Source organism: Sorex araneus, chromosome 2 (genome assembly GCF_027595985.1).
Source record: "Sorex araneus isolate mSorAra2 chromosome 2, mSorAra2.pri, whole genome shotgun sequence".
NCBI classification, from domain to species: Eukaryota; Metazoa; Chordata; class Mammalia; order Eulipotyphla; family Soricidae; genus Sorex; species Sorex araneus.
Window position 1 is genome coordinate 242,738,016 of NC_073303.1, and position 212,043 is coordinate 242,950,058.

A 212,043-nucleotide genomic window follows, 5' to 3' on the forward strand; every position below is an offset into this window, starting at 1 on the left:
CAGTCCCTTGCTCAGGGATCACTGATCACTGTCATCCCATTGCTCATTGATTTGTTCGAGCGGGCACCAGTAACGTCTCTCATTGAGAGACTTATTGTTACTGTTTTTGGCATATCCAATACGCCACGGGTAGCTTGCCAGGCTCTGCCGTGCGGGCGCGATACTCTCGGTAGCTTGCCGGGCTCTCCAAGAAGGGCAGAGGAATTGAACACGGGTCAGCCGCATGAAAGGCGAATGCACAGGGAATTAAAAAAAAAATTGATTATAGATTTGGGGCAATAGCACACAGTGTCAAAGCTTACTCTTGGATCTGAGCTCAGGCATCGTTCCTGGCAGTGTGGGGGGTGGTGACCCTATGTGCTGTCGTGAATTGTACCTGGCTTAGCTGCTTGAAAGAAAAGCACCCTACCAACTTAACCTTGTATGATTATGTTTTCCACCCCTCACCGGAAAAAAAAATTTTTGCACCACAGGTCAAGTTTCTGAGCATCTCTAATTGTCCATCTCTCCCAGACCAGGGGCGCCCCCTGATGTTGAGGTGAGTACTTGCAGAAAGGGGTTTTCCAGGGATGAGCTACAACAGGTTTTTAAATGTCTCACTCTAGGGGCCTGTGCAGTGTTATAGCCAAGATGGTGTTTGTCTTGCTCGAGGCTAACCCAGGTTTGATCCCTGGCATCACATAGGGTGCCCTGAGCATCCCCATGTGTGGCCCAAATACTAGGGAGGAAAGGAGAGAGGGCACTTGCCTTGCACACTTACCTTGCACGTGGGTTCCGTCCAAGGGTCCCTGATCACTGCCAGGTGTGTCCCAAAAACACAAATTTAAAAAAAAAACCACAAATGTCTCACTTTAGAATTTGTCTTGACACATAAGTACTCTTTGAGCTTCTTTGGGTGCCACGTGGGTTGGGGTATCTCTTCTGCCTTCCACTCCTACCCTCCCCACTTGATGCTACAAACTTGGAGCTAGTCAGGGACGCGGCCTCTCTGTGAGCATCTGGATGCAGGGGAGCTATGCCTCATCCCCACCAGCAAAGCAGGTGCTCAACCCTCTGAGCTCCTCTCCCTAGGTCTATCTCACAGCTTGGGGAGCTGATGGGATGGGATTTGGGGCCACACCTGACGGTGCTTGAGGGCTGCTCCCTGCTCTGTGCTCAGGGAACCAGTGGACCAGTGGTACCCGGCAATGTCCCCGGGCTTCCAGCTTGCCAGCATTCACTCCGGCCTGGTATGCTCTCTCCTACCCCTCGGTTCCTCCTCCCTTCATTGGAAGTTCTTAGATGTGAACACTCTGGAATACTTTCAACAAAAGAAGCTGTCAGTGGCTGGAGTGATATTACAGCAGGTAGGGTGTTTGACTTGCACGCGGTCGACCCAGATTCGATTCCCAGCATCCCATATGGTCCCCTGAGCACCACCAGGAGTAATTCCTGAGTGCAGAGCCAGGAATAACCCCTGTGCATCGCCCTGTGACCCAAAAAGCAAAAAACAAAGAAGGTGTCAGGAGAAAAAGAAGGATTTAGAGCCTCTGAGTTCAATTAGGGACATTCACTCTTAAGATTTCTTTTGAGGGGGCCAGAGCAATAATACAGTAGGGCAGGCATTTGCCTTTCATGCAGCTGACTCCAGTGCAATATCTGCCATCCCATATGGTCCCCTGAGCACCACAAAGAGTAATTTCTGGGTGCAGAACCAGGAGTAACCCCTGAGCATTGCTGTGTGTGACCCAAAAGCCCCTCCCCCACCTCACACACACACAAAGATTTCTTTTGTGCCAAGTGTAATTTTTCCCCTCTTAAAATTATGTGGGGTGGAGCGATAGCACAGCGGTAGGGCGTTTGTCTTGCACGCGGCTGACCCAGGTTCGATTTTTCTGCCCCTCTCGGAGAGACTGGCAAGCTACCGAGAGTATCTCCCCCGCATGTCAGAGCCTGGCAGGCTACCTGTGGCATATTCTATATGCCAAAAACAGTTAACAACAAGTCTCACAACGGAGACGTTACTGGTGCCCGCTCAAGCAAATCGATGAGCAACGGGATGACAGTGACAGTGACCGTGAAAATTATGGACCCAAGTGAGCAAAAATCATAAAGTCTGTAAAAACCTGGCCGTAAGCTCTGAGCACCACTGGGTGTGGCCTCCTAACAAAAACAGACCAGAGAACTGACCCTTGAGAATATAGTGCTAGATTTCACACCTCTGCTGTTGGCAGATAACTTCCTCTTCATCTTTATGTGAAGGTGGAAATTCTGCCAAACACAGCAGTGCTCAAGGATCACTCCTTGGGGATTCAGGGCTTGAAGTTGAGTCTGCCGCATGCCTGGCAAGTGCCCTGACCACTGGTCTTTCTATCTGGCTCCTGCAAACCTTTGAAATGGCAGCCTGTTGCTTTTGGCCCAGAGTCACACTGGGAGCCGCCAGGTGCCAGCAGCCCTGCCATGGCCTCTACCAGCTGGGCCCCATCCCTGCCCCCTGTAATGCCAGTCTGTGTCCTTCTCACAGAGTTCACAGGGGTTACTCCTGGCTTTGCACTCAGGAATCACTCCTGGCGGTGCTCAGGGGACCATATGGGATGTGGTCCTGGTGGGTGTTTGCAAAAGGAATTTTTTTTTTTTTTTTTTTTACTTTTTGGGTCACACCCAGAGATGCACAGGGGTTACTCCTAGCTCATGCACTCAGGAATTACTCCTGGCGGTGCTCAGGGGACCATATGGGATGCTGGGAATCGAACCCAGGTCGGCTGCATGCAAGGCAAACGTCCTACCCGCTGTGCTATTACTTCAGTCCCTGTCATGCTTATTTATGTCCTTGGATCATTAGCATGTTTTTTTTTTCAGTGTATTAACAAATTTATTTTTGTTTTGTCTTTGGGCCTGGAGATGCTCAGCAATTATTCCTGGCCATATTTAGGGGTTACTTTTGGCAGTGCTCAGGGTGCCTCATGCAAGGCAAATGCCCTACCTGCTCTTCTCCCCTACATGCTGAAAAATAGTTTTTGTCTTTATGCTTAAACAGTAAATGAGTGAGCCCATAGCAAAGCTAATTTGAGCCATAGCAATAGCATAGGAAGGAAGGTTCTCGCCTTGCACGTGGCCAACCCAACCTAAGTCCTTGGCATCCCAGATGGTCTCCCTAGCATCACTGGGTCTGGTCAGAAATCAGGACCAAAAAGCTAGGTTGGGGGCCGGAGCGATAGCACAGTGGGTAGGGCGTTTGCCTTGCATGCGGCCGACCCGGGTTCGATCCCTGGCATCCCATATGGTCCCCCAAGCACTGCCAGGAGTAATTCCTGAGTACAAAGCCAGGAGTAACCCCTGAGCATTGCTGGGTGTGACCCAAAAAGCAAAAAAAAAAAAAAAAAAAGCTAGTTTGGGGATTGCCAAGTTCCTCACAATGATCCTCCCAACGGACCTTCCCTTTGCTATCGGCCTGTTTGGACTGTGAGAACCATAGAGATGTCCTCCACCTGCTCAGCCTCATTCAACTACGTTCCATTCAACACTCAGCTTATTCTTCCATTGCATATTGTGTTTGATTTCAGAACTTAAGCTGCAGCTTCAGGATTTGGCATTGCTACAATTTGATTTGGGAACAGGGTCACTGAATATGAGTGAACTGGTAAGATTCGCACATTCAAATACTATGCCAAGAGATACTCAATGCCACAAGCATGTGACTTAAAAGGTGGGGGTCTGGGCTTCATCTCCGCTACCACATGTATGGCCCCATATGAAGGAAATCTGGAGGCTAATGCTGAGAGTAGACAGCACTTACCCTTACTGGGTGCTAAAATCAGTCATTTAAAAATCAAATAAATTATTGCTATTATTTGCTTTTTAAATTTTTTATTTATTTTATTTTTAAAAATTATTATATTTTTTTTGCTTTTTGGGTCACACCTGGCGATGCACAGGGGTTACTCCTGGCTTTGCACTCAGGAATTACTACTGGCAGTGCTAAGGGGACCATATGGGGTGCTGGGAATTGAACCCAGGTTGGCTGCGTATAAGGCAAACACCCTACCCGCTGTACTATCGCTCCAGCCCCTATTTATTTTATTTTTAAATTTTGTTTTTGTTTTTTGTTTTGCTTTTTGGGTCACACCTGGCGATACACAGGGGTTACTCCTGGCTCTGCACTCAGGAATTACTCCTGGCGGTGCTCAGGGGACCATATGGGATGCTGGGATTTGAACCCGGGTCGGCTGCGTGCAAGGCAAAGACCCTACCCGCTATGCTATCACTCCAGCCCCCTTATTTTTAAATTTATTTTTATTTTGTTGCTCTTTGGGTCACACAGGCATTACTCTGAACCTGGGAAATACTCCAGCCGGTGCTCAGGGGACCATGTGGGATGCCAGTAATAGAACCCGGGTCGGCCTCATGGAAGTCAAATGGCCACCCTGCTGTACTATCATTCCGGCCCCAATTCCAATTATGTCATATGTTTATTATTTATTTGAGTCAACCTTTAGATAGACCATTACAAAGCTATTCATACTTGGGTTCAATTATACCGTGTTTCAACACCCAGCCCTCCACCGGTGTACATTTGTTATTTCCCCCCATCAGTGTCCCTCCCACAATCCCCTAAACACCACCACCACCACCACCACCACCACCATCTGCCTCTGTAGCAGGCACTTTTCTTCTTTCTCTCCTTTTGTGCGTTATGGTTTCCAATACAGTACTAGGAGGTCATTGTGTTTGTTCAGGTCATTCGGTATTTTTATCAGGAAGGTAAGGCTGGAGTAGCTTTTTTAACGGGGTGGCAGCTTTGGGGTGTGGATGTGACTGCTGGTGCTTGGGAAGTATAGGAAGGTGGGGAGATAGCCCATCCTGACCCCAGAAAGCCCAGAGATTAGAGTCAGAAAACCTGCATACCAGAATTTTCAGCAGATTATGTCTCAGTGAGGTCCATCCTCAAACAGTGGACCTTGCCAGGAGTAATTCCTGAGTGCAGAGCCAGGAATATACCAAAGCAGTGGACCCTGCCAGGAGCATAGTGGAGATTTTGTACTATGGAAGCAAGTGGCTGCCAGGGGCTCCTCTTGGTCAGGCACCAGGCTGACCCACTCCCACTCCATTTTACCCTAGTCTATTCAGCCTTGTGTGGGTCTGAGATTAATTGTGGCCTTTGATGTCTTTTGAGATTAATTTATGGGTCTCTGAAGCAAGACCGATACATGAGGTTGTATAATTGAGCTATAGGTGGTTTCTGGGCATGAGCAACACATACCTAGTTTTTGGCTGTTTAATTTCTTGGGAAACTTGGTCCCATGTTCTTGGGGTCCAGCCAGACACACAGAGGCAATTTTGTGTTATCAGGAAGCCTGAAGGCACCATTGGCTGCTGATGCTTTTTTTTTTTTTCTTTTTGGGTCACACCCAGTGGTGTACAGGGGTTACTCCTGGCTCATAGACTCAGGAATTACTTGGCAGTGCCCAGTATTCCCAGCTTGGGATGCTGGGAATCAAACCGAGTCAGCCGAATGCAAGGCAAATGCCCTACCCGCTGTGCTATTGCGCCAGCCCCCTCCAATTATTTTTAATTCGGAAGAAATACTAATTTTTTTAATTTGATCAAAAGTAAGTACAGGGCTGGAGCGATAGCACAGTGGGTAGGGCGTTTGCCTTGCACGCGGCCGACCCGGGTTCAAATCCCAGCATCCCATATGGTCCCCTGAGCACTGCCAGGAGTAATTCCTGAGTACAGAGCCAGGAGTAACCCCTGTGCATCACCAGGTGTGACCCAAAAACCAAAAAAAAAAAAAAGTAAGTACAAGTTGTACTTGTTTAAAATAACAGATTTGTCGGCCCTAATTGTTGGATATCAACCCTAAGTGCTTTTGGTTTTATCAGTGAATTGCCCCTTTCCTCCTCCCAGAGAAATTTACCATGCCCTTGCTAACATCCTTAATTTAGCCAAAGTCTATCTTCAACCTCCCCTTTGTGTTGGATATTAACACCCTAAGTGCTTTAGGCTTATTCAGTGAATTGTCTCCTTTCCTCCTCCTAGAGGAATTTATATTACCCTTGCTAGCATCCCTAATTTAGTTAAAGTTTATTTGTAATCTTTCCCTCACACTGTCACAGTCCCCCATGTTAATCTCCATTGCTTGTAAAACAAAACTTTCTGGTAATTATGAACTTGTATTGATACTGCTTTGTATTTGAAGCGCTGTTTATTTTACTTGCTTTTCTGTTTCCACTATATCCTTCTTATACGTTACCATAGAGCAATGTTCTTTGGTTAAACACAGAAAGACCATTAATGCTGTGCTCCTAATATTTGGGAGTTGATTGACTCTGAAATATATCTGCCCCTGGGCATAATTACTTGATCATAACTACTTGAGTCAGGCTTCAGTTTCTGTAGTTTCTGACACCCCAAAGGGGAGGTGCCGCCGTGGGACTGGGCTGGGCCCAGGGCGAGTGGCAAAAATACCCGGCAGTGAAATGGGACATTCTAGAAAGCATAAATGCATGGTTTTCATGCACTGTTACAACTTTAGAGACAAGACCCCCCTGGGGTACGACTAGCTGAACTGGCCTGAGGACTTAGTCTGGGATTTACGGTAAAAGCCTTGCTTGCACTCAGAGCCCAGACAACCAAGTGTTTAAAGCCTCCTTTGCTCTCAGCCCAGAGAACTAAGTGTTGGATCTTTGTCTCTTACTGTGTTTATCCCAATAACTGCTAGTATCAATAACTTAATACAATTAGAGGGAAACATAAAATCAATGCAGTTGTCTCTGGAAGACAGGGTGTCTCCTTGAGTTGATCTCCCTAAAAGAATTTCCTCAGCCAATGTTTACCTATGTAAATGACCATCACACCTGTGCTTACCTCAACCCCCCTTCAGATGTTCTATAAGTATGCTAGCAACTCTGCATTAAAGGGACCATTTTCACCATCTGACTGTGGTCCCCAGCCTCCCCATCTCCCTGTCTCTGTGTCTCTGTTGGGGGGCCCTGGGGAGGTGGGGAGGCAGGGAGGCTGCTCAGGGCTACCGAACACACACAGGTGTCCAGCAGCAGCAGGCACAAGATGATCTTCATCTTTCCTTTTTGTTTAAACACCTAATGATACTGCAATGGGAAGGGCACTTGTTTTGCACAGGGATGGAAACGTGGGCTCCATCCCCATCACCCCATATGGTCCCCAGAGACCCACCACTAGTGATTTCCTGAGCACTGCTTGGTGTAGACCCCTCAAAATAAAAACAAATTGCCAAACAAAGAACAAAACCAGTCATTGATCCTGGAGTAGGATCTGCTTGTGGTAAGTTGTTTTCAATGGGACTTGTGGTCCATCTCGTCTGTGTGGGATGCATTGTTGCCTTCACACATGCATCATCAGCTCCACACTGAGCTAGAACCAAACCCAGGCTCAGGCCTATTGAATTTTCCTCAAAACTAGTGCTTCAGTGTTCTGCAGAGCCCTGAATTATTCTCCAATTATTGTATCTGTTCACTGAGCTGACAAAAAACTTACACAGTTTAATGACTCCGCATCCTTCAGTTTTGTGCATCCATCTTGCAGAAACATTAAGTCATTCCCTGAAAAAGCTATCCACGTATCAGGAATTGTATTTGTGTGGTGGAAAATTTAGAAATCAACCTGCAGGGCTCGATTTCTTTTGACAGGAAGACTCCTAACCAATAGACCCGTAATTGGAATCCTCCTCTGCTGTTCTACAGGGAATCAGCCAGCCCCTGTGGAATGTCTCTGATACTGCACACTGTGACAAAGTCTCAAGTGAGCAAACGTGTCCTCATCCCCACAAGGATGCTGAGACAGGTGGGATGTCTTCTGAGGGCGATCAGAATGGAGAGAGCATCCACGCTCCGAAGAAGCCCTCCTGTGGGAGAAGCTCCTTGGGGCCTGTTGCGCCCAGTCCACGGACACAACTGCCCTCACTGGGGCAGCCCCTGGACTGTGGGAGAGGAGCACTGTTTATAGTGAGTCCCTCACACAGAGAGGCCCACAAGCAAAGTCACCATGCAGTGAACCCGTCCAAGTGTAAGGAATGTAGGGGAGCCTTCCCGTGTTCTCAGCACCATGATGTTCCCTTAGAAATCTCCAGTGGACAGAACCCCCAGCAGTGTGACACTCTGAGTCAAGCATCACTCCATTGTGACCATTCGAACCTTCACACAGGAGAGAAGTCGAATAAGTGTAAAGAATGTGGGAAGGCCTTCAGTCGATCCTCAAACCTTATTATACATAGAATTCATGCTGGCGAGAAACTGTATGCATGTAAGGAATGTGGGAAGGCCTTTACCAAACCCTCAAGCCTCAGTATGTACAGGAAGATTCATATTGGAGAGAAACCTTATCTATGTGAGAAATGTGGGAAGGCCTTTCTTCACTTCTCAAGCTTTTCTGGGCACAGGAAAATTCACACGAGGGAGAAACCTTTTTCATTTCAGGACTCTGGGAAGGCCTTCTCTCTCTACACAAGCCTTTCATGTCATAGGAAAACTCATGCTGGAGAGAAGCTTTATTCATCTAAGGAGTGTAGGAAGGCTTTTGCTCATTACTCAAATCTTTCTATGCAGAAGAAAATGCACAATGGAAAGAAACTTTATATATGTAAGAAATGTGGGAAGACCTTTGCTTATTCCTCAAGCCTTTGGAATCACAGGAAAATTCATACTGGAGAGAGACCTCACAGATGTAAAGCATGTGGAAAGGCCTTCACTCGCTCCTCAGCCCTGACTGTGCATATGAAAACTCATTCTGGAGAGAAGCCTTTTAAGTGTCAGGAGTGTGGGAAGGCCTTCACTAGATCCTCAAGCCTTGCTGCCCATCGGAGATCTCATGCTGGGGAGAAACCTTTTCTGTGTGAGGAATGTGGGAAGACATATTCTTATTTCTCAAGCCTTTGTATCCATAGGAAAGTTCATACTGGAGAGAAATCTTATGTTTGTGAGGAATGCGGGAAGGCCTTCTTTCAATATGGGTTCCTTAATAAGCACAGGAAAATTCACAGTGGAGAGAAACCTCATCAGTGTCAGACATGTGGGAAGGCCTTTACTCTGCCCTCAGGCCTTAATATGCATATGAAAATTCATACCAGAGAGAAGCCTTACATATGTCAGGAGTGTGGGAAGGCCTTTTCTAGGTCCTCAGGACTTACTGTGCATAGGAGAATTCACACTGGAGAGAAACCATTTATATACAAAGAATGTGGGAAGGCCTTTTCTCAATCTGGGTTCCTTATTAATCACAGGAAAATTCACAGTGGAGAGAAACCTCATCAATGTCAGACATGTGGGAAGGCCTTCACTCTGCTCTTAGGCCTTACAATGCATATGAAAATTCATACTGGAGAAAAACCTTATGTTTGTAAGGAATGTGGGAAGGCCTTCTCTCAATCGGGTGCCTTGCTAAGCACAGGAAGATTCATAGTAAAGAGAAACCTCATCGGTGTCAGACATGTAAGAAGGCCTTCACTCTGCCCTCAGGCCTTACTACACATATGATGATGCATACTAGACAGAAATCTTATACATGTAAGGAATGTGGGAAGGCCTTCGTGTTCCCCTCAAGCCTTAGGAAACATAGTAAAATTCATACTGGATGACTTGATCCCCCTAATAAAAATCCCAAAGGTCTAAACAAGCGCCCACAGTCAGACAAGTTTCCTTCAGACAAGGGGTCAGGGGTGTTACAACTGCACAGCCAAGAAGGAAATAATGCTGGTAGCATGTGACAAGCTTCCCATGATATCAGTACCATAAGGGAAAGGTACTTGATGATCACCTGGGCTATGACTATGCCAGTGTCCTGGCATTTGGAGTTCACATGTATATTAGCTTGTAAATGATGGGTCTTGGTGATGGAAGCCAGGAGGAAGGTGACTAAATAAACAGGTACAAAAAATGTTCCTTGCTCCATGCACTGTGTCCTTGTTTGCTCTCACTCTGGCTTGGCCTAGAGGTCCTGATTTCGGGGAATTCTGGCAGAGATCAACCACGAAGCTGCTGTGAATCCTCTGAAATTGGAAAAACAGGCAAACCTTCATTCTCCAGGCCTTCCTGTTATGTTTTGGGGTGCCACACCCTTCTGTGCTCAGATCTTACTCCTGACTCTGAGCTCAGGGATCCATACAGGGGTGGGAAAGGAGGAGGAGGGGACACAGGTATCCTTTTGTGTGGAGAGCCACCATGGGACCATGCTTTGTAGAGCTCTTTGTAATCAACACCTGTGTGCTTCGAAAACAACTCCTAATAAGGAAACAGGATGTCTTGCCACGCCTATAAGCTGTGACTAACCTATCAGATGCGGACACGTGGGCATAAGCAGGCAGCGAGAGGTATATAAGGGGGGAGGTCACCTAGCTAGTGGGTTCTCCCTCATGCGTCCCTTTTTCCGCCTTACTCCACGTCCCCTTTCCTGATTTCTTCTCTAACGCATGAGAAAGTTCCTAAATAAATCGCAGCCAAAAGGATCTCCGAGTTGCGTGTTTCTTCGCTGGACGAAGCGGCGCGCGACAGCTGGTGGCCCGTACGGGGAACCCGACCTCCAGTACCCTCCCGGTGGATTCAGAACTTGCTGCGATTTATTCAGGACTAAGGTTCACGAGAAATCGTGACGATGAGGTTCCTGTGGTAAGTCAGGACTAAGGTTCACGAGAAGTCGCGACGATGAGGTTCCTGTGGTAAGTCAGGACTAAGGTTCACGAGAAGTCGTGACGATCAAGTTCCTGTGGTGAGTCAGGACAATGATATCCATGGATGTGTATGTTTCGTTTGTTGGTTGGATGTTTGTCTTTCCCTTTGTCTTTTCATTTTTGCTTTCTATGCTTACTTTAAGGATCAGAAGTGCCATAAGGCCGTACAATCAGGACAAGTAGTGTTAGAAGACACAAAGAAGGACAGAGGCAGCCGTCATGGCATTGTAGCCTCTGAGCTAGAGGAGGGTTCGGACGTGGAAAGCGAGGCCTCTAGGGGAACCCCGCTGATGGAGGGACGCGCCCCAAAAAAGAAAGGAAGGCCCCAAGAACCATCCATGACCCGTCCGTCTCTTTATCCCTCGCTACGTCAATTTCAGCAGGGACGGGCTAACGGGGATTCTGACCCCCCTATTGAGGAGGAAGCTGCGATACATGATAGTGACCGATACTTACCACTAAAGGGCTCTGAGGATGACCCGCCCCCTTATCTTAACAAAGCAGAAGGCGGACTTTCTTTTGCAAAACCCGGGCTCTGGGCAGAAGTTAGGCGAGAGCTACAGTTAACTTACCCAGTTTTTGAAGATAATAATCAACAGCGATATCATGAGCCCCTAGATTTTAAAATAATTAAGTCCTTGGCAGAATCAGTAAAGACTTATGGAGCCAACGCCGCATTTACTATAACTCAAATAGAAGGCTTATTCAGATATTGTATGACCCCAAATGATTGGCAACAGGTGGCTAGAGCGGTGTTGACGCCTGGACAATACTTGGACTGGCGCACCTTCTTAATGGAATTTGCAAATGAGCAAGCAGCAACCAATCTAGCCCAAGGAGGGGCACGAGCAGCCTGGGATAGGGACATGTTATTAGGACTTGGCAGATTCGCCAATCAGCAGACCGGGTAACCCCCAGAAGTTTATACGCAGGTGAACCAAATAGGATTGAAAGCGTGGAAAGCTCTACCCAACAGAGGGGAAGTCCGAGGCAACCTTACTAAAATAGTTCAAGGGCCCCTGGAACCGTTTTCCGACTTTGTTGCCCGTGTAGTCGAGGCTGCCGGAAAAATCTTTGGAGATTCGGACACTGCGATGCCTCTCATAAAGCAGTTGGTATTTGAACAATGCACTGCTGAGTGTCGCAAGGCTATCGCCCCCTATAAGAGTCTGGGACTGGAGTATTGGATGAAAATATGCCGAGAAATAGGGGGTCCCCTAACCGCCACAGGCTTAGCTGCGGCTGTCATGGATATTACCAAGAAAGTTACGGGACTCGCTATAACCTGCTATACGTGTGGAAGGACAGGGCACCTGAGGAGACAGTGTCCTGTCAATAACCAAGTTGTAGGATCTAGACCCAGACTTTGCCCTAAGTGTAAAAAGGGAAGACATTGGGCAAGTGAGTGTAGGTCAGTGAGAGATGTCCACGGCCATAGGATATCTCAAAGCAATATAAGAAGGGATTCAAAAAACGGCTTACGGGGCCCACGTCCCCAGGGCCCTCAAATATATGGGGCGGCGCAAGTTTCCGAGGAATGGCCATCTCTGCAACATCCCAGGGACTCGGGGGAGCCTCTAAGGCCTCCCCCGCTGTGACCCTACAAGCCGTCAATCCCATGGTCCTCACTCCGAGAATGGGAGTACAGATTTTAGAGTTAGGGAAACTAGCCCCTTTACCGAATGAAGTTATAGGATTGCTAATAGGCTCCCCTGAAGCAGTTTTAAAAGGCTTGTGTGTATATCCTGGTATAATTGATCCCAACCATTCTGAAAGTGTTAGAGCCCTGATTGAGTCTCCCCGTGGGATTACTGCTATCAGCCCAGGGGACCCTGTTGCCCAGGTTATTCTCCTTCCCGCCGTGGGTGGACAGACATGCAATGGTAAAAGGGCTTTAAATCAGGAACAAATTGAGGGAGCTTTTCTTGCATTAGGTATGCATACCAGACCCATGATGCAATTAATAGTAGAAGGAAAAAGGATCATGGGACTCCTTGACACTGGAGCAGACCGTAGCATAATAGCCACTAAGGATTGGCCTTCTGCCTGGCCCACACAGGCTTCTGCTCAGCAGTTGCAGGGCCTGGGGTACCTCAGTACCCCAGAAGTAAGTGCACGTCACCTCACCTGGAAGGATGACGAGGGACACCAGGATAGCTTCCAGCCCTTTATACTTAATTTTCCCTTTTCCCTTTGGGGATGAGATGTTCTGGCTAAGATGGGAGTTAGGCTTTGCACTTCTTCGCGCCCTATTGCTGTTTCTGCTGACCAAAATTTATTATAGGGGCCGCTGTGGAAATCATCCCCCTAACATGGTTAACAGAGGACCCGGTGTGGGTTCCACAGTGGCCTTTGTCCTCTGAAAAATTAGATGCAGCTGAAGCCTTAGTTAATCAACAATTGTCAGCTGGACACTTACGTCCTTCTGTATCCCCTTGGAATACTCCTATTTTCGTAGTTAGAAAGAAATCCGGTAAATGGCGTTTGTTGCATGATCTTCGAGCTGTTAATGCTCAAATGCGCGTGATGGGGCCTGTACAACGTGGCCTGCCTTTATTAACCACTTTACCAAAAGATTGGCATGTAATTGCCATTGACATACAAGATTGCTTTTTCTCTATCCCGTTACATCCACAGGATATTCCCCGTTTTGCGTTTACATTACCCTCTAAGAACCATGAGCAACCAGATAAGCGATATGAGTGGGTAGTCCTCCCACAAGGGATGACAAATAGTCCCACTCTTTGCCAGCTATACGTAGGTTCCATCATAGCTCCTTTGCGAAAGTGTTTCCCGAAAGTACAATGTGTGAATTATATGGATGATATCCTGCTGGCAGCAAAATCCGAAAACACTCTTAATAATGCCCTACTCAAATTAACCTCGCTCTTACAAAGTGCCAATTTAATTATTGCCCCTGAAAAAATTCAGAAAGGAACAGTTGTCCAATATCTAGGCGCTAAGATAACCCCCAAAGCAGTACATCCCCAAAAAATTACGCTTCGGCTTGACCACTTACACACGCTTAATGATTTCCAACGTTTGTTGGGAGACATTAATTGGATAAGGGGATACCTTAAATTACCTAACTATGACTTAAAACCTTTATTCAATATGCTTCAAGGTGATCCTTCTCTTTCTTCCCCACGGACTATCACACCCGAAGCTAGAGAAGCCCTTTGCAAAATTGAGCAAGCTCTTACTGCTGCTGGCAATACACGAGTGCAGCCTGAGTTTCCTATTTTACTTTGTGTGCTTTCAACTTATGGGCAACCTACTGCAGTCCTATGGCAGGAGGGACCCCTTCTGTGGATTCATCCTAGGGTCTCTCCGGCAAAAGCCGTGGAATTATACCCTGCAGCTGTAGCCCGTTTGGCTATGATTGGTATTCAGGACTGCTTGCAATACTTTGGAAAACTTCCAGATGCTCTTATTACCCCCTATAATTCCACTCAAATAGTTTCTTTGTGTAACTTACATGATGATTGGGCGATTCTCCGATTTTCTTTTCCCAATGTTATTGATAATCATTATCCCAAACATCCACTAATGACCTTCTTTAAAACCCATCCGGTAATTTTCCCCAAAGTCACCTCTTATGTACCCCTTCGGGATGTTCCGAACATTTATACTGATGGTTCAAGTACAGGCTGGGGGGCTTATATGATAGAGGGTCAAGATCCTATTCGTATGCAATTTCCAACTACGTCTCCTCAAGTTGTGGAACTCCGCATTGTCTTGACAGTGTTTGAGCATTGCCCCTTTGCTTTCAATTTGATCTCTGATTCACGATATGTTGTAAATGCTCTTTGCTCACTTGAGGTGGCAGGACCAATAAAGGCCTCCAGCTCGATAGCCTCCTTGTTATCTGCCTTACAGCAAATTCTTTGGACCCGTGAAAAACCATTTTTTGTCACACATATCCGCTCTCATACAGGCCTTCCGGGTCCCTTAGCAGAAGGCAATGCTTGTGTTGATGCACTCACTAGACCATCTTGTTTTGTTATTCAGTCTCCTTTACAATTAGCAAAAAATTTTCATGACCGTTTCCATGTTTCTTCTCGGACCCTTCAACATAGATTTCAAATCCCTCGAGCCGAAGCTCGGGCAATTGTTTTACATTGTCCACACTGTGTCCCTTTTCTTCCTGCCCCCTCCATGGGCATAAACCCTCGTGGTCTTGTGCCTTTACGCATTTGGCAAATGGATGTTACACATTTCTCGGAATTCGGCAGGCTCAAATATCTCCATGTATCTGTGGACACGTGCTCCGGTATCATTCATGCCACTCCCCTTTCTGGGGAGCGGTCCACAAATGTTATCTCTCATTGCCTTGAAGCATGGGCAGCCTGGGGCATCCCAGCCCAACTGAAAACAGATAATGGTCCGGCATACACCTCTGCTAAATTCACCGCATTTTGTGCCCAGATGGGAGTCTCTTTATCTCACGGCCTCCCGTATAACCCACAAGGACAGGGCATCGTTGAGCGTGCTCATTCCACCCTTAAAGCGTGCCTAATAAAACAAAAGGGGGGAGTTGGCCTGGGACGGCCCCCTCGAGAAAGAATCTCTATTGCACTTTTTACTTTAAATTTTTTGATCATTGATGATAAGGGCACCTCCTCTGCAGACAGACATTCTTCAAAGATTCCTGTGTGCCAAGGATATGTTAAAGGAAAGATATCCTTTCTGGTGAATGGCACGGCCCGGACCCCGTGTTAACCTGGGCCAGGGGTTCTGTTTGTGTTTTTCCACAGGACAGGGCAGAACCAGTGTGGATTCCTGAACGCCTGACACGGAAGACCGCACCTCCAGTAGACCAAGAGGTGGAAACTGGTGCTCCTGCTCAGCCTGGTTTCTGTGATGATACGAGCTGAAGAAGCAGCTTTTTGGGCCATTGCTACAACTTGGCCTGCTCTAATCCCTTCCGTTCCCACCTTAATAAGACCTGAGTAGAAGTCCCCTCTATTTTATCAAAGAGTGGGTGGAGGTGGGAGTACTACTATCCTTATTGCTTCTCGCTGCTTTGGGTTTTTGCCTGGTGTCTATATAAAATGCAGCAAGTACAACTATTTACAAAGGCGTGATATTTGAGGTATCCCGGCCCTGGAGGCGCAGCAATCCCCCAAGCTTTGGCTTGCAACTTTGAATCAATAATCTTGCTTAGAACAATCAGGTCTAGCTGGATGTAGCAAAGGTATTGTGCAGCTGAGAGCCCTTAACTGCAGGGGACCTCCTGGAGTTGAGGAGTTTGAAAGGGTGCATTATACCCACCTGACCCTTGGACCAACCTAAGACAGGGACCTACAAGCGAGAGGGCTCCCAATGACGGGTAAGGCCAAGGGGGCCGAGGTCGCTACGCAGACTTGCTGTTCTAAAACAAAAAAGGGGGAACTGTGGAGAGCCACCATGGGACCATGCTTTGTAGAGCTCTTTGTAATCAACACCTGTGTGCTTCGAAAACAACTCCTAATAAGGAAACAGGATGTCTTGCCACGCCTATAAGCTGTGACTAACCTATCAGATGCGGACACGTGGGCATAAGCAGGCAGCGAGAGGTATATAAGGGGGGAGGTCACCTAGCTAGTGGGTTCTCCCTCATGCGTCCCTTTTTCCGCCTTACTCCACGTCCCCTTTCCTGATTTCTTCTCTAACGCATGAGAAAGTTCCTAAATAAATCGCAGCCAAAAGGATCTCCGAGTTGCGTGTTTCTTCCCTGGACGAAGCGGCGCGCGACACTTTTGGGGCACTGGGCCTGGAATTCAGGTCAGCCTTGTGCAAGGAAGCACCTTATCTGCTTTATCATTTCTGCACTCTTGTGCTCATATTTTTATTAAATTTGCATAAGCATTGATGATAAACACTCCTGAAAAGTATCATCTTATGAAATAGTCCTGGCAAAGCTCTTTAATAGTGTGAATTAGGAGAAAACAAAACGTTTGCATTTGGAAGCGGTTAAACATCCCAATAATCAGATAGTCTCCAGGATGATAAAAGCGGTTTAAATCTGTCCAAAAGGCCAAGTAAGGGTGCAAAGTGACCAGTGTAGTTTTCTGCAGTTTTCTGACCTCTAGCTAAATGTATGCCTCCATTCTTAGGATTGGTCTTAACTTTCAGGTTTATTTAGGGGGTGGGGGTGGGGCGTATCTGGCAGGGTTTTTTTGGGGGGAGGGGGTCACACCCGGTGATGCACAAGGGTTACTCCTGGCTTTGCACTCAGGAATTCTGGCGGTGTTCAGGAGACCATATGGGATGCTGGGAATCGAACTCGGGTTGGCCGCATGCAAGGCAAACGCCTGTTGCTCCAGCCCCGTATTTGGCAGTTCCTAGGTGTTATTTCTGTTGCGGCTCAGGCCACCATTTGTCACATCAGGGATAGATTCCAGGTGACCAAGTTCAATGCAAGTGTCATGCTTCTGGACTCTCCTTCCTGTTCATACTCTGGGCTTGAAATCGTGTTTCTGAAACTGCCTCCTGGGGTTTTCCTTGTAGGTGAGAGTTCCACTGCTCGTGTCTTGTCAAGGGGTCGAGCGTTGACGGGACAGTGCTCTCTGATGTTCTTCCCAGCCTTTGCTCCTGTTCCAGCGTCTCTCCAGCTCTCTGGGCTGCTGCTAGGCCAGTTCCTCTCCAGGGCTGGCTTCGCAGTCACTGCTATCACCCATCTTGATTGATGACTTCCCCGAGAAACTCATTGTCCCCTGCCCCACCTGCTCCATACCTGCCTGTTTTACCTTGAGTCATCCCGCCAGCATTTTTCCTCATGGATTTGTGTGTGAGAGCATTAGTTCAATATCTGACTGACCAGTACAGGATCAGGGGACTTTTCCTTATGCCCAGGCTCGCACTGTGTGACCGGCCACTCCAGCAGGAAATCTACACTCCCTTATCCAGTCCATCCCCCTTGGAGCACAGATTCACCTGGCTGGGCATAATCATAAATTATACCCATCTGTACCTAGAGCCTGGTGGAAACAAATGATGTCACAGCCCCAGGCCTTAGGATGTGTTTTCCATCCCTGACGCAGTCGCATGGTCAGGCTACCTTTGGTTGTATGGATGAAGGATGAAGTGGCAGGCAGGGGTGAAAGAGAGACATTTACTCCATTCTTCATCTGTCATGTGTCCATGAGATTTAGGATCTTCGTCCCCTGTCTGCACCTTACCAGTCTGGCTGCACAGCCTGCAATGTCAGGGTGCCTTTTCTGGAGCAGCTGAACTGTCCCCCTCCTGGCCTCTCATGAGCATGATTTTTGAATGTACTAATTAAATATTGTTTGGTTTCTGGGTCTGATGCTTAGCAGTTATTCCTGGTGGTTCTCAGGAGTTGCTTTTGGTGGTCCTCAGGGATCAGTCCCTGTCAGCCTTATGCAAGGCAGATGCCCGATCTGTTCTTCTCTCTCTGACACACTAAGAAATATTCTTTCATCTTTATGTTCAAATAGTGAATGAGTGAGCCCACAACAAAGCTAGTTTGGGTTGAAGCAACAGTACAGCAGGGAGGGCGCTTGCCTTGCATGTGACTGACCCAGGTTTGATTTCCAGCATCCTATATGATCCCCGAATATCACTGGGTCTGGTCAAATACAAAACCCAGAAAGGTGGTTTGGGGATTGCCATGATGCTCCCAAAGGATCTTCCCTTTCTGTGGGCCTGTTTGGACACAAAGATGTGAGAGCAGAAATTATAAAAAGTTAGGAGTCAGGAGAAAATAGGGCTTTTTGCAGCCAGCAAACCCTCTTTTCATCTTGGAAAAAAGGGGTCTTAATGACTCAGTGCTAGACTCTTTAAATGTTTCACACTAGAATTTGTTTTGCATCTGATTTTTCCCCCCCACTAGTTAGAGTTGCTTTTTTGTTGTTGTTATAGTTTTGGGCCATACCCTACAGTTAGCTCAGGGTTTACTCTTGGCTCTGACTCGGGGATCACTCCTGGCAGGGGTCAGGGAACCATATGGGGTGCCCGGGTATTGAACTTGGGTACCCGACTTCAAGGTAAATGGCCTACCTCTGAATAATTGGCCTGACCGCCAATCTATCATATTTATAGTTGAAAAGTAGGCTCACTCCTGAAGTTCCTTCTTAGAGACCGTTCACATCATGGTCCTCATAAATGCCCTGGATATTGGAATAATTTTTCTATATAACATGCTGTGTGCGTGGTTTTAAATTTATTTCTGCACAACAGGAGCGAGCACTGGATGAGGCTCACGCAGATGTGCTGATTCGGGATTAGAGTAAATCAGGCTCGGATGACCCAGGTCCAACGGGACGGAGCTGAGGCTGTGCCTTGGGCTCATCCGGGCCCAGATATGACCCCGGCCCCCAGAAGAGAGCTCCCAGGCACATGTCTGTCCACCCTGCTAGACGGCAGACTAAGGTTTGAGTCCATGTGGCAGCTCCTTGGCAGAGCTGTGATCCCTGGTGACAGCTTTGCTGCCCACCTGCAGGGGGCGCTGTTTTATAGGAGTTCCTGGCCTCAGAGTCAGCCCCTGGTTGGGCCTGTAAGGACCATTCTGTAGAGTCCAGGGAGGAGTCCTGGGGCCCAGGCAGGGTTGTGATTTCCTGCCCTGTAGACTGAGTCCACTGCTCCCGTCTCCACCCACAGGCAGCCTCAATCCCAACCCGCCTCTGGGCCCCTTGAAGGGAAGAAGCTTCTGGCAGCATCTCCCCTGGTGGGTCTGTGAGCTGTGCCCGAGGTTGGGGTGGGTCAGGGTTTTTCCCACTCCAAAGCAGGAACTTCCGGTCAGGGCTGGGGGCGTTGCACTTGTGTCTGGTGGTCCTGGATCTGAATTTTCCAGGTCTTTGGACAGTCGCGCTGCTGATTCTCGGGTGTAACAGAGGCGGGAGGAGATGGTGACATGCCCTCTGACACTCTGACCCCGGGTAGGAGTAGAGTGACAGGATGCAGTGACAGGAGTACAGAGGCTTCCAGGCCCGTCTTGTCTCTGAGTTGTTTCGGGGGGAACCCTGGGATGTAGCTCCTGGTTGGAATGTCCGGCTCTCTGCTGTTTGAAGCTGATTTTGTCTTTGTTTGGTTGGTATTTGTGTCTGGGGGCCACACCCAGCGATGCTTAGGGAGTACTCCCAGCTCAGTGCTCAAGTACTCCCAGCTCAGTGCTGCCAGGTCTCAGGGAAACTATGAGGTCCCAGGAGTCCAAGGCTGACTTCTTGGGTTGTTTCGCTTTGTTTTAAGAGGTGGTGAGAGAGGAGGGCCCAAACCAGTGATTCTCTAGGTTCCTCCTGGCTCTGCACTACAGCATTGTGCCTGGCAGCAATTGGGGGACCAGATGGGACGGAATCACCAGCCCTACCCGCTGTTCCCGTATTCACTGTACTGTTACTCCAGCTGCTGCTTTGTTATCTGTCTTATTTATCTTTGTGTCAGAGTGCTCAGGGCTTACTCTTGGCTCTGTGCTCCGGATTCACACGGGAGGGGCATCAGAGGCCCCCGAGTGGGGTAGGGGTGCATATGAGCCCCCAGGACATGAATTTTCCCTATTTCCTCCTTCTGGCTCTAGAGAGCCTCACCTGCTCAGTCATACAGACTTTTTTTTTAATTTTTAATTTTATTGTGTTGAATCACTGTGAGGTAGTTACAAGCTTTCATGTTTGGGTTACAGTCTCACAATGATCAAACACCCATCCCTCCACCAGTGCACATTCCCCACCACCAATATGCCAGGTATAGCCCCCCTTTCTCACCCTCCCCCTGCCTCCATGGCAGACAATATTCCCCATACTCTCTCTCTACTTTTGGGCATTATGGCTTGCAGCACAGACACTGAGAGGTCATCATGTTTAGTTTACTTTCGGCACGCATCTCCCATCCCAACTGGTTCCTCCAGCCATCATTTTCTTAGTGATCCCTTCTCTATTCCATCTGCCTTCTCCCCTCCACTCATGAAGCAGGCTTCCAGCTGTGGGGCAATCCTCCTGGCCCTTGTCTGTACTGTCCTTGGGTGTCAGCCTCATGTGATGTTATTCTATACTCCACAAATGAGTGCAGTCCTCCTATGTCTGTCCCTCTCTTTCTGACTCATTTCACTTAGCATGATACTCTCCATGTCTATCCATTTACAGGCAAATTTCATGACTTCATCTCTCCTAACAGCTGCATAGTATTCCATTGTCAGTCACATAGTCTTACGTTCACACGTTGCTGCTGTGTGCCCAGTTTCAGACACGCACTGGTCCCAGGGAGACAGAACAAAAGGTCTCTGGGGCTGTACATGGTTTGGGGGTCAAATCACCTTTGCCTGCTTCGAGAGGGATTTGGAGTGACCCTGAACTGTGACTTCAGAGTCCTAAACTGTGACTTCAGAGTCCTAAAGGTACAAATGTCCACACACAGCTTTTTGCTTTTTTGGCTGCACCCAGTGATATTCAGGGGTACTCCTGGCTCTGCACTCAGGAATTACTCCTGATATTGATTATGGGGACTCTCTCTGATGCCAGGGCTTGAACCCGGGTCAGCCGGTGCAAGGCAAATGCCCTCCCACTGTACTATTGCTCCACCCCACACACACACTGCTTTGAGTTGCTTGCTGGACGTTGAATGTCCCCTCTCAATCCCTACTGGTCATGGGCTCTGGGGATGGGGAGGTGGCGCTGTTTAGTATTTTCCAGCCTCACCCAGTTGTCCTTTAGTTTTGTCCTCCTTGGTGGTCTCTGCTCAGGTGTTACTCTCCGAGGTGCTCACTGAGCCAGTGTTGCTGGGATTGGCTCTGGGGTCATGGTGTGCGAGGCCAGCACCCCAGGAACCTTCTAGTATATCATCCACACATTTTAGCCTATCTGGCTTCCTAGAGTGATTTCTGGGGCCCATCAGCTTGGAGTGTTGGGAGAGGCTGGCTCTGAGTGGGGAGAGCAGAGGGGAGAGGCCATTATCCCCTCTAGATCCCTGGGGGGTAGGGGGTCACTCCTCACAGTCCCAGTTACCTGGTGAGACTGACTCTGATTCATGTCCCCCCTTTATGTCCTGCTTAAGACATGGTGACCTTCCCTATAGTGGCCGTGAGCTTCACCATGGAGGAGTGGACGTGCCTGGATGCCTCTCAGAAGAAGCTCTACAGGGACGTGATGCTGGAGACCTACCAGCACCTGCGAGCTGTCGGTGAGAGCCGCCCAGGCCAGGATAGACCCACAGGGGCTTTCAGGGTCAAGGCCCGGATGTGTGTTCAACAGGGGCTGTGATGCTGACAGGCCAGGAACTTTGACAAGCATGAGGATCTGCTGTTTCTCTAGAGAGGCCTCTTCTCCTCGGCCTCAGGGCTCCTAATCCAGGCGTCTGTGCCACGCTCATGGTGCCCTTCACTCCCCTGGAGTGTCCGTCACGGGATGATCACACACTTTGCTTTCTTACCAGCCTGGTTCCACAGCCTGCATTGTGGTGTGCCCTTTTCAGGAGTAGCTGAACACATCCCACTCTGTCACGATGCTTATCTTTGCCTTCGGATCACTAGCATGCTTTCTGAGTATACTAAGAAACTTATTTATGTTGGGACTCAAGTGATAGCACAGCGGTAGGGCCTTTCACTCGGCCAAACCGTGTTCGATTCCTCCACTCCTCTCGGAGAGCCCAGCAAGCTACTGAGAGTATTGCACCCGCACGGCAGAAGCTACCTGTGGTGTATTGGATATGCCAAAAACAGTAACAAAAGTCTCACAATGAGAGACGTTACTGGTGCCCTCTCGAACAAATTGATGAGCAACGGGATGACAGTGACAGTGGGGCTGGAGTGATAGCTCAGAGGGTATAGGGCGTTTGCCTTGCACGCAGCCGACCCAGGTTTGATTCCCAGCATCCCATAGGGTCCCCTGAGCACCACCAGGAATAATTCCTGAGTGTGTGAGCCAGGAGTAACCCCTGTGCATTGCCAGGTGTGACCCAAAAAGAAAAAAGCAAAAAAATAACCAGAGATGTCCTCCACCTGCTCGGCCTATTCAACCAGGTGTCATTGGACTAATTCTTGCTTATTTCTGATTGATTTCAGAACTCAAACCACAGCTTCAGGATTTGGCCTTGCTATAGTAAGATCTGAGAACAGGGTCAACAAATATGAGTTACTGGTAAGATTCGCATATTCAAATTAGTATTATTATACTGTCAGAATAGCTCAGAGAATCAAGGATGTGACTTCAGAGGTGTGGGTCAGCCTCCATCCCCACTACCAAATCTTTGGTCCCTGGGCACCACAGGGAGAAAATCCAGTGCCTAAGGCTGAGAGTAGAGGGCCCTTAGCCTCACTGGGTGCTGAAATCAATAAGTTGAAAACCTAAAGAAATTCTATTATTTTTCATATAAATTAAAAACTGTAATTTTTCCTCCTACAGATAGTAAGCACAAGTGGTAATTGTTTCAAAGAACTGGTTTGTGGGCCCTAGTGATAGTGCAGTGGGAAGGGCATCACTTTAGAAACCAGGTTTCCATCCCCAACACCCCATTTGGTCCCCAGAGCTACAGGAAGAGTCATCCCTGAGCACTGCTTGGTGTACCCCCTCCCCAAATAAATACAACCAAGAAAACAAAAAAGAACTAAAAACCTCACTGATCCTTAGTGTAATGCACTTGTGCTGTTTTAAATGTCCCCAGTTGTCCATGGCAATATCTCACCCCCAGGCCTGATGGGGCAGTAGCGCTGCGTTCAGCCTTTCACATAGTCCCAGATAGTTACTTACAGGCCCAGAGAGAAGATCATCAGCGACTCCCCAGTGAGGAAAAGAGGATTCCTGATGGCCAAATCTAAGAGATTTGGGGGCATTGGTCCTGCCGGCAGCCTGGGCAACCAGGCAAAGGTTTGAACAAAGCAAAGGCAAAGTGATCATTTGAAGAACCTCTGCGACCGTCACAGGGTCCCCACACTGTAAAATCCCAGACAAGCCCCCAAAAGCTGTGTGATCGTGGTCAAAAAACTACCGGAGACATAAAATACAATTTGGAGGCGTGTTTATTCACGCCAGCTGGCGGGCTGTCCTGCTAGTTCAGAGCAGCATCCTCCCAGTAGAAGCACAGGCCTTTTTTTTTTTTCTTTTTTTCTTTTTGGGTCACACCTGGCGATGCTCAGAGGTTACTCCTGGCTCTGCACTCAGGAATCACCCCTGGCGGTGCTCAGGGGACCATATGGGATGCTGGGAATCGAACCCGGGTCAGTCGAGTGCAAGGCAAATGTCCTGCCCTCTGTGCTACCGCTCCAGCCCCAGAAGCACAGGCTTTTGGTTAGGAAAAACCGCATCCTGACGTGCCTGTCATTTTCATGAGCACCCACAAAATTAGTTTAACTCACTGGGGCCATATCCTGCTACCTGGTAAATTTATATAAACATAGCAAAGCAAGCAGAGTTAGAGAAACAAGAACAAGCGATTACACAAGGCAATCAATGATTGATCTTTAACCACCTCATTTTTGAGAATCCTAATCTATTGTTCCTTATTTGTTCTTCATGACTGGCTGCACCCTAGTGAAGCAGTTACAGGAAATTCAGTATACTTATTGAATAAATCTGATAACTAAAAAGTAAACTTCTGGGGCTGGAGCAATAGCACAGCAGGTAGGGTGTTTGCCTTGCACGTGGCCAACCCGGGTTCGATTCCCAGCATCCCATATGGTACCCGGAGCACTGCCAGGAGTAATTCCTGAGTGCAGAGCCAGGATTAACCCCTGTGCATCGCCGGGTATGACCCAAAAAGCAAAAAATAAAATAAAATAAACTTCTAAACTAACTAAACTTCATATCCCTACTGTAACAATCATGAAATCATCATAGCCAAAGGATTGGCCAACATTTCTGAAAAAGAGACTTTCTCCTTCACACCCACTGAATAATTGTTCTTGTCCATGCTTCAAATTTTGAAGAATTTCATTCTAGCTGGATAATCCATCTAGTACTAAATTACTAAAAGACTACTCAGCTGCATGGCGATGAAGGGACCTTCCGTTCATGCGGCTGATCCATATTAGATCCCATCAAATTCACTGCACTGTTGGTTTCAAGCACTATTTGAAGAATTGCTGAGCACAGAGATAAAAATAACTTAAGAACACCAATGGCTATGAATTGGTGTTCACAGAGAGGAACATTGATTACACGTATAATATTCTCCCATTCATCACCAATCCCATTCTGGTCCATGTTACTTAATTTCTAGCTAACTCCTGTAACTGTGAGAAAATGAACAGTTGAAGCTACTCCAGCAACTGGTAGTTCAGTGCGATGTAAATATTTATCGGGGCTCTGAGAGATGGTCCAACGAGGAATTAGATGACCCAGGTTCCATCCTTAATACCCCTGAGCCCAGTCTAAAGTGATCCCTGTGCAGTCAGGAATAAGTCCTCAGCACTACTGGACGTGGCCCCAAAAAACAAATGAATGAACACAAAACATCATGAATATCAGAATATTAACACCTAGTGATTTCTGAGCAAGTTAGGGTCTGGGGGGTTGGTGGTCCAGGGCTGGGGTGTAGTCCTTGCAGGTGTTTTCAAAGGAATCTTTTTGGTTTTTATCCCCTTAGTAAAAACAAGGGGCTGGAGCGATAGCACAGGATTTGCCTTGCATGCGGCCGACCTGGGTTCAATTCCTCTGTCCCTCTCAGAGAGCCCGGCAAGCAACCAAGAATACCCTGCCCGCACAGCAGAGCTACCCGTGGCATATTCGATATGCCAAAAACAGTAACAACAAATCTCATAATGGAGACATTACTGGTGCCTGCTCAAGGAAATCAAACAATGGGACAATAGCGTTATGGTGCTACAATGCTAGTAAAGACAAAGAATTTCTGTTCCACATTCCATTTATTCAGTCCCTCGCAATTCATCTATCCAGATGTCCTATCCCAGAAATGGGAAAATAATCTTCCTGAACCTGATCCTACCCCAGAAATGGGGAAATAACCTTCCTGAACCAGAAAATACTTGGTTAGGAATGCTTGCGGCCTGGCCCTTTAAGGCTCTGACCACAAATCCTGGTGACGTCACGGAATCCGGAATCCGGGGCCTTTATCCCTCAGATCTTCGGGTTCGAGGCGGAAGTGCCATTCAGCAGCCATTGCTGCCGAGGGTGAGGAGCGGGTATTGGGGTACCCAGGGGGACCAGAGGGTCCTGGAATGCCAGTTTCCTCGCCGGCCACCGAGTGGTCGCTCCGAGCGCCCCGAAACTCCTCGGTCTCCGCCTTGTGAGAGGCGGGGTCGCTCAGGGACGGTCGCCAGGGGTGGCGGCCCCTAACCCGGGACGCACCGAGGAAAGACTTTCTTTATTCATTGGGTTTTGAGGAAACAAGGGAATTTTTATTAGAGAACTTGTTTAAAGGGACGCCTAAGCGGCGGCGCTAGTCCCGCGGGGCTGGCGCTGGCCTTGCACACGCCGGCGCGGCTCCATCCCCCGCGCCCACAGGGTCCCTGACCGCCAGGCGCGCGCCCCCAGCGCAGAGGCAGATCTGAGGGGCCGCGTGGGGTGCGGTCACCGCAGTGTGAGCTGCGCTGCAGGGACACTCGGAGCCCCCGGGGCGGTCACGGGTGGGGGTGGGAGGATCGTCCCGGGAATGTCCCCAGGCCGGCCCGTTGCTGGCCGCCTTTGATTCCTGAGGCTGATTATAGGGTCAGGGCTAAAGGGTTTCCCTCGTCAAAGGGCCCTGGGAGTCAGTCTCTGTTTCTGTCTCTGTATCTCTCCCCTCTCCCTACCCCCTCCCTTCTCCCTCTCTACCCGCGCCCCCCCCCCCAGCTTCCTCTTCCTTCTCCCTCTCCCAGAATCCAGCGATGATCGATGATGGGGGGGGGGGGTGTCACTCTGGCTCTGCACTCAGGGGATCTCCTAGCAGGGCTCAGGGGAATCCTATGGGGGGATGCTCAGGCTCAGTTATGGGTCAGCCGCGTGCAAGACGTGGGGCACATTCTTAACATGCTTGGGACTCAAAAGTATTTGGTGGAACCCTTTGATTTCTCTCTGTCTCTCGTGCAACCAGTAGGTTCTGGAAGTCCTGGGAGAGGCTGAGCTTTAAGAGAATACAGGGGCACCAGAGCAATAGTACAGTGGGAAGGGCGTTTACCTAGGTTTGTTACCGGCGTTCCATATGGTCCCCTGAGTACCACCAGGAGTGATTCCTGAGTACAGAGCCTGGAGTAACCCCTGCGCATCACTGGATGTGACCCAAAAAGAAAAAAAAGAGAGAGAGAGAGAGAGAATACAGGGCTCCTGGGTTGGGGGATGGGCACGCATCAGGGCTGTGTTGGGCTACAGAGGGTCTGCAGCCAGTCATGCAATCCTATCAGGAAGTAGCCAGGGTGTGCCCCAGTCCTCTCAAAACACAATCTCCGATTACCATTGGCTACCACGCCTTATTTATTTAAATTAATTAATTTTGGGGGGGCGAACTCCTGGAAGTTCTCAAGGAACAATATGGATGCGGCAATCAAACCTGGGTTGTCTCTGCAAGACAAGCACCTCACCTGCTGTACTATCTTTCCACTTCCCTTTGCACAGGAAATATGTACTTTTATTACTTCTAAGTTGTAGTTTTGGGGCCACAGCCTCAGTATTCAGACTCTTGGATCTGAACTGAGGCATCATTCCTGGCAGTCCTGGGGGGAACCTTATGTACCGTCAAAAATTAAACCTGGTGTAGCAGCTTGAAAGAAAAGCACCCTATCAACTGTACTCTCCCTGCTAGCCCTATATGATTTTTTTCCCCCAGAAAAAATTTGTTTCACCTGGGAAGTTTCTGAGCACCACCCCCACTGTCCATCTCTCCTAGACCAGGGGCGCCCCCTGTTGTCAAGGTGAGTACTTGCAAAAAGGGGTTTCTGCACTAGATTTTTTTTTTTCTTTTTGGGTCACACCTGTCGATGCACAGGGGTTACTCCTGGCTCTGTACTCAGGAATTACTCCTGGCAGTGCTCAGAGGACCACATGGGATGCTGGGAATCGAACCTGGGTCGGCCGCGTGCAAGGCAAATGCCCTACCCACTCTGCTATCACTCCAGCGCCCTGCACTAGATTTTAAATGTCTCACTAAGGGCCCTAGCAATAGTACAGCCAGGAGGGCCTTTGTATTGCCCAAAGCTGACCTGGGTTCAATCCTCGGCATCTCGTAGGGTCCCTGAGCATTGCCAGGAGTGGCCCAATAATGAAAAAAATATTTTTTTAAAATAAAGGGCTGGGATAGATAGTACATATGTAGAAAGCTGCCTTGCCTGCGCCGGACCCAGGTTTGATCCTAGGCACCCCATAGTATCTCTTGAGCATTGCTAGGAGTGACCCAAAGACAAAATAGAAGATTTTTTTTAATAAAGGACTGGAGCGATAGTACACTGGGTAGGACGCTTGCATTGCACATGGCCAACCCCGGTTTGATCCCCAACACCCCAAACTTGCCCTTGAGCACTGGCAAGTTTGGCAACCACCCCCCTCTCAAAAAAACAGAATTCACTCCAGAATGAATTCACTCCAGAACAAATTCACTCCAGCATTTGTCTTGACACGTGGGCATTCTTTCAACTTCTTTTGCAGGGGTTGTGAGTATCTCTCCGGTCTCTTTGTTTCTTTTTGTTTTGCCCTTTTGCTACAAAGTTAGAGCTGGTCAGGGAAATTTTAATAATTAAGGCCTGGAGTGATAGTACACGTGGTAGAGCATTTGCATTGCTCACGGCTGACCCGGGTTTGATCCCGGGCACCCTGCAGTATCTCCTGAGTATTGCCAAGTGTGGCCTCAACCCCAACCTCAAAAAAAAAAGCCACTTAAAAAAAAGGGCTGGAGCCATAGCACAGGGGTAAGGCGTTTGCCTTGCACACAGCCAACCCGGGTTCAATTCTCAGCATCCCACATGGTCCCCCAAGCACCGCCAGGAGTGCAGAGCCAGGAGTTAACCCCTGTGCATCGCCGGGTGTGACCCAAAAAGAAAAAAAAAAAAGCACTGGAGCTGTAGTGCAGTGGGTCAGACGCATACATGTACACGTCGGGTTTGGCCAACATCCTTCTTCCCCTCTCCCCCCAAAGAAAAGTCGCACTTTATTTGTCTTGATACATGAGCATTCTTTGAACATCTTTTTTGGGGTTTGTGGGTGTCTATCCTGCCCCCCTTTTAATTTATTTTTTATTTTTTTGCTTTTGGGGTCACACCCGGCAATGCACAGGGGTTACTCCTGGCTCTGCACTCAGGAATTACTCCTGGCGGTACTCGGGACCATATGGGATGCTGGGAATCAAACCCGGGTCGGCCACATGCAAGGCAAACGCCCTACCCGATGTGCTATTGCTCCAGCCCCCTCCCCCCTTTTTTATTGATGTTGCCCTTTTGCTGCAAACTTGGAGCTGGTCAGGGACTCTCCCCCTCTGTCTATGTGTCTTGGGATACAGGGGAGCCATGCCGTGTACCCCACTTTAAAACAGGTGCTCAGTCCTCTGAGCTCCTCTCCCTGGGTCTATCTCACTACTTGGGGAGCAGATGAAGTGGGATTTGGGCCAAACCTGGCAGTGCTTGAGGGCTGCTCCCTGCTCTGTGCTCAGTGCACCAGTGGACAGTGGGTACCAAGGAAGGCCCCCGGGTTTCCAGCTGGCTGGCATCCACTCCAGCCTGATATGCTCTCCTACCCCTCTGTTCCCAACGTCATTGGAAGTTCTTAGATGTGAACATTCTGGAATACTTTCAACCAAAGGCTGTCAGGAGGAAATGAAGGAGTTGGAGGCTCTGAGCCAAACTGTGGACTTTAACACGAAGATTTCTTTTGGGCCAAGTGTAATTTTTTCCCTCCTTTTTTCTTACACAAAATCATGGACCCAAAGGAGTAAAATCCTGTGGTCTGAAAACCTGACCTGTAAGCTCTGAGCCCTGCCAGGTGTTTTCCCCAAACAAAAAAACAAATCAAAGAACTGGCCCTTGAGAATATACTGCTGGATTTCACACCTCTGCTGTTGGCAGATAACTTCCTCTTTGCCTTTAATTTGGGGGATGGGAGTACAGGTGTAGGTGTCTACCAAAACCAGTGCTCAGGGATCACTCCTTGGAGATTTAGTTGATGTTGAGTCTGCCCCATGCTTGGCAGGTGTCCTGCCCACTGGCCTCTCCAGATCCCTCCACATCTTTGAAATTGGAGCCTGTGCTTCCGCCTCAGGGTCACACTGGGAGCCAGCAGGTGCCAGCTGTCCTGTCATGGCCTCTACCAGCTGGGCCTCATCCCTGCCTCCTGTAATGCTAGTCTGTGTCCTTACAAAGTTTATAGGATTTATATAGATAGAGGTTTTTTTTTGCTTTTTAGGTCACACCCAGCAATGCACAGGGGTTACTCCTGGCTCTGCATTCAGGAATTACCCCTGGCGTTGCTCAGGGGACCATATGGGATGCTGGGAATCGAACCTGGGTCGGCCACGTGCAAGGCAAACGCCCTACCCGCTGTGCTATCGCTCCGGCCCCTAGATAGAGTTTTAATTCCTGGGGTCAGAGACAGGCCAGGAGTGCAGGCCCTGGCCTTGCAAGCCATTTTCCATAGTACAATCTATGGCACAATGCAGGGTACTCCAAGTACCACAAGAAATAAGACCAAAGTTCTGCCACTTGTGGCCTTAACTCCCAAACCTGTATCCTGCAAAACCTGATGGCAGGGCATTGATTCTAAACAAATAGTTTTTTTTCCCTTTGGGATTTGGGTCATACCCTGTAGTTGCTACTTATGGTACCCAGTGGAGTGCCAGGGACTGAACCCAGGTCAGCTGTCTGCAAGGCCTATACCCTACTAGATTGCAGTTCTAGCCCCTAAATATATTAATTTATTTTTGATTGGAGGCGACACACGTCAGTGTTCAGTGGTTACTCCTGGCTGATGCATCACTTTCTGCAAGTCTTGGTGAACCTAGGTCAGGTGTGTGCCTGGGAAACACCCCACACGCTGTGCTTTCTCTGGGGTCATCAACAAACAGGTTAAGTCCAGAGAGTTGTGAAATTAGATGTTCTTTTTCCTAGTAAGTACACAACTGAATTTATTTTTCTTTTTGGGTCACACCCGGTGATGCACAAGGGTTACTCCTGGTTCATGCATTTAGGAATTATTCCTGGCGGTGCTCAGGGGACCATATGGGATTCTGGGAATCAAACCCAGGTCGGTCGTGTGCAAGACAAATGCCCTGCCCGCTGTGCTATCACTCCAGCCCCACAACTCAATTTTGTATTTGAGTATTTTTGTTTTGTTTTGGGGTCCCACCAGCAGTGCTCTGGGCTTGCTCCTGAGTGCACTCAGAAATCTCTCCTGGTGGGCTTGGGGGAATCCTATGGGATGTGGGGAGTCCAATCAGGGTAAGCCACATGAAGGCAAGTGCCCTCCCCAACGTGCTGTCACCTTGGGACCTAATTTTCATCTGTTTCACTAACTTTCTATTTAATGTCATAATATTTTCAGTTAGTATAATCCCCAGGGGCACGAGAGCTAGGACAGCAGGTCAGCTGCTTGCCTTACTTTCCCTGAGAGTGACAGGCAACCTGGATCCAAATCCACTTGCGACCCTCAGAGGAGAAGGGGCATCTGACAGTGTCTCCCCCTGGGTGGGTCTGTGAGCCAGTGTCCAAAGGCACTACTGGTCAAGACATTTCCAGCTTCAAAGCAAGGACTACTGGTCAGGCCCTGGGGGTGCTCCTCTCTGCTGCTCACATCTCTGACTTCTCCTCCAGGTCTGTGCACGGAGCCTCCTGCAGATCTTTGGGAATAATAGGCTGGAGACAATGGTGACACGGAGCCTGACACACTGTCCTCAGGTAGGAGGGGCGTGACAAGATGACACAATGTCGGGGCTGGAGCGATAGCACAGCGGGTAGGGCGTTTGCCTTGCACGCGGCTGACCCGAGTTCGATTCCCAGCATCCCATATGGTCCCCTGAGCACCGCCAGGAGTGATTCCTGAGTGCAGAGCCAGGAGTAACTCCTCCTGAGCATTGCCAGGTGTGACCCAAAAACTAAAAAAAAAAAAAAAAAAAAAAAAAAAAAGATGACACGATACAGTAACAGGAATGCACAAGTTTCCAGGCCCATCTGTCTAGGGTTGTTTCAGGAGGGGGCCTTGGATCACAGCCAAGGTCACTTGGCCTCCTGGTCACAGCGCTGGAATCTGCTGTTTGAGGATGCTTTGCCCTTTTTTGTTTTGTTGTTTTGGGTTTGGGTCATATTAATGGTAGTCAAGGATTATTTTCGGCTCATTGCTCAAGGATTGCCCTGCCAGGACTGGAGCACCCTACAGGGTGCCTGGGATCCTAGCCTGACATTTTTTTTTTTTTCGCTTTTTGGGTCATGCCTGGTGATGCACAGGGACTACTCCTGGCTTTTCACTCAGGAATTACCCCTGGCGGTTCTCAGGGGACCATATGGGATGCTGGGAATCGAACCCGGGTCGGCCGTGTGCAAGGCAAACGCCCTACCTGCTGTGCTATTGCTCAAGCCCCCAAGCCTGACTTTTTCAGGTTTGTTTTGCTTTCTTTTGGGAGGTGATAGGAACATGACACCCAGTGATTCTAGGGTTCCTTCTGGCTCTGCACTTTGGCATTGCGCCTGGCAGTGCTTGGGGGACCATAAGGGATGGCGGGGATCACACAGCCTTACCCACTGTCCCCAGACCCAATGTCCTGTTACTCCATCCTGCTGCTTTGTTTCCTTTTGTGTTAATTTTTGTGCCACAGGGGAGGGCTCAGGGCTTCCTCTTGGCTCTGTGCTCCAGATTCATACCTGATGGGCAGTAGTGGTTTCAGGGTTTTGGGGTTTCCTGTCTCATATGTGTTCTGGCATTTACAATGACTTGGGGGCAGAGGTTATGCATTTCCCCTGTTTTGTCCTTTTTATTTTTTAATTTTTTTTTAAATTTTATTTTATTGAATCACCATGTGGAAAATTACAATGCTTTCAGGCTTAAGTCTTAGTCATACAATGCTGAAACAACCATCCCTTCACCAGTGCCCATACCCCACCACCGAAAAGAAAAAAAAAACAACACAGTATGCCTCCCATCCCGCCCCCCGCCGCCCCCCCTTGTAACTGATAAATTTCACTTTACTTTCTATTTACTTTGGTTGCATTCAATATTTCAACACAATCCTCACCATTATTGTTAGGAGCACCCCACTAGAGTCAGACCTGTTGTGAAGGGAAATGAGGTTGCGCGGCCGCAATAGCGGCCGCGCGGTTTTGGATTTCTGTACTTTAATAACTAAGTCCAAGGAGATTTCAACCGGATATTGGATCATTGCAAGCTTGCAAACCCCATCTGTGGTCGTCATAATATGGCGTCCCCACGCCCTTCATCCCCGGGAAGGGACAGGCGAGAGAGAGAAATATCTTTCCCCTCCTGGGAGGGCATGGGGTCGCGGCTTGGTTCTCAGGCTGGAGACATTCTGCAAGTAGCTGCCCATGTTGAATTTGGTTCAGCTGGGTCTGGATTCATGCTGGTGCAGCTGCGGAGGGGTCGCACGTGCGTGTGGCCCTGTTTTGTCCTTTTTAATCTGGAAACCCGCACCTGCTCTTCACACAGTTTCCCATTCACATGCTACTGTGTGGGCATTTCTGGGCATGCGCTGGTCCCATGGAAACGAGCAAAGGATGTCTGAGACCAGCAGAGGTGTTCAAGGTCAAGATACATTTCCTGGGGCTGGAGCAATAGCACAGCGAGTAGTGCATTTGCTTTGCACGCGGCTGACCCGAGTTCGATTCCCAACATCCCATATGGTCCTCTGAGCACTGCCAGAAGTAATTTCTGAGTGCATGAGCCAGGAGTAACCCCTGTGCATCACCGGATGTGACCCAGAAGCAAATATATATATATATATATATATATATATATATATATACATATATATATATTTCCTGCATTGAGAGTTATTTGGGGTGGCCCTTAACTGTGAGTTAGAGTTCTCCAAGGCACATATGTCCACGCATGGCTTTGAGTTGCTCGCTGAAAGTTGAGTGTCCCCTTCTCATCTCTAGTGATCATGGAAAATGGGATACAGAGGTTTTGTGTCTTCAGTGTTTTGGACCAAACCCAGCATTGCCTTTTGAGTTCTGGTGGCTCTGTGCTCAGTTCTTACTCTCTGCAGTGCTCACTTGACCAGTGGTGCTGGGATTGGCCCTGGGGTGTCTCTTTGCAAGGCTGGCACCTCCAGGAACTTCTAGTATAGTAACCTCACATTTGACCAAATCTAGCTGCCTTAGAGTGACTTGCTGGGCCCGTCGAGAGAAGAACATCAAGGATGGTTCCTCCTGAGAGAGAGACCCTGAGCCCTCCTGCGAGAGAGACCCTGAGCCCTCCTGAGAGAGAGACCCTGAGCCCTCCTGAGAGAGAGACCCTGAGCCCTTTGGGTCCAGTGGGGCGGGCATGTGATCAGGCCATTCGCTGGGTGGGGATTGACCTGATTCTCACTCCCTTGTCTGTGTATCGGTTCAGGACGTGGTAACCTTCCCAGATGTGGCCGTGAGCTTCACCCCAGAGGAGTGGATGTGCCTCGACATCTCTCAGAGAAAGCTCTACAGGGACGTGATGCTGGAGACCTACCAGCACCTGCAAGTCATCGGTGAGAGCCATGTGGGGCCAACTGTGCCAGGACATATCCACAGGGGCTCCTGGGGGCTGCTTAGGGGCTGTGTGTTCAGGGGCTGTGCAGATTCTGACAGACCAGGATGATTGGCACCTGTGCAGATAGCTGTGTTTCTTGGTCCTCTCTATTTTTCATTTTTGTTACTGGGCCATACCTGGTAATGCTCAGGGTTTACTCCTGGCTCTGTTTTGGTGAGCTGTTGGGTCCAAATTGTATGCAGGAAACTGACCCAGTTGGTAACATGCAAAGAAAGCACCCTGTTCACTCTGCTATCGCTCAGGTTCCTCTAAATAGTTCCTTCCATGACAAAGTTAATTTATTTCCTGTTCTACACTTCATGTCAGTGTTTCTGTTTTGGTTTGCTTTGGGTTTCATTCAGGGCTACAGTCCACATTCCTCCTGGCTCTGTGCTGAATGACTTTTCCTGGTAGTGCTCATGGGCCCATGGGAATGCTGTGGATTAACCTGGTCAGCAGCTTACAAGTCGGTGCCTTACCCGCTGTACTATAGCACCAGACCTGCAACTTCATTACTTTTTCTTTTTGTTTTGTTTTGATTACGTTTGAGTGCTACACCTGGCATGGCTCAGGGATTACTCCTATATATATATATATTCAGGAATTTCTCCTGGCAGTGCTCCGGACCCATATGGATGCCAGAGATCAAACTAGTATGTGTGTGTCAGCACACACCCACCCCAATGGACTATCACTCCAGCAACATTCATTTCTCTCTTAACGGCCTCACGCAACAGACGTTGCTCAGTGCGTGAGTTCACCCCAGTGGTTCTTGGGGAGACTTCAGCATGACTTACTTTCAGTCTTAAATTGAAATGTGGGTCTTATGTGGAGTTGGAGTCGGAGGTCCCTGATAACCACCAATCTAGAGCATATGAAAATTCTGTTCCTGAACCCAGATTGCCTGCATGCAAGGTCAAGAATTTCTGCTTCCTAAGGCCACTCGCCTTGCATGCGGCCGACCCAGGTTCGATTCCTCCGCCCCTCTTGGAGAGCGCAGCAAGCTACCGAGAGTATCTCACCCGCATGGCAGAGCCTGGCAAGCTACCCGTGGTGTATTCAACATGCCCAAAACAGTAACAAACATATCTCACAATGAAGACATTACTGGTGCCCGCTCGAGTAAATCAATGAGCAATGGGATGACAGTGACAGTGACAGTCTTTTCAGTAATTTTCCTGGATTTTTTTTTTTGGGGGGGGGACAAAGGCATTTGGACTGTTACTTTTTCCTTATAACTAATCCATTCCTCTATCTCTATAGGAGCAGGGCATTATAGGGTGAAGCCTGTGCTGATTTCTTGGTTGGAAGGAGAAGCCCTGAGGCCGTGGAGGAGAGACTTGTGTGCAGGTGAGTGTCTGAGGATCTTCCCTGGCTTGGGCTCTCCCTGGGCAGTATGGGGGTCCACTAAGCATGTGTGAATCACACTGCTGATCCCAGGGACCTCCAACTCCTAGATCCAGGCGTCTGTGCCGCACTCACGCTGCCCTTCACTCCCCTGGACTGTCCGTCATAGACTGACCCTGCACTTTGCTTTTTTGACTTTGTCATTACTCTTCTCATCTGTCAGGCATGTAGCATTGTCCCCTGTCTGTGTCTTAGCATCTGATATGCTGCCAGCAATGTCGAGGCCCTTTCCTGCTGGACTTCCCAAATCTGCACTCTCTGTCATGCTTCCCTTTGCCTTCGGATCATTAGCATGGCTTTTGGTTTTTGGGTTTTGTTTTTTTTTGGGGGGGGACCACACCCGGCGATACACAGGGGTCACTCCTGGATCTGCATTCAGGAATTACTCCTCGCGGTGCTCAGGGGAACATATGGGATGCTGGGAATTGAATCCGGGTCAACTGCGTGCAAGGCAAACGCCCTACCCGCTGTGCATTTCACTCCAGCCTGCATTAGCATGGTTTTTGAGTATACTGGGAATCTTATTATTCTTTGGTCTTTGGGCTCTGTGATGCTCTGCAGTTATTACTGGTGGATCTCGGGTTGCTTTTGGGCAGTGCTCAGGGATCAGCTCGTCAACCTCATGCAAGCCAGATGTCCTACCTGCTGTTCTCTCTCTGACCCACTAAGAAATATTTTTTTGTTTTTATATTTAAATAGGGACTGGAGTGATAGCACAGCGGGTAGGGCATTTACTTTGCACGCGGCTGACCCAAGTTTGATTCCTCCGCCCCTCGCGCCTGCACGAGCCTGGCAAGCTACCCATGGCATATTCAATATGCCAAAAACAGGGGCTGGAGCAATAGCACAGTGGGTAGGCATTTGCCTTGCACGAGGTTGACCCGGGTTCGATTCCCAGCATCCCATATGGTCCCCTGAGCACTGCCAGGAGTAATTCCTGAGTGCATGAGCCAGGAGTAACCCCTGTGCATCGCCGGGTGTGACCCAAAAAGCAAAAATATATATATATATATATATATATATATATATATATATATATATCAATATGCCAAAAACAGTAACAGCAAGTCTCACAATGGAGACGTTATTGGTGCCCACTTGAGCAAATTGATGAGTAACAGGATGACAGTGATACAGTGATACTGTGATGTTTAAATAGGGAATGATGGAGTGAGCCCATAACAAAGCCAGTTTGAGCAGGAGGTTGCTTGCTTTGCATGTGGCTGACCCAGGTTCCCTAGACATCACCAGGTTTGGACAGAAAACAAAACCTATAAAACGAATTTGGGGATTGCCAAGCTGCTCACAGCTTGATCAAGTCGATCCCCACAAGGATCTTCCCTTTGCTGTTGCCTGTTTGGACTGTGAGATCTATAGAGATGTCTGCCACCTGCTCAGCCTCATTTAGCTACATTCCATTTAACAGATTCTTCCATTGCATATTGTGATTGATTTCAGATCTCAAACCACAGCTTCAGGATGTGGCATGGCTGCAGTTTGATTTGGGAACAGGATCACCAAATACGAGTGAGCTGGTAAGATTCACAGGTTGAATACAAATATTATTATGTCGCCTGAGTAGGTCAGTGGACCAAGCATGTGACTTGAAATGTGGGAGTCCGGGCTTCATTCACTCCACTATATCTATGGTGTCTGGGAATCACAGGGAGGAAATTTGGAGCCTAATAATGAGAGTAGAGGGCCCTTAGCCCCACTCGGTGCTAAAATCATTAATTATTAAATTTAAAGAGTTTAATTGTTTATTGAAATATGGGTCTTATGTGTAATCTTATTGTTGTTGTTTTTATTATTATTATTATTATTATTATTATTATTATTATTATTATTGCTTTTTGGTTATCACCCAGCAATATTCAGGGGTTACCCCTGGCTCTTTTCTCACAAATTACTCCTGACAGTGCTCAGTGGACTATGTTGTATGCCAGGGATCAAATCCAGGTACATCACATGTAATGCAAATGCACTTCCAGCTATACTATCACTCTGGCCTCTGTTTTTGTTTTTCCCCTTTTTGGGTCACACCCAGCAATGCTCAGGGATTACTCCTGGCTCTGCACTCAGGAATGATTCCTAGTGCTGCTTAGGGAACGATATGGGATGCTAGGGATCAAACAGGTTGACTGTGTGCTAAGAAAATGTCCTCCCTGCTATACTATCGCTCCAGCCCTCAGCCTCTACTTTTTTTTCCTTTTTGGGTCACCCCTGGCAATGCACAGGGGTCACTTCTGGCTCTGCACTCAGATATTGCCCCTGGTGGTGCTTGGGGGACTATATGGGATGCTGGGAATCAAACCTGGGTTGGCAGCGTGCAGGGCAAACACCTTCCCCGCTGTGCTATTGTTCCAGCCCCTCAGCCTCTTTTTTTAATACTGAATAAATACTGTGATCTTTCATTTGATATAAGTAAATACAGTGGTCATTGTTAAAAAAAAGACCTGGTTTGTCGGCCGTAGTGATGATGAAGTGGAAAAGGCACTTGTTTATGGGAATGGAAACCAGGGCTCCATCCCCAGCATCTAAAATGTCCCCAGAAATCCACCACAGTAATCCCTGAGTACCTCTTAGTATGGCCACCCTCAAAATAAATAACTGTATCACTATATCACTGTCATCCCGTTGCTCATCGATTTGCTCGAGCCGGCACCAGTAACGTCTCCATTGTGAGACTTGTAGTTACTGTTTTTGGCATATCGAATATGCCACAGGTAGCTTGCCAGGCTTTGTCGTGTGGGCAAGATACTCTTGGTAGCTTGCCGGGCTCTCCGAGAAAGGTGGAGGAATCGAACCTGGGTCGGCCTCGTGCAAAGTAAACACCCTACCTGCTGTGCTATCGCTCCAGCCTATGAGAGTAACTTTGAGAGTAAAATAAATACATACAAACTACAAAACAAAAAGAACAAAAAGTCATTGATCCATGAAAGGAAATCCTCTTGTGGGAGATGTTTTCAGTGGCCCCTGTGGTCCATCATGGCTGTGTGGGGAATGCAACGTTGCCTTCATACATGCATCACAGGCTCCATAGTGAACTAAAACTGAGCCCACAAACAGGTGTATCTTATTTTGCTCGAAACTAGTAATTCAGTGTTTTGTAATGTTGGTATACAACATCCCATAATCTCAGGCCTAGCTAGGCTTGGATGTAAACGGTTTATGTTTTGGTTACTGTAACTTTAAATGGCGGTTACTGTTTCCGTTGGTTGATTTGCATATTCGCCTATGTGGCTGAATATGATTGGTTTGTATGTTAATTTAATAAATAAAAGGAGGTTGAACAGGCTGCTCTCGGGCAGGCCATAACACAAAACCTCCGGAGGCAGTCCTGTGATCCTCCCCCAAAAATGTATATTTCTTCTGTGAGTAAAGTGCCTCTGACTCTCTGGTAAAATTGCAACATTGTTGCAACATATGGCGCCCAACAGGGGACTCGAAGATAAAGGCTCCGTTCGGAAGAAATAGAGAAAGGGGAGAGATAAAGAAAGGGAATTAAGAAAGATAGAAAGAAAGGAAAGAAGAAAAAGATAAAAGGAATAGGGAAATAGAGAAAGAAAGGAAGGAAAGAAGAAAAAGAAAGGGAATAAAGAGATATAAAAGAAGAAATATAAAGAGAAAGAAAGGAAGGAAAGAAGAAAAAGGGAATAAAGAAATAGAGATAGAAAGAAAGGAAGGAAAGAAGAAAAAGATAAAGGGAATAAAGACATAAATAGAAAGAAGAAAAGGAGAAAGAAAGGAACAAAGAAGAAATATAGAGAGAAAGGAAGGAAAGAAGAAAAAGGAAGGGAATAAAGAAATAGAGATAGAAAGAAAGGAAGGAAAGAAGAAAAGGATAAAGGGAATAAAGACATAAATAGAAAGAAAGAAGAAGAAAAGGAGAAAGAAAGGGGCAAAGAAGAAATATAGAAAGAAAGAAAGGAAGGAAAGAAGAAAAAGGAAGGGAATAAAGAAATAGAGATAAAAAGGAAGGAAAGAAGAAAAAGAGAAAGGGCATAAAGAAATATAGAAAGAAAGAAGAAACATAGATAAGAAGTAAAAGAGAAAGGAAGGGAGAAAGAAGAAATGAAAGAAAGAAAGAAAGAAAGAAAGAAAGAAAGAAAGAAAGAAAGAAAGAAAGAAAGAAAGGAAGGAAGGAAGAAAGGAAGGAAGTAAAGAAATAGAAAGGAAGAAGAAAAAAAGAAAGGGACAGAGAAGAAATATAGATAAGGAAGAAGAAAAAAGAGAAAGGGAGAAAGAAGAAATATAGATAAGAAGGGAAAAGAAGAAAAAGAAAGGGAGAAAGATAGGCAGGAAGAAAGAAAGAAAAAGAAGAAAAGGAGAAAGGGAGAAAAGAAATAAAGAATAAATAAAGGAAGAAAAAGAAAAAGGGGCAATGGGCAATTCTGTAACTTCTCAGCAGGATGCCTATGTTGACACTTTGAACTCTCTAACAGAAGCAGCTGGTCTTCCCTTAAAGAAACATAATAAGATGCCTCCTTGAGAGGATAAAAAAGTATTGCCGGGGCCAGAGCGATATAGCACAGCGGGGAGGGCGTTTGCCTTGCACGCGGTCGACCTCGGTTCAATCCCTGGCATCCCATATGGTCCCCCAAGAACTGCCAGGAGCAATTCCTGAGTGAAAAACCAGGAGTAACCCCTGAGCATCGCTGGGTGTGACCCAAAAAGAAAAAAAAAAAAGTATTGTCATTGGTTTAAGCCAAAAAATATAGAACAATTCAATCTAGATTTAGAGGCAAACAAAATAGGGAGAGAACTGTGTTATGCACAGAAAAATGGAGATTTGATCCCAGCAAAGGAATGGAGGGCGTACAATTGCATTTTACTGGTGCCCTGAATTTTTCACAGTTTGACTTTGAGTATGAAGAGCCTTCTCTCTCTTCTCGTACGGCTCTCTCTACTAATTCATCAACTCTTTCGTCTTCTCATACAACTCTTTCCACTAAGTCACCAAATTCTAAGGCAACTTACGGGGAAACTCCTGTGTTAGAGGAGAAAAGTGGGGAAGAATCTTTGATATTACCAAAATTTTGTGCTAAGCCAACAGCATCTGTCTTATCTGGTGAATCATATCAAATTGATGATTCACTTCCCCAGTCTGAGTCTGACAGCGTCAAGTCAGACACAGAAAATTCGGTTTTAAAAGAGGATGTAAACTCCCAAGAGTTGAGAAAAGTTAATGAAAAATTAGATAAATTAATTGAACAAATGAAGTACCTTGAGATGCACCACCCTTCTGAAAGAAGGATAATGCCTGCTGTACAGGGTATCACTGATCCTGACTCTTTGGTAGTTCCTTCCCCTCAATTATATAAGAATAAGGAAGAGAAATCTCTGTGTTGCCATTTTAATTTTACTCCTGAGTTGCATTCTCTGATGCAAAAATGTGAAGCTCCTTTATATAAAACAAAGTTGAGTCAACAGCCTGCTCAGTTTATGACTTTTCCAGTTGTTTGTAATCCTGATATACAAAGAAAAAGACAGGCAGGGGAATATGAGCCTGTTCCTTTTAAGTTTCTTTCCTCACTTAAGCAAGCTGTGACCACCTATGGTGTTACTTCTAACTATGTGCTAGCCCTTCTAGAAAATTTTGCAGAAGCTAATACTATAATTCCGTTTGATTGGCAAACTCTTGCAAAGGCAGTATTAGAAAATTCTCAATATGTACAATTTAAATCCTGGTGGAGAGAAGAGGCTGAGAAATTTGCTAGAATTAAAACACCAAAACAAGTTGATAACACTGTAAACCAGATTTTAGGCACTGGCAAGTGGGCTTTAGTGGAAGAACAAGTCCGTTTAGAGGCAAACATTTTAGAAGCTGTTAATAAGACCTGTCTAAAGGCGTGGCGTTATCTTGAGACCTCTGCAAAATGTACTATGTCATTCACAAAAATATTTCAGGAAGCAAATGAACTTTACACAGATTTTATTGCCAGACTCCAAGATTCTCTTGAAAAGGCTATACGTGATGAAGGCCTTCGTGAAATGCTTATGCTAACTTTAGCGGTGGAAAATGCTACAGCAGACTGCAAAAAGGCAAATCAAACTGCTAAGCTAATGGGAAAAAACTCTCTGGATGATTTTATTAAAGTATGTAGGGAAGTGGGAACACCAACCCATCAGGCGCAAATAATAGCCGCTGCTTTTAAAAGAGTAAACCAAATAAAATGTTACGGCTGTGGAGCTTTGGGACATCTCAGACAAAATTGTACAAGTATTAACTCTAGAATCAGAAAAGAACCAGGCGTCTGTAGAAAATGTAGGAAGGGGAAGTATTGGTCCAATGAATACCATTACAAAAGAGAAAAAATTAGAAAAGATAGTGAGCCATCGGGAAACAGGAGTCGGGGCTCGACCCGGGGCCCCTTCAACAATAGGGGAAATCTTAAAAAAAAAATCTATCAAGAGTTCTTCATCCCCTACCATGATAACAATCAATAAACCAAAAGGCATTAGCAATTGGGAAATTCAGAATAGTTCAGAAGAAATAAGTTCTAATAGAATTAAAAATGATTTAGATACAATTAATAGGAGACGTAAGGTCCTTTACAGGGACCCAGTCTCTGGGAGTTGGATGCCAGGCCAGGTGGAAAGGTGGGGTTGAGGTTTTGCTTTTATTTCAGCAAACAAACCACTCTTGGTGTCCTACAAAGAGACTAAAACTTCTCAGTGAATAATGGATAGCAAATGAAAAAACTGCAGTATGGATTCTTTTTTCATGGATTTTTGCCGGCTTTGTAAAAACAGAAGCGCTTCTCTTATTTTCTTTTTGGATCCAATTCTACAAGCAAGAGACAGGCTAGTTGGACTGAGAAATGGAGGATAATCCCAATCACCCGACAGGGAAATTTTTACCCTGGGGACTGCCCGTCCTTTCTCTGTCCATCAGTTTTTTTTTTCCCCTCTGGTTCTTGGAGGGTCAGAATCAGGATCAGGTATGTATGAATGCACATGCATGTGATTTTATTGTCTTTCTGTATATCTGTCTGTGTTAAGTGTTTAAATATTGAAGTCAGATTGAAATCAGAAGTGGCAATCCTACTCCAAAGAATTTTTAAAAGTGTGAGTGTTTTTTTGGAGCTTAAGAGTTGTAAAATTAGAGCATGAAACCAAGGTAAAAAGTGTTAAAGATTGATATAAAAGGTTCATGATTTAAAATATCTAAAGCATAAGAACTATTAAATGAGCTGTTAAAAGAGAATTGAAATAACTATATAAAATAGGTTCAAAAGATACTGGTTTATTTTAAGAGATAACAGGTTTATTATAAGAAACTGGATGATGTTCCATGCATATTTTACTGGGATATCTATGAAGTTTGAGAAGGAGGAAATTTCTAATTTTACTTATGGATGCCGGTGATTCTTCTGAGAGAAGTATCTGATAACAGGAGTACTTCTACATTTACTGATTGTGAAAAAACCTGGACTGTGAAGTTCATCCAGAAATGGCATGAAAGTGTTGTTTTTGTTTAGAGACTAATTGGTCTTCATTGACAAATGTCTCTGAACCAGGACTGGAACTGAAATATTGTTTAATGTGTGTAAACTCTGTATATGTATAAACTCTGTATTGTAAAATGAAAAACAATTTCTGTAAAATAAGGTTAGATTTTCTTAAGATTTTCTTGAGGTATTACTGTAAAGATTTGTGAAAATGTTTGTATTGTTTACTACTGGTCATTTTAAACTAAAAAGGGGGAAATGTTGGTATACAACATCCCATAATCACAGGCCTAGCTAGGCCTGGATGTAAACGGTTTATGTTTTGGTTACTGTAACTTTAAATGGCGGTTACTGTTTCCGTTGGTTGATTTGCATATTCGCCTATGTGGCTGAATATGATTGGTTTGTATGTTAGTTTAATAAATAAAAGGAGGTTGAACAGGCTGCTCTCGGGCAGGCCATAACACAAAACCTCCTCAGGCAGTCCTGTGATCCTCCCCCAAAAATGTATATTTCTTCTGTGAGTAAAGTGCCTCTGACTCTTTGGTAAAATTGCAACATTGTTGCAACATGTAGAGGGTCTTATATCCATTTAATACATCTTTTCATTGAGTTGAGAAAAACTTTTCAAGCTGAATGACCCGCATCCTTCAATTTTGTGCATTATCTTGCAGATACCTAGGTCATTCTATTGAAAAGCCATCTACCTATTGGGAATTGCATTTGTGTGGTGGAAATGTTAGAACCAATCCGCAGGGCTTGGTTTCTTTAGACATGGAGACTCTTAAGGACTAGAGCAGTAATTGTAATCCTTATTCTACAGGGAATCATCCAGTCCCAGTGGAATGTCTCAGACCCAGTACAGTGTGACAAAGTCTTGAGTGAGCAGTCATGCCTTCAGCCCCATGGGGATGCCGAGACAGTTGGGATGTCTTCTGAGGGTGATCAGAATGAAGAGAACTTCCTAGCTCCAAAGAAGCCTTCCCCGGGGAAATGCTCCTCCAAGTATGTTCCACTTAATCCATGGACACAAAACCCCCCAGTGCGACAGCCCCTGGATTGTGAGAGAGGAGCACTGTTTATAGCAAGTCCCTCACGCCGACAGGCCCACAAGCAAAGTCACCATGAACAGAACCCATCCAAGTGTGAGGAGTGTGGGGGAGCCTTCCCGTGTTCTCGGCACTGTGATGTTCCCATAGAAACCCACAGTGCACAGAAATCCCAGGAATGTCAACAGCAAAGACAAACATTGAGTCAAATGTCACAACAGCTCGACCATGTGAATGTCCATAGAGGAGAGAAGTCAGGTTCTTGGAAAGAGTTCGGGCAGGCCTTCAATCATTCCTCACACCTTATTATAAAGAGGAGAGTTCAAACTGTAGAGAAACCATATGTATGTAAAGAGTATGGGCAGGCCTTGACCCAACCCTCAAGCCTCAGTATACACAGGAATATTCATAGTGAAGAAGAGAAACCTTATTTATGCACCGACTGTGGAAAGGCCTTTCTTCACTTATCAAGCCTTTCTGCACATAGGAAAATTCACACAGGAGACAAATCTTATTCATGTAAGGACTGTGGGAAGGTCTTTGCCTATTATTCAAGCTGTTCTATGCACAAGAAAACGCACAATGCAGAGAAATCGTATATATGTAAGAAATGTGGGAAGGCCTTTGTTCATTACTCAAACCTTTTGAGTCACGGGAAAATTCATACAGGACAGAAGCCATATATATGTGAGGACTGTGGGAAAGCTTTCAGCTACCCCTCACGCCTTATTAGTCATAGGGAGATTCATAATAAAGAGAAACCTTATATCTGTAAGGTATGTGGGAAGGCCTTCGCTCTATTTGCTTACCTCTCTGTACACAGAAAAATTCATACTGGAGAAAAACCTCATAAATGTGAGGCATGTGGAAAGGCCTTCACTCGATCCTCAGCTCTTACTGTGCATATAAAAACTCACACTGGAGAGAAGCCTTATATATGTCAGGAGTGTGGGATGGCCTTTAGTAGATTCTCAAGACTTACTGTACATAGGAGAATTCACACAGGAGAGAAACCATATATATGTAAGGAATGTGGGGATGCCTTCATTAGCACTTACAGCCTTCTTCAGCATAAGAGACTTCATACTGGAGAGAAACCTTTTGTTTGTGAGGAATGTGGGAAGGCATATTGTCATTCCTCAAGCCTTCGTAGCCATAGGAAAATTCATACTGGAGAAAAACCTTATGTTTGTAAGGAATGTGGGGAGGCCTTCTCTCAATATGGGTACCTTACTAAGCACAAAAAAATTCATAATGAAGAGAAACCTCATCAATGTCAGACATGTGGGAAGGCCTTCACTACATATTCAGGCCTTACTCTACATATGCAATCTCATATTGGAGAGAAACCTCACAAATGTAAGGAATGTGGGAAGGCCTTCACTCGATCCACTGCCCTGACTATGCATATAAAAACTCATACTGGAGAGAATCTGTATATATGTCATGATTGTGGGAAGGCCTTTAATAGATTCTCAATACTTACTATACATAGGAGAATTCACACAGGAGAGAAACCGTATATATGTAAAGAATGTGGGAAGGCCTTTATTAGCACCTCCAGCCTTCGTCAGCATAGGAGATTTCATACTGGAGAGAAAGCTTTTGTATGTGAGGAATGTGGGAAGTCTTATCGTCATTCCTCAAGCCTTCGTAGCCATAGGAAAATTCATACTGGAGAGAAACCTTATGTTTGTAAGGAATGTGGGAAGACCTTCTCTGAAATTCGGAACCTGAATAAGCACAGGAAAATTCATAGTGAAGATAAACCTCATCAATGTCAGACATGTGGGAAATCCTTCACTCTGCACTCAGGCCTTACTACACATATGAAAATGCATACTGGAGTGAAATCTTATGTATGTAAAGAATGTGGGAAGGCCTTCGTGTTCTCCTCAAGCCTTAGTAAACATCATAAAATTCATACTGGATGACGATTTGATTCTCTAATAATCCGCAAGGTCATTATAGGCCTCCTCAGTAAAACAAATTTCCTTTGGCCTACAAAGGGATCAGTGATGCTACAATGTACAGTCAAGAAGGAAATAATCCTGGTAGCATGTGACAAACTTCCCATGATGTCACTTCACTCTGAAGACCTCCACTCAGCCCTCAGGCCTCACTCTCTATAGAAATATTCATACTGGAGAGAAACTCCAATGAATGTAAGGCATGTGAAAGACCTCTAGTCAGTCCTCAGCCCTGACTGTGCATATGAAAACTCATATTGTAGAGAAGCCTTATATATGTCAGGAGTATGGGAAGGCCTTTACTAGATCCTCAAGATTTAGTGTACATAGGAGAATTCACAATGGAGAGAAACCGTATACATATAAAGAATGTGGGAAGGCCTTTGTGTTCTCAGGCCTCAGGAAATACAGAATTCATACTGGATGACTTGATCCCTGTAGTCAGAACTGACCCTCTCAGTTTGGACAAGTGGCGTGGGGGCAGGCTACAAAGTACAGCCAGGAAGGAAATAACCCTGGTAGCACGTGACAGCCTGTTATGTCAGATCTATAAGAGACAGTTACTTGCCTATTATCACCTGGGCCCCAGCTGTGCCCTTGTGAGCTTCATGTGTATGTTAATTTGTAAATAATGGACCTTGGTGATGGAAGCCAGGAGGAAGGTGACTGAATAAGAACTAATAAACAGGTAATAAAACCGTCCCTCGCTCAGGGCTGTCAAGGCACATCACTGTCTCATTCTTTGCTCCAGCTCTGGATTGGCTGAGAGGCCCTGGGTTGTGGGGTTTTATGACAGAGATCAACCATGGTGCTACAGTGAATATTTTGAAATTGGAACAACAGCCAAACCCTCTTTATAAAGAGGGATTACTTCAATCCCTCTTTATTTTCTGGAGAGCCAAACCCCGCTGTGTGCAGGTCTTCCTTCTGCCTTTGAGCTACACTGTCCATATTGAGGGGATTCAGGGAACCTTATGAGGTACTGGGCTTGGAGCCCAGGACAGCTATACACGAACTAGCACCTTACCCTCTGGACCATCTCTGCACTTCTGTTTAGAGTTTTCTTAGGTTTACATAAGCATTAAGATAAATATTCCCGAAAAGTATTATCTTCAGAAAATGGCCTTGGTAGGGGTCTTTAATAGTGTGGGTTTGGTACAGTTTAAGTGAATTTTACTATGCATAAAAAGCGATTTGCTGGTTCTTTAAAAGGATGGGAGGGGCCCCTTGGCTCAAATGTTTTACAGAGAGCCAGAGAGACATTGGATCAGGAGCAGAACTGGTAAGAATATCAGCACCGTCCAGTCAGTGCTCTGCCCCTTGACAGCACGTGAGCACTGGACTCTTTAAGGTGTGGACCCAAACAAAGTAGACTTCAATAAATCCCAGTGAAAGGACCAGTCCTAACAGTGGAGACACACATTGAGCTAACAGGAATCTTTTGGGCAGAGTTTTTGCCATTCTGGGGATGACTAGATTGTTGGGATTTTACTGCTTTCAAAGGCAAAATTCAGTGTTCCCCCCCTCAATACTAGTCAAATGAGGGAGGTGGGAAACAGCTCAGTACAGAAAGCCTTGGGGATGCAGTGCCACCAGCAGGTCAACCTGTATCCGTGGGGCAAGTGCATCAGCATCTTGATTGTGCTTCAGACTTCCTGATAGCCCAAAATTGCTGCTGTGCCTGTGGCCAGATCCAACAACTTGGGACCAAGTTTACCAAGAAATTAAATGGCCAAATGTTAGGTACACAAACCACCTTCATCTCAGCTATACAAGCTCACTGATTGGCCTTATTTCAGAGACACATAAATAAAGCTCAAAAGAGATCAAAAGCCACAATCTTGGACCAGCACATTGCGTACTGGGATAAATCGGAGGCAGGGGTGGGGTGTGGGGTGGGGTAGTGGTGGTGGTGGGCACAGGTCAGCCTGGTGCCTGACCAAACAGACCCTGGCATCTGCTTGCTCCAACAATCCAAAATCGTCGCCATACTCCCCGCCTTACTTCACCATCTCAGGACGGACCTCATTGAGACATAATCTGCTGGAAAGCCTGGTATGTTTGTTTTGTGGCTGAAATCTCCAGGCTTACTGGGGTCAGGATGGACTACTCCCCCCACCTCCCTGTACTTTTGGAAGCCTGGGTAGTCACATCCACACCCCAAAACTGCCACCCAGTTAAAAATCTACTCCATCCTTACCATCCCGGTAAAAATACCGGATGCCCTGAGCAAACAACATGACTTCTTAATACCTGTATTGCAAACCATAATGCACAAAAGGAAAACAGCGAGAACAAGAAGGAAAGTGCTTCCTGTAGAGGGAGACTGGAGGGGATATTGGGGGGATGGTGGGAGGGAAACAGGACATCATGGTGGGAAATGTATACCAATGGAGAGATGGGTGCTGGATCATTGTGTGACTGAAACCCAGTTGTGAACAGCTTTGTAATGACCTATCTCACAGATATTAAATTAAAACATTTTTAAAAATAAAAGGAGTGTGGAGTTTATGCTCGCGTCCCTCAGCTTAATCAGTGGCTGAATAAATAGCAGTACTTCTACATTTAAAAAGAAGAAGACAGAAGCCCTGGATGCCGGTGCGCTCCTGTCACTACATCACATCATCTTGTCACTCTCCTCCTACCTGGGGACAGTGTGTCAGATGGCATGTCAGCATTGTCTCCAACTCTGTATTTCCCCGGGATCAGCACGAAGCTCTGACAACAAAGACCTGGAGAAGTCAGAGCACACCCCCCTGGAATCCTGAATGAATGTCCCTCGTTTTTCATCAGAAATATCCTAAGTGGCCACATCCTTGGGCACCAGCTCACAGACGGACTCGAAAAGCCACTGCCAGATGCTTCTGTGCTAGGGGCACAGAATTGGGTTGGGATCTAGGTTGCCCATCACTTTCAGGGAAGACAAGGCAAGCAGCTGACCCGCTATCCTATCTCTCAGGCCTCTTGTGTCCATCCTAACTGAAAATGTCATAATATCTAACAAATTCATGGGACAGATAAAAATTAGTTTCTGGGACCAGAGTAATAGCACATAGAGGAGGGCACTTGCTTTGCACGTGGCTGATCCTGGTTTAATCCCCCACATCCTACAAGATCCCCCAGGCCCAGGAATGAATCATGAGTACAAAGTCAGGAGTAAGTGTGGAACACTGCTCAGTATGGCCCCCAAATAAAAATACCCAAATAAGTGAGTTGTGTACTTAGTAGGAAAAAGAACATCTAATTTCACAACTTTCTGGACTTTACCTGGAGTAAAAGCATTTTTCTGGTGGCCAGAAAGATAGCACAGAGAGTAGGATAACATTGGTTTGTCCTTTCTCCTCAGCCCGAAAGGAGCTTAGGTTTACTGTGGAATACCCATCACAGTGCTCCGGAAGCATTCCCATTTCCTCGATATTCATCTTGAACTTCTCTGTGCTCTGCCATCTCCATCTGTTAATCACTCATTTCCCCTAACCAGAACCTGTGACTTGGAAAGTCAAATTCTTCAGAAACCTCTGTTTTTTTGTTTGTTTGTTTTTTCTTTTTGGTCACACCTGGTGATGCACAAGGCTTACTCCTGGGTCTGCACTCAGGAATTACTTCTGGCGGTGCTCAGGGGACCATGTGGGATGCTGGGAATCGAACCCGGGTTGGCCGCATGCAAGGCAAACGCCCTATCCACTATGCTATTGCTCCAACCCCCTTCAGAGATCTCTGGATTGTATTTGTAAATGAAATATTTCTTTTCTCTTTCTCTTGTGTCCTTTGCACAGTTCAGAGCAATGTCCTTTTTGTATAGACACTGGAAGACAGTTAATGCTTTGGTTTTATAATTTGGGGCTCAAATGACTCCAAATAATATTTGTTCTTGGGCATCTGTCATATTTACTTAAGCCTCAGTTGGCCTTAGTTCCTAGCACCCCAAAAGCAGGGTCCTGACAAAGAGATGGGATGGACCCACGGCAAGCTGTAAGGTACCCTGGCATTGAAACAGGACAGCATTAATTGTCTGTGTCATATATAAAAGGACATTGCTCTAGGTTTTTTTTTTCTTTTTGGGTAACACCCAGCGATGCACGGGGGTTACTCCTGGCTCATGCACTCAGAAATTACTCCTGGCAGTGCTCAGGGGACCATATGGGATGCTGGGAATTGAATCCGGGTCGGCTGCGTGCAAGGCAAACACCCTACCTGCAGTGCTATCGCTTGCCTTGCATAAGAGACTGCTAGTCTCTCTCTGACCCACTAAGAACTATTCTTTCATCTTTATGTTTATACAGTGAATGGTTGTACCCTTAAACTAGTTTGGGCCACAGCAATAGTACAGAAGGTAGGGCCATTTCCTGCACGAGACTGACCCGGGTTTGGTCCCCAGCATCCCATATGATCTTCCAAACATCACCGGATGTGGTGTTAAAAAAGTTTTGGGATTGCCAAACTCCTCACAGCGATCCTCCCAAAGGATCTTCCCATTGCTGTGTGTCTGTTAGGACTGTGAGGACCACAGAGATGTCCTCCACCTGCTCGGCCTATTCAACCAGGTGCCATTGGACTCATTCTTGCTTATTGATTGTGATTGATTTCAGAACTCAAACCACAGCTTTAGGATTTGGCATTGCTGCAATTTGATCCAGGAACAGGGTCAACAAATATGAGTTGGCTGGTAGGATTCACATATTCAAAATATTATTTTGGCAGAATAGCTCAGTGGACCAATCATGTGACTTTGAAAGGTGGGGGTCAGCCTCTATCCCCACTACCAAATCTATGATCCATGGACACCACAGAGAGAAAATTGAGAGCCCAAACTGAGAGAAAAGGGACCCCCCCTTTTTAAAAATTTTATTGAGTCACCGTGAGATAGTTACAAGCTTTCATGTTTGGGTTACAATCTCACAATGATCAAACACCCATCCCTCCACCAGTGCACATTCCCCACCACCAGTATCCCAGGTATACCCCCCTTTTCCCACCCTCCCCCTGCCTCCATGGCAGACAATATTCCCCATACTCTCTCTCTCCTTTTGGGCATTATGACTTGCAACACAGACACTGAGAGGTCATCATGTTTGTTCCATTATCTACTTTCGGCATGCATCTCTCATCCCAACTGGTTTCTCCAGCCATCATTTTCTTAGTGATCCCTTCTCTATCCCATCTGCCTTCTCCTCTCTGCTCATGAAGCAGGCTTCCAGCTATGGGGCAATCCCCCTGGCCCTTGTATCTACTGTGAGAAAAGGGCCCTTAGCCTCACTGGGTGCTGAAGTCAGTAAGTTGAAAACCTAAATAAATTCTATTATTTTTCATATCAATTAAATACTGTGATTTTTCCTTCTATAGATAGTAAGCTTGTTTGGAACTTATATTTGATGGAGTTCAGACAGAAGGCAACAAATCATAGAGAGTAATTAATATATATATATATATATATGTATACAGATACATATGTACATATACCTCTCGGAGAGCCTGGCAAGCTACCAAGCGTATCCTGCCCGCACAGGCAGAGCCTGGCAAGCTACCTGTGGTGTATTCGATATGTCAAAAACAGTAACAACAATAGGTCTCATTCCCCTGACCCTGAAAGAGCTTCCAATCATTGGGAAAGACGAGTAAGGAGAGGCTGCTGAAATCTCAGAGCTGGGAGGAAAGAGACGTTACTGGTGCCCGCTTGAGTAAATCGACTAACAACGGGATGACAGTGATACAGTGATACAGATAGTAAGCACAAGTGTTAATTGTATCAAGAACTGGTTTATGGGCCCTAGTGATAGCACCATGAGCATCATCCCTGACCACTGCTTGGTGTGTTCCCTCCCCAGATAAATACAAACAAGAAAACCAAAAGAAAAAAACACCTCACTGATCCTGAGAGTAATGCGCTTGTGCTGTTTTAAATGGTCCTAGTTGTCCATGGCGATGTGGCAATGTCTCATCCGCGGGCCTGACAGGGCAGTAGTGCTGCATCCAGCCTTCCACACAGTCTCAGATAGTGATTTACAGGCCCAGAGAGAAGATCTGAGAGATTTTAGGGCAGCAGTTCTGTCAACACCCTGGGCAACCGGGCAAAGGTTTGAACAAAGCAAAGGCAAAGTGGTCCTTTGAAGAACCTCTGTGTGATCCCCAGGGAACAGGGTGCTGGGTTCCCACACCATCAAATCCTGAATCAGCCACAAATTTTGTGGGATTACAATTAAAAGATCACCAGAGGGGCTGGAGTTACAGCACGACAGGTAGGATATTTGCCTTGCACGCGACTGACCCGTTTTCAATTCCCAGCATCCCGTATGGTCCCCCGAGCACTGCCAGGAGTAATTCCTGAGTGCAGAGCTAGGAGTAACCCCTGTGCATCGCCAGGTGTGACCTCCCCCCCCAAAAAAAGACCACCGGAGATATCAAGAGAATAAAATTTGGAGGAGAGTATTCACATCAGCTAGCAGGTTGTCCTGCTAGGCAAAGGCAGCAGCCTCCTAGCAGAAGCACAGGCTTTTGGTTAGGAAATACCGCATTCTGGTGCACCTGTTATTTTAATAAGCACCCACAAAATAAGTTCAACTTCACCAGGCCCATGTCCAACTGCCTGGTAAATTTATGTAAACATATCAAAGCAAGCATAGAGAAAGGAGAAAAAGTGATTACACTAAGCAATCAAGTATTGATCTTTAAGCACCTCACTTTTGGGGATCCTAACCTATGGTGTATTCAAAAAATAAAATACGAAGGACCGGGCCACGGGGGCTCTCCTTGCCGCCTGCATTTGGTGGTCTCAGGCCACATTTGGTGGTCTCAGGCCACTTCCCCCACCCCAGGGCGGCCGATGGTGATGGGTGGATGAAGGAAGGAATGAGGGCCAGGTTGGTTGGTAGCAATTGAAGTTTATTCCAATCTCATCTCCATTCTCCTCTGATTCTCCATCTACTTCTGCCTCCCCCAGCCCATTCTTACAATCTTTGTTAAATCCCAAAGCATGAGGGGTTGGGGGAATAATTACACATAGGTATGGTCACATAATCAACAGAGATAAAGTCCTTCCCTTAGGGCAAGCTTCTTTTAGGACAAATTCTCATTTAGTAAGACATCCTCCTGCCTAAGAGAAAAACTCCATTTATGGATGTTTCTCCTTCCCTTAGTCCAACAAACATATATTAGTTATATATATGTTATATATATATATATATATGCCCTGAGCAGAGCTCCCGGCAGCCAAAGACCTCCGGAACCTAGCTACAGCCATGCTGGAGGCCCCTCTCCACACATTCGGATAGGCCTCATCCATGAAGGTACTGGCAGAGGAACCCAGGTGTGTGTAATCCCATCAACGGCCAACATCCAGAGAGAGACTTAAAAGCAAGCTCTCAGAAGCACGCGGCCGCTTCTGCAGCCACCAGCCACGCGATATTATGTAGCCTGCTTCTCCCTCTGGGAGAAACTGGCAATCTTCTGAGAGCTTCCTGCCTACATGGGACAGCCTTGCAAGCTTCCCATGATGTATTCATATACTAAATCCAGTAACAAGCTGGATCTCATTCCCCTGACCCTAAAAGAGCCCCCAGTGTGACATCGTTGGGAGGGCCAAGTCAAGATAGCCTTCTAAGATCTCAGGGAAAGGACGAAATGAGAGGTTACTGAGCCCACCCGAGAAATTGGTGATTAACAGGATTTTCGTGATTCGTGATATGTTATATAGTATGTATTTATAATATTAGTCATTTTGTATGGACAGAGTAAGAGATACATTAAGCTTATAGGATTCCTCTCCTGGGGCCTTCTCGCTATAGATCTCAGACTACAGTGCTCAGGCCAGATTAGTCTTTTCTTTCTTTTTTTTTCTCTTTTTTGTTTTTTGTCTTTTATTTATTTATTTATCTTAGATTAGTCTTTTCTAACCCTAGCAGTGTCCAAATCTCGTTGTTACTTTTAGAATCATGACAGAATTTGCCCATGACCATGCTCTTAACTTACAGTTAACTATTGTGGCGCTTTGGCCTGGCCTATTTCAATGCCAGGGTAGCTCACAGCTTGCCCTCGGTCTATTCAGTCCCCCATTGGGACCCTGCTTTTGAGGTGCTAGGAACTAAGGGCAACTGAGGCTTAAGTCGGGAAAGCAGATGTCCAGGAATGAATTTTATTTGGAGTCAATTAACTCCCAAGTTACAAAGCATAATATTGACTGTCTTCCTTTGTCTATACAAAAAGGACATTGCTTTAAAGTAAATTATTCAAAAGACATAAGGAGAGGAGAAAGGCAATACTTAAGTTACGATACAAGTTAAGTGTCCTTAGAAGGATCTGACCTTACAAATTAACAGAGTCTGATGTAGGGAGCCATTTTACAAGCCCGGCTCTTATCCTCTAGTCAAGTGGAGGCTTACTTGGGATTTCTGTAAGATCGCCACTGCTGACCTTACTGATCTTATCAGTTCGCCATTCCTCTCACTAGCCAACGCCCATGCCTAATCTGCATTTTACTATTGTTCCTATGGGGGTCCAAGCATGCATACTGCCCCCTCCCACCAAGAGGTATAAGTATTGTAACTGCTGTGAATAAACTCTCTCTCTCTCTCCTCCTCCTTCTGGCTCTGCGTCTGTTCATTCGGTTACGTCCCCTCCTTAGCCCCACGAAGGGTCCTCCCTGCGGGACAGGATGGGACCCCACATCTGGCGCCCAGCGTGGGGCACTAGGGGACCACCGAACGCCCAGTCAAGTTCACATCGGCCGACGAATTCACGGAAAAGTGAGTGTCTCTGAGGGTCGCTTCTCTCTTGGCGCACACCCTGGTATGGGACCGGGCTCGAATGCAGTCTCGTGTTAAGGACGAGACGGTCACTGGCGGAAAGGCTTGAATTCCCTTGTCTTGTGTGTATGTGTGAGTGATTGTGCAGTCTTGGACGTCCTCGTCCTTGTACTGAGTCTGTGGCTCCACGACTTGGCATCCTTAAGATCCCTTTAAGGTTACGGAGTCCGATTGGGCTGTCTGCGATTCCACGAGGAACATATGGTCTAGGGTGGTGCTGGTTTAGACACCGGCCGCAAGTCACCTCTCAGGCTAATCCACTATGGCTAAGTTCCTCACCAGCCAGACATGCATCTGAGTGGTTTGTTATGAGTGTCCCCATCCCCCCCGCCCCCTTCTCGTGTCTTTTGTGTTTTCATTTCTGTCGAGTTGGCAGAAACTACCTCCCAGTGTAGACAGTCACTGGTGGAAGGTCGAATCCCTTTGTCCTGTGTTTTCATTTCTGTTGAGTTGGCAGAAACAGCCTACCAGTGAAGCAGCCACTGGTGGAAGGCTTGAACCCCTTTGTCCTGTGTTTTCATTTCTGTCGAGTTGGCAGAAACAGCCTACCAGTGACCCTTTCTTTTCTCTTCTTGCTTTATGGCCTGCTTATCCTCTGTTTCCAAGGCTCCCTCAGTCTGTGGGGATGAGGCCACCCCCATGCACGGAACTGACTCCTCAAATTCTACTACTATAGACTCTGACCATCCTGCTTTCCTACCTGAGCCCTCCCAAGCGGAGGCGCCTCCAAGACTTTAAAAAGAAAAACGGCAGTTGGCGACTGCTACAGGATCTACGAGCAGTAAATAAAACCATAGTCATTTTTGGGGCGCTTCAACCTGGACTGCCGTCCCCAGCAGCCATGCCTTCAGAAATGTATAAGACAGTACTTGATTTAAAAGACTGCTTTTTCTCAATTCCCTTGCATCCTGATGATCACCCCCACTTTGCCTTTAGTTTGCTAGCTTCTAATTAGAAAGAGCCCAATGTACATTGGAGCAACCCCATTGTCAGGGGGATAAGACCAAAGATAATGTGGACGTCCGTAGGGCAGGTTCAGGAATTTCAGTGTGAATGTGGTGAGTGGGTGCGCACCCTCGTGAAAGAAGGACCGGTCCGAGCAAGTGCAGGAGTGTGCTTTGTGCGTATGCCTTTAGTGTGTGTGTGTAATTGTCTCATTATCTTTCTCTTAGTTCTGCTTATTATTATCAGCAGAGAAGGCAGGAAAATGCAAGATCATGTGGTTAAATGTTTAATAATATCAGGAAATAAAAGTATATCACTAAGGTAGCCTATCCCCAAATCTGATAAGAAGTCACTAGTTCCCTGCCTCAGAACTAGTCTTGACCAAGAAAGAAAAATGCTAGCATCTGACCACCTTAGGTTTCAACAATTTTGAAAAGGTTTTGCCGGCTTATATCAACAAAAGCGCTTTCTTGACCCATTTTTAACAAGCAGGAAACGGGCTGGTCAGGCAGAGAAACGGGGAGCAATGTTCCCAATCGGCCGACAGGGCTTAACTTTGCCCTGGGGACTTGTTCCTTCCTTTCTCAGTCTATCAGTTTTTTCCTTGCCGTTTCTGAAGGGCCAGATCGATAGATCAACTGCAGATGTGTGCACATGTATGTGTGGTGTTTTTAGTGAACTTATTGTCTGTCTGTTTGTCTGTCTGTCTCTCTATGTGGAACACTTGAGTGCTGGAGCCAGAGTGAAAATCAGTGGTAAAAATTAGGCCTGGGGAAAACAGGATCATCTCAAGAGATCAGAGTGATATGCAGTTCAGCAATTTAAAGGATCTATGTGATTTTGGAACCTGTTAGACAAGGTTTAAACAAAGATTTCTAATTAGAATGTGGCGCCTACAACGAAATTGAAATTTTTAGTCTAAATTTCTTATTGGAAGAACATTAATAGTTATTAACAGTTGAAATTCTTTTGAATTCCAGTAGCTGTACTATCTAGAAAAAGCTACAGAGCTAGAGCCAAAGAACTAAAAGTGAAATAAGAATTCAGAGAGTGCAAGGCTTTATCTTATAAGCCTCAGCCAATTTTAATGAGGAATTTAGCTGTTTTTCAAGCAACAGAGGTACAGAAACCCTCAAAATAAACAAAGTTTACTTGTGTTTCCATAAACATTTGACAGTCCAAATGCTTTTCTTTCTATGCTATTATCAAAGTTTGGTTAAAAAAAAATATATATATATATATAAATACCCATAGGGCTTTTTCTGTGTTTGAAAGCATATTTGTATTGTGGAATTGATAAAGTTAGAAAGCTTGTGATTTGAACTAACTAAGGTACGAGAACTATTGAACTTAAGCCAAAGAAGATTTACTCATGTTTCATAAAAATTGATGGTTTAAAGGTCTTATGCTGTTGTGTAAATGTACATATGCATCTATATTGGATTATTAGAATGTGAGCTGAAATAGTTGTGGTTAAAAACAGGTTCGAAGAGTAATGGTTTAGTTAAAATATGTTTTTCTAGAGTTATAAAATTGGTTGCAAAATTTATCCTACAAGTGTTTTATTTGATCTGAGACTTGGTAACTAAAATTTCTATTGATACTTAGCAAAGAATTATAATAGATTAATCTCAGGTGTCAGCCTGATAGTCTAAAGCCATAGTATTGGGCCTTGGTTAAAGTTTGAGATGTGGGAACTTTTACTGACTATTGTTAAGTCAGTCTGTCCAGTACATGAAAATGCATGTTATTATTCTGATAACTTTATTCATTGCAAAGCTTTGTCACCAGGTATCATACCTAGCTCGGACCATCAGAGAACTTTGTACGCAAGTGTGAGATCCTTAATGTTTTATGGTAATCTATGAGTGTTTTAATCTTTATATTTGTGTTTTCCTAGAAATCAGAATTCTAAGATGTCTCCTGGTTAATTTCTAATGTGAAGTGAACTTTTGCCAAGTGAATATATGTTGTAAGAACTTTCTAAACCTTTTTGAATATCTATAGAACTGACAATGCTTTTGAAATGGTATGGCAGAGCAGTTTTGTCGTGTTAAATGAGATGATTGATAATTAGTGTCCAAATTTGGGAAATCATGTTGTACTGAGTTTAGTAAAATAAGAGTTTAAATTTGTGGGACGACTATAAGGAATATAGATGTATGTCTTAAGTCAGAAAGATAATGGATGCAGACATCATCAGTTGGAAAAAGGAAAGTAGTCCTGTTAAAGTGAAGTTGATTTTGAAATGGGTTGAAGGAAAGTTACAGGACAGAATGAATATAAAGGAAAGTGTAGAAGGTTTGAGGTTGTGTTTGAAGAAAAGAAACTGATCACTGTTTTAAGAAACTCTTTAAATCACATGCAGAATTGTTCTAGTATGTTTTTTGGTGGGATCTATGGAAAAGATATTGGATGGATTGTCTGGACTCCTGTTACAGTGCTCTTAGATAATTGAATTCTTCAAAAGTTGCAGAAAATCAAGGGTTTTTCAAATGAGATTAAATGAATTAGACATGTTTAACTGTACACTGGACTCCCAGTACAGTACTCTTATTAATGGGAAGTCAAGGTTTTCAACATGGGATTGAATGGGTTAAATATGATGTTAAACTGTACACCTTTTTCTCTACAGATTTTAGCGTCTTTGACTAGGACCCACAACAAATGGGTGTGTTGTATCTCACTGTGAGTAAAGTGAAATGTTTTTCTCTTCTTTGTACCTTCGGTATGTTTTTGATGCTTCATGGCACTATGTTGGTTTGCATAAATCCAGACAAAAGTCTTTTCTCTCTGTAATAGGGTCTACCCCTCATGCAGACAGGAAAATCAATTATGGGACCCCAAAGCCCTCTTTCAGGGAAAGAGTCAAGGGATTGGTCTAAATGACAGGAGCAGGTATTTAACAGGTACTGTTTCAAGTACCCTACAAACCTCAGGGAGACCCTAGAGGCCAGTTGGCTTAAGGAAAGAATGGAAATCATCACTGCTATGGAAAATGAGAAATCTGGGAATCTGTGTGACTGACACAATCTGGGCCTACTCAGCATCAAGAAAAACCCTGGAAACCAGGATCTCTCCCAGCCCTGAAAAAGGGAAGGGATGGACTCCTTTCTGCCAGGATGCATCTACGGAAAAGGCCACCTCCAGTTCAACCTGAAAGCTCGAGACCATCCAGTTCATCGTGGGACATTTATGGCCAGGCCTGGGTAACTCTGACGTGCCACATAAGATTAATGCCGTTATTGGTGTGCCTCCTGTCTTTAGCCCAACCCCCAGGACTTCTCAGTAAATAATGGGGTACCCCAAAATGGAGAGTTCTCCAATCTTGCTGTGTTTATGCAAAAGAACAAGTCAGATTTGTTAAGCCATCAGACAAATTTTTAAATGAAGGTGGAGAGAAAACCATGTTTCTGTAACTTGCCTTTTAAAGAATCAGATTCAAATTCTACCGAGTGATCTAGTAAATGTATTCTAATCTTGATCTAAAAGGTATCCCTTCTGGGTAATTCAGGTAAAATTTGTTTTGCTGACTGTAAAGTAAGCAGCCTAGTCTTTGGGACTCAATGTTGAACTTACTATCACTAGTCTGAAAGCCATCTTTCATGGGAAGGAACTCAGTACTGTGCTTTCTGTTTCATTAATGAACCTAGTGGAAATTCTGGGCTTCCTTTCCTAACACTTGTTCAGCATCAAGGAACTCACCAAGGAGAGGATTGGCAGCTTGACATGCAAATGATCAAACACTCATTCAAGGTATAAATATCTATTGGTTCCAATTGATAGCTTCAGTGGATGGGTAGCTTTTCCAACCTGAGAAGTGGTGTGGTGCTTCTAGGCCACTAGAAAAATCTGGACATAGGAAGTCATTTTCTATCTACCATGGGTAAAGCAGTTATTCTTTTCCATTGTTTTTATGACAGAAATGGGTATGGCATTATGTTGCTTTGGGTTCTGTTGCTTTAACTCTTATGTTTCCTAAGACAGCAAACTATTTTGTCCTTACTAGGTCAGAAAGGACCTTCCACATCTCCAGAGTCTAATCATTTCAAAGTGCCATCCCTCAGTCTAATTGATCTGATCTTTTCTTTCAGATAACTTCAGGAACCCAACCAGTTCATTGCCTGGGGTCCACTAAAACTAAGGTAGCTTGAGGTTTCACCCCTTGTGCAGGCAGGGTCTGCGCCCCTCTGTCAGCATGAAGCAGCTTCAGAAGATGGATCACCGACCATTTTCCCCTTAAAGATTTAAGGTGGTGAAATCTCTAGGGGGGAATATGATGTAGGCAGGTAGATAGGGAAAGGCCCTTGGCAATGAAACAGATTAATAAAGTCTCTGGGAAGGAGAATCCTGAGACTGACCCACCTTGTGGACACAGAAAACAGACCTGATAAGACCTTCTAAAGAAGACCATCACCACTCCCAACCTCCCTGGTAACCTCCTTAGCAACGGACTTTTACCGGAGAAGAAGCCCCCACGTGGGGGCAGGTTGAAGAGACCCTATAAAAGACACCTTGAACAAAGGAAGCGAGCGCATATGCTGCCTGAGCCCATGTGCTGCTTGTGCCATGTGGCCGAGCACATGTGTCGCCCGCATCTCCCCCCTTGAGATGTGTACTTTCATGCTTTCGTGTTTGTGTCACAAGGGATACTGGACAATGCCTCCCCTGACCACATTTAATTTAAAACAAAACAGGGGGAGATGTAGGGAGCCATTTTACAAGCCCGGCTCTTATCCTCTAGTCAAGTGGAGGCTTACTTGGGATTTCTGTAAGAAGGTCACCACTGCTGACCTTACTGATCTTATCAGTTCGCCATTCCTCTCACTAGCCAATGCCCATGCCTGATCTGCATTTTACTATTGTTCCTATGGGGGTCCAAGCATGCATACTGCCCCCTCCCACCAAGAGGTATAAGTATTGTAACTGCTGTGAATAAACTCTCTCTCTCTCTCCTCCTTCTGGCTCTGCGTCTGTTCATTCGGCTATGTCCCCTCCTTAGCCCCACGAAGGGTCCTCCCTGCGGGACAGGATGGGACCCCACAGTCTGATTAGGGGGAAAAGGTGATAGACCGGTTGGGGAAGAGAGCACAGAGAAGTTACAGATAATCACAGAGGAATGGGAGTGACTCAGGAGCACTGTGGTGGGTATAACCTGATAAATCTAAGCTCCCTGGGGCAAGGGAGAAAGAACAAACCAATGTTATCCTACATCCATTGTTCCTATTTGCACTTTGTGACTAGCTGCATCCTAGTGGAGTAGTTACAGGAAATTCAGTATACTTATGGAATAACTCTGGTAACTAAAAAAAGTAAACCTCTAAACTAACTAAACTTCATATTCTTGCTATAACACATCAAATGATCATAGCCAAACAATTGGTCAACACTTCTGTGAAAGAGACTCCCACACATCCCATGAACAATTGTTCTTCCCCATTGATTTAAATATTGAAAAATTTAACTCATGCTTGATAATCCTTGGGGCTGGAGCTATAGCACAGCAGTTGGGCTGTGCTTTCACACGGCTGACCCGAGTTCGATTCCTCTGCCCCTCTCAGAGAGCCCGGCAAGCTACCGAGAATATCGAGCCCGCTCGGCAGAGCCTGGCATATTGGATATGCCAAAAACAGTAACAATAAGTCTCTCAATGAGAGATGTTACTGGTGCCGCTCAAACAAATCGATGAGCAATGGGATGACAGGGACAATGACAGTGACAGTGGATAATCCTTCTACTACTAAACTACAAAAGACAAGTAAGCTGGATGGCAGTGAATGTATCTTCTGTTCATGATGTTAGATTCCAGTCAAATTCACTGCACTGTTGATGTTGAGCACTATTAGAAGAGTTGCTGAGCACAGAGATACAGTATCTTGAGAGCACCATTGGCTATGAACACACACACCCATATACACACAGGAATATTGCTTACAAGAATAATACTTTCCCATGTATCACCAATCCCAGAGCCTCATTCTGGTCCATGTGATTCACTTAGTTTCTCCCTCACACCTGTAACTGTGAGAACACAAACAATTGAAACTACTCCAGCAACTGGAAATTCAGTGCAATGTAAACAATCATTGGGGCTCAGAGAAATAGTCAAGCAAGCCGGAAATAGCTGACCCAGCCTCTGTCCTTAGCAACCCATAGGGTTCCCTGAGCCCAGTCCAAAGTGATTGCTGAACACAGATTCAGAAATAAGTCTTAAACAATACTAGACACGCCCCCCAAACACAAATGAATAAAAAAAAACCAATCTGAATATCAATGCCCAGCGATTTCTAAGCAATGTTGCAGGGGTCCAGGACTGGGAACATGGTCTCCTGACAGGTGTTTGCAAAGGACTCTTGGTGATTTTTATCTCCTCAGTAAAAAGAATTTCTGTTCCATATGCCATCTATTCAGCTCCTCACTCTTTTTTTTTTTTTTTTTTTTTTTTTTTTTTTTTTTTTTGCTTTTTGAGTCACACCTGGCGATGCACAGGAGTTACTCCTGGCTCTGCACTTAGGAATTACCCCTGGCGGTGCTCAGGGGACCATATAGGGATGCTGGGAATTGAACCCAGTTCGGCCGCGTGCAAGGCAAACGCCCTACCGGTTGTGCTATTGCTCCAGCCCCAAGTCCCTCACTCTTCTATCCTGACCTGGCGACCCCCAGATGTCGGGGTCACCTGATCCTACCCCAGAAATGGGAAAATAACCGCCCGGATCCAGAAAATACCTGGTCAGGAATACTTGGCGCTTGGCCCTTTAAGGCTCTCACCGGACACGCTGGTGACGTAAATCACCATGCTGGTGACTCCAGGTCTTTTCCCCTGGGATCTTCACTTTCTGGGTTGAAGCAAGTGCCGTCTGCCGTTGCTGCTGAAGGTGAGTAGAGGGTGTTGGGGTACCCAGGGGGACCAGAGGGTCCCAGCCGGCCGCCGAGTGGTCGCTCCGAGCGCCCTGAACCTCCGCGGTCTCTGCCTTGTGGAGCGGCGGGGTCGCTCTTGCCGGGCGCCGGGGGTGGCGGACCCTCACGTGGGGCTAGTCCAGCGGGGCGGGCGCTGGCCGCGAGACTCCATCCCCGGCGCCCACAGGGTCCCCGACCGCCAGGCGCGCGCCCCCAGCGCACAGGCAGATCTGAGGGGCCGCGTGGGGTGCGGTCACCGCAGTGTGAGCTGCGCTGCAGGGACACTCGGAGCCCCCGGGGTGGTCACGGGTCGGGGTGGGAGGATCGTCGCGGCAATGTCCTCAGGTCGGCCGTTGCTGACCAACTTTGGTTGCTGAGGCTGATTGTGGGGTCCGGGCTGAAGGGTTTCTCTCGTCTAAGGGACGTCGGTGGACCCCACGGGTGGCTCACGTGAGTCGGGAGGAGAGAAAGACGGTCACTTTCTCTCGATCCGCGTCTGCCACCTGGGACCCAGGGCTCGTGGGTTCTTGTCTCGCTGGCAGAAAAGAATTTCAGGAGTAGACAAGCAGTGAAGTGAAACGGATTTTATTTGGAGAGTTTTTTTTGAAAGTGTGGAGGGGGAGAAAATGAGAGAGAGAGAGAGAGAGAGAGAGAGAGAGAGAGAGAGAGAGAGAGAGAGAGAGAGAAAAGAGAAAACTTGGTCTTCTCTAAGGGCGAAAAGAGCACTCCCACACACATCACAGCGTTAGATAGGAAAACTTGAAAGTACACGTCTCAGGAGGGGACATGCGGGTGACACATGTGCTCAGGCACCACTTGTAGTTGTCCACGTGGACGCAAGCAGCATATGGGCTAGGGCAGCATATGTGCTTTATGCTTTTTTTTTTTTAATTTTTGGATCACACCCAGCGATGCTCAGGGGTTACTACTGGCTCTGCACTCAGGAATTAACTCCTAGCAGTGCTTGGGAGACCTTATGGGATATTGGGAATCGATACTGGTTAGCCACATGCAAGGCAAACGCCCTAGCCCTACCCGCTGTGCTTTTTGCTCCAGCCCTATCAGCATATGTGTGTCCTTCCTTTGTTTAAGGTGACTTTTATAGGGTTTCTCCAAACTGCTCCCAGGTGGGGCAGCTTTCTAGGTAAAAGTCCATTGCTAAGGAGGTTACCAGGGAGGTTGGGAGTGGTGATGGTCTTCTTTACGCTGAATCACTGAAGTTAATCCAGAAAGGAAGGGAGAGATCCAAGGGTATTCCAAGGGTATTTGAGGAATTTCCTTCTCAGGAATTTCCTTCATGGGGAGGGGTCCAGTCTCCTCCAGTTCCATTGCTGCTCAAGGTCTTGATCCATCCACAGGGGGATCAATCAGCCTTAGAATTTTCCTCCCAGAAGTTTTTTTTTTTCTTTTTGTGTCACACCCAGCGATGCTCAGGGGTTACTCCTGGCTCTGCACTCAGGAATTACTCCTGGCGGTACATGGGGGACCATATGGGATGCCGGGGATCGAACCCGGGTCGGCCGTGTGCAAGGCAAACGCCCTACCCGCTGTGCTATCGCTCCGGCCCCAGCCTCCCAGAAGTTTTGTTGACTGAGTCTTTCCTCATCTACCTGCCTACATCAAAAGGGCCCTGGGAGCTCTCGCTCTCTCTCTCTCTCTCTCTCTCTCTCTCTCTCTCTCTCTCTCTCTCTCTCTCTCTCTCTCTCTCTCTCCACCTTCCTTGTGCCTCCCTCTTCTCTCTCTCATTCTCTCCCCCTTCCTCCCTCTGGCTCCCCCTTCCCACATTCTGTGGTGTTCTTGGGTCACTCCTGGCTCTGCACCTGGGGATCTCTTAGCGGTGCTCAGGGGATCCTATGGGTGCCAGAACTCAGTCTGGGTCAGCCACATACATGGCAAACGCCCTCCCAGTGTACTAGCCTCCTGCCCTGTGGGGGACCGTGGGGGCACATTTTTCACGTGCTTGGGTGAGATTCAGAAGTATTTGACTGAGCCTTTTGATTTTCACCTGTTCCCCGTGCAACCAGTAGGTTCTGGAAGCCCTAATAGAGCACTCTGGGAGTTGGGGTGGGCACGCATCAGGGCTGTGTTGAGCCACAGGGGGTCCTGGAACACAGTGTGCAATCTTAGCAGGAAGTAGCCAGGGCACCTCCAGGGTGTGCCCCAAGCCCTCCCATAATGCAATCTATGACCTCCATTGGCTCCCATGCTTTTATGGATTTATTTAAATTAATATTTTAGTTATTTGTGGGTAGGCACACCTGGCAGTGCTCAGGGGTTACTCCTCCTGCTCCTGCACTCAGGAGTCACTCCTGGCAGTGCTCAAGGAGCCATATGCATGCCGGCAATCAAACCTGGGTCGTTCATGTGCAAGACAAGCGCCTCACCGCTGTACTGTCTTCGCATCTCCTTTGCACAGGAATTATTTATTTTTATTACTAAGTTGTAGTTTTGGGACCTGAGACTTGGTGCTCAGAGCTTAGTCTTGGATCTGAGCTCAGGCATCTTTTCTAGCTGTCCCAGGGGTACCTTATAATACTGTTGTAAACCCTGTGTAGCAGCTTGAAAGAAAAGCATCCCATCAACTGAACTCTCCCTGCTAGCCCTGTATGATTTTTTCTTCCCCCCAGAAAAAATTTGTTTCACCTCTCAAGTTTCTGAGCACCAACCACACTGTTCATCTCTCCCTGACCAGGAGCACCCCCTGCTGTTGAGGTGAGTACTTGACAGAAAAGTGATTTCCAAGGTCATGTAGGTGGCTGCACCAGGGGCTTTTATGCGGTGGGGAGGAAAGAGACGGTCACTTTCTCCTAGTTAAGCTCTGCCACCCCGAGACCCAGAGCAGAACAGAATTTCAGGAGTAGACAAGCAGTGAAGTAGAACATATTTTATTTGGAGGTTTTTGAAGATGAGGAGGGAGGGAAATCGAGAAAGAAACACACCCAAGGAAGAATGCAGGCTTCTCCAAGGGTGGAGAGAGCCCCTACACACACCGGAGCATAAGATAGGAAAGTACGCCTCTCAAGAGGGGAGATGTGGGGCTGGAGTGTTAGCACAGCGGGTAGGGTGTTTGCCTTGCACGCGGCCGATCCGGGTTCGATTCCCAGCATCCCATATGGTCCCCTGAGCACCGCCAGGGGTAATTCCTGAGTGCAGAGCCAGGAGTGACCCCTGTGCATCGCCAGGTGTGACCCAAAAAGCAAAAAAAAAAAAAAAAAAAGAGGGAGAGATGCGGGTTACACCTGTGCTTTGTCACGTGGGCATAAGCAGCATATGCGTGCCCTCCCTTTGTTCAAGGTGGCTTTTATAGGGTTTCTCCAAGCCACCCCCACATGGGCATTTCTTGCTAGATAAGAGTCTAGGGTTGCAAAATGAGTTAGTGCCATACAGAGATGTCTCTGGAACCCAACCATTTACAATCTAGAAATTTACATTTACAATTGCAGCTGTGTGAGCTCTCATGATATTCAAAATGAGCAATGGAAAATAAATTACCTAGTGTCTGCCCCTGGCAGGTAGACTTGAATGGTGGTGGGAAATTTCAAGCAAAACATAATGTCCAAAATTAGAGTATTGGAAGATTGTCTGCCAGAGAGGCAGGGTGAGGACTAGAATGTGGGGTGGTGGGAAATGTGCACTGGTGGAGGGATGGGTGTTTCTTTTGTTTGTTTTGGGTTTTTTTTTTTTTTTTGCTTTTTGGGTCACATCTGGCAATGCACAGGGGTTACTCCTGGCTCTGCACTCAGAAATCACCCCTGGTGGTGCTCAGAGGACCATATAGGATGCTGGGAATCAACCTGGGTCGGCAAGGCAAATGCCCAACCCACTGTACTATTGCTCCAGCCCCAAAGGATGGGTGTTTCATCATTGTATGGTTGACTCTCAAAAAAAAAAAAGCATTGTGGTGTTCATGCCCAATTCAATCAGCTTAATCCATGGCTGAACAAATAGCAGTACTCCTACATTGTTTATAAAAAAAAAAAGTCTAGGTTGCTGGGGTTGTTGCTCAGTGGGTAGAGATGGGAGTGGTCTTATTTGAAACTCCTTGTCTTGACTTTTTTTCCCACTGGATAATCAGATTGAAGGAAGGAGTTGAGGATGCTCCAGTAAATCCCTTTAGTCTCTTTCTGTAGGGAGGGGTCCAGTCTCCTCAGGGGCTGCTGCTGGGGAAGGTCTTATCAGGTCTTGCTTTCTGTATCCACAAGGTGGGTCAGACCTGGGACTGGTGGCTTTATTACTTCCAAGAAATTTTATTGTCAAATTTTATTGGTTGGGGGGAGGGGGCCCTCCCCAAGTACAGCCTGAAGGGCCTTTGTTTGCCCAAAGCTGACCCAGGTTTGATCCCCTAAGTCCCACAAGTCCCCCTGAGTATTACCAGGAGTGGCCCCAAAATAAAGCTCTGGAGCAGTAGTATAGTGGGTTGGACGTGTGCATGGACGTGGCCAACCCGGGTTTGACCCCCAGCATTCCATAGGGTCCCTTGAGCCTTGGCAGGGTTGACCAACGTCTTCCTCCCCCGCCCCTCTCCCCCCCAAAAAATAGAAGTCTCACTACAGAATTTGTCTTGACACATGAGCATTCTTTAAACTTCTCTTTTCAGGTTTGCATGTCTCCTGCCCTTTTTAATTTTTCCCCCCTTTTGCTACATACTTAAAACTGGTCAGAGACTGCCCCTCTGTGTATGTGTCTCTGGATGAAGGGGAGCTGTGCAGAGTTCTGCACCGGTAAAGCAGGTGCTCAGCACTCTGAGCTCCTCTCTCTGGGTCTGTCTCAGTACTCTGGAAGCAGATGGGTGGGATTTGTCGCCACACCTGACAATGCTTGAGGGCTGCACTGTGCTCTGCTCACAGGACCAGTAGATAACCAGGGAAGGGCCCCGGGCTTCCAGATGGCCACATCTGCTCCAGCCTGGTATGTTCTCACCTGCCCCTCTACTCATACCTTCACTGGAAGTTCTTAGATGTGAACATTCTAAAGTACTTTTTTTTTTTTTTGGCTTTATGGGTCATGTTGCATGAATATTCGTGCGGTCAGAGGCGCTGAGACAAGGAACACAGAAGAAATGTATGTCATGGAGGGTCTAGGTTCTTTCTGACTCTTAGACAAAGGTAGAGAGCCCCATGATCTCCTTTTATTAATCATCGTACCTCTAAAGGGTGCAATACAGTGACATCACCAAAGGCATCAAAAGAAGTTACAGGAAGACAGGGCTGGAGGAATAGCACAGTGGGTAGAGCATTTGCTTTGCACGTGGCTGAGCCAGGTTCGAATCCCAGTGTCCCATATGGTCCCCTGAGCACCTCCAGGGTTGATTCCTGAGTGCAGAGCCAGGAGTAACCCCTGTGCATCGCCAGGTGTGACCCAAAAAGCAAAAAAAAAAAAAAAGAAGAAGAAGAAGAAGAAGTTACAGGAAGAACATTGAGGCAGTAGAATATGCATTATTTCCTTGCATCTGCAGGCCAGTAATTTTGGCCTCGGGAAAGAAGATACAAAAGCAAAACTGAAACCTTTCTTGGGCTAAAAGCACTTGGATTTACATCCCAAAGACAAGGCTGGGCTGCCACAGGAAATCTACATGTCAATTACAAACTAGCCAGTACCTGAAATCTACAATGTCAAAGGTCAGGCCTGGCTAGCACCTGAGATCTGCAATGCCCTGATAGCTCAGTCCATCCCCAACAGGGTCACACCCAGCTATGCTGAGGGATTATTACTGGCAGTGCTTGAGGGATCATATAGGGTGCTGGGGATTGAACCCAGGAGGCCAGTTGTAAGGCAAATGCCCTACTGATGTCGGTGGGCCCCACGGATGGAGCGGGGAAGAGAAAGACGGTCACTTTCTCTCCAACCGCCTCAAACACCCGGGACCCAGGGTTACTGGGTTCTTGTCTCGCTCTCGGAAAAGAATTTCAGGAGTAGACAAGCAGTGAAGTAACAGACTTTATTTAGAAGGTCTTAGGGAAGGAGGAAGAGATAAGTGGAAAAGGAAAAAGCAGTAGGAGTAACGCGCTCAAGAAAGAACGCGGGCTCCTCCAAAGATGGAGGGAGCCTTGAATGGACTAATGGGCTGTTTTTTATAGGTTCTTTACAGCCTGCCCCCACCCACATGCGGTTTCTTTCCAAGTATAAGTTCGTTGCTAAGGTTACCAGGGAGGTTGGGAGTGGTGATAGCCTTTTTCGGGGGAACCTCCTGGGGAGGGGTCTATTATCCTCAGAGTCTGTTGAAGGTTCCTGTGTCCACAGGGTGGGTCAGTCTCAGGATTCTCCTCCCCAGAGACTTTGATGATCTAAGTTTCATTGCCAGGGGCCTTTCCCTACCTACCTGCCTACATCACTACCTCCTGTACTATTGCTCCAGCCCCATTTAAAATATTTTAAACAAGAGGCTTTCAGGGGGAAAAGAAGTTGGAGGCTCTGAGCAAAACTATGGACTTTCACTATGAACATTTTTGTTTGAGCCAAGTGTAATATTTTCCCTCCTTCTTATACAAAATCAGGTACCAAGTAAAGTAAAATCTTAAAGTCTATGAAAACCTGGCTTGTAAGCTCTGAGCATCACCAGGTGTGGCCCCAAAACAAAAACAAATCAAGAACTGACCCTTGAGAATATAATGCTGGATTTCACACTGCTGCTGTTGGCAGAGGGAGGACAGGAGAGTTGGGGGTTCCTGCCAAACCCAGCAATGCTCAGGGATCACTTCTTGGGGATTTAGGGTGTGAAGTTGAGGCTACTTCATGCATGGCAAGTGCCCCGCCCACTGCACAGGCCTCTCATTCAGATCCCTCCAAACTTTTTTTTTTTCTTTTTCGGTCACACCCGGGGTTGCACAGGATTTACTCCTGGTTCTGCACACAGGATTACCCCAGGTGGTGTTAGGGTGCAGATTGAGATTTCCCTTTAACGACAAAGAGACTCCAGAGACTGCAAACAGCAAACAGGGTTTATTGTAAGACTGGCTAGCCAGGGTCCAGCCGCCTACAGGGACACGCAGGTCCAGCAGGTTGGGCAAGGCCCCAAGCTTCTCCAAAGGAGATCTTATATAGGCCTTCCCCGGCCATTACAGCAGAGCCCGCGCATTTCATAGCCAATAGATTTGTAATAATACATACTTTCCTAACCAAGCCATTTAGAAGGACATCACTCCTTAGCCTATAGTTTTAGAGATCAGCATTTGTGTCAATGTTCAGGAATGTCCTGGTTTTTAGGGCAGTCAGGGGTCTTGTGATATCTGGTTATCTAGTCTGACCACCCTTCTCTTGACTTGCAACTCAGGGTGCCTGTATCCGAGTTCCTTGCTCGGGGGCAGAAAAACCAGTTATTCTGCGATGCCTAAATTAATTCCTACGGTCTGTCCTAGGCCAATTCCTCAAAGGGGACCATATGGGATGCTGGGAATCGAACTGGGTCGGCCACGTGCAAAGCAAACGCGCGATCTGCTGTGCTATTGTTCCAGCCCTGCTCCAAGCCTTTCTAGTGAAACCTGTGCTTCCGCCTCAGGGTCATGCCAACAGATAGAAGGTACCAGCTGGGCCTCATTCCTGCCCCCTCTCATGCCAGTCTGTTTCCTTCTCACAAGGTTCACAAGATTTATATAGAATTTGAATTCAGGGGTTAGAGATCGGCCAGTAGTAGTGTGGCCTAAAGCACCCAACTACGGTACGGTCTCATGACACAACACAGGGTCCCCCAAGCATCACAAGAAATAAGGCCTATGGGCTGGAGGAATAGCACAGCAGGTAGGGCGTTTGCCTTGCATGCGGCTGACCCAGGTTCGAATCCCAGCATCCCATATGGTCCCCTGAGCACTGCCAGGGGTGATTCCTGAGTGCAGAGCCAGGAGTAACCCCTGTGCATCACCGGGTGTGACCCAAAAAGCAAAAAAGAAAGAAAGAAAGAAAGAAAGAAAGAAAGAAAGAAAGAAAGAAAGAAAGAAAGAAAGAAAGAAAGAAAGAAAGAAAGAAAGAAAGAAAGAAAGAAAAGGAAGGGAGGGAGGGAAGGAAGGAAGGAAGGAAGGAAGAGAATGAAGAGAATGAATAGAATGAATTCATTCTGCCACTTTTGGCCCCAAAATCCAAACCTGCGTCCTACAAAACCTGATGACAGGGTGTTGACTCCTAAGCAAATAGTTCTTTTTCCATTTGAACTTTGGGTTATGCCCTCTGGTTGTTACTTACTGGTACCCAGCGGGGTGCCAGGGATTGAACCAACTACAGTGCCTGACCCTAAATTTATTGATTTAGGGGCTGGAGCAATACAATAGCACAATAGTAGCAATACAATAGTAGGGCGTTTGCTTTGCACTCGGCCAAGCCAGGTTTAATTCCCAGCATCCCATATGGTCCCCGAGCACTGCCAGAAGTGATTCCTTAGTGCAGAACCAGGAGTAACACCTGAGCATCGCTGGGTGTGACCCAAAAAGCAGAGAGAGAGAGAGAGAGAGAGAGAGAGAGAGGGAGATGGAGGGAGGGAGAGAGGGAGAGGAGAGAGATTTATTTTTAGTTGGAGGCCACACCCAGCAATGCTCAGGGTTTATTCCTGGTTGAATCATTACTTCCTGCAAGGCTTGTGGACCCTGTGGGGTAATGGCTATTGAACCCAGGTCTGGTGGGTGCCTGGCAAGCACCCCATGCTCTGTGCTTTCTCAGGGGCCATCATCAGACAACTTTTACACTGGTTAAGTTCAGAGAGTTGTGAAATTAGGAGTGTTCTTTTCCTAGTAAGTACACCACTCAGTTTTTTATTTGGGTGTTTCTGTTTTGATTTATTTCAAGGCCCAATCCAGCAGTGCTCTGGGCTTACTCCTGACTCTGCACTCAGAAATCTCCCCTGGTGGGCTTGGGGATCCTATGGGCTGTTGGGGATCAAACCAGGGTCAGCCATGTGAAGGCAAGTGCCCTCCCAATGTGATGTCATTCTGGCCTTGGACCTAGTTTTCATCTGTTCCAGTAGCTTTCTGTTCAATGTCATAACATTTTCAGGTGGTATTATCCAAGGGGGCCAAGAGCTAGGATGACAGGTCAGCTGCTTGCCTTGCCTTCCTTGAGAGTGACAGGCAACCCCAGATTTCCACCCAGTCTGTGACCCTTGGAGGGGAAGGAACTTCTGACAAGTGTGTGTGTCAGTGGGTCTGTGAGCCGGTGCCCGTAGGCGCTGCCAGTCAGGGCCCTGGAGGGTTTCTCCTCTCTGGAGCTCACTGCTCTGTCTTCTCCTCCAGGTCTTTGCATAGAGCCTCCTGGTGACCTTCGGGAATAACAGGCTGGAGAAATGGTGACACACAGTCTGACACAGTGTCCCAAGGTAGGAGGAAAGTAACAAGATGACAATGCAGTTTCAGGAACGCACAGGGAGCCCTGGGACATGGCTCCTGGTCAGAGCGCTGGACTCTGCTGTTTGAGGTCTCTTTGCCCTTGTTGATTTGGGTTTGAGCCACGTTAGGGGTAGTCAAGGATCACTCCCACTCATTGCTCAAGGATCTTACTGCCAGCCGGGGGGATCCTACTGGGTTAGGTGATCCCTGGCTGACTTTTTTGGGGTTTTTTCCTTGCTTTCTTTGGGAGGGGAGGGTGAGACCTAGTATTTCTTGGGTTCTTCCTGGATCTGACTCTAGTGTTGACCTGGCGATGCCTAGGGGGCCATATGGGACTCCGGGAATCACCAGCCTATCCCATTGTTCCCAGTCCTGCATCTTCTGCTTTGTTTCCTATTGTGTTTATTTTTTTGCCACAGTGGATGTGCTCAGGGCTCGCTCTTGGCTGTGGGCTGTGGATTCACACGTGGTGGACATCAGGGAAACCCAGAATGTGCTGGGCCCGTTTGTGCCCTAGCAACTACAATGACTCTGGGCCCCAGGACAAGGGTTATCCCCTATTTTGTCCTTCTCAGTCTGGAGATTCTTGCCTGCTCAGTCACACAGTCTTCCATTCAACGCACTGCTGTGTGTGCAGTTCTGGGCATGCGCCTGTCCCAGGGAGACGAAGCTAAGGATGCCTGGGCCCAGCCAGAGTGTTTGATGTTAAAACACATTTACCTACTTTGACAGTGATACAGGGCGCTCTTAGCTGTGAGTTAGAGATCTCCAGGCACAAACGTCCATGCACGGCTTTGAGTCGCTCCCTGGAAGTTGAGAGTTCCCTTCTCATCCCTAGTGATCATGGGATATGGGGTGCAGGCATTTTGTGTCTTTGGTATTTTGAGCCAAACCAATCATTGCTTTTTGAGTCCTAGTGCGTCTGTACTCAGTTCTTTTTTTTTTTTTTTTTTTTTTTTTTTTTTTGCTCTTTGGGTCACACACAGCGATGATTCTGCACTCAGGAATTACTCCTGGCAGTGCTGGGGAGACCATCTGGGGTGCCGGGGATAGAACCCGGGTTGGCCGCGTGCAAGGCAAACGCCCTACCCACTGTACTATCGCTCCGGCCCCTATACTCAGTTCTTACTCTTTGCAGTGCTCACTAGACTAGTGGTGCTGGGATTGGCCCCGGGGTGTCTGTGTGCAAGTCTGGATCTCCAGGAACTTGCTAGTATAATATCATCACATTTTACCAAATCTGGCTGCCTTAAGTGACTTAATATTGGGCCATTAACCCGGGAGGATGTGAAGTTGGTTGCTCCTGTTTGAGAGGCCCTGAGCCCTCTGGGACACTGGGGATTCCATTTTCATAGCCCAGGGAATGCGGTGGTGACTGACCCTGACTCTCGTCCCCCTGTGTATGTCGGTTCAGGACGCTTTGACCTTCCAAGACGTGGCCGTGAACTTCACTCCAGAGGAGTGGATGTGCCTGGACGCCTCTCAGAGGAAGCTCTACAGGGATGTGATGTTGGAGACCTACCAGCACCTGCGGGCCGTGGGTGAGAGCCCTGGAGGCTGACCGTGCCATGACATATAACTGCCGGCTCTGGGAGTTGGACCCTGGCTTTGTGTTCAGTATGAGCCGGGATGTTTGACAAACGTGTAGATCACTGTTTCTCTTGGTCCTTTCTATTTCTCTCTTTTTATTAAGGGCCATACTGGCAGTTTCAGGGGTTACTCCTGAGTCTGTTCTCATAGATCACTCTTGGTGGGCTCTGGCGTCCAAATGGGAGGCAGGGGATCAACCCAATTTGGCCACATACAAGAAAGCATCTGTGCACTATGCTCTTGCACCTGTTCTCTTAATACTTCCTCCCATTGCTGGTTGACTTCTTGTTCTACCCTTCACTTTAGTGCCTTGCTTTTGGTTTAGTTCAGAGCCAAAGTCCACAGTCAGTGAGCCTCTGTGCTGATGGATCACTCCTGACTTTGCTCAGGGGCACATGGGGATGCTGTGAGTTAAACCCAACAGCAGCCTACAAGGCTGGTGCCTTACTTGTTGGACTATAGCACCAGGCCTGCAACTTTGTTATTCTTTTTGTTTTGTTTTGATTTTGTTTGAGTGCTGTACCTGGCAAAGCTCAGGGATTACTCCTGGGTATGTATCAAGAATTTCTCCTGGCAGTGCTCCGCGATCATATGGATGCCAGGGATCAAACCCATAAGTTTGTGTCAGGCACGTGCCTGCACGGCTGGACTATCACTCCGGCCACAAGTTAATTTCTTTCTTAGGGCCTCACCAACAGGGCTGCTCAGTGCTTGGGGTCACCCCAGTGGTTCTGGGAAACTTCAGCATGACTAACTATTTTTTTTCTCTCTTTTTTATTGAATCACTGTGAGAACAGTTACAAAGCTTTCAGAATTAAGTCTCAGTCATACAATGATCAAACACCCATCCTTTCACCAGTGCAGATGTTCCACCACCAAGATCCCCAATATACCCCCCTCCCACCCCCCCACCCTGTCTATGTGGCAGATGATTTTTCACGTTACTCTCTCTTTACTTTGATTACATTCAATTTTCAACAGAAAACCTACTATTATTATTATTTGGAATTTACCCCCAACAATCAGACCTGCCGAAAAGGCATCATTAGATCATTTGTTTTCTTTTGCTGATAATGATGAGCATATGATGTTTTGGAATTCTGGTATTTTAGTAATTAAGACCAGAGGTATTTCTGCCAGCAGTCGCTGCGTTCTGAGATTGGTTTGTGTGTCTCTGGAATCATGTGCAATCATGGCTCTTAGGAGCGGAGGAGCTGTTCGTGGGTGGCCGCTCTGGGTCTCATTTGGGCAGGAAGCAGGGCTGGTTCTGCCCCCACCCCCATCGTGAGATTTCCCATGCGCCCCATCACTGCAAACTCCTACCTCTCTGTCCAATTGGCTCTAAAAGGTGACAGTCGCCATGCTGCCACAAAGTAGAAAAGGCCAAGGGACAAAAACCCTTCCCCTCCCGGGGCTGCACAGGGCCATAGCTTAGTTAACAGTCCAGGAGTGTATCTGCCAGTAGCTGCTGCATTCTGAGATTGGTTTGTGTGCCTCTGGGATCTTGGCCATTCAAGGGTGAAGGAGCCATTCAGAGCATTTTCATGTTGTTTGTTTGTTTTGTTTTGTTTTTTTGTATATCAGGAAAGGAGCATGACTCACTTTTAGTCTTAAATTGAAATGTGGGTCTTCTGTCCCTGATAATGACCAATTTGGAGCACATGAAAATTCTGTTCTTGTCATTTTATTAATTTTCCTGGTTTTATTTGGAGCAAATTGGCTTGGCCTGTTGCTTTTTCCTTATCACTAACCCGTGCATCCATGTCTATGGCAGCAGGGCATTCCAGGGTGAAGCCTGGACTGATAACCTGGTTGGAAGGAGAAATCCTGAGGCCAGGGGAGAGAGGCGTGTGTGCAGGTGAGTATTTGAGGACCCTCCCTGGCTTGGGCCCTCCCTGTGCAATGTGAGGGTCCCCTGAGGCACGTGAATCGCACTGCTGACTCTGGTGGCCTCAGTCACCTGGATCCAGCTGCCCTTCACTCTGCTGGGCTGTCCATCATGGAATGACCCTGCACTTTGCTTTCTTGGCTTTGTCATTACTCTTCTCATCTGTCAGGCATGTAGAATTGTCCATGGGATTTCTGGCCCTCAATCATCACCCTGTCTGTGTCTTAGCAGCTGGTGTGCCACCGGCAATGTCGAAGCACTCTTCCTGCTGGACCCCCCTCTCCATACTCTGTCATGCTTCCCTATGCTCTTAGATCATTAGCATGGGTTGTTTTTTTTTTTCCTTTTTGGGTCACACCTGGTGATGCACAGGGGTTACTCCTGGCTCTGCACTCAGGAATTACCCCTGGCCGTGATCAGGGGACCATATGGGATGCTGGGATTTGAACCCGGGTCGGCCGCGTGCAAGGCAAACGCCCTACCCGCTGTGCTATTGCTCCAGCCCCACATTAGCATGGTTTTTGAGTATCCTAGGAACCTTACTATTCTTTTTTTTTTTGGGGGGGTCACACCCGGCAATACACAGGGGTTACTCCTGGCTTTGCACTCAGGATTTACTCCTGGCAGTGCTCAGGGGACCCTATGGGATGCTGGGAATCGAACATGGGTCAGCCACGTGCAAGGCAAATGCCCTACCCGCTGTGCTATTGCTCCAGCCCCATGACCTTACTATTCTTTGGTCTTTGGGACCTGTGGTGCTCAGCAGTTATTTCTGGCAGATCTCAGGGGTTGCTTTGCGTGGTACTTAGGGTCCGTCAGCCTCATGCAAGGCAGATGCCTCCCTACTCTTCTCTCTCTGATCCACTAAGAAATATCTTTTGTTTTTATGTTTAAATGTGGAATGAGGGAGCCCATAACAAAGCTAAATTGACTTGGAGATTTTATATGCTAGGAGGCAGGGTGCTTGCCTTACATTGGCTGACCCAAAATTCCAGGCATCCCATATGGTCCCTAGGACCTCACCAGGTGTGGTCAAAAAACAAAATCCTTAAGTTAATTTGGGGATTGGCAGGCTGCTCATAACGACCCCTCCAGGATCTTCTCTTTGCTGTGGTCCTGTTTGGACTCTGAGACCCATAGAGATGTCCATCACCTGCTCAGCCTCATTCAGCCATATTCTGTTTAACGAATGTTTCCATTGCATATTGTGATTGATTTCAGAATTCAAACCACAGCTTCAGGATGTGGCATGGCTGCAATTTGATTTGGGAACAGGATCACCGAATACGAGTGAGCTGGTAAGATTCACACGTTGAATATAAATATTATTATATCGGCTGAGTAGGTTGGTGGACCAAGCACATGACTTGAAAGGTGAGGGTCTGGGTTCTATCCCCGTCACCACATCTATGGTGCCTGGGAATCACAGGGAGGAAAGTTGGAGCCTAATGCTGGGAGTAGAAGGCCCTTAGCCCCACTCAGTGCTAAAATCATTCATTTATAATCTAAAGAGCTGCTGCTCCTGCTGCTCCTGCTGCTTTCTTCTCTTCTTCTTCCTCTCCTCCTCTTCCTCCTCCCCATCCCCCTTCCCTCTCCATCCCCTTACCCCTCTTCCCCCTCCTCCTCCTCCTTTTTCTTCATCCTCTTCCTCTTCTTCCTCTTCTTCTTCTTCTTCTTCTTCTTCTTCTTCTTCTTCTTCTTCTTCTTCTTCTTCTTATTATTATTATTATTATTATTATTATTATTATTATTATTATTATTATTATTATTATTGAATTTTGAGTCTTACCAGGCGATATCAGGGGTTATCATCTGGGTTTGCACTCAGAAATTACTGTTGGCAGTGCACCATGGACCATGTTCTATGCCAGGGATCAAATCTATGCAAAGCAAGTGTTCTTCCTGCTGTACTTGTACTCTCACTTTCACAGCTTTTTTAGGGGGGCGGGGGGCTTTTTTTGGGTCAGACCCTGGTTACTCTTGGCACTCTCATGCACACACTTTTTTAAATTTTGTTTTAAAAAAAAACTTATTTTATTTTTTGCTTTTTTTGGGTCACACCCTGGTTACTCCTGCCTCTGCAGTCAGGAATGAATCCTGGCATTGTTCTGGGTACAACTTGGGATTCCAGGGATCCAACCCAGGTAGGCTGCATTCAAGGCAAACGCCCTCCAGGCCCCAACCTCTTTTTTTTTTTTTTTAATCACCGTGAGATAAAGTTACAAAACTTTCATGTTTGAGCTTCAGCCTTACAGTGATTAAACACCTATTCCTCCACAAGTGCACATTTTCCACCACCAATGTCTCCAGTATTTCTCCTCTCCCCTCATCCCAGCCCTTACCCTGCCTCTATGGCAGACAATTTCTCTAATATACTCTACTTTTGGGCATTATGCTTTGCTTAAAAGTTACCACCACCATTTAAACCTGCCTATTGGGGTAGTCACTAGGTAATTTCTTTTCTATTGCTCACTTTGAATATGAGAGGTTGTGCAGCCGCTTTTATGGCTGTGAGCTTCTGGAATTCTAAGACTGTAGATGGTTGAGGGCCAGACTCATCTCTGTAGGGCGATAATCCATTTTGGGATTCAATTGGGAATCTCTGGACCAGGGCTGTTGGGACCCTGAGATAGCGCCCAGAGGTAAACTGTGGGCGTGACAGCCAGACTGTTTTTTTTTTTTTTTCTTTTTGGGTCACACCCAGCAATGCACAGGGGTCACTCCTGGCTCATGCACTCAGGAATCACCCCTGGCGGTGCTCAGGGGACCATATGGGATGCTGGGATTTGAACCCGGGTCGGCCGCGTGCAAGGCAAACGCCCTACCCGCTGTGCTATCACTCCAGCCCCTGTTTGTTTTTTTAATACTGAAGAAATATGATCTTTTTTGATCTTTTGTGCACAGTGCTTTATTTTTAAAAAGAACTGGTTTGTCGGCCCTAGTGATGGTGAGGTGGGAAGGGCACTAGTTTTGCACAGGAACAGAAACCTGGGGTCTATCCCCAGCACCTAAAATGTCCTCAGAAATCCAGCACAGTGATCCTTGAGCACTGCTTAGTGTAGCCACCTGCGCGTTCCCCTGGAGATCTCTCCGGCCCGCAGAGAGACAACAGTGGAAAGCGCTCCTAATTGGGTGGATTCTGTGAGGGTTCCGACCTGAAATAAGACTAGTGAGGTTAGTAAACAGGGGGCCCAAGACGACACATGCCGATCAAGGGCAACTTTATTAACTGCCACGCTGGTTTTATACTTTTCTTAGCAGGGGGTTGGTACATAAGTTGTCAATCATCAGGGAAGTGTCTTCTCAGACCAAATAAGGAAAGGTTCGGGGTGTATTAGGTGGGCTTACAACATTCTTCAAGAGTAGATTGAGAAATAGTGGGGAGGGGAAGGCGAGGGTTTATCTGGCAGGAGGAATGCACAAGGTAGAGGAAGGTATTCTACTTTAGGGCTTTATGGCGTCTCTTAGTTAACTGCCCTGGGCTACTTTTACCTCTTGAGTTTGGCTATTTCCTTTGTCACAAGGGCACCTTTGCCTCAGGTCAAGCAAAGCTGGTAATGGAATTTTCAGGTTTGTCCAGGGTAAAGGTTTCGGGGTCCTCTTTTGTTCAGGGTCCTGAGCAGTCCCCAACAGCCACCCGCAAAATAAACACAAACTACAAAACCAACAAAAAGTCATTGATCCTGGAGAGGAATCCTCTTGTGGTAAGATGTTTTCAGTGGCCCCTATGGTCTGTTTTGCTCTGTGGGGATACAGTGTTGCCTTCACTAGTAATTCATGTTTTGCAGAGGGCCTTATATCCATTGAAGATATCTATTCATTGAGTTGAAAAATAATTTACAAGCTTAATGTAATCCTTCATCCCTCATCCCTCAATTTTGTGCACCCATCTTGAAGATACGATACATTGTTTCAAGGAAAGCTATCCACCTATTAGGATTTGCCTTTGTGTGGTGGAAATGTTAGTAACTAACCCGCAGGACTTGATTTCTTTAGACATGGAGACTTTTAAGGACTAGAGCAGTAATTACAATCCTTCTCTCCTGTTCTGCAGGGAAGCAGCTGGTCCCAGTGGCATATCTTTGTCCTTGTGCATGGGGACAAAGTCTCAAGTGAAAAATTATGCCCTCAGCCTCATGGGGAGGCCGAAATAGTTTGGATGTCTTCTGAGGGTGATCAGAATGGAGAGAGCTTCCTACCTCCAATGAATCCCTCCCCTGGGAAAAGCTACTCCAAGTATGTTCCACTCAATCCATGGACAAAACCCCCGCCAGTGCGACAGCTCCTGGATTGTGAGAGAGGAGCACTTTTCATAGCTAGTCCCTCACGCCAACAGGCCCACAAGCAAAGTAAACATGAACAGAACCCATCCAAGTGTGAGAAGTGTGGGGGAGCCTTCCCGTGTTCTGGGCACCATGAGGTTCCCATAGAAACCCACAGTGGACAGAATTCCCAGGAATGTCAACAGCAAAGACAAACATTGAGTCAAGTGTCACCCCAGCCTGTCCCTCTGAACGTCCACACAGGAGAGAAGCCAGTTACTTGGAAAGAGTGTGAGCAGGCCATCAATCATTCCTCACACCCTATAATACAGAGGACAGTTCAAACTGTAGAGAGACCGTATGTATGTAAAGAGGATGGGAAGGCCTTTACCCATCCCTCAAGCCTCAGTGTACACAGGAACATTCATAGTGAAAAGAAAGCTTATTTATGCACTGACTTTGAAAAGGCCTTTCTTCACTTCTCAAGCCTTTCTGCGCATAGGAAAATTCGTGTGCGAGACAAATCTTATTCGTGTAAGGACTGTGGGCAGGCTTTTGGCTATTACGTGAGAAATTTTATGCACAAAAAAATGCACATTGAACATAAATTGTATATATGTAAGAAATGTGGGAAGGCCTTCTCTGAAAATAACCAACTGAATAGGCACAGGAAAATTCACAGTGGAGAGAAACCTCATCGATGTCAGACGTGTGGGAAGGCCTTCACTATTCTCTCACGCCTTACTACGCATATGAGAATTCACAGTGGAGAAAAACCTCATCAGTGTGAGACTTGTGGGAAAGCGTTCACTTCGAGTTCAGGCCTTGCTAAGCATGTGAAAGTGCATAAGTGCATACCAGAGTGAAACCTTGTGTATGTAAAGAATGTGGGAAGGCCTTCTTTTTCCCCTTCAACCTTAGAAAACATTATAAAATTCATAAAGGGTGACGTGATCCCCTAATAATAATCTGCAATGTCAGGACAGGCCTCTGTAGAAGTTTCCTTTAGACAAGGGGCGTAGGGGTGCCACAAGAGTCGTCCAAGAAGTAAATTATCCTGGTAGAATGTAACAGGCTTCCTGTGATGTCAGATCTATAAGAGACAGATACTTGCCTATTATCACCTGGACTCCAGATGTGCCCTTATGAACTTCACTTGTATGTTGACTTGTAAATGTGGGTCTTGGTAATGGGAGCCAGAAGGAAGGTGACTGAAGAAGAACTAATAAACATAATAAAACTGTCCCTTGTGCACCACTGTCTCATTGGCTCTGGTTGTGGCTTGGCGGGGAGGCCCTGGTTTGTGGGGTTTAATGGCAGAGATCAATCATGGTGCTACAGTGAATACTTTGAAATTAGGAAAACAGCCAAACCTCCACTCTTAAGGCCCCCTTGAGGTAAAGTGTCCGTATTAGGGGGACTTGGGAAATATGTGGTACTGGGCTTGGAATCAAGGTCAGCTGTGCGAAGCTAGCACCTTACCCTCTGGAGCATCTCTGCACTTCTATTTAGGGTTTTCTTACGTTTACATAAACATTAAGATAAATATTCCTGAAAAGTATCTTCAGAAAATGGCCCTGGTGGGGGTCTTTAATAGGGTGGGTTGAAGACAGTTTAAGTGGACTTTACTGTGCATAGAAAGCCATTGCTGGTCTTTGAAATGATGAAAGGGGCCCCTTGGCTCTTAAAAGAGAGAGCTGGAGAGGCACTGGGTCAGGAGCACAGGCTGGTCAGTGTAGTGCCGCTTGACAGTACACAAGCACTGGACTCTTGTCTACAAGGAAAACCCCAGAGGGAAGTTTCAGAAATACCATTTCAAATCCAGACTATGCGACCACAGGGGTAGAACAGTGGCTGGGAGCTTCTGTTGAATTTGGTCGACCTGATTTCTATCCCTGGCATCCCAAATGGTGGCCTAGCACCGCTAGGGATAATGCCTGTGAAGTGCAAGGTGCGGTCCCCAAGCAGAAAATAAACATAAAAAATCTCAGTGAAAAGACCAATCCCAACAGTGGATACACACATTGAGCTAACAGGAAGCAAGCCATACTCGTTTTGTAGCTTTTCTTGATCTTTTTGGGCATTCCATTTTTTTTTTTCTTTTTGGGCCACACCCGGTGATGCACAGGGGTTACTCCTGGCTCCGCACTCAGGAATTATTTCTGGCAGTGCTCAGGGGACCATATGGGATGCTGGGATTCAAACCCGGGTTGGCTGCATGCAAGTACAGGGAGGTGGGACCCCAAGAAAGTCTGGAGATCTTCAGCAGATTATGTCTCGGTGAGGTCCATCAGATGTGGAGTCAGAGGTGGGTGTGGAAGCTTTTTTTTTTTTTTTGCTTTTTGGGTCACACCTGGCGATGCACAGGGGTTACTCCTGGCTCTGCACTCAGGAATTATTCCTGGCAGTGCTCAGGGGACCATATGGGATGCTGGGAATCGAACCCGGGTCGGCCGAGTGCAAGGCAAACACCCTACCCGCTGTGCTATTGTTCCAGCCACAGCAATTTTGGATTGTGGGAGCAAGCGGCTGCCAGGGGCTCTACTTGGGCACATACCAGACTGACCTGCCCTCCTCTGATTTCCTCCAGTCTATTTGGCATGGCCTTTAATTTTTGGGGAACTTGGTCCCAATATTTTGGCGTCTGGCCAAAAGCACAGTGGCAATTTTGGGGTATTAGGAAGCCTGATGCACTCACCCTGCAGGTATAGGTTGGCCTGCTGGCAGCACCATACCCCTTCCCACATTTTTTTTTTTTTAAGTTTGAAAAAAAGGAAGTTGAGAGATAGTGCAGCATGTTGGGCACTTGCCTTGAAAATAGTCAATTCAGTTCGATCCCCGACATCCCACACAGATGCCCAAGCTAGCCAGAAGTGATCCCTGAGTGCAGAGCTCCAGAGCAAACCCTGAGTCCTGCTTTGGCTCCAAACAAAGAAACCAACCCCCCAAAAAAAGTCCAATTGAGGCTGGACAATGCACAAAATTGAAGAACATACTTTGCATGGGGGAACATCTGACTTGACACCTGACGACACATGGTTTCCCAAGGATCATTTGAAGTGACCCCAAGCACTTGTAGAATAGTGTGTGAGGGGTGAGGCCATTAAGGGATAAACCATCAGTTGGGAAGTAGTTTGCTTTTGAACACAGCCCCAGAACAGTCAAGTTAAGAGTAGTACTAGAGGGGCTGGAGCAATAGCACAGCGAGTAGGGCGTTTGCCTTGCACGCGGCCAGCCCGGGTTCGATTCCCAGCATCCCATATGGTCCCCTGAGCACTGCCAGGGGTAATTCCTGAGTGCAGAGCCAGGAGTAACCCCTGTGCATCCCTGGGTGTGATCCAAAAACAAAAAAAAAAGTATATGGGAGGAACTACTTAGAGGAACCTGAGTGATAGTACAGCTCCAAAAGTATAGTGCGTGAAGGATGCTTGCCTTGCAGGTACCTACCTTGGCCAATCCTCTGAATCCCATATGGACCCCAGAGCCCACCAAGAGTTATTCCTGAGTATAGCTAGAAGGAAGCTCTGAGCATCGCCAGGTGAGAACCAAAAACAAAAAAGAAAGGGAAAAAAATGGAAAGGAAGTAGAGAAACAGCTATCTGTGCACTGTCAAACATCCTGGTTGATCAGAATCATGGCCCTTGTAGAATACACAGCCCCTGCCTGGTTCCCCGGGAGCCCATGTGGATGTGTCCCAGCATGGGTGGCCCCTCGAGGCTCTCACCTATGGCTCAAAGATGCTGGTAGTTCTCCAGCATCACATCCCTGTAGAGCTTTCTCTGTGAGCCATCCTGGCAAGTCCACTTTTCAGGGGTGGAGCTCATGGCTACATCGGCTAAGGTTACCGTGTCCTGAGCCGGGGACACACAAGAGGCAGGAATTACGGTCTGTCCCAGCCTACTTCCTGGGCAGTGAGGATGGGACCCCCCCAAATCCTAGAGGGGCTCAGGGCATCTTCCCTGAGGAAAAAACAGCCTCCAAGCACACACCTTGCTGACAGGCCCCAGAAATTATTCTAAGAAGGCTGGAGCAATTGAAATGTGAGAAATGTATAATAGAAAGTTCCTGGAAGTACTGGACTTGCAAAGACAGTGCTAGTCAATCCAAACACCACTGGTCCAGAAAGCACTGGAAATGATCTGCTTTTTGCTTCCTTACTAGCCTGGTTGCATCGCCTGCAGTGTGGGGTCCCCTTTTCAGGAGCAGCTGAATGTCCCCCTCGTCTGTCCCCATAATTATCTTTGCCTTCGGATCACTAGCATGCTTTTTCTGTATACTAAGAAATTTATTTATTTACATTTTATATTGGGGCTGGTTGTTGCTTTGGAGGGATTTCTGGTGGTTGTCTGGTGGTTGTCAGGTTGACATTTGGGCAGTGTCAGGGATCAGCCCCTGTAGCCTTATGCAAGGCAGATGCCCTACCCGCTGCTCTCTCTCTGACCCACTAAGAACTATTCTTTCATCTTTATGTTTATATAGTGAATGGCTGTCCCTTTAACAAGCTAGTTTGGGCCACAGCAAATTTTATATTGCAAATATTATAGCAGGGAGGCCTCTTTCCATGCACATGACTGACCTGGGTTTGATCCTCAGGATCCCATATGATTTTCCAAACATCACAGGGTGTGGTAAAAAAAAATGTTATTGTGGGGATTGCGAACTCCTCACAGCCATCTTCCCATAGGATTTCCCCTTTGCTGTGGGCCTGTTTGGACTGTGAGAACCACAGAGATGTCCTCCACCTGCTCGGCCTATTAACCCAAAGGCCATTGGACTAATTCTTGCTTACTGTGATTGATTTTTATTATTATTATTATTATTATTATTATTATTATTATTAGTAGTAGTAGTAGTAGTAGTAGTAGTAGTAGTAGTAGTAATAGTAGTAGTAGTATTTGCTTTTTGGGTCACACCCAGCGTTGCACAGGGGTTACTCCTGGCTCATGCACTCAGGAATTATTCCTGGCGGTGCTCGGGGGACCATATGGGATGCTGGGAATCGAACCCGGATCAGCTGCGTGCAAAGCAAATGCCCTACCCGCTGTGCTATCACTCCAGCCCCGATTGATTTTTAGATCTCAAACCACAGCTTCAGAATTTGGCATTACTGCAATTTGATCTGGGAATAGGGTCAATGAATATGAGTTAGCTGCTAAGATTTGCATATTTAAAATAAACACTATTCTGGCAGAATAGCTCAGTGAACCAACATGTGACTTTGAAAGGTGAGGGTCAGCCTCCATCCCTGCTACCAAATCTATGGTCCCTGGACACCACAGGGAGAAAGTCCAGAGCCTAAACTGAGAGGAGAGGGCCTTTAGCCTCACTGGGTGCTGAAATCAGCAAGTTGAAACCTAAAGAAATTCTATTATTTTTTATATCAATTAAAAATTGTGATTTTTTTTCCTTCTATAGAAAGTAAGCACAAGTGGTCATTGTTTCAAGGAACTGGTTTGTGGGCCCTAATGATGGTGCAGTGGGAAGGGCACCACTTTGTGTGGAAACCAGGTTTCCATCCCCAACACCCCATATGGTCCCCAGAGCTACACGAAGAGTCATCCCTGAGCACTGATTGGTATACCCCCTCCCCAAATAAATACAACCAAGAAAACAAGAACAAAAACCTCACTGATGCTGAGAGTAATGCGCTTGCGCTGTTTTCAGTGGCCTCAGTTGTCCACGATGTTGTCTCACCCCCAGGCCTAATGGGGCAGTAGCGCTGCTCTGAGCCTTTCACACAGTCCCAGATAGTGACTTACAGGCCCAGAGAGAAGTTTGTCAGCTGACTTCCCGGTTAGGAACAGAGGACTCCTGAGAGCCAAATCTAAGATTTTGGCCATCAGTTCTTCTGACAGCCTGGGCCTGTAGGCAAAGTTGTGAGATTGCAATCATATGACCGCTGATGACATGAAGAGAATAAAATTTAGAGGACTGTATTCACATCAGCTGGCGCGCTGTCCTGCTAGGCATAGCAGCAGCCTCCCAGCTGAACCACAGGCCCTTGGTTAGGAAAAACCGCATCCTGGCACACCTGTCATTTTCATAAGCACCCACAAAATTAGTTTAACTTCACCAGGCTCGTGGTCTGCTGCCCAGTAAATTTATGTAAACATAGTGATGCAAGCATAATTGCAGAAACAAGAAAAAGAGATTACCAAAGCAATCAACTATTGATCTTTAGCCACCTCATTTTTGGGGATCTTAACCCATTGTTCCTATTTGCACTCCGTGACTGGCTGTACAGTTACAGGAAAGTCAGTATATTCATGGAATAGCTCTGGTAACTAAAAAAGTAAACATCTAAACTAACTAAAATTCATATTCTTTTTTTTTATGGGTCACACCTGGCAATGCAGAGGGGTTACTCCTGGCTCTGCACTCAGGAATCACCCCTGGCGGTGCTCAGAGGACCATATGGGATGCTGGGAATCAACCCGGGTTGGCCGTGTGCAAGGCAAATGCCCTACCTGCTGTACTATTGCTCCAGCCGCCCCCCGCCCCCGCCACTGGTTCATATTTTAAATAATTTAATTCTAGCTGCATAATCCATGTACTACTGAACTTCGTAAAGACTCCTCAGCTGTATGTACTTTCCAGCGGGGAAGTAGCTGACCCAGGTTCCATCCTTAGCACCCCAGAGGGTTCCCTGAGTTCAGTCCCAAGTGATTGCTGAACAGTCAGGACTGAGTCCTCAGCACTACTGGACCTCCCGCCCTCCCAAAAATTGAACAACACAGAATATCATGAATATCTTAATATTAACGCCCAGTGGGCTGGAGTGATAGTACAGCGGGTAGGGCGTTTGTCTTGCACGCGGCCGACCCGGGTTCGATTCCCAGCATCCCAAATGGTCCCCTGAGCACTGCCAGGGGTAATTCCTGAGTGCATGAGCCAGGAGTAATGCCTGTGCATCGCCGGGTGTGACCCAAAAAGAAAAAAAAATTAACGCCCAGTGATTTCTGATCAATTTGTGTGGGAGGTAGTTGGTGGTCCTAGGCTGGTGAGTATCCTGGCAGGTGTTTGCAAAGAAATCTTTGTGATTTTTATCCCCTCAGTAAAAAGAAAGAATTATTTGATCCATATGTCATCTGTTTTGTTCCATACTCTTCTCCTATCCGGACCTGGCGACCCCCAAATGTCCGGGTCACCTATTTCTACCCCAGAAATGAGAAAATAATTAACCTTCCTGAAGCAGAAAATACCTGGTGAGGAATACTTGGGGCCTGGCCCTTTAAGGCTCTAAAGGCAAATCCTGGTGACGTCACGGAATCCGGGTCTTTTTTCCTTCGGATTTTCGCCTGGTGGCGGGGCGGGGGGCGTGGGTGGGAAGTGCCAGTCATCCACATTTCTTGCCAAGGTGAGGAGCGGGTATTGGGGTACCCAGGGGGATTAGGGGATCCCGAAGGCCGTTTTCTTCGCCGGCCGCCGAGTGGTCGCTCCGAGCGCCCCGAACCTCCTCGGTCTCCGCCTTGTGAGTGGCCGGGTCGCTCCGGGACGGTCGCCAGGGGTGGCGGCCCCTAACCGGGGACTCACCGAGCGCTTCTGAGGAACGAGTTTATTTATTCAGAGGGTTTGAGGAAACAAGGGAGTTTTTTGTTAAAGAGAATTTGTTTCAAGGGACGCCTAAGCGGGGGCGCTAGTCCCGCGGGGCTGGCGCTGGCCTTGCGCGCGCCGGCGCGGCTCCATCCCCCGCGCCCACAGGGTCCCCGACCGCCAGGCGCGCGCCCCCAGCCCAGAGGCAGATCTGAGGGGCCGCGTGGGGTGCGGTCACCGCAGTGTGAGCTGCGCTGCAGGGACACTCGGAGCCCCCGGGGCGGTCACGGGTGGGGGTGGGAGGATCGTCCCGGGAATGTCCCCAGGCCGGCCCGTTGCTGGCCGCCTTTGATTCCTGAGGCTGATTATAGGGTCAGGGCTAAAGGGTTTCCCTCATCAAAGGGCCCTGGGAGTCAGTCTCTGTTTCTGTCTCTGTATCTCTCCCCTCTTCCTCTCCCTCCTTCTCTCTCTCTCTCTCCTCTCCCTCCCTCTCTCTCTCTCTCCTCCTCCTCCTTCTTCCTCATCTTTTCTTCTTCTTCTTCTTCTCCCCCTCCTCCTCCTCCCCCTCCTCCTCCTTCTTCTTCTTCTTCTCCTCCTTCTCCTTCTCCTTCTTCTCCTCCTCCTCCTCCTTCTTCCTCTTCTCCTTCTTCCTCTTCTTCCTCTCCCTCTTCTTCCTCTTCCTCTTCTTCCTCTTCTTCCTCTTTCTCTTCTTCCTCTTCTTCCTCTTCCTCCTCCTCCTCCTCCTCCTCCTCCTCTTCCTCCTCCTTCTCTTCCTCCTCCCCCCTACCCCCCATCGCTGGCTGCAGAGGTGTTCATCCTGCTGTGTTCTCTCTGAGTCGCTCCTGGTTCTGCACTTGGGGATCTCCTACCAGTGCTCAGAGGACCCTATTGGATGCCGGGCACAATCTGGTGGTCTCCTTCAAGATTTGTGCAAGGCAAATGCCCTCCCATTGGACTACCCTCCTACCCTGTGGGGGACAGTGGGGGCGCATTCTTCATGTGCTTGGGAATCAGAAGTTTCTGGCCGAACCTTTTGACTCTCACCTATTCCGGGTGCAACCAGTAGGTTCTGGAAGTCCTGGGAGTTGCGGAGATGCCAGAGGGCTCAGGACTTTGGGGGTTGGGGTGGGCGTGAATCAGGGCTGTGTTGGGCCACAGGGGGTCTGGAGTCCAAGTGTGCAATCTTATTGTAGGTAACCAGAGCACCTCCAGGGTGTGCCCCAAGCCCTCCCATAAATAATCTATGATCACCATGGCTACCACAACTTTATTGATTTATTTAAATTAATTAATTTTTAGTTTCTTTGGGGGGGTCACACTTGACAATGCTTATGGTTACTTCTGCACTCAGGATTCACTCTTGGCAGTGCTCTTGGAACCATATGGATGACGGCAATCCAGTTCCTATGCACAGGAAATAATTTTATTTACTTTTATTATTTTGAAATTGTAGTTTTGGAGAAACAGCTTTAGTGCTCAGGGCTTACTCTTGGTACTGAGCTCAGGCTTCATTCCTGGCAGTTCTGGGGAGGGGTGCTTATGTACTGTCATAAATTAAACCAGAAAAACAGCTTGAAAGAAAAGCACCACATCGACTTTTCTCACCTTGCTAGCCCTATATGATCGTTTCCCAGAAAAATTTGTTTCACCTGTCAAGTTCCAGAACACCACCCCCACTGTCTGTGTATCCTAGATCAGGGGCGCCTCCTGCTGTTAGGATGAGTACTTGGCAGTAAAAGGGTTTCCAGAGACCAGCTGCACTGTGTTAAATGTCTCACTAGGGGCCCTAGCAGTAAGTAGTACAGTCTGGAGGGCCTTTTGTTTATTTATTTATTTTAATATATACTGCTATTTATTCAGCCATTTATTAAGCTGATTGAGCTGGACATGAACTCCACATTACTTTTTTTTAAAGTTTTTAATTGTATATCCATGACATAGATCATTACAAAACTGTTCATAATTGGATTTCACTCATACAGTGATCCAGCACCCTTCCCTCCACCAGTGCACACCTCCTACCAGCAATGTCCCCCGTTTCCCCACCACCATCCCCGAAACCCGAGCCCCCTACCCCTAGCTTCCCTCTAAGGGAGGCACTTTCCTTCCTGTTCTCTCCTTTTCTTTTTATGCATTATAGTTTGCAATACAGGTGCCTAGAGGTTATGGTGTTTGTTCAGGGCATTCAGTATTTTATCAGAATGGTAAGGCTGGAGTAGCTTTTTAATTGGGTGGCAGCTTTGGGGTGTGGATGTGACTGCAGAAGCTTCCAGAAGCAGAGAGAGGTGGGGGAGGTAACCCATCCCGACCCCAAGAAAGCCTAAAGATTTCAGTCACAAAACCCGCATACCAAAATTTTCAGCAGATTATATCTTGGTGAGGTCTGTCCTGAGATGGTGGAATCAGGCCAGGAGTATGGCTGCAATTTTGGATTGTGGAAGAAAGTGGCTGCTGGGGCTCTGCTTGGGTGGGCACAGGCCAACCCACCCCCCTCCAATTTATCCCAGTCTTTTCAGCCATGCATGGGTCCAAGATTAACTGCAGCTTTTGTTCTTATGAGACTTATTTATGGGTCTCTGAAGCAAGGCCTGTAGTAGAGCATATAAGGTGGCACTGGAATTGGTTTGTGAGGGTGACTGCCAGTGCTTCCATGAGAATTGGGAAGTGGAGGGAGGTAGCCTACCTCAACTCTGAGAAAGCCTGGAGATTTCAGTCACAAAACCCACATACTAGAATTTTCAACAGATTATATCTTGTTGAGGTCATTTCCTGAAACAGTGGAGTTTGATCAGGGGTATGGCAGCGATTTTGGATTGTGGAAGCAAAAGGTTGCTGAGAACTCTGTTTAGGTGGGCCCCAGGCCAACCCATACCTGGAAGGCCTTTTATTGCTCAAAGCTGACCCAGGTTTGATTCCCGGCATCTCATAGGGCTCCTTAAGCATTGCAAGAGTAGACCAAAAATAGCTGTTTAGATGCATTCTGGAAAAATTTGCAGACATTTGACTTGAAATAGAAGATAGAAATTCATAATACAGGCACTGTCACTGTCATCCCGTTGCTCATCGATTTGTTTGAGCGGGCACCAGTAATGTCTCTCATTGAGAGACTTATTGTTACTGTTTTTGGCATATCCAATACACAAAAACAAACAAAAAATTTAAATAATAAATAAAGGGTTAGAATGATAATACATTCCAGCACAGGGGCTGGAATGATAGCACAGCAGGTAGGGCATTTGCCTTGCACACAGCCAACCCAGGTTCATTTCCCAGCATCCCATATGGTCCCCCAAGCCGCCAGGAGTGATTCCTGAGTGCAGAGCCAGGAGTCAGCCCAGTGCATCGCCGGATGTGACCCAAAAAGCCAGAAAAAATAAAATAAAATAAACATATGCTAGAACATTTGCTTTGCTCGTGGCCAACCAGGGTTTGATCCAGGGTGCCCCATAGTATCTCCTCAATATTGCCAGGTGTTGCCCCAAACAACAACAACAACAACAAAAAAAAACAACACTGTTTTAAAAAAATAAAGCATTGGGGCAGTAGTGTAGTGGGTCGGACACATATATACACTGGCAGGTTTGGCCAACATCCCTTTTGCCCCCTGCCCCCAAAATAAAAAGAAGTCTCTCTCTTCAGTATTTGTCTTGATACATGAACATTCTTTTTTTTTTTTTTTTTTTTTTTTGCTTTTTGGGTCACACCTGGCGATTCACAGGGGTTACTCCTGGCTTTACACTCAGGAATTACTCCCGGTGGTGCTCAGGGGACCATATGGGATGCTGGGAATCGAACCCGGGTTGGCCGCGTGCAAGGCAAACGCCCTACCCGCTGTGCTATTGCTCCAGCCCCAGATACATGAACATTCTTTGAACTATGGTTTTGGGGGGTGTGTGTATCTCTCCTGCCCCCCCTTTTTTAATTTGTGTTGCCCTTTTGCTGCAAATTGGAGACGGTCAGGGACTCTGCCTCACTGTCCATGTGTCTCTAAGATGCCGCGTCTTCCACCGGTAAAGCAGGTGCTCAGCCCTCTGAGCTCCTCTCTCTGGGTCTGTCTCACTACTCGGGGAGCAGATGGGGTGGGATTTGGGCCACACTTGGCAGTGCTTGAGGGCTCTTCTCTGCTCTTTGCTGAGAGGACCAGTGGACAGTGGGTATCAGGCAAGGCCCCCGGGTTTTCATGGCTTTGTCCGCTCAGTGTAGTGTGCTCTCTCCTGCCCCTCTGTTCATACCTCATTGGAAGTCCTTAAATGTGAACATTCTGGAATACTTTCAACAAGAGGCTGTCAGGGGGAAATGAAAGAGTTGGAGGCTTTGAGCCAAACTATGGACTTTCACATGAAGATTTCTTTTGTGCCAAGTGTAATTTCCCCCCCAATTTTTCTTACACAAAATCAGGTACCTAGAGGAGTTAAATCTTTTTTTTTTCTTTTTGGGTCACACCTGGCGATGCACAGGGGTCACTTCTGGCTCTGCACTCAGGAATCACCCCTGGCGGTACTCAGGGGACCATATGGGATGCTGGAAATCGAACCCGGGTCGGCCTCGTGCAAGGCAAACACCCTACCCGCTGTGCTATTGCTCCAGCCCCAAGTTAAATCTTATAATCTGTGAAAACCTGACCTATAAGCTCTGAGCATCGCCGGATTTGGCACCAAAATAAAATCAAACCAAAGAACAGCCCCTGGAATATACTGCTGCAGTTGGCACATAATTTCCTCTTTGCTTTTATTTTGAGGGAGAGAGAAGAGGAGAGATGGGGGTTTCTGCTGAACCCAGCAGTGCTCCTTGGGGATTCAGGGTGTGAAGTAGAGGCTGCATCATGCATGGCAAGTTCTTGCCCACTGGCCTCTCTCAGAGCCCTCCAGACCCCTCAGTTGCAGCCTGTGCTTCTCCCTCAGGGTCACACCAGGAGCCAGCAGGTGCCAGCTGGGCCTCATCCCTGCCCCTTTTCATGCAACTCTGTGTCCTTCTCACAGGGATCAGTAGGATTTATGTAGAAATTGAATTCCTGGGGTCAGAGATAGGCCAGGATTGCAGCATGGCCTGCAAGCACCCAGCCACGGTACCATCAACAGAGTCCCCCAGGCACCACAAGGAAGAAGCTCCAAGTTCTGTCACTTGTGGCCCCAAAATCCAAACCTGCATCCTACAAAACCTGATGGCAGGGTGTTGACTTCTAAACAAACCCTTCTTTTTTGTTTGGATTTTGGATCATACCCTGTGGTTGCTACTTACTGGTACCCCGTGGGATTGCCAGGGATTGAACATAGGTCAGCTGACTGTAAGCCAATACTCTACCTTACTACAGTTCCAGCCCCTAAATTTATTGACTTATTTTTGATTGGAGGCCACACCCAGCAATGCTCAGTGGTTACTCCTGGCTGGTTCATCACTTCCTGCAAGGCTGGGGACCCTGTGGGGTGATGGGGATTGAACCCGGGCCAGGTGTGTGCCTGGCAAGCACCTTATGCTCTGTGCATTCTCTGAAGCCATCATCAAACAACTTTTATGCTGGTTAAGTTCAGATAGTTGTGAAATTGGCTGTTCTTTGTCCTAGTAAGTACATATAAGTTGCCATAAAAAATAAAGATGGTGACTGCAGTGGGCCTGCACAGGCAAGACACAGAGGTGGCATTTGGGAGACCAGAGCCTCCTCCCAGGCCGGATGATGGGCAAAGGACAGGCCAGAGAAATGGTGAAACAGGAACCGGGCCAAAGGCTAGTTGCAGCAGTCAGTTTATTTTTCTCTCCTCCCTGGCTTTGTCTGATCTCTCTCCTTATGGTGCATTATAGTCATCGTTTTGGCGGTGGTCCTGGTCGTCAGAGTTCCATCATCCTAGTCTCCTCACAGACCTCAAGTCTCCAAAGTCTCAGTTCTCCTCCTTGTCTTCAACCTTCTCGTTCTCAACATCTAGCCTTCAGCGTCTAGTATTCACTGTCTCCTCAGCATCTCCTTCCCAGAGTCCAGTTTACCTCCTACAAGTTTCTCGTAGCCACAAGTCTCTTCAGCCACAAGTCTTCGCCACAAGTTGCTTCTTCTCACAAGTCTTCATCCTCCGTCTTCTTTTCCCCCTCACGTTGTCGTCTATCTTAAGTCTTCTCTCTAAGTGTCTCTCATTTTTGTTTTCGTTTTTTTTTCTAATTTTTTAATGAAACACTATGGGATACAGTTACAGACGTATACACTTTCGTCATTATGTTTTAGTCATACAATGGTCAAGTACCCACCCCTCCACCAGTGCCCATTCTCCACCACCAGTGCTCTCAGTATCCTTCCCGCCACCTCTCCATCCCCCGCCTCCACCCCCACCCTCCCTCACACCACCTGTGTGGCGGGCACACTCCTTTTTACTCTCTATATTCTTTTGGGTGTTATGGTTTGCAATACAGGTAATAAGTGGCCATCATGTTTGGTCTAGAGTCTACTATCAGCTCGCATCTCCCATCCCAAACAAGCCCTCCAAGCATCCTTTGCTCTCTCGTTGTCTTCTCTCTCCCCAAGTCTTCATCTTCTCTCTCAAGTCTTCTAAGTCTTCTGCCTCTTCTGTTCCTAATTCTTCTCTCTGCCTGCCCCCCACTTTACAGCATAGTTATATAGGAATTATGTAGAGTGGGGATACAAAGGTGGGGTTGAACATTATCATAACAACAAAGAGAGGTAAAAGCCACTCTTTCAGGAGACTAAATCTACGACAAAATCTCATCTAAGGACAAAAATCTCAGGGCTGGAGCGATAGCACAGTGGGTAGGGAGTTTGCCTTGCACGTCGCCGGCCCGGGTTCGATTCCCAGCATCTCATATGGTCCCCTGAGCACTGCCATGAGTAATTCCTGAGTGCAAAGCCAGGAGTAACCCCTGTGCATCGCCAGGTGTGACCCAAAAGTTGAAAAAAAAAATCTCATCTAAACTGATAACTCCAGATTATTAGATCTGTGCAAGGGCAGGATTCCATCCAGGGTGTGTTGCTTTTTCGCTTTTTCTTTCCTCAACTAGTAATCCATTTGAACAGTTATAGTAAATTTACTTCTTATAATATTTCTAGCAATATCTTTTGTATGAGCACAGTAAGAGATATATTAAGCTTTAAGCTTGGCTCTTCCTGGGGACATCTCACTACATATTCCAGGCCACAGACCTCAGGCCAGGTGAGTCTTTACTACCCCTACAGGGTCCTTATTCACTTACCTCTTTTTGGGTCATGAGAGAGTTTGTCCATGACCGTGCTCTTAACTAATAGTCAAGTATCATGACGTTTGACCTGGCCCATTTCGAACCCAGGGTCCATCAGACCCTGCTCTTGGAGTGCTAGGAATTAAGGTGAACTGAGACTTAAGTCAAATAAATACGGATGACCAGGAGTAAATATTATTTTGGAGTCAATTAACTCCCATATTACATAGCATAGCATCAACTGTCTTCCTGTGTCTAGACAAAAAGGACATTGCTAAATAAATCATACAAATGACACAAAGGAAAGAAAAAAGCAGTTTAGGATTATTAGTGCTGGTGGAATTGGGTGTGCCTCAGTTGCACTGTTGTGGGAGTTGCTCAATAAACCTTAAGCTCCCTGCAGGAGCAGCAAGAACAACCTAGTGTTATCCAAAAGTAAAACCACTCACGTTTTTATTTGGGTGTTTCTGTTTTGTTTCATTTTGGGGCCACACTCAGCAGTGCTCTGGGCTTACTCCTGACTCTGCACTCAGAAACTTCTCCTGCTGGGCTCCGGGATCCTACCAAATGCGGGAGACCCAACCAGGGCCAGCCATGTGAAGAGAAGTTTCCTCCCGATGTGCTGTCACTCTGTCCTTGTACCTAATTTTCATTTGTTCCTTTCACTTTCTGTTTAATGTCATAACATTTTCAGTTAGTATGATGCAAGGGACCTGAGAGCTAGGACAGCAGGTCAGCTGCTTGCCTTGCCTTCCCTGAGAGTGACAGGCAACCTGGATTTCCACCCACTCTCGACCCTCGGAGGCAAGGGAGTATCTGACAGTTGTGTCTCACTTGGTCTGTGAGCCGGTGACCAAGGGTTTTTCGGTTTAGGACATTCCCAACTCCAAACAGGGACTTCCGGTCAGGGCCCGTGTGTGTGTGTGTGTGTGTGTGTGTGTGTGTGTGTGTGTGTGTGTGTGTGTGTGTGTGTGTGTATGTGTGTGGTGGGGTGGTGCTTCTCTCTGGTCTCACAGCTCTGTCTTTTCCTCCAGGTCTTTGCATGGAGCCTCCTGCCGACCATTGGAAATAACAGGCTGGACACAATGGTAACACGCAGTCTGACAAACTGTCCCCAGGTAGGAGGAGAGTGACAAGATGACATGATGCAGTGACAGGAGCACACATGCTTCCAGGGCTATCTGTCTAGGGTTTTAGCAGGGAGCCCTGGGACATGACAGCTGGTCAGAGCGCTGCTTTGCTGTTTGAGGCCTTTTGCCTTGTTTGTTTTGTTGGTTTGGGTTTGGGCCATGTTAGGGGTAGTCAAGGATTACTCCCAGTCAGTGCTCAAGGGTCTTCCTGCTAGTCTGGGTGACCCTACAGGGTTAGGGGATACTTGACTGACTTTTTCCAGAGTTTTTTTGCTTTCTGTTGTTAGGGGATGGGAAAGTCACACCCAGTAATTCTCGAGCTCTTCCTGGCTCTGCACTCTGGCGTTGCACCTGGCAGTGTTTGGGAGACCGTATAGGCAGGCGGAATCACCAGCACATGCCCGCTGTCCCTGGTCCAGCTGTTCTGTTACTGCATCTTCTGCTTTGTTTCCTTTTGTATTAAGTTTTCTGCCACAGTGGACACGCCCAGGATTTACTCTTGGCTCTGGGCTGTGGATTCACACCTGACAGGCATCAGGGGGCTGTGGGGTGTGTGGGCCCCATTTACACCCAGGCAGCTACAATGACTCCATGCCCCAGGTCATGGATTTCCCCTATTTTGTTCTGGAGATCCTCACCTGCTTTCATCCACTCACTGCTGTGTGCACAGTTCTGGGCATGCACCTGTCCCAGGGAGACAAAGCAAAGGATCTTTGGGGCTGGCAGAAGTGTTCGATGTCAAAACTCATTTACATGCTGCGGAGAGTTATTTGGGGTGGCTCTTAAGTGAGTTAGAGTTCTCCAGGCACATAGGTCCACAAAGAACTTTGAGTCACTTGCTGGAAGTTGAGTGTCCCCTTCTCATTCCTAGTGATCATGGGGTACGAGGGGCAGGGGTTGTGTATCTTCAGTGTTTTAGGCCAAACCCAGCATTGCTTTTTTGAGTCCTGGTGCATTTGTGCTCCATTCTTTTTTTTTTTTTTTTTTTGCTTTTTGGGTCAAACCCGGCAATGCTGTGCATCGCCAGGGGTTACTCCTGGCTTTACACTCAGGAATTACTCCCGGCAGTGCTCAGGGGACCATATGGGATGCTGGGAATCGAACCCGGGTCGGCCAAGTGGAAGGCAAACGCCCTACCCGCTGTGCTATTGCTCCAGTCCCTGTGCTCCATTCTTATTCTCTGCAGTCCTCACTCTCTCCGATCACACTGCTGGGATTGGCCCTGGGGTGTATGTGTGCAAGGCTAGTGCCTCTAGGAACTATCTAATATAGTGTCATCATGTTTTACTTACCAGCTGCCTTAGAGTGACTTATTGGGCCAGTAACACAGGAGGCTGTGAAGCCAGTTCCTCCTCTTGGAGAGGCCCTGAGCTCTCTGGATCCTCGGGGGTCCCATTCTCACAGCTCAGGAACAAAGTGGGGACTGACCCTAACTCTTGCCCCCTGGGTGTGTTGGATCAGGACGCTTTGACCTTCCCAGACGTGGCCGTGAGCTTCACACCCGAAGAGTGGATGTGTCTGGATGCCTCTCAGAGGAAACTCTACAGGGACGTGATGCTGGAGACCTACCGGCACCTGCAGGCTGTGGGTGAGAGCCCTGGAGGCTGACCATGCCAGGACAGATACCCATGACCTCTGCGGGATGGACCCAGGCTGTGTGTTCAAGATGGGACAGTCACAGAGATGGCTGTTTCTCTTGGTGCTGTCTGTTTTTCTCTGTGTGTTATGGGCCACAACTGGCAATGCCAGGGCCAGGGGGTACTCTTGACTTTGTTCTCAGAGATCATTCTTTTTTTTTTTTTTTTTGGTCCCACCTGGCAATGCACAGGGGTTACTCCTGGCTTTGCACTCAGGAATTACTCCTAGAGGTGCTCAGGGGACCATATGCGATGCTGGGAATCGAACCCGGGTCAGCTGCATGCAAGGCAAATGCCCTACCCGCTGTGCTATCACTCCAGCCCCTCACAGATCACTCTTGGTGGGCTCTGGCGTCCATATGGGATGCAGGGGATCAACCTAGTTTGGCCATGCAAGGAAAGCCATCTACACACTGTGCTTTTGCTCCAGATCCTCTAAATAGTTCCTTCCGTTGCTAGTTAACTGACTTCTTGTTCTACCCTTCACTCAGTGTGTTTGTTTTGGTTTTCCTTTGGGTTTTGTTCAGGGCCAAAGTCCACAATAAGGCTGCCTCTATGCTGAAGGATCACTCCTGACATTGTTCAGGGGCACAGGGGATGCTGTGAATTTAACCCGACAGCAGCCTGCAAGGCTGGTGCCTTTCTCGCTCTTCTATAGCACCAGGCCTACAACTTTGTTACTCTTTTTGTTTGGTTTTGATTTTGTTTGCTTGAATGCTGCGCCCGACAAAGCTCAGAGATTACTCCTGGATATATATCAGGAATTTCTCCTGGCAGTGCTCTGTGACCATATGGATGCCAGGGATCAAAGCCATAAGTGTGTATCAGGCACATGCCCCCCCAACCCCCCGCTGGACTATCAATCCAGCGGCAAGTTCATTTCTTTCTTAGGGCCTCACGAAACAGGGCTGCTCAGTGCTTGAGGTCACCCCAGTGGTTCTTGGGAAACTTCTGCATGACTCACTTTCAGTCTTAAATTGAAATGCGGGTCTTATGTCCCTGATAATGACCACTCTGGAGCACATGAAAATTCTGTTCTTGTCATTTTATTAATTTTCCTGGTTTTATTTGGAGCAAATTGGTTTGGCCTGTCGCCTTTTCCTTGTCACTAATCCGTGCTTCTGTGTTTACGGCAGCAGGGCATTCTAGGGTGAAGCCTGGACTGATAACCTGGTTGGAAGGAGAAATCCTGAGGCCAGGGAGGAGAAGCGTGTGTGCAGGTGAGTGTCTGGCTCGGGCCCTCCCTGAGCAGTGTGAGGGTCCCTCAAGGCACGTGAATTGCACGATTGACCCAGGGGGGCCTCAGGCTCCTGGATCCAGACTTCTGTGAGGCGCTCAGGCTGCCCTTCACTTCTTGAACTATCACCGATGGACCCTGCACTTTTCTTTCTTTGTCACTCTTATCATCTGTCAGGCGTGTAGAATAGGTCATGGGATTTCTGGCCTTCAGGCATGTATCTGTGCATTAGCAGCAGATGTGCCACAGGCAATGTTGTGGTGCCTTTTCCTACTGGACATCACCCCCTTCACTCTCTGTCATGCTTCCCTTTGTCCTCGGACCATTAGCATGGTTTTCGAGTATCCTAGAAATCTTATTATTCTTTGGTCTTTGGGACCTGTGATGGTCAGCAGTTATTCCTATCAGATCTCAGGGGTTGCTTTGGGTGGTGCTTAGGGATCAGCCCATCAGCCTCATGCAAGGCAGGTGCCTATCTGATGTTCTCTCTCTCTGACCCATTAAGAAATATCTTTTGAAGAAACTTTGGGACATCTACACAATGGAATACTATGCAGCTATTAGAAAAGATGAAGTCATGATCTATGCATATAAGTGGGTCAACATGGAAAGTATCATGCTAAGTGAAATGAATCAGAAAGAGAGAGACAAAGAGACATTGCACTCATCTGTGGAATATAAAGTAACAGAATGGGAGTCTAACACACAAGAATAGTAGAAATAAGTACCAGGAGGTTTGCTCCATGTCTTGGAAGCCAGCCGTATATGCTGGGGGGAAAGGCAGCTCAGATAGAGAAGGGAACACCAACGAAAGTGTGGTTGGAGGACCCGCTCAGGATGGGAGATGCATGCTGAAGTAGACTATAGATCGAACACGATAGACACTCAATACCTCTATTGCAAACTACTACAACACCCAAAAGGAGAGAGAGAACAAAAGGGAATGCTCTGCCACAGAGGCGGGGTGGGGGGTGTGATGGGGGGGCGGGAGGGATACTGGGATCATCGGTGGTGGAGAATGGGCACTGGTGGAGGGATGGGTACTTGGCCATTTTATGACGAACACAAGCATGAAAGTCTGTAAGTCTGTAACTGTACCTCACGGTGATTCACTAATAAAAATTTTTAAAAAACATGAAAAAAAGAAGTATCTTTTGTTTTTATGTTGAAATAGGGAATGAGGGAGCCCATACAAAACTAAATTGACTTGGAGAGTTTGTACACCAGGAGGGTTATTGCCTTGCACTGGCTGACCCAGGTTGAATCCCTGGCATCCCATATGGTCCCTAGAGCCTCACTCAGTGTGGTCATAAAACAAAACTCTCAGGTTAATTTAGGGATTGATAGGCTGCTCATGGTCATACCCCCAAGGACCTTCTCTTTGCTGTGGGCCTGTATGGACTGTGAGATCCATAGAGATGTCCTCCACCTGCTCAGCCACATTCAGCCACATTCCATTTAACGAATTATTTCATTGTATACTGTGATTGATTTCAGATCTCAAACCACAGCTTCAGGATGTGGCATGGCTGCAATTTGATTTGGGAACAGGATCAGCAAATATGAGTGAGCTGGTAAGATTCACATGTTGAATATAAATACTGTTATGTTGGATAAATAGGTCAGTAGACCAAGCATGTGACTTGAGAGGTGGGAGTCTGGGCTCCATCCAGCCACCACATATATGGTGTCTGGGAATCATATATGAAGAAAGCCATATAAGAAGGAAATTTGGAGCCTAATGCTGGGAGTAGAGGGCTCTTAGCTCCACTCGGTGCTAAACTTATTAATTTAAAATATAAAGAAATTCTTATTATTGCTTTTTGGGTCACACCTGGCGATGCACAGGGGTTACTCCTGGCTCTGTACTCAGGAATTACTCCTGGAGGTACTTAGGGGACCATATGGGATGCTGGGAATCGAACCTGGGTCAGCTGCGTGCAAGACAAACGCCGTAACTGCTGTGCTATCGCTCCAGCCCCTGCTTTTTGGGTCTTACCAGGCAATATCACGAATTATCACCTGGGTCTGCACTCAGAAATTACTGTTGGCAGTACACCGTGGACCATATTCTATGCAGGGATAAAATCAATGTCCATCACATGCAAAGCAAATGTTCTTCCTGCTGTACTATCACTCCCACGAACCCCCTCACTTTTTTTTGCTTTTTGGGTCACACTCTGAGATGCTCAGGGGTTACTCCTGCCTCTGCACTCAAGAATGAATCCTGTCATTGTTTCGGGGACCATATAGGATGTAGGGGACCCAACTCCTGTCGGCCATACTCAAGGCAAATGCCCTCCAGGCCCAGACCTTTTTTTTAATAGCACTGCATTGTAGCACTGTCCCATTGTTCATCAATTTGCTCTAGCGGATACCAGTAACATCTCCATTGTGAGACTTGTTCTTATTGTTTTTGGCATATTGAATACACCACGGGTAGCTTGCTAGCCTGTGCCATGTGGGTGGGATACTCTAGTTAACTTGCCAGGCTCTCCAAGAGGGATGGACGAATCAAACCCGGGTTGGACACATGCAAGGCAAATGCGCTACCCGCTGTGCTATTGCTCCACTGAAGAAATATCCTGATAACTTTTTTTTTTTTTTTTTTTTTTTGCTTTTTGGGTCACACCCAGCAATGCTCAGGGGTTACTCCTGGCTTTGCACTCAGGAATTACTCCTGCGGTGCTTGGGGGACCATATGGGATGCCGGGGATTGAACCCGGGTCGGCCTTGTGCAAGGCAAACGCCCTACCAGCTGTGCTATCGCTCCGGCCCCTATCCTGATATCTTTTGATCATAAACAAGCATAGTGCTTATTAAAAAGAACTGGTTTGTTGGCCCTCATTCTGGTGCAGTGGGAAGGGCACTAGTTTTTGCACAGGAACAGAAACTTAGGCTTTATCCCCAGCACCTAAAGTGTCCCCAGAAATCTACCACAATGATCTCTGAGTACCGCTTAGGGTGGCCACCTTCAAAATAAATAGAAAATACAAAACAAAAAGAACAAAAATTCATTGATCCTGGAGAGAAATCCTTTGTGGTGAGATGTTTTCAGAGGTCCCTGTAGTCCATTTCAGCTCTGTAGGGATGCATTGTTGCCTTCACACATGCATCATGGTCTCCACAAAGAGTTCATACCTAGCCCAGACTCGGGGGTATTTTATTTTGCTCAAAACTAGTAATATAATGTTTTGCAGAGAGTCTTACTTCCATTTAAGCTACCTATTCATTGAGTTGAAAAATAATTTACACAGCTTAATGACCCACATTCTTCCATTTTGTGCATCCATCTTGAAGATACATTAGGTCATATCTGGGAACAGCCATCCACGTGTCTGGAATTGCATTTGTATGGTGAAAATGTTAGAAACCAACCTGCAGGTCTTGGTTTCTTTAGACATGGAGACTTTTAATGACTAGAGCAGTAATTGCAATCCTTCTCTCCTGTTCTACAGGAAAGCAGCCAGCCCCTATGGGATGTCTCCAACCATGCATACTGGGACAAAGTCTCGAGTGAGCAATCTTGCCTTCAGTCCCATGGGGATGCCAAGACAATTGGAAGGTCTTCTGAGGGTGATCAGAATGGAGAGAGATTCCTAGCTCCGAAGAAGTCCTTGTCTGGAAAAAGCTCCGAGTATGTTCCACTCAATCCATGGACACCAAACCCCCCAGTGCGACATTCCTGGGACTGTGAGAGAGGAGCACAGTTTATAGAGAGTCCTTCATGCCAACAGGACCACAAGAAGAGTCACCATGACCAGAACCCGTCCAAGTGTGAGGAATGTGGGGAAGCCTTCCCGTGTTCTGGGCACCATGAGGTTTCCATAGAAACCTACAGTGGACAGAATCCCCAGGAATGTCAACAGCAAAGACAAACATTAAGTCAAGTGTCACCCCAGCTTGTCCCTCTGAACGTCCACACAGGAGATAAGCCGGGTACTTGGAAAGAGTGTGAGCAGGCCTTCAATCATTCCTCACACCCTATAATACAGAGGACAGTTCAAACTGTAGAGAGACCGTATGTATGTAAAGAGTATGGGAAGGCCTTTACCCAACCCTCAAGCCTTAGTATACCCCGGAACATTCATAATGAAGAGAAACCTTATTTATGCACCGACTGTGGAAAAGCCTTTCTTCACTTCTCAAGCCTTTTTGCGCATAGGAAAATTCACGTGCGAGACAAATCTTATTTGTGTAAGGACTGTGGGAAGGCTTTTACCTATTACTCAAACTATTTCATACACAAAAAAATGCACATTGAACAGAAATTGTATATATGTAAGAAATGTGGGAAGGCCTTTGCTCATTACTCAAACCTTTTGAGTCATGGGAAAATTCACACAGGACAGAAGTCATATATATGTGAGGTCTGTGGGAAAGCTTTCAGCTACCCCTCACGCCTTATTAGACACAGGGAGAGTCATAATAAAGAGAAACCTCATACCTGTAAGGAATGCGGGAAGGCCTTTGCTGTTTTTGCTTACCTCTCTGTACACAGAAAAATTCATACTGGAGAGAAACCTCATAAATGTCAGACATGTGGAAAGGCCTTCATTCACTCCTCAGCCCTGACTGTGCATATGAGAACTCACAGTGGAGAGAAGCCTTATATATGTCAGGACTGTGGGAAGGCCTTTCGTCGGTCTACAGGACTTACTGAACATAGGAGAGTTCACACTGGAGAGAAACCGTATAGTTGTAAGGAATGTGGGGAGGCCTTCATTAACACTTACAGCCTTCTTCAACATAGGAGAATTCACAGTGGAGAGAAACCTTTTGTATGTGAGGAATGTGGGAAGGCATATTATTATTCCGCAAGTCTTCGTATTCATAGGAAAATTCATGCTGGGGAGAAGCCTTATGTTTGTAAGGAATGCGGTGAGGCTTTCTCTCAAAAAAGGTCCCTGACTCAACACAGGAAAATTCATAATGAAGAGAAACCTCATCTATGTCAGACATGTGGGAAGGCCTTCACTACATACTCAGGCCTTATTCTGCATCAGGAAACTCATATTCGAGAGAAACTTTATAAATGTAAGGAATGTGGAAAGGCCTATACTCGACCCACCTATCTTACTATGCATAGAAAATCTCATACTGGAGCGAATCTGTATGTATGTCAGGAGTGTGGGAAGACATTTATTAAATCCTCACTGCTTACAGTACACATGAGAATTCACACTGGAGAGAAACCGTATAAATGTAAGGAATGTGGGAAGGCGTTTATTACCAACTCCAGCCTTCATGAGCATCAGAGACTTCATACTGGAGAGAAACCTTTTGTGTGTGAGGAATGTGGGAAGGCATATCGTTATTCCTCAAGCCTTCATAGTCATAGGAGAGTTCATACTGGAGAGAAACCTTATGTCTGTAAGGAATGCGGGAAGGCCTTCTCTGAAATTCGGAATCTGAATAAGCACAGGAAAATTCATAGTGGAGAGAAACCTCATCAATGTCAGACCTGTGGGAAAGCCTTCACTCTGCGCTCAGGCCTAACTAAGCATATGAAAGTGCATACAGGAGTTAAATCTTATGTATGTAAAGAGTGTGGGAAGGCCTTTGTGTTCTCTTCAAGTCTTAGTAAACATCTTAAAACTCATAAAAGATGACTCGAGGGGATACGCTGCCACCCAGCAGGTCAACCTATTCTTGCGTGACGAATGCATCAGCCACTTGATTGTGCCTTCAGACTTTCTGATATCCCAGAATTGTCACTCTGCCTCTGTCTGGACCCTAACAACTTGGGACCATGTTTTCTGAGAAATTAAAGGCCAAAAGTTAGGTATGTGGAAGTCACTGGATAGCTGTCATCCTTTTGTTCATCGATTTACTCAAGCAGGTGCCAGTAATGTCTCTGTTTGTCCCAGCCCTGAGATTTTAGTAGCCCTGTCCTTATTTATTTTTCCCAACGATTGGAGGCTCTTTTCAGGGTCAGGGGAATGAGACCTGTTATTGTTACTGTGTTTGGCATATTGAATACGCCCACAAAACACCTCTGGCTCAGCAATATAAGCTCATTCATCAGCCTTGCCTCAAATACCAACAAATAAATCTCAAAAGAGACCAAAAACATGTCATTTATGTAATTGATGGTCATTATTCAGAGATTCACAAATGAATCTGGGAAGAGAGCAGCACACTGCAAAGATGTCTCACCACCCCGCACCAGGCTGCTTTCACCAGGGCATCTTGGGTGTGTGGGTGCTTGTATGTCCCTCCACCTGCCCAGATGAACCCTGGCAGCCACAAGCTTCCAGAACCTAGTCACTACCGCCATGCTCAGGGCTGACCTTCACAGACTTGTTCCAAGCCCCCCATGCATGAGGTGAACTCGCTGAAAATCCCAGGTATGTGGGACTAGTGACTGAAAACTCCAGGCTTCACAGAGTCAGGGATCGGCAACCTCTCCCCATCTCCCTGCCCAACCAATTTCCTAACCGATTTCCTGGCATCATGCCAAAAAAAAAAACTGCTCTGGGCACCAATTAAGCGCATTCACTGCCATGATTCAGAGACTCATAAATGGTGAATCTTGGAAGAGGCCAGCACATCCTAGAAATGACTCCGGACCCCAAATATTTCACAAATTTTAGAATTCCAGGTCACCTCATACTATTGATGGCAAACAATGCAAAATAAAGTATTTAACATCTGCAAAAGGGGCAGGTTGGACTGGTGGTAAGATTCAAAGTAATGGTGGTAGTAAGGTGCAATGGTGGTGGGATTGGTGTTGAAATACTGAATGTAAACAATTAGTGTGAACAAATTTATGAAAACTATAAAAAATTTTAAAAGTCAATGCAGAGTTTATGCCTGCCTCAGTCACCTTTAATCAATGGCTGAATAAATAGCATTACTCCAACATTTTTAAAAAATGTATTTATGTTTTGTTTTGGGGTCTGGTATTACTGAGGGGTTATTGCTGGCAGTTCTCAGGGATGATTTTTGGCAGTGCTTAGAAATCAGCCTGTGTCACCCTTGGCAAGACAGATGCCCTACCTGCTGTTCTTTCTCTGAGCCACTAAGAAATATTCTTTCATATTTATGTTTATACAGAGAATGGCTGTGCCCATAATAAGCTAGTTTGAGCCACAGCAATGGTGCAGCGGAAAGGACTCTCCTTGCACATGACTGCCCGGTTTGATACCCAGCATCCCATATGATTCCCTGAACATACCGGGTGTGGTAAAAATATATATATAATAAATTAGTGTGGGGATTGCCCAGCTCCTCACAGTGATCTTCTCAAAGGATCTTCCCTTTGCTGTGGGCCTGTTTGGACTGTGAGAACCATAGAGATGTCCTCCACCTGCTCGGCCTTTTGAAACAGGTGCCATTGGACTAATTTTTGCTTATTGTGATTGATTTCAGACCTCAAACCACTGGTTCAGGATTTGACATTGCTGCAATTTGATCTGGGAACAGGGTCAACGAACATGAGTTAGCTGGTAAGATTCTCATATTCAAAATATTATTATTCTGGAGGAATAGCACAGTGGACCAAAGCATGTGACTTGAAATGTGAGGGTCAGCCTCCATCCCTGCCACCAAATCTATGGTCCTTGGACACTATAAGGAGAAAATCTAGAGCCTAGAGCTGAGAAAAGAGAGCCCTTAGTCTCACTGGGTGCTGAAATCAGTAAATGGAAAACCTAAAGAAATTTCATTTTCATATCAACTAAAAACTGATTATTTTTCTTCTATACAAAGTAAGCACAAGTGGTAGTTGTTTCAAAGAACTGGTTTGTGGACCCTAGTGATAGTGAAGTGGGAAGGACACTTGCTTTGAATGAGATGGAAACCTGGACTCCATCCCCAACTCCCTATGGTTCCCCAGAACTACATGAGGAGATATCCCTGAGCACTGCTTTGTGTGCCCCCTTCCCAAATAAATGCAACCACTGTCACTGTCATTGTCATTCTGTTGCTCATCGATTTGTTCGAGCGGGCACCAGTAACATCTCTCATTGTGAGACTTATTGTTATTGTTTTTGGCATATCCAATACGCCATGGGTAGCTTGCCAGGCTCTGCCGTGCAGGCGCGATACTCTCAGTAGCTTGCCCGGGCTCTCCAAGAGGGGCAGAGGAATCGAACAAGGGTCGGCCTCGTGAAAGGGGAACGCCCTACCCCTGTGCTATCAAGAAAACAAAATCAAAAACAAAACAAACAAACAAAAATTCACTGACCCTGAGTAATACGCTTGATTACATAAAAAATAAGATGTTTTATTTTCTTATTTATTTTGCTTTTTGGGTCACACCCAGTGATGCTCAGGGGTTACTCCTGCCTCTGCACTCAGGAATTACTCCTAGCCATGCTTGGAGTGTGGAAGTCGATGTGGAGGTCTCGTTCTGTTCAGCAGGGAGAACCCTTCGTAGGGCGCAGCCGAAAGAACAGACGCAGAGCCCGGAGGAGGGAGAAAAGGCGTTTATTCTATGGCAGTTACAGTATTTTATACCTCCCTGTTGGGAGGAGGTGGTTCCAGGACCCCCAACAGAAGTGCAGGGTGTGGCACGGGATTTAGCTAGTAATAAACAAATGCTGATAGGATAAGATCAGTAAGATTAGGAGTGGCAACCTTTGCTAGGTGTGGCATGGGGTTAGCTAGTGATTAAACAAATAGTGACAGGATAAGATCAGTAAGGTAAAATGGCTCCCTACATCTCCCCCTGTTTTGTTTTAAATTAAATGTGGTCAGGGGAGGCATTGTCCGGTATCCCTTGTGACATAAAGACTCCATTTTTGCAGGGAGAGGAGGAAGGAAAGGATGATCGGGTCTATGCAGGGGGCTCCTCATAGGCCCCATCAATCCTTGGTTTTGGAGTAACCTCTAAGCTATACCGGAATACCTCGCAGGGAGCCGGGCCAGGGTATCAGCCCTCCCTTGCAGTGCTTTGCCTGGCAACCTGATCCACAAGAATAAATCCTTGGGAGCCCGGCATCCTCAAGGTAAAGAACTGGGGGAAGATGAGGTCCTACAAATCAAGCCAAAGATCCTTAAACACTCGAAAATCTCATTTGTTACTCTAAGATATTAACCCAGCCCTGGACCCAAAGTAGCACTTGCTGTAGAGTGTCCAATTGTTGCTCAACATCATGGTTGACAGTAGCCTGCATTGTCCCAAGGTGGTAAGAGTCATTTTGTCATGTTTAGACGAAGTTGTGTGTCTGGACCGAGGCTTGAAGAACTATTCCTGCAACAGCATCAGTGGTGGTTACAGCAATGAGTCCAGGATAGCTGTGATCAGAGGCCCAAGGAATCATCAGGAGCGCCGGAGCAGTTGTGTCAGATCTTCAGTCAGGAGCCCTTTATCGGGGGAGCGTTGCCATTCTCTGGTCAGGTTCACTGGTAACCATATGCGATCCGGCCCTTAATAAAATTATACTGTGGGGAGAATCTTGGATTGAGAGGGAAGAATTGAGACAGGTAGATAATGCACAATCACCAGAAAAGAAAAATCTTTTTGTGAGTGATCAGAGGTAGTATGAATTTGGGACTTGGTATGAATCCAAGTCTGAAAGTGAAGAGGGAGACAGGGAGGCACTCCAATGCAGACAGGATCAAGTGAGTATCCTAGAGAAAAAATTAAAAGGTGTTTCTTCTTTATTCGGCAGCTGAGGCATCTGTGAATCCCATGGAGGGGGTAAAAGAAAGGAATTGTTAGCCCAGATACTGGGTCCTGGCATGGTCCAATCTACAACCTGTAAAAGTGGAGGGTGAGGAATGTAAGTCCAATAGATATGTTTAGCTTACTAGAATTCAAGAGGATTTCAACTGTTAATAACTATTAATGTTCTCCCAATATGAAATCTGGATTAAAAATTTCAATTTCTTTGTAGGCGCCACATTCTGATTAGAAATCTTTGTTTAGACCTGAATCTAGCAAGCTCCAAAGATACTTAGATCTTTTAAATTGCTGGGCTCCATATCACTCTGACCTCCCTTGATTTTGTTTGCCCAGATCTAAGAATTACTGACTTTAAACTAGCTCTAATACTCGAGTGTTCCACAGACAGAGAGACAGACAGTCAGACAATAAACATCACACATGTGCACAAATATATACTTGATCGATCAATCTGACCCTTCAAGAATGGCAGGAAAAAACTGATAGACTGAGAAAGGAAAGAGCAGTCCCCAGGGCAAAGTGAGCCCTGTTGGCCGATTGGGAACATTGCTCCCCGTTTCTCTGCCTGAGCAGCCAGTTTCCTGCTTGTTGAAAAAACGGGTCAAGAAAGCACTTTTGTTGATATAAGCTGGCAAAACCTTCTCAAAAGTTGTTGAAAAGTAAGCAGAACTAAGAAAGATAATGAGACAATTGCACACACACTAGGAGCACACGCACAAATCTTACTCCTGCACACGCTCGGACCGGTCCTTCTTTCACGCGGGTGCGCACCCCACTCACCACATTCACACTGAGACTCCCGATCCTGCCCTACGGGCATCATCTTCAGTCTTGAAGTAATACTGGTTCCTGCTCCAGCCAGGCCAAGTCTGAATAACTGTTCTGTGAGCGAGACCACTAGTTGGTCACTCCCGACGCGGCTGACTGAGCACAAGCAAGTTCCTGGGCAGTGGCAGAAGGGACACTGTCCTCAGAGGATTCATTTATTCTCTGGGTGGAAGTCGGTTCAGCCTGAGCAGGTGTGTCGACCTGCCTTATCAGTCGTTCGGGGAGCCAGCGGGCTACACTATCAGCAGCATCAAATATGCAGGCTGATCCTCGGCCCCATATAAGGACTGGATCAGGGCCCTTCCATAGACCACTCAGAGGGTCTTTCCACCTTACTTTTGCATAAGTGTGGCTGGTGGAAGTATGCCAAAAACGGTCCGCTGCACTGCGACCTTCTTTGTCCAGTATAAGAAAGTTCATGACAAACAAAGCGTGAGATAGTAACGTCTTAGGGGAAAGTGAGGCTGGGTACAGTTCCTTTTCTGTCTGGAGCTTTTGAATATATGTTTTAAGAGTGAGATGGGCTCGCTCCACTATCCCCTGCCCTTGAGGGTTATAGGGGATCCCTGTATGATGGGAAATCTGCAGCTTCTTACAAAAATGCTCAAACTTTTTTCCAGTGTATCCTGGACCATTGTCTGTTTTTATTAGCTGTGGTTTGCCCAGTACAGAAAAGCAGTGCAAGACATGAGCAATGACATTTTTTGAGGCCTCTCCAGTCTGGGCTGAGGCGCAAATAAACCCACTAAAGGTATCAATAGTCACATGCACATATTTAAGCTGCCCAAAGGAATGAATATGAGTGACATCCATTTGCCAGATGGCATTAGGGACTAGTCCTCGGGGATTGACCCCTAAGTGAGGCACGGGTAGAAGGGATACACAGGAAGGGCACTGGCGCACAATCTGCCGTGCCTGCTCACGCGTGATTTTAAACATAAGGCGGAGAGTTTGAGCATTCAGATGGTGAAGGGCATGTGCAGTTGTGGCCTCCTGCAGCGGATCTGCTTGTAGAGTTAGCGCTGTGAAAGATCGGGTGGCCAAATCTGCCAAGTGATTACCTGCCGCCAGTGGCCCAGGGAGGTTAGTGTGGGCACGAAGATGACCTATGAAAAATGGAGCTCGCCGGGAGCGAATATACTGTTGGATTTGCAAAAACAATGACGTTGCGGGGGAGGAGGGTTTAATGTAACTAATAGTCTCCAGTAATGGTATAGAGAAGGCCACATAGGCACTATCCGTGTATAAATTAAAAGGAAGAAGGGAAAAATTTTTAAAAACCATTAGAACAGCTGTGAGTTCAACCAGCTGAGCAGAGGACTCCTTTGTGGAAAAAGAAACAGTCTCACCCTCACAGGCATAGGCGGCCTGGCCATTAGAGGATCCATCAGTGAAAATCACTTTAGCCCCAGGGATAGGGCTGGTCTTAGTGACAACAGGAAAAACCCATTGATGTAAAGCCATAAATTGTATCAACTTATGGGGGGGATAATGATTATCTAAAATTCCTGAAAAGGAAGCGCAGGCGATGGGCCAATCATCAGTATTTTGAAGAAGCCAATCTATCTGTTCCTTATTGTAGGGTTGAATAACAGAAGCCGGTTCAAGACCAAAGTGTCTACGAGAGAAACCCCTTCCTTCAATAATTAAGGATGCCACTAAGAGATAGTAGGGTACAAGAACTTTCTTTGGTGTGGCAGGAAGGTGAATCCAAGAAACAGGGTTTTCCTGCCAAATTAAGCCCGTGGGAGAATGAGGAGTAGCGAAGATAAGGAGGTGAAAAGGGCGCTGATAATCTAGAGAGCAAACAAAGTGACCTTCAATCGCTTTTTCTATGAGAACTAGGGATTCTCGGGCTGCTGGTGTCAGACTCCGAGGGGAAGAAGGGTCAGCGTCACCGCGCAAAAGGTCATACAGGGGCATAAGGTCTCCTTTGGTAAGTTTCAGATAGGGACTGAGCCATGTAATATGCCCAAGCAGTTGTTGAAAATCATGTAGTGTCTTTAATGAAGTAAGCTTCAGCTGCGTTTTTTGCAAAAGTACACGGGACCCCTGAAGACGAAATCCAAGAAAGGTATAAGGGTCAGCGATCTGAATTTTTTCGGGGGCAATTTGAAAGCCAGACTGAGTAAACGCACGGATCACCTGATTGCAACAGAGCATAGTGGCCTGTGGGTCAGATCCAGCAAGCAGTATATCATCCATATAATGGATCATATAGATGTCGGGCCATTGTGCCCTAATGGGAGCAAGAATTTGAGCCACAAATTTTTGACACAGTGTGGGGCTATTTGCCATTCCCTGGGGTAAAACCTTCCATTGAAAACGTTGCATGGGCTCTTTATAATTAATAGCTGGCAAACTAAAGGCAAAACGGGGGCGATCATCAGGATGCAAGGGAATTGAGAAGAAGCAGTCTTTTAAATCGAGTACTATCTTATACATTTCTGAAGGGATGGCTGCTGGGGACGGCAGTCCAGGTTGAAGCGCCCCGAAAATGACCATGGTTTTATTTACTGCTCGTAGATCCTGTAGCAGTCGCCAACTGCCGTTTTTCTTTTTTATAACAAAAATGGGTGTGTTCCAGGGGGAAGAGGTGGGTTCTATGTGTCCCGCCGCGAGTTGTTCCGGCACTAACAACCTGGCAGCCTGTAATTTTTCAGTGGGAAGCAGCCACTGGTCCACCCATACAGGCTCATTGGACTTCCATATGATCTTATCCGTATGGGGTGCAGGAGGAGCAGTGGCAGTAACTGAGAATAAACCTAAGCCTGTGTGGTCATTTTTCACTGGGTCGAGGGCTAGCGGCGCAGGCGTGCCCTGGAGGTATTTTCCTAGAACCTTTCCGGGAGAATAACCTGCTGAAAGGAGCATGTCTAGGCCCTTGGCATCAATTAGTATAAGGTCCATTTGTGAAAGGATATCCCTGCCCCAGAGATTGAGTGGGAGTCCGGGCAGAACATAGGGGCGTACCATCCCGGATTTTCCCTCCTTGGTGCGCCAATCAAGCGTAAATGAGCTTAACATAGGGTTTTGGGATTGACCTATACCCTGAAGGTGAGTCAATGAGGGGGTGAGGGGCCACCTTTTTGGCCAGTCTTTTTCAGCAATGACTGTTACATCCGCACCAGTGTCAATCAGACCTAAAAATTCCTTCCCGTTGATCTCTAAAGTCATCAAGCCCTTGTGATTAAGAATGCGTTGGGCAAAAAATGCAAAAGTCTCTGACATTGGGGGTGGTTTTTGTACTGTTGTTATTGGAATGAGTATTAGCTGTGCTAGCCGCGCGCCAGCGTCCAAGACTGAAAATGGGGAGAGTGATTCAACTACTACTCCAATCTGCCCTTGAAAATCAGCATCTATAATCCCGGGGAGTACTTGCACGCCCTGAGGGAGCATATTGCCTCGCCCAATAATTAGGCCAAAAGTTCCAGATGGCAAAGGGCCACAGGCGTTGACATACACTATCTGGGGTCCCTGTTCTTTAACTAATATTGTGCGGGAGGTGGCACAGAGATCCAATCCGGCTGAGTATGGGATGGCTCTGCAGAGGGGTTGGGTGCCGATGGGTTGAACAGCCCATGATTTTGAGGTGCCCCGGTCATGGGAGAGGGAGCGAATTGGGGGCTGGACGCCGATGGGTTGAACGGCCCATGATTCTGAGGTGCCCCAGACACGGGAGAGGGAGCGGACTGGGGGCCCTGGGGCTGGCCCTGTGCCCAGTTTCCCGGCCTGGCCTTCTGGCGGCACTCTGACGCCCAGTGGAAACCCTGTTTGCACTTAGGGCAAGGACTTCTAGGTCTGGACCGCGATTTTTTATTGGGACAGTTTCTTAAGAAATGTCCAGGCTGCCGACAGCCAAAGCACAGCTTGTTCTGACTGCTCGATGGTTGAATAGAGAACTGTTTGAAGGCAGCCCCTATAGCATGCCCTATTTTTTGGGTGGTGGGATCAACCTCGGAGCATAGCCGAATGTATTCTGAGAGGGTCTTCCCACGCTTATAGGGGCGGAGTGTGGCCTGGCAGATGGGATTAGCATTCTCATAGGCCAAATGGCGGATCAGCTCATTATCCGTCTCTTCGTTTCCCATGAGTTTTTCAGCCGCCTCTGTGAGGCGCCCTATGAAATCACTATAGGGCTCGTTAGCTCCCTGACGAACTTTGGCTAAGGATGTTACCACCGACCCTTTAGAGGGAAGTGCCTTCCAGGCCCGGAGGGCAGCCACATGTATTTGGGCAAGTAGCCCTGGGGGAAATTGAGCCTGCACCTCATTAGAATCAAAGGGTGCCTGACCCTGAAATTTAGCAAAGATCCAGGATGAGGAAGAGCCTCCTGCCTCGACGTTGCGGCGCGCCATTTCTTGGCATCGTTCTAAATAATCTGCTTTCCACAAGAGATAGTCTCCCCTACTCAGGACAGCCTTAGCGACTGAGAACCAGTCGTTCGGCGTGAGCCATCCCTCACAAAAGGAGTCCAAAAGGCCAAGCGTAAAAGGAGCAGTGGGGCCGCAAGAAGAGACAGCAGCCTTTAAATCTTTCAGGTCTTCGAATTTCAATCTACGGTAGCTTTGGCGGATTGGTGCCTGCAGAGCTACGTCCTGAGGGGAATTTTCCTCTTGGGAATGTGCCCCTTCCTCAGGCTGATCGGCCTCCTCAACTTCTCTGTCTGAGGGATCATCATCAGGTGGAGCCGTGGCAGAGGTGGGGTATTTGGGGGCCCGAGAATGGGACCTGGTAACTGGGAAGGCAGCCATAGGTTTTGAAGCTAGAGTGTGGCAGGGCGGAGGAGAGACCGAATTTGCACTAGATTCTTGGGAGAGGGTAGAAGGCTGCAGGGCACTCACTAGTTCTTGAACCACCTGCCTTATTAAGGCAGCGGTGTCCTGGGCAAGCTGGCGGGGTGCCTCACTGGCGTATGGGGGATTAAAAAAGGCAGTGTCATGGGACAGATAATGGAGTGGTGGAGCTGACGGCTGACACCTCTCCTCCTCATCTACCTGGGTAGCCTTGTCCTCCAGCTTACACCTCTCCTCCTCATCTACCTGGGTAGCCTTGTCCTCCAGGGGCAAGGATTTAAGTTCCGGAGGAGAGGGATCGGGGATATCAGAAGTCACAGGATAAAGTCTCGGAGGTGCCTCTGCGCGGGAGGAGTCAGTCCCCTGCATGAGGGGTGCCTCATCCCCAAAGACTGAGGAAGCCTCTGAACTCTCATACTTTTTCCTCAAAAAAATCTCAATTTCGGAAACACGGTGCTGAATCTCTGAAAATGGCTGACTTTTTCTCGCCTTAAAAATCTCATTTAAGATCCAAATAAAATTAGCGAGACAAAGGATGCAAATAACACAAAGGATGCAAATAACTGGGGATTCCCAGGAGTAGGTAGGGATGGAGGAATCAGAGGGTAAGTAGGCCATTCCCGCACCACGGTGTGTGCCAAGAGAAAGGCGACCCTCAGAAATACTCACTTTTTCCGTGAATTCGACAGCCACGTTGGGCGCCAGGTGTGGAAGTCGATGTGGAGGTCTCGTTCTGTTCAGCAGGGAGAACCCTTCGTAGGGCGCAGCCGAAAGAACAGACGCAGAGCCCGGAGGAGGGAGAAAAGGCGTTTATTCTATGGCAGTTACAGTATTTTATACCTCCCTGTTGGGAGGAGGTGGTTCCAGGACCCCCAACAGAAGTGCAGGGTGTGGCACGGGATTTAGCTAGTAATAAACAAATGCTGATAGGATAAGATCAGTAAGATTAGGAGTGGCAACCTTTGCTAGGTGTGGCATGGGGTTAGCTAGTGATTAAACAAATAGTGACAGGATAAGATCAGTAAGGTAAAATGGCTCCCTACATTGGAGGACCGTATGGGATGTTAGGGCTTGAACCTGGGTCGACCACGTGCAAGGCAAACTCCCTCCCCACTGTACTATCACTCCAGCCCCTGAGATGTTTTAGATGGTCCCTGTGGTCCATCTCGACGAGTTGCCCCCGGGCCTGATCAGGGCTGTAGCACCACATCCAGCCTTCCACACAGTCCCAGGTAGTGACTTACAGGCTCAAAGAGAAAATTGTCAGCAACTCCCTAGAGGACTCCAGATAACCAAATCTAAGATTTTGGGCCATCGGTTCTGCCGACACACTGGACTACCAGGCAAAGGTTTGAACAAAGCAACGGCAAAGTTGTCATTTAAAGAATCTGCAGTCATCCCCAGGGAATGGGGTGCCAGTTCTCCACACCATCAAATTCCAGAAAAGCCCCCAAAAGTTGTAGGATCGTGATCAAATGACCACTGATAGCATCAAGAGAATAAAATTTGAAGGAGTGTATTCACCCCTGCTGGCGGACTGTCCTGCTAGGCATAGCAGCAGCCTCCCAGCAGAAGCACAGGCTTTTGATTAGGAAAAACCACATGCTGGTGCACCTGTTATTTTAATAAGCACCCACAAAGTTAGGTTACTTCACCAGGCCCATGGTCTGCTGCCAGGTAGATTTATGTAAACATAGTGATGCAGGCATAATTACAGAAACGAGAAAAAGAGATTACCAAGGCAATCAACTCTTGATCTTTAACCACTTCACTTTTGGGGATCCCAACCCATTGTTCCTATTTACACTCCGTGACTTGCACACCCTAGTGGTGCAGTTACAGGAAATTCAGTATACTTTGGAATAACTCCTCTAAAAAAGTAAATTTCTTATTTATTTATTTATTTATTTTGCTTTTTTGGGTCACACTCGGCAATATTCAGGGGTTATCCTGGCTCTGCACTCAGGAATACTCCTGGAAGTGCTCAGGGGATCATATGGGATGCTGGGAATCGAACCCAGGTTGGCCATGTGCAAACGCCCTACCACTGTGCTATCACTCCAGCCCCAAAAGTAAATTTCTAAACTAACTAAACTTCATATTCTTACTATAACACATCAAATCATCATAGCCAACGTTTGCTCAGCATTTCTGAAAAAGAGACTTTCTCCGGCACACCTGCTGAACAATTGTTCTTCCCCAATGGTTCAAATATTGAAGAATTTAATTCTAGCTGGAAATCCTTCTACTATGAAACGACGAGAGACTACTCAGCTGCATGGCACTGAAGGGAACTTCTGTTCTTGTGGCTGATTTATGTTTGTGGTCAAATTCACTGCACTGTTGATGTTGAGCACTGTTTGAAGAGTTACTGAGTACAAGATGAGTAGCTTGAGATCACCAATGGCTGTGATCACACACATATACATACACACACAAAGGAATATTGCTGACATATATAATATTTCCCCATTCATCACCAATCCCTGTGCCCCATTCTGGTTCAAGTGATTCACTTAATATCTACCTCACACCTGTAACTGTGAGAACATGAACAATTGAAACTACTCCAGCAACTGGAAATTCAGTGCGAAGTAAACAATCATGGGGGCTCAGAGAAATAGTCCAGTGGGAAGTAGCTGACCCAGCCTCCGTCCTTACACCCCAGAGAGTTCCCTGAGCCCAGTCAAAGTGATTGCTGAGCACAGAGTTAGGAATGTATGAAGCAATACTAGACACGCCCCCAAAAAACATATGAATGAACAAAAAACATTATGAATATCTGAATATCAATACCCAGTGGTTTCTGAGCAATTTTGAGGGGCATGGTCTCGGCAGGTGTTTGCAAAGGAATCTTTGTGATTTTTTTTTTTTTTTGCGTCACACCCGGCGATGCACAGGGGTTGCTCCTGGCTCTGCACTCAGGAATTACCCCTGGCGGTGCTCAGGGGACCATATGGGATGCTGGGAATCGAACCCAGGTCGGCCGTGTGCAAGGCAAACGCCCTACCCGCTGTGCTATTGCTCCAGCCCCATCTTTGTGATTTTTATCCCCTCAGTAAAAAGAAAGAATTTCTGTTCCTTATGCCATCTATTCAGTTCCTCACTCTTCAATCCTGATTTGGCGACCCCCAGATATCGGGGTCACCTGATCCTACCCCAGAAATGAGAAAATAAACAACCGTCCTAAACCAGAAAATATCTGGTCAGGAATACTTGGCGCCTGGCCCTTTAAGGCTCTCACCGGAAATGCCGGTGACGTAAGGGCTCCAGTTCTTTTCCCCTGGGATCTTCACATTCTGGGCGCAAGTGCCGGCTGGCGTTGCTGCTGAAGGTGAGGAGTGGGTTATTGGGGTACCCAGGGGGACCAGAGGGTCCCGGCCGGCCGCCGAGTGGTCGCTCCGAGCGCCCCGAACCCCCGCGGTCTCGGCCTTGTGAGCAGCGGTGTCTGTCCCTGACGGTCGCCGGGGATGGCTTCACCCGGGACCCAACGGAGCGCTCCTGAGGAACGACTTTATTTATTCATAGGATTTGGGGAAACAAGGGAATTTTTACCGAACAGCGCTTGTCTAAAGTGACGCCTAAGCGGGGGCGCTAGTCCCGCGGGGCTGGCGCTGGCCTTGCACACGCCGGCGCGGCTCCATCCCCCGCGCCCACAGGGTCCCCGACCGCCAGGCGCGCGCCCCCAGCGCACAGGCAGATCTGAGGGGCCGCGTGGGGTGCGGTCACCGCAGTGTGAGCTGCGCTGCAGGGACACTCGGAGCCCCCGGGGTGGTCACGGGTCGGGGTGGGAGGATCGTCGCGGGATTGTCCCCAGGCCGGCCCGTTGCTGGCCGCCTTTAGTTCCTGAGGCTGATTGTGGAGTCCGGGCTAAAGGGTTTCTCTCTTCTAAGTGACGTCGGTGGACCCCACGGGTGGCTCACCTAGTCGCGAGGAGAGAAAGACGGTCACTTTCTCTCGATCCTCCTCTGCCACCTGGGACCCAGAGTTAGTGGGTTCTTGTCTCGCTCGCAGAAAAGAATTATTTTAGGAGTAGACAAGGAGTGAAGTCAAACTGATTTTATTTGGAGATTGGAGAGTTTTTTCAAAGTGGGGCGGGAGAGAGAGAGAGGAGAGGAGAGAGAGAGAGAGAGAGACAGAGAGAGAGAGAGAGAGAGAGAGAGAGAGAGAGAGAGAGAGAGAGAGAGAGAGAGAGAGAGATGCTTATGAGAGAACCCGGGCTTCTCCAAGGGCGGAGAGAGCACCTACACATATACCAGCATTAGATAGGAGAGCATGAAAGTACCCATCTGACGTGCGGAGATACGGGCGACACACGTACTTGACGACACAGGGTCAAGTGGCACATGGGGTAGGGCAGCATATATGATTTTTTTTTTTTTATCACACCCAGCGCTTCCCAGGGGTTACTGCTGGCTCTGCTCTCAGGAATTACCCCTGGTGGTGCCTGGGAGACCATATGGAATACTGTTTGCCAGGCAAATGCCCTGCTCATTGTGCTTTTGCTCCAGCATGTGTGTGCCCTTCCTTTGTTTAAGATGGCTTTTATAGGGTTTCTCCAATCTGCCCCCTTGTGGGGCTTCTTCCTAGGTAAAAGTCCATTGCTAAGGAGGTTACCAGGGAGGTTGGGAGTGGTGATGGTCTTCTTTGGGCTAAATCACTAAAGTTGGGCTGGAGCGGTAGCACAGCAGTAGGGAGTTCGCCTTTCACGCAGCCGACCCGGGTTTGATTCCTCCATCCCTCTCAGAGAGCCCGGCAAGCTACTGAGAGTATCGCGCCCACACAGCAGAGCCTGGCAAGCTACCTGTGGCGTATTCAGTATGCCAAAAAAACAGTAACAATAAGTCTCACAATGAGAGACGTTGCTGGTGCTCGTTCGAACAAATCGATGAGCAACGGGATGACAGTGACAGTGACACTAAAGTTAATCTGATTAAGGGAGAGGTCCAAGGGTATTCAAGGAATTTCCTTCTCCAGGAATTTCCTTCATGTGGAGGGGTCCAATCTCCTCCAGGTCCATTGCTGCTAACGGTGTATCCATATCCACAAGGTGGATCAGCCTTAGAATTTTCCTCCCAGAAGTTTTGCTGACTGAGAGTCTTTCCTTATCTACCTGCCTACATCAAAAGGGCCCTGGGAGCTCTCACTCTCTCCCTACCTTCCACTCTCTCACTCTCTCATTCTCTCTCCCTCCCCCTTCCTCCCTCTGGCTTCCCCTTCCCACATTCTGTGGTGTTCTTGGGTCACTCCTGGCTCTGCACCTGGGGATCTCTTAGCAGTGCTCATGGAATCCTATGGATGCCAGGGCTCAGTCTGGGTCAGCAGGTGCAAGGCAAACGCCCTCCCAGTGTACTAGCCTCCTGCCCAGTGGGAGGACAGTGGAGGCACATTCTTTATGTGCTTGGGTGGGATTCAGAAGTATTTGACTGAGCTTTTTGATTTTCCCCTGTTCCCCATGCAACCAGTAGGTTCTGGAAGTCCTAATGGAGCACAGGGCTCTGGGGATCCCTCATGCATCAGGGGTGTGTTGGGCCACAGCGGGTCCTGGAACACAGTGTGCAATCTTAGCAGGAAGTAGCCAGGGCACCTCCAGGGTGTGCCCCAAGCCTTCACATAATGTAATCTATGACCTCCATTGGCTCCCATGCTTTTATAGATTTATTTAAATTTATTTTTTAGTTTTTTTATTTGTGGGGCGGCACACCTGGCAGTGCTCAGGGGTTACTCCTCCTGCTCCTGCACTCAGGAGTCACTCCTGGCAATGCTCAAAGAGCTATATGCATGCCGGGAATCAAACCTGGGTCATTCATGTGCAAGACAAGCACCTCACCGCTGTACTGTCTTCGCATCTCCTTTGCACAGGAATTTTTTATTTTTATTACTAAGTTTTAGTTTTGGAACCTGAGACTTGGTGCTCAGAGCTTAGTCTTGGATCTGAGCTCAGGCATCTTTTCTAGCAGTCCAGGAGGTACCTTATAATACTGCCATAAACCCTTCATAGCAGCTTGGAAGAAAAGCTTCCTATCAGCTGAACTCTCCCTGCTAGCCCTGTATGATTTTTTTTCCCCAGAAAAAAAAAATGTTTTACCTCTCAAGTTTCTGAGCACCAACCACACTGTTCATCTCTCCCTGACCAGGAGCACCCCATGCTATTGAGGTGAGTACTTGGCAAAAAAGAGATTTCCAGGGGCTGGAGCGATAGCACAGCAGGGAGGGCGTTTGCCTTGCACGCAGCCAACCCGGGTTCGAATCCCAGCATCCCATACAGTCCCCTGAGCACCGCCAGGGGTAATTCCTGAGTGCAAGCCAGGAGTAACCACTGTGCATAGCTGGGTGTGACCCAAAAAGGAAAAATAAAAAAAGGGGGGGATTTCCAGGTGATGTAGGTGACCCCCACAGGGGGTGTATATGAGATAGGGAGGAGAGAGATAGTCACTTTATCCAAACTCACCTCTGCCACTCTGAGACCCAGAGTTTCGGGGTTCTTGTTTTGCCTTTCAGAAAAGAATTTCAGGAGTAGACAAGCAGGACAGATTTTATTTGGAGGATTTTACAGGTGAGGAGGGAGGGAAAGCGAGAGAGAAAGAGAAAGAAACGCGCTCAAGGAAGAATGCAGGCTTCTCCAAGGGTGGAGAGAGCCCCTACATGCCCCCGAGCATTAGATAGGAAAGTACGCATCTCAAGAAGAGAGATGCGGGCTATACCTGTGCTTTGTCACGTGGGTACAAGCAACATACGTGTGCCCTCCCTTTGTTCAAGGTGGCTTTTTTAGGGTTTCTCCAGATCACCCCCACATGAGCCTTTTTTGCTAGATAAGAGTCTAGCATTGCAAAATGAATTAGTGCCATACAGAGATGTCTCTGGAACCCAGTCGTTTACAATCTAGAAATTTACGTTTACAATTGCGGCCGTGTGAGCTCTCATGATACTCACAATGAGCAATGGAAAATAAATTACCTAGCGTCTGCCCCTGGCAGATAGACTTGAATGGTGGTGGGAAATTTCAAGCAAAACATAATGTCCAAAATTAGAGTATTGGGAGAAATTGTCTGCCAGGAGGCAGGGTGAGGTTTGGGATGTGGGTGGTGGAGAATGTGCACTGGTGGAGGGATGGCTGTTTCATCATTGTATGGCTGAATCTCAAACATGAAAGCTTTGTAACTCTATCTCACAGTGATATAATTTTTTTAAAAAAGTAATGTGGAGTTCATGCCCAATTCAATCAGCTTAATCCATGGCTGAACAAATAGCAGTACAGGGGCTGGAGTGATAGCACAGCGGGTGGGGCATTTGCCTTGCACGCAGCCAACCCGGGTTCGAATCCCAGCATCCCATATGGTCCCCTGAGCACCGCCAGGAGTAATTCCTGAGTGCAGAGCCAGGAGTAACCCCTGTGCATCGCCAGGTGTGACCCAAAAAGCAAAAAAAAAAAAACAAAACAAAAAAAAACAAATAGCAGTACATTATTAAAAAAGAAAAATAAGAGTCTAGGGTTGCTAGGGTTGTTGCTTAGTGGGTAGAGATGGGAGTGGTCTTATTTGAAACTCCTTGTCTTGACTTTTGTTCTCACTGGAACTGATTGAAGGAAGGAGTTGAGGATGCTCCAGTAAATCCCTTCAGTCTCTTTCTGTAGGGAGGGGTCCAGTCTCCACAGGGGCTGATGCTGGGGAAGGTCTTATCAGGTCTTGCTTTCTGTATCCACAAGGTGGGTCAGACCTAGGACTGGTGGCTTTATTACTTCCAAGAAATTTTATTGCCATGGTTGGGGGGAGGGGACCCTGAAGGGCCTGAAGGGCCTTTGTTTGCCCAAAGCTGACCGAGGTTTGATCCCCTAAGTCCCACAGGTTCCCCTGAATATTACCAGGAGTGGCCCCAAAATAAACTCTGGAGCAGTAGTATAGTGGGTTGGACGTGTGCATGGACGTGGTCAACCCAGGTTTGATCCCCACCATTCCATAGGTCCCTTGAGCACTCAGGGTTGACAACCCCCCCACCAAAAAAAAAAAAAAATAGAAGTCTCACTACAGAATTTGTCTTGACAAATGAGCATTTTTTTTTTCTGGGTCACACCTGGCAATGCACAGAGGTTATTCCTGGCTCTGCACTCAGGAATTACTCCTGGCGGTGCTCAGGGGACCATATGGGATGCTGGAAATCGAACCCCGGGTCGGCCATGTGCAAGGCAAATGACTGACCCACTGTGCTATCACTCCAGCCTCGCATGAGCATTCTTTAAACTTCTCTTTTGGGGTTTGCATATCTCCTGCCCTTTTTTTATTTTTCCCCCCTTTTGCTACATACTTGGAACTGGCCAGAGACTCTGCCCCTCTGTGTATGTGTTTCTGGATGCAGAGGAGCTATGCCTCGTCCCTCACCGGTAAAGCAAGTGCTCAGAATTCTGAGCTTCTCTCTCTCGATCTATCTCACTACTTCCAGAGCAGATGGGTGGGATTTGGCGCCACGCCTCACAATGCTTGAGGACTGCGCTATGCTCTGCTCAGAGGACCAGTGGACAGTGAGTACCAGGGAAGGGCCCCTGGCTTCCAGATGGCTGCATCTGCTCCAGCCTGGTATGTTCTCTCCTGTCCCTCTGCTCATACCTTTAATAGAAGTTCTTAGATATGAACATTCTAAATTTTTTTTTTCTTTTGCTTTGTGGGTCACAGCCAGCGATCTCAGGGGTTATTCCTGGCGGTGCTGGAGGTACCATATAGGTGCTGGGGATTGAACCTGGGAGGCCAGTTTCGGGGCAGATGCCCTACCTGCTGTACTATTGCTCTAGCTCCCTCTAAAATACTTTAAGAGACTGTCAGGAGGAAAAGGAGTTGGAGGCTCTGAGCAAAACTATGGCCTTTCACTATGAAAAATTTTTTGAGCCAAGTGTAATATTTTCCCTCCTTTTTCTAATACAAAATCATGTACCAAGAGAAGTAAAATCTTAGAATCTATGAAAAACTGGCCTGTAAGCTCTTAGCATCACTAGATGTGGCCCCAAAACAAAAACAAACCAAGATCTGACCCTTGAGAATATAATGCTGGATTTCACACTTCTGCTGTTGGCAGTTAAGAGGGAGGATAGGAGAGTTGGGGGTTCCTGCCAAGCCCAGCAGTGCTCAGGGATCACTCTTTGGGGATTTAGGGTGTGAAGTTGAGGCTGCTTCATGCATGGCAAGTGCCCCTCCCACTGCACTGGCCTCTCATTCAGATCCCTCCAAACCTTTCTTCTTCTTCATTTTTTTTGGCTTTTTGGGTCACACCCAGGGATGCACAGGGGTTATTCCTGGCTCTGCACTCAGGAATTAACCTCTGGTGGTGCTCAGAGGACCATACAGGATGTTGGAATCTGGGAATCTAACCTGGGTGGGCCATCTGGATCCACCGCGTGCAAGGCAAACTCCCTCCCTGTTCTATTGCTCCAGCCCCCCTCCAGACCTTGAAATTGAAACCTGTGCTTCCACCTCAGGGTCATGCCAACAACCAGCAAGTGCCAGCTGGGCCTTATCTCTGGCCCCTGTCATGCCTGTCTGTGTCCTTCTCACACAGTTCACAGGATTTATATAGAATTTGAATTTGGGGTCAGAGATAGGCCAGTAGTAGTGTGGCCTTCAAGCACCCAACCACGGTATAATCTCGTGACACAACACGGGGTCCCCCAAACAAAACAAGGAATAAGCCCCACGTTCTGCCACTTGTGGCCCCAAAATCCAAACCTGCATCCTACAAAACATGTTGACAGGGTGTTGACTCCTAAACAAATCTTCTTTTTCCATTTGGATTTGGGGTCAGACCCTGTGGTTGCTACTTACTGGTACTCAGTGGAGTGCCGAGGATTGAACGCAGGTCAGCTGTCTGTAAGGCAATATACAACCCAACTACATTACCTGACCCTAAATTTTTTATTTAATTTTAGTTGGAGGCCATACCCAGCAGTGCTCAGTGGTTACTCCTGGTTGATTCATCATGTCCTGCAAGGCTTGCGGACCCTGTGGGGTAATGGGTGTTGAACCCGGGTCTGGTGGGTGCCTGGCAAGCACCCCATGCTCTGTGCTCTCTGTGGCCATCATCAGACAACTTTTACACTGGTTAAGTTCAGAGAGTTGTGAAATTAGGTGTGTTCTTTTCCTAGTAAGTACACCACTCACTTTTATTTGAGTGTTTCTGGTGTTTGTTTTGGTTTTTTGTTTTGTTTTTTGAGGCCCCACCTAGCAATGCTCTGGGCTTACTCCTGACTCTGCACTCAGAAATCTCCCCTGGTGGGTTTGGGGATCCTATGGGCTGTAGGGGATCGAACCAGGGTCAGCCATGTGAAGGCAAATGCCCTCTCAATGTGCTGTCGTTCTGGCCTTGGACCTAATTTTCATCTGTTCCAGTAGCTTTCTGTTCAATGCCATAACATTTTCAGGTAATAATATCCAAGGGGCCCGAGAGCTAGGACAGCAGGTCAGCTGCTTGCCTCGCCTTCCCTGAGAGTGACAGGCAACCCGGATTTTCACCCACTCTGTGACCCTTGGAGGGGAAGGAGCATCTGACAATGTGTGTCTCACTAAGTCTGTGAGTCAGGGCCCGTAAGCGCTGCCAGTCAGGGCCCTGGGGTGATTGCCCCTCTCTGGTGCTCACTGCTCTGTCTTCTCCTGCAGGTCTTTACACAGACCCTTCTGCTGACCTTCGGAAATAACAGGATGGACACAATGGTCAAACGCAGCCTGACACATTGTCCTCAGGTAGGAGGGGAGTGACAAAATGACAATGCAGTGACAGGAGCACACAGGCTTCCAGGGCTGTCTGTCTCAGTTGTTTCAGCAGAGAGCCCTGGGACATAGCTCCTGGTCAGAGCGCTGGACGCTGCTGTTTGAGGTCTCTTTGCCCTTGTTTCCTTTGTTCATTTGGGTTTGTGCCAGGTTAGGGATACTCAAGGATTACTCCCAGTCATTGCTCAAGAATCTTACTGCCAGACTGGGGACCCTACTGGGTTAGGTGATCCATGGCTGACTTTTTTGTGTTTTTTTGTTTTTGTTTTTCTTTCTTTTGGGAAGGGATGGGAGGGTGAGACCCAGTGATTCTCGGGTTCTTCCTGGGTCTGCACTCTAGTGTTGACCTGGCGATGCCAGGGGGCCATTTGGGACTACAGGAATCACCAGCCTATCCCATTGTTTCCAGTCGTGCATCTTTTGTTTTGTTTCTTTTTGTTTTTATTTATTTATTTATTTATTTATTTAGCCACAATGAATGTGCTCAGGGCTCACTCTTGGCTGTGGATTCACACATGAGGGGCATCAGGGGACCCTCGGGTGTGCTGGCCCCGTTTGCCCCCTGCCAACTACAATGACTCTGGGCCCCAGGACGAGGGTTATCCCCTATTTTGTCAAAGAATCTGGATATTCTTGCCTGCTCAGTCACACAGTCTTCCGTTCAACTCACTGCTGTGTGCACAGTTCTGGGTATGGACCTATCCCCGGGAGATGGAGCAAAGGATCTCAGGGACCGGCCTGGTGTTTGATATTTACTTACTTTGACAGTGATACAGGGTGGCCCTTAGCTGTGAGTTAGAGATCTCCAGGTACATATGTCCATGCACGGCTTTGAGACACTCCCTGGAGTTGAGAGTTCCCTTCTTATCCTTAGTGATCGTGAGATTAGGGCTGCAGGCATTGTGTGTCTTCAGTGTTTTAGGCCAAACCGAGCGTTGCTTTTGCTTTTTGAGTCCTGGTGCATCTGTACTCAGTTCCTACTCTTTGCAGTGCTCACTATAGACCAGTGGTGCTGGGATTGACCCTGGGGTGTCTGTGTACTGACTCTTGGGCCAGTAACCCAGGAGGATGTGAAGCTGTTTCTTCCTGTTTGAGAGATCCTGAGCCCTCTGGGTTCAGAATGGGGGTCCCGTTCTCATATTCCAGGGAGCGGAGTGGTGACTGACCCTGACTCTTGTCCCCCGTGTATGTTCAGGATGCTTTCACGTTCCAAGACGTGGCCGTGAGCTTCACCCCAGAGGAGTGGATGTGCCTGGATGCCTTGCAGAGGAAGCTCTACAGGGATGTGATGTTGGAGACCTACCAGCACCTGCGGGCCGTGGGTGAGAGCCCTGTAGGCTGACCATGCCAGAACAGATAACCGCAGGCTCTGGGAGTTGGACCCAGGCTTTGTGTTCAATATGCGCTGGGATGTTTGACAACCGTGTAGATCACTCTCTTGGACCTTTCTATTTTCCCCTTTTTATTATGGGCCACACCTGGCAATTTCAGGGATTATTCCTGAGTCTGTTCTCAGAGATCGCTGTTGGTGGGCTCTGGCATCCAAATGGGATGCAGGGGATCGACCCACTTTGGCCACATGCAAGAAAGCACCCTGCGCACTGTGCTCTTGCACCTGTCCTCTTACTACTTCCTCCCATTGCTGGTTAATTGACTTCTTGTTCTACCCTTCACTTTAGTGCCTTGCTTTTGGTTTAGTTCAGAGCCAAAGTCCACAATCAGTGAGCCTCTGTGCTGATGGATCACTCCTGACTTTGCTCAGGGGCACATGGGGATGCTGTGAGTTAAACCCAACAGCAGCCTACAAGGCTGGTGCCTTACTTGTTGGACTATAGCACCAGGCCTGCAACTTTGTTATTTGTTTTGTTTTGTTTTGATTTTGTTTGAGTGCAGTACCCAGCAAAGCTCAGGGATTACTCCTGGGTATGTATCAAGAATTTCTCCTGGCAGTGCTCCGCGATCATATGGATGCCAGGGATCAAACCCCATAAGTTTGTGTCAGGCACATGCCCTCACGGCTGGACTATCACTCTGGCCACAAGTTCATTTCTTTCTTAGGGCCTCACCAACAGGCTGCTCAGTGCTTGAGGTCACCCCAGTGGTTCTGGGAAACTTCAACATGATTCACTTTTAGTCTTAAATTGAAATGTGGGTCTTATGTCCCTGATAACAACCAGTCTGGAGCACATGAAAATTTTGTTCTGGGGCTAGAGTGATAGCACAGTGGGTAGGGCGTTTGCCTTGCACGCATCTGCCCCGGGTTCGAATCCCAGCATCCCATAGGGTCCCCTGAGCACCGCCAGGAGTAATTCCTGAGTGTGCAGAGCCAGGAGTAACCCCTGTGCATCGCCGGATGTGACCCAAAAAGCAAAAAAAAAAAAAAAATTCTGTTCTTGTCATTTTATTAATTTTCCTGGTTTTGTTTGGAACAAATTGGTTTGGCCTGTTGCCTTTTCCTTGTCACTAACCCGTGCTTCCGTGTCTATGGCAGCAGGGCATTCCAGGGTGAAGCCTAGACTGATAAACTGGTTGGAAGGAGAAATCCTGAGGCCAGGGAAGAGAGGCGTGTGTGCAGGTGAGTATCTGAGGACCCTCCCTGACTCGGGCCCTACCTGGGTAGTGTGAGGGTCCCCTAGGAAACAAAATCGCACTGCTCACTCTGGTGGCCTCAGCCACCTGGATGCAAGCATCTGTGCCATGCTCAGGCTGCCCTTCACTCCCCTGGGCTGTCCTTCACGAAATGACCCTGCGCTTTGCTTTCTTGGCTTTGTTGTTACTCATCTATCAGGCGTGTAGAGTTGTCCATGGGATTTCTGACCCTTAGTCACCTTGCCTGTGCCTTAGCAACTGATGTGCTAAGCATTGCTAACAGCAATGTCGAGGCACCCTTTCCTGCTGGATCCCCTTCTGCACTCTCTCTCATTTACCCTTGGAGCATTAGCATGGTTTTCAAGTATCATCAGAATCTTATTATTCCTTGGTCTTTGGGACCTGTGATGCTCAGCAGCTATTCCTGGCGGTTCTCAGGGTTTGCTTTGGGTGATGCTCAGGGATTGGCCTGTCAGCCTCATGCAAGCCAGATGCCTACCTGCTATTCTCTCTCTGACCCATGAAGAAATATCTTTCTTTTTGTTTGTTTGTTTAAATAGGGAATGAGATGCTAAATTGACTTGGAGATTTTATGTGCTAGGAGGCAGGGTGCTTGCCTTACATTGGCAGACCCAGGTTGAATTCCTGGCATCTCATATGGTCCCTAGGGCCTCACCTGGTGTGGTCAATAAACAAAACCCTTAAGTTAATTTGGGGACTGCCAGGATGCTCATTGCAATCCCCCCTCAGACCTTCCCTTTGCTGTGGGCCTGTTTGGACTGTGAGAACCATAGAGATATCCTTAGCTGCTCAGCCTCATTCAGCTACATTAGACAAATTTTTTGGGTCACACCCAGCAATGCACAGGAGTTACTCTGGCTCTGCACTCTGGAATTACTCCTGGCAGTGCTCAGGGGACCATATGGGATGCTGGGAATCAAACCCCTACCCACTGTGCTATTGCTCCAGCCCCTACATTCTATTTAACAAATTCTTTCATTGCATATTGTGATTGATTTCAGATCTCAAACCACTTCAGGATGTGGCATGGCTGCAATTTGATTTGGGAACAGGATCACCAAATACGAGTGAGCTGGTAAGATTCACACGTTGAATATAAATATTATTATGTCGCCTGAGTAGGTCAGTGCTCACACACCGAGCATGTGACTTGAGAGTTGGGGATCTGGCTCCATACCCACCACCACATCTATTGTGTCCGGGAATCACAGGGAGGAACTTTGGAGCCTAATGCTGGGAGTAGAGGGCCCTTAACCCACTCGGTGCTAAAATCATTTCTTTAAAATCTAAAGAAACTCTTCTCCTCCTTCTTCTTCTTCTTCTTCTCTTTCTTCTTCTTCTCCTTCTCTTCCTTCTCCTCCTCCTTCTTCTCCTCCTCCTCCTCCTCCTCCTCCTTCTTCTTCTCCTTCTCCTTCTCCTTCTCCTTCTCCTCCTCCTCCTTCTTCTCCTTTTCCTCTCCTCCCCTACCCCTCCCCATCCCCCTCCTCCTCCTCCCCCTTCTCTTTCCCCTCCTCCTCTTCCTTCTTCATTGTTATTATTATTACTATTATTATTATTATTTCATTTTGGATCTTACCAGGCAGTATCAGGGGTTATCATCAGGGTTTGCACTCAGAAATTACAGTTGGCAGTACACCATGGACCATGTTCTATACCAGGGATCAAACTATGCAAAGCAAGTGTTCTTCCCACTGTACTTGTACTCTCACTTTCACACACATAGCTTTTTTTTTCTTCACACCCTGGTTACTCCTGACTCTCACTTACACACACACACCCCCTTGGGTGGGGGGGGGATCATATCCTGGTTACTCCTGGCTCTGCAGTCACAGTCAGGAATGAATCCTGGTGTTGTTCTGGGTACCATATGGGATTCCAGGGATCCAACCCGGGTAGACTGCATTCAAGGCAAAAGCCCTCCAGGCCCCAATCTCTTTTTTTTTTTTGAATCACCATGAGATAAAGTTACAAAGCTTCCATGTTTGAGCTTGAGCCATACAATGATTGAACACCCATCCTTCCACAAGTGCACATTTTCCACCATCAATGTTCCTGGTATTTCCCCTCCCCCCATCCCAGTCCTTACCCTGCCTCTGTGGCAGACAATTTCCCCAATACACTGTCTCTACTTCTGGGCATTATATTTTGCTTGAATTTTCCCACCATCATTCAAGTCTGGCTATCAGGGGGAGACGCTAGGTAATTTATTTTCTATTGCTCACTTTGAATATGAGAGGTTGTGCAGCCGTTTTTGCAGCCACGTGCTTCTGGAATTGTAAGATTGTAAATGGTTGGGGACCAGAGACATCTCTGAGGGTGATAATCCATATTGGGATTCAATTGGGAATCCCTTGGGGTCCCTGGGATGGCACCCAGAGGCAGATCGTGGGCGTGGCAGCCAGACCGAGTTTTGTTTTGTTTTTTGCCTTTGTCTAGCTGCCTTTGCCTAGCAAGACAGCCCGCCAGCTGATGTGAATACACACCTCCAAATTTTATTCTCTTAATATCTCTGGTGGTCTTTTTTGGGGGGGGAAAGAGTTCACACCTGGCATTGCTCAGGGGATTACTCCTGGCTCTGCACTCAGGAATTACTCCTGGTGGTGCTCAGGGGACCATATGTAATGCTGGGTATCCAATCCAGGTCGGCCACATGCAAGGCAAACGCTCTACCTGCTGTACTATCAATCCAGCCCCTCGACCTCTTTTTTAATACTGAAGGAATATGATCTTTTTTGATCATAAGCAAGTACAGTACTTATTTTTAAAAAGAAATGATTTCGGCCCTAGTTATGGTGCAGTGGGAAGGGTAGTAGTTTTGCACAGGAACAGAAACCTGGGCTCAATGCCCAGCACCTAAAATGTCCCCAGAAATCCACCACAATGATCCTTGAGCACCTCTTAGTGTGGCCACCCTAAAAATAAATACAAACTACAAAACATACAAACAAACAAAAAAGTCATTGATCCTGGAGAGGAATCCTCTAGTGGTGAGATTTTTTTGGTGGCCCCTATGGTCTGTCTCAGCTCTGTGGGGAAGCAGCATTCTATTCACTAGTAATTCATGTTTTGCAGAGGGCCTTGTATCCATTCAAGATATCCGTTCATTGAGTTGAAAAATAATTTGCAAGTTTAATGATCCTCATCCTTCAATTTTGTGCACCCCTCTTGCAGATACATTAGGTCGTTTCTGAGAAAGCTATCCACCTGTCAGGAGTTGCATTTGTGTGGTGGAAATGTTAGTAACTAACCCGCAGGGCTTGATTTCTTTAGACAAGGAGACTTTTAAGGACTAGAGCAGTAATTGCAATCCTTCTCTCCTGATCTACAGGGAAGCAGCCAGTCCCAGTGGAATGTCTCCGACCTAGCACACAGGGTCAAAGTTTCAAGTGAGGAATCATGCCCTCAGCCCTATGGGGATGCCAGGATCATTGGGATGTCTTCTGAGGGTGATCAGAATGGAGAGTGCTCCCTACCTCCAACGAATCCCTCCCCTGGGAAAAGCTACTCCAAGTATATTTCACTCAATCCAAGGACACAAAAACACCCAGTGCAACGGCCCCTGGATTGTGAGAGAGGAGCACTGTTCATAGAGAGTCCCTCACACCAACAGGCCCATAAGCAAAGCCACCATGAACAGAACCCATCCAACTGTGAGGAGTGTGAGGTACGCTTCCCGTGTTCTAGGCACCAGGAGGTTCCTATAGAAACCCACAATGGACAGAATTTCCAGGAATGTCAACAGCAAAGAAAAACATTGAGTCAAATGTCACACTGGCTTGACCCTGTGAATGTCCATAGAGGAGAGAAGTTGGGTACTTGGAAAGAGTGCGGGCAGGCCTTCCATCGTTCCTCACACCATATTATAAAGAGGAGAGTTCAAACTGTAGAGAGACCGTATGTATGTAAAGAGGATGGGAAGGCCTTGACCCAACCCTCAAGCCTCAGTATACACAGGAACATTCATAGTGAAGAGAAACCTTACTTATGCACCGACTGTGGAAAGTCCTTTCTTCACTGCTCAAGCTTTTCTGCGCATAGGAAAACTCACGTGCGAGACAAATCTTATTCATGTAAATTCTGTGGGAAGGCTTTTGTCTATTACTTGAGCTATTTTATGCACAAAAAAATGCACATTGAACGGAAATCATATATATGTAAGAAATGTGGGAAGACCTTTGCTCATTACTATAACTTTTTGCGTCATGGGAAAATTCATACAGGACAGAAGCCATATATATGTGAGGTCTGTGGGAAAGCTTTCAGCTGCCCCTCAAACTTTTTTAGACATAGGGAGAGTCATAACAAAGAGAAACCTCATGTCTGTAAAGAATGCGGGAAGGCCTTTGCTCTATTTGCTTACCTCTCTGCACACAGGAAACTTCATACTGGAGAGAAACCGCATAAATGTGAGATGTGTGGAAAGGCCTTTGTTCAGTCCTCAGCCCTGACTGTGCATAGGAGAATTCACACTGGAGAGAAGCCTTATATATGTCAGGACTGTGGGAAGGCCTTTATTAATTCCTCAGAGCTCACTGTACATAAAAGAATTCACACTGGGGAGAAACCTTTTGTGTGTGAGGAATGTGGGAAGGCATATCGTTATTCCTCAGGCCTTCGTTGTCATAGGAGACATCATACTGGAGAGAAACCTTATGTATGTGAGGAATGTGGGAAGAGGTTTCCTTATTCCTCAAGTCTCCGTAGTCATAGGAAACTTCATTCTGGAGTGAACCCTTATGTTTGTAAGGAATGTGGGAAGGGCTTCCCAGAAAATAAAAAACTGAATAAGCACATGAAAATTCATAGTAAAGAGAAACCTCATCAATGTCAGATGTGTGGAAAGGCCTTTGCTCTGCCCTCAGGCCTTACTTCGCATATCAAAATTCACAGTGGAGAGAAACCTTATCAGTGTGAGACTTGTGGGAAAGCGTACACTGCACGTTCGAGCCTTTCTAAACATATGAAAGTGCATACCGGAGTGAAATCTTGTGTATGTAAAGAATGTGGGAAGGCCTTCTTTTTCCCTTTCGACCTTAGAAAACATTATAAAATTCATAAAGGATGACATGATCCCCTAATAATAATCTGCAATGTCAGAACAGGCCTCTGTAGAAGTTTCCTGTAGACAAGGGGCGTAGGGGTGCCACAAGAGTCGTCCAAGAAGTAAATTATCCTGGTAGAATGTAACAGGCTTCCTGTGATGTCAGATCTATAAGAGACAGATACTTGCCTATTATCACCTGGACCCCAGGTGTGCCCTTGTGAACTTCACTTGTATGTTGACTTGTAAATGTGGGTCTTGGTGATGGAAACCAGAAGGAAGGTGACTGAAGAACTAATAAACATAATAAAACTGTCCCTCGTGTACCACTGTCTCATTAGCTCTGGTTCTGACTTGGTGGAGAGGCCCTGGTTTGTGGGGTTTTATGGCAGAGATCAATCATGGTGCTATGTGAAACAGCCAAACCTCCACTCTTAAGGCCCTCTTGAGGTAAAGTGACCATATTGGGGGGACTAGGAAACATGTGGTACTGGGCTTGGAATCAAGGTCATCTGTGAGCAAGCTAGCACCTTACTCTCTGGACCATCTCTGCACCCTATTTAGGGTTTTCTTATGTTTACATAAACATTAAGACAAATATTCCCAAAAAGTATCTTCAGAAAATGGCCCTGGTGGGGGTCTTTAATAGGTGGTGGTCTTTAAACTTTGAAGACAGTTTAAGTGGACTTTACTGTGCATAGAAAGCCATTTGCTGGTTCTTTGAATGATGAAGGGGCCCCTTGGCTCTTACAGAGAGAGATCTGGCGAGACACTGGGTCAGGAGCACAGGATGGTAAGAATATCAGAGACCACTGTCTGGTCAACGTTCTGCCCCTTGACAGCAGATGAGCACTGGATTCTTGTCTATAAGGAAAACCCCAGAGGGCAGTTTCAGAAATACCATTTCAAATCCAGACTATGCGACCACAGGGGTAGAACAGTGGCTGGAAGTTTCTGTTGAATTTGATCGACCTGATTTCTATCCCTGGCATCCCAAATGGTGGCCGAGCACTGCAAGGTGTGTCCCCAAATAGAAAATACACATATACCCTGGCTCAATAAATCCCAGTGAAAAGACCAATCCTAACAGTGGAAACACACATTGAGCTAGCAGGAAGCAAACCATACTCTTCGTTTTGTAGCCTTTCTTGATCTTTTGGGCGGAGTCCAATGGGTTTTACCAATTTAGTGGCTACGAGATTTTTGGGATTTTTATTGCTTTCAAACGCAAAACTTTGGTTCTTTTTTCTCTAATACTATTTGAAGGGGCTAGAGTGATAGCGCAGCGGGTAGGGCGTTTTACTTGCACGCAGCCGACCCGGGTTTGATTCCTCCGCCCCTCTCAGAGAGCCCAGCAAGCTACCAAGAGTATATCGCCCACACTGGCAGAGCCTGGCAAGCTACCCGTGGTGTATTCGATATGCCAAAAACAGTAACAACAAGTCTCACAATGGAAACGTTACTGGTGCCTGCTCGAGCAAACCAATGAGCAAAGGGATGACAGTGACAATGACTATTCAAAGGAGGGAGGTGGAAAGTAGGAATGTGACCACCCCTTTTTGTTAGTAATCATGCTGAATGGAATTGTCTGAGATACGGAGGACCCGACCCAGGTCTCTCCTATGTTCCCACCATTTGTAAAACAATTTGCTTTAAGGGCCCCTTTCATCCTTTCAAATAGCCTGCTAATGTCTATGCACAGTAAAGTCCATTTCAACTGTCTCAAATTGACCCCGTTAAAGAACCATGCCAGGGCCATTTTTTTTCCTTTTTGGGTCACACCGTGCGATGCACAGGAGTTATTCTGGCTCACACTCAGAAATTACTGCTCCAGCACTCAGTGGGCCATATGGGATGCTGGGGATCGAACCAGGGTCAGCTGCATGCAAAGCAAGTGCCCTCCCCCCTGTATTATTGCTCCAACCTGAGGACCATTTCCTTAAGATGAAAATTTCATAACTATTTATTCTTTATGCTGATACATATCTAAGAACAACCGAACACAAGGATTTGTAGAGATGATGCATAGTAAGGTGCTTGCTGGAACATGGCTGACCAGGATTCCTACCTCAGAAGTTCTATGAGGACTTTGGGAGCCACACCTGGCAATGTTCAGATGTTCTGCACTTAGGAATTACCTCTGGTGGTGCTCCAGGACCATAAGCAATGCCGGGGATTGAACTCTTGTCAACTGCCTGCAAGATGCAAGAATATTGCCTTCCCCTATGTACTGTCTTCAGATCCCAGCATCATATGGAGTTTCCTGAGCCCCTCTCAGATTGTTGACTGTGTGCAGTAAACCCAAGAGCTTAATAAACCCCAACACAGGCAAAGATGGAAAGACCCCCCCAAATTTTTTTACTTTATTTTTATTTATTTATTTATTTATTGCTTTTTGGCTCACACCCGGCAATGCACAGGAGTTACTCCTGGCTCGTGCACTCAGGTATTACTCCTGGTGGTGCTTGGGGGACCATATGGGATGCTGGGAATCGAACCCAGGTTGGCCGCGTGCAAGGCAAATGCCCTATCTGCTGTACTATCGCTCCAGACCCTTATTTTTTTTTAAATTAGGAGTACTGCTATTTATTCAGCCACTGATTAATCTGAAGTGGGCATGATCTCCACATTACATTTTTAAAAAATTTTTAATTGAACATCTGGAGATAGACCATTACAAAGCTCTTCATAATTGGGTTTCAGTCATACAATGATCCAGCACCCGTACCTCCACTAGTGTACATTTCCCACCACTGATTTCCCCTTTCCCTCCCACCAGCCCCAACACCCCACTTCCCACCCTCAGCCTCCCTCTATGGGAGGCACTTTCCTTCTTACTCTGTCTCTCCTTTTCCTTTTCTGCATTACAGTTTGCGATACAGATACTATGAAGTCATGGTGTTTGTTTAGGGCATTCGGTATTTTTATTGGGTCATTAAGACTGCAATAGCTTTTAAACTGGGTGGCAGTTTTGTGGTGTGGACGTGACTGCTGAGGCTTCTGGAAGTACATGGAGCTGGGGGGAGTTAGCCCATCCCAACCCCAAGAAAGTCTGGAGATTTTCAGCAGATTATGTCTCAGTGAGGTCCATCAGAGATTGTGGAATCAGTTGGGGGTTGTGGAGGCAATTTTGGATTGTGGGAGCAAGCAGCTGCCAGGGGCTCTGCTTGGGCACATACCAGACTGACCTGCCCTCCTCTGATTCCCTCCTCTGTTTAGCCATGTGTGAGTTCGAGGCTAACTGCAGCTTTTGATCTCTTTCGAGATTAATTTACGGGTCTTTGGAGAAAGGCCTGTAGTAGAGCTTACGTGGTGGTGCTGGAGTTGGTTCATGGGGGTGACTGCCAGTGCTTCCAGGAGTATTGGGAAGTGGGGGAGGTAGCCCAACCCAACTCTGAGACAGCCTGGAGATTTCAGTCACAAAACTCACATACCTGAATTTTCAGCAGATTATATCTTGCCGAAGATTATATCTTGCTGAGGTCCATTCTGAGATGGTGGGGTCAGGCTGGGGGTATGGTGGCGATTTTGGATTGTGGAAGCAAGTGACTGCCAGGGGCTCAGCTTTGGCTGGCTCCAGGCTGACCCTCCCTGCCTAATTTACCTTGCCTGTTCAGCCATGGGCAGGTCCAAGATTAATTGCAGCTTTTTATCTTTTTCAAGATTTATTTATGGGTCTCTGAAATAATGCCAATATATGAGCTTGTCTAGCTGAGCCAGAGGTGGTTTTGGGGCATGGCTCCCACATATCTAACTTTTGGCCATTATTTTTTTTAATTTATCTATTGAATCACCGTGATAACAGTTACAAAGCTTTCATGTTTGAGTCTTGATCATACAATGATCAAACACCCAACCCTTCACCAGTGCATATATTCCACCACCAAAAACCACAGTAGTATACCCACCCCATCCCAACTCTATCCCTGCCTGTGGTGGCAGATAATTTCCACATTACTCTCTCTCTCTACTTTGATTACATTCAATATTTCAACACCAGTCCCACATTATTATTTGGAATTTTCCCCCAACACTCAGGCCTGCCGAAAATGCAACGTTAGACAATTTGTTTTGTATTGCTGGTTATGAATAGCAAGCATATGATGTCTCTCACACGCCCTCATGGTCTTGGAATTCTAGAATATTAATAATTAGGGTCTGGAGAGATCTCTGCCAAGAGCTGCTTTTTCTGAGATTTGTTTGTGTGTCTCTGGGGTCATGGCCGTTAAGGAGCTTAATAAGTAGCCAGGGGTTGTTTGTGGGCATCATCTCAGGGTCCGTCCTTAGGGTCCCACTGGGGTGGGAGAAGAGAAGGGCCAACTCTTCCTTCTGGGATTCCTGGGGAACAGGCGGAGGGACGACACCTGCTCCCATCTGGAATGGCCTGGCAAAGATGGCCTAATGCAGAGTCCAGAGGCATTTCTGCCAAGAGCCACTCAGTTCAGAGATTCATATGTGTGTCCTGGCCTTTAATTTCTTGGGAAACTTGGTCCCAAGTTGTTAGGGTCTGGTCAAAGGCACAACAGCAATTTTGGGGTATTAGGAAGCCTGATGCATTCACCCCTCAGGTACAGGTTGACCTGCTGGCGGCACCATACCTCCTCCCACATTCAGGTGATTCCCTTGACCCTGAATGCGACAGGGACGAATGAGATGTTACTGGCTCCTGCTCAAGCAAATCGATGAACAATGGGATGACAGTGATACAGTGAAAGTTTGAAAAAAAAAAAGTGGAGAGATAGGACAGCATGGTGGGCACTTGCCTTGAAAATAGTCAATTCAGGGGCTGGAGCGATAGCACAGCGGGTAGGGCGTTTGCCTTGCACGCGGCCAACCCAGGTTCGATTCCCAGCATCCCATATGGTCCCCTGAGCACCGCTGGGGTAATTCCTGAGTGCAGAGCCAGAAGTAACCCCTGTGCATTGCTGGGTGTGACCCAAAAATAAAAAAAAATAAAACGAAAATAGTCAATTCAGTTCAATCCCCGACATCCCATACAGACCCCCATGCCAGCCAGAACTAATCCCTAGTGCAGAGCCTCAGAGCAAACCCTGAGTCCTGTTGCTTTGGCCCCAAACAAAGAAACTAAACCCAAAAAACAGTCCAATTGAGTCCAGGGCAACAATATACAGGACTGGGGAACATGTCTTGCATGCGGGCACATCTGACATGACATGGAATGCCACCTGGTCTCCCAAGGACCATTTGAAGTGACTCCAAGCAGTGAAACACAACAATATGCCAGGGGTGAGCCCTTAAGGGATAAACAAACAGGAAGTAGTTTGCTTTTGAACACAGCCCCAAAACAGTCAAGTTAAGTGTAGTCACTGTCATCCCGTTGCTCATCGATTTCCAGCCAGCGCCAGTAACGTCTCTCATTGAGAGCCTTATTGTTACTGTTTTTGGCATATCCAATACACACGGGTAGCTTGCCAGGCTCTGCCATGCGGGCGCGATACTCTCAGTAGCTTGCCAGGCTCTCCAAGAGGGGCAGAGGAATTGAACACGGGTTGGCCTTGTGAAAGGCAAAAGCCCAGTGAAAGGCGAAAGCCCAACCACTGTGCTATCACTCCAGCCCAAAGTGAAAGTACTAGAAGTGTAGTAGCTAAGTGTAGTACTAGAAGTAAATTGATGTAGATATGGGAGTGATACTTACAGGAACCTGAGTGATAGTACAGCGCCGATAGTACAGAGCAAAGGACATTGGCCTTGCAGATGCCTGTCTTGGCCAATTCCCTGCATCCCATATGGACCCCAGAGCCCACCAAGAGTTATTCCTGAGTATAGCTAGGAGGAAGCTCTGAGCATCGCCAGGTGAGAACCAAAAACAAACAAAAATAATGGGGAAAAAAATGAAAGGAAGTAGAGAAACAGCTATCTGTGCACTGTCAAACATCCTGGCCGATCAGAATCATGGCCCTTGTAGAACACACAGCCCCTGCCTGGATCCCTGGGAGCCCATGTGGGTCTGTACAGCATGGGTGGCGCCTCGTGGCTCTCACCTATGGCTCAAAAGTGCTGGTAGTTCTCCAACAACATCCCTAGAGCTTTCTCTGTGAGCCATCTGGGTACGTCCACTTCTCAGGGGTGAAGCTCACAGCTATATCGGGTAAGGTTACTGTGTCCTGAGCTGGGACAGATAGCAGGCAGGAATTAGGGCCTGTCCCCAGCCTATTTTCTGGACAGTGAGGATGGGACCCCCAAAATCCTAGAGGGACTCAGGGCATCTTCCCTGTGGGAAAAAAAAAAAAACAGCCTTCCGGCACACGCCTAGCTAATAGGCCTCAAAAATTATTCTAAGAAGTCTGGATCAACTAAAATGTGAGAAATGTATAGTAGAAAGTGTCTGGAAGTGCTGGACTTGCAAAGACAGTGCTGGCCAGTCCCAGCACCACTGGTCCAGAAAGCACTAGAAATGATCTGCGCTTTGCTTCCTTACTAGCCTGGCTGCACCGCCTGCAGTGTGGGGTGCCCTTTTCAGGAGCAGCTGAACATCCCCCTTGTCTGTCCCCAATACTTATCTTCACCTTTGGATCACTAGCATGCTTTTTGAGTATACTAAGAAATGCATTTATGTTTTGTTTTGAGGCCTGATGTTGCTTTGGAGATAATTTCTGGCGGTTGTCAGGAGTTGTAAAAAGGACCTTTGTGGGGGCTGGAGCGATAGCACAGTGGGTAGGGCGTTTGCCTTGCACGCAACTGACCTGGGTTCGATTCCCAGCATCCCATATGATCCCCCAAGCACCGCCAGGAGTAATTCCTGAGTGCATGAGCCAGGAGTAACCCCTGTGCATTGCCGGGTGTGACCCAAAAAGAAAAGAAGAAAAAGAAAAAGAGAAAAAGAACCCTTGTGCTCAGGGATCAGCCCCTGTCAGCCTTATGCAAGGTAAATGCCATACCTGTTGCTCTCTTTCTGGCCCACTAAGAAATATTCTTTCATCTTTATGTTTATATAGTGAATGGCTGTGCCTTTAATAAGCTAGTTTGGGCCACAGCAATATTACAGCGGGGAGGCCTCTTTCCATGCATTTGACTGACCTAGGTTTGATCCCCAGCATCCCATATGATTCCCCAAAAGTCACAGGGTGTGATTAAAAAGAGTTCGTGTGGGGGATTGCAAGCTCCTCACAGTGATCCTCCCATAGGATCTTCCCTTTGCTATGGGTCTGTTTGGACTGTGAGAACCACAGAGAGTTCTTCCACCTGCTCGGCCTATTCAACCAGGTGCCATTGGACTCATTCTTGCTTACTATGATTGATATTAGATCTTAAACCACTGCTTCAGGATTTGACATTGCTGCCAATTCGATCTGGGGACAGGGTCAAAGAATATGAGTTAACTGCTAAGATTTGCATATTCAAAATAAATATTCTGGCGGAATAGCTCGGTGAACCAAGCATATGACTTGAAAGGTGGGAGTCAGCCTCCATTCCTGCCAGCAAATTTACAGTCCCTGAAAACCACAGGGAGAAAGTCCAGAGCCTAAACTGAAAGGAGAGGGCCCTTAGCCTCACTGGGTGCTGAAATCAGTAAGTTGAAAACCTAGAGAAATTCTACTATTTTTCATATCAATTAAAAATTGTGATTTTTTTTTCCTTCTCTAGAAAGTAAGCACATGTGGTCATTGATACAAAGAACTGAATGTGGGCCCTAGTGACAGTGCATTGTGAAGGGCATCACATTGTTTCCATCCCCAACACCTGGTTTCTATCCCCAACACCCCATATTGTCCCCATAGCTACACGAAGAGTCATCCCTGAGCACTGCTTAGTATACCCACCTCCCCCCAAAAATAGCACTGCACTGTAGCACTGTCATCCCGTTGTTCATTGATTTGCTCGAGCGGGCACCAGTAATGTCTCCATTGTGAGACTTGTTATTGTTTTTGGCATATTGAATACACTACGGGTAGCTTGTCAGGCTCTGCCATGCAGGCGAGATACTCTCGGTAGCTTGCTGGGCTCTCCGAGAGGGACGGAGGAATCGAACCTGGGTCAGTCTCGTGCAAGGCAAACGCCAAACCCCCTGTGCTATATTGCTCTAGCCCAAAACAAATTAACTTTTAATTTTTTTTTTTGAAAAGCCTTTTAATTTCACTACCTAACCAGAAGGTGGCGCCTAAATCAGCAGGTCACCTAGTAGGAGGCTGCACTATCCCCCAGGGGTCACGGGTCACGGTGTCCAGGACACTGGTCAACACGGGGGGAGGGGGGGGGAGGGGGGAGGGGTGGTCAACTCGGAGGGGTCAGGGAGGGGTGGAAGGGGCAGACATTGGGGGCCTGGAAGCCTCTGCCTCTGCTCCCTCAGGCCACTCAACATGAGTGTGGTCAAAAGGGTGAGGTTTGCTGAGCCCTTGGAGGTGCATGAGAGCGACTCCCTAGAGATGAGGAGAAAGGGAGCAGAAGAAGAAAAAGATGAAGGCATGAATTACCTGGCCCAGAAGTACGTCTCGAGTACCCTCAACTAGGTGGTGTCCACTTTTCGAACCAAGAGGATTCCCCACAGAAGCCCGCCAGGGCTCACCCATGGGAACTTCTCGGAGGAGGCGGGCCTGTGGCACATCGACGAGCTGGTGAAGGTGTGGGAGCTCTTATCCCCAAATAAATACAACCAAGAAAACAAAAAAAAGAACAAATACCTCACTGTTCTTAAGAGTAATGCGCTTGCGCTATTTTAAATGGCCCCAGTTGTCCATGGAGATGTCTCAGCCCCAGGCCTGATGGGGCAGTAGCGCTGAGCCCAGTCTTTCACCTAGTCCCAGATAGTGACTTATAGGCCCAGAGAGAAGTTTGTCAGCTGACTTCCTGGTTAGGAACAGAGGACTCCTGAGAACCAAATCTAAGATTTTGGCCATCAGTTCTGCTGACAGCCTGGGCCTGCAGGCAAAGGTTTGAACAAAGCAAAGGCAAAGTGGTCCTTTGAAGAACCTCTGTGGCCTTCCCCATGGAATGGGGTACTGGGTCGCCACACCGTTAAATTCCAGACAAACCCCTAAAGTTGTGAGATCACAATCATATGACTGCTGATGACATCAAAAGAATAAAATTTGGGTCTGGAGTGATAGCACAGTTGGTAGGGCATTTGCCTTGCACAAGACCGACCCGGGTTCGATTCCCAGCATCCCATTTGGTCCCCTGAGCACGGCCAGGGGTAATTCCTGAGTGTAGAGCCAGGAGTGACCCCTGAGCATCGCTGAGTGTGACCCAAAAAGCAAAAAAAAAAAAGAAAAGAATAAAATTTGCAGGAGTGTATTCACCCCAGCTGGTGGGCTGTCCTGCTAGGCATAGCAGCAACCTCCCAGCAGAAGCACAGGCTGTTGGTTAGGAAAAACCACATTCTGGCACACCTGTCATTTTCATAAGCACCCACAAAATTAGTTTAACTTCACCAGGCTCGTGGTCTGCTGCCCAGTAAATTTATGTAAACATAGTGATGCAAGCATAATTGCAGAAACAAGAAAAAGAGATTACCAAAGTAATCAACTATTGATCTTTAACCACCTCACTTTTGGGGATCTTAACCCACTGTTCCTATTTGCACTTCATGACTGGCTGTACCCTAGTGGAGCAGTTATAGGAAATTCAGTGTACTCATGGAATAGCTCTGGTAACTAAGAAAGTAAACCTCTAAACTAACTACAGTTCATATTCTTTTCTTTTTCTTTTTGGATCACACCCGGCGTTGCACAGGGGTTACTCCTGGCTCATGCACTCAGGAATTACTCCTGGCAGTGTCTGGGTATCATATGGGATGCTGGGAATCGAACCTGGGTTGGCCGCTTGCAAGGCAAACGCCCTATCCGCTGTGCTATCACTCCAGCCCCAAGTTCATATTATTACTGTAACAAACATCAAATCATCATAGCCAATGATTAGTCAACATTTCTGAAAAAGTGACTTTCTCCTGCACACTTACTGAACAATTGTTCTTCCCCACTGGTTCATATTTTGAAGAATTAATTCTAGCTGCATAATCCATCTACGACTAAACTTCGTAAAGACTCCTCAGCTGTATGGCAGTGAAGGGACCTTCTGTTCGTGTGGCTGATCCATGTTAGATTGCGGTCAAATTCAGTGCACTGTTGAGCTTGAGCACTGTTTGAAGAGTTGCTGAGCACAGAGATGTAAGTAGTTTGAGAGAACCAATGGCTAGGAGCATACACACACAGAAATATTGCTTACATGTAGAGTATTTATTCATGCATCACTAATCCCATTCTAGTCCACGTGACTTAGTTTTTAGCTCACTCCTGTAACTGAGAAGATGAAGAGTTGAAGCTACTCCAGCAACTGGAAGTTCAATGCGATGTAAACAATCAGGCGGTTAAGAGAGATAGTCCAGCGGGGAAGTAGCTGACCCAGTTTCCATCCTTAGCACCCCAGAGGGTTCCCTGAGTTCAGTCCCAAGTGATTGCTGAACAGTCAGGAATGAGTCTTCAGCACTACTGGACTTCGCCTCAAAAAACAATGAATGACACAGAACATCATGAACATCATGAATATCTTAATGTCAACGCCCAGTGATTTCTGATAAACTTTTGCGGGGGAGAAAGTTGGTGGTCCGGGGGCCAGTGCGTGTCCTGGCAGGTGTTAGCAAAGGAATCTTCGTGATTTTTATCCCTCAGTAAAAAGAGTTTCTATTCTATATGTCATCTGTTCTGTCCCTCACTTTTCTTCTATCCAGACCTGGCGACCCCCCAATGTCCGGGTCACCTATTTCTACCCCAGAAATGGGAAAATAATTAACTTTCCTGAAGCAGAAAATACCTGGTGAGGAATACTTGGGGCCTGGCCCTTTAAGGCTTTGACCGCAAATGCTGGTGACGTCACGGAATCCGGGTCCTTTTCCCTCTGGATTTTCCCGTTTGAGGCGGAAGTGCCAGTCATCCACATTTCTTACCGAAGGTGAGGAGCGGGGATCGGGGTACCGAGGAGGGTCGGGGGGGGGTCCCGGAAGGCCGTCTTCTTCGACGGCCGCCGAGGGGTCGCGCCGAGTGGTCGCTCCGAGCGCCCCGAACCTCCTCGGTCTCCGCCTTGTGAGTGGCCGGGTCGCTCCGGGATGGTCGCCAGGGGTGGCGGCCCCAGATCGGGACGCACCTAGCTAGCCTGAGGAACGAGTTTATTTATTCAGAGGGTTTGAGGAAACAAGGGAGTTTTTTGTTAAAGAGAATTTGTTTCAAGGGACGCCTAAGCGGCGGCGCTAGTCCCGCGGGGCTGGCGCTGGCCTTGCGCGCGCCGGCGCGGCTCCATCCCCCGCGCCCACAGGGTCCCCGACCGCCAGGCGCGCGCCCCCAGCGCACAGGCAGATCTGAGGGGCCGCGTGGGGTGCGGTCACCGCAGTGTGAGAGGGACACTCGGAGCCCCCGGGGCGGTCACGGGTGGGGGTGGGAGGATCGTCCCGGGAATGTCCCCAGGCCGGCCCGTTGCTGGCCGCCTTTGATTCCTGAGGTTTCCCTCATCAAAGGGCCCTGGGAGTCTCTCTCTCTCCTCTCTCTCTCTCTCTCTCTCTCTCTCTCTCTCTCTCTCTCTCTCTCTCTCTCTCTCTCTCTCTCTCTCTCTCTCTCTCTCTCTCTCTCTCTCTCTCTCTCTCTCTCTCTCTCTCTCTCTCTCTCTCTCTCTCTCTCTCTCTCTCCCTCTCTCTCCCTCTCTCTCCCTCTCCCCCTTCTTCCCCTTCCCTCCCTCCCTCTCTGTCTCTCCCTCTTCCCCTTCCCCCCTTCTCCCTCTCTCTCCCTCTTCTTCCTCCTCCCCCTCCCCCTCGCTGGCTGCCAAGGTGTTCATCCTGCTGTGTTCTCTCTGAGTCACTCCTGGCTCTACACTTGGGGATCTCCTACCAGTGCTCAGAGGACCCTATCAGATGCCGGGGCACAATCCGGTTCAGGCGAGTGCAAGATTTGTGCAAGGCAAATGCCCTCCCATTGGACTACCCTCCTGCCCCGTGGGGGACAGTGGGGGCGCATTCTTCATGTGCTTGGGAATCAGAAGTTTCTGGCCGAACCTTTTGACTCTCACCTGTTCCCGGTGCAACCAGTAGGTTCTGGAAGTCCTGGGAGATTCGGAGATGCCAGAGGGCTCAGGACTCTGGGCTGTGTTGGGCCACAGGGGGTCTGGAGTCCAAGTGTGCAATCTTATTGTAGGTAGCCAGAGCACCTCCAGGGTGTGCCCCAAGCCCTCCCATAAATAATCTATGATCACCATGGCTACCACAACTTTATTGATTTATTTAAATTAATTAATTTTTAGTTTCTTTGGGGGGTCACACTTGACAATGCTTATGGTTACTTCTGCACTCAGGATTCACTCTTGGCAGTGCTCTTGGAACCATGTGGATGACGGCAATCCAGTTCCTATGCACAGGAAATAATTTTATTTACTTTTATTATTTTGAAGTTGTAGTTTTGGGGAAACAGCCTTTGTGCTCAGGGCTTACTCTTGGTACTGAGGTCAGGCTTCGTTCGTTCTTGGCAGTCCTGGGGGTGGTCCTTATGTACTGTCATAAATTAAACCAGAAAGACAGCTTGAAAGAAAAGCACCATATCAGCTTTTCTCACCTTGCTAGCCCTATATGATCTTTCCACCAAAGAATTTGTTTCACCTGTCAGGTTCCAGAACATCACCCTCACTGTCCATCTATCTTAGGTCAGGGGCGCCTCCTGCTGTTAGGATGAGTACTTGGCAGTAAAGGGGTTTCCAGGGACCAGCTGTGCTGTGTTAAATGTCTCACTAGGGGCCCTAGCAGTAAGTAGTACAGCCTGGACGGCCTTATGTTTATTTATTTATTTATTTATTTATTTATTTTTATGTATACTGCTATTTATTCAGCCATCGATTAAGCTGATTGAGCTGGACAAGAACTCCACATTGCTTTTTTTAAAAAAAAATTTTAACTGGATATCCATGACATAGATCATTTCAAAACTGTTCATAATTGGGTTTCACTCATACAGTGATCCAGCCCCCTTCCTTCCACCAGTGCACACCTCCTACCACCAGTGTCCCCCCTTTCCCACCACCATCCCCGAAATCCGAGTCCCCTACCCCTAGCCTTCCTCTATGGGAGGCACTTTCCTTCTTGTTCTCTCTCTCTCCTTTTCCTTTTTTTTTTTTTTTTGGTGTTTTTTGTTTGTTTGTTTGTTTGTTTTTGGCTTTTTGGGTCATACCCGGCAATGCTCAGGGCTGACTCCTGGCTCTGCACTCAGGAATCCACTCCTGGCTGTGCTTGGGGGACACTATGAGATGCTGGGAATCAAAACTGGGTCGGCCTCGTGCAAGGCAAACACCCTACCTGCTGTACTATCGCTCCAGTCCTTCCTTTTCCTTTTATGCATTATGGTTTGCAATACAGTTGCTAAGTGGTCGTGGTGTTTGTTCAGGGCATTCAGTATTTTTATCAGAACAGTAAGGCTGGAGTAGCTTTTCAATTGGGTGGTAGTTTTGGGCTGTGGAAGTGACTGCTGAGGCTTCCAGAAATGCAGGGAGGTGGGGGAGTTAACCTATCCCAACCCCAAGAAAGCCTGGAGATTTCACTCACAAAACCTGCATACCAAAATTTTTAGCAGATTATATCTTGGCGAGGTCCATCCTGAGACGGTGGAGTCAGGCCACGAGTATGGCGGTGATTTTGGATTATGGAAGAAAGTGGCTGTCGGGAGTGTTGCAGGTCAACCTGCAATTTACCCCAGTCTGTTCAGCTCAGCCATGCACGGGTCCAAGATTAACTGCGGCTTTTGATCTCTTACGAGGTTTACTTATGGGTCTCTGAAGTAAGGCCGGTAGTAGAGCTTACAGGGTGGCACTGGAGTTGGTTCGTGAGGGTGACTGCCGTGCTTCCATGAGAATTGGGAAGTGGAGGGCGGTAGCCCACCCCAACTCTGAGAAAGCCTAGAGATTTCAGTCACAAAACCCGCATACCAGAATTTTCAACAGATTATATCTGTTCGACCCGTGCATGACTGAACAGATTATATCTTGGTGAGGTTGGTCCTGAGACAGTGGAGATAGGCCAGGGGTAGGACAGGGTAGCACTGTCTTCCTGTTGTTCATTGATTTGCTCGAGCAGGCACCAGTAATGTCTCCATTGTGAGACTTGTTTTTGGCATATCGAGTATGCCATGGGTAGCTTGCCGGGCTCTCTGAGAAGGACGGAGGAATTGGACCCGGGTTGGCTGCGTGCAAGGCAAACGCCCTACCTGCTATGCTATGGATCCAGTCCCAGGGGTATGGCAATGATTTTGGATTGTGGGAGCAACTGGCTGCCGAGGACTCTTGGGTGGGCCCTAGGCCAAACCGCCCCTGGAGAGCCCTTTATTGCTCAAAGCTGACCCAGGTTTGATTCCCGGCCTCCCATAGGGCCCCGTGAGCATTGCAGGAGTGTACCAAAAACAGAAAAAAAAATTTTAATAATAAATAAAGGGTTAGAGTGATAGTACATACAGTAGAGCATTTGCTTTGCTCGTGACCAACCAGGGTTTGATCCCGGACGCCCCATAGTAACTCTTGAGTATTGCCAGGTGTGGCCCCAAACAACGACAACAAAAATCAACACTTCTTTTTTTGTTGTTTTTTGTTTTTTGGGTCATACCCGGCAATACACAAGATTTACTTCTGGCTCTGCACTCAGAAATTACTCCTGATGGTGCTCAGGGGCTCATATGAGATGCTGTGAATCAAACCCGGGTCTGCCGTGTGCAAGGCAAACGCCCTACTGGATGTGCTATTGCTCCAGGCCCCCAACACTTTTTTTTTTTTTTTAATAAAGCATTGGGGCAGTAGTGCAGTGGGTTGGACACATGCATACGCTGGCAGGTTTGGCCAACATCCCTTAGGCCCCCCCCCCAAAATGAAGTCTCCAGTATTTGTCTTGATACATGAGCATTCTTTGAATTACTTCTTTGGGGGGTTGTGTGTATCTCTCTTAGCTCTCCCCTTTTTTATTATTATTTGTGTTGCCCTTTTGCTGCAAACTTGGAGATGGTCAGAGACTCTGCCCCATCCCCATTGTCCATGTATCTCTAAGATGCCGCGTCCTACACCGGTAAAGCAGGTGCTCAACCCTTTGAGCTCCTCTCCCTGGGTCTATCTCACTATTCGGGGAGCAGATGGGGTGGGATTTGGGGCCACACTTGGCAGTGCTTGAGAGCCACTTGCTGCTCTGTGTTCAGGAGACCAGTGGACAGTGGGTACCAGGGAAGGCCCCCAGGTTTCCATGGCCTTGTCCACGCAGTGTGGTGTGCTCTCTCCTGCCCCTCTGCTCATACCTTCATTGGAAGTCCTTAAATGTGAACCTTCTGGAATACTTTCAACAAGAGGCTGTCAGAAGGAAATGAAGGAGTTGGAGGCTTTGAGCCAAACTATGGACTTTCACATGAAGATTTCTTTTGTGCCAAGTGTAATTTTTCCCCCTAATTTTTCTTAAACAAAGTCAGGTAGCAAGAGGAGTTAAATCTTAAAATCTGTGAAAACCTGACCTATAAGCTCTGAGCATCGCCGGGTTTGGCACCAAAATAAAATCAAACCAAAGAACAGCCCCTGGAATATACTGCTGGATTTCACACCTCTGCAGTTGGCACATAATTTCCTCTTTGCCTTTATTTCGAGGGAGAGAGAGGGGGAGAGATGGGGGTTTCAGCCGAATCCAGCAGTGCTCCTTGGGGATTCAGGGTGTGAAGTTGAGGCTGCATCTTGCATAGCAAATTATTGCCCACTGGCCTCTCTCAGAGCCCTCCAGACCCCTCAATTGCAGCCTGTGCTTCTGCCTCAGGGTCACAGCAGGAATCAGCAGGTGCCAGCTGGGCCTTATCCCTGCCCCTTGTATGCGATTCTGTGTCCTTCTCACAAATTCATAGGATTTATGTAGAATTTGAATTCCTGGAGTCAGAGATAGGCCAGGAGTGCAGCATGGCCTGCAAGCACCCAGCTTGTACCAATCACACAGAGTCCCCCAAGCACCACAAGGAATAAGCCCCAAATTCTGCCACTTGTGGCCCCAAAATCCAAACCCGCATCCTACAAAACCTGATGGCAGGGTGTTGACTTCTAAACAAACCCTTCTTTTTTAATTGGATTTCCTTACTGATACCCCGTGGGATTGCCGGGGATTGAACCAGGTCAGCCGACTGTAAACCAATACTCTACCTTACTACAGTTCCAGGCCCTATTCATCAATTTGTTTTTTTATTTAGGCCACACTCAGCAATGCTCAGTGGTTACTCCTGGTTGGTTCATCACTTCCTGCAAGGCTGGGGACCTTGTGGGGTGATGGGGATTGAACCCAGCTCACGTGTGTGCCTGGCAAGCACCCCATGCTCTGTGCATTCTCTGAGGCCATCATCAAACAACTTTTATGCTGGTTAAGTTCAGATGGTTGTGAAATTAGCTGTTTTTTTTCCTAGTAAGTACATGTAAGTTGCCATAAAAGATAAAAGATTGTGGTGGGCCTGTGCAGGCAAGACACGGCGATGGCGTTTGGGGGACCGAGAGCCACCTCCCCAGGCCAGACAGTGGGCTAAGGACTGGCGAGGGAAATGGCAAAACAGGTACCAAGCCCCAGGCTGGTCACAGCAGTCAGTTAATTTTTCTCTCCTCCCCAGCGTCACCTGATCTCTCTTCTAACAGCGCGGTTGTAGTCATCGTTTTGGCCGTAGTCCCGGTAATCAGAGTTCCATCATCCTAGTCTCCTTACAGACCCCAAAGTCTTCAAAGTCTCAATTCTCCTCGTCTCAACCTTCTCGTACCTAACATGTAGTCTTCAACGTCTAGTATTCGCTACCTCCTTCTCAGCATCTCCTTCCCAGAGTCCAGTCTACCTCCTTACAAGTTTCTCTGCAGCACAAGTCTTGTCAGCCATAAATCTTTGCCACAAGTCTCTTCTTCTCCGAAGTCTTCTTTTCCCCCTCACATTGTCATCTATCTTAAGTCTTCTCTCTAAGTGTCTCTTTTTTTTTCCTATTTTTTAATGAAACACCGTGGGATACAATTACAGACTTATACACTTTATTATGTGTCAGTCATACAATGGTCAAGTACCCATCCCTCCACCAGTGCCCATTCTCCACCACCAGTGTTCCCAGTATCCTTCCCGCCACCCACCCCCCATCCTCGCCGTGGCACGCACACTCCCTTTTACTATCTCCTTTTGGGTGTTATGGTTTGCAATACAGGTAATAAGTGGCCATCATGTTCTCTCTATAGTCTACTATCAGCCCGCATCTCCCATCCCAGGCAAGTCCTCCAAGCATCCTTTACTCTCGTTGTCTTCTGTCTCCCCAAGTTTTCATCTCTTCTCTCAAGTCCTCTAAGTCTTCTTAAGTCTTCTGCCTCTTCTAGTTCCAAAGTGTTCTCTGTGCCCCACCCCTTACAGCATAGTTATATAGGAATTATATAGAGTGGGGCTGGAGCGATAGCACAGTGGGTAAGGCGTTTGCCTTGCACGCGGCCAACCCGGGTTTGATTCTTACGTCCCTCTCGGAGAGCCTGGCAAGCTACAAGAGTATCCCACCTGCACAGTAGGGCCTGGCAAGCTACCCGTGCATAATTCAATATACCAAAAACTGTAACAATTCTCACAATGGAGACATTACTGGTACCCACTGGAGCAAATCAATGAGCAACAGGATGACAGTGTTACAGTGATACAGAGTTGGGATACAAAGGTGGGGTTGAACATTATCATAATAACAGCGGTAAAGGCCACTCCTTCAGGAGACTTAAGTCAAGGACAAAATCTCATCTAGTGGGGCTGGAGCAATAGCACAGCGGGTAGGGCATTTGCCTTGCACGTGGCTGACCCGATTCTCAGCATCCCATATGGTCCCCCTATGGTCCCCTGAGCACCGCCAGGAGTAATTCTTGAGTGCAGAGCCAGGAGTAACCCCTGTGCATTGCCAGGTGTGATCCGAAAAGCAAAACAAAACAAAATCTCATCTAAACTGATTAATCCAGATTACTAGGAGATCTCCTGTAAGGGCGGGATTCCATGCAGGGTGTGTTGCTTTTTCTTTCCTCAGCTAGTAATCCATTTAAACAGTTAAAGTAAATTTACTTTTTTTTTTTTTTTTTAGTAAATTTACTTCTTATAATATTTCTAGCAATGTCATTTTGTATGAGCATAGTAAGAGGTATATCAAGCTTTAAGTTTGGCTCTTCCTGGGGACATCTCACTACATATTCCAGGCCACAAGACCTCAGGCCACCTAAGTCTTTACTAACCCCAGCAGGGTCCTTATTCAGTTACTTCTTTTGGGGTCATGACAAAGTTTGTCCATGACCATGCTCTTAACTTATAGTTAAGTATCATGACGCTTGGCCTGGCCCATTTTGATGCCAGGGTAGCTCATAGCTTGCCCTGGATCCATCAGTCCCTTGTCTGGACCCTGCTCTTGGGGCGCTAGGAACTAAGGGTAGCTGAGGCTTAAGTCAAGTAAAAACGGATGCCCAGGAGTAAATGTTATTTTGGAGTCAATTAACTCCCATGTTACATAGCATAGCATCAACTGTCTTCCTGTGTCTAGACAAAAAGGACATTGCTAAATAAACCATACAAATGACATAAGGAATGAAAAAAGCAGTTTAGGATTATTAGTGCCTGGTGAAAATGGGTGTGCCTCAGTTGCACTGTTGTGGGAGTTGCTCAATAAACCTTAAGCTCCCTGCAGGAGCAGCAAGAACAACCCAGTGTTATCCAACAGTAAACCACTCACATTTTTATTTGGGTGTTTCTGTTTTGTTTCATTTTGGGGTCCCACTCAGCAGTTCTCTGGGCTTACTCCTGACTATGCACTCAGAAACTTCTCCTGCTGGGCTCGGGGACTCTATGGGATGTGGGGGAGCCAACCAGGGACAGCCATGTGAAGCCAAATGCCCTCCTCAATGTGCCTTGGACCTAATTTTCATCTGTTCCACTAGATTTCTTCATAGCATTTTCAGGTAGTATGATCCAAGGGACCTGAGAGCCAGGACAGGTCAGCTGCTTGCCTTGCCTTCCCTGAGAGTGACAGGCAACCTGGTTCCACACCGGGAACTGTGACCCTCGGAGGCGAAGGTGCATCTGACAGTGTGTGTCTCACTGGGTCTGTGAGTCGGTAACCACGGGTTTTTCGGGTCAGGACATTTTCAGCTCCAAAGCTGGGACTTCCGGTCAGGGTCCTGTTTGGGGGGTTGTGCTCCTTTCTGGTCTCACAGCCCTGTCTTCTCCTCCAGGTCTTTGCATGGAGCCTCCTGCCAATCTTCGAAATAACAGGCTGGACACAATGGTAACACGCACTCTGACAAACTGTCCCCAGGTAAGAGGAGAGTGACAAGATGACACGATGTAGTGACAGCGGCGCAAAAGTTTCCAGGGCCATTTGTCCCAGTTGTTTTAGCAGGAAGCCTTGGGACATGGCTCCTGGTCAGAGCATTGGACTCTGCTGTTTGAGGTCTCTTTCCCCTTGTTTGTGTTATAGATTTGGGTTTGGGCCATGTTAGGGGTAGTCAAGGATTACTCCCAGTCAGTGCTCAAGAATCTTCCTGCCAGGCTGGGGGACCCTACAGGGTTAGGGGATCCATGGCTGACTTTTTGAGGGTATTTTTTTTCTCTTTGTTATTAGGGGATGGGCGGGTCACACCAGTAATTCTCGGGTTCTTCCTGGCTCTCCACTCTGGCGTTGCACCTGACAGTGCTTGGGGGACCATATCGGACGGTGGGGATCTCTAGCCTGTGCCCACTGTCCCCAGTCCAGCTGTTCTGTTACTGCATCTTCTGCTTTGTTTCCTTTTGTATTAATTTTTCTGCCGCAGTGGACACGCCCAGGGCTTAAACTTGGCTCTGTGCTGTGGATTCACACCTGACAGGCATCAGGGGCTATGGCATGTGTAGGTCCCATTTGCACCCGGGCAGCTACAGTGACTCAGTGTGCCAGGTCATGGGTTTCCCCTATTTTGTTCTTGAGATCCTCACCTGCTCAGTCACACAGTCTTCCATTCACTCCCTGCTGTGTGCACAGTTCTGGGCATGACCCTGTCCCAGGGATACGGAGCAAAGGATCTCTGGGGCTGGCGGAAGTGTTCGATGTCAAAACTCATTTACATGCTTCGAGAGTTATTTGGAACGTCCTTAACTGAGTTAGAATTCTCCAGGCACCTATGTCCACACACAGCTTTGAGTCATTCACTGGAAGTTGAGTGTCCCCTTCTCATCTGTGGTGATCATGGAGTATGGGATGCAAGGGTTGTTTTGGGCCCAACCAGTTTTGCTTTTTGAGACCTGGTGCATGTGTGCTCCGTTCTTAACTCTCTGCAGTCCTCACTGGACCAGTGGTGCTGGGATTGGTCCTGGGATGTCTGTGTGCAAGGCTGGTGCCTCTAGAAAGCTTCTAGTATAGCGTCATCACAGTTTACCAATCCAGCTGCCTTAGAGTGACTTATTAGGCCAATCACCCAGGAGGCTGTGAAGCTGGTTCCTCCTCTTGAAGAGACCCTGAGCCCTCTGGGTCCCTGGGGTTCCCATTCTCACAGCTCAGGGAACAGAGTGGGGCCTGACCCTAACTCTCGTCCCCTCTGTGTGTCGGATCAGGATGCTTTGACCTTCCCAGACGTGGCTGTGAGCTTCACACCTGAGGAGTGGATGTGCTTGGATACCTCTCAGAGAAAGCTCTACAGAGATGTGATGCTGGAGACCTACCAGCACCTGCAGGCTGTCGGTGAGAGCCCCATAGGCTGACCATGCTGGGACAGATACCCACAACCTCCTGGGGATGGACCCAGGCTGTGTGTTCAAGATGGGACAGTCACGCAGGTGGCTGTTTCTCTTGGTGCTGTCTGTTTTGCTCTTTTTGTTATGGGCCACACCTGGCAATGCCAGTGGTTATGCTTTACCTTGTTCTCAGAGATCACTCTTGATGGGCTCTGGAGTCTATATGGGATGCAGGGGATTGACCCGGTTCGGCCACATGCAAGGGGAGCCATCTACGTGCTGTGCTTTCACTCCAGTTCCTCTAAATTGTTCTTTCTATTGCTGGTTCATTGACTTCCTGTTTTACCCTTCACTCTGTGTTTGTTTTGGTTTTCCTTTGGGTTTTGTAGAGGGCTAAAGTCCACATTCAGCCAGCCTCTCTGCTGAAGGATCACTCCTGACATTGTTCAGGGGCACAGGGGATGCTGTGAATTTAACCCCACAGCAGTTTATGGCAGGAGCCGGTAGCACAGCAGGTAGGGTGTTGGCCTTCCACGCAGCCAACCCAAGTCTCTCTCAGAGAGCCCGGCCAGCCTCCCATTGTATCCCACCTGCACATGCACGACAGAGCCTGGCAAGCTACCCGTGGCGTATTCAATATGCTAAAAACAGTAACAACAAGTCTCACAATGGAGTTGTTACTGGCGCCCACTCGAGCAAATCGATGAATAACAGTACGACAGTGTTACAGTGCCACAGCAGCCTACAGCTGGTGCCTTTCTATCTCTGCTATATAGCACCAGGCCTGCAACTTCATTATTCTTTTTGTTTTGTTTTGATTTTGTTTGCTTGATTGCTGCACCCGACAGAGCTCAGAGATTACTCCTGGGTATATATCAGGAATTTCTCCTGGCAGTGCTCTGTGACCATATGGATGCCAGGGATCGAATCTGTAAGTGTGTGTCAGGCACGTGCCCGCCCTGCTAAACTATCACTTCTGCCACAAGTTCATTTCTTTCTTAGGGCCTCATGCAACAGAGCTGCTCAGTGCTTGAGGTCACCCCAGTGGTTCTTGGGAAACTTCAATATGACTCACTTTCTGTCTTAAATTGAAATGCGGGTCTCATGTCTCTGATAACGACCAATCTGGAGCACATGGAAATTCTGTTCTTGACATTTTATTTTCCTGGTTTTATTTGGAGCAAGTTGGATTGGCCTGTCGCCTTTTCCTTGTCACTAACCCGTGCTTCCATGTCTGTGACGGCAGGGCATTCCGGGGTGAAGCCTGAACTGATAACCTGGTTGGAAGGAGAAATCCTGAGGCCAGGGAGGAGAGGCGTGTGTGCAGGTGAGTATCTGAGGACCCTCCCTGGCTCGGGCCCTCCCTGGGCAGTGTGAGAGTCCCCCAAGGCACGTGAATCACACTGCTGACCCAGGGGGGCCTCAGGCTCCTGGATCCAGACTTCTGTGCAGCTCTCAAGATGCCCTTCACTCCCTTGGACCGTCCATCACAGATTGACCCTGCACTTTGCTTTCTTGGGTTTTTCATTACTCCTCTCATCTGTCAGGCATGTAGAATAGTCCATGGGCTTTCTGGCCCTCGGGCATGTGTCTGCCTTACCAGCTGGATGTGCCACTGGCAATGTCGAGTGCCCTTTCCACCTGGCCCCCCCGCCCCCTGCACTGTCTGTCATGCTTCCCTTTGCCCTCGGATCGTTAGCATGGTTTTTGAGTATCCTAGGAATCTTATTATTCTTTGGTCGTTGGGACCTGTGATGCTCAGCAGTTATTCCTGGCGCATCTCAGGACAGTACTCAGAGATGGGCTCATCAACCTCATAGAATGCAGATTCCTCTGTGCTGTTCTCTCTCTGACCACTACAAAATATCTCGGGGGCTGGAGCGATAGCACAGTTGTTAGGACGTTTGCCTTGCACACGGCCGACACGTGTTCGATTCCCAGGATCCCATATGGTCCCCCAACCACCGCCATGAGTAATTCCTGAGTGCAGAAACGGGTGACCCCTGAGCATCACCCGGTGTGCCCCTAAAAAAAAAAAAAGCAAAAAAAATTTAAATATATTTTGTTTTTATGTTGAAATAGGTTATGAGGTAGCTCATAAAAAGCTAATTGAGTTGGAGATTTTTTTTTTTGCTTTCTGGTCACACCCAGCGATACTCAGGGGTTCCTCCTGGCTCTGCACTCAGAAATTACCCCTGGCAGTGCTCAGGGGACCATATGGGATGCTGGGAATCGAATCCAGGTTAGCTGAGTGCAAGGCAAATGCCCTACCCACCATGCTATCACTCCAGCCCTGAGTTGGAGATTTTGAACACAAGGAGGGTTATTGCCTTGCACTGGCTGACCCAGGTTGAATCCCTGGCATCCCATATGGTCCCTAGAGCCTCACTCAGTGTGGTAGAAAAACAAAACCCTCAAATTAGTTTGGGGATTGATAGGTTGCTCATGGCTATCCCTCCAAGGACCTTTCCTTTGCTATGGGCCTGTTTGGACTGTGAGAACCATAGAGATGTACTCCACCTGCTTAGCCTCATTCAGCTATATTCCATTTAACAAATTCTTCCATCGCATATTGTGATTGGTTTCAGATTTCAAACCACAGCTTCAGGATGTGGCATGGCTGCAATTTGATTTGGGATCACTGAATACGAGTGAGCTGGTAAGTTTAATATAAATATTATTATGTTGCCTGAGTAAGTCAGTGGACCGAGTATGTGACTTGAGAGTTGGGAATCTGGGCTATAGCCCTGCCACCACATATATGGTGCCTGGGAATCTCAGGGAGAAAATTTGGAGTCTGATGCTGGGAGTAGAGGGCCCTTAGCCCCACTCGGTGCTAAACTTTTTGTTTGTCTTGTTTTGGGGTCATACCCGGTGATGCTCAGGGGTTACTCCTGTCTCTGCACTCAGGAATTACTCCTGGCGGTGCTCGGGGGGCCATATGGGATGCTAGGAATCGAACCCGGGTTGGCTGCGTGCAAGGCAAACGCCCTACCCGCTGTGCTATCGCTCCAGCCCCTAAGTGCTAACCTTATTATTTTAAAACTTAAAGAAATTCTCCTTCTTTTTCTTCTTGTTATTGCTTTTTGGGTCTTACCAGGCAATACCAAGGGTTATCACTTGTGTCTGCACTAAGAAATTACTGTTGGCAGTGCACTGTGGATCATGTTCTATGCCAGGGATAAAAGTTGATGTCCATCACATGCAAAGCAAATGTTCTTCCCACTGTACTATCACTTCCACAAACCTCTTCGCTTTTTTGGTTTGGTTTTGTTTTTTGTTTTTTGGGTCACACTCTGAGATGCTCAGGGGTTACTCCTGCCTCTGCACTCAGGAATGAATCCTGTCATTGTTTTGGGTACCATACAGGATGCGGGGGACCCAAGCCGGGTCGGCTGCATTCAAGGCAAATGCCCTCTGGGCCCAGACCTGTTTTTATATTGAAGAAATATGATCTCTTTTGATCAGAAAGAAGAATAGGGCTCTTGTTAAAAAGAACTGGTTTTGGGGGCTGGAGCAATAGCACAGCGGGTAGGGCGTTTGCCTTGCACGCAGCCGACCCGCGTTCAATTCCCAGCATCTCATATGGTCCCCCGAGCACTGCCAGGAGTAATTCCTGAGTGCAGAACCAGGAGTAAGCCCTGAGCATCGCCGGTGTGACCCAAATTGAAAAAAAAAAAAAGTTAAAAAGAACTGGTTTGTCGGCCCTCGTTATGATACAGTGGGAAGGGCACTCGTTTTTGCACAGGAGGGGAAACTGGACTTCATGCCCAGCACTTAAAATGTCCCCAGAAATCTACCACAGTGATACAGTGATTCCTGAGTACCCCTTAGTGTGGCCACCTACAAAATAAATACAAAATATAAAACAAAAAGAAAAAAAATCTGATCCTGTGCTTGTTGTGAGATGTTTTCAGTGGCACGCATGGTCTGTTTCGGCTCTGTAGGGATGCAGCATTGCCTTCACACATCCATCATGTCTCCTCACTAAGTTAACCCAGCCCAGACTTGGGGATATTATTTTTTGCTCAAAACTAGTAATTCAGTGTTTTCAGAGAGTCTTACTTCCATTTAAGCAATCTATTCATTGAGTTAAAAAATAATTTATACAGCTTAATGGCCTGCATTCTTTTATTTTGTGCATTCATCTTGCAAATACATTAGGTCATATCCAGGAAAAGCCATCCACGTCGGGAATTGCATTTATGTGGTGAAAATGTTAGAAACCAACTTGCAGGTATTGATTTCTTTAGACATAGAGACTTTTAACGACTAGAGCAGTAATTGCAATCCTTCTCTCCTGTTCTACAGGAAAGCAGCCAGCCCCGATGGGATGTCTCCGACCGTGCACACTGGGACAAAGTCTCAAGTGAGCAATCCTGCCTTCAGCCCCATGGGGATGCTGAGACAGTTGGAAGTTATTCTGACGGTGATCAGAATGGAGAGATCTTCCTAGCTCCGATGAAGCCCTCATCTGGGAAAAACTCCTCTGAGTATGTTTTGCTCAATCCATGGACACAAACCCCCCCAGTGCGACATTTCTGGGACTGTGAGAGAGGAGCACTGTTTATAGCGAGTCCCTCATGCCAACAGGACCACAAACAGAGTCACCATGAACAGAACCCATCCAAGTGTGAGGAGTGTGGTGGAGCCTTCCCATGTTCTGGGCATCATGAGGTTTCCATAGAAACCTACAGTGGACAGAATCCCCAGGAATGTCAACAGCAAAGACAAACATTGAGTCAAGTGTCACCCCAGCTTGTCCCTCTGAACGTCCACACAGGAGAGAAGCCGGGTACTTGGAAAGAGTGTGAGCAGGCCTTCAATCATTCCTCACACCCTATAATACAGAGGACAGTTCATACTGTAGAGAAACCATATATATGTAAAGAGTATGGGAAGGCCTTTACCCAACCCTCAAGCCTCAGTTTACACGGGAACACTCATAGTGAAGAGAGACCTTATTTATGCACCGACTGTGGAAAGGCCTTTCTTCACTTCTCAAGCCTTTCTGCGCATCGGAAAATTCACTTTCGGGACAAATCTTATTCGTGTAAGGACTGTGGGAAGGCTTTTACCTATTACTCAAACTATTTCATACACAAAAAAATGCACATTGAACAGAAATTGTATATATGTAAGAAATGTGGGAAGGCCTTTGCTCATTACTCAAACCTTTTGAGTCATGGGAAAATTCACACAGGACAGAAGTCATATATATGTGAGGTCTGTGGGAAAGCTTTCAGCTACCCCTCACGCCTTATTAGACACAGGGAGAGTCATAATAAAGAGAAACCTCATACCTGTAAGGAATGCGGGAAGGCCTTTGCTGTTTTTGCTTACCTCTCTGTACACAGAAAAATTCATACTGGAGAGAAACCTCATAAATGTCAGACATGTGGAAAGGCCTTCATTCACTCCTCAGCCCTGACTGTGCATATGAGAACTCACAGTGGAGAGAAGCCTTATATATGTCAGGACTGTGGGAAGGCCTTTCGTCGGTCTACAGGACTTACTGAACATAGGAGAGTTCACACTGGAGAGAAACCGTATAGTTGTAAGGAATGTGGGGAGGCCTTCATTAACACTTACAGCCTTCTTCGACATAGGAGAATTCACACTGCAGAGAAACCTTTTGTATGTGAGGAATGTGGGAAGGCATATTATTGTTCTGCAAGTCTTCGTTTTCATAGGAAAATTCATGCTGGGGAGAAGCCTTATGTTTGTAAGGACTGTGGCAAGGCTTTCATTCAAAAGAGTTCTCTAACTCAACACAGGAAAATTCATAATGAAGAGAAACCTCATCTATGTCAGACATGTGGGAAGGCCTTCACTACGTACTCAGGCCTTATTCTGCATCAGGAAACTCATATTCAAGGTAAACTTTATAAATGTAAGGAATGTGGAAAGGTCTTCACTCGACCCACCTATTTTATTATGCATAGAAAATCTCATACTGGAGCGAATCTGTATGTATGTCAGGAGTGTGGGAAGACATTTATTAAATCCTCACTGCTTACAGTACACATGAGAATTCACACTGGAGAGAAACCGTATAAATGTAAGGAATGTGGGAAGGCATTTATTACCAGTTCCAGCCTTCATGAGCATCAGAGACTTCATACTGGAGAGAAACCTTTTGTGTGTGAGGAATGTGGGAAGGCATATCGTTATTCCTCAAGCCTTCATAGTCATAGGAGAGTTCATACTGGAGAGAAACCTTATATCTGTAAGGAATGCGGGAAGGCCTTCTCTGAAATTCGGAATCTGAATACACATATGAAAATTCATAGTGGAGAGAAACCTCATCAATGTCAGACCTGTGGGAAAGCCTTCACTCTGCGCTCAGACCTTACTAAGCATATGAAAGTGCACACAGGAGTTAAATCTTATGTATGTAAAGAGTGTGGGAAGGCCTTTGTGTTCTCCTCAAGCCTTAGTAAACATCTTAAAATTCATAAAAGATGACTTGAGGGGATACACTGCCCCCCAGCCGGTCAAACTGTACTTGCATGGTGAATGCATCAGCCACCTGATGTTTCCTTCAGACTTTCTGATGTCCCAGAATTGTCACTCTGCCTCTGTCTGGACCTCAACAACTTGGGACCATGTTTTCTGAGAAATTAAAAGGCCAAAAGTTAGGGATATTAAAGCCAGGCCCGCAAATCCCCTCTGGCTCAGCCTTATAAGCTCATTTATCAGCCTTACTTCAGATACTCATAAATAAATTTCAAAAGATATCAAAAACAGGCCATTTAAGTAATTGATTGTCATGAATTCAGAGACTCAAATGAATGTCCGAGGAGAGCAGCACACTGCAGAGAAGTCTCCCCACCCCGCACCAGGCTGCTTTCACCGGGGCATCTCAGAGGGGTGCATGTGTCCTTCCGCCTGCCCAGATAAACCCCGGCAGCCGCAAACCTCCAGAACCTAGTCACTGCCATGCTCATGACTGACCTTCACAGGCTTGTTCCAAGCTTCCCACTCATAAGGATGAACCCGCTGAAAAACCCAAGTATGCAGGACTAGTGACTGAAAACTCCAGGCTTCACGAAGTCAGGGACAGGCGACCTCTCCCCATCTCCCTGCCCAACCAATTTCCCAACCGATTCCCTGGCATCATGCCAAAGAACTGCGTCTGGGTGCCAATTAAGTGCATTCACTGCCAGGATTTAGAGACTCACAAATGGTAAATCTCGGAAGAGAGCAGCACATCACAGATATGCCTCCGGAGCCCAAATATTTCACAAAACTTATAATTGCAGGACATCTCCTAATATTGATGGCAAGCAATACAAAATAATTTAGCATCTGCAAAAGGGGCAGGCTGTAGTGGTTGTAAGATTCATTGTAATGGTGATGTAAAGGTGCAATGGTGGTGGGATTGGTGTTGAAATATTGAATGTAAACAATTAGTGTGAACAAATTTATGAGAACTATATATTTTTTTAAAGTAATGCAGAGTTCATGCCTGCTTCAGTCACCAATCAATGGCTGAATAAATACTATTACTTTGACATTTTAAAAAAATGTATTATAAAAAAATGTATTTATGTTTTGTTTTGGGCTCTGATACTAATGAGGGGTTATTGCTGGCGGTTCTCAGGGATGATTTTTGGCAGTGCTTTGAAATCAGCCTGTCACCCTTAGCAAGGTAGATGGTCTACCTGCTGTTCTCTTTCTGAGCCACTAGGAAATATTCTTTCATCTTCATGTTTATACAGAATATGGCTGTGCCCATAACAATCTAGTTTGGGCCACAGCAATAGTGCAGCTGAAGGACTCTTTCCTTGCACATGACTGATCCGGGTTTGATCCCCAGCATCCCATATGATTCCCTGAATATCACCGTGTGTGATATAAAATATATGTAATAAAATAAGTGTAGGGATTGCCCAGCTCCTCACAGTGATCCTTTCAAAGGATCTTCCCTTTGCTGTGGGCCCGTGTGAAGTGTGAGACCATAGAGATGTCCTCCACCTGCTCGGCCTATTCAACCAGGTGCCATTGGACTAACTCTTGCTTATCGTGATTGATTTCAGACCTCAAACCACTGGTTCAGGATTTGGCATTGCTGCAATTTGATCTGGGAACAGGGTAAATGAACATGAGTTAGCTGATAAGATTCACATATTCAAAATATAATCTGGAGGAATAGCACAGTGGACCAAACATGTGACTTGAAATGTGGGGGTCAGCTTCCATCCCTGCCATCAAATCTATGGTCCCTGGATACCATAGGGAGAAAATCTATTGCCTAGAGCTGAGAAAAGAGGGCCCTTTAGCCTCACTGGGTGCTGAAATCAGTAAGTTGAAAACCTAAAGAAATTCTATTGTTTTTCATATCAATTAAAAAATAAAAACTGATTATTTTTCTTCTATAGAAAGTAAGCACAAGTGGTAATTATTTCAAAGAACTGGTTTGTGGACCCTAGTGATAGTGTAGTGGGAAAGACACTTGCTTGCTTTGTACGAGATGGAAACCTGAACTCCATATCCAACACACCACAGAGCTACATGAGGAATCATCCCTGAGCACTGCTTTGTGTGTTCCCTTCCCAAATAAATACAACCAAATAAAACCAAGAAAACAAAAAAGAACAAAAAACTCATTGACCCCGAGAGTAATGCGCTTGTCCTGAGACTTTTTTTTTTTTATTTTGCTTTTTGGGTCATACCCATCGATGCTCAGGGCTTACTCCTGGCTCTGCGTTCAGGAATTACTCCTGGCAGTGCTTGGGGGACTATATGGCATGCTGGGGATTGAACCTGGGTCGGCCATTGTGCAAAGCAAACACCCTCCCCATTGTAGTATCACTCCAGTCCCTGAGATCTTTTAAATGGTCCTTGTGGTCCATTCAATGAGTCGCCCTGGCCCTGATCAGGGCAGTAGTGCTGCATCCAGCCTTTGACACAGTCCCAGGTAGTGACTTACAGACATAGCAAGAAGATTGCCAGCAACTCCCTGGTGAGGGATAGAAGCCTTCTGAGAGCCAAATCTAAGATTTTGGGCCCTAAGTTCTGCCAACACATTGGGCAACCAGGCAGAGGTTTGACCAAAGCAATGGCAAAGTTGTCATTTAAAGAACCTCTGTGGTCATGCCCAGGGAATGTTGTGCTGGGTCTCCACATCGTCAAATTCCAGAAAAGCCCCCAGAAGTTCTGGGATTGCAATCAAATGAGCACTGATGACATCAAGAGAATAAAATTTGGAGGAGTGTATTCACCCCAGCTGGCGGGCTGTCCTGCTAGGCATAGCAGCAGCCTCCCAGCAGAAGCACAGGCCGTTGGTTAGGAAAAACCACATGCTGGTGCACCTGTTATTTTCACAAGCATCAAAAAAATTAGTTTAACTTCACCAGACCCATGTCCTGCTGCCCAGTAAATTTATGTAAGCATAGTGATGCAGTCATAATTATAGAAATGAGAAAAAGAGATTACCATGGCAATCAACTCTTGATCTTTAACCACTTCACTTTTGGGGATCCCAACCCATTGTTCCTATTTGCACTCCGTGACTGGCTGCACCGTAGTGGTGCAGTTACAGGAAATTCCATATACTTATGGGATAACTCCTCTAACTAAAAAAGTAAATTTCCTAACTAACTAAACTTCATGTTCTTACTATAACACACATCAAATCATCATAGCCAACGATTGCTCAGCATTTCTGAAAAAGAAACTTTGTCCTGCACACCTGCTGAACAATTGTTCTTCCCCACTGGTTCAAATATTGAAGAATTTAATTCTAGCTGGATAATCCTTCTACTATGAAACGATGAAAGACTACTCAGCTGCATAGCGGTGAAGGGACATACTGTTCTTGTGGCTGATCCATGTTAAATTGTGGCCAAATTCACTATACTGTTGATCTTGAGCACTGTTTGAAGAGTTACAGAGTACAAAGATAAGTAGCTTGGGATCACCAATGGCTGTGAACACACAGAGATACATACACACAGAGGAATATTGGCTTATATGTACAATACTTCCCCACTCATCACCAATCCCTGAGCCTCATTCTGGTCCATGTGATTCATTTAGTTTCTACCGCACCCTGTAACTGTGAGAACATGAACAATTGAAACTGCTCCAGCAACTGGAAATTCAGTGTGATGTAAACAATCACGGGGCTCAGAGAAATAGTCCAGCTCGAATAGCTGACCCAGGCTCCATCCACGCCAGAGGGTTCCCTGAGCCCAGTCCAAAGTGATTGCTGAGCACAGAGTCAAGAATAAGTCCTCAGCACTACACCCCCCCCAAAAAAAAAACCAAAACATCATGAATATCTGAATATCAACGCCTTGTGATTTCTAAACAATTTTGGAGGGGAAGGAGTTGGTGGTTCAGGGCTGGGGCATGTCCTAGCAGGTGTTTGCAAAGGAATCTTTGTGATTTTTTTTTTCTTTTTGGGTCACACCCAGCAATGCACAGGGGTTACTCCTGGCTCATGCACTCAGGAATTACTCCTGGCAGGACTATATGGGATGCTGGGAATCGAACCTGGGTGGGCCACGTGCAAGGCAAATGCCTTACCTGCTATGCTATTGCTTCAGCCCCATCTTTGTGATTTTTATCCCCTCAGTAAATAGGAAGAGTTTTTGTTTCGTATGCCATCTGTTCTGTCCCTCACTCTTCATCTATCCAGAACTTGCAACCTCCAGATGTCCCCGTTACCTGATCCTCCTCCCGCAATCGGAAAATAATTAACCTTCTTGAGTCGGAAAATTCCTAGACAGTAATATTTGGAGCCTGGCCCTTTAAGGATCCGACCGGAAGTTCAGGTGACATCACGGAAGCCGGTTCCTTTTTCTTTGTGATGTTGGCAGTCCGTGCGGAAGTGCCTATAGTTCGCCACTGCTGCGAAAGGTGAGGGGCTTGTGAGGAAGTGCCCGTGTGGAATAGGGGCGTCCTGGAGGGCCGGTTCCCTCGCCGACCACCGAGTGGTCGCCCTGCGCCCCCTGAACCTCCACGGTCTCCGCCTTGTGATCGACGGGATCGCTCTGAGAAGGTGGCCGGTGGCGGTCCCTCACCGAGGACGCACCGAGTGCTCCTGAGGAAAAGTTTATTTTATTTATTAATTGGTTATTTTAGGAAACAAGGGAGTTGTTTGGTTTTTTTTTTTTTTTTTTTTTTTTTTTTTTGCTTTTTAGGCCACACCCGGCGTTGCTCAGGGGTTACTCCTGGCTCTGCACTCAGGAATCACTCCTGGCGGTGCTCAGGGGACCATATGGGATGCTGGGATTCGAACCCCGCTGGACCGCGTGCAAGGCAAACGCCCTCCCCGCTGTGCTATTGCCCCAGCCCCACAAGGGAGATTTTAATTAAAGAGAATTTGTTTCAAGGGACGCCTAAGCGGGGGCGCTAGTCCCGCGGGGCTGGCGCTGGCCTTGCACACGCCGGCGCGGCTCCATCCCCCGCGCCCACAGGGTCCCCGACCGCCAGGCGCGCGCCCCCAGCGCACAGGCAGATCTGAGGGGCCGCGTGGGGTGCGGTCACCGCAGTGTGAGCTGCGCTGCAGGGACACTCGGAGCCCCCGGGGCGGTCACGGGTGGGGATGAGAGAATCGTCCCGGGAATGTCCCCAGGCCGGCCCGTTGCTGGCCGCCTTTAGTTCCTGAGGCTGATTATAGGGTCAGGGCTAAAGGGTTTCCCTCATCAAAGGGCCCTGGGGGCGTCCATCGGCCCTTTTATCTGTCTGTCTGTCCTTCCCCCCCACCCCCACACCCACCCCGTGTCAGGAGTGTGGGGAGGCCTTAGACATGTATGAAAGGTGGGCAGGGTGCATATGCTGCTCCAGCCCCTGTGTTGCTTGTGCCCACGTGGCCGAGCACATGTGGCGCCCGCGTCCCCCCTGTTGAGATATGGACTTTCATATCTAATGCTGGGATGTGTGTAGGGGCGTCTTCGCCTTTGGAGAAGTCCATGTTCTCTCTTGAGGTCCTCCCTTCCTCCCTCCCTCTCCCTTCTTCCCTCCCTCTTCTCTCTTTCACTCTCTCTCTTCCTCCCCCTCCTCCCCTTTCCTCCCTCTGCCTCGCTCTCCCCACATCTTGCAATGATCTCTTCTTGCAAGGGTCTTTCCTGGCTCTGCAAGGGTCTTGCAAGGGTCATTCCTGGCTCTGCACTCCGGAATCTCCTAGCGGTGCTCAGGGAATCCTAAGGGATACCAGAGTTCAATCTGGGTCAACCGTGTGCAAGTATGGCAAATGCGCTCCCAATAGACTATCCTCCTGCCCTGTGGGGGACAGTGGGGGTACATTCTTCACGTGCTTGGGAATCAAAAATATTTGGCTGAGCCTTTTGATTTTCACCTGTTCCCTGTGCAACCACTAGGTTCTGGAATTTCTGGGAGATGCGGAGCTATAAGAGAGCACTCTAGGGGTTAGGGTGGGCATGCATCAGGGCTATGTTGGGCCACAGGGGATCCTGTAACCCCGTGTGCAATCTTAGCAGGAAGTAGCCAGGGCACCTCCATGGTGTGCCCTAAGCCCTCCCATAATGCAGTCTATGGCTGCCCTCCTTTACTGATTTATTTAAATTAATTTTTAGGTTTATTTTTTGCAGGGAGCACACCTGCCAAATGTTCATGGTTACTCCTCCCGCTTCTGCATTCAGGATTCACTCCTGGCGGTGCTCTAGAAACCGTATGGATACCGGCAATCCAGCTCCTTTGCACAGGAAATAACTTTTTTTTATTATTTTTAAAATTGTAGTTTTGGGGAAACAACCTTAGTGCTCAGGGCAGACTCTTGAGTCTGAGCTCAGGTATCCTTTCTGGCAGTCCTTCGGGGGACCTTATATGCTGTCGCAAGTTGAACCTAGTGTAGCAGTTTGAAAGAAAAGCACCGTATCAACTGTACTCTCCCTTCTAGCCCTCTGTGATTTTTTTTTCCCAGAAAAGAATTTGTTTCGCCCCTCAAGTTTCCAGGCACCACCCCCACTGTCCATCTCTCCCTGGCCAGGAGCGCCCCCTGCTGTTGAGGTGCGTAGTTGGCAGGAAAGGGGTTTCCAGGGACCAACTGTACTGTGGTAAATGTCTTACTAGCGCCCTTGCAGTAAATAGTACAGCCTGGAGGGCCTTTGTATTGCACAAAGCTGACCTGGGTTCAATTACTGGCATCCCATTGGGTCCCTTGAGCATTTCCAGGAGTGGCCCAAAAACGAAAATTAAAATTTTTTAATAATAAATAAAGTAAAAAAATAATAATAAATAAAGGTCTAGGGGCTGGAGCGATAGCACAGCGGGTAGGGCGTTTACCTTGCACATGGCCGACCCGGGTTCAATTCCCAGCATCCCATATAGTTCCCTGAGCACCGCCAGGAGTAATTCCTGAATGCATGAGCCAGGAGTTAACCCCTGTGCATCGCCGGGTGTGACCCAAAAAAAAAATTAAAAATAAATAAATAAATAAATAAATAAATAAATAAATAAATAAAAATAAGAAAGATCTGAAGTGATAGTGTCTGTGGTAGAGCGTTTGCTTTGCTCATGGCTGACCCAGGTTTGATCCCGGGCACCCCATAGTATCTCCTGAGTATTGCCATGTGTGGCCCCAAAACAAAAACAAAACAAAAAAGAAAGAGCCACTTTAAAAAAAAATTAGGGGCTGGAGCGATAGCACAGCGGGTAGGGCATTTGCCTTGCACACGGCCGACCCGGGTTCAAATCCCAGCATCCCATATGGTCCCCTGAGCACCGCCAGGAGTAATTCCTGAGTGCAGAGCCAGGAGTAACCCCTGTGCATCGGCAGGTGTGACCCAAAAACAAAATAAATAAATAAATAAATAAATAAAAATAAAAAAAAATTAAAGCCCTGGAGCTGTGGTGCATTGGGTCAGACACATACATGCACATGATTTAGCCAACATCCTTCCCCCTCCCCAAAAAAGTCTCACTCCAGTATTTGTCTTGATACATGAACATTTTTTTAAGTTCTGTTTTGGGGTTTGTGGGTATCCTACCCCCCCATTTTTTATTGGTGTTGCCCTTTTGCTGCAAACTTGGAGCTGGTCAGGGGCACTCCCCCTCTGTCCCTGTGTCTCTGGTGGAGCCATGCCGCGTACCCCACCTTAAAGCAGGTGCTCAGTCCTCTGAGCTTCTCTTCCTGGGTCTATCTCACTACTCGGGGAGCAGATGGGGTGGGGTTTGGATCACACCTGACAGTGCTCATGGGCTGCTCCCTGCTCTGTGCTCAGGGGATCAGTGGACAGTGGGTACCAGAGAAGGCCCTTGGGCTTCCAGCTGGCCGGCATCCGCTCTAGCCTGGTGTGTTCTCTCCTGTTCCATTTAATCTATTTGTTCACTGAATTAAAAAAAGCTTTACACAGCTTAATGACCCTCATCCTTCAATTTTGTGCACTCATCTTGCAGATACATTAGGTCGTCCCCGGGGAAAGCCATCCACCAATCGGTAATTGCATTTGCATGGTAGAAATGTTAGAAACCACCCCGCAGGGCTTGATTTCTTTAGACATGGAGACTCTTTAAGGACAAGAGCAGTAATTGCAATCGTTCTCTGCCATTCCACAGGGAAGCAGCCAGCCCCGGCGGGATGTCTCCAACCCAGCACAGTGTGACAAAGTCTCAAGTGAACAATCCTGCCCTCAGCTCCATGGGGATGCCAAGACAGTGAGGATGTCTTCTGAGGGTGATCAGAATGGAAAGAGCTTCCTAGCTCCAAAGAAGCCCTGCCCTGGGAAAAGCGTCTCAGCATATGTTCCACACAACCCACGGACACAAAACCCCCCAGTGCGACAGCTCCAAGACTGTGAAAGAGGAGCACGGTTTACACTGAGTCCCTCATGCCAAAAGGCCCCAAAGCACAGTTGCCATGAACAGAACCCGTCCAAGTGTGAGGAGTGTGGGGGAGCCTTTCCATGTTCTCGGCACTGTGATGTTCCCATAGAAACCCACAGTGCACAGAAATCCCAGGAATGTCAACAGCAAAGATAAACCTTGAGTCAGACATCACACCGGCTTGGCCCTGTGAATGTCCACACAGGAGAGAAGCCGGGTACTTGGAAAGAGTGCAGGCGGGCCTTCCATCATTCCACACCACTTATAATACAGAGGAGAGTTCATACTGTGGAGAAACCATACGTATGTAAAGAGTATGGGAAGGCCTTGCTTGACCCAACCTCAAGCCTCCGTATGCACAGGAACATTCATAGTGAAGAGAAACCTTATTTATGCACTGACTGTGGAAAGGCCTTCCTTCACTTCTCAAGCCTTTCTGCGCATAGGAAAATTCACACAGGAGACAAATCTTATTCATGTAAGGACTGTGGGAAGGTCTTTGCCTATTATTCAAGCTGTTCTATGCACAAGAAAACGCACAATGCAGAGAAATCGTATATATGTAAGAAATGTGGGAAGGCCTTTGCTCATTACTCAAACCTTTTGAGTCACGGGAAAACTCATGCTGGAGAGAAGCCATATATATGTGAGGTCTGCGGGAAAACTTTCAGCTACCCCTCACGCCTTCTTAGACACAGGGAGAGTCATAAACCTCATATATGTAAGGTATGCGGGAAGGCCTTCGCTCTATTTGCAGATCTCTCTGCACACAGGAAAATTCATAGTGGAGAGAGACCTCATAAATGTGAAGCATGTGGAAAGGCCTTCACTCGATCCTCAGACCTGACTGTGCATATGAAAACTCATACTGGAGAGAAGCCTTTTAAGTGTCAGGAGTGTGGGAAGGCCTTCACTAGATCCTCAAGACTTACCATACACAGGCGAATTCACACTGGCAAGAAACCATATATATGTAAGGAATGTGGGGAGGCCTTCATCAGCCATCACAGTCTTCTTCAGCATAGGAGTTTCCATATAGGAGACAAACCTTTTGTGTGTGAGGAATGTGGGAAGGTTTATTGTTATTCTTCAAGCCTTCGTATTCATAGGAAAATTCATACTGGAGAGAAACCTTATGTTTGTAAGGAATGTGGGGAGGCCTTCTCTCAATATCAGTACCTGATTAAGCACAGGAAAATGCATGGTGGAGAGAACCATCAATGTCAGACATGTGGGAAGGACTTCGCTACATTTGCAGGCCTTAATCTGCACATGCAAACTCATATTGTAGAGAAACCTCACCAATGTAAGGAATGTGGAAAGGCCTTCACTCGATCCACCACCCTGACTATGCATATAAAAACTCATACTGGAGAAAATCTGTATATATGTCAAGAGTGTGGGAAGGTCTTTAGGAAATTCTCAATATTTACGGTACACAGGAGAATCCACACTAGAGAGAAACCGTATGTATGTAAAGATTGTGGGAAGGCCTTTATTACCAACTCCAGGCTTCATCAACGAAGGAGACTTCATACTGGAGAGAAAGCTTTTGTATGTGAGGAATGTGGGAAGGCATATTGTCATTCCTCAAGCCTTCATAGTCATAGGAAAATTCACACTGGAGAGAAACCTTATGTCTGTAAGGAATGCGGGAAAGCCTTCTCTGAAATTCGGAACCTGAACAAACACAGCAAAATTCACAGTGGAGAGAAACCTCATCAGTGTCAGACATGTGGGAAGGCCTTCACTATGCGCTCAGGCCTTACTCAGCATATGAAAGTGCACATAGGAGTGAAATCTTATGTGTGTAAAGAGTGTGGGAAGGCCTTCTTTTTCCCCGCAAGTCTTAAGAAATATCATAAAATTCATACTGGATGAATCGGTCCATGAATAACTCCCAAGTTCAGAAAAGGCCCCCTTGGCAAAAAATGTCTGGAGAAGAAGGGGTAGGGGGGCTACAAAAGTGCAGCCAGGGCTGGAGCGATAGCACAGCGGGTAGGGTGTTTGCCTTGCACACAGCCAACCCGGGTTTGATTCCCAGCATCCCATATGGTCCCCTGAGCAACGCTAGGGGTAATTCCTGAGTGCAGAGCCAGGAGTAACCCCTGTGCATCGCCGAGTGTGACCCAAAAAGCAAAAAAAAAAGAAAGCAGAAAGAATATCCTTTAGGGGCTGGAGCTATAGCACAGCGGGTAGAGCGTTTGCCTTGCATGCGGCCGACCCAGGTTCGATTCCCAGCATCCCATATGGTCCCCTGAGCACCACCAGGGGTGATTCCTGAGTGCAGAGCCAGGAGTAACCCCTGTGCATTGCTGGATGTGACCCAAAAAGCAAAAAGCAACAACAACAAAAAAAGTGCAGCCAGGATGGAAATAACCCCTGTAGCATGTGACAGGCAGTGTCAGAACAGGCCTCCTCTGTAAAATTGTCCTTTAGACAAGGAGTTTAGGGGTGCTACAAGAGTGCATCCAAGAAGGAAATCATCCTGGTAGCATGTGACAGGCTTCCTGTGACGTCAGATCTATAAGAGACAGATGCTTGCCTATTATCACCTGGGCCCCAGCTGTGCCCTTGTGAACTTCACATGTATGTTAACTTGTAAATAAGGGGTCTTGGCGATGGAAGCCAGGAGGAAGGTGACTGCATAAGAACTAATAACCAGGTAATAAAACCGTCCCTCGCTCGGGGATGTCAAGGCGCACCTCATTCTTTGCTCTGGCTCCTGCTTGGCTGAGGCCTCGGGTTGTGGGTTTATGGCAGAGATCAACCATGGTGCTACAGCGAATACTTTTAATTCTTTTTTTTTCTTTTTGGGTCACACCTGGGTTACTCCTGGCTCTGCACTCAGGAATCCCCCCTGGCAGTGCTCAGGGGACCATATGGGATGCTGGGAATCAAACCCAGGTCGGCCGAGTGCAAGGCAAACGCCCTACCCACTGTGCTGTTGCTCCAGCCCCCAAATTAAGCAGAAATCTTTTTTTTTTCCTTTTTGCATCACACCTAGCAATGCACGGGGGTTACTCCTCAGGAATTACTCCTGGAGGTGCTCAGGGGACCATATGGGATGCTGGGAATCAAACCCGGGTTCGCTGCGTGCCAGGCAAACACCCTACCCGCTGTGCTATTGCTCCAGCCCCTACAGTGAATACTTTGAAATTGGAATAACAGCCAAACCTTCATACTTCAGGCCCTCTGTATTTTCTGGAGAGTCGAACCCCACTGTGCTCAGGTCTTCCTTCTGCCTTTGAGCTATGGTGTCCATATTGGGGGACTCAGGAAACACCATGAGGTACTGAGCTTGGAAACTAGGTCAATCATGTGTGAGCTAGGACCTGACCCTCTGGACTTTTATTTAGGGTTTTCTTAGACTTACATAAGCATTAAGATTAATATTCCCAAGGCCCGAGAGATAGTGCCGCAAGTAGGGTGTTTGCCTTGCACAAGCAGACCCGGGTTCAATCCCCAGCATCCCATATGGTCCCCCGAGCACCACCAAGAGTGATTTCTGAGTGCAGAGCCAGGAGTAACCCCTGAGCATCGCTGGGTGTGACTCAAAAAAGAAAAAAAATATTTCCCTAAAGTATCTCTTAGAAAAATGGCCCTGGGGGCTGGAGCAATAGCACAGCGGGTAGGGCATTTGCCTTGCACATGGCCGACCCGGGTTCGATTCTCAGCATCCCATGTGGTCCCCTGAGCACCACCAGAAGTAATTCCTGAGTGCAGAGCCTGTAATAACCCCTGTGCATCGCCAGGTGTGTCCCAAAAAGAAAAATGGCCCTGGTAGGGGTCTTTAATAGGGTGGGTTGGAGACAGCTTAAGTGAACTTTACTTTGCGTAGAAAGCCATTTGCTGGTTCTTTGAAAGGATGGGAGGGGCCCATCCTTGGCTCAAATGTTTTCCAAAGAGAGGGAGAGAGACACTGGATCAGAAGCAAAGCTGGTAGAATATCAATCAGCACTGTCTGATCAGTGTTCTGCCTCTTGTCAGCACATGCGCACTGGACTCTTGTCTACAAGGAAAACCCCAGGGGGCAGTCTCAAAAACACCTTTTCAAATCCAGACTTTGCGACCACAGGGGTAGTACAGTGGCTGGGAGCTTCCGTTGAATTTGGTCAACCTGAGTTCCACCCCTGGCATCCCAAATGGAGGCCAAGCACTGCTAGGGGTGATGCCTTCGAAGAGTAAGGTGTGACCCCAAAACAGAAAATCACTGTATCGCTGTCATCCCATTGTTCATCGATTTACTCGAGCAGGCACCAGTAATGTCTCTATTACACTCAGTCCTGAGATTTTAGAAGCCTCACCTTACTCGTCTTTCCCAACGATTGGAGGCTCTTTCAGGGTCAGGGGAATGAGACCTATCCTTACTGTTTTTGGCATATCAAATACGCAACAGGTAGCTTGCCAGGCTCTGCCGTGCAGGTATGATACTTTTGGTAGCTTGCTGGACTCTCCAAGAGGTATGTATATATCTTTTACTGTATTTGGGATATAAATACGCCATGGGGAGCTTGCAAGACTCTCCCATGCGGGCAATAGACTCTTGGTAGCTTGTCAGGTTCTCCAAGAGGGAGAATAAGGCTTATTAGATGAGAAAACAGAAAATAGACTTCAGTAAATGCCAGTGAAAGGACCAATCCTAACAGTGGAGACACACACTGAACTAATAGGGAGCAAACCATATTGGTCATTTTGTAGCCTTGATTGGTCTTTTGGACAGAGTTCAATGGTTTTTACCATTCTGGTGATGACTAGATTGTTGGGATTTTACTGCTTCCAAACACAAAGCAAAGCATCGGTGGTGTTTTTCCAAATACTACTCAAATGAGGGGCTGGAGCAATAGCACAGTGGGTAGGGCATTTGCCTTGCACTCGGCCAACCCGGGTTCGATTCCCAGCATCCCATATGGTCCCCTGAGCACGGCCAGGAGTAATTCCTGTGTGCAGAGCCAGGAGTGACCCAAAAAGAAAAAAAAAACACTCAAATGAGGGAGGTGGGAAGCAGGGGGGAGGAGCTTGGGGGCTCCCCCATGTTCCTGCCATTTGTAAAACATTTGCTTTAAGGGCCCCCTTCATCCTCTCAAAGAAGCTGCAAGTGTAAAGTCCATTTCGACTGTTTCCAATTGACCCCATTAAAAAATATCAGGGCCATTTTCTTAAAATGATAATTTTTATAGATATCCTTTACACTGATATATCTAATAACAGCCAAGTACAAGGGATACAGAGACGATGCAGGGCAAAGTGCTTGCTTGCACACGGCTGACCAGGATTCCAGCCCCAGCACCCCAGAAGTTCCCTGAGGCCTTGAGGGTCAGAGCAGTGTTACTCCTGCCTCTGAGCTTGGGAATCACTTCTGGTGATGCTCAGGGACCATATGGAATGCCGGGGATTGAACCCATGTCAGTTGCATGCAAGATGCAAGATGATCGAGTTCTTCTCTGTGCTATATCTCAGGTCCCAGCACCCTATGGCGTTTCCTGAGCCCCCCTCAGAGTGATGACTGAGAACAGTAATCCCAAGAGCTTAATAAACCCCCGCATGGCCAAAGATGGCAAGATCCCGACATTTAAAGTTTGAAAAGAAAAAAGTATCTGGAGAGATAGAACAGCAGGTGGGGCACTTGCCTTGCAAATGATCAATCTAGTCCGATTCCCGACATCCCATATGGTCCCCCACCAGCCAGGAGTGATCCCTGAGCGCAAAGCCCAAAACAAACCCTGCTGGGGCTGGAGTGATAGCACAGCGGTTAGGGCGTTTGCCTTGCACGCAGCCAACCTGGGTTCGATACCCAGCATCCCATAAGGTCACCCAGCACCGCCAGGAGTAATTAATTCCTGAGTGCAGATACAGGAGTAACCCTTGTGCATTGCCTGGTGTGACCCGAAAAGCAAAAAAAAAAAAAAAAAAAAAAAACTAAAATAACCCTGCGTCCTGCTGCCTTGGCCCCAAACAAATAAAACAAAAATAGTCCTGAGTGCAGAGTCAGGAGTAAGCCTTTAGCATAGCTGTGTGGGACCCCAAATAAAAACACAAAAATAGTTATATTTTTAATAGGAAAAAGAATATTTAATTCACAACTTTGGAGCTGGAGCAATAGCACAGCGGGTAGGGTGTTTGCCTTGCACGGGGCTGACACAGGTTCGATTCTCAGCATCCCATATAGTCCCCTGAGCACTTCCAGGGCTAATTTCTGAGTCCAGAGCTAGGTGTAACCCCTGTGCATCGCCAGGTGTAGGATGACATTACTTTGCCCTTTCCCTCCTTGCCAGAAGTAGCTTGTCCCGGTTTTACCCAGAGTTTAGGCTTACCCCAGTCTCACCCATCGAGGTGTTCCCGAATCTCTCCCATCCCTTTGTTTAGCTATAATCACTTCTCCATGTTCTCTTCCCCAAAACAGTTAATCCGCAGCTTTCCCTTAATCTGACTGCTAATTTGCAAGGTCAGACCTTCCTAGGATACTGAATTTATATTATATAAGTTAATATTGCCTTTCTCCTCTTCTTGTGCCTTTTGAATAATTTACTTTAAAGCTATGTCTGTTTTGTATAGACACAAGAAGACAATATTATGTTTTTATAATTTGGGAATTAATTGGCCTCGAATATTATTCCCTCCCGGGCCTCTGCTTTCTCCACTTAAGCCTCAGTTGCCCTCAGTTCCTAGCACCCCAAAGTAGGGTCCCCGATGTGGGACAGGAAGGATCCAGGGCAAGCGGTGAGTTATGTGCTACCCTGGCATCGAGATGGGCCTGGCCAAAGTGCCTAATTCTTAACTATAAGTTAAGAGCTTGATCATAGACAAATGCTGTCATGATCCAATAGTAATTATGAGACTGGGACCCTGCCAGGGATAGGAAAGACTGATCTGGCCTGAGACTGTAGTCTGAGATTGAGATGGCCCCAGGAGAGCAATTCTATAAGCTTTAATGCATCTCTTATTGTGTCCATACAAAATAATTAATATTATGAATTCTTATATGTTTGCTGGCTGAGGAGAAGAGAAACACATTCATGGGACTCCGCCCTTGGGTGGATCCTCCTGCTGAAAGAGAATTAAGTCCTAGGAGAAGCATCCCCTAAGGGAAAGGAACCTTACCCTATTGATGGTGACCACACCTATGTGTAAGCCCCAATCCCCTCATGCTGTGGAGATTTAACTAGGCTGTAAGAGTGGGTTGGGGGGCCAGATCCACGAGCCAGATCCACGGGGCAGATCCACGGGGCAGATCCATGGGGAGAGACCCAGGAGAGCAGGAGAGAAGCGGAGGGAGAGAATGAAATAAACGGATCGAGCAACCAGTTTGGCCTTCTTCCTTCTTCCTTCCGTCGCCTGCCCTCGACTAACGGCACACACAGCGGTTTTGGGGCACCGGACTCGGGCGGTGAGACAGAGCCGCCCGGAGAGCCCGCGAGTGCACGCGCCCCCTCGGTGCTCTTTAGTTTTTTACAGCCAGGTGTGACCCAAAAAGCAAAAAAAAACCATATAATTTCACAACATTTTTGGACTTTATCCGGAGTAAAATCATTTTTATGATGGCCACAGAGATAGTGGACAGCATGAGGTGCCTGCTTGGGATGCACCGATCCAGGTTCAATCCCCATCAGCACAAAGGGAACCAAGCCTTGGTGGCATGATCAGTGAGCACAGAACCAGGAGTATCCCCTGAGCATCTCTCTCCACCTGAATGCCTCTTGTTGAAAGTATCCCAGAATGTTCACATCTAACTCCCAATGAAGGTAGGAACATAAGGATAGGAGAGAGCACACCAGGCGGGAGAGGATGTCGGCCACTAAGCCCGGGGGCCTTCCTTCATCCCCACTGTCACTGGTAGCTGAGCAGAGCAGGGAGAAGACCTCAGGCACTGCCAGGTGGGGCTCCCAAATCCCACCCATCTGCTCCCTGAGTAGTGAGACAGACCCAGGGAGGGGAGCCAGAGGGCTGAGCACCTGCTTTATGGGTGGGGGCGTGGCACGGCTCCCCTGCATCTCAGACACACGGACACAGAGGGGCAGAGTCCCTGACCAGCTCCAACTTTGTAGCAAGAAGGAGAAAACGGCCTCAGGCAGTCTGCTTGTGCCTGGGTTTGAACCTGGTCTGCCAGAAGCATGGCAAGGTTATTTTGTTGTTATTCTCTTTGTTTTGAGCAAGAAAAGTTCTCAACTCACGCTGCTCTGTCTGTGACCCAGCCCTTTGGAAAGGTTTCCAGTTATAGTCAACCCCACGTGCCATCACCGCACGTTCTGAGGGTGCCCCGACCTTCCTCTACAAGGAAGCGGGTCATGGATACAACAAGATGCAGCTCAGAACCCCCCAAGCTAGGGTGAGGGAACCCGCGATCAAGGAACTGAGGCTGTTTGGGTTTAATCTGCTTTGTTCATGGTTTGGGGGCCAAAAACCCAGCAACACTCAGGGCTTCTCCCGGCTCTGCACTCAGGAATCATTTCGGCATGATGGTGGGGCTGTATGGAAAGCAGAGAAAGAACCAGGGTCCTGTGACTGCAAGCCAAGAGCCCTAACCGCTCTGCTCCCGCTGCAGCGGCCAAAGCGGCTTGCTTGATCCTTAATGACCCCATACCTATCATTGAAGCAAAGAAAAGGGCTGAAAATCTTTTTTTTTATTATTAGTTTATTTTAAATTAGACAGTCATCGTGAGGGTACAGTTACAGCTCCATACATCTTTGTGCTCATGTTTCCCCCATACAAAGTTCGATAACCCATCCCTTCACCAGTGCCCATTCTCCACCACCAGTAAACCCAACATCCCTCCCCCCCTCCCCAGTCCCGTCTCCCCACACCCCACCCTGCCACTATGGCAGGGAATTCCCTTTTGTTCTCTCTCTCTGATTAGGTGTTGTGGTTTGCAATAAAGGTGTTGAGTGGCCATTGTGTTCAGTCTCTAGTCTGTATTCGGCCCGCATCACCCTTCCCCCACATGACCTCCAACCACATTTTACTTGGTGGTCCCTTCCCTGAGTTACCCAGAATGAGAGACCAGCCTCCAAGCCATGGAAACAATCTCCTGGTACTTATTTCTACTATTCGTGGGCGTTAGTCTTATAGTCTATTATTCTATATTCCACAGATGAATGCAATCTTTCTATGTCTGTCTCTCTCTTTCTGACTCATTTCACTTAGCATGATACTTTCCATGTTGATCCACTTATATGCAAACGTCATGACCTCATTTTTTCTAACAGCTGCATAGTATCCCATTGTATAGATGTACCAGAGTTTCTTCAACCAGTCATCTGTTCTAGGGCACTTGGGTTTTTTCCAGATTCTGGCTATTGTAAACAGTGCTGCGGTGAACATATAAGTGCATATGTCACTTCGACTATACTTTTTGGCTTTTCTGGGATATATTCCCAGCAGTGGTATTGCTGGGTCAAATGGGAGCTCAACCTCTAGTTTTTTGAGAATCGTCCATACTGTTTTCCAAAAGGGCTGAACTAGCCGGCATTCCCACCAGCAGTGTAGAAGGGTCCCTTTCTCCCCACATCCTCTCCAACAGCGGTTGCTTTTGTTCTTTTGGATGTGTGCTAGTCTCTGTGGTGTGAGGTGGTATCTCATGGTTGTTTTGATCTGCATCTCTCTGACGATTAGTGATGTAGAGCACTTTTTCATGTGCCTTTTGGCCATTCGTATCTCTTCCTTGGTAAAGTTTCTGTTCATTTCTTCGCCCCATTTTTTGATGGGGTTGGATGTTTTCTTCTTGTAGAGTTCAACCAGTGCTTTATATACCATTGATATTAACCCCTTATCTGATGGGTATTGTGTAAATATCCTTTCCCATTCTGTAGATAGTCTTTGTATTCTGGTCACTGTATCTTTTGCAGTGCAGAAGCTTTTTAGTTTAATGTAGTCCCATTTGTTGATTTCTATTTTTACTAGATTGTTTAGTTCCGTGTCATCTTTGAAGATACCTTTATCTTCAATATCGTAGAGGGTTTTGCCGACCTTGTCTTCAATGTACCTTATGGTTTGTGGTCTGATGTTGAGGTCTTTAATCCATTTTGATCTGACTTTTGTGCATGGTGTCAGGTCGAGTTCTAAGCCCATTTTTTTGCATGTGGTTGTCCAGTTGTGCCAGCACCATTTGTTAAAGAGACTTTCCTTGCTCCACTTCACATCTCTTGCTCCTTTATCAAAGATTAGATGATCATACATTTGAGGTTGTGTGTGGGGATATTCCACCCTGTTCCATTGGTCTGCAGCTCTGCCTTTGTTCCAGTACCATGCTGTTTTAATTGTTACCGCTTTGTAGTAGAGTTTAAGGTTGGGGAGGGTGATGCCTCCCATCATCTTTTTCCCAAGAATTGTTTTAGCTATCCGTGGGCGTTTATTGTTCCATATAAATTTCAGGATTGCTTGCTCCACTTCTTTGAAGAATGCCATGGGTATCCCTATAGGGATCGCGTTAAATCTGTATAATGCTTTTGGGAGTATTGCCATTCTGACAATGTTTATTCTCCCTATCCATGAGCAGGGGATATGTTTCCATTTCCTCATGTCCTCTTTTATTTCATGGAGTAGAGTTATATAGTTTTCTTTGTAGAGGTCCTTTACTTCTTTAGTTAAGCTGATTCCAAGATATTTGATTTTCTGGGGCACAATTGTGAATGGGATTGCTTTTTTCATGTCCCTTTCCTCTGTCTCATTGTTTGCATATAGGAAGGCCATGGATTTTGGGTATTGATTTTATAGCCTGCGACTTTACTGTATAGGTCAATTGTTTCTAAGAGTTTCTTACTAGAGCTTTTAGGTTTCTCTAGGTATAGCATCATATCATCTGCGAATAGTGAGAGCTTGATTTCTTCCTTTCCGATCTGAATCCCCTTAATATCTTTTTCTTGCCTGATGGCTATTGCTAATACTTCCAATACTATATTAAAGAGAAGTGGTGAGAGTGGGCATCCTTGTCTTGTCCCCGATCTTAAAGGAAAAGCCCTTAGTTTTTCTCCATTGATGATAATGCTAGGGCTGAAAATCTTAAGCGTGGGAAAAGTCGGGCCGCGACAGTTCCGCCGAAAGACCACGAGATGGCGCTGTGGGCTGTTTCATTCTCTCCTCAGGTTCGTTTCTCTAAGAATTTTCCTCCTTGGGTTTGCATCAATGTTAAGTATGGGGTAATTAAGGATCAAGCAAGTCGCTTCCACAGGTGCAGCATTAGGAGAGCCTGTGGGTGTCGTTCTTTCAAGCGGGTGACCAGAGTTCGATTCCCGCCTTCAGATCTTTGCGGGGTACATAGCTGAATCTTCTCAGTGGATCAAGTGGGTTGCCCCACTTTTGTCTCTGGACCTCGAGGGGCGCAGAGGATTGAACCTGATCTGGAACGAGCAAGACAAGGTTCTTTTCATTTTTGTTCTCTTCGCTCTGAGCAAGAAAATGTGTAGACCCACCTGCGATGTCCGTGACTGAACTCTTTGAATGTTTCCTGTATGGGGAAACAACACCCCATGACCTCACATTATCAGTGTGCCTCAACCCTCTCCTACAAGGACGTGGGGGATAGAAGAAGGCATAACTCAGAACCACTCAAGATGGGGTGAGGGAATTTGCCATCAAGGAACTGAAGCTGCTTTGTTTTAATTGCCTTGCTTGTTTGTTTATGGTTGGGGCCATACTGGATATGCTCAAGGGATTGTCCTGTCTCTGCACTCAGGAATCACTAAGGACATGATTGGAGAACTATATAGGGAGCCGACGAATTGACCCGGGTCCTGTGACTGCAGCCAAGAGCCCTAACCGCTCTGCTCCTGCTGCAGCGGCCCAAGCTGCCTGCTTGATCCTTAATGACCCTATACTTAACATTGAAGCAAAGAAAAGGGCGGGAAATCTTAAGCGTGGGGAAAGTCTTGCCGCGGTAGTTCTGAGAAATGGCCACGAGATGGCGCTGTGGCATCTCTGTGCCTCCGCGGGCCTGTTTCTATAAGTAATTTCCATTCTTGACGTTGCTTCAGTGTTAAATGTGGGGTAATTAAGGATCAAGCACACAGCTTCTACAGGTGCAGCGGTAAGAGAGCCCTGTGGGTGCTTGTCTCTCAGGGGGTGACCAGGGTTCTATTCCTACCTTCAGATCTTTGTGGGGTACATAGATGAATCGGCCTTCGGAGTCGAGTGGGTTGCCCCAAGAGGGGTGTATAGGCTTGTACCTCGCCTGGAAGGGGCAAGGCAAGGTCACTTTACTTTATTTCTTGTTCTCTTAGCTCTGAGCAAGAAAAGTTCTGAACCCACTTTGCTATGTCTATGCCAAGCTATTTTGTTATGGGGAACCCACACCCCAACACCCCACATTCTAGGGTGCCTCAACCCTCTAATAAAGGAAGAAGGAGGCATGGAAAAAGATACAACTCAGAATCACCAAAATCTGGTGAGGGAATTTGCCATCAAGGGACTGAGCCAACTTTTTTTTTACTTTATTGTTTGTTTGTTTGTTTGTTTGTTTGTTTATGGTTGGGACCACACGCAGAGATGCTCTTTTGACACTCCTCGCTCTGCACTCAGGAATCCCACCTGTAGTCATGACTTGGGACCCTACGGGGATTCCACTGACTGATGAAGGTGATGTGAATGCAAGACAGAGTCCTAACCGCTCAGTTACCGCTGAACAGGCCGAAGCTACATGCTTGATCCTTAATTACCCCATACCTAACATTGAAGCAAACCCAAGGCAGGAAATTTGTAGAGAAACTGGCCTGGGGAGCTACGGAAATGCCCTACAGCGCCGTCTCGTGGCGTTTTGGTGGAACTCCACGACCCGAGTTTCCCATGCTTCAGATTTCCAGCCCTTTGTTAGATATAGGGTCATTTAGTATCAAGCACGCAGCCTAGAGCTATGGACCAAGTACTAGCGGGTTGGGCGCTTGCCTTGTATGGGGTGACCCGGGTTCTATCCCTGCACCCCATACTTTCCTCCTAGCACTGTCAGGAGTGATTCCTGAGTGCAGAGTCAGGGCTAATCCCAGAATATCGCCAGGTGTGGTCCCCGAAACAAAAGCCTTTCACTGGGGATTCCGTCACGCCAAGCGTTTGGGATGACGATCTGAATCTTGCGTCCACCACCTTCCTCCACGTAAAAACGCAAAGGTTGGGGAGGACCAGGACAGGAACCATTTGCAAACAGGGCTCAGAGAGAGAGATTCTATTGCGGGGAAAGCACTTGCCACGCTGCTGGGTTCAATCCTGAATCCGGTAGCTCCATGCGAGGCAAAAACATTGATGTTCTGCTACCTCGACACGATCTGAGGCCACCAGCTCGATCCTTAGTGACTCGCAGGTTGACAGGGAAGCAAACCCAAGGGCTGCAAATCTTGAGCTGAGTCAAGTTGGTCCGCGGCTCTTCCACCAATGCACCACGAGAGAGCACTGTGAGGTGTTCCCAATTCTCTCAAGGGACTTTTCTATAAGAAATGTCCACGCCTGGTTCTGACCTCCCTCCAGAACCCGCTATTGCTCCCGGGGACCTTCAGAATTTCTGCAGAAAAAAATAAAATAAAGAATTTCTGCACAATGAAGCCAGATCCTTGTCCCGCTCCATAGCCCACAGCGCTGACCGACAAGCTGGTGGCTCTGGTTTCTTTATTTGGGGATGGGCTGTGGGTAGCTGCAACAGATTCTCTGGGGGCTCAGAGCAATTACATGGTGCCTAAACGGAATCCAGGGTGAGCACAGAAGACGAATGTGCCTTCCTACAGTACAGTGTCTTTGAATAGACCCATTCTTACGGGTCTCCAACCCGTCATGCCCACACCGCTACACCCCACATTTCAGAGGTGCCATCTTTCCCCCACCCAGAGAGTTTTAGGGTTCCTATACATATGAAAGTTCCCAAGTCCTCTTTTCTCTGTGAGGAGGGTCGCAGAGGCCAGATTCAACTTCGGCATTTCCAAAAGTTTGGGGTGAAAGTACCTACCATCAGAGAAATCAGGAGTGGGTTAAAAACAGTTTTGAGGGGCTGGAGAGATAGCACAGCGGGTAGGGCGTTTGCCTTGCACGCGGCCGACCCAGGTTCAAATCCCAGCATCCCATATGGTCCCCTGAGCATGACCAGGGGTAATTCCTGAGTGCAAAGCCAGGAGTAACCCCTGTGCATTGCCAGGTGTGACCCAAAAAGCAAAAAAAAAAAAACAGTTTTGAGGGGCTGGAGCGATAGCACAGTGGGTAGGGCGTTTGCCTTTCACTCGGCCGACCTGGGCTCGATCCCCGGCATCTCATATGGTCCCCAAGCACTGCCAGGAGCAATTCCTGAGTGCAAATCCAGGAGTAACCCCTGAGCATCGCTGGGTGTGACCCAAAAAGCAAAAAAAAAAAACAACCCAATTTTGATTAAAACAGTAATAATGAGTTTGAGACCCGCAATATCCTTCCCCAGAAATTCTAAATACACCATTCTGCTTAGGAGTTTTTCTTTTTGGGTCACACCCAGTGATGTTCAGGGGTTACTCCTGGCTCTGCACTTGGAATTACTCTTAGCAGTGCTTGGGGGACCACATGGGATGCCAGGGATTGATCCCTGGTTGGCCACGTGAAAAGCCCCATGCAAGATCAATCTAGTTTGATTCCCAACATTCTATATGGGCCCTCACCAGCCAGGAGTGATCCCTGAGTGCAGAGCCCTGGAACAAACCCTGCAGCTTGCTGCCTTGGCCCCCAGAAAATAAAACAAAACAAAACAAAGTCCTGAATGCAGAGTCAGGAGTAAGCCTGTAGCACAGTGGGGTGGGACCCCAAAACAAAAACACAAAAAAGTGAGTTGTATTATTATTATTATTATTATTATTATTTTGCTCTTTGGGTTACACACTACAATGCACAGGGGTTATTCCTGGCTCATGTACTCAGGAATTACTCCTGGCAGTGCTTGGGGGACCCTATGGGATGCTGGGAATTGAACCCGGGTCGGCTGCATGCAAGGAAAACACCCTAACCACTTTGCTATCACTCCTGCCCCCTTAACAGGAAAAAGAACAACTTTTTGGACTTTACCCAGAGTAAAATCATTTTATAATGGCCACAGAGATAGTACAGGGCATGGGGTGCCTGCATTTTTTTTCTCTTTGGGTCACACCCAGGGATGTTCAGGGGTTACTCCTGTCTCTGCACTTGGAATTACTCCGACAGTGCTTGGGGGACCACATGGGATGCCAGGGACTAACCCCAGGTAGGCCACGTGCAAGGTGCAAGGTCAGTCTAGTTTGATCCCCGACATCCTATATGGTCCCTCACCAGCCAGGAGTGATCTCTGAGTGCAGGAACTAACCCTGCATTCCGCTGCCTTGGCCCCAAACAAATAAAACAAAACAAATGGAAGTAGTCCTGAGTGCAGAGTCAGGAGTAAGCCGGTAACACAGCTGTGTGGGGCCTCAAAACAAAAACACAAAAAAGTGAGTTCTATTCTTAATCGGAAAAAGAACATTTTATTTCCCAAATTTTTGGACTTTCCCAAAGTAAAATCATTTTTATGATGGCCACAGAGATAGTACAGATCATGGGGTGCCTGCCTGGGACACACCAACCCAGGTTCAATCCCCATCAATTAAAAGGGTGCGAAGCCTTGATGGCATGATCAGTGAGCACAGAACCAGGAGTATCCCCTGAGCATCTTTCTCCACCTGATAGCCTCTTGTTGAAAGTATCCCAGAATGTTCACATCTAAGAACTTCCAATGAAGGAAGGAACATAAGGATAGGAGAGAGCACAGCAGGCGGGAGAGAATGTCGGCCACTGAAGCCCGGGGACTTCCTTCATACCCACTGTCACTGGGAGCCTGAGCAGAGCAGGGAGCAGCCCCCCAAGCACTGCCAGGTGGGGCCCCCAAAACTAGCCATCTGCTCCCTGAGTAGAGAGACAGACCCAGGGAGAGGGGCTCAAGGGCTGAGCACCTGCTTTATCAGTGGGGATGTAGCACGGCTCCCCTGCACCTCAGACATACAGACACAGAGGGGCAGAGTCCCTGATAGGCTCCAACCCTGTAGCAAGAAGGAGAAAACGGCTTGAAGCGACCCGCTTGTACCTGGGTTTGGACCTGGCCGGCCCAAAGCAAGGCAAGGTTATTTTGTTGTTGTTCTCTTCATTTTGAGCAAGAAAAGTTCTGAACTCACCCTGCTCTGCTGTGACCCAGCCCTTTGGAAAGGTTCCCAGTTACAGTCAACCCCATGTGCCATCACCCCACATTCTGAGGATGCCCCGACCTTACTCTACAAGGAAGAGGGTCATAGAAACAACACGATGCAGCTCAGAACCCCCCAAGTTGGGGTAAGGGAATCCGCGATCAAGGAACTGAGGCTGTTTGGGTTTAATCTGGTTTGTCCATGGTTTGGAGGCCACAAACACAGCAGCACTCAGGGCTTCTCCCGGCTCTGCACTCAGGAATCATTCCGGTATACGGTGGGACTGTATGGAAAGCCGAGAAAGAACCAGGGTCCTGTGGCTGCAAGCCAAGAGCCCTAACCGCTCTGCTCCCGCTGCAGCAGCCAAAGCGGCTTGCTTGATCCTTAATGACCCCATACCTATCATTGAAGCAAAGAAAAGGGCTGAAAATCTTAGGCGTGGGAAAAGTCGGGGCGCGGCAGTTCCACCGAAAGACCACTAGATGGCGCTGTGGTCTCTTTCATCCCTCCGTTTCTCTAAGAATTTTCCACCTTGGGTTTGCATCAATGTTAAGTATGGGGTAATTAAGGATCAGGCAAGCCGCTTCCACAGGTGCAACGATAGGAGAGCCTTGAGTGCTGGTCTTTCAAGCGGGTGACCAGAGTTCGATTCCCACCTTCAGATATTTTGGGGGTACATAGCTGAATCTTCTCAGTGGGTCAAGTGGGTTGCCCAGCTTTTTCTCTGAACCTCGAGGGGTGCAGAGGATTGAACCTGATCTAGAACGAGCAAGACAAGGTTCTTTCCTTTTCTTATTTGTTCTCTTCTCTCTATGCAAGAAAACTTCCGAACCCACCTTGCGATGTCTGTGACCGAGCCCTTTGAATGTTTCCCTCTATGGGCAACCAACACCCCATCACCCCACATTATGAGGGTGCCCCATACCTCTTCTACAAGGACATGGGGAATCGAAGAAGATATAGCTCAGTACCCTTCAATTCAGGTGAGGGAACTCGTCATCAAGGAACTGAAACTGCTTTGTTTTAATTGCCTTGCTTGTTTATGGTTGGGGCCACACCCTGAATGCTCAGGGGTATCTCCTGTCTCTGCACTCAGGAATCACTAAGGACATGATTGGAGAACCATATGGGGAACCGACGAATGGACACGGGTCCTGTGACTAACTGCAAGCCAAGAGCCCTAACCGCTCTGCTCCGGCTGCAGCGGCCCAAGCTGTCTGCTTGATCCTTAATGACCCTATACTTAACATTGAAGCAAAGGAAAAGGGCAGGAAATCTTAAGCGTGGGGAAAGTCTTGCCGCGGTAGTTCTGAGAAATGGCCACGAGATGGCGCTGTGGGCATGTGCCTGTGACTCCCCAGGCCCATTTCAATAAGAAATTTCCACCCTTGGGGTTGCTTCAGTGTTAAGTATGTGGTCATTAAGGATCAAGCACACAGCTTCTTCAGTTGCAGCGGTAAGAGAGATCTATGGGTGCTTATCTTTCACGGGGGTGACCAGGGTTCTATTCCTGCCTTCAGATCTTTGTGGGGTACATAGCTGAATCGACCTCCGGGATTGAGTAGGTTGCCCCAGCTTTGTGTCTGGACCACAGGGATGGAGATGATTGAACCTCGACTGGAAGGATCAAGGAAAGGTCACTTTACTTCATTTTTTGTTCTCTTCACTCTGAGCAAGAAAAGTTCTGAACCCACTTTATTATGTCTATGTCCAAGCCATTTAGTAATGTTTCCTGTTATGGGCAACCCACATCTCAAGAACTCAACTCTGAGGGTACCCCAACCCTCTAATAAAGGAAGAAGGGGGCATGGAAGAATATACAACTCAGAACCCCCAAAGTCTGGTGAGGGAATTCGCAACCAGGAACAGAGGCTGCTTTATTTTTATTTTCTTGTTTGTTTGTTCATGGTTGGGGCCACACCCAGAGATGCTCTTCCAACACACCTGGCTCTGCAATCTGGAATCCCGCCGGTGGTCACGACTGGGGGACCGTACGGGGAGCCAACTGACGAACGAAGGTGATGTGAATGCAAGACAAGACTAACCGCTCTGCTACCGCTGAACCAGCCGAAGCTGCGTGCTTGATCCTTAATTACCCCATACATAACATTGAAGCAAACTCAAAAGAGGAAATTTGCAGAGAAACGGTGCTGCGGAGCGACGGAAACGCCCCACAGCGCCGTCTCGTGGCGCTTCGGTGGAACTGCCACGCCCGACTTTCCCACGCTTCAGATTTCCAGCCCTTCTCTTTGCTTCAACGCTATGTATGGGCTAATTAAGGATCAAGCACGCAGCCTAGGGCTATGGATCAAATGCTAAGCGGGTTGGGCACTTACCTTGTATGGGGTGACCGGGTTCTATCCCTGCACCCCACACTTTCCTCCAAGCACCGTAATTCCCAAGTGCAGAGTAAGGACTAATCCCCGAATACCACCAGCGTTGGTCCCCCAAACACAAATAAAGGCCTTTCTCGGAGGATTCCTTCACGCCAAGCGTGGGGGATGACGACCTGATCTTGTGTCCACCACTTTCCTTCACGTAAAACCGCGAAGGTTGGGGAGGACCAGGACAGGAACTATTTGCAAAAGGGGCTTAGAGGGAGAGATTCTACTGAGGGCAAAGCACTTGCCACGATGCTGGGTTCAATCCTGCATCCGGGTCATAGACACAGAGGGGCAGAGTCCCTGACCAGCTCCAACTCTGTAGCAAGAAGGAGAAAACAGAAAAAGGGGGGAAAAAGATACCCCCAACCCCCCAAAAGAAAATTCAAAGACTGTTCGTGTGTCATAACAGACTAGAGTGAAAGTCCTTTTCCTTGAGGGGAAAAGGGTGAGGACCCTGTGAAATGCCAGGGATCAAGCCCGGGTCACCGCATGCAAGGCAAGCGTTCTACCCCTTATACTATCACTCCAGCCATTTATTTATTTATTTATTGGGGTGGTTTTTTTTTTTGCTTTTTGGGTCACACCCGGCGATGCACAAGGGTTACTCCTGGCTCTGCACTCAGGAATTACTCCTGGCGGTGCTCAGGGGACCATATGGCATGCTGGGAATTGAACCTGGGTCAGCCCCGTGCAAGGTAAACGCCCTACCCACTGTGCTATTGCTCCAGCTCCAATTTTTTGTTTTTTGGACCACACCTGGAGATGCTCAGGGGACCAATGAGGTGTCAGGGATGAAAAATGGGTCAGCTTCAAGCAAGATAAATGCCCTCCTGGCTGTATTACTGCACGGGCCCCTAGAGGGAGTCATTTAAAACCTGTGCTGCTCTTCCCTGGAATCCCATCTGCAAGTACTTACCTGAACAGTAGGGGGCACCGCTGGTCTGGGAGAGATGGATAGTCATGATGGTGCTCTGTAGGGTAATACTAGTTTGTCCTTTCTTCGAGCCACAGCTTAGGTTATCGGGTTATACCCATCACAGTGCTCCTGAGTCACTCCCTTTTCTTTGCTTATCTGTAACTTCTCTGTGCTCTCTTCCTCAACCGGTCTATCACCTTTCCCCCCTAATCAGGCTCTGTTAACTTGTAAGGTCAGATCCTTCTAAGAACACTTGACTTATATCCATGAGTGAAATATTGCTTTTCTCCTCTCCCTTATGTCTTTTGAATAGTTTACTTCAAAGCAATGTCCTTTTTGTATAGACACAGGAAGACAGTTAATATTATGCTTTTATAACTTGGGAGTTATTTGACTCCGAATAATATTCACTCCTGGGCATCTGTTCTCTCGACTTAAGCCTCGGTTGCCCTTCGTTTCTAGCACTCCAAAAGCTGGGTCCCCACGAGGGACAGAGTGGACCCAAGACTAGCTGTGAGCTACCCTGGCATCAAAATGGGCCAGGCCAAAGCACCACAATACTTAACTATAAGTTAAGAGCATGGTTATGGACAAATTATGTCATGATCCAAAAGGAAACAATGATTCTAGGACGCTGTTATAGGGTTAGGAAAGACTAATCTGGCCTGAGCACTGTAGTCTGAGATCTATAGCAAGAAGGCCCCAGGAGAGCCATCCTATAAGCTTAATGTATCTCTTACTGTGTTCCTACAAAATGATTAATATTTTGCATGTACGTTTGTTGGACTAAGGAGAGGAGAAACTCACCCACAGATGGAATTTCAGTCTTGGGCGGGTCGTCTTACTGAGACCCTAAGAATTAGAATCTAATTAGAATTCATTAGAATCTAATTAGACAGATTCTAATGAGAATCTGTCCTAGAAGAAGCTTCCCCTGAGGGAAGGACTTTGCCTCTGCTAACTGTATGACCGCACCTACATGTAATTATTTCCCCAACCCCTCACGCTTGGGGTTTTAACAAGGCTGTAAGAGTGGGCTGGGGGATCCAGAAGAAGAATGTAGGGGGAGGAGAAGGACAGGACCCAAGAAGAGGATGAGGGGGTCAGGGAAGGGGGATCAGCAGGAGGAAGAGAAGGGAGATGAGAATGGAATGAAATGCAACTGACACCAACCAGCCTGACCCTCGTTTCCTTCGATGCCATCACCATCGGCCTCCCGGGGGCAGGGGGTGAGGGGCGGGAGAGCAGTACGAGACCACCTATTGCACACGGCGAGAGAGAGAGAGAGTGAGTCACTGAGGCCTTTTGTAATTTATTTTTTGAATACACAGTGCTCGGAAACTTGACAGGTGAAATGAATTCTTTTTCTGGGGGGAAAATATCATAGATGGTTAGCAGAGATAGACACAGTGCTTTTCTTTCTTTTTTTAATTCTTTTAATTATCTTTGTTTTTTTGGGTCACACCCGGCATGGCACAGGGGTAACTCCTGGTTCATACACTCAGGAGTTGCTCCTGGCGGTTTTCGAGGGACCCTATGGGATGCTGGGGATCGAACCCGGGCAAGGCAAACACGCTACCCGCTGTGCTATTGCTCCAGCCCTATGGTGCTTTTCTTTCAAGCAGCCAAGCCCGGGTCAATTCATGACAACACACTCAGTCCCTGGTAGCATGCCAGGAACGATGCCTGAGCTCAGGTACAAAAACAAGTCCCGAGCACTGAGTGCCGTGACCCAAAAACTACAGTACAAATAGATATTAAAACATTCCCGGGGGGCCGGAGCGATAGCACAGCGGGTAGGGCGTTTGCCTTGCACGCGGCCGACCCGGGTTCGATCCCCGGCATCCCATATGGTCCCCCAAGCACCGCCAGGAGTAATTTCTGAGTGCAAAGCCAGGAGTAACCCTGAGCATTGCTGGGTGTGACCCAAAAAGCAAAAAAAAAAAAAAAAAAAAAAAAAAAAACATTCCCGGGGCTGGAGCAATAGCACTGTGGGTAGGGCGTTCGCCTTGCACACGGCCAACCAGGGTTCGATTCCCAGCCTCCCATATGGTCCCCTGAGCACCACCAAGGGTAATTCCTGAGTGCAGAGCCAGGAGTAACCCCTGTACATCACAGAGTGTGACCCAAAAAGCAGAGGGGGGAAAATATTCCTGTGCAAAGGAGCTGGATAGAGCAGCCGGTGGGGTGCTTGTTTTGTAGTGGCCAACCCAGGTTTGATTGACAGCATCCTATTTGGTTCCCTGAATCCCCGCTGGGAGTGACCCCTGAGTGCAGAGGCAGCAGGAGTAATCCCTGAGCACTGCCAGGTGTGCCCCCCCCCCCGCCCGGACAAAAGCAACTAAAAAAATCAATGAATTCAACTAAATCAATCAAGCGTCATAGCCCATGGTGGTTCTAGACACTGCATTATAAAAGGGCTCAGGGCACACCCTGGAGGTGCCCGGGCTACTTCTTGCTAAAACTGCCCACTTGTTTGCACGACCCCCTGCGATTCAACACATCCCTGATGCAATCCCCTCCCTCGCCACGGCCCAGCGTTCTCTTAAACTTCTGCATCTCCCAGGACCCCCAGAACTTACTGGATGCGCGGGGAAGTCGTGAAAATTGACAAGCTCCGCCCAAATGAGACTCAGAGCAGCCACCCACGAATGGCTCCTCCGCCCCTGAACAGCCAAGATCCTAGAGGCACACAAACCAATCTCGGAACGCAGTGGCTGCGGGCAGAAATACCTCTGGACTCAATTACCAAAATACCAGAATCTCACCGCATGCAAGGCAAGCGTTCTACCCCTTATACTATCACTCCAGCCCTTTATTTATTTATTTATTTATTTTTGGTTTATTTATTTTTTTTTTTGCTTTTTGGGTCACACCCGGCGATGCACAGGGGTCACTCCTCACTCATGCACTCAGGAATTACCCCTGGCGGTGCCCTGGCGGTGCTGGGGGACCCTATGGGATGCTGGGATTCGAACCCCGGTCGGCCGCGTGCAAGGCAAACACCCTACCCGCTGTGCTATCACTCCAGCCCCAAGAAACAATTTTTTTTCTTTTTTTTGGGTCACACCCAGCGATGCTCAGGGGTTACTCCTGGTTTTGCACTCAGGAGTTACTCCTGGCGGTGCTTGGGGGACCATATGGGATGCCGGGGATCGAACCCGGGTCGGCCGCGTGCAAGGAAAACGCCCTACCTGCTGTGCTATCGCTCCGGCCCCAAGAAACAATTTTTAAATAAAACCAAAGAAAGAAAGAGCCCCAAGGCCCTGCCATGAGGGAAACCCTTTAGCCCTAACTCCATAATCAACCAAGGCAGGAAAAGCGGCCAGCAACGGGCCAGCCTGGGGACATTCCCGGGATGAGCCCCGCCCCCCACAAGGCGACACCGCGGAGGTTCAGGGCGCTCAGAGTGACCACTTGGCGGCAGGCAAGAAAACCCGCCTTCCAGGACCTCCCTGTTTCCCCTGGGTATCCCCTTTCCCGACTCTCTTCCTTAACACTTCCGCCCAAACTCGGAAACCCACGCCCCCAACCCCACCTGGAAAAACGACCCGGATTCAGTGACGTCACCTGCATTTCCGGTCAGTACCTTAAAGGGCCAGGCTCCAAGTATTTCTGATTTGCAACTTTCTGAGCTGAAAGATTTTAATTTTTTTCCGTTTCTGAGCTTGAGTCAGGTAACCAGGGGGTTCGGGATAGATGAAGAGTGACCGCTTGAGCAGATAGCACACGGAGCAGAACGTATGTTTTTACAAAAAAAAAAAATAAAATTCATTAAGATTTCTCTTCTCCATGATGCACACAAGGAAGAGGCGAGAGAGAGCTAGAAGGAAAGAGCCTCCCATAGAGGGAGGCTGGGGGATGGAGGGATGGTGGTAGGGAAACGGGAGACATTGGTGGTGGGAAACGCACACTGGTGGAGGAATGGGTGCTGGATCACTGTGTGACTGAAACCCAATTATGAAGAGCTTTGTAATGGTCTATCTCACATATATCCAATTAAAAAATTGTTTTATAAAAGTAATGTGGTGGGGCTGGAGCAATAGCACTGCGGGTAGGGCGTTTACCTTGCATGTGGCTGACCCGGGTTCGATTCCCAGCATCCCATATGATCCCCTGAGCACCGCCAGGAGTAATTCCTCAGTGCAGAGCCAGGAATAACCCCTGTGCATCACCAGGTGTGACCCAAAAAGGAAAAAAAAAAGGTAATGTGGAGTTCATGCCCAATTCAATCAGCTAAATCAATGGCTGAGTAAACAACAGTACTACATTAAAAAAAAGATTTCTGGGGCTGGAGCAATAGCACAGCGGGTAGGGTGTTTGCCTTGCACACGGCAGACCCGGGTTCGATTCCCAGCATCCTATATGATCCCCTGAGCACCGCCAGGAGTAATTCCTGAGTGCAGAGCCAGGAGTAACCCCTGTGCATCTCTGGGTGTGACCCAAAAAGTTAAAAAAAAAAAGATTTCTTTCGCAAACACCCACCAGGACCACACCCCAGCCCTTCCCCACCAACCCCCCCAAAATTGTTCAGAAATCACTGAGCATTAATATTCAGATATTCATGATGTTTTGTGTTTATTCATTTTAGGGGGGGCCACGTCCAGTAGTGCTGAGGACTTATTCCTGACTCTGCTCATGGATCACAGCAGACGTGGCTCAGTGAACCCTCTTGGGGTGCTAAGGATGGAACCTGAGTCAGCTTCTTCCCAGGTGAACTCTCTCTCTCTGCCCTGATGTTCACTGACATCACACTGAACTCCTTTAATGAGAAGCTGTATGTAATGAAAATTATGAAACTAATAAAAATTAAGAAAATGTGATGGGGACTGGCAAACTGAAACTGACCCCTAAAGAAGGGAGGGCCAGAGCAATAGTACTGTGGGCAGGGCGTTTGCCTTGCAGGAGGCTGACCCGGGTTCGATTCCCAGCATCCCATATGGTCTCCCGAGCACCGCCAGGAGTAATGCCAGAGTGCAAAGCCAGAAGTAGTCCCTGAGCATCTCTGAGTGTGACTCAAAAAGCAAAAAGAAGAAAAAGCAAACAAACAAAGAGAAAAATGCTTCTCTTTTTGCTTTTTTTCTTCTTTTGTTTTTCAGGTCACACCTGGCGATGCGCAGGGGTTACTCCTGGCTCTGCACCAAGGAATTACTCCTGTAGGTAATTCCTACAGGGGACCATATGGGATGCTGTGAATCGAAACTGGGTCGGCTGCGTGCAAGGCACACGCACTACCTGCTGTGCTATCGCTCCAGCCCCAGGGCTTCAATTCTTTTTTCTTTTCTTTTTTGGATCACACCCAGCAATGCTCAGGGGTTAACTCCTGGCTCTGCACTCAGGAATAACTCCTGGCGGTGCACAGGGGACCATGTGGGATGCTGGGAATCAAACCCGGGTTGGCCGAGTGCAAGGCAAACGCCCTACCTGCTGTGCTATCGCTCCAGCCCCCAGAGCTTCAATTCTTTGTGCTCTCGCAGTTACAGGAGTGAACACTAGAAATAAAAGTGAATCACGTGCCCAGAATGGAGCTCAGGGATTGGTAATGAATGGGAAAGTATTATATGTGTAAGCAATATTCCTGTATGTGTATGTGTTTGTGTGTGTTCATAGGTGCTCTCAGGCTACTCCTATCTCTCTGCTCTTCAACTCTTCAAACAGTGCTTATTTGATCACTTGTATCACTTGTCATCCTGATTTGCTTGAGCAGACACCAGTAACGTCTCCATTTGTCCCTGTCACGGCAAATGTAGCCCAATGATATCATTGGACTATCATTGGGCTTATGTCAATAGTGCAGTAAATTCAACTGGGATCTAACATGGATCAGCCACATGAACGGAAGTTCCCTTCACCGCCGTGCAGCTGAGTGAGCTATTCATAGTATAGTACTAGAAGGATTATCCAGCTAGAATTAAATTCTTCAATATTTGAACCAGTGGGGAAGAACAATTGTACAGCAGTGTACAGGAGAAAAAGTTCTTTTTCTCAGAAATGCTGACCAATTGTTTGGCTATGGTAACTTGAGGTGTGTTATAGTGTGCTATATGAAGTTTAGTTAGTTCAGAAATTTACTTTTAGTTCTCTGAGTTATTCCATAAATATTCTAAATTTCCTGTAACTGCTCCACAGGGAACACTAGCCCATTTCAGGGTGCAAATAGGACCAATGGGTTAGGGTCCCCAAAAGTGAGGTGGTTAAAGATCAATAGTTAATTGCTTTGCGTAAGCACTTTTCCTTACTTCTGTAACAATGCTTGCTTCGCTCTAACTTTACCGGGTGCCAGGATATGGGCTTGGTGAGTTAAACTAAATCTGTTGGTACTTATGAAAATGACAGGAACACCAGGAAGTGGTTTTCCCTAAACTGGCAGGCAAGACAGCCTGGCAGGACAGCCCAGCTGGTGTGAACACTTCTCCAAATTTTATTTTCTTTTTGTCTCCGGTAGTCTTTTGACACCACAACATGGTTAGGGCACTTTCCTTACAAGCAGTTGACAAGGGGTCCATCCCCGCACCTCATATGGGCCCTGAGGCCACCAGGAGTTATCCCTGAGTGCAGAGCCAGAAATTAGCCCTGAGCAACTTTCAACATAGCTCACAAAACAAATACAAAATAATCTGACCCCATGAAGATGCTATTAGGGGCTGGAGTGATAACACAGCAGGTAGGGTGTTTGCCTTGCATGCAGCCGACCCAGGTTCGATTCTCAGCATCCCATATGGTCCCCTGAACACTGCCAGAAGTAATTCCTGAGTGCACGAAGCAGGAGTAACTCCTGTGCAACAACGGGTGTGACCAAAAAGCAAAAAAAATAAAAGCTATTAGAGAAAATAATAGACCCTGAACATTAAGGGAACCCCCCAACATACTGTGACTTGTTAAAGTGAAAACTCAAGGGTTTCACCTGTAAAAGAATGCAGCTGAAACAGGCATGCAGGTAAATAGGGAAAGAGCCAAGAGCCCACCTCCCCCATGCGTGCACGAGCTCGCACACACACATACATATGCCCTCCCTGACCCCCTCCCTTCTCTTTTACCTCTCCCCATACAATGTATTATTGGGAAGTAATAAAAAATAAAATCACTAGCCCGAAAGCTGCTAAAAACTCACCTTGTGAGCAGAGAGGCCTGAGGAGACCTTTGCCTGGTGCCAGCACAAACCCAGTGGAGGCTGGACCCCCTCCTAGAGAAGCTGGAGAAGCTGCAGTGGGAACTAAGGACAGCAAAGGAATGTCAAAGACCACCGGCTCTAGTCTTCCAGCTCTCCCCCCAAGGCAACCCCCCTAGCCACTGGCTCTTACCTGGGCCTAAAGCCCCCCATGGGGCTGCTGAGGAAAAACCCTCTGAAAGCCAACTTGGACAAAGGAGGTGCATGCACTGTTCCAGCCCGTGTGTTGCTGACAAGTGCATGTGGTGCCCGAGCATACGTGTCACCCACATCTCCCAAACCATTTCTCCCAACCTGACCGAGGTGGGTTCTTTCTATCCAGGTAAGAGTCTGTTGCTAGGATGATTGCTAAGGAGATAAAGTTGGGAATAGTGGATGGTCTTCTTTGATTTTGGTGGGGTGGGGGGGGGTTCCGGAGAGCTGTCCAGCCTTCTTTGGGTCTGTGCTGGTACCAGGTAACAGTCTTATCAGGTATCATTCCCCTTATTCACAAGGTGGGTTTTTTTTGCAGCTTTAGGATTAGTCAGTTTTATTGCTTCCCAATAATCAGTTGCCACAGGGTGGGGACCTCTCACTGTTACCTGCCTGCTTCATTTTCCATTTTCTTCAATAATCACAGCTATTGTCTGCAGAGAAGGGAGCTGATCAGGGGCTACCCCACTGTCCTATACAGAACATTTGATCCCAGAAACTCCTTCCATGCTTTCAGTGGACTTCCGTACATGTTTCAAAATGCATTTAAAGTATCTCCACATCTAGCGCATGCAGAAACCCTCCAAAAGGATTTACCTCTTTTAAGCCTTGCAAGCTTCCCATGGTGTATTCATATGTAAAATCCAGTAACAAGCTGGATCTCATTCCCCTGACCCTGAAGAGCCCCCAGTGCGACATTGACATCGTTAGGAGGGCCGAGTCGAGATGGACTTCTCTCAGGGAAAGGATGAAATGAGATGTTACTGAGCGCGCCCGAGAAATCGGTGATTTCGTGATCGTGAAGAAAAGGGAGGAAACTTTTCTTAAATATTACCCTTTTTGCTTATATGAATGAAATTAAAAATCTGAATATTGGGGTTGGAGAGTAATTGCAACGCCAGGTAGGGCACGCGCGGACCTGGTTCAATTTTGGGCAACCCATATGGCCCTATGGTCATCGTCAGGAGTGATCCCTGAGCCAGAAGCAAAACCCTGTGCACCGCAGGGCTTCCCCACGGCCCACAACAAATAAAAACGTGATATTAAAAAAGAAATAAGAAACATGCAAAGATCAAGGAAACTCTTTTTTGTTTTCTTTCGGCTTGACCGCTATACCCAACGATGATCGGGGTTTACACTGGCTCTACAATTAGGAATTACTCCTTGCGATGGCTTTGGGGGGGTGAAATGGGGTGCTGGGGACCGAGTCCGAGTCAGCCGCACGCAGAGCAAACGCCTTGCACGCTGCCCTACCTCTCCGGACCAAGACCAAGAAAATTCTAACGCGAAGCTCTAAGACTCAAGCAGCAAGACCTGGGCCTGCCTTTCCTTTTACCCCGCACCCCGCAATCTGGGAATTGGAGCTCAGGGTGGGACCTCCGCCAATGGGCCGGCGCTGCAAAAACGCTCTTGGCTCTGCAGAAACATGGCAAAGGGAGATTTGGTGATTTTGTTTAGTCCCAACAACATGGATGAAAGCGGACCCCCCCCTCCCATGTCCCTTTTCTGGACCCTCCACCGAATGTAAAATGAGGCCCTTTACATGCCTGAAACGAAAACCTCCCGTCCAGTCTCCCCGCCCACTAGCTCGTACACTGGGAAGCGCCGGATTTATACGTCACTTCCGCGTATTCACGGAGCCTTAAAGTCACTTCCGTCGTTCAGCTTAAAGCTCCTTATTTTTTTTTTTAATTTTTTATTGTGGAAAGTTACAAAGTTACAAAGTTTTCAGGTTTAAATCTCAGTTATACAATGCTCGAATACCCACCCCTTCACCAGTGCTCATATTCCACCACCAAGAATCCCAGTATACAGCTTAAAGCTCCTTAAAGGGGCAGGTCCAAGCCAAGTCGTCCGTCACCCGCGAGGAAGTTGCAGTTTCAGTTTTCTCCTTCCTTGTGCTTGCTCCCTATTGGTTAGAACCACTGCACGTGACTAACCAGGGGCGGGCCTGGGAGGGAGAGGCGGGGCCTTTGGTTTGCGAAGGTCCTAGACGCAATATGGAATATCCTTATGTATATTCGGTCAATTTCACCTTTGATATTTACTTTTTTTTTTTTTTTTTTGCTTTTTTGCACAGGGGCTACTCCTGGCTCTTCACTCAGGAATTACTCCTGAGGTGCTCCGGGGACCATATGGGATGCTGGGAATCGAATGCGAGTCAACTGCGTGCAAGGCAACCGCCCTACCTGTGCTGTCGCTCCAGCCCCTATTTACTTAATTGTTTGATAAAATTACATTTGGAAGCCCGCCGCAATGTCAGACCAGTGGGCTGCGCAGCTCTTGAATGCAAACAATATCCAGAGGAGTGCTACTAGTGACCTTTGCATTCTTTCTTACCATTTAGTCTTTTTCCGCGTATTGTTTTTTATGTTTGTTTGTTTGTTTTTGCTTTTTGGGTCACACCCGGAATTGCATAGGAGTACTCCTGGCTCTGCACTCAGGATTTAGTCCTGGCGGTGCTGGGGGACCATATGGGATGCTGGGAATCAAACCTGGGTCGGCCACGTGCAAGGCAAACGCCCTATCCACTGTGCTATCACTCCAGCCCCTTTCCGCGTTTCTTTTCCTATCCTTTCTTTCCTTTGGTTTTTGCTTCTGGGCCACACCTTACGTGTTCAGGATTTACTCCTGGCTCTTTTCTCAGGGATGGTTCCTGACAGTGCTCAGGGGACCTTATGTGGTGCAAAGCAAGTGCCATCCCCATTGTACTATCTCACTGGCTTCCCTCTCTCCCTCCCTCCATCCCTCTCTCCTCTTCTCCTTGTCTCTCACCCTCCCTCCCTTCCTTCTCTCCTTCCTTCCTTCCCTCCTTCCCTTCCTCCCTCTTTACCTCATTACTGGGGTTCAAACCCAGGGCTTCACACCTGCAAATAAAGGCTCTCCCTTCCAGCCAGATATCTACGCATTTCCTCATACAAACCCACAGTATTACCAAGCAGGAAGGCCTTGCAGACACTGAACAAGAAAGTCTGCCCATGAGACAAGAATACACAAAACTGAGCCAGAGTGACAGGACAGCAGGTCGGGCACTTGACATGCACACAGTCAACCTGGGTTGGATCCCCAGCACTGCAGAGAGCCAGGAGTAATCCCTGCCATGAGTGACATCTCCCAAACGACAGTATCAGTATAATAGGGGGGTTCCAGCATGCAAGGAAAGACTGCACAGAGAGAAGAGAAATGGTTCACAAGCTGGGACCACTCCTGGGGTTTGGAAGCCCAAACAAAGTTCCACTCAGTTTTTATAGACTTGAGTAAACAAGACTTTGTTGTTTTTTGTTTTTGTTTTTTGCTTTTTGGGTCACACCTGGAAATGCACAGGGGTTACTCCTGTCTCTGCACTCAGGAATCACCCATGGCAGTGCTCAGAGGACCATATAGGATGCTGGGAATCAAACCCGGGTCAGCCGTGTGCAAGGCAAATGCCCTACCCGCTGTACTATTGCTCCAGCCCCAAGTAAACAAGACTTTGTGCCCATCTGCTGTGGATACGGTGTCAGGGTATTTGCAGAAGCAGCAGTTTCTCACTGAAGCAGAGCATTTGCAGTTAGGCTGGGTGCAAAATGTGCCAGTTTAAGCAGCTTTTACCTTATAGCTTTTACCTAACCAGGGTCTTGGTTACAAAAGTCTCACAATCAGACTGGTTTTGTTTGGTTTTGGGGACACACCCAGTCATGATTGTGGGTTACTCCGTGCTGTGCACTCTGGAATTACTCCTGGCCTTGCTCATGGCACCATATGGGATGCTGGAGATGGACCCTAGGTCCACCACATGCAAGGCAAGTGCCCTGCCACCTGCACTATCTCTCCAGTCTCACAAGATTAGACTTTTAGGTCTGGGAAAATAACTCAAAATATTAGGTGCCCCAATTTTTTTTTGCTTTTTGGGTCACACCTGGCAACGCACAGGGGTTACTCCTGTGCTCCTGCACTCCGAAATCATTCCTGGCAGTGCTCGGGGGACCATATGGGATGCTGGGAATCGGACCCGGGTCGGCCGTGTGCAAGGCAAATGCCCTACCCACTGCGCTATCGCTCTAGCCCCAAGGGTGCCCTGATTTTTATGTGTGAGCTCTGAGTTTGATTCCCAGCAATGCAAGGTTGGGGACCGGCCTAGGTAGCCCCCTGCTTGTTCTCTGAGAAGGGAATGAGCTGGTGAACGCCTTGATCCTGTTAAGGGGAGCCACAGGGAAGGCTGCACCTGATCCGCCTTGGCCGGGCCAGAAGCCATATTCTTATTCCTGTCCTGTTTTGCTGAGAAAATTCAAGGAACTGCCAAGCAAACAGCTGTGAAACAAAATAACAGATAGAGTAGCTTGCCCACCTTGTAACTCTTGGCTTTCCCACGAATTGTTTACTGCATACTATACAAGTCAATGAGCTTTGCAATAAAGCCACTGTAAGTTTCATACAGTCCTCCTTACCCCGTCTTTGCAGCTCTCATTTCCTCTCTTGGGTTAATGTTCCACTGGCCTCACGGGTGGAGACATTCAAGCACTGTCCCAGCAACAGCCCCTGAGGAACATACCAGGTGTGACCCCAAAACTAAAACAACAGCAAGAACGACAATAAAAAAACTTAGATGTTCTTCACCTGTTTGTAGACTGTGAAAGTGTTTGAATTATCTTTTTGCTTTTGTTCAACACCCAACAGTGCTCAGGGGTTAGACCTGGCTCTGTGCTCAGGAATTACTCATAGTAGTGCTCAGAAAACCCTCTGGGATGCTGAGGATTGAATCTGGGTCAGCCCTGTGCAAGGCAAGGGCCCTACATGCTGTACTATTTTTTTTTGCCTTTTTTGGTCACACCCAGCGTTGCTCCGGGGTTACTCCTGGTTCTGCACTCAGGAATTACTCCTGGCGGTGCTTGGGGGACCGTATGGGATGTCAGGATTCGAACGCGGGTCGACTGCGTGCAGGGCAAACGCCCTACCCACTGTGCTATCACTCTGGCCCCTACACGCTATACTATTCCTCCGACCTCCTGGGTTTGAAATTTCTTATGTCTTATTTTGTGTTCTTTGTTGGGTGATAGATATGAGTCTTCAAATGGCAGTTTGGGGGAGTTCCTTTGACCTCTGATCTCAGCGAGTATTCAGTGCTGTATGTGATCAAGAGCTGGCAGCACTATCTTTCTGAACCTTGCAAGTTACCTTTTGTGTGTGTGTGTAGTTTTGTTTTGGGGACCACACTTATTTGTGCTCTGAGCTTATTCTTGGCTTTGTGCTCTGGGATCACTCCTGGTAGGGTTTCAAGGACCTTAGGTAATGTCTGGGATGGAACCTGTTTTGTCCTGTGAAAGGCAGAAGGAAAGAAACTTACCTGTAGCACTTTCTCCAGGGCCCCTAAGTTAGCACTCATCGCGAGAAAAAATATTCAATTCTGATTGGCTGATCATTGTCTGAAGCTCCGCTTTTGATGGCCTAGGCAGGAAGTGACCTCAGTGCTTCACATAACGGTTTGTCTGGGACTTTGCAGTTGAGTAAGTAGTCATGACTTTGCTTACCTCTCTTAGTCCCTGTTGAGCTTCATGGTAAAATGGAAAGCCTTTGGATGGAAAAGTGGCATTAATGGAAGATTTTTTTTTAGAAACTGCGAAGGACCTTCTTATGGTGGCTTGGCCAGCCGGTTGGTCAGTCAGGGTCGCCACTTTGAGAAGGTCAGGAAGTGCCTTCGAGCTGCTTTCATCCACGTGTCAAAAGCCTGCAAAGGAATCGGTGGTATGATTTCTGCTTTTTGTATCAACTTGCTCAGGCCAGGGTCTTCAACTGCGCAAGAAGCAAGCGATTCTGGGTGTTCTGACGTGAGTAGCGGCCCAGAGTTAGTTCTAACGGCCCGGTTTCCTAGCCCTAAAATAGTGCATTTTAGAATTTTGTTGTTGGTGCCTGGCTTTTTCGCTTGGCTTGGGGGCTAGACCCAGCGATACTCAGGTCCTCAGATCAGCCGTATGCAAGGCAAATGAATTAACCGTTATACTCTCTTCCACCCTGTCTCGGCAAGTTTTTGATTTTTATTTTGGGGTTTCGGGGGACCACAACCCCTACATGGGGCTACTACCGGCTTGTGTGATTGTGGAATTTTCCCGGCGGGCTAGGGATCACATGATGTCAGGGAACAAATTAATACTTCCTGTGGGCAAAGCTTGTGCTCAGCCCACCGAGCTGTCTCTCTGGCTTTTCTTTTTTTTTTTTTTTAGTATATTTGCAAACTGAGGCTCTTCATTTAGGTGAAAGAGGCCGAGAATGTGGCTCATTGGTAGAGCACTTGCCTTGTATGAATGAGTTTGGATTCATCATCCCCTATGCACGGGTCCAAGAACACCAACAGCCCCCAACCGTTCTTTTTTTTTCTTTTTGGGTCACACCTGGCTCTGCACTCAGGAATTACCCCTGGAAGTGCTCAGGGGGCCCTATGGGATGCTGGGAATCGAACCCGGGTCGGCCACATGCAAGGCAAACGCCCTACCCGCTGTGCTATCACTCCAGCCCCTCCCACCTGTTCTTAATCAGAAAGAAAGAAAAGGGGCCAGAGAGATAGCACAGCAGGAAGGACAGTTGCCTTGAACGTGGCCAACCTGGGTTTGATCCACGGCATCTTATAGAAACCCCCTATCCCAGCACCCGAGTTCAGAGCCAGGAGAATGCCCTGAGCATCCTCAGGTTTGGCCCAACATCAAAAAACAGAAAAAGAAAGATTCTTGAGTGCAGAGCCAGGAGTAATTCCTGAGCACTGCTGGCTGGTGCCCCAAATGTAGGTGAAATGTAGGTGAAACGGATGGGTTTATTTGTTTAAATGAATTTTTTTTTTGCTTTTTATGGGTCATATCCGGCAATGCACAGGCAATGCACTCCTGGCTCATGCAATCAGGAATTACTCCTGGCGGTGCTCGGGGATCATATGAGATGCTGGGAATCAAACCCAGGTCGTCTGTGTGCAAGGCAAACGCCTTACACGCTGTGCTATTGCTCCAGTCCCTTACATGAATTTTTTTAAAAACAAACTATTTTTATTATTTATTCATTTATTTTGGGCTTTTGGGGGCACACCCAACGATACTCAGGGCATATTGCTGGCTCTGTGCTCAGGAGTCACTCCTGGCATTGCTTGGGGGACCCTATGGGATGCTTGGGATCGAACTCGGGTTGGCCACATGAGAGGCAAACACCCTACCCACTGTGTATTGCTCCATCTGGCCCCATTTTTATTTGTTTTTTAAATAAATGGGTAGGTTTAAAATCAGAATCTACTTAAGAGCAGAAAAGACCCCGTCAAGTTGGTTTTTTTTTTATTTGGGGGCCACGCCTGGATCTGAGCTCAGGGATCACTCCTGAAGGGGCTCGTACATAGGGCACCAGGGATTGATACCAGGTCATCCTTATGCAAGGCAAGTTACCTACTCACTGTACCATCGCCTCATCCCCTGTGTTTTGGGGACGGGGTTGTTGAGAGAGGGTGTAGGCTACAGTGATAGTACAGCAAGGCTGATGATTTCCTAACAGGCAGACGACCCGGGTTCAATCCCCTGCATTCCTTAGGGTCCCCGAGCACTGCCTGGAGTAATTCCTGCGTGCAGAGCCATGAGTAACCCCTGAACATCGCTGGGTGTGACCCAAAACCAAAAAAAGAAAAGAATGGGTCTAGAGCCATCATACAACAGGGAGGGTCTTTGCCTTGCACACTTCCGACCCAGGTTTGACCCCAACCCAGGTTCAATCCCTGGCATCCCATAGGTCCCTGGGGCACTGCCAGGAGTGATTCCTGAGTGCAGAGCCAGGAGTAATCCTTTTTTTTTCTTTTAGGGTCACACCCAGCGACGCACGGGGGCTACTCCTGGCTCATGCACTCAGAAATTACTCCTGGTTGTGCTCAGGGGACCATATAGGATGCTGGGAATCGGACCCCCTGGGTCGGCTGCATGCAAGGCAAAATGCCCTCCCTGCTGTGCTATCACTCCAGCCCCACCAGGAGTAATCCTTGAGCATCACTGGGTATCACCAAAAAAAGCAAAAAAAGATAAAAAAGAAATGGAAGTGAACGGAGGGGACAGGAAACAAGGGAAGGGTAAGGGGTCAGAGAAATACTACAACTGAGAGGGCACTTACCTTGCATGCAGCAGACCTGGGTTCGATCCCCAGCATTCCATAGGGGCCCCTGAGGCCTCCAGGAGCGATTCTTGAGTGCAGAGCCAGGAGAAACTCCTGAGCACTGCTGGCTGGGGCCTCTAAACAAAAGGGCAGGGGTGGTTTCATCTTCCTGCCCCACTCACTTCTCTCTCCCTGGACTTGTGCCTAGGAGCACACTGTCTACACTCGTGGTAGATACTCAGCGTAGACACCTGTGGCCTGAAGTGCACTGGCTCTAGCTCACTGGAATAACAGCCCCCACACTCTGAAAGGGGCAAAGGTGGCCATGGCGTTAGGTGAGGGGATTAAGGATTTCTCTTGGTAGGACAAGAAAAGTTTGTGCTCCCTTCCACTGGGGTCCCTGTCCACTCTTGCAGGAAGGAATTTCAGGAGGTGTGAGGAGATCATCAAAGAGCTCAAGTTTGAAAGTCTGAAGCTCAGGTTTGATCCCTGGTGCTGAGCACTGAGCCAGATAGCTCCTGAGCACCGCTGGGTGGGACCCAGACCAAAAAAAAAAAGTGGGGCTGGAGCAATAGCACAGCAGGTAGGGCGTTTGCCTTGCACGCAGCCGACCCAGGTTCGAGTCCCAGCATCTCTTATGGTCCCCTGAGCAACAACAACAACAACAACAAAAAACGTTCTGGAGGGCCTGAAGAGATAGTAGAGTGGGCAGGGCACTTGTCTCGAGTGCGGCGGACCTGGGTTTGACCCCAGCATCCCATCGGTTTTCATAGGGAACCCTGAGCATCGCTGGGAGTAATCCCTGAGTGTAGAACCCAGAGTGACGCCTAAAGATCGCTGGGTGTGGCCTAAGAAAACAAAATAAATAAACAAACAAAAAAATAAAGGGACCTGATAGATAGATTGCCTTGCATGTGGCTGACCCAGATTAGATCCCTGGCGTTCCTTAGGAGGCCAGCCTGTGCAAACGCCCTCCCTGCTAGACTATGGCACTGGCCCCTGCTGCTAGTTCTTTTTTTTCTTTTAGGGGTTTTTAGGTCACACGCAATGATGTTCAGGGGTTCCTTCTGGCTCTACACTCAGGGTATCACTCCTGGCAGTGCTTGCAGGACCCTGTGAGATGCCGGAGATCGAACCGGGATTGACCTCAAGCCAGGAAAATGCCCTCCCTCTCTAGTCCCTGCCTCTAGTTCTTTATCCCAGTTTTGAGGTGGTTTTGTTTTGTTTTGTTTTTCCTTTTTGGGTCACACCTGGCTACGCACAGGGGTTACTCCAGGCTCTGCGCTCAGGAATTACTCCTGGCGGTGCTCAGGTGACCATATGGGATGCTGGGAATCGAACCCGGGTCGGCCGCATGCAAGGCAAACGCCCTACCCGCTGTGCTATTGCTCCAGCCCTTTATCCCATTTTTGAGACCAGTCACTTTATTCTTTCGTTTTTGTTTGGGGACCACACTCAGCGATGCTTAGGGCTTACTCCTGCCTCTGCACTCAGCAGTTACTCCCGGTGGTGCTCAGGGACCCTACGGGATGCTGGGGATAGAATCTGGGTTAGCCGCACGCAAGATAAGTGTACTCCTCACTGTACTATTACTCTGCTCCCATTTAGGTGTTTTGTTTTGTTTTTTTTGTTGTTGTTGTTGTTGCTTTTTAAATCACACACCTGGCGATGCACAGGGGTTACTCCTGGCTCTATGCTCAGGAATTACCCCTGGCGATGCTCAGGGGACAATATGGGATGCTGGGAATCAGACCCAGGTCGGCCGCGTGCAAGGCAAATGCCCTACCCGCTGTGCTATTGCTCCAGCCCCCTCATTTAGTTTTGTTTGGGGGGGCTCGCTGGTAGTGCTCAGGGCTTCCTCCTGGCTCTGCGGTCAGGGATCACTTCTGGCTGCTTGGAGACTTTGAAGGCTGCTGGGGCTTGAACTCGTGTCAGCTCTACTATGGCTCGGGTCCCAGCCCCTTTCCTCTGAACCCACTTTGCCCCTTGTAAGGTTGTTGCCAGACAGATGTGTGGGCGCCTCACGGCCCTGGGGTCCCATCACACCCTCTCTCTGTGCTCCTGACTTTGCCTTTTCTTCCAGGTTTTCTTGCTGCCCTGCTGGCAGAGGCAGAGGCTGGGGAGATGGCGACCCGCCGTCGGAGGGCTCGTCCTCGGGTAAGCAGAAAGGTGCGGCCTACAGAAATGAAAGAACGTTCTTGAAGTAATTCTGCATCCAGGCCTTAAGCAAATCTGGCCTGGGCCTGAGACTTCCCTGCGTGCCTCCCTCTGTTGCTCTCTGGTAGACGTACACAGCCGAGCCAGTATTTTATTACTGTTGATTGTTTGTTTTTTAGGTCACACCCAACAGGGCTCAGGAGTTACTCCTGCCTCTGCACTCAGGAATGACTCCTAGTGGTCCGGGTGGTCCACAATGGCCCGGGGACCCTGTGGGATGCTGGGGTTCGAATCTGGGTCGGCCATGTGAGAGACAGGCGACCTACCGGCTTCACTGTCCCTCCGGCCCGGAGTCCAATATGTAAATTATAATATATTTAATCATATTTTAATAGATTTTATATTTATCATTTAATCAGTAATCATATTTCATATTGAAATATATTTAAATTATAACATTTTGGCAATAGTATTACAATACATTTATTTATTTATTTATTTATTGGCTTTTTGGGTCACACCCAGTGATGCACAAGGGTTACTCCTGGCTCTGCACTCAGGAATTACTCCTGGCGGTGCTCAGGGGACCATATGGGGTGCTGGGAATCGAACCCAGGTAGGCTGCGTGCAAGGCAAACGCCCTACCCGCTGTACTATCGCCCTAGCCCCCGGTTCAGATATATTTAAATCACAATAATATTTAATTTATAATAAATACTCGTGTTATATTGAAATCATTTTGTATTTAAACAATATATTTTACTAATTCTCATTATGATTTAAGTATGTTTAAATAACAACATATTTAAATCATATTTATATCATCTGTCACTGTCACTGTCATCCCGTTGCTCATCGATTTGTTCGAGTGGACACCGGTAACATCTCTCATTGTGAGACTTATTGTTACTGTTTTTGGCATATCCACTATGGCACGGGTAGCTTGCCAGGCTCTGCTGGGCAGGCACGATACTCTCAGTAGCTTGCCGGGCTCTCCAAGAGGGGCGGAGGAATCAAACACAGCTTGGCCGCGTGAAAGGCGAACGCCCTACCACTGTGCTACTGCTCCAGCCCGTATTTATATAATAATATATTTAATCATATTTTAATCATTTAATCAATATTTTAGTCATTTAGTCTCCGGATACTGTCTCTCACCAGGGAGAGCTCTTACTTGTTTTCTCTTAATTATTATTTTGTTTTGTTTTGCTTTGGGGCTGTGCTCAGGGCTTACCTCTGGCTCTGTTCTCAGGGGTATCTCCTGGGGTGATTTAGGGAATCCTATGGAGTTCGGGAGACACCACCCAGGTCACCCTCCTGCAAGACAAGTGCCCGACCTGCTGTCCTCTCTGGCCCCCGAGGACAGTCTCTTAGTTTTTACTTTGTTGGGTGCTATAGCATAGAGAAAAATAACGTGGGGATGTCTCGATTTGATTTTCACTCGTATTTCTCTTTATTTTAGAGGGGTCTATATTTAATCCGGCTCTGTGTTCAGGGGTCACTCCTGGCGGGGCTCAAGAGACCTTACAAGGTGCCGGGGATCGAATCTGGATCAGCCACATGCAAGGCAAGTGCCCTTCCCTCCGTACCACGGGTGCAAATTAAACTCTCAATGATTTGGGGGGCTGGGAGGGCCCATGGACGGGGCATCGGGGCTGGCTTCTCCCTAGCGGGGAGGCCCTGAGCCCCTCTAGGGCCCTGTGGGGACTCATCCTCATGGCCCAGGGAATAGGGGGACAGGCCCCGACTCCCACCCCCTGTGTGTCTTCAGGACACGGTGACCTTCCCCGACGTGGCCGTGACCTTCACCCCGGAGGAGTGGACGTGCCTGGACGCCTCTCAGCGGAGACTCTACAGGGACGTGATGCTGGAGGCCTACCAGCACCTGCGGGCCGTTGGTGAGCGAGGCCGGGGCTGCTGCCCAGACCGGGATGAACCCGAGTGGGCTCCTGCCGGCCAGGCTGGGGAGAGCTGTGGGAAGTCAGGGTGATGGGACAGACACCCCTCTGCACCCCCCAGTTTTCATCTGCTGTGATTTCTGTCCAGTGTGTTTTCATATTCCTCCACCACCTCACAGCCCTGATGTGGATCCTCAGAATTCATCTTGGACACAGGACATGCTCACTGGGGCTCCCTTTTCAGAATAAATTTGATTATTATTTTTTTTGTAGTTGTTGGGGGGGTGTCACACCCAGTAAGGCTCAGGGTTTACTTCTGGCTCTACACTGTGAATTGCTCTTGGCAGTGCTCTGGGGATTCTCTGGGAAGCTGGGGATTGAACCTGGGTCAGCCAGGTGCAAGGCAAATGCCCTACCTGCTGTACTATCACTCCATCACTCTGGCCCCTAAATTTTGGGGTGTGTGTGTGTGTGTGTGTTTAACTTCATTTTTGGTTTTCGAGCCAAACTATCACTCCAGCCCACCCTGGGCAGCAACATTTGACCCCTGGGAATAGCAGTTTCCCCTTGAAATTTAATGTCTCTTGCCTTTTCCTCATTTCCAATAACTATAAATACTTATATGAAGGTGCTTCTGTTTCTTTTTTTTTTTTGCTTTTTGGGTCACACCCAGCGATGATCAGGGGTTACTCCTGGCTCTGCACTCAGGAATTGCTCCTGGCGGTGCTCAGGGAACCATATGGGATGCTGGGAATCGAACCTGGGTCAGCCGCATGCAAGGCAAATGCCCTACCCCTTGTGCTATTTCTCCAGCCCCAGTTGTTTCATTTTGAAGCAGGAACCTCAGGCTACAGCGCTGCCTTAGGGTTCCTGCTTGGAGCAGTGCTGAGGGAGGACTCAGGGTGCTGGGTTTCTACCCCGGTCTTTCTGCCTCTAGCCCTTTGGCCTCCTGCCCTGATTGCTCAGGATAGCCTAGTGGGTAGGGCGCTTGCCTCACATGGGGCTGACCCAGGCTTGATCTCCAGCATCCCAAAGAGAGTATCTCTGAGCACAGAGCCAGGAGTATTCCCTGAGCACTACTGAGTGTGGCCCAAAGACCCCTCCCCTCAAGCAATAGCACAGTGGGGAGAGCGTTTGCCTTGCACGCGGCCAACCCGGGTTCGAATCCCAGCATCCCATAATATGGTCCCCTGAGCACCGCCAGGAATAATTTCTGAGTGCATGAGCCAGGAGTAACCCCTGTACATTGTGGGGTGTGACCTAAAAAGCAAAAAAAGAAAAAAAGAAAAGTACAAGATGCCATTGTATTGAACTCCCACCTTTTGCGAGGTTATAAACATGAACTTGGATTTGTTTGTTTTGTTTTTGTTTTTGTTTTTGAGCTACACCTGGCAATGCTCAGGGGTTACTCCTGGGTTTGCACTCAGGAATTATTCGTGGCTGTCTGGCAGTGCTCAGGGACATATGGGATGCCGGGGATCGAACCCCGGTTGGCCATGTGCAAGGCAAACACCCTTCCTGCTATACTACAACGCTAGCCCGAACTCGGGTCTTAAGAGTCTGGGTGGGGGCTGGAGCGATAGCACAGCGGGTAGGGCGTTTGCCTTGCACGCGGCCAACCCTGGTTCGAATCCCAGCATCCCATATGGTCCCCTGAGCACCGCCAGGGGAGATTCCTGAGTGCAGAGCCAGGAGTGACCCCTGTGCATGGCCGGGTGTGACCCAAAAAGCAAAAAAAAAAAAAAAAAAGAGTCTGGGTGAAACCATCCTTGTGCGACCCAGAATATAAATACATCCTTTCTCTTTTACATAACTTTTTTCTTCTATTGTTTTTTGGAAGGGTTATACTATATCTGGCAGTGCCTACTCCTGGCTCTGTGCTCACTCCTGGCAAGGCTGTGGAACCATCTGCGGGCAGTGGGGATTGAACTATACCGACGGCATGCAAAACAAAAAGCCTTCGCTTCTGTAATATTGCTTCACCCCCTCTTTGAAGTCATTTTACTGAAGTCAGTAAGAAGGCAGAGTTGATTCCCGGGAAGGCCACTGGATTCTGAAATGCCCCTTAACCACAAACCCATCCTTCTCTGCCACAGGGAATTGCCCATTTAAGCCAGCACTGATCTCTTGGTTGGAAGAAAGAAACTTGAAGACAGTGGAGAGAGGCATCCCTAGTGGTGAGTGGTTTTCTTTGTTTGGTTTTGCTATTTTTTTGTTTGTTTTTGGGTCACACCCAGCCATGCTCAGGGGTTACTCCTCCTGGCTCTGCACACAGGGATCACTCCTGGCAGTGCTCAGGGACCCTGTGGGGTGCTGGGGATCAAACCAGGATTGGCCTCATACAGGTCAGACGCCCTCCCCGCTGTACTATTGCTCCAGCCCCAACACATGTACACCTTAACCCCACCCCCACCCCCAGGATATCTGAGACCTTTCAAAGCTTAATAATGGATTATATAATAAGTTTCTTCTTTCCTAATCAAGTTTAATTTTATAGACTCTTTATAAGGGCTGGAGCGATAGCACAGTGGGTAGGGTATTTGCCTTGCATGCAGCAGACCCGGGTTCGATTCCTACCGTCCCTCTCGGAGAGCCCGGCAAGCTACTGAGAGTATCTCGCCCGCACGGCAGAGCCTGGCAAGATCCCCGTGGCGTATACGATATGCCCAAAACAGTAACAAGTCTCACAATGGAGACGTTACTGGTGATCGTTCGAGCAAATCGATGAGCAACAGGATGACAGTGATACAGTGATACAGTCTTATAAAGTCACTGTCACTGTCATCCCATTGCTCATCGATTTGCTCGAGTGGGCACCAGTAACGTCTCCATTGTGAGACTTGTTACTGTTTTTGGCGTATCAAACACGCCACGGGGAGTTTGCCAGGCTCTGCCGTGCGGGCGAGATACTCTCAGTACCTTGCCGGGCTCTCTGAGAGGGGCAGAGGAATCGAACGCAGGTCGGCTGCGTGCAAAGCAAAAAAATTTTTTTTTCTTTTTGGGTCACACCGAGATGCTCAGGCATTACTCCTGGCTTTGCACTCAGGAATCACTTCTGGCAGTGCTCAGGGGACCATATGGGATGCTGGGAATCGAACCTGGGTTGGCCGAGTGTAAGGCAAATGCCCTACTCACTGTGCTATTGCTCCAGCCCCCATATATTTCTATTTTAATTTCTGCTGATGTTCCTTTTTATAATTTAGAGCCCACACTCATTTCTTAAATTATTGCATTAATAACTACTTTTAATAAAAACTCCACCAATTTGCAGTAGATACTGTATATCAGTACTATTCCCAATAATTTCCCCTTGTCTTCTCAGTAATCTCTATTTTACTTTCAGTATGAAGAAATAGCAATTCCAATTATTTCATTAAAATCTGATTTTTTAGTTTCTTATAAACAGGTGGAATTTTGGTTTTTAAAATCCAGTCACTTTTCTCAGGTAATTTAGCCCAACACTATTACAAATGACTAGCTACCTATGTATTCTTTTTTTTTAATTAATTACTCTTATGTTAACTTTATTTTACAACAAAAATAAAAATCCAGGACTGGAGCAATAGCACAGCGGTTAGGGTGTTTACCTTGCACTCGGCCGACCCAGGTTCAATTCCCAGCATCCCATATGGTCCCCTGAGCACCTCCAGGGGTAATTCCTGAGTGCATGAGCCAGGAGTAACCCCTGTGCATCGCCAGTTGTGACCCAAAAAGGGAAAAAAAATAACGAAAATCCAAAAGTCAGAGGAATAGTATAGGGGTTGAGTGTAAGTATCAAATTTTTTTATTATTATTTTTTTAATTGAATCACCGTGAGAACAGTTACAAAGCTTTCAGGATCAAGTCTCAGTCATACAATGATCAAACACCCATCCCTTACCAGTGTACATACATGTTCCACCACCACAAACCCCAGCATACCCCCCTCACACACACCCCCACCTGTGTGGCAGATGATTTTCACTTTAATCTCTCTTTACTTTGATTACGTTCAATTTTCGACAGAAAACCCACTATTATTATTTGGAGTTTTTCCCCCAACAATCAGACCTGTTGAAATGACATCATTAGATAGAACATATGTTTTCTATTGCTGATAACAAAGAGCATATGATGTTGCACGGTTGCGAAAGCGGCCGCCCAGTTTTGGGATTCTGGTATTTTAGTAATTAAATCCAGAGGTATTTCTGCCCGCAGCTGCTGCATTTCGAGATTGGTTTGTGTGTCGCTGGGATCATGGCTGTTCAGGGGTGGAGGAGCTGTTCGTGGGCGGCTGCTCAGGGTCTCATTTGAGTGGGGAGCAGGGCCGGTTCTGCCCACCCCCAATCTCGAGACTCCCCATGTGTCCCATCACTGCAAGCTCCTACCTCTCTGTCCAATTGGCTCTGAAAGGTGGCGGTCACCATGCTGCCGCAAAGGGGAAAAGGCCGAGGGACAAAACCCTTCCCCTCCCAGGGCTGCACAGGGCTGTCAGCTACCTATGTATTCTTATTCCTGACTATGAAGTCTTAACCTGATTCCCCCCCAACCCACTTTCTGCTGTGAGCTCAAATTACCACTTTCCCCTTATGTTTCACTTCTTTCCTTTTGTGGTATACAGAGGAACATTTACTGGACGGGTTCTAATTTATTAATGCTGATTCAATGACACAGTATCAAAACTCACGCCCTTATATTCTTTCACTTTAGAAAGCTTCCTTTCTTTTAAGAAATCACCTGTGACCCAATTGCCGCTCAACACCTTTATTGCAAACCACAACACCTAATCAGAGAGACAGAACAATAGGGAATACCCTGCCATAGTGGCAGTTTGGGGTGGGGGGAGACAGGACTGGGGAGGGTGGGAGGGATGCTGGGTTTACTGGTGGTGGAGAATGGGCACTGGTAAAGGGATGGGTTATCGAACTTTGTATGGGGGAAACATGAGCACAAAAATGTATAAATCTGTAACTGTACCCTCATGGTGATTCACTAAATTGAAAAAAGAAAAAAGAAAAGAAATCACCTGTGACCTTCAGCATATAAGTCCTGAAAGGCTCTAATTAGGAAGTCTGGGACCCTGAGAATAGCGGACACCCAAGAACAGTATTTCAATGGAATAAATGTGTCATCGACAGTCAAAGTCATGAGAATTTGTTAGCTTAGAATAAAAATAAAAGGGAATTTTACTGTATAATTTTTATGACCACAGATATCAAAAGTCAGTGAAGCTAAGGCCAATATGTATTAAGTATTAACAATTTAATTTTTGCATAACTAAATTTGTATACATGTCTAAGGGTTATATACCCACTAACTCCTACCATAACACATTATTAAGAGATTTGAGATAATCTCATTAAATCTTTAATTACTTAAACATCGAAAAAACACATAAACAATGATTATATAGAAAGCATTGATACTAGTGCTTTTTTTTTTTTGTAAACCTGTCAGTTCCCCATGCCAGATATGGCATAATAGGAAAAGAAAAGTGAAAAGCA

At 47.5% G+C, this 212,043-nt stretch overlaps 8 protein-coding genes across 10 annotated transcripts in view; all 8 read left to right on the forward strand.

Moving 5' to 3' along the window:
- Positions 1-10,729, forward strand: part of LOC129402220 (zinc finger protein OZF-like) — a 12,481-nt gene extending 1,752 nt beyond the window's left edge. Inside the window, exon 2 of the mRNA XM_055127837.1 lies at positions 7,701-10,729. Within this exon, the coding sequence (XP_054983812.1) occupies positions 7,806-9,488 (1,683 nt within the window). The 5' untranslated portion in view covers positions 7,701-7,805 and the 3' untranslated portion in view covers positions 9,489-10,729. The remainder of the gene's footprint in view (positions 1-7,700) is intronic.
- A 10,937-nt stretch (positions 10,730-21,666) lies between these two features.
- On the forward strand, positions 21,667-60,816 carry LOC101546830 (zinc finger protein 560-like). The gene is made up of 7 exons (XM_055124701.1): positions 21,667-21,790; positions 25,685-25,734; positions 31,329-31,412; positions 34,081-34,207; positions 35,512-35,598; positions 37,114-37,190; positions 59,966-60,816. Exons 1-7 carry the CDS (start codon positions 21,667-21,669, stop codon positions 60,023-60,025), a joined length of 609 nt encoding a protein of 202 aa, XP_054980676.1. The 3' UTR covers positions 60,026-60,816.
- Positions 43,847-47,999, forward strand: LOC129402094 (zinc finger protein 260-like). The gene has a single exon (XM_055126956.1). It carries the CDS (start codon positions 44,038-44,040, stop codon positions 46,090-46,092), a length of 2,055 nt encoding a protein of 684 aa, XP_054982931.1. The 5' UTR covers positions 43,847-44,037; the 3' UTR covers positions 46,093-47,999.
- Positions 60,817-62,680: 1,864 nt separating the features above from the next.
- Positions 62,681-81,058, forward strand: LOC101547345 (zinc finger protein 595-like). Of its 2 annotated transcripts, none has more exons than XM_055127659.1 (7): positions 62,681-62,746; positions 65,396-65,480; positions 71,981-72,063; positions 73,488-73,614; positions 75,438-75,521; positions 76,773-76,849; positions 79,606-81,058. In XM_055127659.1, the coding sequence occupies exons 3-7, from the start codon at positions 72,031-72,033 to the stop codon at positions 80,677-80,679; spliced, it is 1,395 nt and encodes a 464-aa protein (XP_054983634.1). In that variant the 5' UTR covers positions 62,681-62,746; positions 65,396-65,480; positions 71,981-72,030; the 3' UTR covers positions 80,680-81,058. The 2 variants fall into 2 exon arrangements, with proteins under 2 accessions (XP_054983634.1, XP_054983636.1); XM_055127661.1 differs by having other exon boundaries at positions 75,441-75,521.
- A 7,098-nt stretch (positions 81,059-88,156) lies between these two features.
- Positions 88,157-105,369, forward strand: LOC129402561 (zinc finger protein 420-like). Of its 2 annotated transcripts, XM_055129573.1 has the most exons (5): positions 88,157-88,408; positions 95,554-95,637; positions 97,111-97,237; positions 98,423-98,506; positions 101,982-102,079. In XM_055129573.1, exons 1-5 carry the CDS (start codon positions 88,286-88,288, stop codon positions 102,041-102,043), a joined length of 480 nt encoding a protein of 159 aa, XP_054985548.1. In that variant the 5' UTR covers positions 88,157-88,285; the 3' UTR covers positions 102,044-102,079. The 2 variants fall into 2 exon arrangements, with proteins under 2 accessions (XP_054985548.1, XP_054985547.1); XM_055129572.1 differs by lacking the exons at positions 88,157-88,408; positions 95,554-95,637 and adding an exon at positions 100,021-100,097 and having other exon boundaries at positions 96,655-97,237; positions 101,982-105,369.
- Positions 105,370-117,054: 11,685 nt separating this feature from the next.
- LOC101547882 (zinc finger protein 345-like) lies at positions 117,055-132,493 on the forward strand. The gene is made up of 6 exons (XM_055128474.1): positions 117,055-117,115; positions 124,419-124,502; positions 125,725-125,851; positions 127,021-127,104; positions 128,141-128,214; positions 130,468-132,493. The coding sequence occupies exons 2-6, from the start codon at positions 124,461-124,463 to the stop codon at positions 132,202-132,204; spliced, it is 2,064 nt and encodes a 687-aa protein (XP_054984449.1). The 5' UTR covers positions 117,055-117,115; positions 124,419-124,460; the 3' UTR covers positions 132,205-132,493.
- Positions 132,494-142,193: 9,700 nt separating this feature from the next.
- LOC101548154 (zinc finger protein 420-like) lies at positions 142,194-160,382 on the forward strand. The gene is made up of 6 exons (XM_055128323.1): positions 142,194-143,085; positions 151,375-151,457; positions 152,729-152,855; positions 154,095-154,175; positions 155,437-155,507; positions 157,160-160,382. The coding sequence occupies exons 1-6, from the start codon at positions 142,995-142,997 to the stop codon at positions 159,314-159,316; spliced, it is 2,610 nt and encodes an 869-aa protein (XP_054984298.1). The 5' UTR covers positions 142,194-142,994; the 3' UTR covers positions 159,317-160,382.
- Positions 160,383-163,671: 3,289 nt separating this feature from the next.
- LOC129402261 (zinc finger protein 420-like) lies at positions 163,672-170,441 on the forward strand. The gene is made up of 2 exons (XM_055128116.1): positions 163,672-163,717; positions 167,378-170,441. The coding sequence occupies exon 2, from the start codon at positions 167,999-168,001 to the stop codon at positions 169,523-169,525; it is 1,527 nt and encodes a 508-aa protein (XP_054984091.1). The 5' UTR covers positions 163,672-163,717; positions 167,378-167,998; the 3' UTR covers positions 169,526-170,441.
- The last annotated feature ends 41,602 nt before the right edge of the window (positions 170,442-212,043 follow it).

Coding starts and splice junctions, on each gene's coding strand:
- LOC129402261 (XM_055128116.1), top strand. CDS start 167,999: ATGCACAGGAACATTCATAGTGAAGAGAAACCTTATTTATGCACTGAC.
- LOC101546830 (XM_055124701.1), top strand. CDS start 21,667: ATGGTGACCTTCCCTATAGTGGCCGTGAGCTTCACCATGGAGGAGTGG. Junction 34,208..35,511: donor CCAGCACCTGCAAGTCATCG/GTGAGAGCCATG, acceptor CTATCTCTATAG/GAGCAGGGCATTATAGGGTG. Junction 35,599..37,113: donor GAGGAGAGACTTGTGTGCAG/GTGAGTGTCTGA, acceptor GATTGATTTCAG/ATCTCAAACCACAGCTTCAG.
- LOC101547345 (XM_055127659.1), top strand. CDS start 72,031: ATGGTGACACACAGTCTGACACAGTGTCCCAAG. Junction 73,615..75,437: donor CCAGCACCTGCGGGCCGTGG/GTGAGAGCCCTG, acceptor TGTCTATGGCAG/CAGGGCATTCCAGGGTGAAG. Junction 75,522..76,772: donor GGAGAGAGGCGTGTGTGCAG/GTGAGTATTTGA, acceptor GATTGATTTCAG/AATTCAAACCACAGCTTCAG.
- LOC101548154 (XM_055128323.1), top strand. CDS start 142,995: ATGCTGGTGACGTCACGGAATCCGGGTCCTTTTCCCTCTGGATTTTCC. Junction 143,086..151,374: donor ATCCACATTTCTTACCGAAG/GTGAGGAGCGGG, acceptor CTTCTCCTCCAG/GTCTTTGCATGGAGCCTCCT. Junction 154,176..155,436: donor GAGGAGAGGCGTGTGTGCAG/GTGAGTATCTGA, acceptor GATTGGTTTCAG/ATTTCAAACCACAGCTTCAG.
- LOC101547882 (XM_055128474.1), top strand. CDS start 124,461: ATGGACACAATGGTCAAACGCAGCCTGACACATTGTCCTCAG. Junction 125,852..127,020: donor CCAGCACCTGCGGGCCGTGG/GTGAGAGCCCTG, acceptor TGTCTATGGCAG/CAGGGCATTCCAGGGTGAAG. Junction 128,215..130,467: donor CACCAAATACGAGTGAGCTG/GTAAGATTCACA, acceptor CCTGATCTACAG/GGAAGCAGCCAGTCCCAGTG.
- LOC129402561 (XM_055129572.1), top strand. CDS start 97,162: ATGTGTCTGGATGCCTCTCAGAGGAAACTCTACAGGGACGTGATGCTG. Junction 97,238..98,422: donor CCGGCACCTGCAGGCTGTGG/GTGAGAGCCCTG, acceptor TGTTTACGGCAG/CAGGGCATTCTAGGGTGAAG. Junction 98,507..100,020: donor GAGGAGAAGCGTGTGTGCAG/GTGAGTGTCTGG, acceptor GATTGATTTCAG/ATCTCAAACCACAGCTTCAG.
- LOC129402094 (XM_055126956.1), top strand. CDS start 44,038: ATGTCTTCTGAGGGTGATCAGAATGAAGAGAACTTCCTAGCTCCAAAG.